The sequence below is a fragment of the Xylocopa sonorina genome, chromosome 4, assembly GCF_050948175.1.
Source record: "Xylocopa sonorina isolate GNS202 chromosome 4, iyXylSono1_principal, whole genome shotgun sequence".
Classification (NCBI taxonomy): domain Eukaryota; kingdom Metazoa; phylum Arthropoda; class Insecta; order Hymenoptera; family Apidae; genus Xylocopa; species Xylocopa sonorina.
This window is the reverse complement of record NC_135196.1, coordinates 11412626-11688022: the sequence shown is the minus strand read 5'-3', so window position 1 is coordinate 11688022 and position 275397 is coordinate 11412626. Positions and strand designations below refer to the sequence as shown.

General features: G+C 34.8%; 46 protein-coding genes and 2 long non-coding RNA genes across 78 annotated transcripts; 23 read left to right on the top strand and 25 right to left on the bottom strand.

Moving 5' to 3' along the window:
• Positions 1-38417: 38417 nt before the first annotated feature.
• LOC143422996 (uncharacterized) lies at positions 38418-39584 on the top strand. Its single transcript, XM_076894024.1, has 2 exons — positions 38418-39344; positions 39435-39584. Exons 1-2 carry the CDS (start codon positions 38418-38420, stop codon positions 39582-39584), a joined length of 1077 nt encoding a protein of 358 aa, XP_076750139.1.
• Positions 39585-47547: 7963 nt separating this feature from the next.
• Positions 47548-49153, bottom strand: LOC143422992 (uncharacterized). The gene has a single exon (XM_076894019.1). It carries the CDS (start codon positions 48977-48979, stop codon positions 47579-47581), a length of 1401 nt encoding a protein of 466 aa, XP_076750134.1. The 5' UTR covers positions 48980-49153; the 3' UTR covers positions 47548-47578.
• A 3594-nt stretch (positions 49154-52747) lies between these two features.
• Positions 52748-54044, top strand: LOC143423000 (polyprenal reductase). The gene is made up of 5 exons (XM_076894031.1): positions 52748-52939; positions 53042-53190; positions 53259-53447; positions 53538-53833; positions 53903-54044. Exons 1-5 carry the CDS (start codon positions 52758-52760, stop codon positions 53993-53995), a joined length of 909 nt encoding a protein of 302 aa, XP_076750146.1. The 5' UTR covers positions 52748-52757; the 3' UTR covers positions 53996-54044.
• A 270-nt stretch (positions 54045-54314) lies between these two features.
• On the bottom strand, positions 54315-59309 carry LOC143422968 (uncharacterized). The gene is made up of 7 exons (XM_076893972.1): positions 58609-59309; positions 58392-58538; positions 58044-58252; positions 55288-57875; positions 55073-55206; positions 54661-54870; positions 54315-54566 (listed from the first exon to the last, which is right to left on the bottom strand). The coding sequence occupies exons 1-7, from the start codon at positions 59230-59232 to the stop codon at positions 54363-54365; spliced, it is 4116 nt and encodes a 1371-aa protein (XP_076750087.1). The 5' UTR covers positions 59233-59309; the 3' UTR covers positions 54315-54362.
• Positions 59310-59936: 627 nt separating this feature from the next.
• Positions 59937-61576, top strand: Veli (L27 and PDZ_signaling domain-containing protein veli). Its single transcript, XM_076894035.1, has 6 exons — positions 59937-60049; positions 60124-60162; positions 60371-60412; positions 60509-60621; positions 60814-61059; positions 61171-61576. The coding sequence occupies exons 2-6, from the start codon at positions 60126-60128 to the stop codon at positions 61327-61329; spliced, it is 597 nt and encodes a 198-aa protein (XP_076750150.1). The 5' UTR covers positions 59937-60049; positions 60124-60125; the 3' UTR covers positions 61330-61576.
• Positions 61577-62478: 902 nt separating this feature from the next.
• Positions 62479-66537, top strand: Mfe2 (peroxisomal multifunctional enzyme type 2). The gene is made up of 16 exons (XM_076894046.1): positions 62479-62621; positions 62687-62824; positions 63164-63316; positions 63373-63645; positions 63758-63874; positions 63959-64089; positions 64167-64238; positions 64345-64405; positions 64483-64646; positions 64707-64830; positions 64925-65100; positions 65254-65430; positions 65718-65835; positions 65943-66134; positions 66207-66304; positions 66369-66537. The coding sequence occupies exons 1-16, from the start codon at positions 62558-62560 to the stop codon at positions 66486-66488; spliced, it is 2178 nt and encodes a 725-aa protein (XP_076750161.1). The 5' UTR covers positions 62479-62557; the 3' UTR covers positions 66489-66537.
• Positions 66538-66778: 241 nt separating this feature from the next.
• On the bottom strand, positions 66779-68042 carry LOC143422994 (uncharacterized). The gene has a single exon (XM_076894022.1). It carries the CDS (start codon positions 68006-68008, stop codon positions 66779-66781), a length of 1230 nt encoding a protein of 409 aa, XP_076750137.1. The 5' UTR covers positions 68009-68042.
• A 673-nt stretch (positions 68043-68715) lies between these two features.
• On the top strand, positions 68716-78724 carry LOC143422668 (uncharacterized). Its single transcript, XM_076893470.1, has 2 exons — positions 68716-68963; positions 78361-78724. Exons 1-2 carry the CDS (start codon positions 68929-68931, stop codon positions 78722-78724), a joined length of 399 nt encoding a protein of 132 aa, XP_076749585.1. The 5' UTR covers positions 68716-68928.
• Positions 69517-70997, bottom strand: LOC143423002 (endocuticle structural glycoprotein SgAbd-2). 2 transcript variants are annotated; one of them, XM_076894034.1, is made up of 4 exons: positions 70794-70997; positions 70344-70471; positions 69968-70109; positions 69517-69881 (listed from the first exon to the last, which is right to left on the bottom strand). In XM_076894034.1, exons 1-4 carry the CDS (start codon positions 70914-70916, stop codon positions 69663-69665), a joined length of 612 nt encoding a protein of 203 aa, XP_076750149.1. In that variant the 5' UTR covers positions 70917-70997; the 3' UTR covers positions 69517-69662. The 2 variants fall into 2 exon arrangements, with proteins under 2 accessions (XP_076750149.1, XP_076750148.1); XM_076894033.1 differs by having other exon boundaries at positions 69968-70112; positions 70794-70958.
• On the bottom strand, positions 74840-76536 carry LOC143423010 (endocuticle structural glycoprotein SgAbd-1). Its single transcript, XM_076894045.1, has 2 exons — positions 76389-76536; positions 74840-75196 (listed from the first exon to the last, which is right to left on the bottom strand). The coding sequence occupies exons 1-2, from the start codon at positions 76499-76501 to the stop codon at positions 74929-74931; spliced, it is 381 nt and encodes a 126-aa protein (XP_076750160.1). The 5' UTR covers positions 76502-76536; the 3' UTR covers positions 74840-74928.
• A 679-nt stretch (positions 78725-79403) lies between the features above and the next one.
• LOC143422667 (larval cuticle protein LCP-17) lies at positions 79404-80616 on the bottom strand. The gene is made up of 3 exons (XM_076893469.1): positions 80605-80616; positions 79704-80062; positions 79404-79542 (listed from the first exon to the last, which is right to left on the bottom strand). Exons 1-3 carry the CDS (start codon positions 80614-80616, stop codon positions 79404-79406), a joined length of 510 nt encoding a protein of 169 aa, XP_076749584.1.
• A 2263-nt stretch (positions 80617-82879) lies between these two features.
• On the bottom strand, positions 82880-88143 carry Rep (Rab escort protein). Of its 2 annotated transcripts, XM_076894005.1 has the most exons (12): positions 88006-88143; positions 87843-87900; positions 87694-87760; positions 86997-87191; positions 86737-86920; positions 86338-86575; positions 85770-85992; positions 85463-85669; positions 85268-85392; positions 85012-85172; positions 84761-84937; positions 82880-84642 (listed from the first exon to the last, which is right to left on the bottom strand). In XM_076894005.1, exons 2-12 carry the CDS (start codon positions 87889-87891, stop codon positions 84475-84477), a joined length of 1794 nt encoding a protein of 597 aa, XP_076750120.1. In that variant the 5' UTR covers positions 87892-87900; positions 88006-88143; the 3' UTR covers positions 82880-84474. The 2 variants fall into 2 exon arrangements, with proteins under 2 accessions (XP_076750120.1, XP_076750119.1); XM_076894004.1 differs by having other exon boundaries at positions 87843-88111.
• A 477-nt stretch (positions 88144-88620) lies between these two features.
• LOC143422995 (lipase 3) lies at positions 88621-90790 on the bottom strand. Its single transcript, XM_076894023.1, has 5 exons — positions 90461-90790; positions 89928-90271; positions 89596-89842; positions 89184-89433; positions 88621-89020 (listed from the first exon to the last, which is right to left on the bottom strand). The coding sequence occupies exons 1-5, from the start codon at positions 90500-90502 to the stop codon at positions 88725-88727; spliced, it is 1179 nt and encodes a 392-aa protein (XP_076750138.1). The 5' UTR covers positions 90503-90790; the 3' UTR covers positions 88621-88724.
• Positions 90791-91895: 1105 nt separating this feature from the next.
• Positions 91896-94552, top strand: LOC143422988 (uncharacterized). Its single transcript, XM_076894015.1, has 7 exons — positions 91896-92030; positions 92357-92589; positions 92699-92930; positions 93007-93275; positions 93351-93686; positions 93763-93989; positions 94170-94552. Exons 2-7 carry the CDS (start codon positions 92414-92416, stop codon positions 94412-94414), a joined length of 1485 nt encoding a protein of 494 aa, XP_076750130.1. The 5' UTR covers positions 91896-92030; positions 92357-92413; the 3' UTR covers positions 94415-94552.
• On the bottom strand, positions 93813-94877 carry LOC143423016 (uncharacterized). Its single transcript, XR_013101783.1, has 3 exons — positions 94668-94877; positions 94199-94332; positions 93813-93953 (listed from the first exon to the last, which is right to left on the bottom strand). It is a non-coding gene; the product is annotated as an uncharacterized LOC143423016 (long non-coding RNA).
• Positions 94878-98100: 3223 nt separating this feature from the next.
• Positions 98101-99549, top strand: LOC143422666 (uncharacterized). Its single transcript, XR_013101749.1, has 3 exons — positions 98101-98405; positions 99006-99144; positions 99383-99549. It is a non-coding gene; the product is annotated as an uncharacterized LOC143422666 (long non-coding RNA).
• Positions 99550-100054: 505 nt separating this feature from the next.
• Liprin-beta (liprin-beta 1) lies at positions 100055-104359 on the top strand. Of its 4 annotated transcripts, none has more exons than XM_076893999.1 (12): positions 100055-100190; positions 100411-100583; positions 100761-100885; positions 100963-101191; positions 101486-101647; positions 101770-101901; positions 102209-102383; positions 102728-103023; positions 103085-103261; positions 103337-103708; positions 103819-104000; positions 104288-104359. In XM_076893999.1, the coding sequence occupies exons 1-11, from the start codon at positions 100157-100159 to the stop codon at positions 103975-103977; spliced, it is 2034 nt and encodes a 677-aa protein (XP_076750114.1). In that variant the 5' UTR covers positions 100055-100156; the 3' UTR covers positions 103978-104000; positions 104288-104359. The 4 variants fall into 4 exon arrangements, with proteins under 4 accessions (XP_076750114.1, XP_076750116.1, XP_076750115.1 ...); XM_076894001.1 differs by having other exon boundaries at positions 100960-101191; positions 102209-102290; XM_076894000.1 differs by having other exon boundaries at positions 100960-101191; positions 103819-103915.
• Positions 104360-105333: 974 nt separating this feature from the next.
• Hop (tyrosine-protein kinase hopscotch) lies at positions 105334-110364 on the top strand. 2 transcript variants are annotated; one of them, XM_076893978.1, is made up of 13 exons: positions 105334-105533; positions 105736-105841; positions 105941-106034; positions 106145-106504; positions 106721-106924; positions 107006-107286; positions 107388-107712; positions 107807-108196; positions 108302-108678; positions 108756-108952; positions 109097-109378; positions 109465-109802; positions 109903-110364. In XM_076893978.1, exons 1-13 carry the CDS (start codon positions 105432-105434, stop codon positions 110234-110236), a joined length of 3390 nt encoding a protein of 1129 aa, XP_076750093.1. In that variant the 5' UTR covers positions 105334-105431; the 3' UTR covers positions 110237-110364. The 2 variants fall into 2 exon arrangements, with proteins under 2 accessions (XP_076750093.1, XP_076750092.1); XM_076893977.1 differs by having other exon boundaries at positions 105736-106034.
• A 1223-nt stretch (positions 110365-111587) lies between these two features.
• Positions 111588-113399, bottom strand: Rps30 (ribosomal protein S30). Its single transcript, XM_076894044.1, has 5 exons — positions 113375-113399; positions 112813-112898; positions 112338-112473; positions 111981-112036; positions 111588-111777 (listed from the first exon to the last, which is right to left on the bottom strand). The coding sequence occupies exons 2-5, from the start codon at positions 112885-112887 to the stop codon at positions 111646-111648; spliced, it is 399 nt and encodes a 132-aa protein (XP_076750159.1). The 5' UTR covers positions 112888-112898; positions 113375-113399; the 3' UTR covers positions 111588-111645.
• A 341-nt stretch (positions 113400-113740) lies between these two features.
• Dcr-1 (Endoribonuclease Dcr-1) lies at positions 113741-121997 on the top strand. The gene is made up of 20 exons (XM_076893964.1): positions 113741-114089; positions 114179-114294; positions 114371-114530; positions 114608-114903; positions 115090-116018; positions 116116-116294; positions 116539-116690; positions 116797-116938; positions 117030-117260; positions 117362-117541; positions 117644-117857; positions 117940-118112; positions 118190-118368; positions 118522-118775; positions 118838-120012; positions 120088-120660; positions 120767-120998; positions 121068-121288; positions 121359-121524; positions 121621-121997. Exons 1-20 carry the CDS (start codon positions 114030-114032, stop codon positions 121863-121865), a joined length of 5877 nt encoding a protein of 1958 aa, XP_076750079.1. The 5' UTR covers positions 113741-114029; the 3' UTR covers positions 121866-121997.
• Positions 121998-122965: 968 nt separating this feature from the next.
• On the bottom strand, positions 122966-125243 carry Nprl3 (GATOR complex protein Nprl3). The gene is made up of 7 exons (XM_076894012.1): positions 124965-125243; positions 124623-124894; positions 124453-124548; positions 124166-124384; positions 123768-124101; positions 123524-123700; positions 122966-123463 (listed from the first exon to the last, which is right to left on the bottom strand). The coding sequence occupies exons 1-7, from the start codon at positions 125124-125126 to the stop codon at positions 123089-123091; spliced, it is 1635 nt and encodes a 544-aa protein (XP_076750127.1). The 5' UTR covers positions 125127-125243; the 3' UTR covers positions 122966-123088.
• A 618-nt stretch (positions 125244-125861) lies between these two features.
• LOC143422998 (uncharacterized) lies at positions 125862-128493 on the top strand. Of its 3 annotated transcripts, none has more exons than XM_076894028.1 (5): positions 125862-125986; positions 126403-126640; positions 126843-126945; positions 127146-127398; positions 127915-128493. In XM_076894028.1, exons 1-5 carry the CDS (start codon positions 125984-125986, stop codon positions 128335-128337), a joined length of 1020 nt encoding a protein of 339 aa, XP_076750143.1. In that variant the 5' UTR covers positions 125862-125983; the 3' UTR covers positions 128338-128493. The 3 variants fall into 3 exon arrangements, with proteins under 3 accessions (XP_076750143.1, XP_076750141.1, XP_076750142.1); XM_076894026.1 differs by having other exon boundaries at positions 127146-127410; XM_076894027.1 differs by lacking the exon at positions 125862-125986 and adding an exon at positions 125999-126140 and having other exon boundaries at positions 127146-127410.
• A 437-nt stretch (positions 128494-128930) lies between these two features.
• On the top strand, positions 128931-131610 carry Tango4 (transport and golgi organization 4). Its single transcript, XM_076894020.1, has 10 exons — positions 128931-129148; positions 129234-129340; positions 129415-129539; positions 129626-129903; positions 130167-130316; positions 130405-130599; positions 130674-130792; positions 130861-131040; positions 131234-131387; positions 131471-131610. The coding sequence occupies exons 1-10, from the start codon at positions 129146-129148 to the stop codon at positions 131528-131530; spliced, it is 1371 nt and encodes a 456-aa protein (XP_076750135.1). The 5' UTR covers positions 128931-129145; the 3' UTR covers positions 131531-131610.
• On the bottom strand, positions 131442-132891 carry Tbcb (tubulin-binding cofactor B). The gene is made up of 6 exons (XM_076894032.1): positions 132648-132891; positions 132418-132561; positions 132252-132339; positions 131946-132137; positions 131808-131880; positions 131442-131723 (listed from the first exon to the last, which is right to left on the bottom strand). Exons 1-6 carry the CDS (start codon positions 132765-132767, stop codon positions 131606-131608), a joined length of 735 nt encoding a protein of 244 aa, XP_076750147.1. The 5' UTR covers positions 132768-132891; the 3' UTR covers positions 131442-131605.
• A 772-nt stretch (positions 132892-133663) lies between these two features.
• Positions 133664-135516, bottom strand: LOC143422983 (sentrin-specific protease 1). The gene has a single exon (XM_076894006.1). The coding sequence runs from the start codon at positions 135402-135404 to the stop codon at positions 133695-133697; it is 1710 nt and encodes a 569-aa protein (XP_076750121.1). The 5' UTR covers positions 135405-135516; the 3' UTR covers positions 133664-133694.
• A 1014-nt stretch (positions 135517-136530) lies between these two features.
• On the top strand, positions 136531-138651 carry Tasp1 (Taspase 1). 2 transcript variants are annotated; one of them, XR_013101780.1, is made up of 9 exons: positions 136531-136610; positions 136834-136901; positions 136975-137246; positions 137341-137420; positions 137554-137621; positions 137694-137810; positions 137893-138083; positions 138179-138330; positions 138400-138651. XR_013101780.1 is itself a non-coding variant. In XM_076894025.1 (9 exons), exons 1-9 carry the CDS (start codon positions 136571-136573, stop codon positions 138475-138477), a joined length of 1056 nt encoding a protein of 351 aa, XP_076750140.1. In that variant the 5' UTR covers positions 136531-136570; the 3' UTR covers positions 138478-138647. The 2 variants fall into 2 exon arrangements, 1 of the variants encoding a protein (XP_076750140.1); XM_076894025.1 differs by having other exon boundaries at positions 137893-138073; positions 138400-138647.
• A 476-nt stretch (positions 138652-139127) lies between these two features.
• Sotv (exostosin glycosyltransferase sotv) lies at positions 139128-142410 on the bottom strand. The gene is made up of 10 exons (XM_076893997.1): positions 141786-142410; positions 141472-141678; positions 141226-141409; positions 141012-141151; positions 140675-140898; positions 140419-140601; positions 140154-140320; positions 139931-140074; positions 139545-139673; positions 139128-139485 (listed from the first exon to the last, which is right to left on the bottom strand). Exons 1-10 carry the CDS (start codon positions 142310-142312, stop codon positions 139264-139266), a joined length of 2127 nt encoding a protein of 708 aa, XP_076750112.1. The 5' UTR covers positions 142313-142410; the 3' UTR covers positions 139128-139263.
• Positions 142411-142693: 283 nt separating this feature from the next.
• LOC143423008 (RNA-binding motif protein, X-linked 2) lies at positions 142694-143806 on the top strand. Of its 2 annotated transcripts, none has more exons than XM_076894043.1 (5): positions 142694-142954; positions 143041-143064; positions 143152-143304; positions 143378-143507; positions 143592-143806. In XM_076894043.1, exons 2-5 carry the CDS (start codon positions 143051-143053, stop codon positions 143712-143714), a joined length of 420 nt encoding a protein of 139 aa, XP_076750158.1. In that variant the 5' UTR covers positions 142694-142954; positions 143041-143050; the 3' UTR covers positions 143715-143806. The 2 variants fall into 2 exon arrangements, with proteins under 2 accessions (XP_076750158.1, XP_076750157.1); XM_076894042.1 differs by having other exon boundaries at positions 142695-142954; positions 143024-143064.
• A 302-nt stretch (positions 143807-144108) lies between these two features.
• Kat60 (katanin p60) lies at positions 144109-146873 on the bottom strand. The gene is made up of 11 exons (XM_076894013.1): positions 146699-146873; positions 146222-146490; positions 146008-146143; positions 145800-145941; positions 145633-145723; positions 145436-145557; positions 145194-145373; positions 144942-145084; positions 144738-144850; positions 144534-144660; positions 144109-144443 (listed from the first exon to the last, which is right to left on the bottom strand). Exons 2-11 carry the CDS (start codon positions 146484-146486, stop codon positions 144245-144247), a joined length of 1518 nt encoding a protein of 505 aa, XP_076750128.1. The 5' UTR covers positions 146487-146490; positions 146699-146873; the 3' UTR covers positions 144109-144244.
• A 584-nt stretch (positions 146874-147457) lies between these two features.
• Positions 147458-148445, top strand: LOC143423004 (peroxynitrite isomerase THAP4). Of its 2 annotated transcripts, none has more exons than XM_076894036.1 (3): positions 147458-147538; positions 147632-148014; positions 148083-148445. In XM_076894036.1, the coding sequence occupies exons 1-3, from the start codon at positions 147511-147513 to the stop codon at positions 148230-148232; spliced, it is 561 nt and encodes a 186-aa protein (XP_076750151.1). In that variant the 5' UTR covers positions 147458-147510; the 3' UTR covers positions 148233-148445. The 2 variants fall into 2 exon arrangements, with proteins under 2 accessions (XP_076750151.1, XP_076750152.1); XM_076894037.1 differs by having other exon boundaries at positions 147532-147549; positions 148083-148444.
• A 149-nt stretch (positions 148446-148594) lies between these two features.
• LOC143422973 (uncharacterized) lies at positions 148595-154176 on the top strand. Of its 2 annotated transcripts, XM_076893981.1 has the most exons (4): positions 148595-149188; positions 149283-149345; positions 150739-150901; positions 151187-154176. In XM_076893981.1, exons 1-4 carry the CDS (start codon positions 149118-149120, stop codon positions 154049-154051), a joined length of 3162 nt encoding a protein of 1053 aa, XP_076750096.1. In that variant the 5' UTR covers positions 148595-149117; the 3' UTR covers positions 154052-154176. The 2 variants fall into 2 exon arrangements, with proteins under 2 accessions (XP_076750096.1, XP_076750098.1); XM_076893983.1 differs by lacking the exon at positions 148595-149188 and having other exon boundaries at positions 149297-149345; positions 150789-150901.
• A 367-nt stretch (positions 154177-154543) lies between these two features.
• On the top strand, positions 154544-172669 carry Ampdeam (AMP deaminase). 9 transcript variants are annotated; one of them, XM_076893985.1, is made up of 14 exons: positions 155085-155263; positions 156157-156293; positions 162221-162335; positions 162596-162764; positions 167911-168064; positions 168663-168849; positions 169175-169524; positions 169635-169832; positions 169921-170216; positions 170294-170420; positions 170488-170651; positions 170780-171074; positions 171146-171256; positions 171448-172669. In XM_076893985.1, exons 2-14 carry the CDS (start codon positions 156234-156236, stop codon positions 171616-171618), a joined length of 2397 nt encoding a protein of 798 aa, XP_076750100.1. In that variant the 5' UTR covers positions 155085-155263; positions 156157-156233; the 3' UTR covers positions 171619-172669. The 9 variants fall into 9 exon arrangements, with proteins under 9 accessions (XP_076750102.1, XP_076750100.1, XP_076750103.1 ...); XM_076893987.1 differs by lacking the exons at positions 155085-155263; positions 162221-162335 and adding an exon at positions 154544-154561 and having other exon boundaries at positions 156157-156297; positions 162600-162764; XM_076893988.1 differs by lacking the exon at positions 162221-162335.
• A 324-nt stretch (positions 172670-172993) lies between these two features.
• Positions 172994-174842, bottom strand: Efr (ER GDP-fucose transporter). Its single transcript, XM_076894131.1, has 5 exons — positions 174649-174842; positions 174285-174501; positions 173860-174174; positions 173620-173771; positions 172994-173446 (listed from the first exon to the last, which is right to left on the bottom strand). Exons 1-5 carry the CDS (start codon positions 174723-174725, stop codon positions 173200-173202), a joined length of 1008 nt encoding a protein of 335 aa, XP_076750246.1. The 5' UTR covers positions 174726-174842; the 3' UTR covers positions 172994-173199.
• A 1024-nt stretch (positions 174843-175866) lies between these two features.
• LOC143422805 (cytochrome P450 4c3) lies at positions 175867-183273 on the bottom strand. Its single transcript, XM_076893732.1, has 8 exons — positions 182975-183273; positions 180273-180470; positions 179672-179857; positions 177537-177606; positions 177329-177455; positions 176989-177225; positions 176697-176859; positions 175867-176624 (listed from the first exon to the last, which is right to left on the bottom strand). The coding sequence occupies exons 1-8, from the start codon at positions 183159-183161 to the stop codon at positions 176272-176274; spliced, it is 1521 nt and encodes a 506-aa protein (XP_076749847.1). The 5' UTR covers positions 183162-183273; the 3' UTR covers positions 175867-176271.
• LOC143423175 (uncharacterized) lies at positions 177939-179088 on the top strand. Its single transcript, XM_076894300.1, is given in 4 exon segments — positions 177939-177980; positions 178074-178293; positions 178549-178645; positions 178902-179088. Coding segments are annotated over 4 exon segments (546 nt in total).
• An 8935-nt stretch (positions 183274-192208) lies between the features above and the next one.
• LOC143422618 (uncharacterized) lies at positions 192209-200911 on the bottom strand. 2 transcript variants are annotated; one of them, XM_076893394.1, is made up of 7 exons: positions 200539-200911; positions 200240-200404; positions 198583-198743; positions 195551-195796; positions 194270-194371; positions 192570-192695; positions 192209-192375 (listed from the first exon to the last, which is right to left on the bottom strand). In XM_076893394.1, exons 4-7 carry the CDS (start codon positions 195714-195716, stop codon positions 192275-192277), a joined length of 495 nt encoding a protein of 164 aa, XP_076749509.1. In that variant the 5' UTR covers positions 195717-195796; positions 198583-198743; positions 200240-200404; positions 200539-200911; the 3' UTR covers positions 192209-192274. The 2 variants fall into 2 exon arrangements, with proteins under 2 accessions (XP_076749509.1, XP_076749510.1); XM_076893395.1 differs by lacking the exons at positions 198583-198743; positions 200240-200404; positions 200539-200911 and adding an exon at positions 195969-196106.
• Positions 200912-201460: 549 nt separating this feature from the next.
• LOC143422617 (uncharacterized) lies at positions 201461-204360 on the top strand. Its single transcript, XM_076893393.1, has 6 exons — positions 201461-201624; positions 201863-202349; positions 202525-202787; positions 202867-203092; positions 203181-203461; positions 203615-204360. The coding sequence occupies exons 1-6, from the start codon at positions 201598-201600 to the stop codon at positions 203762-203764; spliced, it is 1434 nt and encodes a 477-aa protein (XP_076749508.1). The 5' UTR covers positions 201461-201597; the 3' UTR covers positions 203765-204360.
• A 591-nt stretch (positions 204361-204951) lies between these two features.
• On the bottom strand, positions 204952-209360 carry LOC143422798 (DDB1- and CUL4-associated factor 5). 2 transcript variants are annotated; one of them, XM_076893723.1, is made up of 7 exons: positions 208663-209360; positions 208243-208423; positions 207858-208127; positions 207554-207780; positions 207272-207486; positions 206632-206902; positions 204952-206459 (listed from the first exon to the last, which is right to left on the bottom strand). In XM_076893723.1, exons 1-7 carry the CDS (start codon positions 208856-208858, stop codon positions 205507-205509), a joined length of 2313 nt encoding a protein of 770 aa, XP_076749838.1. In that variant the 5' UTR covers positions 208859-209360; the 3' UTR covers positions 204952-205506. The 2 variants fall into 2 exon arrangements, with proteins under 2 accessions (XP_076749838.1, XP_076749837.1); XM_076893722.1 differs by having other exon boundaries at positions 204952-206510; positions 208663-209358.
• Positions 209361-210184: 824 nt separating this feature from the next.
• On the bottom strand, positions 210185-213606 carry Ppd3 (protein phosphatase D3). The gene is made up of 8 exons (XM_076893879.1): positions 213343-213606; positions 212482-212871; positions 212095-212381; positions 211819-211924; positions 211596-211738; positions 211219-211526; positions 211054-211135; positions 210185-210979 (listed from the first exon to the last, which is right to left on the bottom strand). Exons 1-8 carry the CDS (start codon positions 213434-213436, stop codon positions 210920-210922), a joined length of 1470 nt encoding a protein of 489 aa, XP_076749994.1. The 5' UTR covers positions 213437-213606; the 3' UTR covers positions 210185-210919.
• A 962-nt stretch (positions 213607-214568) lies between these two features.
• Idi (Isopentenyl-diphosphate delta isomerase) lies at positions 214569-215489 on the top strand. The gene is made up of 2 exons (XM_076893639.1): positions 214569-214847; positions 214916-215489. Exons 1-2 carry the CDS (start codon positions 214569-214571, stop codon positions 215372-215374), a joined length of 738 nt encoding a protein of 245 aa, XP_076749754.1. The 3' UTR covers positions 215375-215489.
• Positions 215490-216814: 1325 nt separating this feature from the next.
• On the bottom strand, positions 216815-223327 carry LOC143423046 (gustatory receptor 5a for trehalose). The gene is made up of 12 exons (XM_076894097.1): positions 223133-223327; positions 221689-221756; positions 221456-221591; positions 221145-221263; positions 220880-221074; positions 220687-220796; positions 220159-220329; positions 219539-219711; positions 219108-219270; positions 218899-218988; positions 218544-218633; positions 216815-216933 (listed from the first exon to the last, which is right to left on the bottom strand). Exons 1-12 carry the CDS (start codon positions 223264-223266, stop codon positions 216910-216912), a joined length of 1473 nt encoding a protein of 490 aa, XP_076750212.1. The 5' UTR covers positions 223267-223327; the 3' UTR covers positions 216815-216909.
• Positions 223298-225337, bottom strand: LOC143422665 (uncharacterized). The gene is made up of 5 exons (XM_076893467.1): positions 225318-225337; positions 225191-225277; positions 224793-225044; positions 224206-224499; positions 223298-223322 (listed from the first exon to the last, which is right to left on the bottom strand). The coding sequence occupies exons 1-3, from the start codon at positions 225335-225337 to the stop codon at positions 224822-224824; spliced, it is 330 nt and encodes a 109-aa protein (XP_076749582.1). The 3' UTR covers positions 223298-223322; positions 224206-224499; positions 224793-224821.
• A 2599-nt stretch (positions 225338-227936) lies between these two features.
• LOC143423073 (uncharacterized) lies at positions 227937-231499 on the bottom strand. 2 transcript variants are annotated; one of them, XM_076894140.1, is made up of 4 exons: positions 230992-231499; positions 229582-229678; positions 229000-229287; positions 227937-228680 (listed from the first exon to the last, which is right to left on the bottom strand). In XM_076894140.1, the coding sequence occupies exons 1-3, from the start codon at positions 231124-231126 to the stop codon at positions 229004-229006; spliced, it is 516 nt and encodes a 171-aa protein (XP_076750255.1). In that variant the 5' UTR covers positions 231127-231499; the 3' UTR covers positions 227937-228680; positions 229000-229003. The 2 variants fall into 2 exon arrangements, with proteins under 2 accessions (XP_076750255.1, XP_076750254.1); XM_076894139.1 differs by having other exon boundaries at positions 229009-229287.
• Positions 231500-234419: 2920 nt separating this feature from the next.
• LOC143423023 (nose resistant to fluoxetine protein 6) lies at positions 234420-242244 on the top strand. Of its 2 annotated transcripts, XM_076894062.1 has the most exons (13): positions 234420-234542; positions 234936-235166; positions 237566-237721; positions 238389-238609; positions 239806-240014; positions 240094-240349; positions 240434-240594; positions 240692-240860; positions 240968-241161; positions 241253-241382; positions 241465-241657; positions 241734-241879; positions 242065-242244. In XM_076894062.1, the coding sequence occupies exons 2-13, from the start codon at positions 234938-234940 to the stop codon at positions 242209-242211; spliced, it is 2211 nt and encodes a 736-aa protein (XP_076750177.1). In that variant the 5' UTR covers positions 234420-234542; positions 234936-234937; the 3' UTR covers positions 242212-242244. The 2 variants fall into 2 exon arrangements, with proteins under 2 accessions (XP_076750177.1, XP_076750176.1); XM_076894061.1 differs by lacking the exon at positions 234420-234542 and having other exon boundaries at positions 234731-235166.
• Positions 242245-243387: 1143 nt separating this feature from the next.
• Positions 243388-247193, bottom strand: Tms1 (serine incorporator TMS1). 5 transcript variants are annotated; one of them, XM_076893934.1, is made up of 11 exons: positions 247027-247193; positions 246447-246611; positions 246193-246377; positions 245794-246003; positions 245628-245712; positions 245359-245542; positions 245093-245293; positions 244875-244913; positions 243857-244019; positions 243599-243772; positions 243388-243510 (listed from the first exon to the last, which is right to left on the bottom strand). In XM_076893934.1, the coding sequence occupies exons 1-10, from the start codon at positions 247051-247053 to the stop codon at positions 243634-243636; spliced, it is 1398 nt and encodes a 465-aa protein (XP_076750049.1). In that variant the 5' UTR covers positions 247054-247193; the 3' UTR covers positions 243388-243510; positions 243599-243633. The 5 variants fall into 5 exon arrangements, with proteins under 5 accessions (XP_076750049.1, XP_076750048.1, XP_076750050.1 ...); XM_076893933.1 differs by having other exon boundaries at positions 243388-243772; XM_076893935.1 differs by having other exon boundaries at positions 243388-243772; positions 243857-244004.
• Positions 247194-247766: 573 nt separating this feature from the next.
• Positions 247767-255749, top strand: Esyt2 (extended synaptotagmin-like protein 2). Of its 3 annotated transcripts, none has more exons than XM_076894613.1 (17): positions 247767-247905; positions 248728-249215; positions 249314-249454; positions 249531-249607; positions 249718-249784; positions 249861-250006; positions 250099-250219; positions 250307-250477; positions 252606-252700; positions 253355-253403; positions 253470-253559; positions 253628-253714; positions 253789-253947; positions 254068-254220; positions 254306-254429; positions 254487-254769; positions 254838-255749. In XM_076894613.1, exons 2-17 carry the CDS (start codon positions 248883-248885, stop codon positions 255163-255165), a joined length of 2424 nt encoding a protein of 807 aa, XP_076750728.1. In that variant the 5' UTR covers positions 247767-247905; positions 248728-248882; the 3' UTR covers positions 255166-255749. The 3 variants fall into 3 exon arrangements, with proteins under 3 accessions (XP_076750728.1, XP_076750730.1, XP_076750729.1); XM_076894615.1 differs by lacking the exon at positions 252606-252700 and adding an exon at positions 251299-251384 and having other exon boundaries at positions 254838-255746; XM_076894614.1 differs by lacking the exon at positions 247767-247905 and adding an exon at positions 248230-248349.
• A 315-nt stretch (positions 255750-256064) lies between these two features.
• Positions 256065-259904, top strand: LOC143422664 (EF-hand domain-containing family member C2). Its single transcript, XM_076893466.1, has 15 exons — positions 256065-256214; positions 256349-256513; positions 256590-256740; positions 256919-257142; positions 257246-257488; positions 257553-257779; positions 257862-258053; positions 258131-258273; positions 258463-258659; positions 258806-258945; positions 259039-259152; positions 259219-259398; positions 259513-259615; positions 259693-259827; positions 259893-259904. Exons 1-15 carry the CDS (start codon positions 256161-256163, stop codon positions 259902-259904), a joined length of 2280 nt encoding a protein of 759 aa, XP_076749581.1. The 5' UTR covers positions 256065-256160.
• A 544-nt stretch (positions 259905-260448) lies between these two features.
• LOC143422818 (protein Wnt-11b-1) lies at positions 260449-274246 on the bottom strand. Its single transcript, XM_076893754.1, has 5 exons — positions 274080-274246; positions 266962-267203; positions 265020-265372; positions 264523-264794; positions 260449-260625 (listed from the first exon to the last, which is right to left on the bottom strand). Exons 1-5 carry the CDS (start codon positions 274163-274165, stop codon positions 260451-260453), a joined length of 1128 nt encoding a protein of 375 aa, XP_076749869.1. The 5' UTR covers positions 274166-274246; the 3' UTR covers positions 260449-260450.
• Between the last annotated feature and the right edge of the window lie 1151 nt (positions 274247-275397).

Sequence of the window (275397 nt, the reverse complement as noted above, 5' to 3'; positions counted from 1 at the left end):
TTGCTTCCTACTTTAAACATGGAATTTGTGCAAATATTGCTATTATTGTTAAAATGCTATTGTTAAAATGTTGTTAGAATTAAGATTGCTGTTAAAATGATCATATCATTTTTATGAATGTAAAAATAATAACGAATACCGCTATTTGGTATATTCCATTTAGAAAAATATTTACGGTATAGGTTATTATTTAAGAACTAAAGGATAAATCGCAACTTGTTAAGCATAAATATGATAGGATCAATAATACAAATATAAATATATTTGTTGATAATTATATTTATAGTTTTACACACAATATTTGGATTTTTATCGTAAAAATGTTATATTTTCTCGTAAGATTTTAACTCTATTGCGGTGGTTACAAAATTTTGTGTGATTATTACAGTTGTATGAATATTTTCAACCTGAATCAGCTGATTATTATTCTAGAATAATAATTCGTAAATGACATTAATGAGTAACTATTTCAATGATTAATAAATATACATGATACACAATACGACACAAACACACAAATACAGAGAACGCACAAACTAAATGACAATAAATATGAAAAACTGTGTAAATCGCATAATTAATATTACTGTAATAAATGCTGAATACATAAATATTTCAAACTCACACATAGCAAACGATACAAGTACAAAGTTAGAACATAAAAATTAACTTACAACTTAAATCCTTATAATATAATAATATGTTAGATTACTCGTAACTAATCCTATACAATAATTTATTTTATCGTACTTAGCAAGTTACGTTACTTAAGATATTTGCTCTTTTGAAATTACATCTAAATTATTGATACATAATTCTAATTTTCTTTTTTCATTTGTATTAGAATATCGTAGACTAGATTTATTGTCCACGGACTGAGATCAAGCACTCTACTAAGTTCACCAAGTTAAACAATAAACATTTGTACGGTAGATTATAAAATTCTAAAGTGCATATTAAAGTACGGTAGAGTTATTGCTTTTCTCACTATAATTAAATGATACAGTGTTTATTTTAAATAGTTTGTTCATTACTTATTTTTTTACGCATTCGGATTAAAACTGTTCGAGTTAATGTCCGTGGATTGATTGACTAGATATCACTCTTAATAATATATTTTTCGCAAATAAATTATATGTTTATATATATAGTTTATACGCTGATCTGACTAGAATGTGTTGTAGCCTGGTAATACAAGCACATATTACGAATAAATAAGTATTTTTGTTATTTAGAAATAAATTAAATTATTTTAAAATTAAATTTCCTTTATCGGCTTCGGTTGGTACGTTTGGACTAGATGTTGACCGAACTAAGTAAAGTAGGTACCTACATATTCAGTTCAGAAAATCAAATTCTATTATACCTTTAAATTTTTTGAATAAATACAAATTATACTAGTATAAAATTATTTTTAATTTCCAAAACACAGCCCTATAATACTATTGACTTCTACTCCTATTTAATTATTTGTTTATTCTAGAATTATTGTAGAAAATGTATAGCGAATCTATCTGGAGAAGAACTCGGCTGCCAATAAGGACGTTTTCACTAATTAAATTGTTCGAGCTTATACGAATTTAGAAAAAATTTAATATTATCAAGATATCGTATGCAGATAATATGATACTTATTTGCATCATTGACGATCGTTTATCTGACTTGCTCTCTTAAAATTTTAACGTGTACATTATTGCAAAAAGATGTTCTGTTTCATTTAGATTTGTTACACTTCCAAATCTTGTTACAGTTTTATACGGTAATGGAATTAACATAAATTACTGGCACGTTTCCCGAAATACATTTAGAAGAAAATAAATCGTATTTACACTTTCACACCTTTACGTTCATTGTTGGTATATGTTGACGAAAGTTCTCAATTATACAGATATGTGTATAGTAGTAGGTAAATTATATAATTGACAATAAGTGTGTGCCATATGAATATTATATAAAAGGGAATGCAATATACCTTCATAAGTGAACTTTTTTATGGCAGCGTATCCACGGATATTTATGTCACATGTACGTAAATATGTACATTATATATATTCGATAAATTATACGTATTCATAATGAATATTTATTCGAAATAGAAGTTCTAAAATTGCATTTACTTATGGCCTGCATATCCTTTTATGAATATGGATCGGTACTTATGATATCCACACATTAATTGAAAAGAACCTAATACGATTAGACGTAAAGTTGACTAGAAACATAAGGGAAGGCTATATGAGAGAGTATACACACAGCCTCGTTGATGCTATATGAATTTAAATTACATATAAATTTTAACAATTTATGCGATGATCAGAGAAAATCTTTTCCGAGGTTTGAAATCTGTGACACTAATTGGAATAATTGCATCATAGTGACTAGGACATGTATAATTCTTCATGACTAGATAAATTTCTTCTAATGACTCGATTTTGACTAGATTATTATTTTTCTTAATTTTATTTTTTATTCTTTGACTAGATTCTTCATTTTGACTCTCATATTAATACTAATTTCTTATCACTTCTTGACTAGATCGATGTAATTCCTCTGTTTAAGTTAATTTTTCTTTTTTTTTCTTTTTATACTAGAAACGTTAAATATTATTTTTGTTTTTTAAGTACAATACGTGAGTAAACTCTCTAATATAAAAAAGCGAGGAAAAAGGAAAATTAAACTTAAAACGAAATCTCACTGAATTCTCTTAAATTAGTAAATTATGATAAATATGCTCGGCGTCTGAAAATCTTCGAAAATTTCAGCGATCTCTTACAATAATTAGCCAAACTCTAATAAAACACGAATTAGGATTCTAGCTTTAAATTGAAAATTAAATGTATGCTTATTATACGATAATGTAGGATTAGAATTATTTTTAAGAACGTATATTTACACTTATACCAATGATCATTCATCGTAGAATGTAAAGTAATGAATAATTAACCGATAATTGATTTAAACTGATCTGCATACCAATAGTGTCAGAGCCTAGAAGTCCGCTTCTTTCCATCGAGAGTATCCTAAACGACGACAGGTTTTTTGTAATCGGATTCCAGTGTAGCGAATTATTGATCAAATTTGAACATCTTGAATACGTTTTTATGTTAAAACCCAATTGCTCGATCGATGAAATTGTTTCTTCAATCAAGTCCACAACGCATATTTGCTTTTCGTTCGTTCCTCTTATTCTCTATTGTTTTGAATGGATCAATCGTAACATGCGGTTCGTACAGCGACTATTAGCAACTTCCGAAGACTACTCTCATTCACCGAGCATTTGACTTGAGTAGCGTTGTACTTTTAACATCAGTACTCTACATCTCTCTCTGTTTGTACAGGATTAAATTTACGTATTTACGAGTCTATTTTGTATAAATCTATTTACAAGCGTCCTCGATGGCAACGGATTATCTTCGTTTTCCCTTTCCCGATTTCGACATCGTTGACGATCCGCCAAGTTTCGTCGGTGGAGAGTATTGCCATATCTTTTCGAACCGTTTGATATTCGTGCACAAGTACAGTGGGTACGGTTAGCTTCCTGTTGTGTGATTTGTTCTTTTTGTACATTAACGAGCACTGACCTCGAATATAATATTTTTCTGTTATCGTACTTACGGTGACAGACATCGATTTGGTTGCTGGTGCCTCCGCCGCCGGATCGACGAATTTCAATTTAGATGTCGCGCCAGAATTTTCGGTAACCTTTGGTTGCGTTGCTGTTGATTCGATCTGGATAGCGTGGCAGTCAATTCCAACCTTGGCTCGGATCGGCGATTACTCTCTGCGATTTGAATTGAACGTGTCGAATCGGTGGTAGGAAACAGGACAGAATGTTGTAGACCCTCGGAGATCGGAGTTGACATTCGGGAGGAAAAGACGGAGGGAAGAGAAACGCGAGGAAAAACAAGCGAGAGGAGAAAATAAAAGGGGAACGGAAATTAAAAAAGGAAGAAAATTCTCCGAGGGTCACGCAAGCGCATAGTCGCTCGCCTACTGGCAGACTACCTCAAACTTTGTGCGCCGCGCTCCAAGATGCATTATTCCCCCACTCTGCTGCCCGCCTGTATCCCCCACCGCGCGGTCTTCAGAGGTGCACAACTTGGCACGTGCCCCACTTCCACGCTTCCGCTTCACAGCGTGCCGCATTTTATTCCCCACTGCTGTCCTTCCCCTCTTTGCTGGTTCGCCTGTCACGTCCTACGAACGCGCTTCGTCGTTCTATACCCTTCTGGGATTCGCGCGATTCGCCCCACCACGTAATCAATTTCAAAGATTTTACTACCCCGAACAGAGCGCTTGCGCACGAGTCGCGCCTCTGTATTATTTGAAAGGAGCGAAGGCTGGTTACGCAGAATCCCTTCCGCGCATGCGCTACCTGGATGTACCACCACGTGCTGTTTCTACTGTAGTCAGCCTTTAGCGCGTGCTTTTCTATTTATTGTTTAAGATCGGTTTTTTCGAACTAATTAAGTACAAATTCCTAGTTTTTCGAAATGTCTACAAGTATTTTTTTATGCGATCACTGGACAGTATGCATAAGTACATAGTTATATTATTACCATTCAAGGGTTGTGTTAAAGTTTCACACGGATGCATGGAAGAAAGCATACATTCAGGGGCATGGATATTTATAAATGTTTTTAAATCCGATTTTTTTCTATTACACGATCCTTCCAAATAAAGAACGGTATAAACGATGCAAGGTATTGATTGCTTGAGTTATTTGTAAAAAAATAATTAGGAGTGTGATATTCTTTATCGTAGCTACGTGTTCGTGAATAGAATACGGGTTTGGCAATGCAAAACGATCTTGAAATATCGCAATTCGACCGTGAATATCAGTGTCATGCCCGCATTGTTAGAACATGTCGCAATTTTGTATTACTAATTGGATGTTTTTCAGCAGATGGCGATGCAGAAGAATGACAGAAGCGTTGAAATCGTAGAATGAAAGTTATAATTTAGATTTAGAAGATTATATTTTAGAATTAGAATAAAATAATTCCGACATCTACCATGCGATAACGTTAATACATTACAGATACTACAGAGAGACAATGAATCAATCGAATTGCCAGAATTCTCTGATTATGTTCTGGAGTATCTCTGAGCTATGAATTTGATTAGGCATTGCGTGGTTTCCGATGGGTTGTTTACCAATGCCGATTTAGGGACTTTGTGTCCTCCTCACGTATGTGGTAAATTGGCATATTCGGAAGCGTGCCACGGGGCAACGCGTTATAGAATTTCCCCGTTCCGTATCGAATTTAGCCGTCCCTTTTAGCGCTATTTATCCTGATATGTCTATTCACAGGATTTTCGCAATAACTGTCATCGTTTCATTCTGAAACTGAAGAAGGTAACTTTTGTTGCACTCGCTGTTAATTATTAACTAATTCGTGTTTATTATATTAGGAATACTTCAGTGTTTTTAGAACAAAAGATCTGTAATGGAGCTTCCCGTATCCACTGAATCTATTCCATAATTCGGTCAGTGCATACGTTCAACCATGTATAATACATTTTCGAAGGATTCCTCTCAACTGTAAAGCTTCGCATGCCCCACTGTAACCTAATCTTAATACAAGTATCCTATACGATTTAATTAACTAAGTACGCCCGCGGCGGGACCTTATTACACCGCATTTTACTACCCACCAGGCAATAATTCCATCCCCTTCTTTGCTCTCCTTGTCTAACGTAAGCCACGAGCAAACACCCGTTTCGAAAGGGTGCCAGTCGCATACAAAATCTCCAGTCACGCTAGGAAACGGAATAAACGTTATTAATGCGGCTACTTTCGGATACGACCGCATCTGGACGTGGCTTTTACCTTTTTCTTCTTCGATTCAATGAAATAAGTAGCCAGACTTAACCCTTTCGCAAAAGCACGAAAGGGGATGAAGTTATTTAAGGTCTAAAGTTGAGGTCATCAATTCGGGTTTGTTTAAGCGGAAAAATATATTTTTACTGTAAGTAATACAATTGATTAAGCTATATAATACTGTAGATATCGTTAATCGAAATGGGAGTTGAACAGTGCGAGTCATTCGGACATCTGCTTTCCCATCTTTTGCTTTCATTCTCTTCCTGTGCGATGGAAATAAAAAAAAAAAGAACAGTCTACCCGCAACCACTGACTCTGCAACGGTTACTACTTTAATCGAAGTCTATAAATCTATGGTACCCCGCAGCCGACCAATACCAGAACTTGATTGCGTTCGAATTCCATAAATCGTATGTTGCTCTGGATCGATGCAATAAAGGAAATTGATTCGAATAGATACGAAAGTGGTGTAGCATTAACATCTGACGTACAAATATTCAATCATTCTGTTGGAGAACAAAATTTTTTAAAGTAAAAAATAATTTTCATTACATCGCCGGTTATCATTTCTTGCTTTTTACGATTTATTCATATAAAAATGTTCGAATTCGAAAAGAGAAGTATACCTAACTGTTTTCTTTGAACGAGGTCAGACACTTTAATACTACAACTTTTAAATGCTGAGTGCAGTTTTTATCAGTAATTTACTATGAATATTGGCCACATACAATCAGATTTGGTCATCGTTTTCTTGGTATCATATAGAAATAACAGATTTGACCAATTACTCAGAATCACGCTACTGATCTATGATAATACGCGTGTTGTTACTGTGATTATCGAAGCTCGAGTAACTTCAACGAGCAACAAATGTAATAAAAGTGAGTATAAAATTGGAACAAAGATAATAATTAAATAAATATTAAATCTGACGTTTGACTTCTGTTGCCCTCGTCTACTGTTAATCATTTTTTATAATGTGGCAAAGTGTGAAAAAACTAAGAATCGCGCCAAGGAAAAACGTATATGCACGCATACATTTTTCAGTCAGGTATTATACCTTAGTTCTAAGGATTCGTTAGCGTAGAATTTTGGTGGCGGTGTTAACAACATTTCCCACGAACAGGTGGTGTTCAGAGAGGAAAAAAAGCACAGACGTCCACTCGGAGAACAAAGTGGCTTTTTTGTTTAACGAGTGGCCCTATCCGTATCGCGGCACGCTATTGTTAAGCGTTGTTTCGGAACCCATGGAAATTACAAAGGTGCTTCACTACAAGTGCCAGCACCGGCTCACGTACATAAATCGCCATAGTGTCTAACAGCACATTGTTATCTGTTCGTAGCTGCGTAACTTACGCTTTGTAATCACGTAAGTAAAATATGATGCATAGCAGCTGTCCTCTGGTCGTTTGTAGAAAAACCTCGCAAAATTTATAGAACCTTTATCAATGCAACGATAAATTATTGTAATGTGGCTGCAGGAATTTGCAGCTCGTCTTTTACGTAGACACAGGCAACTCGATTCATATTGATCATTGGTTATTAGGGGTTGCTATTGTTCTTATTGATTTACATAGTGTTAAACAAGGTCGCGGCGTTGATCAGTATGGTAAGCTTGATTGAGAGTGTGGTGGTTGCAACAGGTGGGCCCTTTCAAACGCATGGTAATCCCTTTCGCATCTCCTTCGGTTGTATAATGAGGCGCGTCCTGTCATGTCTCGTGTGAAAGACGTTATTCAATTCGATGAATGCTGTACGATGTAATGAAGCAGAAATCGTGATACGATTCTTACTTACTGTGCAGTGTGCACAAGTGTACTCTTGTCACACTGATGAAAGAAACTACTCTTTTCATTACATTGTCCTTCATTAGGTACATACGTTCATGTATAGCTTCTTTTCTCTATTTGGAAAACAATTACGTTACAGGTATTGCACTATTTTTGTTTCGTGACAAGGTAAAAGAAATGAATGTTTTTACATATTCCTGTATTCCAGGCATGGAACTGCCTAAAACCCTCCAACGTACAGCCAGACCATATGACGTCGAATCGAGTAACATAAACGCAGAAAAATTGTATCCTGTTATGTTTACGGTCTATAATTTTCTGTGGAACCAATTAAATGCTTGTCAATAGCGTACAGGCTTTCTGTGGGAATGTTCTCACAATCGGTAGATTTTTTCCATTGTATTGACCGTTCAATGAATCCGATTATTTTGTGAATTCTTCTTACGAAGAGGAAGAAATGGACTTTTTTTCCAGGAATAAAAACGTCCGAAGGCGATTCAGCGATTAAAGTTGGCAGGGATTAATTTCGTTCTTGCGGGCAATCGTAATCAGCACGGTCCATATACGAAGCTAGTAAAAAGGAAAATGGAACTGGGAATCTCGTGACGCTCGTTTATACGAATTTCATCAATCTAACAGTCGAGCAACCGTTGCATTATTATAAGCAATTAACGATAACTTCACGCCAGGTATAAAGTACCGTAAAAGAGTCCCCGTCAGGTTGTGCGAGCGTGTAATCAACGAAGGCATAAAACCGCCTACGAACTTTCACATGGTGCGAGCTAAATTTTTACCTGCAGGGAGATCTGCGGCTACGATTAAATGGAACTTTACGCGAATCTGAAGGCGAAGAATGAGACCGCGAGGAGAAATTTCCAGTCTCAGCCGACGTTATCTAGTCATTCATGACTCATTTAATTATATTATTCGGAATATGGTAAGTCGAACTCCGACCTGGAACTCAACGATATCAAACGATGGTTAATATGTTTTTTATCAGAAACGACTGGCCCAAAGAAATGGCGTGTCAAGTAGTGGGTTTGGGTAACAATCACGTAGAAACTTTGGAAGCAGGTATCGATCTTCTCGAAGAAAAAGAAGGTGGTCTTCTAGCCGCGATAAGAGGAGGGAAAATGATTGGTAACGATCCGAGGAACTACGCTGCAAAAGCCCTATCGGAAACTGCAATTTTCTGGCAATCATTTACTCGCGACACGACGTTACATTTACCAGGTTTACGCGAACGTGTCTCGTGCATGCCTTGCGTAGATGTTAGATTAAAAGTCTGTATGTGGTGTATGTAGGACAGCGATTCGCGATACGCGTCTACTTATACGTGTAAATATGTATGAAATGCTGTTTACAAGAATGCCTTCAAGAAACACTGGACGAAGTCGAAGAAATTTCAATAAAACGACAAGAAATTCGAATAATTATATAACAGATACATAATATCGTTGATCCTATCGAATAATCAGAGGCCATATAAGAGCTGCAGAAAATTTGTGGATAAAACACGATCACTGACTGGATTAAATTGATAAGGAACATCTACTGCTTCGCGATATATCGATTTTATATTAAGAAAAGGAGGTTTCTAATGTCTAGTATGCATCGATTTACGTACAATCAATGACTTTTAAGACCCATTGTGCCCGTTGTTACGCACAGTTACGCAAACGAAGGGTGCAAGAACAGAGGCACTCGTTCCTCCTCCTCGCTTTCTTTTACGCGAGTGACACGTGAATGACAGTTTACTAAGGATTCTGTGACACCCTAATACCTACCGTATTTTCAATTACCAAATACGCACCATTGTTCGATGCATTCTGTTATCGCACTCGTACGTCAAAGACGTTACGTCCTGCAATTAATCAACTCTGAAATACAATAAATAACGTGCCAGTATTATTTAATGTCGTAAATGGTTATATTATTTTGATGAAATACTTTTTTTTTAATATCAAGTTATTTAGATTCTTGATTATGCAGCTGTATTTTCTATCGGATATTTTTAAGTGTCTTGCTTCAGCTCTACGATATCCATGGAAACTTTTATAGGTTTCAAAAGAAATTTCTTCTACGGCTTCTCGTGATCCTCGTCTGCAGTAGCTGCTTGACATTTTTTCCTCTGTTCGAATTTCATGAATCCTCGTTGAATTAGTCGTCGAGAGAAATGTTTATCGGCTACTATTTAACTCCAGTGGAATCAGGAGACTTGCAATTTCTTACCACGGGTTCGATTAATGTAAAATAAGTCGGCGCTAGGTCTCGCGAAGTAATCATCGTGGAGAGCCTTCGTGTTAAACGACAGTATACGTGCAAGTATACATAATAAGATCTCTATCGAATGGCGGTCACGCCGGTAATTTTCATCTAAGTCTTGTTTAATTGCGCAGTCGTACGTCGTCGTGAGGTAGCTGCATTAAGAACTAATCTACTGGATTGCCACGGAAGATAATGTTTCAACTAGTGTAACTGTCATACGGTCAACCTTTTAGTTCCAAGATGTTCCACGAAACCTGTTTACGTAAGAAATTTCCGAAAATTTTTAGATATCTTTGAGAAGCTTCGCTATGTTATGAAAAACTTGATTAAGTTCATTTTTAATAACGGTGACGAGTATTGGCGAATATTTCATCCACTGTATCCTTGTTCAAGAATATATAGCTAATTGAAATAAAAAACTAGCAGAAGATACGAGAAGTTGATAGAAAGCTTGATAAACTTTTGAAAAAGATTAAAAAACGATTTATTAAAGTTGGAAACTAGTTTTATACACACTTCATATTACCTCTATAATTCCTTCTTCCAGTGCTGCGAATAGTTTACTTGCTCTTTTTTGTTGCATGTTGCATGAAAATGAAGGTCTTTTAGCGAGGATAAAATCTACTATGCTCAGCGATGAATGATTCCACAAACTAACGAGAGCAAGGAAAAGATGCCTGTTGGATAATAGAATCTACCTAGGAATTTTTGAAACGCTTCGAAGCATGCTTCTCCCCAAGTTTTCATACCATATAGAACTCGAGGAAATAATTCATCAAATATTTTTTTCAAAGATAAGGGGACGAAAAGTTCTTAGATCAGATTTCTTGAATAAAGAAATGAAAAATATAAAGAATAAATGTACTCTATTCCTCGCAGCCTCTAACTTCTTTTTCGTCATCATGGAAGTGTACGATATCCGATTCAAGTTTTTTTTGATTAAGTCATACGAGTAATGGCACGTGCCTAAGGTATCGAAACCTGATGGCCTTCAGGAAACACTATAACTTCAAGATGCATCGGTGTGAAATGATGTACATCTACCTGAGTTCGCTTGGATATATGCATAGAATTCGTTACGTATACCATGGCGGTTCGCTAGGGAGGAAACGCGTAAAGGGATCCCTGTTGGCACGTGCCAGGATATCTTGCGTGTCTTAACGAGTACGCAATTTTACGTTATCGATCCATGGAGTAAGTTACGCGTCGTCAAGATTTATGAATTGCGCTACGAGCGTTTTTGAATTACTTGCTACGGGAACCTGACAAACAATCTCAGCCGAGTTCCGGGCCCGTGCGTGTCATCTAGGCCCATAATTTTCTCCTACGTGTGGAACAAATGGATGAGTTTACGGTTGTAACTGTTCAGTGTCTATGGGAAATTGTTTCTCCATGATATGATTTATAGACGAGAATTTGAATTGTTTCCTAATGTTTCTACACTTCCATCGCATATTCTAAGGCTATAATTATAACTCATTCGGTACATTTCTGACAATATGCTATATGGACTACCATTAACTCTCTTTAAACAAACAGAATATTAAATTATATTTCTGTCTCTCCATATTCCATACGCGACGAAAGAAACCAGACCTTGGTGTGTGGTAATACGAAACGCTGTTTAAAAATGTCAATCCTCGTTTTTCATGACTACTCGCTTCGCGCGGAACATCTCTGCATATGTAAATGGCATCGCTACATAATCTAGCTTATTGCTAGTTAAGAAGTGACTATGAGAACTCGCGACGTTTATTCTTCGCAAATTGCACGCAAAGACTAACGCACTCCCGTGAAAGGTTACATTTATCGTTGATCCTTTACGTTAATTCTTTCCGCGGAAAAGAGTAGAAATGCGAGTGGTCGGGGGAGACAGAAGAGAAAAAAAGCTCGCACAGTGGCCGAGAAGAGAGTAGGTATCGGTGACGAATATTGTTCGCAGCATTCGTGCGGGTTCCAGAGCATGGGACAGGGACACCGTAGAAAGTAGATAGGCAGGAGGCATCCAGGAAGGAAGTGTCGGGGTCGCTCTTCCGGACAGCTGCTCTGGATATCGGCATATAGGTACTATGGTAAAGTAATCCACTATAGGACACCGTACAAGTGCCATTACTACCGGGGGCAGCAAAGGCTTCATTTAATACCTCGTGCCTCATAATTAGGATCTGGATAAATATTATATTTACTCTTTCCTTCTCGCTCCCTTTCCCCAAACGCTCGTTATACCGGTTTTCTACTTTTGTTTACTCGGTGGTAGCATGCTGGACGTTGGCGCATCGTGAGAATTAATATTTTCGAACTTTCTCCGCGGTCTTTTTTCAGATTGTTTAATAGAGAATCACGTTACGTATCTACGTTAATATAACTGCCATTTTAAGGTATTTTTGGGTGTACATGTATTTGTTATTTTCATTCTGTATCTGCTTCGAGTCCAAATTTTTCTCTACAATTATCCAAAGTTATTTTCATAAACATATAAATAGTAGTTCATTGTTATATCAGTAATTTTATAAATCATAATCGTAATCGTTTCAGACACGATCAAAATTGTTCCGCTCACGCATTCTCCAAGATGGAAAATAAGGATCCCTTTTAGAAGCACGGTACCTCACTCCGGTGTGCCTATTAATAATCTGCGATTAAAAGTTCATTTCGTTCGGAATTCTAATTGCAATTAGGTCGGCGTGCCTGCCACTTATCTAGTTAGAAATTAAACCGAAGGATGATATTGGAATATATATACATAGTACGTTATAGCGCCGGATAACGAGAGTGGCGTCGGCTCGTTTTTTCGCGAACGGTTGTTAAACGGTTCTTTGCTGAAGCACTTGAGGAGTTCTACGAGGAAAGTGCTGCCGTCGTCCAGGACAGCCAGCAATTTTTGGGACAAGCAATGAGAGACAATATCAGAGGCAAGTCGGAAGAGGAGAATGCGCGGAGGAAGAGAAATATGGATAATTTTTAATTCTACACCTCTACTCGAAATAATTTGATATTAATGACCAGTCATTTCACGGCACGATTGCCCCTTTACCTCATCGCGAGACAATTATGAGATATTAACCCAGCGACATTCTTGACGGTATTTTCCTCGCAGCTTGAACGTCTGCCGACGCCCAACGATGTAGCTGCTACGAATATAATTAATTTTTTCTGTTTCACATTTCTTTCATGTCGATAACTACTTGTAGAGATTGGTATCGAGGGGCTCGCGTGATTGCAATTTACCAGTGATTAACAGCGACACGTTCGCAGCTTCATTGAAAAATACATCTGAGATAACTACCTTGGTGTGTTTGTTGTCTGACCAAAATCACTTTGTCTGAATGAGTCGTGAGAGAAATTAAAGATAAATTCTTTAAATAACAAGTCACACATCTGGTTCGAACTCGCAATGTTCAAACGAACACCCTGTACAGTTCATGAAGATCGAATTGAATGCCAGCTATTTGAATAATGCCACTTGTCAGAGCGGTTTTACCTTCTTTAAAAGCGATGCTGGTAGTCGAACGCTAATAAAGGAATCGGTTGGAATTTGATCGGAAGAAAAGGAATGATCTTAGAATTGAAACGGTCGCGTAGATTCGACCCGTATATATGCTTACCTTTAAACCAGCAATATGGGCACTTGGGGATGTCTGAAGAATCTCGAGTCATCTCGAAAATATCTCCCAATTTTTTCACCCGTATCTACAAGTATTTTAAGTGTCAACGCGAGCACCCTTCTAACTCGCAGGTCGACTGAATGCACTCTCTGAAAGGAATAAAGGTGAGATATGGAATGGATGCTCCATAGGTTCCTGCTGCGGCCCATATTCTGCGGGCTATTTCGAATTACTTGGGAATATCCATGGCATTTATAATGCAATAAGAAGATTGAGGCAGTTTTGGCGCCCCTGAGGGATGACATTCATATCTCATGAGAAAGAAATCCAATGTAAAGTTCCATAATAATAAGATGAATCTTTTTTTATCGATAAGTCGTCATTCATCGTGAGTAATCAGCTAGGCACGGGTTTTCGTTACAAGACGAAGGCTGCGTCACAGATGTTACGTAAAATTCAAATATTGCTGTCTGAAGTATAATCAACTTTGTCTTTTGTGGATGCCTAATCTGCGATTAAGATCTCATAGCTCATAGCGCTATACTCTTCTCTTTTCCACTCGTTACCGGTACCAGTGGCCAGACACGCTCGGCATGTGGTCAATGATGGGACTTCTAGTGTTCCCGTTGTTCGTATTCCGCTGTATGTGTTTTGCAGCCGTATTTACCGAGGGATGCTGGTGGACAGATGTGTAAGTGGTATGCTCCCTATAGTAGAAGCTTCCAGTGACCTCCAATGACTGGAAACACGCCATACTAAGATCCACACAAATCCATTAATCGGATAAAGATGAATTCATCAATTTCTGGTAGATTAAAAAATCCAGAAATATTACGTTTTCATTTTTTTATTACAATTGTGTGCATAATGCATACTAGCGCATATGATGATTGACTCGTACTACTTACTATAATATTCTTCTTCCATTGTTACTTACTTCGCTATTATTTACGATTATATTCCTTCGTATCCTTATATCTCTTATCATGTGATATTATCTTAAAAGAGAAAATCAAAATATTGATTTCTACTTTTAAGATAATGATTGATCAATGACTTCCATAATCGCTTGTCGTCTCGTAGGTTCGATAATGATGTAATAAAGTAAGGATCGGAATTTGCCAACTTCTGACTCGGCATTTCGATTTCCGCTTCTTTCATTGCACCCTAATCGACTCCCTACCCTGAAATCTCGAACATACTGGATCGCGTTCGCGTTTCGTGTCCCGGACCGCACATTCATTATGGGTGAGTGTGCACGCGCTCAGAACAGGCACGCTCCACTCGATTGGCGCCGTTATGCCATGAATCCTCGAGGAACGAAGATGCACATGTACGTGTTAAATATGTCGTGCTTTTGTTACCCGCCCTGCGTGCTCGATACGCGAAAAGCTCATGCACAGATGCGTACGAATAATTCCGTGCTAAAACACCCAGAAGAAACTCCGCTAGCCAAATCGATCCCTCCTTCATTTTTTATTTTATTTCAGACGTTTGAAGAAATTTCTTTCTACATTTCATTGGTAGATATATTTTTCTATATAATTGCGATAAAAAGACAAACACTTTTGGAAGGGACTTTAATCACGCTGTATGATTTACCCATTAACAAATAATTCGTTCGATTGGTAGGTATTTTGTGGAGGGCAAAATAGTTAGCGAACTGTTTTCACGTTGAAAAGTTTCAGGACTGGCATTTAACCGAATTACACCACCAGCATCTCTGAATAAACATTTAAACCCTATGTGAAAATTCAACGCGCACTGCCCCGTGAAATAAAATCGAATTTTCTTCCCCAGGAATCGCAGTTAGCAGCTTTGATTATGGTTATTTAGGCTGAAAGTTACCAGTTGTAATCAAGCAACTTCACTTCTTCCCGATCCATGACGATCAAATACAATTATCGCGACATCAAACAAGATCGCCCGCCGAATCCTGGTTTGCGGAGGGTGCCGTGTAACAGCACGATAAGATAGAGTGTTGCATGAGTTCATATAACAATGGAAAATAGATTGTGACACTTTTTTTAGTCACGATTGATAGATAAGTTTACCGTCATCTGTTTGATTTTAGTATTTTATCTGTCCCTGTTCTAAAAAAAAAAAGGTACCCATATCAAATTAGTAGATGTAGATACAGGTAAGCAGTTACGCATTAAATTTGAAGCGAAAGATGGAAACTTTGCTGTTACAAATTAGTTAATTGAAGTTTACACGAATTTCTCGTCGCTTTCTTTGGTATCATCGAAACGTTTATCGTCGAATAAACCTTTCCGAAACGTGAGAACGTATTACAACCGCTTCGATTAGCCAATCGATTCGTCGAATTATTTTACGACAGGGGAGAAACGACGCGTGCCTCGTCACGTGCTACCTGCGATCTTATCTATGAAAATACATGAAAATAAGCTATGCATAGCTCACCATATCGGCACGAGGTAGTGACCATAACTGCGTAATAACCAATGGGCTTTATATACCAGAAAAAAAAAAGAAATGGAGTACGATATCTGCTGACGGGACACGCGTCTGTCAAGTACATCTACATAGCCGTGGTCGCAGGATGTGGTTGGTATCGCTGGTTAACCCTCCGTTGGGGTTGAAATAGAATTATCTAAAAAAGAGACCCGTATCATTAGAATGTTCGAGAGTACGAAAGGTTTTCAGTGATTTTAGTTAGCATAAAATATTCAACTCCTTTTTCACAAGTTATATTCAAATTTTGAGTTATCCAATTCTCCCTCGAGTAGCTTGACGAACATTTCATTTTACGATCTTCGAAAAATCTGAGATCCGCTGCAGACGCATTATTTTTCACTCTTCGACCCTCTGCATCCGCATTGTTACCAGCACGCGTACACGAGGACCCGTGCACCACGGGTTTCCCTCTAGCCCGGAGAAATCTGGTCTCTTTCACGCCTAGGTGTGCCAAAACAAATCCGAGCGAAACGATTCACGGCGATGGGTCTAACCTCACGCACGCGCGCCCTGTAATTCACGTGTGTGCCAGCTCTATGGTGTGTGAAAATGCACACGTGCCATTGCAGACCGTGCCACGAGGAACCGGACGATAGAGAGAAAAGGCGATGTCCATACGCTATACCGCTCCATAGCAGTGGGCATATGTGTAAGTACGCTTTTGTACGTATGTGAAATTAATACAAACGTAGAGGAGCCCGGTGTACACCTAAAGTTCCGAGGGTGCACGACCCCCTCGTGTACACACATGCAGATAGGGCCAGGTGGTATGACGTGGCTCTCTTATGGGGGCGCGTATATGGGGGTTCTTCTGCAGGCAGCTGCAACTTGATTCCGACAATGCACCGGCACAAAAAAGCCCGGAGGAAAGACCACCGTGGCTTCGTGGCGTGGCCGGTACCGCGATTACGGAAGGGGCAGGGGGTTACCCCATAGGCTTAGCAACTTCCCCTGGTATTGCTTTTGGAATTTTCGTTCTGATTGTTGATGGGAATGACTGAAATTTATTAGTTATACTATGAGTTCGTATTATAACACCTTTTTATATCTGCTTGTCCCGGATGATAGGAATAAAGTTTCCACATTCGAAGTACTGTAAAAGCCATACGGATACAATTTCGCTCATATTCGGGTCTGAGGATTTTTTAAGTACGTCAGATTAATATAGCGCACTCGATACGAGTTGACGGAATTTTGAATTCGATTGAGAAATACATCTTCTTCTTGTAACGTTTGGAAAATCCTTAGGCTTACGCCGATGGTGATGCCAAAGACGTCACGCGCACCTTAAGCCAGGGTATCTCGAAGACGTATGTGTTCGTAAGAACCGTGACGTCATCGCACAAACGTCAGAAGGAAACAGGTTGTATTGGAATCGTGGCTGTGGAACAGCTTAAGGTGGGGTCCATTCATCGAGATATATCTTTGGTCGCGTGCCACCTAACAACAACCATTTCCTGGAGGGGGTACAAAGACGCTCACCTTACGCTGTAGAAAATACATACAAAGGCGATCAAGAGTACATTCTACGTCCTCCTATCGGGAAAGCCAGACGTACGCAAGGTGTGTGTTTGTTCTGCCGTGACTAAATCTACCTGAACACTTGTTTTCGACCTTTTTTCAAGATAAAAAGATCTTTAGATGGTAAGTATGTACCTACATATGTATATAGATTTGTCTTCGAAATTTTATTCCGATACAAGTGAACTTTTCATGATTTAACAAGCAAGTCTAACAAAATTAATTTTACGTAAAGATATTCAAAAAAATATCATTTTTATAATGTTTTTCGCAAACGTTAAGAATCAAAAGCGATTACATCTTCATGAGATCATTGCTTCGCCACCAGTTGTTAGGTAATCCTGGTTAATTACATCAGTATGCCGTAATTATACTGATGTACTGTTGTAAGTAGGCATCAAACATTTACCTCTGATAACACATTCAATCATAGCGAGCCCCTTGTGAGAGTAAATATTTGTGCAGCAAAGATTATTCGTGAACTAAATACATCTCCAACACCGTTTTAACGTTGCTGCTGGTTTGGGACGTCATCGTGTATGCAATTAATATCTACGTAAATATAATGCTAAATAAAAGTGCCATTAGTGCTAATAACGCGATTTTAAAGGTATTCGAATAAAAAATTAATCTATTACTTGGATATGTTGTCTATTCCGTTACACCTCGCTTTAATTGCAAAGCGTCGCACGAATGCGTCTGCAACTGCTTAAAACGGGAACTTCCAATTTCTTTAATTACACCGTAGATCATTCGTAGATCGTTGCAATAAAATACTGTTCTTTTTAATTAACAGGCGCCTGCTTTGTATCTGCTGTTCCGTTGCATCGAGCAGCCCATATGGCTCTGGTGTGTTTGCGTATACGCGCGTGGCATTACGATGCTTAGCTATTAATTAATTGGATAGGTGTTTAGTATGCAGATAAATGTATCTCAGAGTGGTCATCGACGCTGTTCACGTTCCATATGCGGCACGCACGAGGCTCTCTCGGATATTTTCGATCGCGTTTACCGTATCGTGGATGACGGAAGCACGGAACAGGTGGTTAATTTAGCGAGCGAGACACAGTACAGCGGAATTGTGCAGAGATACTTTGTATATATTGTTTAACACAACTTTTGTTGATATTTATGCACAATTTCTTTACATTTTGGGTATTTGTTAAATTACAGTTGGCCCACGTTTCGATCTGCTACCTAATATCTAAAGTGGATAATTGTATTTCAGTATGTTACTTCAGGCAGTTTTAAAGCTATAATTGGTTGCAATTCACCAGTGAGAGACTCAAACCCCCATTCAAGAATATGATTTTTCTCGTCCTCCCTCTTGAATGGCACAGGTAGGCTACTGGTGGCGCGCTTAAGAATCCCCTATTCGCACCCTCAAATTCTCCAGCTACTTCCGCGCTCCCTCACAAATGCCGGATGCGTCGAAACTGTCCCGAGTAAGAAACCGATTTTACATGTTCAGATTTATCTAAATACATCGCGGTATGCAATCTAATTTGATATTTAATATTTGTACACTAAATGCTATGGAACTGTAATATCAGCGTTAAGTAATACGATTGTTGGAAAGTGAAATTTAATTAATTTTAATAGAACTCTTTGAGCCATAGCCGCGGTATAGTTGCACACGTCAAACTTTCGAGATACAGCGTCAATATTTGAATCGATAAATAGGGTTGCCAGTGGCAACTCTGGCAGAGGAAAGGAAAGAGAGGAAGGAATTGGCTCGTGTCGAGGTCCTCTGGAGTGGCGGCACACGCCACTTGGGGCTGCAGGAATGCATCCATTCGTGCTAGACGCGTGCAGGCTAGGATGCAAACAATGGCGAAAATCATGCATTGTGGCGGCTCGCATTGTAAGTCGGAAAGCTGTGACATTGAGTTCAGGCAGCTGCAAGCTACCTACCTCTCCCTGCTTACTCTCTGGATCCCTCGTCACCCCCTTTTGCTGGTTCCAGGGGTGGAAGGGTCCTCCAATCCCCGCCGCCGTATCTGCAGAAAAAGCAAATACTTGCTGAAATTTCGTTTACCGAGTATTATCTTTCCGTAGGCTGGCTGGGTTTTTCGGTGCTACCTCTGGTCCATTAATTCGTTTTTTCTCCACCGAATTATGACGGCCGTACCGGTGATACATTAACGTGAAGATGGTTTCGGGGCGATAATCCGACGAAGTTGGATGTATCGAGTAACATTTGAAGTTCAAATTTGAGGACATGTTACTTATTGTTTTAAATTCTTCTACCTTTTATTTTCCACATTATTTGTTCTATATAATCATAGAAAAATCAATGGTACGTTTTCTTTTCGAGCGGAGATACTTTAAATTTCCAACGAACGCGGAATCTATCGCGGATCTGATACTCGAAAGAGTTGAAAACATCACGGAAAGGACGCAATGAATCGAAAACCAGAATCTGCTCGGTCCATCCGAGCACCTGGACAAATCCATTCAGGAGGATGCGTTAACACGCGTCGAACAGATGTGGAGGTTCGTCTACTGCCGCAGGCGATTCGATGCGATCGATATTATGAATCAGGAATGTTTTAGTCAGACAAATAAGCAACCCGTCGACTGTACGGAGTTTACATCCTCTTTAACAACAACAATCTGCAGGATGTTGTTGTATTTTCCAGTGCCCGCTATTAAGAATTATTTTTTTCATTGACTTATATTCTCGTTCACTGTCACGTTCGGATCTTGCAGTGTGCGAAGTCGAGAAAGAGGGATGCACATTTATGGTTTCTTACCATAGGTCATATTACGTCTTTTTCATTCATGACTCGATCCATGTAAATGTATGTACTTGTACATTTATAGTATGTGCACAAGAGCGTACATATTGCTGGATATTCAAATAACTCGTGGATCGACTTTCTAGTCTTCATATTATTTTACGATAGAGAAGTAATTGATATTTGAGAATACGCGTCTATCTCGCGGATAAGTTAATCCTTTGCCACAGCTACTGCCTTTGATTTCAAATTTACAATACAGATCAGAAAGTATGAGTTTCCTTGGGGGCAATTCTCAAAATGATTCACCCGTTCTTTCAATATCCTTGTCAACGCCCTTACGTTCGCTCGTGTCGCTCTTCCTCCAGTTTGGTGTCACGTAAACGATCGCCGAGGGCAGCCCTACAATTCGCAGGAAAACTCGTGTCTTCCGGAGCGGGGGTCCGGCCGTAAAAAAATTCCTCTCCACCGGCGGTTTCCAAGGGGCTGAACGGCGTGTCCCCCTGAATGGAAGAAAGATTATGAGACACCTTTTTCCTTGGGGCAAGACTTGGCTCGAGGGTTCCTCGTGTGTAAATAGACGCCGGTAAGCACAATGTGTTACAGGGCACGCGACAACCGAGAAACAGGTCTCACTGTCTTCAAGCCCAGCCCCAAGGAACTCGTAAAGCAATTCTGCCCTATTATTTGCGCTTCTTTGTTCTGGATAAGGCTACAAGGTGAATCAGGTTCTCAAGGGGGTATTTGCTGTTTCTTTTAAGGACCTCAATTGTTATCCAACTGCATACCAGTCTATTTTTTGCAATATCTTATAGCTTACTGGGGGGTTGATACCGAGACTGGTCCGACTTTTGCAATTATTGTCTTAGATACTGTACAGAATTTTTTACTGTTTTCAATTCCTAGGAATCCTCAACATTGCCTGTAATACAAACATCCATGGATCCATCGACATTATCCAATAAAATTTATTTGCGATGCGCGACGATTTTGCGAAACCAAGGCACGCAGTATAAATCGGTTGGCTCGCCCGTAGGTGGGTAAACGACCGCACAATGCACCCCAGGCTTTCACGCACGAGCCGATATCTGGGCACGATTGAGACGCGTGTGTGCTCGTTTCGAAAACGCATCGAAAAGAGGGAGAAATAAAGAGAGGAAGGGACGTCGTCGCACGACTCGTAGAAAGAGTACACGTGGAAGGAGTAACGGGGTTCCCTTTCGGTGGAGTTATGGGGTGAGTCATCACCTGGCTTCGGTTCATAAAAGGGGGAAAACTAGGCTCATAGAACTACCGTGTTATACCTTTGGGGGGTTGCACGGGTGAGGCACGGAAAGATTCCGGCTGGTTGCCCCGCGAAAGGCAGGTGAGGACGGGGCATGAGCCAAATGGACGCACCTACAGTGATACTAATTGTACGCGTCTAAACGATGCAAAATGTTTCACTGGTTTTCTCGATATACTTCCAAGTAGATATATACATCATCGAAGAAATGATTTTTCGGATCTTCCATGAACGAAACCGAAGAGTAGTTAAATAATTGCAGTAAAGAGAGAACGAACGAGAAGTTTAAGATATATTTTGGTCAATTTTTGTGTAACATCGCGGTAAATAAATTTAAAAAGTTCCTTATTTGTGAATCTTTTTAAAATCGTTTAGAAATAAAGAGGAACGTTGAGAATGTTCAATTTTTGTTACAAAGAGAGGGTAAAGAAAATCACTTCGTGACATCCCTGACGGGAAGTAAAAAGGAAGGGCTCAGGAGGAAAAGGGCGAAGAGTTAAAGTGTGTATTCCCTGTACGTGCATATATTAACTTATGAACGTGAACGTATGTGGTTGGAAAGTATCATCTTTCATTAAAATTGCCTGCAGCTTGCCAATCGATCTACATTGCAATATGTCTATCATACTGGCTATGTCATTTTATTGAACGTTTTGCGTCGATGTTATTTCGAATTAATGAAGACAGAAATGTTTGAAAGAACTTTAGAGGAGGATTTAAAAAGTATTTTTCATTTATTTAATTTATTTTTGCGATATAAAATTAAAATCTTTTATTTTCTTAAAAACGACAGTAATTTACGATGGATCAGTTTAAAAATGAAGATTGAACAATTTTACTGCGCAAGACAAGTTCTTATCTTCGCTCAAGAATATCTTATAAGCCGGTGTTACAAGACAATTTCTACGACCCAACAGAATATTGTGCCATCGCCAATTTTTCCATCAAAAAGCAAATTTTCTTCGTTTCGCTGCTCTATACGGGGGGACTCTCGATCATTCTAAAAGTATTCACGTACGAGATTTAAGAAAATTGCCGTAGTACCTATAATAACGCGTTTATACACAGGTATATCTGCTACGTGTGTATCTGTTGTTTGTGCGGCGTCTATCTTTTCAATGGACGTCGCCGGCAGCTTTTACCGGTCGGCTAAAAACTGATCGAGTTGTTCAATTTACTCGGTACATTTCACGTACTACGTGTACGTAGCTACACGTGTTCTCAATTACATCGATCGCGGGTCACCACGTGCATTATACGTACAGAATCGATTGGACCGTCAGAATTTTCTGTTCTTCTTCAGATATGAACACCCAAGCTCCTTCTCCTTTACATGTAATTCTTCAACATTTTTATATAGAAATCGATACTTTCATGTATCTACAATAAGTGTTTACTCGTACAATAGAGTAATTTGTATATATTTTGGAAATTTGTGAGAACTTCTTCAGCGATTACAAAGTAAAAAAATATGAGTGCAGTTTTCTGTTATTATTACATACATCACGACGATGAACTCACCCTTCAGATTACGTTGGCTAAAATGCGTTCGTTCCAAACAAGTTTAATGATACCAAATGAAGGGATGCGTCGTACAAAGTGCACCCAGCAGTTTCACGCAATCTATAACTTATTTAAAATTCCACCAATTGTGTCCAGCGAAACTTTCTGGGGATAATGCTTCAGGAGAGGGATGTCGCGAAAGTTATAGTAACGAAAAAAAGCTCTATTAGTTGTTTGTTTATAGTCGTCGATCGTACAGTAGACGAAACTTCTGAACGTACGATTCAAGATTTATTAAGCTCTACTGTTTCATTTCAATTGATACTTACACATTCCCTAACCTTTCCTCCATTACATGAACATTTCATATCTCATATATTTTGAAATTTTATACATATTTATTAAATTTGATACTGTTACACATTTTTCAAAATAAGCAACTCTTTTTAATCGTTTATTTTTAAATATAGATATTTGAAGACATGGACTATGAGATCGATATATTATATTTCATACGATTGTATATAACCAGATCTCTGTGTAGCTCCAATTAAATAAAGGTATAACCCGAAACAAAGTCCAATATTCGATATCTTTGCAAGACGTCCAGTTGGAATAACGAAGAACATCGAACCGACTATTAAATAAATTGCGATTAAATTACAGAGGAGAGTATAAGAATAGCGGTGGTGTCCATGGTTTTCAAGACACGTGGTAGTCGTAGACACCCCTCGTAGTGTCTATGAGTGTTATGCAGCAGCCAGGTCTTTTGAACATTGGCCATATGGTGCACCTATGCCAGGGCCATGATTTATGCGAACCCTACTGCTTCATAGGTATGCAACCATAAGATTTTATTAATTAACATTGTCACGAGAGCGTTTCGTCCACACAAAAGGAAAAGTATGGATCAGAAAAATACACGTGAAAGTAGGCATATTCTGTAGTTCATTTACAACAACAATGTGGATCAAAGGGTAAAACTTTAAGAAGAATTGTACAGTTCTCAAGCATGCACTCTTATATCAAATTGTTGAGTATTATGAATGGCTTATTATCATCGATCACGATTGAAATATTTCAACTCGTGACATAAATCAATTACGTATCGAATGTTACAGTTGCGAACGATATAGCCGTGCCATTTTATGTCGCGTGGAACGAGGTAAAATAGGCTTCTCGGTCTGGAGTTCCGATTGACATCTTTATAAATAATAATCGATTACGGTCGATTGCAATAATCCTGGCCGTACTTAATAACAAACTTGTCCTCCGTTGGCGGAACAACGAAAACGTGAATCGACAAAAATAAAATAAAAGGGAGACCGAAATAGTGATCGAAATGATAATGAATTATCGAGGAGTTATAGATTTGTTCACGAGACGACTGGGAACGCGATTATCCGCGGTGACATTTCGTGCGTCGCGACATATTTTCGGCTCTCATTGGAGCCAGTGATATTCAACTAGAAAAATAATTAATAGACTTAGCAGACGTGTCACAATCAGAGTTAATAAAAATGAGAAATAATTTTTATGTCATCAGTGCCCAATACTTGTTATGCTTCTAGGTACTTCACAGTAGGTATGTAACTTTGAAATTAATTGGTCTGGTGGTTTTCATGAAACACTTCGAAACATATGGCGAACCTTAATTGTCATCGAGGTTGGATGGTCCTAACCAGCGGTTGGCGTTACGTCATCGGAAATCGGTTCATTTTCAACGTGAAATCTCTCAATTATCTGATAATACACCTTACATGCTACCCCTTATGCGACCAAGATTATACGCATCGTGCGTCAGACGGCCAGATGTCGTCTTTTAAGTTAATTCGTCGACACGCGTGGGCTATCTTCCGCTTTTAAACGATATTTGGGTTGACGGTCTGTCTGGCATGCAATGGGAGGTCAATTATCGGAGATATGTGGTACATAGTTTTAAAATAATTCTATAATATTGATTTTTTGCATTGAACACGCTCTTATCCAACCCATATGGACAATTCCCAAATCATAAATAACATAATCATTCACGCAAATTTTTCATCGTAGACATCGAGACGGTAGCGAATATTCTTGAGCGCGCATAAAAGTTGCAAGGGTTAAAATTATTCTCAGATCCATTGTAGACAATGATTTCCGTCTAGTTTTATATATCTGCCTCATAAATTAGAATTCTCGTCGCGTTATATTTGAGCTTGTACATAATTTCTGATATTTAATCGTTACAGAACATCCGGTGGGCCGAGGTAAAAGGGGAACACGATTGATTTACAAATCCTCCTGCGCGGATGTGATCGACGCTTACGGTAATACGAGTCTATCGAACAATTTAATACTGAATTTTGTAAGAAATTTGCCTTGCAATCTGCTTGAAGGTTAACATGGTATTGAAGAGAGGGTGGTGGGTGAGGGAAATCGTTTAAGAGCCACTTTCAATGCAAATTCATTGCAGCCATTTGCCCCTCTCGACGCATCCCTCGTGTCTTCTTTCGATCTTGCTACAGCATTCAATCTATTTTTTATAGACTCGCTGTTGTAACAGCAACAATAGCTTGATCCTTCTATCTAAGTGGTTATGCGTTTTAAACCAAACCAGTATTCTAGATGAAAAATAGAAATAGCAAAAGTCGTTAATTGGTTTGTTACAAAAAGAAATAGTAACAGTTTCGTTCATCTGACAGCTCGAATAAAGTTATGAAATTATTTTTAAACGTGTGAAATTAAAGTAGACGGATCACTCTCATTTGAGTCTCATTAAGAAATGATACATAGGGGATGACCGCAAATAAAATAGCACTTTTTTTGTTCTTCGTAAGCGTATTCAAGCTGAAAGGGAAATCAGCCTGTACGTTTTACTCAATTTCGAAGAAAACCCCTTTAAAAGTGCGGGACTCAAAATCTATTATGTCTTCGACACTTCGTGTTCAGCCGTAACTTATTCATGGACCTGTTGAGGCGTTCAAGATGCGTTTAGGCCTTGGGGAGAGAGAACACCGCGCCCCTCCTGTCGCAAGTAGATATAAGGGTAGTTAGCGCCCTTCCGCCATTCAGGGGATGAAATCACTACAGTGACCAAGGACTCGTAAAATTGCCCGTTTAAAATACAGCGTGCTACCGTTTCGTAGCATTACTTCCTGCGAATCGATGACACTTTAATATCCTCTATAAATGTTAATATCGAGCAACTTTCCTTAAACTCTCCTGCTTATTTGTTGTATTTACTCTCCTTTTTTTTTATCCCCATTTATCATTACTTTTTGAAAATTTCTCGATGAAAATAATAATATTAAGTAGGTTTATTAAACTTTTTTCGTACACTTTCAAATTGTAACGCACAAACGCAAACAATAATTCTAGATCTACTGGGCTTACTAGTATAGACGCTTGACGTTCAATTTGGATCGGGTAAATGAGCGTCTCAGCAGCGCATTACTTTTGTCCGTGCGTCCAGCTTTATTGGGTTTCGAGAATTCGATGTTTATCAGGATTGATCGCATACCTGGCATGACGAGGCATGCGTCGCCGCCAATAATTACCGGGGGATGCGTGTCTTTACGCACCCGGCTACGGAGGGGTTGCGTTCGCCAGCAGGGTGGCACACGGTACCATACCAACTATGATTCACCTGAGCCATCGTGTTACTATAGTTACATGCTTCGAGGATACTACCTGGCGAGAGAGATCGAAATTTTTGTTTAGTCGTTGCCTCGTGACACCGTTTGCCAATAAAAAATTAATATATAAAGTGTAAGACGAAAAGTTTAAAAGATTAGTCTTCGTCTAATATCGTAAGGTGGTCTTTGACGATTTAACAAGTTCTTTTTATTTTGAATATCCTAATTCATTTACTCGTACATATGCACAAAGCACGGTGCATTACGAGTCCTTCACCAGAATGTATTTAACGAAATTTCTGCGAACTTGCGGACAAAGAATGTCTTCTGCAGCAACATTGGCGTAGCTAACTGACAATTCTATTAGATTCGAAAGTGAATTCTTTTAGTCACTCTATACACATTAATTATTACAAATTTGGTAAAGTAAGAAGGAGAATAGAAATAATAAATACTGGAATTCTGTTCTTGCTCGTTCATCGTTTCATTTTTCTCTATCTTTCCAAGTGTAACGAATAAACAAGCGTTCCTGGTGTAAGATACACCACTGGATCAGATTCGAGAATGACTTCACCTATTTTACGAGGTAGCAAGAACAACAGGACAGCGGACAAATCAGTGACGATGACGGTGGGGTGATGGCGTCTAGACGTTGTCGTCGTGGATGTCGTTGACGTCGTCGCACTGACTCACTCGACGCCGACATCCGACGATAGGGGGTACGGCTAAATATTGCGTGCACGCAATGACACACGATGCTTTGAAATAGTTCCACAAGCGAGAAAGCCTTGATTCGCCCGTTGCATCTGACTCCCTTTCCTTCTTCAGGGTCATGTGAATTATTGACACGTTACTATTTAAGACTCGATGTTACGTACCCCATTCCAGTTTTCACTTCTAGAATAGAACAAAAGCGCCTTCATAACGTCCGTGAATGGTTTCACAGTAATTTAATAATAATTTCTTCAAATATTTTTTAGGGATATCTCAATGCTCCACCTAGTTCTCGTGAAGGTTTAAATTCATCGATTCTTTCGAAACATACCTCTGTAGAAACAAAAAGGTAGAAGCGAATCAATCTCCTATAGGTAAATTGCTCTCACGTGGAAACAATCGGAGGAGAAAAAATGTTAAGGGAGAGACGAAGCTTAGGGAGGAGAGGCAGGGTAATATTTTACAAAAGAATTCTATAATTGGATTCTTAATCTTGTTTACTGTGAAGAGATCAAGTGGTGTTGTCAGGGTCGCGTACGCCGTGTGCCAAGGGACGCATTCCTGCACGGGTGGCGTCAACCAAAATAGATTTGCCATAATACACACTCGAGCACTCCTTTCGTTTCTGGGACATCGGGGGAAAAAGGAACTTGATGAGGCCGTATTTCAGCTTCTGCCACCTTTATTCGCTCCTCGAACCTTAACTCCGTTGGAAGTAATTGCTCGTGTGAATTGTTGAAATGTCTGGAAATATATTTTAAACTAGCCAGTGAAATAAGCAAAACAGTTCGTAAGGTTGCACGATGAATGCATAAAACGTTTATGACCCTTTAACTGGTTTTACATTTCCACATATTCCTCTTCTTTTTCTTCTTTATTTCCCTCGATATCTGTCCGACGAACGAACGTTCCATCTTCCACAATAAAGTCCACACTTCCTGTATTGGAAGTTGTGCAAGGAATGTGCTCGAACATGAAGTTCCCACGTGAACGGAACTGCCTGTTTGCTGGGGGTCCTAAGTGAACATCGATGTGTTAATTACGATGGCGTCCCCAGTTGGGACCGAAACTCGTTTGGAATTCGAACTAACGGCCACACAATCGAATGCTTCTAATGGCGCGTCCAAGACAAATTTTGATATTCCCACGTATTCCACGCTAACGTTTCACACGATCATCCGTATACAGTTGCAGCTGTTGGATTCTGAAATGGGGATGGTCAATTCGTAGTTTTCATCAATTTTCTAGCCTCTCTGAAATAGTTGCTCTTGTACAATATAGTTGAAATTCTCATTTAAATCGTCAATGATGAACTGGAATTTCATGTTTCGTGAAACGATGATTTGTATATAACAGAGACTTCGGAAATGTAAATATATTAATGTTACTTTTTATTTATCACAATTAATCAAGTGTTTCAATATTTTTGAATGGGGGTATACATAGCTGGCGGTTGATCGGTGATTCATACTACGTAATGACGAGTGTGCCGTTCATCGATTGAATTTGTAACGCTTACAGAAACGCACCTGCGCTCGTTACGAGCCTCTCTTCCACGTAGGTAAAGGTGTTTCTTTATAATTTCCTACCGGCGGCTAGCAATCGATCAAACATTGATTGAAATTCTAAACGTTCTTTGTAATTTTCGTGGCGCGTGCCACGTACCCATTAGGGGAAGTGCCATTTCGTAAAATTAATATTAGAACCAACCAACAATTACATCCTCTCTTGCGTTAGAGACACGAGACCGTTTATTTCAGTAATGCAAAAATTAAACAGTTTCAGAATAACATATTCAGCTCGATGAAAATCCAATAGCCAGAATCGATCGCGTTCGTCTGATTTTTTTCCACACAGCATCGCAAGTCACACCGACAGCCCATAGATCGCGAAAATAGTCTTGGACACACGTATTAAAAGGAGACCATGCCAGGCTCGAAAATGCCCACGTGCACGCGCATTCTGTGCATCGTTTATAGCAACAAGGGCCATGCACGTATAATGGCTGTGTACTTCTGTCATTGGCACGCGCTCATTAGAGCCTAGTCGCTTGTGTCGTCGCCGTAGCATTGTTACCGCCTCCGAGCAGCGCACCCGATGTCAATGGAAAGTCTAAAAGAAAAATCTGGAATAAAGAATCCTCCCCAGATCCGTGTCATGAATGGCAAACCTACAATCTGCTAGCGAAATGTTCCCTAATGGGGGCCGCCAGTGTCTCGGTTCCTTCTCGCGTTCAGGTACCTCTGCCTGACGAGGAGGAAGATAACTGGTCGCTGAACAACACTAATGGGACACCCGTTGCGATCAATGCGTTGTCGCGTTCAAATATTTCCACTGGTGAGTTCTATTGTATTATATTTTAAAATAAACTATATATAATTCTTTTCATTTGAAGGGGTACAATTTACCGATATTGTTCAATTAGTACGTAGCAAAATTATGAATTTAAATTTCAACTGGAAACTTTACTCGTATTCAATCTTGCTGCTGATATCATTTACCAGTGGTTTCTACAGCATCTACCCCAGAGCGGTGTTTCATAGGAAGGTGGTTAAAAGGCAAAGTCTAGCTCTGAGAATTTGATTTCTTTCCAGCGGGGCAACCTCGTCAATCCCTTTTTCCGTGTGCCTCGCCAATTAACCGGAAAATTCGTGCAGACAGGAACGAGCACAGTCGCGCAACTTTGCCGACTTTTCTTCGCCGGGCTAGTCCGTGCACTTGCTGTTTCCCTTTAAACGAATTACGACGGTGTATTAGCTTCACTATTCAGAAGTGAGCCGTGTCACCGGCAACCCTTTCGGATTGTACGTGAATACGGCAATTAACGCGTACACCTCGGATCGACAGAGCATGATCTACACAGGGACAGAGGGTTAGAGAGAGTTCGAGGCGGAAGTCGGAAGCTGGTGGGGCGCAGTCGAGCAAATATCCAGCAAATAAGCGCGGCGTACGCGCGTTAATAGGGTTAAACGGAACCGGCGCGACCTCTCCTCTCTTCGAAGTAATGAAGTTATTCGAAGTAACTGTCGAAGCGATCCTCTGTCTATAGGCACACACAACTTTGCTTCTATATTGAACATCGCAAAACACACATAACCCTTTCGTTGCATTCAAATTATTACGGATAATTGAGCTTCATTATTCTTATTCTTGCGTTTACGTAGATCCCATTGATCGATTATAATTCCGCTGTATCAAGTTTATTCTTCTTGCGGTTAATTTAAATTCGATAGGTAATCGAATGCGTGCAAGATTATTCGTTTATTGGATGCCGTTTTATATGTATTTATATACTCACCATGGATTTCGCCTACATACACGTGCACACGCGTCCTGTTCGTTTTCCATTCGGTCGATTCGTGTTGCACGCGTTTTTGGTGAAGTCTCATCGAGTCCAACAAACGAGTCTGCGACTCGGTGGTAACGTATAATGGGCTGAGTCCACGACGTGGCCTATGAGTCAGTTTCTGGTCTCGGCGGTACGTAGTACGCGCGCCGTCTTGTCGCGACTGTACGCACAGACTTACCCATACAGACGACATATGTGGCGCGTTTAAGTATATTTACTACTCATCGCGATACTATTGTGGTGTTCACGAGTTTTGGCCGGCCAAGACTGTTTTACGACCGAGAAGAAGTTTCCATTCCCTGATGTATAGCTGTCGCGATGGGCTGACACGACATGTGTATAGAAAATGGTATAAATGTGCTGAAATCGTGAAGAGCAGGATAAGAGTCACAGTCTGACCAACTAGTATTCGTGAATTCTACTATAGAAAGCTGCGTGTCTTTACGCATAAGCGTGTGCGAACAACGCATGTCGCCACTGCCGATGTCACCCCTGGCGTCGGTGATGGCGTTGGTGCCGGTGCCCAAGGTGGGGTCATTTCCTTTGATCTTTTCTGTTGGTTTTGCCCCGTGGACGAGAAATTGCATCAAACTTCCTGTGTATCGGATTTCGATGTTTCTAGGATATCGGGGAAATATGATACATTTATTTTCGGAATGCGATGAGTTTATAGGCATTTGCAAGGAAACGGCAAAAATTAGATACTGGTGTGATACGAATGATTATTGTCATTATTGTTGAATCGAAAGGATTAGGGATGGACATCCCTACTTTTCCAACGATATAATAAAGGAATGGAAGTAATCGAAAGATATATTTTTCAGTCGCCTATCGTCGATACGTAAACACGAGTCGCTGAACATACTGACATGGTTGGGGGACGAACTTCCAGTTAGGAAAAGCGACGAAGGGATAAGGAAAGCGTTGGGTTCAGAGAGGTTCGTTAATCTAGCCGGAGGTTGGTCCGACACGTGTCCTACACGCGTCGAAATCGCAAATTTTCTACCTTCTATGGCGCATTGTATTTTCTGGCCCGGTTGTTCCCATGATGAGACGAACGAACACATAGAGAGGGTACGCAGTGCGCATATCTGTACGAGCGTACACTGATTCACGACATTCGAAGCCGTCTCCTGGTCCCTGCGGAGAGGATAGTACACGTTACTCGTAATCGACCAAGACCGAGTGTATCTATTGTAAAACGAGTTTTATGGTCGAGGGTCGTGCAGCGTCTCGTCACCTTGTTAATCAGAATAGAAAATTGTTCAAGAGTGGTCTGATACAGGATGACATGTGATCGAATTTGATTTGGGACATTAGCGTGATAGACATTGCATACGCTACGTTGCATCTGAATTATATAATGAATTTCATTTAGAAACTATAGTTGTCATTTTTACGCAATTGAAAATCGTAATCAAATAATTGATAATATTGAAGTTATTCTACCGAGTTATCCTTCCTATCTTGGGTCGCATAAATTCAATTCGAAACGCCGATTAACCACGCTTCAGATAAACCAGTCTCCCATAGAGAAAGAAAGTGGTAACCTGTGACATGTATCTCCACGAACGTCAAACACTGCAGTAGTAAACCACCCCATAATGCGGGCACGATGTCCACCCGTGCAATAAATACTGACGCTGTATAGGCGCGGGCATTTCGATGACACTGCTTTTTAATTTCGTTGAACAGTAATATTTCTAGCACGTGTCCGGTTGTCCCGAATGGAAACGCGCCACTAGGCGGTGGCTTCCTTTTTACAGGGGGATGCGCTGGGCACATAAGAGTAGAGCGAAACACCGACCATGTAAACCAATTTGCACACCATGAAGCCCCTTTTGATAGCGATCTGTCGAACGCAGGAGGGTGAAGATATTTCCCACAGGAGTTGGTGGTTGTGCACATCGCTGAGAAGCACGTTCCCACAGGAGCGTTGCCTCTCTATGGGAACCCATGAGCATCGAAAAGTACCGTTGAATGCTTGAACGGTTGGTTCCGCGAAACAATGCCCCGTTCTTCTGTAATTGAAAAGCTCACGATAATCCACGATGAAAACGTTGACGAGCCTCGCCCACCGATGAAACGATGCTACCGATCGATTTTAGGGATGATCGAGGCAGGGGCTCATTTACGAATATTTCATGCACGCTTTGATTCACCGTTTCGTTTTTCTTTCGCTTCCTTTCACTTTGCCCCGTTTCATTTCTGATAAACGATTCTTTAGAGTTTTCGTTAACCAAGATGTAGATTTTAGATTGGCGGCCTTAAGTAGGTTTGACGTGGACTTAATTGAAGGGTGGTGATATCTATAGGATAGAAAGCTACAGAACCGAATGAAACATTTTCCATATTGTTCCATATTTATTTCAACGAATGCACGCGTCGATGATACGATTGAAGTGACATATTTTCGAAACAATGGCAAAAAGCTCGTTGAGACTTAAAGAGGAGCGTAAAGAAAGCGAAACGACAACCAGTGCAGAACTATATAAGAAAGTTTATCGCGAGTTATGTATTGTGCTCCCTTATGCGAACCGCACACGCACTGGCCAGCAGAACGTAGCTCTAATGTTAGATAATTACGCGGTAATAATTAGTAGTTACGCATGGAACGACGAACGAAAGGCTCTGGGAAGAAGAGTGCGACATAACCAACCGGTTGGATCGAGATTTCAGCGTTATCTGGGCCAACGATTGCTCGGTTGAAACTGTTCACCCCCCGTAATTGAATAGCGCCGCGATGCCTTATCTGTAATTGTAATTCGCATTCGAATAATTCTTAGGAACTCGTTTCTCTCGCAATCCACTCCCAAATGTTCCGTGATGAATGTTGACTGAATATATATCTACATTTATATTTTTATATTTTTATGTAACGAATACATTTTTTTTCTAATGCACCTATATACGTATATATATCGGAAAATAAATGTTCCACGACGCACGTCGTATCTCATTACGCGAAATTAATATTAGAATCGTTTTACGGTAACAGACTGTGTTTAAACGCATTAGCATTACTGTCTAAGCCCCTTTTCGTATGTCACTACTTCACGCACGCATTGCAATACATTATCTGAACGAATCTATGATGAAATATATGATGAAGTATTACGTTCACTTTCCTCGAGTTCTTCTTTCTTTCTTTGAAGTTATCTAAAAAGTACATCGTATTCGCGGTCGTGTTTCTTCCGCGCTGAAAGTTTAAGCGGATAAATTAATATGCATATGAGAAACCTACATTAAAAAATTGCAGATTTAATTGGAAATAGATAATTTTTACTCGAAAATACGTGGTTATTTGTTTCTCGTACATTGATTGCAAAATAATTCTATACAATAAATTCGCAGCCAACCTCGACAATAGTATGAAACGCGGCGGGAATCAATTTCGTGACCTTAGTTAGAAGTGACGGCTGTAAAAGCCTCCGTGAGGTATCGAGCAAAAGGAGTACCACGAGCAACGGCCACAGCACGAGTAGTCAATTAGCAAATTCTTAGGAAATCGCTTGGCATTGCAACCGTTCTACGTTCTGCGTACGTAATCTACATGCGAGGGCGGACTATATTATTCGCGCTTACACTTCTCGGGCCTGTACGGTGTAATTTATTGAACGAGCCGATGTAGATAACGAAAAAAAAGCGGATACCATCGTGAGCAATGCTACCGCGTGGTATAAATGCTTGGTAACCCAGAAACCCGCTATTAAATCCAACAGTGAACAATTTTGCAACTGTTGAACAATTTAAATGGGTACGTTCGAATGTTTCAGCATCGCAGGCCCGCATAATCCGTGCGTACAAGTGATTTTATTTAACTAAGGAACGTCGAAATCATTCTTATGCCAAGGTATCGATTCATTTGTTACTATATTTCTACTACACCTTCCAGTCACGTTCCCACAAACAGAACATCTACTATGGACCTCGTTCCCTTAGACAAAGCTACTCTACGGACAGGAAATCAGTAATGCATGCTCAACCATATCCAGCTGTGGAAATCGAATAACAGGGAACGGAATAAGTCGAGGCTGTAACGCTTGGTGATATCTCGTGTCGTGGAAAACTTTTTCTCCACCAGCGAGGTCGCACGAAGCATTTGTCCTCAAACTTTACGCCGTGTTGATCCTGATAAAAAGTCTGAACACACTTTGTTCGTAAGCGAGCCTGGTTGCCCACTAAACGTCGAATGTCGTGAGGAAAGCGTTGCATTTTTTTGTCTTGAGAAAACACTATCGCTCGTATGAAGAAAACGGAGAGCATTGGGGAGGAAAAAGGAGATTCTTTGAATACTTTGAATAATAAAAGGTATCGTGTTTCATTTGAAAGACTAGTATCGACTATCTGTTCCATTGAAAATATCATCATGTCATCTGTATCAATCACTTATTTTGCAACCAGCAGAAGAGATGTCGCGTATAAAACAAGAACCTTGTATTTGGCGTGTTTACGAGCGTTAGACCGGTCGCGTTAAATCGTTTGTAGGCTGTGTGTTCCGTGTTACGAAAGAAACATGATTAAGTTGTAAAATAAAATAGCTTTGCACGCCTTCGAAGGAGGCCGGTTTCGTGCTGGTTCAGTTCTTTACTCGTACTACTTGGACTTTTCCTCTCAACGTATTCCATTCGCTTCCCTTTCTTTCGCCCAATCGCCGTCCGTTTGCCTCCTTCACCCTTGTTCCGGCGGGCCTCGTTCCACTGTGCACTTGTTGCTTCGTCACGAAATTAACTTGCCCGAAATTTTTAGCCTCGTTACGGATTAATTTGACGCGAACGATCGTATTGGTCATTGATATTTATTTCACGTTCATTCAATCAACGCTATCACGTGCCATCGTCACTATACTATCTCACTGTTTAAAAGCGTAGAATTTTTTCGTTAAATAACATCTGCATCTTTTTTATTACAACTAATTTAAATAATTAACAGAAAAAATGGGTGGATATGCGAATTAAAACTATCAGAGAGTTTAATGTAGTCTAGGTTATATAGGAACACTTTCGAGCGGTTATTTTTCAATGTCGTCGGTATTTAGAAAATTAATAAGGCGATGCATCGAGAAAAAGAGACAGAGAGAGAGAGAGAGGAAGACATTGTGGCATGCCTAATAATTTAGCTGGCACAGCAGAAAAGGAACGTAAATCAGCGAACAGAGGTGAGGTATATTAAACGCGTGTACTAACTGCCTCGGCTACGTGATGAAGCATTCCATTGCACATGACTTAACATCACAACGATCGTCGACAGTTTCATAGAGGGAATTTCATAGCTCTCCATTAGCTCCTTTGCTAGCATGATAATGGCTCTTTGATTAGAGAGACGCAAATGCATTTAGCCAGCGTATCCCTATAGACTAGTTCACAAGACACGGTACGTGCAGCAGCTTTTTCGAATGACCTTTATGATTCCGTGTGAAATCAGAATTTCTCCGACGATTATATTTGTAAATATTTACAGTAATTCATATTTTGTCGAATTGAATGGAAAGTAATTATTTGAGTCGAGATAAGTAAAAGAAAGGTCAAAGTGAGAGCTCCGTTTGCGAGAAGATCGATTTTTAGATTAGAGGTTTCGATTATGAAAATGATACGTCAACAATATCGATACCTAGAAACCACATCATTGAACATGTTTTGTGTTGTTTATTATTATGATGAACTGTAACTGTTTATGTGTTTGGAATTAGTCAGAAATTCGAGAAGCCAGCTCTTAATCAATTATGCATAATTTCATGCGAACGCAAGCCGAAAAACAACGCAAGCAAATTCATTTGTCATAGTGAATTGCATACATATATGTATATAGTTTCCAGTTAGTTTGAAATTGATAACGGTCAAAATGTGATTTCATTGACTCGCTCCTAACTAACCTTCAAGTTATTTAAACGACGATGCAGGAATGTTTTTCGTTCATTGTAAGTTTTTATTTCTACCATAACAGGTTGTAACGTTAGTGAAATTATTGTTATATCAATTTTGTCCTCGTGAAATTTTCAGAGAAAAGAGGTCCGATTGAATTATTTTTTTTTTCATTTAATAGCATAAAAGTATTGAACACACTTGGAATGGCGTTCCTGTATATCGATCGATTGAAGAGCGATTTCCAGCGATCCGATTACTGTATTCCACGCACGAATATGCAGAAGAGATGGTTTCCGGAAACAATTTTGAAATGCCTTAGTAGCCAGAAGTTTGACGATTATTATATTCCTGATGAATTTCAAGTTAAAAGCTTCACTGCGACTCTTGTCCCTAAAGCGCCGGAGATTTTCACGATCGGCTTGCAACTTGATCGTAAGCCCGTTAATAATACAGACGCTCATCAGGTATGGAATATCGCCAAAGTCAAGAATTTTTTTAAGCAGTATCTTACCTTTATTCGAAGGTACGTTCAAATAAATTTGTATCTCTCTACTAGTTTGTAAAGAATTCAGAAAATCGAAAAAATGTTTACTTAGCAGAGAATAATCGTTTAGTTCAATTTAAATCGAAAGAAGTTATATTATATTGTAATACAACTATTTACAGATATCAAAGATATTTTCATGTTTCATGGAAATCCACTCCCAACGAGGCTGATCACCAATGGAATGCTCTATCCTTCGCTTCTTTTAAATCGATAATTTCGCAATGTTCGAATAAATTCAAGGGAAAATGTTCTTCGACTGGAAATACAGATTGCATAACGCTGCATTGCGAAAACGAACGATCGATATACAAAGTCTTGCACGATTATCAATTTTCAATGAAAAACTCATCCACATCGAGATCATCCGATAACCAACGTATCGATAATTGCCAAATGAAAAAAGATACAGAGAAAGAAATTCTTTTCTGTAGTGATGCTATGGGCATAGGCAAAATTAACGAAAGACTATCGAATACAGTGATAAGACCTGTTAGTTTATCACCAGAAGAATATACTTCTAGACGTACCGTTTACACGTCTTACTCTGATCTAACCAGTAAGTCAAAGAAAAATGCCTCTGTTCAAACTTCAAACAGAAATAAATCGAGTCGCAGAAGATCGAGAAAAATAGTTGAAAATGATCAAAAAGAAAACGTTGGACCCCTGTCAGTATACTCGTCGCCACCTAACGATATTGAAACGATCTTCACGACTAATCGGGCAGATTTTAATAGGGAAAAAAGTAAAACTAACGTGGAAATTTTAGAAACGCGATACATGAAGGAAGTAAGGAGAAAAAATGAAATACGTAACAGAAGGGAAGCAAGAAAGAGATTGAAAATGTATGATACGAAGGATTCCTCGAGGAAAGGCGATAAGGCCAACACGAAAGAACGCGTGTCTCAATTCGAAAATAGCAATAGCTCGAATGTTAATAATGACAAACAAAAGTTTGTCAAAGATAAAAAGATTGGAACAGTGAACAATATGAATTCTTTGGGAAAACAATTTTCTAGATCCGAGAAGGTGAGAAATTGCACGCGTAAAGATTTGACTACAATTTATCGAAAGTGTAATAATACAGCTAGAAATGGGTCTTCAATGTTGAGCGATGATGAAAATAGTGGTTCTCGGGTACGCAATTCCAACGACAAATATTTTACGCGTAACGAAAGTTACGTACAAGGTAGAGGCAAAATCGTTATTGAAAATTCTCTCGTGATTAAATCAAACGCGAGTTCTTTCGAAACTTTGGACACATCGTGGGAATCCCGAAACTACTTATTAGAGGACAAGACGTCTGAGCTAATGATTCTTGGTAACGTCAAGAAGCGACTAGAAGAGGACTACGATGATTATTTTTCATTGAACGACGTTGATCTAGAAAATGACCTTTTTCTTGATGCAACCTCTGCGATTGATATTTCAGAAACGAATCAGCTTCCTTCTGAATTGACATCGAATCGATACACGTTACATGATAATCCAAAGACGTCAGAATCGATGGCAATGTCAGCGTCGGCGATGAAACAGCATACGATGAAAGAATTAAGGAAGCAATTGATTAAAACGAATTTAACGCGTACTTCTTCCGTTCGATTGGCAAATTCAGACTTAAGAGACCAAGAATGCAGCCAAAGCTCCTCCATCGAGTACTGTACCGCTAGTAACGTTTCCCTCACAAAATTGGAATCCTCGCACAGTAATTCGTTCAACACATTATCCGAAACTTACTCGATTGATACTAGTGTAGCGTACGATGGAGATTTAAAAGTATCAAGGAAGAAAAATGAGTTTCCAAACGACGCTAGAGAATTTCTGAACAGGGCGTTAGTAAATTCGTACAGTGTGTGTTGTTACCAACGGAATTCCACGCCGAATTTAACGAATTCGTCGAAATTGATCACTGAATCGTTGGATTCCGGGATCTTGACCGATTGTTCGCGTGATCATCTTCAGGCTATACCAAAGGAGAGGTTTCGACGTAAAACTGCGAAGAAAAGCGCAGGAGAACGGAATTGCTGGCCGAGAGAAGTCGATCTATTAACTACTTGCGATTTCAACACAGACAGCAGCTGCTCGGATGATTCGCTGAATCGAAGGGTGGATATCGCGGTGAAAAAGTTCACGGAGAATCTTATACTCACTGAGAGAAGGGCGAGAACTAAATTGAGGCATATGGAGAATCCTGCGAGACGTAGACACGAGAAGAGACGTCGAAAGAACAGCCAACAGGTACGCCTGCAGGTTTATAACTTTGCGTGACAATCTACCACGCCAACGTTCACATGCCAAAAGCGTGACGTATGACAAATAAAATAATAGGTGAACAAAGTATCGGAATGTATCTTGAAACGAAGTTCTGCATGCAAATATCAATCTTCTCCACGATTGAACGACGAGGACGACTGGATGATAAGCAGTTCCACACCACCTTTATTCTCGTTCTCCGATTCCGAAATGGATCATTTATAGCTTGCCAAGAGGATCAAACAATTCGTACACTTAAAGCATAGTTTCGAGAATTGTCACTAGATAAGACGAAAACTGGAATTAGCTTCCTCTTAAACCCAACGTAAATATCACCCACTGATCGTCACGTTCGAACATCAATCCTCTATAATTTCGCATTGAATAATTTTTGTAAAAAATTTCCCAGAGCAAAAGTCTTCCACGCTATCAGCAAGACAATCCAGTACCTGTGTCTACGTACCAGAATGCAAACGAGTCGACAAGCTAGCAATGAAAACGCAAAACGAGAAGGTTAAACGAAAGGGCGCCAAGAGTGAGAACCCTGAGGTGACCAAAATGCTCAGAGACGCCACAACAATCAAAATGTGGAGACACGTCGATTCTCGGCTGGTCCAACAGGAGTTCGACCACATCATTAGACGAGACTGACCGTCTCTGTACTGTGGTTTCCTTTGAAGGGAGTCGTACGACGAGAGCGTACTCGATAGCCAGCCGAGCGGAAATGCATAAACGACCAACAGACTGGACAGGACAGGCCTTTTCCTCGTTTCGCACAGGTTCGAAAAGGAATCTCTCTTCCATTTCCCATCTCCATCTCTTTTCTCGGACAGGTCCGTATCAGTAGCCCAACAGCGGAACAATCGTACTTCTGTCAAAGAGGGGTCCAGGGAAGTTTGTTAGAAAAACTGATGTCGCGAACGGACGGACGGCACCGATCAAAAGGAATCTCGCTTTGCGTTCGTAAACTGGTTGCTCTTCATTTCTTGGAAATTACTTTCCTTTCCTTTTGTTTACACGCATCCAGTTCACCTGTCTTCTTCGTTTCCTCTTTTTTTCCTTTTTTCTACTTTTCGATTGTAACCTCGGTTGGATCGTGCCATCGTCTTTGAACGTTTCTGTTACTCGATCGTCAACCCTCGAAACTCTTAACGATAAGGGAAGGCGATCGAGTCGAAAAAGAATTTGAACGAGAGATTCAATTGCGTTCGCATATTCATCCGTATTTAACGTTCGATATATATGAGTTATACAGAATTAATCAAGTGACGAGTGTGTGGATCCAGCTTTTGTGATTATAATTATTTTATGATTGCGTTATTTCGATTGTCGTTACGTACTTAATGATTGCATTTATTTAGAGATTCTTTAGAAAAATCATTTTATGATAATAATTGTTGAATAAATAGTACGTTTATTTTCTACATTGTTTTAAATCATTGGATAATTTTAACGTGGCATAGCGGGAAGCACAACAGCTTTGAATTACGAATGCAAACCGCAGGCATCCAGGAATGTTCGCGATATTGCACTGAAAATCGATATCCCATGGTATTGTTAAATTTTTTATGCGTAAAACAGAACCTAGGATCACATGCGTCTTTGTGAAGGCGTGAACCTTAACGTTCCCTATCTTTACGATACGTCGATGAGGGTGCATAAATGAAGAAGTCTACACGCGAATTATATATAGTTCATTCCTCTGTATCATTTTAATCAACTTTAAATCGAACATGTCGAAGACACGTAGCTGATACATGTGTACGCACATGTAGTAGAGGTTGGTCTAATAAAAATCACGGTCGAAAGGAGCATAATTACTCGAGTACACGCGGTGGCGGATCGAAAGAGACAGAGAAGAGAAGAAAAGACGAAGGCCGTGGGGGTTAGGGGAGAATGGTGGTTGGATTCAAGCATCGGAGAAATCCGCATTCACGTAAAGGAGGATCAGCCGTGGAAAAGCATCTTACACCGAGTCTACGATATCTAATTCCCGGGAGTTCTTTGATATACTATATATATATGCCCACACCAGTTCGTTCTGTCGTAGCAAGGAAGTCTATACAAAGGGAGAAATAAATATCACGGTAATCTCAGATCCGCTATGTGGGACACACGAGGATCCTCGATGCCTCCGTTAGCGTGCGCCCGTAGAAGAAGTTCGTCGAGGACGTACACCCTTTGAGACACAGTCTTCCAGTCTACGATTTTAAAAAAGATCCCACTTCTCTTACATTATCCGAAAATTATGGTAATAACTTGAAATCCATCGTACATGTAACTACTTTTTGGAACTTGTTACAATTTATCTTACAGCGCTACAATGGTTCCACATTCGTGTCAGCTAATGGGAATAAAATGAATCCGCGCACACAAAGGTCTCCGACTTTTCTCAATATCCCATTAAAAACCCGGGCCAGAACGGGGGAAATATTGGCGAAAGAATCAATTGATCCACGGAGATGTTACGAGAATAGTCGAAGGATGGATGAAGGCTGGTGACGGACGAAGACATCCTTAGGGTCGGGTCAAAGCAATTTTCGGCTTCGAAGGCAATCGTACTCTAATACCCCTAGATGAAATAATACCAAAGGCGATGCGCCCTGTGTGAAAGTGAATTTAAGCGAGTGACAAATTTCATTCTCGCACGTTTTTCTACTTAAAAGACGGCAATGTCCACCAATGAAAATGTACCAAACACTTTCTTTATTTAAAAATGTTGGAGCTGTTTATACGAATTTTGAGGAAAGTAAACTGTTAAACCGATTGCAGCGAATCTCACCGCGTGTTATTCGTTTTATGATATTGTACAACATATAGAAGATTTGGTGGGTACATACGTGAATCAAGAAGATACTCGGAATGCTCGAGGCGAGAATTTCTCTTCCGAGAAATTCAGCGTGCCGAAGAGCGGCAGAGATTTTCCGAGACATGCTTTCCCAAAGCTTTTACAGTTATTATCCCACAGATGTTTGCCGTTTACGAGATATCGAGGCGATATTGTGCCACCACGATTCGCGGACTATAGCCACGATTGTTTACCTAATGATAAAAGCACCGTTTTCTATTTGCACGGCCGTCTTTCAAATACTGTGCAAGCATATACCGAGTAACTTTAATGTTCGGGTATATTCGAGTGGCATACTCAATCATCGTCTAGATTAGATACAAAAAGGCTTCAACAACTATAGAATTATTATTTAGGATATACGTTGAAGATGAAAATATACCACTGAGATACGAGCATTTCATCCAAACAAAATGCATACAAATTTCAAAAATCTTTAACTTTACAAAATTCGACGTTTTCAGACTAATTTTCCAACCGACACGCACACCAGTGTAGAAACAGACACCCACGAGCGCACAGGTGGAGATGGATACGTGTGACACGCCAAGGGGGAGTTTCCCACGGGAGAAAGCGATTCTGAAAATTCTTCGAAGACACGTCGATAAAGGACTATGCTGCTACACTCAGGAGAAGCTCCTTTCTCTCTCTCTCTCTCTCTTCCTCGGACGCTTTCTTATCCAACGCACCCGGGGAAATTGTATTTCGGCCCGACGAATAGCAAAGCGAAGATGACAAAGTCGCGAAGAAAAATTGCGAAATTGCTTGCTGCAGCGGCGCACTCGGATACTACGGAGGTGTATCCAACCTTTTCTGAATCGTAGCCTCTTCGTCAGTCGATCGATCTACGATAGGAAGACGAAAACAGCGTAAAACGGGGGAGAGTAACAATAAGTGGATCTTTCGATTTCGACAGGCGACCTTTCGCGATTGCTGGTGTGATCCTTTGGGTGACTTAATGCGCTAGAAATGCACTGGGAATCAAATTCCTGGTCCTCAAAGAGGAACCACGGAAAGGAAGCGTTATTATATTCCTATTCGCCATTGGAAACTCCCTTCTGTAAGGTAAAAGTGCATCGGTGCGAAGATGTGGCACATTTTGATTTCATGCTTATAAAATTGACGATTTATTATACTTTCCAAAATTCCTTCTGATCTGTTTACGCTATTAAAATCTCATCAAAGTTATACGAAGAAGATCAACGATTACTTTCTAGATATCTATCGCATCGCCTTTAAGTCTTATTATCGGCGCAAAAGGACGAGGGAATTCGTGTACAGTCGGTAGGTTTAAACAGACCTTCGTGGTCTCGAGAAGCGGGAATTTCGAAAAATCAGCTTCGCGGATTTAATGGCCTCTGTCGAACGGCAAGGGCGCGACAGATCTCTTTATTCGGCGAGTACAAAGGCACTGTGCAGATTACAGAGCCAGCAATCCCTCTGTGGATTCTACTTCGAGGCATTATGCCGGCACACGCGGCCAAGTTACGTGGAAGGACGTCATCCGTCGACAATACTGATTTGGATCACTGAACGTTTACTACGTATGTGTTATTGATCTTTACGCAGTTTCTAACGGATCAACAAAAATCAATTAGCCACGGAATTATGGCTATTAATTCACGGACGTGGTCGTTGGACCAGGGAGAAGTCTCTATAATGTTCAAGAAACAGACTTCACGTTTAAAGATGACTTGAACTAACTTTAAAACACTTACCGTGGAAAATTCTCTCTCTTATTAATAATAGCAAGCATTTTACATTTCTATGCCTGAATAATCTATTATTATCACTTAAAAGTATTTGTGAATCTACACAAAAGGGAACATACGCATTTTAGAAGATTATTTAACAACTGATATTCTCTCGCATCATGCAGAGGTAATTAAATGGTTATAAAAGAGAAATTCAATTTTAAGATATGTATATTTACGTGAAATGAAATTTTTATATACAGATATGAACAAAAAACACGTATCGGAATTAATCTACGTTACATGTAACCAACTATTACTTGCGGCTTTAGAAATGTGCGATAGCACCAAGCTTAGATGGAGACGCTTTGTTATTATACATATTTATAAATACAGATGCATATATCGCACACAAGATTATTACAAATATTTTATCAATTTTACAATCATTCAAGTGATTCAAATTTTATAGCGATAACTTTTACAATTCTCATTCTCACTTTTCATTAGCAATGATACAAATGAAAGAAAAATTAAGATGTTATTCTTATTTCAATTACATAAGAGCATTAGTCTTCTTGTACGCCTGAAGAAACACACGCAACCTGTTGTGCTATCACGAATGGTATTACGGGACCATTTATATGCTCCTCGTTCCTTCCGGCATTTGTTTCATTACAGTTAGACACTGATTTTTGTAACAATCTAAAACTGGTCGCGTGTTAATGACAATCTGTGACACTATAACTTTGACGTTCACGAAAAATCCATTTATTTTGCATTCCTTGCATACATTCCTGACGCATACATATGTACATGTACAATTGCCTCGTTGGTTGACGGTCATGTTTTATAGTCGCTTAAATGATTACACGTATGCTTTAACGACGAACGAAAGATACAGCTATACAGGTAGTCGTTTACCCCTTTTTTTACGAAATTCTCGTACCATTTATCGACAGACTTATCACTTTCCAGAGATAATATTCACGACTACGTAGTTCCACTAGACTAGATTTTCTTTAATTAATATTCACCACGTTCATCTAGATATGTATATGTATACGTTTATCTTTGCACGATGTCCTACTTCCATCGTTCGTTCGTTGGACATCGTTGTTACGCGAATAGTTGGTATTACAGTGAGCCATACCATCATTTCTCATGGTTCCTCACGTTCAATCAGAATGTTTAATTATGCCTTGCTATACCGGACGACATAGTTATTTAGAAGATAGACGACTATTTTTATGAATACGCAGCAATCATTCTGTAAATTCGCGTGATTGTTCTCGACTATTTTATCAACTACCTTAGCATAAAAGACACCTACGTTTTTACTTTACGCTTGGACTAGATCATACTCTTTTATTCTAAACGAGTAGAATAAAGGATAATGCGAAACTGAAAAATAAAACGAACTGAAAATTGTTTCATTGTGCAGTGTTGATGACCCAAAGTGACACTGAATCGATGGTTCTGATTTTGCAGGTGTTCTCTAATAATTATTTAATTACTCTAATAAACAATGGATACCTTGTTGTAATAAAAAAACCTTCCAAATATGCCGCAAGAACGCAACATCTAGAAAATACTGTTTCACTGTCATTTCAAGTCGTACACGTGTAACAAACACAATTATTGAAGGAATAGATAACAAACGTTGATAGCGATGTAATAGTAATTACTAAATATTCTATGCTTGATGCTATTACCTATGTATCGTATAATACTAGGAAGAAAATATTTTACAAAATGCTTAATTTTAAATAAGTATGTGTCCCGATACACTTATGCGAGCTACATAGATATAGAAACAATTCGAAAGACTTCATGCTTCGATCGATTACGAATGCATACAGATTCCTATCTAAACGTTATGATACACCTTACAAGAGTACATTTTGCAACAGTGAATACTTTCCCGAGCTCTGACTAGATACAATTGCTACGATTTGGCAATGATCCTTAGATTAAGTTTTTCGACTAGAAATTAGAAGCCATCGTTCACGAACGCGTACACGTTCTGTGTAACTTCAATTCTTCAATAATCGTTGTTATAAAATTTGAAAGAAGAGACAATGGTACTTAAACGTAACATTGAACATAGATGCATCGAAATTGAAAGGATTACTAGGTATTTTTTAACTGTACTTCCAGGGATTGAATACGTACAAGTATGTTACAAAAATATTACTAAAGCGTAGTTAAAACCATGAAAAAAATTAATTATACCTAATTTTTTATCATTTATTATATATATAACTCGCAAAGTCACTATTAGGTTTGATGTGTAAAACATGTCCTCCTGCAGTAAAAATCAATTCAATTGGAATGGAATTACCGAGTTCAAAAATATGAATTATTGGTACCTTTTGAAAGTATCTAGTTCATATCGAATATCAACCAGTTGGAATCGAATGTGGAACCGTAAAGAGTTAATTCAATTTCAACGACTTAAAGCTATCTACCTACCCTATCATATAATACTTTATGTGTATAAATTATTAATCAATCAGCAACGGCGAACTATCGACTAGATGCGCACGATTTTTATAAATCACCTTAACTATCTTTGATATTCAGCTGTATGATCACGATCCGTGTTATACAGATCGATGATTTAATTGATGAATTACATCTAATTCCTAGGGTACACCTATTCGTATATTCGTTTAAACTAGAACGAGAAATGAGGGGTCACGGGTCTCGATAAATATTACAACACAGATAAATTGCCACATGGCATATATACACGCGCAGTCCACGGTTTAGAGCCTGCCTCTCGTTAATATCTACAGATTTACATCGCACGCAACATCGCATTAACCTTGCTGCTTCGCTACTTCTAATTCTATGCAAATTTACAGTTCAATTCGCCCACCTTTCCAACCCTTACGTGTTGTTCGCGCGTGATACGCGTATAACTGTTCCGCTGCGCCGGCAATTATTGTCTCGAGCTTATGAGAACCGAAACGTCATCGTTAGATGGTCGTTATATTGAAATTTACTTCTGTTCCGTTACTATACACGCTTCTAATGGTGTTCCTGTGACGGTTTCTAAAATGTTTCTGGTTTGTTTTACCATTTTATGACTTTAAATCGATGGCATTCTTTTATCAGTTTAAATGTGTAACGATAGAATTGAGATAAATTGATTTTTAGAAAAGCAGCAACATTTAAAAAATTTCTGTTATCGCTAACATTCAAAAATTGCACATTCAGATACTCCACCATTATCCCCTCTATATGACATCAGTTAAATCCAAATGTCTCGTAATTTACCAGGCGAGATTTAATGATCGTACAAGACAGCAGGAAATACTAACATAAAATTGCACTTATATCATACAAGCCCCATATAAAAACGAAAAAAAGTAAAACAATAAAATTCATTCTTAAATCATATACATATAATCGTATCTATACCCTTAAAACTGTCTAATAATCCGAGAAATGCCATTAATAATAATAAAAAGAAAAAAACAAATAGGAATGCAAAGAAGCAAAGAACTGTGACATTTACCAAAAAGAAATGCCACTCTCGAAACATGAAACGATCGGATGTAACAAAACCAAGGGTCATCCACTAGAAGAGACTCGGCATTTTACAAGTCAAGACCGAATCTCCAGTAGAGCCCTGGCCTTCTAGGCAAAGGTCTCGCGGGGAACTGGTGTCAGGGTATCTCGGTGTTCAAGGTGGCATCGGAAACCACCTGAACAACGTCAGTCTTACCCGCAGCAGGCCCTTGCGCGTCCAGCACGACGTTGTTGTTGTTGTTGTTGTTGTTCGTCTCTGGATGCTGGCTGGCCAAATGCTTCCTCAACGCGGCCTGCCTGGTGAACTTCGCGTCGCACCTGGTGCAAGGTATCTCGATGGTGGCCGTGGTGGAGGATTGCTCGCCGTTGGCTATTCTCGGCTTGTGCCAGCGCCGATGGGAAGCCAAGTTCGCCGGGCACGAGAACCTCTTGTCGCATTCAGGGCATCTGTACTCGACGTGAGCTATCCTGGAGCACCTGTGCTGGGCCAACTGGAACGCGTCTTCGTGCAATTGCCGGCAAAGCTTGCATTGATAGGGACCGAGCCTGTTCTCGATCTTGGCCAGTTCCGCCCGCGCCTCCTCGGTGACTTCAACGATGTTGAAGGCCGGATCGATGTCGCCGGTAACTACAGCCTCGTCAGGGCCGAGGATCACGGTGCCCGATACGGGACTGCTGGTATCCTCGTCGAACTTCAATCGTCTGGCGTGTTTCTTTTTCGGTCTTTGCAGGTATTTTTCGGTCGAATTCGATCTGGACCCGGTGGACACGCCTGCGTTGCTGGTCGCCGATGCTGGACTCGAGTCCTCCTCTCGTACTTTCCTTCTGGGACACTGCGGAGGCGATGGTGTACTCGGTGGAGTCATGGGCGCGTGCTGTATCCCTTGCAAGGGATGTTGCGGCGTCAGTAGGAGCTGTTGGTGATATCCCGGTACCGACTGTAGCTGTCTGGGACTGGTCAATAGCAGCTTTTGGTTGTGCGTGTAATATTTCGAGGTGATTTCGTTGGTCGAACCGAAGGGAAGTATCTGTCTGGTAGCATCGTCGAGAGTGCAAGCCTTGTCTGTCGGCTCTTGAACTTGCAGAGATTCTTTCTTCGAGAGCAATTGCTCGTAGCTGCTCGAATGACTGTGTACGGACGAACTTCGAGGAACGGTGTCGAAATCCTCACCCACCAGTGGACTCGATTCGTCACTGCTCCTTCTGTAGGCGACGCTTTCCGATTCTTTTTGCGTCTCGTCCAGTAATCTGTGATCTTTCTTCGAATCCAATTCGATGGAATCCTCGGTTTTCGGTGTGCTCGGCGTGGGCGGCGGTTTCAGAGACAAGTCCAGGGGACACGGAGTCGACGATCTGGACAGATCCCAAGTTTGAAGAACGTGATGGTCAGGGACCCTCGAGTAGATCGAGTGGTTCTCCATAGGAATGTGCCAGCTGGTGGTCGCACCATACGGATGTTGATGGATCTCGTCACCGTAGTAACCCAGGTAATTCAGGCCAGGGGCCAAAAACGCCCGTGGCAACGAACTGTGTAACATACTGATGTTCGTTTCTGCCGAATATCTCCTTCCTTACGGTAACCTTTAATCGGACCATGCGTTCGAGATGTCTGCAGTTTCCATTTTATTCCGTTCCTCGGAACCACAACCTTGTTTAACGTAAGTACACAACCAAGAGGTTCTTCTTTCGGTAACGACTGTGCAATGATGCCTGAGGATTCTCGTCACTCAGTCACCAAAGGAGACTTCTCTCGAAGTTGTCCCTCGAAGTCTCTTCGAGTACGATACACACCACCTTCTCCTTCGGCGGCTGGACGCCGTTTGACAGAATAACGCCAACGCGCCGTCTGGTATATTCGAATGCTCCGCCCGGGAGCTCGATCTGTCCGCAATTCTTATTGGTCGGACATCCTCCGGCCTCCTGCTCCCACCATTCAACGCGATTGCCACCACTCCGGTGGAATTCTGAATTCTGGCGCGTGCTCGCGTAAACGCTCACCGCCCCGTCGACCGCGTAAGTAATGAATGTGTATAGCTGTTACGTGTCGGTACACACTGCCTCGCAGCCAGCGAATCATGTCGTTCCTGTCGATTCTTTAATAGGGAATGCCACCCTTTTAGCAGATTCCTACCCCGCAGTTATTTCTTGCCTTCAGATCTCTTTCTTGCCGCGCGATCAAGTTTTGCGTGACCCGTCGTAACTTTCTTGCGACATAACATGTTTTATTTCACAGTAGTCCGTACGCGTAGTAGTCCATTTGAAAGGAATTTATTTGTAAAATTCCGTGCCTGATCTGAAAAATATAAATGTTAGGAAGGACAAATTAAAGTACCTAAAATCAGAGGTAACGGGCTCGAAGGTAAGATGGAATTTGTCCCATAATGTGGTTTTGATAAGTTTCGATCAAATTAATATTTAATAAGAAGCTGTGAGGACACGTTTGCTGCACCGTGTCATGTTTTCTTAAAAATATAAAAACAAAAAGATGAACTGGAAATAAATAAATACGGCATCGGTTCCGCAATAAGTCGATATTAAGCATGTGGCGCAAAAGTACTTGAGGCCAGAGATTCCGTGGCCACACCGTAATCTCTTGATCTTCTTACTTAATTAGCAGCGGAGTATGTTCGATTAATCGTCATAAATAATTTCACGCCGCTGATGGATTCACCGTACGAGACCACATTTCGACGTCGACGTCAATGGACTTACGTGTGAACGTGTAGAGGCTTCAGCCGATTTTCGTAGTTAATCCTCACCCTTGGGAACCGTTCAGCCTGGACAATCGTATACTGTAATTGGACGAGAGCCTGTTGAGGTCTCGTCAAGACGTTCGCCAGACCAATGCCAATCAACAATCAACAAAATCGTCGCCGGTTTCTTCAATTTTACCACCATCGAAATGCTTTTCCTAAGGAATGGTTAAGCAACCCTTTCGTTGAAAGAGCCGATTAGACAAGTACCAGAACAAAACGTAATCCACTACTAAATTGTACTAACTATACAAATACTGCACAGTCGATGATGAAAGGTGACAAAAATATATTAATAATATATTTTTAAATAAAACAAATTACTCAAATCGATGCTCGTGGTCAGCATCCTGTCCTTAACGTACTGTACTCACGATACAAAACGTTAAAAACACACGATCGATCGCTTATTTTCACAAGGGGGTAAGTTCAAAATTTCATGCTCAACGTAATCATTCTATTGGCGGAAGAAACGAAAACAAATGGCAAATGATCCATTATTACGTGCAAACATCGCATGGACTATTACCGCTTGCGGTGAGCATAAAATATAGGTATTAACGTGGGATAAGTCGGTCGATACGGATTTCCCATGATTATTTGATACTCGGCGAAACATTTTACCACGTGTTGCACTCTCCGCTTCCGGCTACGTATGCACGAACGTCTGAAAACACCGTTACGCCGGCCGATACTCGAATTACAGAACGCTAAAATCTCGCTTCTCCATACTCTGCACGTTCCATGCGAATCGAGCGAGTACGTGCACCTGTATTCTGTGCTACACGTGCAAATCTGCTCGTTGATAGTTCCAATATTTCGAGTTACTAGGCTATCCGTAAGTTAATACGCACTTTAGATTAAATTACAATTTTCTGCTTAATTACATCCGTCATTAAAAAGCGTCCGCTCGTTGTTCAACGAGAGATCGACGGAGAAGCTTTTCCCAAGAATTTCCTTTGAAAAATTCGCGTATCCACGAATCTCCACCGGACCATCCATAAAATACACCGCATCGGGTTGAAGACAAGGGCGAGAAAGGAGAAGGAACGAGCGAAACGACTTCCAGGGTAGGCAAGCTTTTTACTTGCACGGATGTCGAGTGGCTCCCGCATCTGCTGGTATGGAGGGGTAGAGGGAGAGGGTGGCTCTACATATTTGATGCGATTTTAATGTCTCTGCCTGGCATATCCACGTTCTGTGCACCAGTAGCGGCAGGAACAGCAGAACGCTGCACGAGGCACCGCTGACTGCCGTGATGCTCTAATCGGCTTACTCAACAAGCCACCCTTATCCTGAGTTTCCATCGCAGCGCCCTCGCCTCACCTCCACGCGAACGACGTCCTGCAACCATTAGCTCGAACGACGCCCGGCTACTCTGCGGTTTGATGCTACCTTGCAGCCTTCTTTCAGTCCTCCACTACTTTGCCACTTTATAATTCATATTTCTACTTGACGATATTGAAGTAAGTATAACGCGTTAGTCACCAATAGGTTCCTCTCATTAATTCGACCTGAAGTTTACAAGCCTAAAAAAGGGCAAACAAAATTTAGAATGGGTCACGAATAATTCAAGGCCCCAACAACGCGTAGACTCAATATGTAATGGATTTTGCTTGATTTTGGAGAGACGAATCTCTCAGAAACGTTAACAAGTTTTGCATTTTAGACTACTTGAACATGCTGTATTTTCCATAAGCATAAAATTAAATTAATACTGGTTGATTGAAGAGTTAACTAAATTGATTTTTTAAAATTACCTTCCTCTATCTTTAGTCTTGTGATACATATAACTGGAAACAATTAAATAGTCGGGATAATTTAAAGAATTCATATTATGTAGCATTCCAACGCAACGTATAAAATGTAAATTGGAGATACTTAAAGTAGGTACCATCGGATTTAAAAATTTAAATATTTATACTGGTAGCGCCATCTTTTATAGAAGTGCTCAAGCTGATCGCACATCGTTATCGATAGCGAAGTAACTTCTTTTCTTCCTATATATACTTTGAAGCCATGAGTGAATGTAAAACAGAACATAAAGCTGAACTTATACGAGATTTAAAGAGCATTTGTATATGTTTGTCCTATGTTCATTTAAGCTACCTTTTTATTAATTAAAATATATACACATGTTGCAAAATAATCTTTATTTTATCTGTATGTTTGCACTTTAACTTAACCTTGGTCGCATAAGTAGAGCAAATAGCGTATAGGTTGAGGACGTTAATGAGGACGTATGCACGCATTTTTCTGCACAGGTGTCGCTTAATTTTCGAATTTTGCTGATTTTTCCGCGGGAAACTTCCTGTTGAAAATGCACTTTTCAGCAGACGGAAGTCATCGGCCATCACGCAATCAGTATTGTTATATACTTGTTTACTTAGCTGGCAATATGCGATCGACTTGAGTTTTCTTTTAAAGAATCTTGAAGAAAATTCTTGTTTCTCCGTTACGGTATTCGGGTTAGAGAAGAGGGGCCAACCTCATTGACGTTATATACTTGAACATGTGTAATGTTGATCCGGTACAGTTAAGTTTTAGCCGGCATTAGTGCAATATGCTGACAAATATTATCCGTATCTGGTTCATCTTCTGTTCAATATTCACAGGTATTTGTGGGTTTCTCCTTTTCTATATGGAATCCTATTTACCTGTATTAATATCGCGCACGTACCGTTACGGGAAATTTTCTAATAACGTTCATCAATCACTACTTGTAGAACTTGAAATACCTAAAAGGTAAATAGTAGTAATAATCATATTAATAAGTAATAGCTTAAAATATTATGTTTTACTAATTTAATGATATATTTATACGAGAATTGATCTGTAATGTTTTAGACGGTTTAAAGATTTTTATCGTTTTGCTGCACCAGCTTCAAGTTATGTATTATACTTAGTTGTTAACAAATATTTATGGAATAACAATATCCCTCAATACATTACATGGATGTTAAACGTTTGTTTAGGATCATTTAGACAACAACTAGGTAAAACTAATTGTAAACTCATATATCTCATTTTCAACAGTTTTTATTTTAATAGTCGTATTTTTTAGTATCACCAGAAAGCACGTTTATAGCTGCTTTACTTTTTACTCTGCATTTATGGAAACGATTATATGAAACACATTGTGTAAATATTTTTAGTGACAAAAAGATAAACATTTGTCATTATATAGTTGGAATTGCTCATTATATAGGATCCTTGATAGCAATTATAGGTGAATCTGAAGGATTTGCCAAAGGTAATTATATACTGAAATGTTTTTAATTGCCATTACTTTCTTAATTAATTGCGATTCAATTTATGCTAAGTCTATTAACTTTTTATATAGGTTCGAAAGGAAATTTTTCTTTGAGGAAGATCACATACTTTCAATTGCTATGTACACTTATTTTTATATCATCATCATATATACAGCTCAAAGCAAATATTGTTCTTAATAATTTACGAAAAGATAAAGATGGGAAGATTAATTATGCAGTATATAAAATACCACATGATGGTCTTTTTAAGTATGTATCAGGTGCATTGAACATTACAGAAATAATTATTTATATAACACTTTCTGGAATCTTGTGGCAAAGCTCTACCTTTCACTATGTTACAATTTGGGTCGCAACTAATCAGGTATATATATCTTGTTATATCCTTGAAATATAAATTACATATCGAATTAATAACTTTTTTGCATTGTAGTTGTCCACTGCCATATTAACTCATCAGTGGTATGTACAAACATTTGAAAATTATCCTAAAACACGAAAAATTCTACTTCCTTATATTTTTTAAATATTTATATATACGTATCAAATGATGCAAAGTACATTTAAAAAATCTCTTTCAAGTTTTATTAAGTTCTTTTTTAGTCTGATTCCTACTATGTATATGTACAAATATATGTACATATATATACTGTAGTACATACATATATATACTATGTATATGTACAAATATATGTACATATATATAGTATATCACGTATACGAAAATCATACATATGGTCACTTAAATTTCTAATCATTTTAAAATGTTTTCTATGAATATTACCATTACATTACCATTAAATCATTTATAAAAATATATTCATAGAGTAAAGACATTTTTATAACAATACATTATTACTTATTTATATTTATAAACAATAAATTATAAAACTTTAACTACGTTTTCTTATTTGAGCATTCGATTCTGCCTCCATAGTTGAATCACTTTCATTTCCCACACTCAAATCAACATGTGTAAAAACAAAGTGTTTTGCTCTCGTTGATGTTATTGATGCATCTTTTTTCTTGACTAAGGTAGCTAATCGCGCAAGCGACTCTTCTCCTCTTGCAAGAAATGAATGTTTTTGCATAACATTCTAGAAAATTTTAATAAATCATATGTATGTGTATATATACATATAAATGATCAGTATTATATTAAGACTTTTGATTAAAATATCAGAACCTTACGTGTATCAAACGTGATTTTCCACTTAAATTTGAAGCGTACATTTCCGCTATAGAATGCGGTGTTCTCGTTTGCATCGTAGAATCAATCGTTTCTACTAATGTATCTTGTGTTTGCAACTCATCGATTCGTCTTTTCTTTAAAATCTTCAAACCAAATTTAAATACTTCACTGTTATTTAAGTCATTTTCAATTTCGGTGTCTATATTTTTCTAAAAGCAAAATTTAATATAAAAAGATACGATTCTAAACGATATTAATTCTCTACTGACTAAATTACTTTTTATTGTTCGATTTTTAATTTTAAACTAGCAATCGTATATAATGTAAACCTAATTTACTGTTACATCTTTTTTAAGTTATTTCGGACAGTAGAGAATTAAATTTTCTGCCTTTGACTAAAATATATTTTACCATTTTTTCTGCTAAAAATTTATCTCTCTCGTATTTCATTTTACGCCATTTTATTTCATCTTCTTCATCAGACAAGTCTACCCAACCATCTTTTTCCTCTAATGGTTGGGAATCATTATTATCGTCTTGTTTATCTGAAAGAATAATATAAAATTAATGATCACTACAGGGAGTTGATATAACTGAATACGAAAAAACTTGACATTTTTGCGTACCTATATTCCGCCACTTAAATTTTCTCTTTCGCGTACTTTCGCTGTACAAATCTCCGTCTTCGAATAACAACTCTTGAAGCATCTTTACTTCTTTTTGATCTTCATCTAACAATTGTTTCATATGAAGTTTCCCTAACTGGTTTTTTACCCGTGCTTCATCAATTTCTTCATTGTCTGCGTCTTCTAATTCCAAATTGTCCAAATCCTCTTCATCCTCGTCCGCAGATACATCACAGTCACTCTCACTGAGCTCGGCTTCCTTTTCTAAAAATTTAGCCGCATATTGTTTTATATCTTTCTTGGGAATAACTACTTCATTTTCTTCAGAGTCGTAATCTATAAATTTTTCCTCATCTTCATATTCGTTGTCGCTGCTCGCTGCAGAACTATTATCTTTTTCGTCGTCCGATAAATTTAGTTTCTTAATTTTTTTTTTTCTTTGCTTATCTTCATTAACAGCCTCATCTTCATCATCGGAAGACAAAACTCGTAGCTTATTCCAATTTGTTGCTTTTTTTGATGACCGCTCGTCTTTTTCGACATTTAGAGAATCTACTTTCTCAGAAATCTGCGTGCTGTGAGGTATCTCATCTGAGAAGTCAGCTAAATCATTTTCATTATTTGGTTGCGAACTAAATGTTCCAGAACACAACTGTAATAACTGTGATTCGCTTACATTACTGCATTCCTTTGAAAACTTAAGACTATCTTTGTCTTTGGGAAATTTGCCTGAACATATTTCCAACAATTCTTCATCCAATACATCACCATGATCACTAAATAATTTCCTTTGTGATATGATTGTCTTCTTGCAATCTTGTATTTGCCGAAATAATCCCTGGGTCTGCGTATCATCCTCAAGAATAATATTGTTGAGTGGTTTTTCGTTCAGTGACTCATTTTCTTCTTCCAAATGGACATTTAATGCTGTTAATTGGGTTATTGGAGAAACAAGATCAAAGGTATTAATTTTATTTTGCGGTGTTTCGCTTCTTCGTTTCAAATCATTTTTTACGCACGTTTGAAAAACTGGAATATCACTGTCATTACTAAACAACAGTTCATTCTCGTCGATATTTCTACTAAACATATCTACCTTTGCATTTTGAATAGATGCTTCTTTGTCCTTACTATTTTCGTTACTTTCAACTATTGAGGACCTTGAATCTTCTTCTAGGGGTATTGTAATCCGCTTAAACGTTTTACATTTCTCATCATTACTATCGCGATTAATATTATTCTCATCGCCGCTTTTTATAAATTTTTGACATTCCTCTTCTTCTGAATTTTCTTTATCTTCATCTTCATCTTCATCTTCATCTTCATCTTCATCTTCAATTTCATCATTATCACTTATTTCATCCCCACTAACTTCAGCTTCATCATCTATAAAAGCACTTTTTTTCTTTCTCTTTGTACTCTTTTCCGTATAAACGTCACATTCCTCTAATTCATCCTCCTCGGTTTTGTGAGACTCTATACTTGGAGAATAAGGTTCATTCAAATAATTGTCTTCCTCCTCTATAGATTCATTCCATTCTATTTCTTGTTCCTTCATTTCTTGTTCTCTTTGTTTCCACTCCTCGTCACGTTTCATTGCCATTTTATGTTTCAATTCCTCCTTTAACCATGTTAACTTTGCTCCAGGCTTGTTCAATTTGGGATCTTCGTCTGATACAATCGGTAATCTGTACGGAAGCGGTGTTTTTATAATTGTTAGTCCATTTAGAGATTCTTTTATTTGTGTTACTGTAACTTCAGACGTATCGTTAGTGTGTTCGTTAACTTTCGAATGTTTACACATAAATCGATCTATTAAATCATTTACTCCTTTCTTGCATGGTTTAATATCACCTGTTAGATCTATCATTGTGCCTGGAATTCCTCTTAATTTAGGCTTTAAAGTTTTTATATCCTGTAAAGATTTCTTTTCATTCATATTTGGTGAGTCAAATTTCGGTGGTGGTAAGCCATATTCGTTGTAATCATCATCCAATTCGTCTGCAGCTATTCCTAAAGATTTTTTCATTATATTTGCATAATTATAGTTGCTTTTTGAAGTAGAAGTATCTTCGTGTACAACTGCAATTTCTGAATTGTGTTTATCACTGTTATTGTGTGAATTTTCTTCCTTGTTTTCAGTTTCAACATCTTCCTGTATTATACTATCTATTTCATTATTTTTCGTGGTTTCAGTAATTTTTTCAAATTTCGATTCTTCTTTTTTATTTTCTGTGATATTGGATTCGCTGTGAGTTTTTACTATCATTAAGTTATTTGCGTCATTATTTGTTTCATCATTTGATACCGTTTTCTCATTGTTTCCAGTTTCTTTTATTTCAATTAAAGCTTCATCCATTTTCTTCGTTGTACTCGTACCATTTTCTCCTTCACTATTTTCGATAGTACATAAATTATTATCTGCAAATAATTTTCGTGAAACATTATCTTTTTGGGAACTTTTAGTGCATTCTGTCTTCGAATGTCCTTTATTTATATTTTCCTTGTTCATTTCCATAATTTCTTCTTCTGAATCAGAAGACTTGTAAAAGATTTCTGCTTCTTTCTCCTTTTCTTTTAAAACTTCGCTGTTTAACAAAAATAATCAACAATATTAAAAATAGACTATGTAACGGAATGTATCAAACTGAACTTTTTAACAATAATGTGGCCAGTTAACAAAAGAGACCATTTAAAACAGAATTGCATAAAGTAGTGTCTATTACATAAACTATGCTTAAATTTTAAATACTTACTCGACAATAGCAGAGGACATTTTTAATTTAGCTGCCATTGTAGGTGCTGTTGGAAGAACAGTTATTACTTTTTTCCTGTTTAAAAATTCCTGCAACGTTCGTTGCTTTGGTCTGTGGTATGGAAGTGAAATCTTTGCCTCTCTCACCAAACGTTGAGTTTCACTTTGTATTTGTTTCATGGCCTCATCTTTAGCAGCTCTTAATGAGACCTACCAAATATAATATTAATTTCAATGGAATACTAATAATTTTAAACGCTAAAAAAAATTTACTAACTCCAAGAATGTTAGAAGTTTGGTTTCTATAAGATTAGTAAATAAAATTGAATCAAATTCTCGCATAACTTACTTTCCTTAGTTCAGACTTAGAATTTTCTTTCTTATGTTGTTTAACTTTTTTATCATGTTTTGTAGGTTTCGCTGACTCTTCGTCATCTTTTCTTTCTGTTTCCCCTTCTGATTCTGAATCTATTAGAGTTTGAAATCTACTTTTCATCTGTGAATCACAAAAGTTTAAATAGTTACTGTAACAATGAAATTATACATACATAGATATTATTACTTACAGTATTTATAACTTTCTTCTTATTTATTGCCTCTGAGTCAGACTCATTGGAATCACTGTCGATCAATCGCTTACTATTATTTTCATTATTTGAATATTTTCCAAGTTCGTTAATATCTTCAGAATCAGATGTTTCATCTTTTGGTTTCTTTTTTGTCTTAAAGCTATATATGTTTTCATCTTCAGAGTCACTATCTATTATCCTAGATAATTTACTATTGATATCAGTGCTTTTAACTTCATCCTTTCTCTGATCATCATCTTCATTTATTTCCCTTGTGGTTTTATTAAATGGATCCTCTGTTTCATTATCAGAGTTTCGATTGGACTCTCTGCATTCTCCTTCAGCATTCTTATCAATTATGTTATCAATATTTTCTTTGGAGTAGTTATTTATTTTGTTTTCGATTTTATCAATTTCTGAATAGTGCTCCTCATCTTTTTTTTCTAATAATTTGTTAAATACAGTATTATTATCGTTGCTAGGGCAATTGTCTGTTTCAAACGATTTATTATTATCTTCTTTCGTGTAATGTTTCAATTTTTCAGCTGGTTCTGACTCTTTAAGCCGAAGTACAATAGACTCGTTACTATCCCCATTCTTTAAATCTTGTTCTTCACTCATGGTTTCGTAAGTTTTCTATTCCTCTTATTTTATTTAGGCTTTTGGCATCTGTATCTGTTCCTTTAAATGTTTCACATAAGTAAAGTAAATCTATATTTACTATTTTGATATTTACCCTGGTGAACTTATTAAATTACAATGCAATGTCATCTTTTCTTCCTAATATTCCTCCTAAAACATACGTTTAGATAAAAAGAAATAACACCTTTGTTTCGAATTGAACATAAGCGAATTAAATAAAAATCATTGCTAAATGACAAACTAAATACAATTACTGAATCTGTGCTGACAACTACACCATGCTGTGACTACTTTTAACCAATTTGGCGCGGAACCACTAAAAACACTTTGGGTCTTTGATTACAGATGGCAGCAACCTCGATCATTCAATTTTGACTTTAATATCAACATTGTTTGTTTTTTTTACATATTCTTGTATTTCGAAAACCATAACGATTATCCAGAAGAAACGAAATGTTTACGTTTTATTTCGATTTTACCTTCTTTACTTCTTGGCTGAATCAAATTTGAAAGTAGCAAAATTTATATTGATTAGATAATATTTATATCGATTAAATAAAAAATTTGCTCGACGTTACAACGAAATTTTGATTTAGCACGTTTAATGAAAATGTATCGCCCAGGGAATTATTTTGATTTTACTAAATTACTAGATAACCTTACAGAAGAGGTTAAACATGTTTTGTAGAATTTTCTGTGATAATAGTTGGTACAGTTGGTCGATAGATAAGATAGTTACATTTTTCTGACAGTTCGTGAATCTGTCAAAGGGACAAGCAACGAAATTGTTCTATCCGTACGTTGGTTAAATTAATTACGGTATACTTCTTTTATACCAAGTGCTCTGTAAGATTTTTCATTTGTTTCCAGACATGGTTACGATGGGCGAACCCCTCACTTTAGCAAATGGTAAACTAATTTCTTAATGGTCGTGTCTCTTTAAACAGTAAATACTTTCGATTTCCCAACAGTCGTCATTTAATTAATTAAAATAATTATTTCCATAATTCTGTATGAATATAAAATTACTAAAAGAATTGGTTAAATAAAATGAGACGAATTTAAAGAATCATCAATGAAATAATCTCTGCGATCATATTAATATTCTTATTTACAGACGTTAAGAGGTCTATCGAGTTACTAGACAAATTACAAAAAGGTAGCTATGTGTGCTTTATTACAAAAAAACATCAATCGTATAGATTGTTATCTTAAGAATTGTATTCATATAAATTTCTGTGACTTAACTTTGTAGGCGGCGAAGTACCAGCTACAAAATTAGCTGCTTTACAGAAAGTTCTGCAAAGCGATTTTCTTAGTGCAGTACGCGAAGTATATGAACACGTATATGAAACAGTAGACATTCAGGTATGGTATATCCTCTAGGTTATGAGCCTAAAAGAAGTCTGTTGAGATTACACAAAGGGAGAAGGATTATATCGTTATCTCGTTTGGGCTTAATACTTATGACCAATTAAACTTATATTCCATCTAAAAAACCTCTTTCGTTTCATATGTATTATGGATACAACTTATATTATATTTTATTCATAATATTAGGGATCCCAGGATGTCCGTGCATCCGCTACTGCAAAAGCAACAGTCGCTGCTTTTGCGGCAAGCGAGGGCCATGCGCACCCACGAGTGGTGGAGCTACCAAAAACCGAAGAAGGTCTTGGTTTTAATGTAATGGGTGGCAAAGAACAAAATTCACCAATTTACATTTCACGAATAATCCCTGGTGGCGTTGCTGATCGCCACGGTGGTCTAAAACGTGGGGATCAGCTGCTTTCAGTCAATGGGGTGGTTAGTCTTGTTTTATTTCTCTTAAATACAAAATCATTCCACGAAATAGTTTGAACTCCTCACTCAAAATGCGGATATGTTTTAAAGTATTGAATGTACGCTTAATTCTAGTGTGTGGAAGGAGAAAATCATGAGAAAGCAGTAGAACTGTTAAAACAGGCACAGAACTCTGTGAAATTGGTCGTGCGATATACTCCGCGCGTTTTGGAAGAAATGGAATTGCGATTTGATAAACAAAGGGCAGCACGTAGGCGCCAGCACATGCAATAGAAACAAAATCCGTTAACTACTTTATTTACTCTCTTTCAAAGAATCAACTATACGTGTCTTGATATTATTTTAATCTTTTCATTATTGGTACAATAGAAAATATTACACAAGCAATGAAACGTGTAAGACTCGAGTTCAATGGTACTTTATAGTTGTTGCACTTATCGCTGCCTGTTACGTTCTAAGAAAATACTGTGTGTATGAATGTTTTATAGGTTTAAGAAATAAAACTGAAAAGTGAAATTAATTTTCTTTTTCTCGTTTATTTTATTTTTACAATTATCAAAGAATATATCATAGTATCATATGATCTATTAACATAAAATGTTAATAGATTAATGCCAATAAACAATTAATTATATTATAGACTATGTTTATAAGTAAAGAAGAAAATTATATAGTTATAATATCTATTAAGTATTTATTTACATAAAATATAGCGTGATTTGTTTATTTAAGTTTTTTGTAAAATTACTATTACTGTAAAATTACAGACGAACCGGTGGCGCCATCTATGTGAAAAGTGCTCAAACTGGTCGCACATCGTTATCGATGGCGAAGTGAACTACTGAGAGATGGTGGCGCCATCTGTTCGAAAAGTACTGAAACTAGTTGCCGATTAGTTTCACCATTCGTCCGAGAGATGCCGCCACCAGTTTTCAGTAGTTCACTTCGCTGTCGATAACGATGTGCGACCAGTTTGAGCACTTTTCACAGAGATGGCGCCACCAATCCGTCGGTAGTTTACTTCGCCGTCGACCAGTTTCAGCACTTTTCACAGAGATGACACCACTCACTCTGCACAAAGATTAATGACATTGAATACCTGAGATCGTTTAAACGAGTACATTTTCAGTGCGATTTGGATGACTTTATATAATATATATGTTCGTAGTAACCCGTATCTGTTACTTATCACGTGAGAGCCGTTTCTTGTATAGTCGGCAGAAATCTAATGTATTTACAATAACAAATTTTGTGTTGTTGTTTAAATTGTTCTATTTATAGGGTCATGAAGTTAACACGGTGTTGCCTGTCCAACTTGTAATCCAATCACGAGAATTTATGCAATCGTAAGTCGTATCAGTGTGTGTAAACTTGAAGTAGATTGGACTTTAGCTTCTTATTAGCATTATTAATGAATGATAGGAAAAGTACTATATAAAAAGTTCGTATTACTTGGAAGTTTCAATCTTCAGCCAACTTGAAAAGACTCTTACTTAACATAATGAGTGGATCAGAAGAATTACGTTTCGATGGTCGAGTAGTAATAGTTACTGGTGCAGGAGCAGGTAACTTCTTGTTTCTTAGTTTAAAAAATATTTTGTATGAAACTTACCAGCTAAAATTTTTGCAGGTTTAGGCCGTGCGTACGCCTTGCTCTTTGCTTCGAGGGGTGCTAGTGTTGTAGTGAATGATTTAGGTGGAGGCAGGCACGGCGATGGAAGCAGCAGCAAAAGTGCAGATGCAGTTGTTAACGAAATCAGGAGAAGTGGTGAGATACTACATTGGGATTTATTTGAATATCTGTGTTAGGGGAAGAGTGCGTTAGATTGAGACATAATACCATTAATCATTCATTAGTCATCATTGAATCTTTGAATACAAATAGATATTGTTGTCCTTTTTCACATTCTGAAATGGATTAATAAATTCATACATCAAGGCATATAATTAGTCTCTAACTTTGCTTATCATTGCATGAATTTGTATCAGTGTAAATTTATATGCAATGAAAATTCATTATACAAATATTTGCTATAGGATTGTCTTGCGTTATCGTAAATAAATTTAGTACATAGTGATTTTTCCACTGATTAAAACAATTTTACAGGTGGAAAAGCAGTGGCTAATTATGACTCTGTTCTCGATGGTGCAAAAATTGTTAAAACAGCTATTGATGCATTTGGACGAGTAGATGTTGTAGTTAACAATGCCGGAATTTTAAGAGATAAATCCTTTGCCAAGTTATCGGACACTGATTGGGGTATATGTGCCTATGTTAAGGCTTATCGCAATTATTATTTTAATTTATCTTTTCAGACTTGGTACTAAATGTTCATTTAAATGGTGCTTTTAAAACCACTCAAGCTGCTTGGCCGTACTTTCTTAAACAAAAATATGGTAGAGTAATCATGACAACGAGTAACAGTGGATTGTATGGAAATTTTGGTCAAGCCAATTACTGCGCAGCAAAAATGGGTCTTGTTGGTTTGGCCAATAATTTAGCTATTGAAGGCAGCAGTAAAAATATACATACTAACGTAATAGTACCAACAGCTGGGTCTCGTTTAACAGAAGATATTATTCCACCAGGTAAGTGCAATATTTGGTACATATGAAGACTAGAGAGAAAATGTGATAAGCTTATATTTAAATGCATTAATCTTACATTCTCTCCCTCCTTCCTTCTGTTCTTTTTTCATAGACCTTTTTGAGGCACTAAAACCTGAACTAATAGCTCCTGTAGTTGTTTGGTTGTGTCATGAGAGATGTATGGAAAATGGCTCCATTATTGATAGTGCATTAGGATGGGCAGGAAAATGTAAGTGCAGGAAAAAATGCCAGTGAAACTGAGCTAAGCAGTTTGAATAGTTTTACGTTCTGTTTGTTATTAACGTACGTTTAGGTCACATGATTCGTTCATCAGGATCAATGTTAAGGCAGAATCTGACAGATAAAATCACTCCTGAAGATGTTGAAAAAAGATGGTCAGCAGTTATTGACATGTCGTCTGCTAAACACTTTAATTCCATTGAGGTATTGATGATAATTTTTCAATTTTCTGTTTTGAGGTGTATTTTTTTAATGGAATATTAAATTACCATATTTCGTAGGAGGTAACAGTGGAATTTATGAATATGACTGAAGGAATGAATTCAGAAAGTTCTGAGATATCAGAGTTAAAGGTAATTAATACAATTATGTTTTTATGTGAAATTAAGTATTATTCAGTTAAATTATATCTTTTTTGATACATATTTCTTTTATATGCAATACATATTTTTTTTTTAGAATAAACAAGTTTACAAACATACTTACAATTACCGAGATACTATATTGTATGCACTGGGAGGTAAGACTTGTTAGCGTTTTAATCATAATTATGAATCGTTACCAATTGGTTAATAAATAAGTTAAAATATGTTTCAGTTGGCGCTTCTATTCAGATACCAGCCGATTTTCGTTATTTGTATGAACATGATAGCAATTTTGCTGTATTGCCTACATTTTATGTTACTTATGGTCCAATTTATCTCATACATAACACTTCCTGGGAAACATACTTACCAAATTTTCAAATAGATCCAACAAAGGTAATTTATTTCATTTTACGTTGTGTAAAATGCCTTCACACGAATCGGTTTTAATTCTAGGTACTACATGGAGAACAATACATCGAAGTTTATAAACCATTACCAACAGAAGCTACGGTTGAAACAGAATTTAAAGTTGTGGATGTATTAGATAAGGGAAAGAATGCTGCATTCGTGATACAACGTACGCAAATGCGTGATTTTTTTCTAAATAATACGAGCTTACCTCGCGCGAAACAAAATTTTGTATTTAAAATATTTTCAATTTATTTTCATAGATGATACATTTGATAGCAGTACCAGGGAAAGATTATCTATGGGTCAGATGATGTTACTCGTATTAGGAGCTGGTGGCTTTCAAGGAAAACGAACATCTACAAACCTTATACCAATTATTGAACCACCAAATCGACAACCAGACGCTTCGGTTGCACAGAAAACAAATTACGACCAGGTACATGTCCCTGAGCATTTAACAGTTGTTAGTTGAAAAACATACATGTTTTAAGTAAGCTTTTAAACATATGTATATAACAATTTTTATTATGAATTTTTAGACGAATATATTGCTTGTTGTCTTAAAAGAATTTCATTTTCCGATTTCTAGGCTGCACTGTACAGATTAAACGGAGACATAAATCCATTGCACATTGATTCGAACGTAGCTACGATGGCAGGTTTTGAGAAACCTATCTTACATGGACTATGTTCTCTTGGTTTCGCTGTTCGTCATGTGCTTCAAACTTACGCTGATGGTGACCCGAGTCTATTTAAAGCTGTTAAGGTAAGATTATCAATATTCACGTAATTATGATTGAGATGACGACACATGAGAGTTTAAACAGGTTTGCTATTATTTTTCACATATACAGACATGAAGGGAAATCTTTTATTATCTATAAATACTACACCATTTGAAATATATATACTGAAATTAAAATATTTATAATAACGTTAAACAACTAGTACTGATTTAAAAAATTATTATATATTTGTTAAAATATAATTACAATATAGCATGAACGAGAAAAAATATTACATGCAAACTAATATATTTAATATGTATTATAGACTCGTTTTGTTAAACCAGTACTTCCAGGACAAACATTGCGAACAGATATGTGGAAAGAAGATAATAGAATACATTTCGAGACATATATTACCGAGGGGAATGCACCAGTTTTGTCAGGTAAATTAACATTTTGCATGACTTCTTTACATACAAAATATGATTGACAACACAATACTTTTAAATATGATTATTAAGAGAATTACCTTTTGAATTTTTATATGCAGGTGGTTACGTCGACTTAAAGCAAGCGATATTCAAGCAACCAAGCGTTAATTCTGATAATCAACCTCTTGAAAGTGATGCAGCGTTTAAAGGACTTGACGATTACATTAAAGCAAATATGAAACAAGTAAAGGAAATCAACGCAGTATTTATTTATCACATTCTGTTGAATGGAAAACCTCAAGCAACATGGAGTAAATACTTATATTTATTTGTATTAATATTTGATAAATTCTATTCTTAATTGCTTTTGTATTTTTTTAAAGCTCTAGATTTAAAAAAAGGTGAAGTTTATAGAGGAATGCCAAAATCAGGCAAAGCTGATACAACATTGACTATTGAGGATGCAGATATGGTTCAGATGGTAAATTTTTTTCTTTTACTATCAACATGTTTATCGATTATTTTACTGATTACTGCGTTTGTAGGCTTTAGGTAAATTAAAGCCTGAAACAGCGTTCCAGCAAAGGAAGCTAAAGATTTCTGGAAATATCATGCTCGCACAAAAATTAAAGCTAATTATGGACGCTGGTAAATCAAAATTGTAGTGGTAATGCAATACTCCAACCACTTGTTATACTTATATCTATATAAAATTTTTATATTTTTGTAATTTTTAATCGATTTCATGAGATCAGTTAAAATATGGTTATGGATAAAATACAAAAATCAAGTAATAATATATTAAAAGGTATTTTAAATTTATTACTTTAATAATAATACTTAAGTAATTATAAATTTAACTAGAAAAAGATATAAAAATATACGAATTATTCTTTTGTAAGAGAAATATTTGTATATTATGCGCATGTGACATATCAATTTTTTTCAGTTTGCTTTATTCATCATCAAATTCATGCTCTACTTTTTTCATCAGTCTTTGTTTTATCAGGTTTACAAAATCCGCATCAGTATTATTCTCAACCTCCTTTTTTCTAACTGGTTTCTTGGGAAGACTTTTAAAATTTGGTTTCTTTTTACTATTGCTTGTTTGATCTTTAGATATTGTTGATTCAGACTTGACATGCGTCTCAATTTTATGTATATCAGTCTCTATATTATTTACAACCTGTGAATGTTTCTTTCGTGGAGATTGATCATTTTCAAAAAATGTTTTTATACTATCGTTTAAAGATACACACATTTCAAAAGTATCCAAGGATTTAGATTCAGTTTGTTCTGCATTGTCATCACTAGTTTGTAGTTTCATTACAATGAATTCTGTGCTATGAGCTACTGCTACATTTTCATCTGATGTATCCATATACACAGTGTCCTTATTAGCAATTCTTCCCCCGTGTAAAAATGCAGAAACATTTTTCCTCCTCCACATTTTCGATGTTCTAGGGATAAACTGTTTGCATTTCCCCTCAAACAGGAATTCTTTCATATCTACGTGCTTGATTTCTCCATTTAGGAATTGCAAGTACCTTTTCAACGAAGTGAAAAAATGTAACTTGTCAGTCATTCTTGGAAAGTTTGCGCAACGAGCACTGCTCGAAGGCGTGACCCAAACTGCTATAGTCTCTTGGATGCGCTCTGGTTGTAATCCAAAATTAAAATTACCAGTCTTATTAGCGAACACTTCGTAGATACATTTTCCATTGAAAACGGCGATCTTTGGTTTGTAAAGTTTCAATTTCTCTTCGACGATCTTGGAACCGTCTCTTATTTCTGTGCGTTTCAAGTCGGCAGAAGATCTTGTAGCCCGCTCGACTATGTTCGTTAAACCAATCCCGTATCGTGGAAGCTTGTGATCCTCCTCGTAAGTTAAAAGCCTAGGCGTTAATCCCGACTCATGCAAAAGTTTGTAAAAATGATTACCTGGACCTGCGTAATATCTACCACGATGCGCTGCCATTAAACTCGGATTAATTCCAACGAATACCATGTCCAGACCCATTTGAAGATAATCCGGTAAAGTATATTTTTGCACCTCTTCTTCCGTCAATCCGTCGAATCGGTCGATTTTCTTCTTCACTCTGTTAACCGTTTCCACGGCCGTTTTCTTTTTCAGTTTGCTCAGAGTGAGCGAAGACATCGTACGGAGTAAAACGATCGTTACCATGAATTATGAAAGAGATGTCGCGTTATTTCAGTAGCGTTAAGTACGTGCATTCTGTCAGTTATACCAAATAGCTTGTAATCTTTTCAACAAATCATTTGTTCTGCTGTTCGAGATTCAGTTAGGTTAGGCGACACTGAACATCGCGTGTATTCTTGTACACGTGAATGGTCTTTTGAAAACTGACGCGCTGTCTAAGACTAGACGCAAACGTAGATCATTGATCGTCCATCTAGTAACCGATAGTGCATCGTGTAAATAGCAAAATTACGAAAGCAATAGGTAAAGACAAATCAATATTCTTTCGTGGATGTCAATAAAATAGACGCTAAAAAGCGTAGAATACTTTACGCGCTCGAGAGTTAATTTGGAAATTTAAAGTTAATTTAAAAAGCTATTTAGCTAGTTTAAGTATTCTCCAAATTTTTGAAGTTTTCTTTATTCACTTAATATAAAATGGTAGTTTCATTTCATAATGGGAACATAAATTTGTTTTATTCTAAATTTATTAAATGATCGGTCGATAATTGTCCAGGGCGCGCGGTCGCCATATTCATTGTTATTCAAATATAATCGATCACAAATTGTAAGATATTCGATGCAGTATTACAGGGCATAGTAAGTGATTATTAAATCTGTATTGCCGACGACTGTTGAATGTGGCCATAAAAAATGATCACTTGGAATCATCGGAACGTACCGTGTACTTACACGATTGGGCGTAAGATATTCACAGCGCGGGTGGATGAACCTTTCAAAGGAAGTGCAGGAACCGCCCAAGTTGCATCGTTCGTGTTAGCCAGTCCTTGACCGGGATGATCTAGAGAAAAATGTAAGATAACGAAAGATCCAATAGAACACTTTCACCTGTATTCATCTCGGCTCTCTTCATTTACCGCAATTCTTACGTTTCAGTCGAAGGCATGGTGCAATTGAAGTTCAACCGACATGCCTTCCCGTACTATTAAAGGAGGCATTAGGTTTGGGTACAAGTTATGAACATTTCTAAGATAAATCGCCGCAGTTCGACATGATTGAACGTTATTTAAATCGCATTATTTAAACTACCTATCGAGGTACCTATTAATATCGAAATACCCATCGAAGTGACGCGAATCAGCTTCCAGACACAGGTATTGGCCGCACACGATAAATAAGTAATCACGATTAAAATCAGACAAGTTAATACCTTTCGAATAATGATTTCAACTGCGCAATGCAAACATTTTTATTGATACTTTCAGTTAAATACATGGTTGCATCTTGATCGATATGTCCTTTTACATTTCCTCGATCGTAAAGTGTACAATAGGCTGTACGTGTATGGAAGAGATCGCCTTGAAAAGATCACTTGCTTAAAAGATCACAGTGTTTCAACTGTGAAATGTCATAAACGATGATCGTATGATTTCAATCAGTATTAACGACAATCATTCGCTAGAGATCCGTACGAATAGAAAGGGAAGAAATAGAGAAAAGAAAGGTGATTAAAGTTGGGAGAGATAAAAATCATTTATTTATCTATCTTGTATAGTGACTGTAAATCTTGATATTTTCGTTATACATATGTACACACATTAGGTGGAGGTATAAGGCGATAAGAGAGTAAATGCAAGCTTAGAAGATCTTAAAATCATTTGGACAATTTATAGTTTATTTAATATCTTCGGTAAAGGTTTGCGTTATACGGTTGTCTATAGTCTGAATCGTCGGGTCCAGGTGGATTGGCAGCAAGAGCTCGTCTAATAGCTTCAGGAATAGGAGGTGGTGTTGGCAAGTGCGCGCCTTGAGGATGGAAACCGTTTTCGTCGGCTGTATACTCGATCGTGATAGGAGTACCGTCAGGCGCGGAATACGAAAATCTTCCCTGGACAACCTGCGAATCGATACGTGCGAAATAAAACATTTATTACATGTTTACGTCGAGCTTGAAGAGGATGAATTTGTATTAAATGTACTTACCTCACTTTGTCCTTGTCCAGTGCCCTGAGGACGTCCGCTTTCAGCAACCGAAATCCCATTTTCCGTATCGTAACTGAACGTATAAGTTCCGTCTGGATACGTGTCTTTCTGTTGGCTACGAATACCTATGAACCTTCCAGGACTACTGTAAAAGGAATTACCTCGTTGCACACAAATTTGATCTATTTTTAATTAAGATAAGGTACGCGATAATCTATTCGAACAAGAAATATTATCTTTAATATGTTGGCAACAAATATAAAACGATGCTTTAATTAAAATAACGATTTAACATAATTTCTAATTGCTACTGTTGATCCGGAGACTGATATTAATTCTTCGTTTTTACTTTGCACAGTAATATGTAAATGCATACCTATATTGCGGCGTATATTGGGATTGTATCGGTTTCGGTGTTGGACGCAGCAAAGCATTTGGACTCGGGAAACCCCTGTATCCACCAAACTGGCCTACAGCGCAGCCGAATAGAGAAAATGCCAATAACTGGAATCATATAATTTCAGTAATTTTAACGTTTTCAAACATTATAATAATACCTATTATTTATTATTATACATTAGAATACTTTTTTCAAATAGTTCCAACGAACACGCGTCGAATAATTAAGTTGTTATCAAACTATTTGACGCAGTCATAAAGTTCCTATTCGTGTGCGGAACATGAAGGAATGAAACTATGAAAACAAACATTTCTGTCGAACGTAATGGAACATTATAACATCGTCAATTGGTAACCGATGAGACGCCTCATCCACTTTAGTTTGATATCACTTTTACGTTGATATGCGTGTACAACGATCACTCACTAGGTACTGCATGATGATGGTTGCTGTTGCGATGTCGGTTTGAACAAGATCGAATCTGCGGTACCATGTACAAGTACCGGCAGCATTTATATGAAGACGCTCGGGATGATTTTCCCTTCCCATTCCCTCCTGTTCATATGTCTAACCATTCTCCTCATAACTTCTCGCCCTCACAATTTTGCCCCACCTCTATTCTGTTCTAGAACATCTTGCATGCTGGAGCTAATGTTACCTCGCACACAAATCTTTTCTTCAACGAGTGTCAGTCGGTAGCAAATTGTTTGTCACCTGGTGAGTTTATTGCAGCAGACACGAGTAATTGTGCAGCCAACGCAATTGTATAATATATCGCGCTGAATTATCACGCTATTTTTCTATTAATTGGACGTTCGTTTCATTCAGTTCATCATAGTTTATGTACAATATGTGCGAGTCTCTTCTTTTATCTACAATATTTAAATTCTGAACAGAGACATGTTGCTTGCTAATATGTAAATATAAAAGAAGTACTTGCAAGTAGCATGATCAATATTTTATTTGGATAGAATTTACAGATACATGAAGTGAAGAGTCAGATACAGAAACGAAGAGGTTTTTAAGTGCGGCGGTTGTACTTCAGCATTTCGACGGTGGTCTCTAAAACGGGTTCAGGAGGTTGTAAAGGTCGATTCAAGTTGCAAAAGATTTACTTTCTAGTAGATCCTTTCGCCAACTTCTAAATTTATTTTTTCATACTTGATCGTAGTAAAAATTTCTTAGGATAAATATACAACATACCAGTGCAATTATAACATTATGAAATTGTGATTTGCAGATTCTGATGTCGAAAAGGAAACCGAAGAATTCGGGAAGAAAGAAGAATCCACATTAATCCCCTGGAGGAACAGGTTGGTAGAAAAAAACCTGATAATTGAGGATTGTATACTGCGGATCACTTTGCATAATTTCTAGATACATCGCTGATCTGGGAGGACCCCGGAGGTATGCGCTTCTATCCGTATCTTTGCGAGGCTCGAAGCTTTGCTTGAGATGATGGGGCATACCTGAACTGACGTGGTTAATAAAACGAGAAAGGTCAAACTGGATTCGAGTTACTCTTGAGATCTGGCTGCCACATCACTGTATCATCTTGATTCGATTTTACAATCGAAGATGTCATCGTTGGATTAAACTAATCTGAAAGTTATCGACAAATCCTACTGTTTACAATTCTCGTTTAGCTCAAATTAATTCAAACGATATTTGCAGCCTGGTATTAAAGACTCCTGTGTGGAATGTTGAAAGCGCTCGCGAGCTCTTGCAACCCTGGGGAAGTGGTTGAAAAATATATACACCGCTTCCATCAGCTTTAGACGTTGGGTTAGACCTGTCGCTCCTCGAGATCGGGGTCTCATTCGGGAACATCGATTCCCATACGGTCCCGACGTGACCGTTCCCGCGGAATACAATTGTGTGGCTGTTCTGCAACGCCCCGACCACGACCACGAGACGCGGAGGTTCTAGGTGTGCCCATCACCAGGGTCGGCATTGTCATTCCAAGCAACGCCAGCCGATATACACTGTTGTCTATACTCGAATTAACACCTCAAATTTTGTTCAAATAAGCTCAGGCTAATTTACATAATAGATAACAATTGGAATATATCTGATAGCATACGCATCTGATAATAGGTTTGGTAACCACTTGCTGTCATTGTTCTTCAGCGAGCGACGAAAGGTATTGGAGACCAGTTTCTTTGAATATCGTTGAAGATGTAGAAATCATTGTTAATTATTTGTCAGTTTCTATTCCGTGTTATCCGATTTTAATTCCAGAGAGAATTCGCTTCTGAATCGAAGAAAAAAGTAATCGCGTTCAGCGTGTTTCTTTTCACCTTTTAACGCGGGAGAGAGAATTGCCAAGGTCTGGTCGGGAAGATCCTCGGTGAGAGATTCTCAAGAGTGATGGACCGAATCTCGAACCCGCCCAAGCTGATTGGCCGGTCATGAGCGTATTGCGCGTACCAGTGATGTAAGAATAACTGCAAAGGTGCTTTAGTTTCTGCGAATGCCTCCTATATACAAATTATGAAATCTAACTGGCATTCAAACAACTTCATCGTCCGTGCTCTACCCTTCTTCTCATTTTTGTTACGGCTGACGAAAGATGAAAGGAATTCATCCTGTCATATTCACGCCCAGCGGACTATCAACGTGCATCATCATTCTTAACTTGATTATACCACTAGTTCAACGTTTGACGTATTTCATATTTAACTGGTGGATCAAAGTTGCCACCACATTTTCTGCTTCTTTTACTGGGTTGATCGTTTCGATTTAAGCGTTACTTATCTGAACGATCATATATCATCTTTATTTATTAATATTCTGCGCTGGGCCACCGCGTGGATAAGAGATGCTTATATGTAAAGGAAATTTAGCACCCTCTTTTTCCATGATACAAGATTTGCAAATTGCAGCAAAATACTTAATTTCAGTTCAACAAATGTTTATTTAGTTAGGTACAAATACATGCATAGAACCATAGAAATTGGAACATAAAGAAATAATCCCCCAAAAATATTTTTTACAGTAATATGTTTTTAAATTATTTATTTTAAACATTTTACACAGTGCGCATACACGCGACGGCCCTGATTGCATGTACTTCGTTTATTTACTCAAATAGGATAAACGAATAGGTAACATTATTTAAAGTTCTCCGTTGCTAACAGAAATTGAATCCTGTTCTACTCGACAGATTTGCGCGATGTGTTTACAATTACCAAATTTCTTTAATGTAGAAAAACACGGTTGAGTGGATGGTGTAGAGGATGCGTCGAATCCTTTTACCAACATTTACACGATCGGTCGGTCGTTCGGTCGGTCGTTGTGCAATGGACAGGAGACCGATGATTTGCTTTCACTGACTCACCTTTAACGTGATATTACGATTACTATTAGCATTAATCCGACTGGCATTTCAGTTATTTCCCCTAAAATTTCACGCCTAACGATGCCGCAAAATTTGTCAACGGATTTTCTAATTGTCGCACGTGAAGCAAGGGTGGAAATAGAATGTTCGATTTGATCGACGAACTCGGTAGATTCGATTCAAATGGGAACAACAAAAACGACACTCTCGATCCCTTGTAATGATGTGTATAAACCAATTCTAACAGCCTCCGTTTCTTGTATCTATGTCGAGGAAAGTTGTAGAGAAGTCGCAGACATAAAATGCGATGATAAAAATTAAAACCGCAAAAATAAATCGAGACACTTCTTTTTTTTCAAACATTGATAACGGCTGTAATTATGTTGACAACGTATCATTATTGGAAATACGTGATATTTATAGTATTATAAACAACTTATCTCCGTGTCCACAAATTAATTATCATAAGGAGGATTTGATTGATTATAAATGCATGGTAACTTGTTTATTTGTTCGTACAAAAATTATAATTGCCTTTCAATAGCCGGCGGATAAAATACACAACGCATAAATAACTATGCGATGTCTATATTAATATATATATATATTTATACATACTCGTAATATATTACGATAAAACTTGACATGTAGCTTAACACGATGTAACTCGTATCTGCTTATCCTTCTTCTTCCGCGTCATTCTACAACTTCCCTCGTGGCTCGCGTTTATGTTTCACGCACAGAGATTGCACGTGGAAGAGCAACGTTACTTTCGTCGCGTGGAAAGTAACGGGATGTAACGATTGACAATGCATAAAATCGAAGGATAGAGAAAATACGAGCCCAACAAAATCAGCGGTAGTAGTCTTGTTGCGTTAGGATTTACGAAGCGACGTACTCTGTTATAGTCTTCGTGGCAGGCATTTGGGGTCAATAGGATCAGTAGATCGGAGTCGTATAAGTCAGACAATACAACACGGAAGGGGTAGCTGAATCTAGTGTAACGTAGAGAGGTCTGAGCTTAATTAAGAAAATGTGAAGAAAAAAAAATCGTTACACAGTCTACTCGTTTCTGTATCAAATATACTTTACTTCGCTGTTATACTTTCTCGCTGCCGGGCTTACAGTTTCTAAACTCTTCTCCCGTTTGTATTGTCTATCTTGTATCGCCTGAATTTATATCGCGTGAGCATCCTGTAGTTAAAACACAGTTGGTCCTCGTCAGTATCTTCTGTATGGCTCCTCTTCCTCGGGATGGGCAGCGTTGTGAGCCAAAGCCCGTTGTATCGCTACTGGTATCGGCGGTGGCGTTGGTAAGTGGGCACCATTAGCTTGGAAACCGTTCTCGTCGGCGGTGTAAGTGAGCAAGACCGGCGTCCCATCCGGCGCCGTGTAACTAAATTGTCCTCGCACCGACTCGATTTGATTCGGTCCAACATACTTAGGCGTTCCCTGTTCCGCTACAGATATGCCGTTCTCCGTGTCGTAACTGTAAAAACGTTAAATTTGTTACTCTACTTACATGAAACCCCTCTAATTTTCAATTGAAATCCTTACAGAACGCACAGCGGTACGTGTGGCTTAACGATGGTGTCATCGCTAGCAGTTTTACGCTCTGTAAAGATCGACGCGAGGTGTAACTGAACGGCGCAAGACGATTTCTCCGATTCGTTAAACATTGTGCGGCATAGGAGGAGCTAAGCTCTGGGTATCGTCTTCGGATAGTAGACAGGCACATGGGTACAGCAAATAGACAACAGCTACCAAGCAGGTAGGTAGATAGGTAGGTAGGTCGATCGTAATTATTCTATTGTGTAATGTATTATTGCTAACTGCGCAGCCGAGTAACACGAATGATTAACATCAAAGCTAATTATATATCTTTTCGCAGCTGAATATCCTGTGAGCCCTTCCCCTCCTCTGCCACCTTTACGTTTCGCGCTTACTTTACGCTACCGTACGCTCGATTTTTGAATCCCCGTTTCTATTTGGAACGGTATCAGGGAATTTTAGTCGACGTTAAAACAATTCTTTCTCTTGCAGTTAGGGCCTCGACATCCTGATTGACCTTGCATCCGTTCGTGTAACCTTGACCCATCTAGTCAATCATGGTCGAGGGAGCTCAGGCGTGTCAGGAAGTTACGTTGCAACAGAAAGTGCCGAATGCCAGTCAGCTGTGTAAAACTGCGTATAATCAGCCGAGTCAAGGTTGTTCCCTCTGTTACATTTCGCGCCGGCTGTAACGCGAACCTCTCCAGCGCGATACCAGCTGGATACCAGTTTTACGGTTGAAAACAAAGTGGCGAGATCGTGGATTCGTACATTTGCATAATTACTTTATGAAAATCAAACTCCAGCGTGGGAGACAACGGATATAATGGATGATGTACCGGCTGGCAACGTGTAGGTAGACCTTTTTTTTCATTTTCAAAGCGTTAACAATGTGCAAGTCCGTCGGTTGTACGATGACTATTGATTTTCGCACGGCGGACCATTATCGGGCAACTAAATAATCGGGTTCCTGTTGCGATTCTCAAAAGAACAGAAGATGCCGACGTTCCTTTTAGGATCGAGACTAAGCGGGACTCCTCGAGCGTGTCGAGATCGCTTTTGAGGAAACGTACCTCGACGTCGCTTATCGTTCCGTCGACGTTCAGGATGACGTGGAAGGACAATCTCACCTGTACGAGTACGATCCATCCGGAGAGGAATCTTGCGATTGTCGCAATATGGCGAAACGTCGACCGTAATAATCAGGGTTGTACGGGTATCTGTTCAATTGGCCGGAAACCATCGCCGCCAGTCCTGCAAAAATGATCTGAAAAACAATAATTCACTTGTTACAGATCACATGCGTACGTATCGATACTCACGGCGATTGGTATCAAGTATTTGGTGCTTCTTGTTAGTGTCAAGATGTCGCGATAAAACGATAATTAATTATTAGATTTATCTACGTCTTTAATTAATTTCACTTTTCAAAGAGAATATCTTATTCTTGCTTAACCGCATATTAGTCATAAGGAAGGGCCTTACGGAATGGGTCACAAGTGGGCAGATAGCTATGTAAGTTATGAATAATTATATGCAACCGATGCGTCGATTCTTATTTTAAGTATTTTATCTTCTTCGCCGATCTATCTCTCTTCGATACTGTAATTGGTTTACGTTAATGTAATCTCATCGGATATACGTAGATTTTTCAGGGACCAAGAACAAAGAAACGACTGTTCGTTAGTTAGTTAGTTACTTATTACTTATTATAGTCGAAGCTCGCAGTGTTATTGATATTGGAAAAGTTATTTAATCATCTTTAGCGATCGTTAATGCGCGTTCAATTAATGCAAAATATTTCTAATACACCTCGAGGCGTTGTATATTCCAATATCGATCAATCAGCGTGCTTCGAATGCCAGAAAACTGAGTTAGAGTAAAACGTCGCACTCACAAGAATCTTCATGACGATCACGGTGTGATTCCCGATCCAGAATCCTTCACAACTAAGCCACGTGCCGCGAATACGAATATGAATCGAATATTAATACAGGACCACTCTGGTCTTCGAAGAGACACGTGACAAGAGTTCGTCCTATCTGGTAGTGTCTAGGAGTACGAGATCAGACGGATCACGATGAGGCTTTATAGTCGCCAGAGTACTATGTCTCTACTTCCTTTCCGCCCCGCCACTGTGTCATACACGTCGAAGGGGAGAGAATATGTTTTATGAATTCCTGCAATTCGTAAGCAGGGTAGCAGCTGCGTTTGCAATGAATGTCGCCGAACAGAAAGGTATTTGCATATAATATGAGTAGGTATATACTTATATACGAGCATACATACCTGTTTCAATTTTTATACGCAGCCATCGGACAAACAGAACGTTAATTCCATATATTTGTCTTCCTTTGATGGTACACGAGACTAATGGTAACTCGAAATACTGAAAAACGAACAAATTCACGGTTTTCGCTCGGCAGATTTAGGAGGCAAGTAGACGAACAGTTAAAGTTGCACTCGTGGCCGTCGTACTTGTAAAACTGAAACATTTCCAAAGAAGAATCAAACAATGATGAACGTTTTACATTTCTTGTGAAAGATAAATATCTATTTTTCTCACAGTTTTCTCGGTGAATCGATTCAGGGAATTTTCCTTACACACCCACGGTTTTTAACCGTGGTGTATCTATAGGACAACTGTAAATATTAATAAACAAATATTCAGCCTTGAAATCTTTGCTTATATCAAGACTTTACTCCTAGAAGAGTTACTGTCATTTATAACGATTTTAACGTGTAACACATTGTTAGAACTTACCATGAAAATGGTAAGTAAAGAAGGTTAATACGAACAAATGTAAAGAATGACAATTGTCGTGTTATTTGTTGAGAAGGACAAACTAAAGGGGTAGTAAATCTTCCCTTTGTGACCAGTAAAGCTTCAAATTATATCCTATAAATCGCAAACATATTCTGTTTTAAAACCGTTCTTCGAAACGGTGACAGAAAGCATATAATAAAAATTTGTTGTCAGCTAGCTTGACTACTTGTTTAACATTTGTGTAACGTTGAAGGGCTTTTCGATTTGTTCACGCGTTAAATGGAACGATGGTACGGTTGCCATGTGCAGGGGCCGCGGTGGGGTGTTTCCAGCAGAGTGGTACTCGGCCGTCAAATAGGCATTATTAAATCGGCCACTTTGCAATGTCTCGTAAGGCACGGACCGCGGCGACCTCGGTACAGGATTCAGATCGCCGGATTTGCCACGGATCATCACAGGGCGTATTCCTTTCACTGGTTGCCTGTTACGAGCAGGATGCACGATGCAACGATTCGCTGCACCGCATCGAGACGATCCTTGCGACACTCCCTAGCCGGCACACCAACGCATTCACGTTTCTCGGTCTATCGAGATTTTCAGAAACGATCTCTCGTCCAATTTCCTTTTCATTTCCAATCAGGGGCAACGACACTCGTTTATCATCGACGTTCATTGGATAGCAGTGATGGACTGCAATGATCTTTGACCCGAAATATTGCCATTATATAGCAATTGCAAAGCGATGTCTTTATGCGTATCCTCCGCTCCATCGAGGCATAATATCCCTTTAACGCTCGTTGACTTATAACTTCCACAGTGGCGGTTCTTGGTGCGTAAATGTTAATCGTACAAAATCGGATGCTTTTGATGTTTGGTCGTAGCAGCTCCGCTCTCTTTTGTAAACGCTATTAAATGATACGAGAATCGCAGTTAAACAGTGGAGAAATATGCGCAGGAAAGATTTGTTACGTATCCGAAGCAATAGAATTCTGCGATCTCGGTTATTGCTTAACTGTCTTAATCCGCTTCCAACGTGAATATCGAATTCTGTGGTAAATGGATACCTTGCGACTTGGAGGCAATAAGAAGCCATCGCTATTATACGCTTTATCGTGGCTTTATTATACCAAGATCTACATTTCAATGGTAGTATCCCAAGTTTCGTCGCAGTTACGCACAAGTCGATTTTACACAATTCGCAATCTTAGATTCAAGAAGAACATCATATCCAGGCCTTTTCTATGTAAAATAAATAACACCATGGAGGAATGTAAAACCGCTGGCGGACTCGGAGTTATCGATTATCTGTATTGTTCATCGAATGAAGATGGGTGGGTCGGGAAACCACAAATCTCGTGCTGAGGCGTGATATGACCTCTTAGTTATGCTGCGCGGGATTAGCTAACATAAGAAGAGCACACTTCTTGCGCGTATTAAAAAGATCTCTCGTTATAAAGCGTGGCTTCTCTAATTCCAGACAACGAACAGCTAAATTGACCAACTCGTGATCGTAGAAACTATTGCAAGGTACAAAAAATAAGGTTCACGTGACAAACGTGAATTTTTTTAGCAAACATTTCTTATCGAGTACATCTACGGTATAATATAATACAGAATATAATCTTATACAGCTGTATATATAAGAATTAATGGGAAGTATTAATTCGAATCGTCGTACTCATGTTTTGGCGGATGCGCTCTGATATATTCGAGAGCCCTTTGGATCAGAACAGGAACAGGCGCGATATGTTCGCCTTCCGCTTGGAATCCGTTCTGATCGGCAACATATCTTACGCTGATCGGCGTGCCATCAGGGGCTGCGTATTGATATTGTCCTTGGATGACAGTGGCAGGTGCGCTCCTTGCATCCGTGGCTACCGGGCTTCCAGTTTCGCTGTGATAAATTCCGTTCTCGGTTTCGTAAGAATAAGAATAGGATCCGTCAGGCGATATGTTTTGAGATTGTTTCACGATAGCCGCGGGCAGGTCACGAACGTCGGCTGATGCCACAGCCAAAAGTGCGACCGAGATCACGACCTGTAACGAACATTCTGTGTGTCGCATTACATTGTAAATGTTTCGAGGTAAATGGAAATTAATCGTTGTTTAAGACAGTGCCTTTGAATAGCTCCGTGGGCAAAATGTTATAGGATTCTTAGGTGGTCACGTTTTCCTTACTTCTGGCAGAGAACGGTAAATATCGGAATGAACGTAAGTTGCCGATGAATGAGCGAATGATGTCGCGTGATGAATGAAAGGTATGAACGCGTACAATTGCCGCGAATTGCGACTACTTACACGTGGCAAAAAGAAATACGTGAACTGCAAAGAGGGGCAGATATACGTACCATTCAAAAGGCAAAGAAACGTTCGAAATTTCCATTTCATTTTACATGTACGATTGTTTAACTACATGGAAATCAAGCTAGATTTATTTCTAAGGTGTTGATTAGTTTGATCTGTAGCATTTTATATATGTTGAACAGTGAAATTGAATATATGGAAAGAAAAGGAGCGATATTAGTAAAATTAAATATACGATAAGCAAATAATAATATTAATATTAAAAGAAGACTTACGAGGAACTTCATTATGAAAAATGGATGGTTATTATCGGCCAAATCCAGTGGAAGACGTAACGATTTCGAATGTGGTTTTATACGATACGAATGCGCTTTTATACGAAACTCTAGGCATCACTTTCCCTAAATATTTGCTGGCCAAAAAAAGAGGTAGCTACAATTTGAAGCCGAGAGAGAGAGAGCAAGATGAAGTGAGTCCTGCAGGGAATCGAAGATAACTCTAAAAAATTTATTCATCAGTCTGACATTTCCATGTTGTCTAAATCGATTGCTTACATAATCACATACAAGCCATCTGTTTGAGTGAAAAGAATCAGAAGAACTAACACATTCAACGCGTAGAATAATACGTCTTAAAATTATTACACGTTTCCAGCCGAATTTTATACTGTGCGACAAATATTAAAAACTAATATTGAATCTGAAATATTTGAGTATGATACTTATATATTACCTCATTCTTAATCGTCACTTTTATATTTAGTAGAGACGATCATATTTCTTTATTTAGATTCGCATAAGATTCTATGCATCGTGTAGTTCCTCAAATTTTCAGCTAAAAGACGAATGGTACTCCTCAAAAAGATTAGGCTGGTTTCATGAATATTATAAAAAGAGAATTCCCTAAATCAAGAATCTCGTGCATTTCTTCAATTATTGCATAACGCAAAAGATAGAGCCGACCTTCAAACTTTCTCTGTATGTTCATCTCTAAAATGAATGCTGACATTAAAATATAGCCCACGGCGTTGTTTGTATTAGAGTTTCTTATTCTTAACCTCATACTACAATATGAAATATTTCAAGATCAGGAGAATTGGGACCTGTGATAGTACCTGTTTATTTACGTCATTCTTACTTTTTAAGGAATAATTTGTAATGTATTCAATGACCTTGTATTAAGAAATTCTTGAAAAGCCATATTTTGCTGGAACAGAGGGCTTGATATCATTGGGTCGGCCGCCAAAGGCGAGACGTGTAATTTTCATCTCCTAAAATAAAAACTTTGGGTAGAGAGGATACGAGTGAGAAAAAGAAAAAGAGTTACGGTCCCCGTCAAGGCTAATCCGAAGTTGACTGTGATTTCAGATACTATTTCTTTTCGATCGCCACGCAAAGTACTTGGAAAGTTGATCGAGGAGGAGACGATAGGGAAGTAGGTGAGATCTTGCGTGCGTCTGAAGATGTATCATAAAATCAGGAACGTGGTCTCAGCTGGGGCGAGTTTGCTTAGACGGTACCCGTATGCACGCGTGCTCGCACGGTCCTCCTATCATCAGGGGTATGGACTTCTGTGTGTATTAGATGATCAACAATTTATTCTTACTTCGAACTCTGCAAAGTCATAATCATTAGATAAAAAATCTACTTGCCGCATTAATCAGCAGCGGAATCAATTACCTTGTTTTAATAATAAATTGAAACGTGACGCGAGTTAAATAAAAATTAACGATATCAAATTAATTAACGAGTTCATAATTACTTTACAGGATTATATCTCGATATCTAGAAATAATAGCAAAGTAATAAGAAAGAATAAAGCATTAGAATACAATATGAGATTATAAAGAATTACAAAAATTAGTTATAAACTTTTCCACTTAACAATTAGTGATTTAATTCAGTCGCACGCATTGCTGAATATTTTCCAATGTACATTATGCTATAATTGTTTTAACAAAATGCGTTTTAACTCTAAAGAAACAAAACAGTAACAAAAATAAATTAAAAATGTCATTATAATATTCATTTATTAAGGATAAACTTGTGTCATGACTCATTTTATGTAGTGCAACAATATGTGCATATTATGTATATATTATATAAGCTTTAATAGGAAAATATTTAAAATAACAATCGCATGTCGTACCATGTAGTAAAGAAAAAAAAACGAAATCGTGACGAAAAAGCAAAATACAATAACAAATAGTAACAAATAAGTATAAAGTTTATATTCTTGTTTATACATTGATCACAGAAAAGGTATAAAAAGGAACTCCAAAAGGAATCTTTCCGCTAAAAGAGAAAAGTACCTTTACCTTTAAAATAAAAGGATACAAAGAATATAAAGTTCGTTTAGTTAATGAATTTTCGTAAACTACGAATAATTTGTATTGAAATCATTTTTCAAGAAACTTTCTTCTATCTAATAAGAAATAAACGTGCAAATTATAATGTTCAGAATTGGAAGAGAAAGTAAAATTCCTTTTAAAATTCTAATCACTGATTATTTACCAAGGTGATAAGTTCGGTGAAATAAACTATATTTCAGTTCGTATCAGTTTACTGTATTTCAATGCTGAGTACGGCGTATTATCAGTTAAATGCAAATAAATGCACGCACATCGAAGCAGTAACGGCGAGAAAAAGATTATCAATGCTGACATCCAAGCCGCTCTACGATCAATGTGTCTAAAAACTTTCATAGTATACGAGCGGAACCAGCCGATAGCATTCCTTCTTTTTTCTTTCATTAAATTGTTTAAGTATTACAAATACAATTACTCAATACGAACGTACTTTATTTAGAACGTATGAATTAAAAAGTCAAAGAAATGTGAATAATTTTAAACATCTAAATTACAATTTTACTAAATTATTTCAATATGATAAAATAATTTGTAAAAAAGAAGTGCATTGTTGAAAAAAAATCAATATTTGTATAGAAAAGATAATGACATAAAACGTGAAATATTATTGAAATACAAAATTATTCTATTAATTTGAAATTAGACAAGAGTAATGAAATCTAATGAAAGTTATACACAATGATAGATTATAAAAAATAGCGAAGTGTACTATAAAATAGAATAAAATACGTAATTCAAAAATAAATAAATAGTCGAGGAACGATTAATTTTTCACAGTCTAAACTTGGTCTTACACTAACAATATATAATGAGTAAACTATGCTATGCAATACAATGCGTAATAAATACACTAATGATGTATAATACGTATTAATAATCAGATAAAAGACGTTATATCTTTTATATTGATATAATAGAGAAACGTGGAATGATGTATGCTTCTTTACATTTACAATGACCAGGAAAAACAAGATTAATGAGAATTTTATTAGCGTAACTTTTTTCATTGTACTTTTAAAAGTCAATAATTTATAAATATAATTGATACCGTGTAATCTTAATTGTTTTGGTTAAATTAGAAGTCAATTAAATTTACAAATTATTGAATTAATTTGATATACATTTCAGTTAAAATTATATACATTGTATTTAAAATTTTTATTCTAATTTTGTATTATAATTGTAATTTAATGAAGAGTTAGTTTAGGAGAACTACACTTCGTTTAAATTTTTCCACATCCCTCTTATGCATTATCATAAAACTACATTTCATTTCCTCGAAACTTAACACTGGACAAAAACTTGTTTAACCAGGAAAGAAAGAAAGAAAAATTAATGCTTTCGGCCGATCAGTTCGTAATTTAATAAAAGAGCGAGTGTAACGCAGATCTTAGCGCCAGTAAGTTAGAATTTTATTCGAAAATTCACGAACAGTTTTTAATCAATTCAGCAAAATAAAGGAATTTATTCAAGGAAAGAAAAACGTTCTCTCCAACTGAATAATTACTAAGTTATGAAGTATGCTACGCAACATAGTGTTTTTAACAACTATGAAGAAATAAATTAATTTTATACTTTGTTCAAATAATTATTTAAAATAAAATTACATACGAATACTAAATGACAACTCCGTTTCATAAAAATCTGTTCGTTAATTATTCGAATAAAACATTTCCCAACTTTCGAACGAAAGAAGGCGCGTGTAACTTTGGATAGAAAGAGGTGTGCGGCTAAGAGAGCTGGCCTGTGTTTTCAAGATGAAAAGGCGAAAAAAGATTTAATCCTCTTTCTCAGCTTTCTCAACATCCTGTTTTTCTTCAGCCTCTGTATCTCCCTCAAATTTCGGTCCTGGTGCTTCTTCACCTTCAAGCACTATTTCTTCTGGATCAGGTGCACGTGGAAGAAAATCTTCTTCGGGGTACATTGATTCAAAAATGCTCTTTGCCTTTAAAAAACGTTTATAATAATGCATTTTTATGCACAAACCATTATTATTCAAAAGCTTCCGAAATCAGAATTGCATTTAGATAAAATTATAATTTGATAATGAAAGATAGACTAACCTGGTTAACAGCAAAATCAAAATCAAGTTCTAAATCTGGACCTGAACACAAATGAAGGTTATTCGGAGTAGAATCATTTAACTGAATATCACTTGCAGGTAGGTTTAAGTACAAAGACCACAAAACTTGGGGCTTCGGATTCTCCGCAGATTCTTCTCTACCAGCTTGATCACCTTCCTGTAAAAAAACAATTGATTTGGGAGTTTGATATCTTATATTCAGTGTATTATATTTGCACAAAAGAAACGTACCTGAAGATGTCTCTTATCTGGAGAAACGGTCTGTGTATGGCTATGAATAGATGAACGAATGGCCAAAGGATCGAGAGGTTCAGCTTTCAAAAATTTGTTGACAACATAGGCCAAGTCTTCCTTTGCATCTGTCGTTCGCTTACATGTCATGTGAACCATGACTATTTTAAAATAAAATAAAATTAATTTATCTTATTTCTGTCGATAGAATTAAACCTTAGATATCGAACACATCTGGTATAATGATTTTACGTACACAATCCTTGGGGGCATGCATTTGTAGATGGTCCCAATTCAATCAATGTAACTGGTTCTTGATCAGGTTGTTCTGGAGGATAATATAAAAGTGTCAAATTCTCCTTTTCACCTTGCATAATTGATCTAAAATAAACAAAATTCAAGATTTATTAAAAAATATTGTCGAAAAAATAAAAACTTTATCCATTATTACCTATCCGTAATGAAGATTCCACGTGATATCCGTTGATCACCTTCAGAGGCAACAACTTCTGGTGGCAGATGACCTTGACCAACAACCAAATGTTCCAAACTTATTCGCTGTTTCCCACTAATGATAGCTTTACATTTATCTTTATGTATCACTACACCATCAAGTTGTCTTTTCAAACAGTAAACTCCTCCAAATACTGCACACAATCTTTGAATAACAAAGATAATCGTTTTATAATACTTATGACACTTACGTATTAGGATATCATGATGATAACTTGTTCCATATAAGGATATGTTAATTGTACCTGCAAAAACACTGAGGTAGTTCACCACTACCATACATAGGCCAAAGAAAAGGTGTATTTCCATATCGTCCAAGACTATTTAAGAAATGTTTTGTGCGATTCACACCATCTCTACAGGAAGTCTTTTCAGTAGCCATAGCAATTGCTTGAACGACATAATGCTGCACAATTGGTGTCAAATTCTTCGTGTTTAAGTATTCTAAGAAAGTTTTGTCACGGAATCCTATTAATAAACATCATTTAATTAAACAATTATAGATAATAGTAAAGTAACAATTGTCAACCCCATTTTATATAATTTAATAGGAGTTAATTGATCACTTTCTTCTCATAGCAGTTCTGTCTCTTCCAACGGCACTCTGCGATCGAATCGCCAAGAACTGTTAAGACTAAAAATGAGGGATGTTTGGATTGGTAGATGGTATCTAATTATTAGTAAAACACATCTTTTCCATTTTAACTATAGTCCCAAACGATTATAAATTATTATTATTTAAAATATTATTACTAAACATTAATTCAGATTGGAAAAATATATATATATATATATATGTATATAAATAATTACCATCAAATTCTGGACTATCAGCACCTTGTTCCATACATGAAGTAAGCAACTGCATTAACATTCTTTTCTCAACAACACTAACAGTTTTATTTGCAAATACATCAGCTCTTGAACAAGGTACTTGTGTTAGCTTCCCATCCATAAATGTAGCTACTCTGGACACTGCTCGAAATTCAGCATAACGGGCAATATTACTGGAGATCAACAACTCAACTAGCTCACCTCGTGCAAATAATAACTGTTAAAGAAAAATGAAGTATTAATTATTTTATTTTAATTTCTAATGGCACATTTTTATATAATTAACAACAGTAAGTATATGTGTATGTATAAATAGGTGGATATTTAATTAAAACGTTTATGTACTTAATATAATAATTTTCACAATGTTTGTCATACCTTTGGTGCCAAATCAATATTAAATTTTCTGTATTCTTTCCTTATACGATCTATACTCCATTGTTTTACATTTTCTTTCTTTTCAAGTTTATCATCATCAGTTTTTTCATCGCCGTTACCATTGCCGTCTCCAGTACTATCTGTTTGAGTATCTTTGCAAGAAACTACTGGTAAATCAGCTTCTCTGTAATAAAAAACACAATTAATCATTTGAAGCAAGAAAATGAAAAAGATATGCATGAAAATATAATGAAACTCACTTTGCGATATACCAAGTTTCCTCAATATTTTCAACAGTTGAATATTCGTTACTAGTTTTCAAAAATTTCTCTTCAGGTTCCAAATCCACTCCAGATACATCCTTAATATTGTCTTTGGACACTTTCAAGTCCTCAATCCATTTCTGTAGACCATCGAAATTAAATGTTGCCCATAGGCCACCATAATATTCGTTACTACAAAGACAATTTTTTAGTTACGTTTAACGTCAATACAACGATAATTTAGTTAAATCATTGTATTAAATATTTTGTTAGAATGAAAGTAATAATCACATCAAAATATTTCACTATTAAAATTTCAAGTTTCAATAAAAAGTAATAATTATTTATAAATCTTAAAATAACAAGAGAGAGATGCTTTATAAATATAACTTTTCAAATTAGTACTTCCGGTATACCCGGAAATTTTTCAATAAAACGTCAGACAGATATGTACAGTACATTGAAGTGAAATCTGAAATTTTAATTTAGGAAAGACTATTTTCCACCTTATGGTACAAGACATAGGGTACAAGAGGAGAAAAGGCAGGGCTGTAAAGTAAGAAGATAGGAGAAAATAAAGAGAAGTATGCGTAAAAAGAAAATGTAAGCGAAGAAGAAGTGAAAGAACAAGCGAGTAAGATCGAATAAAGAGGGTAGGGGAGGGGGGTGGGGGAGGAGAGAAAATCCGACATACCTGTCTAGGTGAAGGACCTTTTTACCAATTCTACTCGCAGCTGCTGCAACAATCGACTCTGTCATACCTGCGAAATGAATAATTCGTAATAGTTATCAAGAATAAGAAAGGAGGAAAATAAATAAGACGTATATTGCAAAAATCAATACCTGTCCCCACGACGACGACATCATATTCATTTGGCAGATAGTCCTCCATGGCTTCTAGCTGTAAATTACCGTAGAATGTAGGATTGCGGATACAAATAGTTTTGTTCTTTAGTGAAAGAATGACTAAGAAATCAATTCATTTCTAATAAATTCCGTCGATTACGTTGAGTGAAGGGCCACTCCCGTCGTTTCGCTTTCGCTCCGAACTTTCACCGTTTCACGACAGTCTCGAAACTCCAGTTTGACAGAACAGGACGCCGCAGATCGTAATGGAACTCAACGCTGATTCGTCAGAGTTTAGTCTTGAAAGACAACACAACTAGATATTACAGCTATTATGATATTTTATACCAGAAAATACGTAGACGAAGAAGTCCAACGTTACCTTCGAAACTGTACTTTCACATTACCGCCGTTTTTCAACGATGTGCGGCCGTTTATGGAACTATCATCGTTCAACTGTACGCAACAAAATTTAAATCATGCGTTTAACTTAAATGTAAGAAAATAATATGTTGTACAGCTTGTAGTAATATATCTACCAAAAAAAAAAAGGGAAAGATATTAAAGTATTTAATACTCTACAAACATACAATGGCCGTAACATATAAAAGATGCTTTTGTTTTATGGCTTCAATTTCATTTTTCTCCCCATTTCCATTTTAATATTTATGAAAAAACATTTTTAAAGGGAAGGATTACATTGGAGTATATACATATATACAGGATTCAAAATCAGTTTTTATATATTTAACATTTAACAAATAATAGTGAAAAATACATATTTATTTAGTATTTAATCTTTTGGAATATATCTCTTCATTACATATTAACAATATTATATACAAGTTAATAAATAGTAAACTTAATCAAAATGTGTTTTCATCTGAATGTTCTTAAAACTGCTAAAACTTCATTATAAAGAAGTATCATAGCATCTCTACCCCATAAATAATCAATATGATTGAATTTGGAATATGCAATTTTCCTTGTTTCTACAACATTTGGTAGTCGGTCAGTGAGCTTCTTTACATCTGCAGGATCAGTTAAGAAGTCGTTTCCACTATAAAATATTACAACTGGTACTTTTACTTTTTCAAGATCATATTTTGGTGGTTGCGTCGACCCGTAAATATTTAGATTTTCAGTCGGTCCATAGTCAAACTTACGAAATGATCCTGTTAAACGAAAATTATAAAACATAGGTGTATTAATGGCTGAATGTAATAACCATAAGTTTACATGGTAGAATTTATTAGTTTATTGTATCAATAACCAAAATTTGTAGCATCAGAATAAATAACAATACATTAAATGTTAAATTGATCATTGAACAGTTACCTGATAGTATGCTTTGGCCATAATGAACAATTTGCTTTGCAGAAGCACCACATGGGAAGTGTCCAAAAATTAATGGCAACATAGATTTGTCCAATTGGTCGCTACCAAATCCAGCTATTAGCGAAAACCAACACACGCAGAAACCTTTAGTGAAACTACCTGGAGCATTTCGAATTATTGTACTCAAAGCTCGAGCCTGTAACCTATTGCGGGGGAACCACTGATGTACATTGCAATAAGAGGATCCCCACTGAAACATGCTTACTATAAATGTGTCAAAAAATCAGAAAAAGTCCCCCTAACCACAGATGGCTTTTTCTGTATGTCATTCACAACGAACATCACCATATGCATTTCAACCATCTTTGGTCAGAACGACAGTTATTCTAAAAACTTTATTTTAAAAACATACCTCCATCAATCCATAAAAATGGACAATAAATTTGAGTAGAGGACTTCTGTGGTTCGAGAGAAATGCTATAGGTGCTAAACTGACCATGCCCTTAATTTTTCTATTGTATTCACATCTTTCACTGGTCATTACATAAAATGCAGTAGTACCCTGGCTATAACCCACATAGTAGAGTTCTTTATGTCCAGTATGATTTAAAATATAATCTATCGTTGCTGGTATATCATAATAACCAATTTCATGCCAGCTGAAAGATTCCTTTATTTTACATTTATTTTAAATTAATTATTGTTTGTTTTATCTGCATTGAATAATTTTAGAAGCAAACTTACCTAAAATCCCAGAATTTTTTGTCTTTAGTCGTATATTGTTTGTGTTTTTTACAATATGCATTACCTCTTGCATTTCCTAGCCAAACATCATAATTATTATTGCATAAAAGATATGCCAGAGCCTTCTTTGGACCCAATAATACCCAATCAGCTGAACTTGACAGAAGTCCATGGTGTATAAGAACCGGTATCGGTCCTTTTTGCGTACTATTCTTGTTCACATCACAATCAAGATATTCATCTGATTTTGGAGATAGAACTCGATGTACATCTAAACAATATCCATCTTCGGTCCAAATATTATGTATTTCTGATCTATAACCGTGGGCATTAATTAATTCTGGCTAAAAAAAAATGAACATTTCCTATTATTAGTGGCATCAAAATGCAAAATCTAATATTAAAAATACAAATAAACGTTAAATTAAAAATGTCTGTTTATACATTGATATAAACTAATATAATGTCAGCACAAACAATAAAATTAATTAAAAAGAAAAAATTATTAATAAAATGAAAAAGCGAAAATTTACTGTTGTCATATGAATCTCATCCTGATTGGTTGTTGCACTCATTATATGAACAGATTTGCCAAAAAATGCTGGTTTTCGTTACGGAAAAATGTTATCTAACTTTCACCTACTCCTCTTTTCGCTTATTGCTTCTTGTTTTTTACAATTATGCTTCTTCCAATATGGCTTAAATAAAAGAAATTATGATTTCGTGAAACTTTGTACGTGGTGTTCTGTAAATGTCGAAAGATCGAGAAATATGGAAACGATTTCGCGCGACTTAATTTCTCGAGATATAACCAGGCAGAACAAACAAAGTTTACTCTACACACGACGACGAACTGTGTTGCACTGTCATACGTATGCCTATAAGTGTATATATAGTAGATATATAGTAGTATATATAGTAAATCATGGTGATACGTACACAGTTGTGTGCATGCGCATTAATTTAATAAATATCCATATTTTTATTTCTTCAAGATGACTTGTGTTATTTTCTTTTCTATAATTTATTGTATATTGAGTTACATGGTGAGTGATGAACTCGATATCACCTATACAATAAAATGATCATCGATGTATAAACAGATTTATATATAAGTCTTATAAGTTCCAATTGGTTAAATTACTTTGGCAATTCGATTAGGTACGGTTAGGTTAAGTTTTGTCCGCCGGGTTATATAAAAACCTAACCTAACCGATAGCGGTTCCGGCGGCAAGAGATGCGCCAGGGAATGCTCTTTAAGTTCCAATTGCTTAAATTACGCTAGCGATTCGATTAGGCACGGTTATGTTAGGTTTTTATTCTAGAGCATAACCTAGCATAACCTCGATGGATAAAAGCTAACCTAACCATACTGTGAAAATTAATTGTAATTTGGATGGAAAAATGTCACCCTACGCCACTGCTGACAAAATTCATGAATGAACGCCACTGGCACGCGGGTATATATATGGCTAAAGATTGCAGAGATGTTATTTACGAGTAAATGCATATATTTATCAAACAATATGCCTGTAAAGATATTGCGATGTTAAATTGCATAAAAAAAAAAATCGACAAATAGTGCCAATTTGATAGATCGAAAACTATATAAAGTCGAATACCGTAGGATCGATAATTTCGATTAATCGATCGTTCAGAAGGAGATACTGAAAGAACAGTGTGCAGTGGTTCGCAAAGGTGTTGTACATTTTTTAGCAAAAGACAAATTAAGAGCATAGAAAATTGGAGATGTTTTATTGTGCATAATTTGGACAGGAAAGGAGTAAAAGCCTTAGATCCCTACTTTCTTGTAGAATTATGTCGACCATATGGTGACAAGTCCAACCAGATCGGCAGAAAACTACGTCACCAGTGACGGATTCCCCCGAAACTGGGACAAAGTGCAGTGTACTCTGGCATTGCGCTTTACCGGAATCTCTCTCACTCCATGCCCTAGTACCCTCCCCCCCTTTTTCCTCTCTCTCTTTCGCTCTTTCTCTCTTACTCTCTTTCTCTCTGCCTCTCCTTCTCTCTTTCTTTCTTCTTGCTCTCGGGATTGACCAATCGTCTCGTCATCCCCGAACCCTTGATCGAAATTGACAGGTAAACACCAAGATTTTCAAGAACTTAATCGATTTAGATTTATTTACTATATTCTTTTCTCTACACTTCTTATTATATCATTTATTATTCACTGTTTTATAGTTTGCTAAGTGCAACGTCTTATTAGTATAAAATATTATATGTTATTTAATTAAATTGTGTAATGATATTTACTATTATTCGTGTTCTCGTTAAAGTGTTTAATGTTATCTGTAGATTATCGTAAATTTGTTAAATACAGTGTATCGAAATTGTAAAAGAAGAAGATTCATGCTAATCGAAAGAAGATGTTCGAGTAATCGGAATATACTCTTTCAATATTGCAGGTAATCATCGACGAATGGTGCAAGTTCAACAACATAGTGTCTGGAGGGTTCAATATCATGTCAGATGGGGTTGATGCTGGTGGCGGGGAAAACGAGGTAGATTCTCATTCCTGTTCGCATGCCGATGTTGGAGAATCCTCGAATCCAAGGGAAGACGAGAACTTGGATCCAGATAACGAGGCTGCCTTAAATACGAATTATGATAGCGGTGATGGTGCTGTACCAGCTTTTAGGTCTGTCATCTTCATGTAACTAATTTCTTGTATTTAAAAAAATTTCGATAAACGTTTAGATAATCAAGGTCTTAAATAGCGTATCAAAGGATCCATAACGTGTGGACAGGTGTGAAAGGTGTGAAAATTATGAAACTATAAATAAGACAGCATTCTGCGCTCATCAGGATCAATGCTTAGCTAATGCTGAGCCAGGAGAAAGCACAGAGAATATAGAAGTCGCTGAAAATGATGGAGATGGAGAAGAAACACATCCTGGAATTCGTTCTCATAGAAAAATGTTTGAATGTGATGTTTGCAATATGCAGTTTTCTAATGGAGCTAACATGAGGCGACACAAGGTATAAAGTAGATACTTTTATATTGTTAACTGAAAATTATAACATTGCTATAGTAAGAAATAAATTTTATTAATAGATGAGACATACTGGTGTGAAACCATATGAGTGTCGTGTGTGTCAGAAAAGATTTTTCCGCAAGGACCATTTGGCAGAACATTTTACAACACATTCTAAAACTCTGCCATACCATTGTCCAATTTGTAACCGAGGTTTTCAAAGACAGATTGCTATGAGAGCTCACTTTCAAAATGAACATGTTGGCCAACATGATATGGTCAAATCTTGTCCATTGTGCAATTATCGCGCAGCAACTATGAAATGCCTCAGGTTACATTTTTTTAATAGGTTAGTGTATACATCTGATATATAATAATACTGTCTTAATTTTATCTAGTATTTATTTTATCGTTATTATTTTAGACATGGGATAGATCTGGATAATCCAGGTCCAAACAGTTCAAGTTCATTGATGAATAGCTGTACTCCAGGCGAAGCTATGCCTTCTGCTCCCCTTTCAGATAGCGGAGACAGTACCGGAAATCGTTCGGCGGATAATGCAACTCCGCCAATGCATTTTCTGACACCTCATATAGAAATATCAATTCCTTATCCAGAACAAACTGGAAGTCAACGCAATCCAAGTCCTGCTCCTTTAAACGGAGATAGCCCAAATAGTCCTCAAAGTGCAGATAGTAACAGTAATGCTCCAAGTAGTAGTCATCATCAGTTACCTATTAACAGTAGTGGTATTCACAGGTATAGAAGAGATTTTCCAAAACTGAATTTATTTTATTTCAAGTTTAACTTTAATATTTTGATTTTGTCATTTAAGGAATCTTGGTGGAAGTGAAGAAGCAATCACACCTTCTATTTCATTAATTCCTATTAAACAAGAACCAAACAGTAATGGAACGGAGGAAAATGGAGCAACGTCTAGCAATCTTCCATTACCATCTTTGATAAAAGTCTCTCCACTGAAATCGCTTCTTCGAGATGATTTGCGTCGTAAACTTTCATCTAGCTCTGGAAATAATAATAACAACAACAATAATAATAATGGTAACTTAATTATTTTATCATGTAAGTTATTTTTGTATTAGTAATGCCTTAATATGGTACTGGATTTTTGAAAATCATTTGTATACATTTTCTCTTACAAATTCTCAATTACTCTGATATGTTATCTAAGATAAGTGTTTACAGTTAATGTAAATAACACACGAGTTTATTTTACAATAGGTAATAATAGTTCAAATTCAAGTACTCACTCAAGAGGAGAACCTCCTAGTTCGACGAGACCCGATCAACGAAGTAGTGGACTTCAATGTGCTCATTGCAGAATTACTTTCCCTGATCAAACATTATATTTTCTTCACAAAGGTTGTCACAGCGAAAGTAATCCCTGGAAATGTAATATTTGTGGAGAACAATGTTGCAACTTGTACCAATTCAATTCGCATTTACTAAGCAAAAGTCATCAGTAGTCATTGAAAGAATAATATTCTTTTAAGAGCCTTAGAACCTCGATTATTTAAATATTTATTAAATTATATAGATAATTTGATTACAAATTCTATAATAGAAGTCATAACTTTGTATCAAAAAAGGTATTGCATTTTAATGTTAAAAAATTGATATTTTCAAATGAATTAATGAAAAGAAGAGAGGGAAATTAAATAAACGAGGTTTGAGGAATAATTTTGGAATCTGGAAAAAGTCGTGCCTTCATCGAAATACCTTTGCCAGCGCTCACATTCGTCCAAATCGTGCTAATTTATGATGGTACGAATGATCCGTCCATGGGGCTTTACTAAAATATATTCCAAAAGATCTATCGAGATAGTTTTAGATCTAGTTATGTATGTTTAGATAGAGGAAAACAGTGACTACCAATGTGTTTCTTTTGCATTGAAATTCTTTTTAAACACTGTTTTTTGTTTGGTTCTTTTGTAAAATTACTTGTTAAATTTGATTAATTTTATTTTTAAATAATACACTTTATATAGTTTACTTAATTTTTATTTCATTAAGGATATTATCGCGATTACAAAAAATACTAATTAGATTGTTGTTACATAAGAGAATATTACGAATAATCAAGAAAAATTATTTATAAACCAAATTTCAATTATCAACTTAACATTAGGCAAGAAAAAAGAACCGAGCCACGTGTAATATTGCATAAAAACATAAATATATAAATAGGAAAAGGGGGGAGGTGACAGTTGAAGTGTTGTGTGTCAGCATAAGAAATATTTTATATAAAGATATTTGTACAGAAAAGTATTATTAAAATATAGAAATGTACGCAAATGAAAGTCAGATATCATATTTCAGAAATATATATTAATATTGGAATTAATCATTACACGAGCGTAAACATAAAATTTTACAGAAATATTTATAATTCAAAATTTGATGGAAACAAAATTGTATAAAATTAAACATTAAAAGCTAAATCTAAATTGCATTGAAATTCAATTACGACCAAATGAAAGTTAAACAAATATTAATTTCCAACACGAATGAGTATAAAAAGTTGATTTCATTAGAAATTTTGAAATATGATTTCAGTACTATGATAAGTGTTTTTGTGTACATGTATATGTATATATGTATGTTTAATGCAGAACATCCGATTTATGTGCACATATTTTTATCATTATTTTATAATATAATATGATAAATAATTTATAATGTATTTTTATATACATTACATAATTAATATTTAAATAGTGTAGTGTGTCACTTTCAAAGAGGAGAGTATAAAATTTCGATATAAATATGTATTTAAATTTGATGTTCTGTAAGTGCATATTCTATATTAAACAAGTACATAATGCGCGATACACATGAACACTATTTTTAGTGATTGTAGTAATTTAAACATCGTTCCGTAAATTTCGTAATATTTAATACAATTATGACTATTATTATGTTATTATTATTATTAATATTATTGTCATTAATGTATTATTTATCGACACGTAAATTATTTATTGTTACTTTGCATTCCAATATATTAAGTTTTAAACATGTTTCAAGCTTGACGATAATTTTATATTTAAAAAATTGTTTTTATTTTTTTATCTTTGCATACACACGTACAGCATTTATATTTTTATATTTTCTAGATTGATTTTAATTTTTCATATTATTTTTATTGACGAACAAAATTTTTCATGATTAAAACCCATTGAAAATTGTAGAAAAGCATTAATGCACGGTAAAAATTTGTGCGAATTCAATTAATGTATATCTTTTGATAAATTCAAACTTAATACTTTTTCAGTGTCTGAATGTGAACATAAATTAATGAAGAAATGAATGAATTATAGATCAGTACTTGCAAATTATGCACATGGTTTTAGAAAAAAGAATTTACAGTTAATATCGTCAGAGCACGAATTTCTTTAAAAACATTTTTATAATAAGTTGCGTGTTCATCATATTCTTGCTTCTAAATAAGTAGTCAAATATTTCTTAATAGATTTTCTTGTCTCTTTTCCTTTTAATTTAATTAGTAGAGTATCTGATAAAATAGTAAAGTCCAAAACAAAGTAGCATCTCTTCAGTGTCTAATTTATTTTGCCATTACTATAATACAAATCGATGCAATTATCGATAGACATGTAATGCATAATGTCAAATATTATTTTAACAAATTGTTACTATACAAAATAGTATATTGAAATGTTAATTAAAAATGAAAAAATTTCGTAACATAAATAATTCAAGACATGTTATTTAGAGCATTATGTACATAGAATATATACAATATATATATATATATATATATACAATATATTTAGAAATAGAGTAAATAATTAATATATAAAAGTAATTAAAAATGGACCAGAAACGTTAAACTTTACACCGAACGCCTTTACACTGTGATCATGTTTATGAAGAATATGTAATGTCAAAACTCTATTGAAATGTAAAGGTATTTTCTCTAGCTTTGCAAAAATATGATGAATACTGCATATAAAAATTTCCAGTAGATTTAAAGAAGTGCTTTAGAACTATCCATATTACTCTCGTTGACTTTCCATTTCCCTCATAAATGCAAATATAAAACCCAACTTATGGTCGTACAAATTTATGGATATAAATATGTTTAAAGTAATAATACAGGGAATAAAGCAGGAGTTAATAATGTTACTATGACTACGTTGCAATGAGTACCATAGATAAATTATGGATGCAATTGAAATACATTATATATATAATATATTTCTTTCTTTTTTGTAAAAATGTTTGCAAGATACAAGTAGCAATGAAATTACAGTAAATGTTGCTATTTAAATTTCAATCAACAACTATAGTCAAGGAAAGCTAATGGATTGTAAATTAGTAAATCAGTGATATATCAGCAAACAGTGAAAATACATCAAATGATTTAGTTTGAATCGACCAAATTGTTATATAAGATGTTACTCCATCAAATTAGCTACAAATTTAAAGCTGCACAGCAAAGGGCAAAATGTTATGTATTCATTGAGACATATGGTTATTAATAAAAGGTAGAATTAGTTTTTGAATTTGAAACAAAAAAACTTATTTTACTTTATTTGTTGTATAGATAATAAACAAGAAAATTTTTAATGTAGAGCTTTATGAACTTAATAAAATATATATTAGACATATTAAATGAATAATATATTTAATAATAGATTTACAGATTTGAATAGAAATAAGATATCTGGAATCATGTGATTTCAATTAAAAAAGTTTGCTATATTTCATCAACGTACATGTATATACACATAAATATAGTTTTTTATAATTGAATCAATTAAATAGAATCATTGTCATTCTCGGAAAAATGTTTGAAATTTTCAAAAGCCCCTATTTATAAAACCTCTCTAATTACTGGAGAACAATCGCTTCCATCTATTTAAATAGTGCGCCAAAATGATCGAATCAGTGCGCACTCTACTGCGCGCATATGCGTAGAAAGGATATTGAGATTCAAAGATGACATTCATTGAAACTTCTGTATTTTATTATTCTGTGCTCTATGTTGTACGTAAAAAAACAGGAAAGCAATATGGCGCTTCGATTCACGCCAACGTAAACACGTTACGTGTCGGCACACAACCTTAAAACGAAGAATAGAACAATCAGTTAACTTGTAACTCGTACAAATTTTCCTCATTTTACTAGAACATGTGTTACCATTGCGCAGGAAAATTGTCTAGCAGTTGTAATTTGTAAAATTTCACTACCAATATTTATTTAATCGTTCAGGTCGGCCGTGATAGAAAATTGAAAGCTAGGTAGTTTACTATTTGTATAGATGGAGGGCGGGCGAAACGCTAAAAAGGACCCAAATACTATTATGGCGGTAAACTATTGGGCGTTGTTCATAACACCTGTTGCTGTTTCCTGGCTCTACGATTCGAATCAATTTTCGATCTAGGATTTCAATATATTATTTATAGGCACCAACTTGAATCATGGTAAAGCGAGGTGAGTTTTTTCGTTTTAATATATTTCAGTCGCATTCATTGTAATTTTAGTAACCGTTGATAAATTAATAAATATGCGTGGTTAAAATATATAGGGTTCGTTCTTTGTTTAAATAACGTTTTTGGCTGTGCTGTAGTTTAATAAATGATACGTTCACGGTTGGTTTTATATTATGTATACGTTTAAATATATAAAAACTTTAAGAATAAGTGCACGCCATTTTGAATTGTTGATTTCCTTGACATTTCACTTTATTTTTCTTTTTTTGCTACTTCTCCCTATTTTATCATTAATCTATAAATAAGATTCTAAATATTAAAGCCTTTAATTGAATTGATTTGCACAACAATTATGTTCCATACTTTGAAAAATTTGTTAAACAATTTTTTAACATTTTTAGGTTATACGCACTTTAATGTTGAAAATTATTAGTTAAGTTCATTACAAACGAATCTTGTGTAAGTTTCTGCTTAAATATTTTCATCATTTTTGTAAAATATTCAATGTTTTAAATAATAAGGTACTGATAAAATACAATATTCGCTTCAGAAAAATATTACTTTTATGTTGTTTTTAATACATGACATTGTTTGTGTTCAGAAATTCGCAATGGGTAAAAGTGAAGAAAGAAACGGAAGTACCATACGAGCAGGAGAATCAACTTTTCTCACAAAAACATCAAGCGCAGCTAGTAAGATGTTGGAAGCTGCATTATTGCAAATGGATGATATTATTTCCGGTAAACTATTATCATTATTTTCAACCTGGGTGTAATTTAAATTCATCTTTGATTTAAACTTACAAACTCTTAGCCAATTCTAGAAATAATATAGTTTAAGAAATGTATGTATAAGTTATGTGCCATGTGTTTGATCTATGTTTTAGAACGTGTTAAAAATAATAATTTTATAATAAATAATAATAATTTTTTATGAAAGTGTACTTATAATAATTAATATTATAGTATATATTAACAGGTGCATGTACAGAGAGTAACAATGATGGTAATACAGAATCAAAAGATTCTGTTAAAGAGGCCACTAGAAATCTTGTAACAGCGATTAAAAGTTCTCCAAATTCTCCTCCTCCTCCGGATGCAGCCACTACTGAAATTTTACTTGAATGGATGCAACCGGTAAATTAAGTCTGATGTCCATTATTTTTTTATTATTTTGATCTTTTAAACAGGTTTTGTTTTAACTTATAAATGATATGAAAATCACGATTTTCATTCTAGTTCCATATTAAATTTAAAGAAAGAGTAAAATGTGTTTTATTTATGACTGAATAAATTTCAAATATGAAAGATTAGTAGATATTGATAAACAGTATTATATCTTTCATATGAGTTTGAATGATATATAAATCTTATAAACTAATTAGCCCCTAAACTTGATACCATTAATTACAATATTTCAAGTTCTGTCAGGTCGTATAAAATGCTTGTAAAAAAATTAGCGTTATACCATGCAAGACCGACTTGTAGGCGTTAGGAAAGCCAGAAGAATGATCTATGTATAGATTGCTTCACGTGATCACTCTCTTCACGAGGAATTTTAGGATGATAATTTTAGTTTCTTACAGAACCGCGTCGTGATCGTTTCATCGAAATTGTTCGCCAATTACATTTGTATTCGTGAGAAAATAAGTTTTGCGAAAATAACTTTAAAAAAAGAGAGACAATAAAACGTAAAATTGAAATATGTATTTAAAAGGAATTTTTTAATAAGTTTAAAATTTAAAAATTAATCATGGATGAAGAGGAGAACAGTGGGCATGCAAGAGGTTCTATTAATAACTTTCTAATTTAGAAGAGGTCAATGAACTAGATTCGAATAATAATAAAAAAAGAAAGTCTTTTTTTATAATTCAACTTAGTTATTGAAACAAAATTTTTCTAATTATACAAATTATGATTAAAAGATTATTCTATAAGCAAGATCTTACTAAAGAAGAATTGAAGAATTTATGTAAAATTTTGTTTGTTAATCTAAATAATATTTAGGTTCAAATTCTTTGGAAACTATGTTAAGGACAAAACAATGGGATGATAGATGGACACCTTCAGAAGGTTATGATTCTTCTGGAACATCAAATTCTGAACAAGAAGAACATGAGTTTGAGAATATTAATATTTTTGAACAACAAATGCATAAATCTGGCAACTGTTTTTGCCAGGTACTTACATAAGGAAGCCTTTGAAAGGAAAAATAACAACATTTTTTACTTTCTAGACTTTTTTATATTAAGAATTTAAAGCCTTATTTAAATTTTAATTATTGTATTGTTTAACAGATTTCTATATATGTATAAGAAACAGATCAATCTTTTAGAAGAATTGTATTGCTTTTTTAGAGTTGTCTACTTGGTTGCACTAAAATGGTTGCACTGAGAGGAAGTGTACCTAATCTCTGTACATCTACAAATTTGGCTGACATTGGAGTTCTTCCATCCTTTTGTTCTGCAGTATATAACATGAGGTCTTTGACTCTTCCTTCTTTTGTTTTTTAATATTTTAGAAACAAACGTTCATTGATTTTGTAATATAATTAAACAGCCTTTGCTCAAAAAAGCATAATTACCAAGGAGACAAAGAATATAAAGGAAATCGTAGCAATCAATCTTTTGAACTAGGGAAAAGACGACGATTTAAAAATAGAGTAGAACGCGAGCAAAAAAGTAAGTCGCAAGTAGATTTGTTTTTAAGAAGAAGAGAATCTCCTTATTGCTGCTCTATGCATTTTCAAGACACGCGAAAATGGAACGAATGCCATGCGAAAACTGAGGTACATTATCATAACAAAAGATATTTTAAAGAGTGTTGTTACTAAAAATAATGTATGATTTTATGTGTATGTATGCGCGCGTGTATACAAAATTAATATGGAACTAAAGGTGAAAACGTGTAATTAATATTATATTATGATTTTTTTATTCCAACTTGCTTGATACAAATACTTTAATGTCACACTTAGTATTATCAACTTCAATAATTTAAAATAAAGAAGTATTCCACATAGATTCTGTATTTTATGTATTTTTTATTTTATAACACAGCTTAGTATTGAATTATGTTATAGGAACGTCTAAGGAAATTAGAAAATGAACGCGAGGCACTACGTATGGAAGTATCAGTTTTATCAGAGCAAGTGGATGCACAGTCTAATAAAATTCAAGAACTGGAGAGTATGCTTAGAGAGAAGAAGGATTCTCTTAGAAGAATGGAAGAGGCATTACAAAAAGTAGCTTGATTATTGCATTTATATAAAATTATCTTTTATATCACTTCTCTTTACATTATTCCATTTTTGTCTGAATTTCATTTCAATTTTTGTTTTATTTAAATAATTTTAATTTTTTAAAGGAAGAACTCTCAAGAAGTGCTTTAGAAACTCAAAAATTGGAACTCTTAAGCTCTTTGTCTGAAATGAAGCTCAGACAAGCAAGTCTAGAACGTGAAAACCTTGCACTTCATAGTACAAGTCCTGTATTAAATGTAAGTCAGCATGAGTTTATAAAATATGTTCAACATTATATCAATGCATGCACAAAACATGTGCATAAAATTGCATTAAAGAGTGTAGCGAGAATATTCTAGCTTCTGCAATGGGAAACTTTTCTAACTTGAATAGAAAAAAAGAGAACGAAACTGGAAAATCGGCAGTTCCTGTACTACTCGAATTAAGATAGAGGGTTGAAATTTAATTTGAAGTTTTTTCTATCGATATGCCTTCAAATAGTCTAACTCTTTGTATGGCTGTGTCCTCTGTAGGAGATAAAACATTATTAATTGTTTATTATAGGGAGAAAAGTTTGGAAGGCACACCAGTCAATATAGTAGTCTTCCTCGGCCACCAACTACTTCAAAGAAAGGCGTAATGTTCGGTAAGGCACCTAGTTTAGTTTCTGGAGCACACACAACAGTACCATTGGCCGTTAGAGGAGTCTCCGCGAGATGCCTGTCTGCGCCTTCTCTAGGTTGCGATTGATTTCTCCTCTAAGCATGCGTCTTTAAATGTTTTTTTTCCCTTTAATAAAATAATTATTTGTTTCTTCTACATGACAGGCAACCGTGGTTAATTACCTAAATTCCATTTGATTTGTGCTTGATTCTTTTTGATTTCGTTTGAAAATTTTTAGTTTACTGTGTTGCTATCGTGTATATATGTAATATAATTAACATTATACTATGTAATATACGATATAACCCTTCATTTATTCGCTTTTATGTCACAATTGTTATTAACATGTGGAATATTAGATTTATGATAAATTTTATTTTTTATCCGTAAATTGATTCATTTTTTATCTCTTTATTTTAGCTGAAGAGGAGAAGACAATTATAGGAGACTCAAATAATCGAATAGATTCGATTACTCAAAAATGTTTGGCAGATTATTCCATGGAAGAAATTGGAGACTGGCTTGCAAGTTTAGGATTAGAATGTTACACTGGTGAATTGAGACGGTGGGGTGCTACTGGACCAAAATTATTAGAATGTTCACAACAGCAATTAGAAAAAGAAGTGGAAATAAAAAATGTTCTTCATAGGAAGAAATTATTATATGCAATAGAATCGGAAAAATCTGATGGAGCAGAATTTTTTGGGTCAGATAAGGTAGTTCACACAATTTCTTAATAATTTATACATATAGTGACATATACATATGTAATTGTAGATGGATAATGCAGCAGTTCTGCGTTGGCTTGATGACATTGGGTTATCACAACATAAAGAAGCTTTTCAAGCTGGTAAAGTTGATGGTAGGATGTTACACCGGCTTACTACCGAAGATCTTTTAAACCTTGGGGTTACTGCTCAACTACATGCTGCAAGCCTTAGACGAGGAATACAGGTAATGTTCATACATATAACCCTTAACAGTAATATATTAGTATAAGTTTTCTGACATTTATATCTAATTTTACAGGTTCTTCGTGAATTAAATTTTGAATATGATAATCTTGAAAGAAGATCTGTAAACGGAAATGGAGCGGATGGTGGTAACATTTGTCTTTGGACAAACCATCGAGTAATGGAGTGGCTGAGAGTAGTTGATTTAGCGGAATATGCTCCAAATATGAGGGGATCCGGAGTACATGGAGGTTTAATGGTGTATGAAGGCAGATTCACTTCAGAATTACTGGCTACATTACTTAGTATTTCTCCAGGAAAAACTCTTCTCCGTAGACATTTAACAACGCATTTCAATCAAATTCTTGGGAGAGAAGTTGTACAAAGGAAAAGAGAAATTGAGAGCAGTCTTGGATTCGTTCCCCTTACGCTTACCGCTCGCTTAAAGGTACTATTCACTTAATTGTAATTATTTTACTTAAATAGATAATTTCTCATCAAGTTGAAATTAAATTTTCGTGTCAATTATTAATTACATACTATTAATGTACGATTTAGGTACCAAAGAAATCACAGTTCACTTTAAAGCGTAAGAAAAGCAAGAATGAAGCGGATTATGGTAATCTGGTTTGCCCTCTGGAAGCTTCACCACCAGGTACACCATTGACACCCACTTCAACTCCAGGCAGCCCTAACTTGAATTCACCAACATTTTAACCATAATCACAGATCACAGTCTCGTAAGTCTAACTCCACTAATACTAATCCCATTTTTTCATGAACTTAATTTTACTTTTCGTTCAATAAATAATGAATATATATAAAATGTATACATTTCATACATACATATTAATTTTGGTATTAGCAAATTCTGTATTAATCAAACCCATAAATAGGTAAGTTGATACATCATTCCGATTAGCGGCCTACTTTCTTAATGAATTTCATAATTTACTTGCTCATCGAATTATTTATTTATTTACAATACATTTATTGGAATTAATGTGAATTCATTAATTTTTTTCAGATTCAAAGGATAACAATCATAAAAGAGTAATTGGTTGCATCTAAAAAAATGTCAAAGATATACTGTAAATAAGGATATCTATGGGACCATTGTTTCATCCTTTTAGATTTATCAACTTCATTTGACAGTTTATAGTCTCATATATAAATCACATAATCTTGGAAGGTGAATGAATATTTTCATGAAAGGAATTTAAAGAAAAAAATGCAGAAAGGTTTATCACGACTGTACAATTTTTTCATACCATTTTCGAAATATAGAATATATATTTAGGAAACAAGCGAAACAGCATATACGTATATATGCTATTCACCTTATATATATACACATACACGAGGTAGAAATAAATGAATATTAAATTTTATACAATTTATAATTACGTATATAAGTTTTACCCATGTAAAAATATGAATAATGTTGCATATGTACTTGTAAAAAGTTAAGATCAAAATAATATTTATATTACACTAATTTATGTAAGTAATTTAATAATTTTTTGTTTCATTACATGGTTCATTTTATATAGAAATGTCCTCAAGAAATTGTTTTAATCAGTTCCTACATAAGTAAAAATTTGTAACACCGAACATCATTAATTACTTTAAACCCGAATAATTAACTATACCATCTCTCTATGTGTATCTGTCTCTATAATATTAATTTATTCATTCTTGTAAGAACAGAATACAAATGAATAGTTTCATAGGTTTAGGAAAAGAACAAATGTCTTTGTATTTTTTATTTCATATAATTTATACCATTACTCTAATAACGAGCAGTAAATGTGAATGAAATACAAAATTGAGTAACTTAAAAATTCACTGAAATATATCTTTACAATATAATTTTCGACATATTATATAAAAGATTATCATGCTATATGTGTAGGTAAATATTTGCAAAGTCGACTCAAACAGATTTCGAATAATCAGATGTTAAGATGAAATAAAGATTAAATTCCCTTTGTGTTTGAAATAAAGATTAAATTCCCCAGTGGTGTCCTCACTGTTTTCCGGTCTTCGCCTCTGGTTCTTGTCTATCGTTGACATGCGCGTTGATGGGTACTCAGATTGTAAATAAACAGTATGCTATGGAGAACCGAAGTAACAAAATGTGAAAAGAACGTGTAAAACTTTTCTTAAGAATGGACAACGATCGTTTGGCGATCGTTTACGTTGCAACTGAAGAAAAGGAATTAAGTCTTACAATCACTTATGGACAAACGATTGAAGATCTTTGTATTAAGGTAAAAATAATTTCAAAGCTGTATGTTTCTTGTTACTTTGGCATTCATCACTTCTTGGATTAAACAAATTAGCCAATTTCATGTTTTATGTACCAGTAAAGAGTATAATGAATTATTAACATTTGAGATAATATATGAAAAGGGTATATGTGAATGTTAGTACTTTAAGGGTAACGTAACAGTGTAATAATTCATTTTTCAGGTCTGTAAATTACTGAGAATAGGTCCGGTCACTAGACACCTTTTTGCTCTTCGAAATCATTATACAAAACTTTGGTATCCGTTAGCATACAATTTGGAAATTAAAGGTAAAAATAAGTTTGACTTTAGACTGAGATTTAAACCATCGAGCTTACACAGGTTAAAACTGGTTGATGTGAATGCCTATGATTATTATTTTCAACAAGCACGTTCAGATGTTATGGATAATAAAGTGCCAGATATTGTTTACGAGAGACATAAACAAGAGTTGATTGGTCTTGGCGTTACTGACATGTATAGGTTTGTATACAATACATAAGTAAAAAAATAACGATCTTCTTTGGGTATTATTAATTGGAGTCCAACTTTTATTTAATATTTTAATTCATTTTTTTCTTGCCAATTTATAGAGTAATGTTAGAAAAAGGAGTGCCGAGGGAAACAGTGGAATCAGAATATCGAAAGTATATTCCGAAGGAATGTATAAAACGGCATGCATTTTTCATTAAGAAACCAATTCATAATGCACTTTGTAAAATATCTGGATATGATGCAAATTACGTTAAAGAACAGTATTTAAAACAATTTGAATGTATGGCACCAAATTACCCATACGAAGAGTATGAAGCTTTAATGGATAGAGGCCTTCAAAATGTGCCAGCAAAAGTAACTTTAAGAGTCAATGTAGATGAAGTGAAATATTGTGAAACAATTGGTACTTCATGGATTACATTATGTGCAATTGAGGATTTGTGTTTTGTTTCTATCAGGTCTTTAAATTGATTACTAAACAAGTATTGTCTAAACAAGTATTGTTACAATTGCAAAACAAATATTGTTAAGAATAAAAACAGAACTACATCACTTTTCTCTGATTAGATATAATAGAATTTTTTCATTTGGATTTAAGATTCTCCTAAAATGAGCTTTATATATTATTATTATATAAGATAATATTATTATTATATATTTTTATTATTTTTTAGGCAAGACAATACAGTGGAAATATCAAGAAAAAATGGTATACCTTCATACCTAAAATTTTCGAAGAATGCGTTTTTAATGTCCTTTGTTTCTGCACTAGACGGTTACTATCGTCTAGCAGTTAAATGGACATTTAATTTATGTGGAGAAATAGTCATTCCTTCTTTGGAAAGATTACATAAATTAAAATGCCATGGTCCAGTTGGGTAAGATTATTACTTATTCTGTTTCTAGTATAGTTATAGTATAAGGTATACAAAAATGACAAAATTGGGATTTAATTTTAGACAGGAATTTGCATATACAAAACTTCAACAAAAACGTGCTAATAAACCAGGTTCTTATCTACTTAGAGAAAGCGAAACGGAATACAATGTATATTATTTAGATGCATGTAATAAAGAAGGAAAGCTATTTTCAAAAAGGATAGAAGAAAGGATTCCATCGGATGATTTCATTATTTCTGGTGTTCCTGGTCGGTACAATTCCTTGGCACAATGTATCTCATCCTTTCAAAATTCTGAAGAACAGTCATATCTTTCTGAATGTTTACCACCTTCAGAATATGGTATATTAAATAAATTATGCTTTCTTTTTTACTCTAACACGTACTCTTAAAAGAAATTGGAGAAGATAAAGTTATTGATGTCACTAATTCGTTTTATTTAGATAAATCATCACTGTTACTTTGTGCTCCTGAAAGTGCAGTTAGCGAAGTTGCAGCAGACGAAGAAATTGTCGCTTCTGTTTTAAAAACTGGTCCGCGTTGTGTACCTCAAAATCAATTAGAAATTTACAAGCCTTTCTTAAAAATTGTTAGGAATCAACAACATTCACCAACAACACTTCATAGAGCAATTTGGAGATTAACTAAAGGGAAAAAGTTAGAGGTTGCTCTAAAAATTTTAAAACAAGATGAAGAGGCAAATTATACAAAAGAATTTTTGGAACTTGCTGGCAAATGGTCTCAACTACGTTCGGGAACTCTTGTCAGGTAAATGATATAAACATTGAAATTGTTCAAAGAAATAATAAGAAGAAAATTCTTGTTTTTTTATGATACTATAATAATTTATATCTTCTACTAGATTGTATGGCTTAACAGTAACTCCATCCATTGGAATGCTTCTTGAATTAGTACGACATGGTCCTCTTGATGAGTATTTACGTAGTTCTTCTTCTCAAACTATCAAAACTGTAGACATGGTAGAAGCAACGGCCTGTCTAGCTACTGCCCTTTGGCATCTTGAAGAGAATGGTGTGGTCCATGGTAACATTAGGTGCAATAAATTACTGGTACATGCCCATACTAATAACAGTTTCGTAGTAAAACTTGCCGATCCTGGAATATTTGTATATACAGAAACAGATATTCATTGGTTACCTCCAGAGACTTATAACGATCCAGAATCGGCTAGATACAGTTTTCAAGCAGATGTATGGGCTGTTGGAACAACAATTTGGCAAATATTTGCTAGGTAAACTCACTAAATATAAAAAAACGTGCATTCTCACAAATATAATTGTAATTCGGTATTATCTTGAGACATATATTAATATAATTTGATACTACTTCATTTTAGAGGAGCAACATTACAAGAATTTCGGAATGCAACTGCCATGAAAAAATACTATGATTCTGGGAAGCGTTTACCTAATCCAAATGGTTGTCCTACAGAAGTTTATAGGTTAATGCTTGAGTGTTGGGGTGACTCGAGTGGCACTAGAAAGCAACCCCAGGCAATTATGAGAGATATAAATCAAATTTTGTATCAAGTATATAATTCTCGCAGAAGTCATGCTTATGCGACAGCTTTCCCCAAATCTTTTAGTTCTGAATTGAAAAAATTTGACCAAGATAACTCTGATTCCAGTGATAATAGATCAATAAACAGTAAGTCAAGAAGTAGTTGTGTTTTTACAGACGATACAAGTCTTCCCTGGAATGATACTGATGATAGTAAGATATATAAATGATTCACAATGGTAAAATTGTTTTAATAAAATCTTTACATACTCATTTTATTTTAACTTTAGGTATGCAGGGTTTAATAAGCACAAATGAGAACTATGTAAATAGCACAGAAGATTTGTCTGCATATTTAGGTTGGCTGTCTAATGCCAGAAGAGATTCAGAAGGTTGTTCAATCTCTCAAAATAACATTCCTAATATGGACAGTATCGAACACTCTACTCAAGCTCTCCGAATAGGGCGTCACAGTGATTTAAATGAGGTAATAAAATAATTAAATAATTAAAAACAAAATCAGAGGTAATAACGTGTTAAGAATTAAGTAATCCGAGACAAGGGTCCTATTCTTGCTGTCCTCTGATAAAACTATGAATTGGAAAATTAAAAAGTACCAATATGGAAATAGGTAATGGGGAGTGAACCTGGAACAGAAGCGGATTGTGGATCTGGAGATAGTAGCAGTGGTTCTTTAGGCCAAATGCAAGGCATTTATGAGCTGGATATCGACTGTAATGTAATTTTACAAGGCAGAATTGGCCAAGGTTTTTATGGAGAAGTTTATAAGGGCACATTGGAAAGAGAAAACGGAAAAGATATTGAACCACAACAGGTTGCTATAAAAAAGTTGAAAACTAGAGCTATTGAAGCAGATATAAGAGATTTTGAAAGAGAGATTTCTATAATGAAGGTAAACTGGTTATTTAATGGTCTAGTTAAGTTATTGAAAATATAATGAACAATTAATATACTTAGAATTGTTTAATATACTTGTAGACTTTGAAACATCCAAATGTAGTAGAGATTCTCGGAGTAATATCAGAACCTGAGGTTTGTCTAGTAATGGAATATGTAAAACACGGTTCATTACAAAGTTATTTGGCGATTCACAAACAAGAATTGACACACAAGAGATTATTAGGTTTTGCTTTAGATATAGCGACAGGGATGGACTATTTGGGTAGCAAGAGTATCGTTCACAGAGATCTTGCCGCAAGAAATATTTTAGTTGCTGACGAAAATAAAGTTAAAATCAGTGATTTTGGACTAGCTCAAGTTACCGGGAAAAATGATTATTATATTTTGCAAACTGATCGTGGTCTTCCTATTAAATGGTAAGTACCGTAACTAAAATTCATTTTTTTATGTATTCCTGAAACGATGCCAAATTTCAATCCCGATAATTTAGGAGATTCAAATCCTTTCTGTTTTAAGGTACGCCCCTGAAAGTATTAGAGATGGAAAATTTTCTACTCGATCAGATGTATGGTCTTTTGGCGTAACGATGTACGAAACATTTGCCTTTGGAGAAGAACCACGTTTACCCGGCCTCGATACAAGTACAGAACGTCTTCAAAACGAACAAGAAAAAGGAAGCACTGAACTATTGGCTGCGTTAGAAAGAGGCACTCGTCTTCCTTGTCCATCTACCTGTCCACAGGCAATTTATGTAAAACTAATGTATCCCTGTTGGCATTTACAAAGCCATCAGAGACCAGATTTTGCAACCCTTTGCAAAGACATTGGAAATCTTCTTGCTCAATATTAAAAGGTGGAGATAAAAAGTACACCGACGTTATCTTAAACGAAATATAAATCGTGCGAAATGTGAAAATATTTGAATAATTTCTATTTTTGGTACTGCAATAGTTCAATTTCAATTTAAATAACAGTTGGCATACACAGAATAGTAGTATGCAAACACAATTTGAGTATTTATTAAATAATCATGTAAATTTTTTTATTTAGAATTTGATCCTTTGATTTTAATTCAAAATTACATGTATAAAATTAATTTGAAGGGATTATTATTGCAATACAACTGTATAATTAACTATTTTAATAGATTAATAATCCTCGAGTAATCAAATATCAGTGAAAACTGAAATTGTTGTTAATTAGAGAAGAAAAGCATTTTGCAAATGTTTTATTCTTCTCTAAATTTAACGATATTGCATAGAATAAATATAAATTGTGTATTTGTAAAAAGATATAAATACTATATGAAGTTCTCTTAAATTACTTTCTCACATTATGTCTACAGGAATGCTCTTCTTTTTTACATCTTATTAATATTACAAACATTTTTTAGTAAATATAATTATTTTATAAACCATTTGTCAGAACTGAAATAAAAGTGAAAGGAAGTATTCATGAAAATTTAGTAACGAAGGAGATCTTTCAGATAGTATGTATATATCTGATGCAATAAATGTAAACAATGTGACTATTTAGTATATTATTTAAAGTACGAATGCGAAATAAGTATGAATGCAATAAATGAATTTGTATAATTTGTTAATATTGTTGTATAAAGAAAAAATGATATATGTATAATTAGTGTACTAAAAGAATTATCAAATACATTTTTCAATGTTTTTAAGTTCAACATTTTCTGAATTAATTTTTATTATCAATATCTTTAGCTATTCGGTTATAAAAAAAAATATATATAAAAGACGAACTCATGCGTTCTTTATTTTATCTAAAAGCATATGAAAATATTTATATATACATAAGATAATCCAATTTTTGAAACAACTACTTTGGAACTGGTGGCGCCATCTCTGTGAAAAGTGCTCAAACTGGTCGCACATCGTTATCGACAGTGAAGTAAACTACGTACAGCTAGTGGCGCCAACTGTTCGAAAAGTACTGAAACTAGTTGCCGATTAGTTTCACCATTCCTCCGAGAGAAGGCGCCACCAGTTTTCAGTAGTTCACTTCGCTGTCGATAACGATGTGCGACCAGTTTGAGCACTTTTTACAGAGATGGCGCTAGTAGTTCAATTTCATTAGTTTAAATATCTAGTAGCGCCAATTTCAAATCCGTAACAATAGTAAATTAGAATAAATTGCAATATAATTACAATTAAGTGAAATAGAAATAAAAAATGATGTTATGTCCAATTTATTATTTTATTCTCATAATCATAAAATGCATGGAAGTATATAGAATTACGAATTTGAGTTAGCGTTCGGTCCACGTCGACGACCGAAAGTCTGGACTACATTAACGAATCTTCGGTTGTATTGAATCCGCCTCTTAGCGCGACCAGTTTTCTTTTTACTCTTTTCTTGTTTTTCCACCTGCATAAAGATGGATGACGAATATTTTTACAAAATTTCTATAAAATGTAAATGAAAAAGATCGAACGTACAGAAACGAAATTCGTAAACGATTTTCTTAACTTGTAACAATATATCAGATATACCTTAGACGTTTATCAAAGAGAAATAAACATTACCTTAACCATTCATTTTCTTTTCATTAAAACACATAATGCAATTACCTTTGGAGTTTGCGCCTTTACTTTTCCAGCACGGGCTAAGGATCCATGCACCTTACCTAAAATATTAAGATAACATTTATCCATTGCATTATTTGTACATCTGTTGCAATGATTATTCTCGCACTAAAAAATACCGCGTAGCGATAGGAATCTATGTGAAGTGCTTTGAAACATAAGTTCTTATCAAAGATAAGTTCATTTGAGATATGAATCTGTTTTTTGTACATCATATAGCACTTCACATAGAACACCTTCAATAAAATACGCTTACGTTAGCAGAGAATGCATCGTAGCAACCTAAAAAATGACGAGATAGATGAATCATAAGAATTTACAATCTTTTTATATATAACTTACCACCAGGAAGAGAAACTGTTAACTCCAGAACGTTTGATGTAAGATCTCCCACCAGAGCATCATTTTGCAATAAAAGGCCAGAACAATACAGGTTGAATTCTGTATTTGCAGCACCATCAAGGCCTACAATCTTTTTCTACAAAACAATTACAAAAATGTAGTTCATCATTTTAAATCTCTTATTGAAATTTGAAATTAAAATTATGGCTGTTGACAAACAATTGCGAATGATGATTAATAATAATTTTATTTAACCACCAGCTCATAAATTTGCCTTTTAATATCGCGTCGTTGCTCCTTCCAGAGACATAATAGTCTGACTCTGAATTATCATATCGACGCAATTAACTAAACACATATAAATTAGTTAATAGGATATAAATGTTCTTTCACTCGTAATTGTACACATATTTAATAAAACTAAATATTGAATTTTCTTAAACCAAAGAATCATATTCTCAAATGAAATTATTACCTTCAACTCTGCAATGGTTTCATTTTCATGCGAGTCGACCACAGTCGTGTGTTCACCTCTGATATGTAACTGCATGTTTGCTCAGTCTAAAAAAAAAGTATTGATAAGGTACAATTTAGTGTTTCTAATTCGTCCAATATATTTACGTAAAAATTTTACTTTATCGTTACACAAACGACAAATAATTATACATATATACGTATTTATTTATGCATATACATTTACACACAAAAAATAATATTTAAACGAATATAAATGTTTGAAATGCATTCCATTTTGAACTTTAAATACATAAATAGACTGAAATAAAGAAGAAATCACGCGACATTACAACAAAAAGTGTAAAATACGGGTGTACGAACAAATCAGACGAAATGAACGATTTACATTGACACGTGATATTGAAAGAACCATATTTAATTTAAAAGGAGACTACTTTATTTATAAAAAATAATACTCTGGATAGCATAAGATGCAGTTATAGCAATACTTATTTTCACAAAGTCGACTATGCTGCATTATTATTAAATTAGAAAGTGAACAGGCGGAAATTTACACTCACCTGCAGCGCAATACAGCTAGAAAGAACTTCGGATTGAAGTTGTCGAGGCTTGTTATATCGATAGTAAGATAGCGAACTGATCGATCGATTCAATTGTAAAATTATAAAAATGATTTATCGATTGTTCCAATAAAAATTGATATTGTTTTCATTAGATATGTTTATGTTGATTCTATATAAATATTATCTATATATATTGTATAGAAGATTATAAAATAAAAATGGATGATAATAAAATATATCGTACATTGATTATATATTTTTATAGATATTCAGTATGAACAATTTACATGCATTATTAATCTTGAAAAATTGTTGTCTCTCCCCCTCTCTTTGTCTCTTCCGTACGTATATGTGTAGAATGTTTTGAGAAATAATAGATAATATTTATTAAAGTGTAGATAAACTTTAGATGAGCACAGTCTACCAATCAGATCTCGATTTATAGCGCAATCATAATGCACATGTGCGTACGCGGTGCATATTCAAGAACATGACAATTATGTATTGTAGTCGCTCTAGCCTAACCTTAAATTAAGATTTAATTAAAATCTAAATAATAAATGCTAAACGTATATAATTACAAGTAATTCACGCCGTAGCTTGAAAGTAACATTTTTATCTTAGTAAGATAGTAGAAGTAACGCTATATTCCATGGCATTTCCACTGAACGATCAGATTTATACAAAATCTTTTACACCAAGAGAATATCAAGTAAGAATTTTTCCGTTCAATTACTTAGATGTTCGCTTTTTAAATGAAAACGTTAAACGGTATCATTTTAAATGAAAATGTTGTCACAGGTAGAGTTATTTTATACCGCTAAAAGTAAAGACATTATTGTTTGTCTGGGGAAAAATTATGAGCAGACATTTATTGTTATAAAATTGATTCAGGAATTTGCTACGAATAATAGAAGGTAATGTTAAATCTCTACGATTGATTTTTGTTCGTAATCGAAATTTTAAATAGCATAATATACATTACTTCTTCAGGTCGTTGATTAACGGAGGAAAACGATCGTTGTACATACTGACTGACCAGGAAAAATGTGCAATAAGGGCAAGTTATATACAGCAACTAACAGATTTGAAAATATTATTATGCGATACCTGTTCGAACGCAGAGTTTCTAGAAAGATTTCAAAATTCTCATGTAAGAAACACTGATGTTTTTTCATATTAGAATGTTATTTTTCCCATTACTTGTTTATAATAGTTTCTCTCTTTTAGGTACTAATTACAACTTCTGAAACATGCGCACAATTATTAGTAGAGAAAAAGATTTTACCACATCAGATAAATCTAGTCATAGTTGATGAGTGCCATAAATTTGTAGATGATAACAAGTTAAAATTTATTTTACAAACAATTTTATCTTATGAAAATGTTCCTAGAATTATTGGATTAGCTGTGCCGTTGTTTAATTTAACACAAGAACCTGGAAGATTAGGACTTGAAATAGAAAAAGTAGAAGCTACATTTCAATGTGAAGTTGAAACAGCTAGTGATATATTATTTATATTACGGTAAATATACTTTTATTACATTATATATTCTGAGCACAAAGGTATTTCAGAGATTTCAGGGCTGCCTTTATGTTCTTTATGCTAATTAACTATTTTATGAGATATTTTAACTTCAGTTCTACAACACTGTATTGAATTTGTGCTTTTTTATGCATTTTATTTAATTAACTGTGATTCCTTAAATAGGTATAGTCCAAAACCTAAAGAATACATAGTGGAATATTCTAAGGGTGAAAAAGAAGAATTACATATTATGATTGAAAATTATATATTACATGCTATTGAATTTCTACGTGATCATCGTTATGACCCGACTGAAATTTATAATGAAGAATTCTACGAAGATATTCAAAAAATACCAGATCCTACAGAAAAACCATTTGAGATGATGCAAGATTTATTGTACATATTAGAAACACTTGGACCATGGTGTGCAGATCGTGCTTCACTTGCTCTATTAATCTTAACAGAAAAATTAAAAGTTAAAACACCCTATGAGCGGCACTATCTGTTATTAAATATGGTGGCATCCGTTTTTGTGAAGATACGAGCTTTGTGTGATAATGTATTTGAAGCTTTATCTGAAAAAGAAAAAATATATAAATATACTACTCCAAAGGTTCACAGATTATTACAAATTCTAAAAACATATACACCATACTACGCTAAGGATAACAATAATTCTGATAATAAAATAAATAATGAAACTATTTCTCAAAAGTTGCTTATAAATAACAAAGAAAACATTATTAAAGATAAGTTTGTGCAAGCTAAGAAATCTGAGTGTAATTGGAAAAATAATGAAGAAAATTGTAGAAAACCACCTAAAGCTCAACGACATACACGTGGTATCACTGATCCTGACTTACTTTGTGGAGTGATTTTTGTGGACAAAGCTTTTGTAGCAAAAGTATTGTTTTATTTATTAAACGAAATATCTACACACGACGAAGAGTTACATTTTTTATCACCTCTTTATACAATTGAAAGGAATTTTGATGATATTAGTTACTCAAAAGATTTAGAAATAGAACACAGAAAACAGGAAGAAGTTTTAAAAAGGTTCAGAATACACGAATGTAATTTATTAATTTCGACTTCAGTTTTAGAAGAAGGTTTGTTATCAATTGATTTTTTTAAATAGCTACGAAATCATTTATTTTCCTTAACTAATATGTTATGTTAATGTGAATATTGTTTTATCTTTATTAGGTATAGATATTCCAAAATGTAACTTTGTAATGAGATATGATTTTCCAAAAACTTATCAATCATATGTACAATGTAAGAGTCGAGCAAGAGCTGCAGATGCCTTACATGTATTATTAGTATCACAAGAATTATCAAAGGAGTATCTGTGGCAACTAGCCCAATATCACTATATAGAAAAGGTGAAATTATTTTATATTATTAATTATTTCATTTAATTACTTTAAATAATTAATATTCTAAAGCTTAATTAAATACATGATCACTGGTTCTGATGTTTGATTAATGACTACAATGTTGGCTTGATTTAATTTATTCATGACCTTCAGTGTGTACCAGTTTTAATATCAGCCATTTAATGTGGTTCATTACCTGTGTCCATCCAAGTCGAAAATTTTAATGGAAGAGCATCAATCTATTTTGTAGAGTTTGTTAGTAAAATGTTCTAATAACGAACCATCTGACGAAGAAGAAAATGAGGCAGATGTATACGCTACTATGATACCACATTATAAACCACTTGACGGAGATGATGCACCTAAAGTTACTTTTAATTCTGCTATATCGTTAGTAAACAGGTAGTAAAATAATAAAAATGTACAACAGTGAAAATATGTATAATATTTTTATATAATTGCAATTTGAAAGGTGATTATGTATTACTACAAAATTTTATTTGTACAGATACTGTGCAAAATTACCTAGTGACACTTTCACAAGATTAACTCCAGAGTGGTCTATTCAAACAATCAATGTTGATAATACACCTATGTACATATGTTCTTTACGACTTCCTATAAATTCTCCAGTAAAATATGTTGTATCGGTAAAAGTCATTTTTTTCTTCTTACTGACTATAACTAAGAACTGACTATTACATTCCAGTATAACATGTACATTTGTTAAATTTTTTTTAGTCATATCCTATGCCTAATAGAGCTATGGCAAGACGAATGGCTGCTTTGCAATTATGTATTGATTTACACAGAAAAAATGAAATAGATGATAATCTGTTACCTATTGGAAAGGAAAATTTTAAAGCTAAACCAGAAGATGCAGAAGTACCTGCTCTGCCAGATGAAAGTAAAGTGGACTTTTCTGAAGCTCGACCGGGAACAACCAAACGAAGACAATATTATTATAAAAAGGTTTTATTTGCAAAAAAATATAAATATAATAATGCAGACTGTTTACCTTATTATATTTCAATTGACTATATTTACTTTTAATATTGAACAATACTTTTCAGACAGCTGAAGCATTAACAGATTGTAGACCAATAGTTGGAGTCCCTTCCTATTTATATCATATTAACATGGTTCTCAGTTGCCCTTTGCCTGAAGAACAGAATACTAGAGGTCGACGTATTTATCCTCCTGAAGAGTCGGCTATTGGTTTTGGTATAATAACATTGAAAGCAATTCCTAAGGTAATAAATAAAATATGAAAGTCGTTTATATCATAACTTTAAGATTGTTACTGATGTTCGAACTTTCCATATTTTTGATTGATACTTAATTTTTTATTTCAGTTATGTCCATTTCCTATTTATACTAGATCTGGAGAAGTTCATGTCAAGTTAAAACTTAGCAAGCAAACTGTAATCTTAAATGAAATGCAAATCGAAAAAATTGCTACTTTTCTCAATTATACTTTTACAAATGTACTAAGATTACAACAATATTTAATGCTCTTTGATCCTAATGCTTCAGAGAACTCATACATGATTGTGCCTGTGAAATTAGGTAACTATGAATACTCTTTAGAAACACTAACGTTACTACGTGAATTATATTCATTATTATACGCAAAATCTTTTTTTTACAGATAAACAATCTGATGTTACTGTTGATTGGGATTTTTTAGAATGTATATATAAAAATCGAAATACAGTGCCAACTAAGATCCCCGAAGAAGTCAGAAAAAACTTCAAGTTCGATGCCTCGAAGTACCATGATGCGGTAATCATGCCTTGGTATAGAAGTCAAGACCAACCTCAGGTATTTTGCTTAAAATCGTTATTTGAAAATAAAGTCTGTTATAAATTAAGTATAACATATGTTTCCATTTATTTTAGTACTTTTATGTTGCTGAAATTTGTACAAATTTAAATCCCAGATCTTCTTTTCCTGGTGAAGGTTACAGCACTTTTGAAGAATACTATCATAAGAAATATGATATACAGATACAAAATTTAGATCAACCTTTATTAGATGTGGACCACACATCGGCTAGATTGAATTTTCTAACACCCAGGTAAATACTATAAACTATTTATAATACTATTCAAAATTCAGTCTTATCGGAAGTTTTAAAAAACATAAAAGCTTGTAATCACAGATGTTAACACCTGCAACATATACCCTTGTTATCCTATTCATGTATTTATTAAAAGCTTTTATACCTTAGATATGTTAATCGGAAAGGTGTTGCTCTGCCTACGAGTAGCGAGGAAACAAAACGCGCGAAACGAGAAAATCTGGAACAGAAACAAATTCTTGTTGCTGAATTATGCGCAATTCATCCTTTTCCAGCCTCGTTATGGAGGCAAGCAGTTTGTTTACCCTGTATTTTATATCGAATTAATGCGTTATTACTTGCCAACCAAATACGTTGCCAAGTTGCGCAAATGATAAATTTGGGTCAAGAAAATTTGGATTCCGGTACGTATAATCAGAATGAGAATTATATTTAATTGACACGTACTAATAAAAAAACATTTCAGACTTTGAATGGCCGGCGTTAGATTTTGGATGGAGTTTAGTAGAGGTCTTAAAGAAATCTAAAGAATCCGAGAAAGCAAAATCGACCCGAAATGAAGTTGCTCAACTAAATTCTACCAATACGGTCGACAATAATAAATACCAAAATATATCCGAAAACATAATAGATAAAGGGCATAAAGCTGACGAAAATAGTTTAAATGGAAAAGACTATGAATTTCAATTACACAACGACGAAACAATGGGAACAGAAGAAATATCAAATACTGAAAATGAATTGGAGATTGGTACTTGGTCGAGTGATATGGCAATGAATTCTGTGGATTTTGGACCAAATTATTTGACAACATTCCCCGCGAATGTAACTGTCCTAGCAAATGATTTTAACTGGAGCGATGTTCGATATGGATCTCCAGCATTCGAATCAGATTATGATGGTTACGAGTCGGATGATATTTATAGCGATGGATTTGCTGATAGTTCCGATGAAAGTGAAGATGAAAATAGAGGGTTACGAATTTCTTATATGGGAGAAAATGTCGCGGAAGCTGTAGAAGATGAGAAACAGATATCAAAGCAAGAAATTAACAAAAAAATTTTGGATCTCTTAGAAACTGAAAAAAATGCTGATGATATTTTATGGTCGTACTCGAGAGAGAGTGAAGAATCACTGATTGCAAAACATAGACAGGCGCACTATGACTTTACTAAAATAAAGGAACGTGAATTAATACAGAGCGGATCTTTTATACCCTGCGAGAATAAGATCGTAATTAAGAGAAAAAATTCAATTAATTTAAAATCTGCAGGAAGTGCGCCAGACTATAAGCACAAACTATATATAGAGACTGTAGTTGATAAATTCACTAAGGAGATATTAAATAATAACGATAATTTACAACTAGTAAGGAAAGATTCTAATAAATCGAAATTTACATATCATTCAGATAGTAACCTTTTCAGTTTTGATTTTCAACCGGAATTAGAAAATCATCCAGGACCAAGTCCCAGTTTGATCCTGCAGGCTTTAACTATGTCTAACGCAAACGACGGTATTAACTTAGAACGTTTAGAAACCATTGGAGATTCGTTCTTAAAATATGCCATAACTACTTATTTGTATTGTACGTATGATAATATACACGAAGGGAAGCTCAGTCACTTAAGATCTAAACAGGTATATTTTCATTATAAAAATTATCAAATATTATTCAAACACAATAACTTGTTCTAACATAATCAAACTGTTTAGGTCAGTAATTTAAATTTATATAGATTAGGAAGGCAAAAAATGTTAGGTGAGAGTATGATAGCAACGAAATTCGAACCACACGACAATTGGTTACCCCCTTGTTATTATGTTCCAAAGGAACTTGAAGAAGCATTAATTGAATCTGGGGTACCTTCCACTTTATGGAATCAAGCTGACATCCCAACTTTACAAGCTGTAAATCCCTTTAAAATAACTGAACTCGTTCGAGAAACGGAACAAAAATTAGGTGTCATGAAAAATGAACTTGACCGCAATGAAACAACCCTCTCAAACAATTTAGATAATATGCGTTGTTTTATTCCATACAATTTAATTACTCAACACAGCATTCCTGATAAAAGTATTGCCGATTGCGTTGAGGCATTAATTGGAGCTTATTTAATTGCTTGCGGACCCAGAGGCGCATTACTGTTCATGGCTTGGCTGGGAATTCACGTTCTACCTACGGAAGAAATCAGTATTATACAAGAAACAGAACCAAAAGAAAAAATTCCAGGCAGTACTCCTTACGTAAAAGAAATAAATGAAGAGAATCAAACAACATGGACACAGGTAATTATGATTAGTGATGGGTTCTGAAAAACTTTAAAATACTTCACAAATTACAACTAAGCTCTTGTTATAAACGAATGTGTTAAAATAAGTTCGATTATTACAGATACGTTATGGAAAACTGGAAGAACCACAAAATCCTTTACTCCGATATACACCTGATCCTGAACAAGAGTTGAAAATGATGCTTGATGGCTATGCAGAGTTAGAAAAAAGTATAGGATATAAGTTTCATGATATTAGTTACCTGTTACAAGCATTTACTCATGCATCTTACCAACCAAATAGATTGACAGATTGTTATCAACGTTTAGAGTTTCTGGGAGACGCAGTTTTAGGTAACAAGAGGATTTACCTTATTTCATACTATAATTTTGTATGCTTTAAAATTAAATCTATGTTTCCAGATTATTTAATAACAAGACATTTGTATGAAGATGCTCGGCAACACTCTCCAGGTGCTTTAACAGATTTACGATCTGCTTTAGTTAATAATACTATATTTGCTTCTTTAGCCGTGAGATGTGGATTTCATAAATATTTTCGACATCTTTCTCCTGGTTTGTGTATTGTTATAAATCGTTTTGTTAGGATTCAAGAAGAAAATGGACACTCTATTAGTGAAGAGGTAAAGACTTTAAACTTATAAATGTAATTGTTATTTAAATTTAGATACTTATTACTATACCTTTTTGTAGTATTATTTAATTGGAGAAGAAGAATGTGAAGAAGCTGAAGATGTAGAAGTACCAAAAGCATTAGGTGATGTTTTTGAATCACTAGCCGGTGCAATTTATTTAGATAGCGGAATGTCCTTGGATGCAGTGTGGAGTGTCTATTATGCCATCATGAAAAACGAAATTGGTAATCAATTTATTTTTTTATTTTATTTGAACATAACATAAACTTTGTAAATTAAATGAATATGAGATGCATTACTTTTATATTTTTATTTTGTAGAACAATTCAGTACTAATGTTCCTAAGTCCCCGATTCGTGAATTACTGGAATTAGAGCCTGAAACAGCGAAGTTTGGAAAACCGGAGAAATTAGCTGATGGTCGAAGAGTTAGGGTCACGGTGGACGTTTTTGGTAAAGGTTCTTTCAAGGGAATTGGAAGAAATTACAGAATAGCAAAATGTACTGCAGCAAAATGTGCTTTGAAGAAATTAAAAAGGATGCAAAATTCAAGGGATAAACTATGATAATACATACAATATTAGTAGAACAAAATAAAAACATATTATGAAGTAAACTTCTGTAGCAAGATATATATTTGTATAAAGTTGCGATTGCAACGGTACTTATGAATTTGTAATATACATCATTCTCATGTACTTTAGCCTAAAGCAACATTACATTGACGTAGACGATAAGTTCATAATTATAATGAATCAAGAGAGTATTACTGTTTACTGAAGTTTATTGTTCTTAAAAATGATGAAACGAATTATGAAAAAAAGACAAATATGTTATATTGTAAATATTTGACACACATAAAATGTACTTAAAAAAATTTTTATTATTTCAAATATTCTACGAAACGTATATTTCTGATATTCAGTTAATGATGTGTGCTGATTTAATCAATTCTAAGTAATTTTATTTGTAAGAAAAAGTAAAAGAAATTACTTTTCACTATTTTATAGATTATACAAATTTATCGTTTACTAGTTTTCTTCAAAATTCTAGTCAATAATTTCTTTCATTATAGTTGCTCGTAATACATTCTCATAACATTAAAGAGTTTAGAGTAAGCATAATTTCTCACAATAAATGTGCACAATAAATATATGTACACATGTATATGTATATGTATATCGTTTATAAAATGTTTAATAAGTATATTATATATATTTAAATTTGTATCGATTTATTTTATTACTAATAGTTATTGCTCATTAATTAAGATGAACAAAAACGAAATTATATATCAATCATTACACATCTAGTCTTTATTTACTTATTAAAACGCAATATAACCATTATGTAATTAGTGTTGCATTTATTGTAAAAATAAATATTCAGCAATTAAGTATTAAGAAGTTTTTGTAACAAATTTTTTTAATTCGACAAAAAATAAAGAAAAATTTTTAAATAGCTAACTTTAAAATGGAATTTTTTAAAACTTCATTTACTAGAAAAATTATTTCAAATTTACAACTTAAAATTACTTGTGAACTTATTCATTATATGAAAAGTTACATGATATACACGCAGGTACTTATTAAGATAATTATTTGCTTTGTATGTTATTTATATACATCAAGTTTTGAATGTTATCTTGACTTTTTTTAAATAGGATATCCTAAAATTCTTTATAAATATTAGAAGACTATTACAATAGTATAAATAAGTATTAAAGTATACTAAGCCTAAACTAAATGTTTATATATACATACATAAATATCTTACAAAGTACGAAACGTTATGAGCAAAACTGGCTGTAAAAAAGTGCTATGGCCGGATCTTCGCATTCACATGTAATTAGTACATCTCGAAATTTATCTAATATTTGCAATAATTGAGATCTACGAATATTTTCTAAATACATAATCTCCTCTAAATGATGACCTCCATTAAAGTAACCAAGACGGCACAGTCTATCAAGTAATTTTTTATCATCAGAAGGAATATCATAATCTTCTGATTGATAATTGTACATTCCTGTTTCTTTGTGAAGAGTTATTGAAAATTCTTCTTTTACATCAGCTGAAGCACCTTTTGGAATATCGCTTAAATTCCACGCACTATTGCTTTCTGTTATTTCACTTAAATTGTGGTTTAGTTCATCTTTTACATCCTTAAAAATGTATGCAGTAGATTAACTTGTATTCTAAAAAGCAATCTCTTTCAAACTTACCAATGATAATCGACCATGAACAGTTGGCATATATTGCACATAAGTATGTAATTGTAAAAGTAAGTGATTTTTTAATAACCATATTATTATTTTTACTAATTGCGTTTGTTGTTGCGACTGACTCAGGGGATTTAATTTTTGACTTATAGATGTCGGTAAAGAAAAATCGCTAAGAACCTGAACCAAAAAAGTTTAACACTATATATACATGAAATAATGTTAGATAGTACAGACTCATACATACTTGTAGCAGGCAAAGTCCTGCAAACTCTTCAGAAAATGTTTCTAGCAATTGATTTGTAATAACAGCATCTGGTGAGACAACATAAACATTACTTTCACAAAGAGGATAAATTATAGTAGCTTTGGCCCAGTATATTAAGTGACCAGTTAATTGAAAAACCTGAGTAAGTGTTAAGTCAGAATTGGCAGCCAAAGTTTGAAGACTTTTCAGAGGACTATACATTTGAATTAAACATTTAAGCGCTGGAGAAGAATCTATTGGTAGTGAATCCAATAAATCTAAAGGTTCGATGAGTAATAATATACCATGATAAGGTCTTAAACTGTTTAAACATCTGGAATAAGAAATTGAATATTCATCATTACTTGTAATTTTTAATTATTTACTATGATATTAACCTGTCTATAATTTCTGGGTTAATAACAAATCCTTTCTTATGAGATTGATGAACCTTTTGTGGAAGACAGAAACGTACTTGTATCCATTTATTAATCATAATATTAATTATACCAGAAGTACTGAGGCTACTAAACACAGACTTCAAATCACGTGCAAGTGAACTTCTTTGTAATATTAATTCATATGGTGATTCATCACAATCGCTTTCACCCTCTGATCTATGAATGTACATAAAGTTCTGATTATTATCTTTTTACTAAATAATATAAATAAAAAGTATCTATACCTAGCAGCAACTTCATCGTGCGTAGAAACCATTATTTTTATTTCTTCCGTTAAAAATCCACATCTTTTTTCTTCATGCCTCAAAGCTATACCTAGCCTAAGATAAATAATACTTGAGATTTTTCTGCATACCACATACACATTAGTTATTCATAATATAGTACAACAAACCTTCTGCTTAAGTCATAATAACATTTTACTATAGAATGACTGGCTTGTGCTTGAAGAGCAAAAACTATATTGAAAAGCATCGAGGAATTAACTTCCTTCAATCCATGAGATGGAACTAAAGTTGGATGTCCGACAAACCGAACGTCGTTCACTTTCAATTCAAATTTTTGTTCACATAATTCTAGTTTAACGGCAAACAACGTTGATAATACCTCGTCAGTTACTCCAGTTAAATTTCCATTGCTTATGTTAGAGGTTGAGACTGGTAAAGACTGTTAACAAAATCAATTAAGAGCACTAAACTATTTTTTTTATAATTCCAATTACTTATATCAAGTTTACCTGCAATAAGTCTTCCGTAACAGGTAGAGAGTAAGGATTCTTCCTTTTAGTACATTGATTAGAATCTCGTGTATGTTTTGCAACGTGCGGATATCGAAATAAAAGTCTATCACCTTTACTATCACTTTTTACAAGAATTATACTTAACGGATTTATTTCCATACTTTCGACTGACCGATGCAGAGGTTACATCAAATACTATCATCAATCAACCATTGACTTAAATACTTTTAAGCATTAATTAATTTTAAATAGTATTAACAAATGTATATATTAATACATATATATATATATAATGTGGACATTTAATGTACATATCCTGTATATGATATTCTTTGAATAAAAATCATTCCAAATATTCCTCACAACAAACCAATACCGGAACCATGCGGCTTAGATACCGTGCTGCCCCTAGTTTAAAAATGAAATTTGCTAATAATTGACATTATTATTAGTAGTGTTTACCGTATTAACATATCAATAATACGTGTGTATTTACATACGCATATCAACCTTATCCTCCGCATATTTTTATTCTTAAATATTATATCATTTCTTTTCTCTACGTTTTGTATGTATTGATACATGCAAAATTTATTTTTTCGACGCTACTGTCTGATTACACACGCCCTTATACTACTGACAATATTTGTACTTAAAATTTTGAATCAATTATATTTACATAGCATATAAATTTCACAATATGATTTATAGAATAGAATCTGTTAATTTCCAAAGTTTCAATCCCAATAAGCAGAGTTAAAATTAATAAAAATAATATTGTTAATTATTTTCTTGTTAAACTGTATGCAACGTAGGTGTATAACATTTGTAAAAACACATATAAGATGTTAATTCGTGAACAAATGTATGAATATTATTGTTATTGTAGTAGATGTAAAGATTAGACCAGTTTCGAAATTTTCTCGACCGCTCAATACGACAACGCGTGCGCTTTTCTTCTGGGGAAGCCAGTAGGCACCCTAATAGTTCATACTTTCATACGGGGATATCGCTTAATGGTAAGAGTACACCTTACGCTGTTATCGTTGCATGTTTTGTGTTTAAAAATGTATAAAGTAATAGAAACATGCTACTTTTATTGTTTGCCGGCTTTTTGCAACTAAACTGAAGGTAATACGAACGAGTATTGAAAACTGAAAGAACGAGTAAGTGGTAAACGAAGGGTAATAACTTTATAAATGCTGAATTTTATCATTTATCAGATTTGAAAAACCCCAATACTTATTCTATAAGATGATTACTTTATATTGTAACTGTCCTTCGTATACGTGACTGACTTTAATATGTAATTAATCGAATAAGAAATGAAAAATGTTTGCTTTTTAACTGATTCTTACTTGTGTCTTACTTATAAGTATAATGTATGAAAATTGACAATTACTAATTTCTTATTGCTTTTATGTTGACTCTGCAGATGAGAGGTTTCGATTTAATGATGAATAATTCGAGCTGTGCGTCGTGCACTCTTGAACCACCACCTGATATTCTTCACATACCACCGCCACCGTTTCCGACTATTCTTCAACAAAGCGCCGATTTTTATCCACAACCGAATTCACTATCATTTCCACCACATCTGAATGACAGCCCGTGCAAACATTTCTGTGATCGCCGCTCCGAAGGGGTTCAATACATAGAGATGCCTCAGCAAGGTCTGTTATTTATAATTCGATCATTTAACATAAATACACTCTAATTTAATCTACTTAATATTAATCCACTTCGTAGATTTATTTTAATGAAAAATGAGGGTAGAAGTTTCATTATAATATATTCTATTAAAAGGTAGAAATCTTACGCATATTTTTATTGTAGCGGATTAAAAGTATTCACGCGCATCTGTTAAAATTTTAGGAGTGGTATTTGACAACACGTGGTTGTTAGTTTTAATATCATGCTGCAGCGGTGTAATTTTCATATGCATCATATTAGCGACGTTACTCCTGAAATGCAAATTGTAAGTATACTTTCCAGTTTCTCTTAGTAAAAGTCGTAAAAGAAAAAATAATATAAATTTAAATTTATGTTATGTTGAAGTATTGTCTCGTGATGTTATATTTTCGAGTTGGATGGTTCGACGATTAAATTCTATAATAGAAACAAAAATTACAAGGTGTGTATAGCAAAGAAATAATTTTAATTGTTATTACTTTAAAGTAATAGAAGCGGTAAGAGTGGCGGGATTTCCATACCAAATACAACACCTGGAGCGCAAACAAAAAACGGAAGAATCCAAAACGAGGCTGTTCGTTATCCTTGTGCAGCTGATACTACGCAAGACAGCCGTGTTATGTGGGCTGCTCTTACACCACGGGGTACCACCAGACACTATTTGGAGGAACACACTTATGAAACGATCGGCGGTGGACAATTCCATAAACGTGCCTGTTCGACTACGCCAACTGAACATGTAAAACTTAAGGCAATTTAATGATATTACGTTTCTATATGTAGTTGCACTTTAATTTACAAACGACTTACTAATTTACTAATTTGCGAAGAATTTAATTTTCTTTTTTTTTACCGTCATTTTGTAACTTTTTAAGCAATGCTAAACAAATATGAATGCGTTCAATGATGTAGAAATAATAAAAAAGGAAAATTTATGAAAGCAAAATTGCAAATTGATTATAGACTGTTTACTGGATTAATTGCGATAGTAGACTTTACATAGACTTGTATCGTAAATAACATAACAAGTATAGTTAATCGAATAGTGATACGGACATATAATCTTTCATTTATTAAGAGATTAATCATACTACTATACATTTCCGACGAATGATCGCGACACGCGTTTATATTAATGAGTTAAAAATAAAAACTTTCAATTATATACATACATGAATACTAACCGATCGATGTATCGCTCGAATGATTTAATGAAACGTTTAAAATATCTGAAGACAGATTATTGATTTTTCAGACTTACACGGATCCGCCGGTTACTACCCCAATTCAAAACCGGTTGAAGGACGACAAAGCCTTTGATAATACCGCGTTCGTAGATTACGAGGAACCTTCGTTAATAAAGACTGACTATTATCAACTTAACGATGTTTTGGAATCAAACGATTCAGGCAATATTTCATTAACCGTTACCATTTTGATCCGTAAATCTGTATCCAACGCAATTTATAATCGGATATTAATTACAGGTATGCAAAGAGGAACATCGCGTCCTAGAGTCAGTTCACCAACTCGAATTGAGCATCCAAATCTACCACCTCTTAATATTATTATCCATCCTCACAAACGTTCTTCTCGCAAAGGATCTGCTACTCCACAAGCTTCGGATACATTATTACGAAGTAGTATTACATCATCCACGTACATTCCTACTATATAAATTTTATATCTAATATTATATTTACCATATTTAAAGGTTCATTACGATAAGCAACTTATACATATATACAATAGCACATTTTGTATACTTACTCACGACTTCACATCCAACCAATCTAAGCACCAAATACCTACAAATTAAATAAAGTAATTTATATAGCTATTATACTTGTTGTCAGAGATATATACATGTCTATATTGTTTTCTTTTTTATTAATTAAGAAATTATATAAACCCAGCAATGCGATGAGAATGTATAGATGTTTTAATAGCGTGTTCCAATGCTTGATAAATTTTGCACAAAGGAAGCGGTCGGTTAAAATTACATTAGGAATCACCTTTTAAATGTCTACCGATTTTTGGGACACACTATACATGTATGTTACATTTATATTGTATATGAAATATCACATATCTAATAAAATTTAGAGAAAATATTATCCATTCAATTCATGTATTGATAGAAATTTGAAAAAATACTACAATGACGGTTCAACTGATCACGTGATAGTCTTGCTTCGCTAGAAACTAGCGTTGCAATACTAAAATGAAAATCTCTAGCAATTTGTAGATACATAACCTTATAATACTTTGTCAATAAAAATCGTATACAAAACCTCCAACAGTTTACTGCAAAATTATTTTCATTCGATAACATTTGAAAAGAATGAGCAAAGATTCAGGATGTAATAAAAATCTAACTTGTATACTAAATTATTTTGTATGTAGATATTTAATGATAAAGAAGTTTTAAAACACTTCAGAAGTGTACCTTGCATTTGACTTGAACAACATTTATTTTTATAAAAATGGTAAGCAGGATACTTTCAGTAAATTTATTTTTAATCGAAAAATATGAATCATGACATTGTTAAGGTATATATCTTTTTTTTATAGGATGTACAAAGGCATTCTGTACATACGCTTGTATTTAGATCTTTAAAAAGAACACATGATATGTTTTTATTAAATCAAGGTACTTTGCCACCAATGGATCTGAATTTGTAAGTAGATTTTATATTACTGTATACTTTACAATTCAGAAATATCATCTGCGTGACACGATAATGTTTTACAGACAAAAAATGAAAAAATCTGTAAAAGCAAAAGACTCTTACGGACCTATATTGGAACGTGTAAAACATAACAACATAATGAAAGCACAGAATGAAAATGAAAATACAGATCCTCCTCCACCAGGTGGTATGTATAATAATAATGTATTATTATAATTCATTATTCTTTTCTGCAAGTTATAATTTTAATAATAAGGATGTATTTTTTGACAGATGAATGTTTTAGAGGAAATAATGACTCTGCAATTGTATCTTATAATCCTATACAAAACAACGTAGTAATAGCAACACAAGCAAATTCAGGAGGAAATACAGTTAATAATACATTACTTATACCACAAAAAAAGACACCATCTATGGCGAAACCAAAATGGCACCCACCGTGGAAATTGTATAGAGTTATTAGTGGTCATCTTGGGTGGGTAAGATGTTGTGCAGTTGAACCAGGGAATGAATGGTTTGCTACAGGTTCTGCTGACAGAGTAATTAAAGTAAGATTATTATTTTATTTAATATTCTTAGTAAATTGTATGATACATCACTTACTTGTTTTACCTTATACAGATTATTGCACAAGTTTCCATACAAATCTGATCAATGTGTTTTATACTTAAAAATAAGACTAAAGTTTTATATAATGAAAAGTATAAATATGCCATTAAAAAATTATAACATAAGTGTAGAGTGTAAAACAAGCAAATGCTAATTTTTATCACCTATATAGATAATATTTTTATATCAAAATTCTACATAGATTTGGGATCTTGCGAGTGGTAAATTAAAAGTTTCTTTGACTGGTCACATAAGTAGTGTTCGTGGACTTGCATTCTCTCAACGACATCCATATCTATTTTCTTGTGGAGAAGACCGACAAGTAAAATGTTGGGATCTTGAATACAATAAGGTCACAAAAGAATTTTTATATATTTTTCTACTATATTTTAATTCTATTAGTCCTGTTGCCTTACAGTTTCTATTCATTATTTTCACAGGTTATAAGACATTACCATGGACATTTATCGGCTGTGTATTCCATGGCATTGCATCCTAGTATTGATGTTCTAGTAACTGCAGGTAGGGATTCTACTGCAAGGGTATGGGATATGCGTACTAAAGCAAATGTACACACACTTGTTGGTCACACTAACACAGTTGCTAGTGTAATTTGTCAAACAGCTGAACCACAGGTATGCACACAATATATTTTGAGCTTGGTACTTTACAATGACTCCTTTTATTTATATTTGCTTTTCTTAATCAGATCGTCACTGGAAGTCATGATTGTACTATACGATTATGGGATTTAGCTGCTGGGAAATCTAGAGCCACTTTAACAAATCACAAGAAAAGTGTAAGAGCTGTAACTTTTCATCCATCACTGTATGTATTCTTTAATTAAATTTTCTGTCATATATATGTTTCAGCAATTAATTTATATAATTCTTTAGGTATATGTTTGCTTCTGCATCTCCAGATAATATTAAACAATGGAAATGTCCAGAAGGTAAATTTATTCAAAATTTATCAGGACATAACGCCATAGTTAACTGTTTAGCCGTCAATCCTGATGGTGTATTAGTTTCTGGAGCAGATAACGGTACTATGCACCTTTGGGACTGGAGAACAGGGTAAATACTATATACTATCCTTTTTTGGAGTGCACCAAAATTGAATTTCAGAAACCACAAATTTATAAAATTAAACAGTAGAAGATTTTAGTAGACACAGTTTGAAATATCTTTTTGGATAATGTTCTGCTCAAGAATCATTTTGATTCAAATATTTTCTTCTTGCGTTTATATAATTGTATAATATGTTAAGGTACAACTTTCAACGTTTGCAAGCACCTGTTCAACCTGGTTCAATGGACAGTGAAGCTGGTGTATTTAGTATTACATTTGACATGTCGGGTAGTCGTATGATTACGACAGAAGCAGACAAAACAATCAAAGTCTACAAAGAAGATGAGACTGCTGTAAGATTTACTTTCTTTTTAACTATTAATTATATAGTAATTAAAACACGAAAATATAATTATACTTTTATTAATATTTTCAGACTGAGGAAACGCATCCTATAAATTGGAGACCAGATATTATCAAACGAAGAAAATACTAAGTGTTTTATAATAAATATTATTAATTTTAAATTCCGTGTAAGTTCTAATTTTTGAATAAAAAATGTTTTAGTAATTTAAAGTTCTTCATCTAAGTCAAAGTCCTCTTCTGGAAAATCTCCTACTTTCACATGTACTGGTTTCACAAACCCACCATACTTTGGTAAACATTCGAAATATTTCTTTCCATTAACACTAAAAGAAATGAATATATAAAACAGTAAAAATAAGGAACGCATAATGTTAGTACGAAACAGTAGAAAATAATAGTTTTCTTACGTTCCATCATTTTTACCAAGTGGTTCATCATATTTTACTCCAATCCACCAACCCTCTTTAAACTCAGTTTTACCTATAGTAAAATATATATAAAAGATAATGTAATAAATAAATTTAAGGAAAAATTACTATACTCACCAACATACATGATTGTAGCCCTTCGTTTTGGTTGATTTGGAACGCAAATTTCACAACGATTACCAACTTTGCATAATTCAGCAGCAGCTGCTTCTGCTTCCTCTTCTTGTTTTTTTTCTTCTGCTCTCTTTTTCATTTCTTCTTCATTATATTTTCCTAGTTTATTCTTTTCCAAAAATGCTTTTACAGTATCTAAAACATTAAAAATATAAACATGTTAAAATTTTTCTCATTCATCTCAAAACATATTACTCTAAGTATTTATACTCTGATATATAAAAATCAATAGTTTATTGATTGTTTTACCTGTTCTTTTAGCATATTCCTCTTCAGAAATTTCAAATTTTTCAACATTACCTATGTTTTCTTCAGTACGAGAAAAATTATCTATGACCTAAAACATTATTCACATGTATATAATTGTTATAATCAAGGTAAATTGTTTTAATTATTTATCATAAATTTATGTTACATGTATTCGCATTCCATCATCAATAGGATATGCTCCTAATAAACGTTGACCATCATCTAATTCACAAATTAACTTGTCATTTTTGTCATATACTTCGACTTTCATTGTTGCTGGATTACCACCAGTAACAAGTTCTAATTTTCCCTTTAATATTGTAAAAGAATGATTTAAAATAAATATCAAGTCACAATTACTACATATATATATATATTACTTAATTTTTTACTTACTTTAAATTCATTAATTGATATTCCTTTTTGAAATCGTCTTTCAACACAATATGAATTCTGATTAGAATTAGTGATTGATACATTTATAAAATCTGATGTTTTTACGCTGCAAGCACTCATGTTTGTAACAATAAAACGTATAAAATGTTAACGTATTTTCAAATCAACCTGCAAGATTTCACCACTCTGTATACAAACACCTAATAGGTTATTTGGGTTGTTTCAGGCAAAATTGGTATATGGTAAAAATGAATAATTTGTTAAATAGTAAATTCTTGTACCAAATATATCATTGCATAAACATTTTATATCCGTATCTATTTATTAAATAGCAAAATTATAAATAAAATATTTTTTAATATTTCTTCAATATTTTACTAGAACAAGTAATTAGTTTTATTTCCTATTTATCATTTAATATTATTTTAAGTATAACTTTAATTTATTCATCAAAATAAAATTTTTGCAGATTACGTACATATATAATAAATAACTAGAAATATTGTTTTTTATTATATATAAATAGTTTGAAGTATAATATATATAAATATCATATATATACATATAAGTAATTTCAAATTCTACTTAATTTTATTTATTCAAAATGAAGCATAATAATATATTACATTTCCTTATTTCTTATAAAGATTATGTAGTATCTAAATATTATACTTCTTATCAATGAAAATTTTGTTATTAAAATAAGTATATTACTACTTAAGAGGAAACATTATTTATCATATCTTAACTTGTATTTAGAAAGTATTGTTTTTCTTTTACATGTACAAATATTCATTCTTTCCCTTTTATAAATAAAATATATTTATGACAGCACAAATGAAATAATACAAAGCAGTTCTTTTTTCATAATATAATGATATTGTGAAACTTATTTTTTTTTACATATTTCAATGTTATATTCCAACTCTGAGAATACACTAAACATCAATAAACTTTTTTATTGTAAAATAATGTATAATTGAGAAGTCAGTGAAAACCATTTAGACTGTTCATTTCCAGTTGCTTGGATAAATCATCTTCTTTTTCTTATAAAAGCTTAGACTTCAATATTTCATAAACCATCTTATTTCGAAAATATGGCATGTCCTGTTGTGTAAACGTAATTTTTTTATTTGCACAAATATATTCAGCAAACATACAAGAGAAGACACCGCAGTCACTACCATTCATTTGTTGCGGGATATTTTTAGCACATTCTAATTTCCAATTACTAGTATCATAGGTTTGTTTCTTTTTATCCAAGCTTTCATCTTCCAAATATTGCCGTAGTACTGATAAACATTTTAGATTGTTACCACCCATACTGTCATAATAACATATAGACTTGTCCCTAAAGTCAATTATTGACATACACCAATGAATACCTAAATGTACGGGAATAACTATAAGGTCTTGCGCAAAAATATCAATTTTTCTCGTCCATCTTTTCAGGGATGAGTGTCCGCCTGAGATTAATTTTGGGTAGAAAAATGTATTCATAGCATGTACTTTCGGATATTTTTTGTTACTGCTACTTCTAGCTATTAATAAATTCATATAAAAATTGATTACTTCATCGTTTAACCAATTTAAATCAGCTAATGTATAAATATCTTTTCTTGTAATTCTTAGACCAAATCCTTCAACGAGAATTTCATCAGGTGGTCGAGGGATGAGTGCATTTTTCACTTCTTGTAGCATTTCTTCTGTTAAAATAGGTAACTCTGGCTCTTCTAATTCTTCTGTTTCTTCTAAAACAGCCTCGCATAATCTCATAGATCGAGCTAAATATTCTTCTAAAGCAGCCTCCCTTGCTAAACGATTATGTTTAGATAATACATATGTCATTTTTTTAAGCTCCTCTGCTTCCTTGTGACGTTGCTCGATACGTTCATCATATCGTTTTGCTATTTGAGGGACAAAATCCTCCTTTATTACAGCCTTTACTGCTAGTTGATCCCTTAACGAGTTTGTTGGTACACGTTCAACATATTTAATTTGTGTAGGGCTTTCAATCTTTGCAGCTTTTTTATGAACCTGTGCCTTGTCACGAATAAGACATACTGTTTCTTTCTTTTTATCATTGTCTAAAGTAATAACTATATTTTTTTTCTCTTTAACAGGCGTACTCCAACGCATTTGTGATGTTGTATTCTGTTTTCTGGAGGTTGATTGAGTCCTGAAGGATGGAGTTGAAGAACTGGACTTTTCTAAATCTACTACTTCTATTGATTCCTGTGTATGCATTGTATCATTGTGTTTGTCGCATATAACATCTATCCTATGTGGAAGGAAATTTTGTAATAATTCTCCATATTGACTTTTTTCTCTCAGGCGATGTGCCTTAGTTAACATTGAACATCGTTGGTTTGCCGTAACATTTTGTACTCTTTCATTCTTGTTAACAAAATAACCCATATTTACTTTATCATAACACGATTGTGATTTTGAAGATGGAAGAGACGAAGAACAACACATAAGAGGCTTATTTCGAGTACTACATGTACCATTTAGTGCATTCGACCTTTTAACAGAAGGATATTTATGTTCAGTTAAGACTTGAATGTCTTCATCCTCGTCGTCACTATCATCTTTGATTTGAATAAGTTCCTCTTCCACGTTGATAGTTTCGTAATCCCTACAGTACTTTTTTGGACAAACAAATTCTTTATCTGAACCAAGCGAACCAGCTTTGCGTTTTCTAGGTGCTTCATCGGCCCATCCAAAAATTTTTCTTAAAAATTGAAATAGCATCATGGTTCTTATCAACAAACAGTTGCTTGTAGCATAAAGTATGACTATTTTTTGCTGATATGGCCATTCAATATATTATCAATCATATATATACATATATATATATATGTCTTTTAGTATTTGTCACATAATCCTAAAAGTATTATCGAGTTTTTATCACTCATAGTAAAGTGTTACATTGTACAAATAAATATTTTGTACATATATAGATATGATAAACAATTTTTTAACATAATACTTACAATATACACATACATATGTATTGAACTAAATTGTGCGGATGACCAAACTATGCCAGAGTTGCTAATCCAAGTAAAGTAACCACCTAAAATAACCTTTACAATTAATCACGGTATGACACATACTAATATCAACATAAACAAATGTAAATGTAAACATAAATTATTCACCGAAAATGGAAATTACAGATATATATATATATATATGTATGTAAATTGGAACACGTACGTATATCTAACAAAACTCTTACTTTGATTTAATTCTGTAGAGATTGCAATGCCGTTACCACCTAAATTGACATCGTAAATTCTGTAATAGCTGAAAGAATACAAGACAATTTGATGTGTTGTATATTTCACGCGCAGCAAGTAATATTGTTTTCAATTCCACTGGTATTAACTCAGAATATGGATTGACAACTCCCGCGTATTTTATGGGAAAATTTACGCCCTTCACTGTCGGTTTCAAGAACTACATATTTGAACTGCTTTTTGCTCGTAAATATTTGCGAAACGATTATACTGTTTTTAATTCAAACTGTGTAAAATGTAAGCAGCGATAATAATTATGAAACGTATATTTTTATGTTCTTTTAATACGATTAAAAATATATATAGTATATTTAATATTATTATGTTATGAAATATGCACGCATGCGTTTTCGAACACAATTTCTTACTTTGCGTCTATAGATTATTTTTCTATTCTCTCAGGTGGTACAAAATTTCATCTGATTAATGTCGCTATTCGAATACTTGGAACTAGTTGTTTACAAAGGAACAAGAAAATAATTAAACCATCGTAGATATTAACATATTAACATATAGATCGAATGAAAAGGTTTTTAATTAACTTGACTTAATGATATTTATACTTAATAGTGTGTAGAAGTTCAATGATTCATTATTACTGAACATTAATTAAATGTAATGAGTGATGTTAAACAAGGATTTGTTGCTGTCCACGTGGGTATGTTATTAATTGGTTTTAACTATTATGAAAATTGAATTTGTAAGTAGTATGAATAGTTTACAACATTAAATCATACAATTGAAATAATAGTCTTTTGTTTAGCTTAGAAGTCAACATTATAATATCTGAATGATTCTACTACTTATTTTATGTATGCAGCGTACAGTTATATAAAATGAAATCTTTCCATATTTAGTATTATAATAGTGTATTTTATTAGGGGCAGGACGACATTCAGAAGCTCTGAAAGAAAAGTATCAGAAGTTATGTCGTCAAGCATGCAAAGCTGTAAGTTACTTTCATTTGGAATATTTAAATTTATTATATAATAATAATAATGATATGACACATATTTTTAAAGGGTATAGAAAATCTGAAGACTGGTGGTAGTTCGTTAGATGCTGTGGTAGAAACTATAATCATATTAGAAGATTCTCCTTTAACCAATGCCGGATTTGGATCTAATCTGACGTTAGAGGGTGCAGTGGAATGCGATGCAAGTGTTATGGATGGCAGTACTTTGCAATTTGGAGCAGTTGGTGCAGTTAGTGGAATAAAGAATCCTGTTCTGTTAGCAAAACGACTATGTGAACACCAGTCAATAAAGATTGCTTATGGCAGAATCCCGCCAAGGTAAAAATGAAAAAGTTAATGCTATAAAAGTTCGAACTAATAGAAATGTATTTATAATTTAACTAAGAACAGAAAGATATTTTTCTAATATTAGCTTTCTAGTTGGAAGTGGTGCACATGTATGGGCAGAAGAGATGGGGATACAAACTTTACCTCCAGAACAACTAATTTCAAGTATGTAAAATTTGATTGCTAGGAAAACTACTTTCTCTAAAGATAACTTACAACTTGATTTTTCTATTCTCAGATTTTATTAATACATTTATGTATTATTATATTTGAATTAATATTATGTTGTACTTTGCAGCAAAAGCACAAAAAATGTATAAGCATTATAAAAGGAAAGTGGAAAGTTCTAATACAGAAGCTCACAAGGTATATTTATTTGTTTTTTTAATAATTTTATGAATTTTAATAGTATTATTCTAAATTAATTTAACAATTTAGTGTGCAAAACAAAGACTGGATACAGTTGGAGCAATATGTGTTGATAAAGAAGGAAACATTGCTGCAGCTTGTTCTAGTGGTGGCATAATATTAAAATACCCAGGAAGAGTAGGACAGGTATTATACTTTTTATAAATTAAAGTAAAAGATGAAATCTTTATTGTTTGATATGATAATGTTATTAAATCATAATTTTAAGGCAGGAATGTGGGGATGTGGCACATGGGCGTACAAAGATAAATATTCTATAGGAACAAGTACATCAGGTTGTGGAGAACATCTTATTCGCACTACACTAGCACGAACAGTTGCTGAAGCTATATCACATAGTTCTTGTCCTATTACCAACTTACATCACTCTATGAAAGCTGATTTTATCGGTGAAAATGCGTAACTACTCTATTGTTACATTTCAATATTTTTTTATGCTAAGGAAATAGATTAAACAATTTATATTATTATAGATAGATAAAAATATTTTTTAGAATCGAAATTTTTATGCGGACTTGAACAAAAACTTGGTGGTGTTATTGCTATTCGATATGTACCACAAGAAGGATTAGGAGATTTCCTCTGGAGTCATTCTACGAATTCAATGATAATAGGTTACATGAACTCTAATGAACAAACACCAATGGTACAGTGTTATTTACTTTTTAAACTAAAGGAAAACCCACATTTATTTAATATGTTTGCATTGTTTTAGAGTCACATGGCTGTCTTACCATCTCACGAAGTTGGCAAAAAAGCAATGGTAGAAGGAATTTGTTTTAAAATTACCTAAAATATTAAGAAAACTACAAGTTGTGAAAGACAATATTTGTGCACATAAAATAATTCATATGAACTTTTAAATAAAATATCATAGTGTATTGTTATTATATACATACACTATACAAAATCTGGAACACACAAACCTGTCTACTGAAGCAATTTTGCATACATAATATACATAAGTTGCTTTATATATACAAATTAAAAATTATAATTTTACAAGACATAATTATATGCAGATTTATGGCATGATTTTATATTTTATTATACTTTACAAAATTGTTAAAATAACGAATAAATAAATTCAGATTAGTGGTTAAACAAAGAACAATAATAAATATTTTCTTTATATTATAAATATAAAACAAATTGTAATAAAATTATTCAATTTGTAGTCTAAAAATAAGTCATCATTTGAATGTACATTTTTGACAACTTTGAAAATATGGTAATAAAAATATAAAATTCTTTTGGCATTTAATTAATTTCATTTATCAAAAATTTGTTATTATATAACAATTAATATAAATTAAAAAAAAAAATATTGACATATCCAACAAATATTCAAACTTGATTTCCTCGAGAAATTAAAATTACAATTTTACTTTAAATAACAAATTTTTGTTCATTTTTGTGTTATTATCTAGAATATAGAATCTCCCTTCCTATTGCACCATTCGTGCAATCCTGCATTATTGCTGTATAAGAGCTCAACAGAAATTCAGTAAATTTAATGTTTTGTAAAGTTTTGGTAATGTTCTAGTAGGGAAGACCCTCTCTTATATTCTTTAAATACTTATAAACTTCCAATATCATTAAATCTTTTAAGTTTTTCGGGAAATATATCTTTGAATAATACTGGATCTGCACGAAATTCAACTGATTTTAGCGGCATTGAACCATAAATTGAAGAAAATTTGTTTATACATTGTGTACGTTCTACCATATGAGTCAAGTCCGCTGAAAGCATTTCGGTATTTGTACATTCTGGACATCGAAATTTCTTTTTTGGTGTCACCTACAGAATAAAGCGAGCTATTATATTTAAGAAATTTATAACAATTATAACAAACTTACTTTTATAGGTGCTTTCCTTGTGATATTCGCTATTAAAAAGTTCATAGCTATATCTTCGCAATTCATATGCTCATCAACCCATTCTTTTATATCACCAGGCATAGCAGTAGTATACATATAATTCCAATACTGAAATGATATTTATTGACGTAATATATTATACTTCAATTCTAATTATAAAATATAATTATGTCTAATTTTTTTGTAGGAACTTATATTTATAGAAACATAGGAAAGTAAGGTATTTATAGTGGAGGTAACGGGTGTACTTTTCAGGGAAGAATAATGCAGAGTTCCAAGATTTAAGAAATACAATTTCAGGATCTGAAATAAAAAATATTAAAGTTAAATTTTCTTAACAAATAGGATATGCAGCACATTATTACTTTATGGTGAAATGCAGCTCCAGTTAAAACCATAGAAATGCTGTTAGTCCATTCACTTTCATATTTCCAGCAATTTGTTGCGTTATCCCACATGTGAATTCTAGATGGAAATCCAACTATTCGATCTGGAAATTCTCTCCATACCTACCAGTATTATCTCTATTACTATCATCATCATCATTAGTATTATAGACTGTGCCATTTTAAACTATAACAAACAAACCTCATACGCAAATTCTACTTCATCAGCAGTTAACATAATAATATCATCATCTATTGATAGGACTGCTTCAGTTTCAATTTCATCATAAGGATAAAACCTATTGGACAGTTTATTTTCCTTTGTTTGTATAACTTTTAGCGGTTTATTTAACTTTGGCCATCTAGATGCTACAATATATAAAAAATTCTTTTTTAACATTTTTAATATTCATAGAATTTAATTGAAAGATTAAATTGTAATATTATTAAGTAAAATTAAGATTTACAGTGTGGGGGGTCTCTGTGTTGATTGTTCCATATTACTAGAACTTTACACAAGCTTGGTACTTTAATGAGCTTATTAATTAAGAGGAACAACAATTCCAATCTATCATATGTTAAAATAACAGCAGTAAATCCTCGAGTTTTTGGCACAGTGACAGGTAAAAAAAGAGGAGATGTGATATCCTGTATGTATAATAAAACAAACAATTAATTTAGTTTGTTGATAATCAATTAATTATTATAACATTATACTTTCCTTGTGAGGTGGTACATTCCAAAATGTATAATCTCTAGTTAAATGTGAGAATACACGATCTGCGAGTATTTCTAATGTGGTTTCTGTAATTTTTTCCATAGATTTAAAATACTTTTCATAAAGCCATGCATCCTGTTCCTGAAGTTCTGTAATTCGCTGTTGTGATACCTTTTTTAGAACTGATGTTATTGATAAGATATCTACTTCACGTACAAATATGGCAGCCCTAAGTAAAAACAAATATTTCCATTATAATATTAGTAATAAAAAATGATTGAAACAAAGCTCACATAGTATTAAAGGAAATGTCTAATACAACTGTTTATAATTCATTTGTACCTGGTCCAATCGATTATTCCATGAAAAGGCATTGTCAGAGAATCTGCTATAATTACAGGTATAGAACCTGCTGCCATACATTCCATAAGAGTACTCTGACCAAGTCTTGCTCCTCTAATTACTAGGCAAAATGTTGCTGTCTAACAATATAAATTTTAATTCAATAATTCAAGCATATAGTTTCCTTATTTTAGTTACAAAGATTTGTACATACTTGAAGTACATTTGGATATTTATAAATATCTTCTCCTATACATCGAATAGTACTATTCATGGAACTATAATGTGGACATGTTCCTAATATTAAAATATCTTTCGGTGATCTAGATTTAACTTCCAATAAATCTTGTTCGAAAGCAGAGTTAATGTTCATTTGAGATGAAATAACTAACCATGGTCTAAAAATATCAATAACTGTTGTTATGCATAAATAAATAAATGAGGGAATCCAACATTTTACCTTGTGTTATTGAAACTTGGTTTAAGATTGTTTACAAGAGGGCTGTACACTGGCAAACTGATGTCAAAACCAAATCTGTGTGTTAAGGACGACATTCCTGCACCTGCAATCATTGCTTTTCCAACTGGTACATCAATGAGTGTTTTGTAATCAGGCACACTTCCTGGTATCATATTAAATATCAAATGATTTTCTCCATTATTCCAGCTATAATTGAAATGACATAAAATAAAAATATTACACACATATATATATATATATATATATATTTATAAATACAAATGTATGAAAAACAAATTAATAACTAGACTTACAATGGCAGTGCCTTTAAGGCATGTGAAACTTCTTTCAATTTTAATCTATTTTGATTTAATAAATCAATCGATGGAATAAATATGCATGCTTCATATGGATTTGGTGTATAAAATTTACTTGAAATAATAGTAGTTAAAATTTGGTAAAATTCTTTTGTTATTTGACTAGTTATAGGTCTTTCCAATGAATCTACATAAATTTTTGGTGGATAAACGTATACTAATAACTTATTCCCTTGACTGCCACAGCGATAAACATTGAAACAATTAAAATATGTACACGAAAAATTTGTATTATCTATCATCGGAGAATTTACATCTATCATTTGTATAGGTAATGCATGTAAATCGTTAAGTACAATAGCATTATATATAGACCGTTTTTGTGTATTACCAAATTTTAAAATATGGTACGCAGTAATTAAAATAACAAACAATGTAAACATCAGTAAGCATAGTAGAAAAACATTGTGATAGTGATAAGAAATTCTATTTACTTTATGTGACATTTTTGTTTGCAATACCATGGTTTCTTTTCGGTTAATAAACGGAATTATTTTTACATTTGTTTAAAATATATGCATATATAAATAATCTTCAATTGTGGAAATTACTTAAATTTTAGCAATTTGTCTACAAAATGTCATCTTTTGACGTAACACATCAGTTTCAAATATGTACATACAAGAACCAAGTTCAACGATTGTTTTGCAATACAACGACTAATTATGTAACTCTATCGATGAAGTAACATTCCAGTTTTTTATTTTCTTAATAAACGCATATACACATATTCATATCGGACCGCTATATTTTGTACAATTTAATGGTTATATTTTGAAATGTTCCATGTATACATTTGGAACATATTTATTTGCACTTTTTAATCAAGTAATATGTCCCATACACATATGTACAAATGATTTAAGATTCCAATTTTCTATTAAATGTAAATGTTAAATGCGAAAATAAATTAAATTTTGTTAAAAATATATATCTACTATCTGTACATTCCATGTACGGATAAAACACAACAATGGCGGTGTGTGTAACCATGTGATAACATCTTATCGATTTGATTTTTTGTTAAGTTATTATTTATCTATGCGTAACAACTGTTCTTGTATTTGTAGTAATGTTCTATATAGTAAAAGTATTTGGTGACGCTTGTATAAGTATTATCCTGTGTACATACTTTGAATACATATAAAGAATATATTAAGAACTTTTTCACATAGCTATATTGTATTTCTAGAGCATTTAAAATGAATCCCTTAACGTAAGTGTTCTTGTTACATGTTATTTATAGAAGATAAATACACACTCAATTATTTAATCAGTAAAAATTAATTGTACATGTTTTTAGAAATGTAAGAAATATACAAAAACTTGGAGAGCAAGAATTGTTAACTGATAGAAAAACATCTTGGCATGATCAATACAAAGATAGTGCTTGGGTTTTCGTTGGTGGTTTACCATACGAATTGACAGAAGGTGATATTATAACGATATTTTCTCAGTAAGTTCAGAATATATTCAACACACTTTACTTTATATCTGTTTAATTAATACTAATTTGTTTATTCTTATAGATACGGAGAAGTAGTAAATATAAATTTAATTAGAGATAAAGATACAGGAAAGCAAAAAGGATATGGCTTTTTATGTTATGAAGATCAAAGAAGCACAATATTAGCTGTCGATAATTTTAATGGCATTAAGGTATAAATATTTTATATCTTAGACATCCACTTTTATATATTTTATAATAAATTTAATTATCATCATGATAATTATCTATTCTAGGTTCTGGGCAGAACAATAAGAGTTGATCATGTAGCAAATTACAAAACACCAAAAGATTCAAAGAATACTGATGAAGAAACTAAAAAACTAAGGAGAGAAGGTTGCGCTCCAAAAGATATATAATAAAAGTATAATTATTTTCAATAGTGATTATGTTTATATAAAATATTGCATAACATGTAATTGTATGCACATTGTGCATCTTTTTCAAAATATTTATGTTATTTTTAAATTAAATCTAGTAGTTTTGAATAATTAATAATCTGTATTCTGCTTAATCTTTAAACTAATATATATAGATTTATTTTTGTATTTTTCTATATATTATATATAATCGTAACTTTTATATTTGAAGATAAATAAATGCATATTTTAAGTAAAACATTTTTTATATGTTTTTAGAATACTTATTTTACATTTATATTTAGTATTAGTACAAACACAATTATATTTAAATATTAGTTATGAAGTTTTATATAAATGAGGACTTTTTATAATAATACTACAATGAAGACCATCATTTTGAGAAATCTTGTATATATTTATATGTGATTAGTATGTTTTAATTATCAATAGTGGTAAATAAAAAATTATAATGATGTTCATTTGAATAAGCAACTCATTATGCGTTAGGTTTTTTTAATACAATGGTATCAGGATGAACCAAATTCACTCATCCATTTTTCATATTTATCTAAATCCTCTTGAGAAACGCTCTTATTACATCTTTCAACAGCTTCATCAAAATCTGCAGCAGACACGGGTAAATCTAGTTCTTCTTTTGGCAACTGTCTGATTTGATCAGGCTTTAAGCCTGCTATTTTTTTTCGCATAGACATCATGGATGCATCTCTGCATAAATATGTGGAATACTTATCTTAGTTTATAAACTAAACATTTCGGACACATAAAATTATTTCCACAGTGAATAGTTTTGTTTACCTGCAAACGTTTGTAATATCTGCTCCAGAGTAACCCTCTAACTTTTTTGCAATATCTGCTAAATTTACAGATGAATCTACTTTTACTTCACGTAAGTTAATTTTCAGCAATGCTTCTCTTCCTTCATCTGTATAATTTAATTTTTTGTTGAAAGAAGTATATGGCATTACATGTTAAAAAATCCTATTGAATTATAAAACCTACGATTTGGTAGTGGAATGTAGATACGTTTTTCCAACCGTCTTCTAAGAGCTTCATCAATGTCCCATGGAAAGTTTGTTGCTGCTAATACCATTACAACTTTACTTGGATCTTCGCTAGAAAGTATATTTCATTTTGGAAACTATCCATATAATTGAAGATTTTTTTATTTGAAGATTTTTTATTTGAGACACTCTCTTAATTTACCTATTCGAACTTATACCGTCCATTTGAACCAGAAGTTCAGATTTTACTCGTCGTGAAGCTTCATGTTCAGATTCAGATCCTCTTCTGGAGCATAGAGAATCAATTTCATCTATAAAGATTGTGCTAGGTGCATAAAATCTGGCCTACACAAATGTATGTGTAATAGTTAATATAAATATGATAAAAATAATATTTATTTAAATAAATTCATTCTTTGGAAAGATGTATTATTTTATTATCAGTTATAATTACCATCTCAAAAAGAAGACGAACAAGCTTTTCTGACTCTCCTCTGTATTTTGAAGTTAATGTAGATGATGATACATTAAAAAAAGTTGTTCCACATTCAGTGGCTACTGCTTTTGCTAACATCGTTTTCCCAGTACCAGGTGGACCAACCATAAGCACTCCTTTCCAAGGACGACGAATTCCCTGTGAATACAAATAATATTTTATAATATAGAATGTAAATTATACAAGACTATTGTACATACTTTAAAGAAATCTGGCATCCACATTGGAAGAACAACAGCTTCTTCTAACAATCGTTTTGCTTCATGTAAATCGGCTATGTCGTCCCAATGAATATTTGGATTTTTCTGAACTATGTCTCTTTCTAAAATGTTTATACGAGTATATCATAATAATTCGTTTTATATGATGATTATTCAACTAATGTTATACAATTTACCTAATAAATCGACTAAATCTCTGTCATTTCCAGATGGCTCAAATTTACGTTCCTCTACTTCTACATCTATCTTTTCTGTTTCTGATTTTTCCTGCGAATATTATTTATTGTTTGTAATACTGTTATATCTAAAAATGTGATTAGCAGCAAAGAAAAATAAGACTTACTTTACTTGTGTCATCTTTTCTTGATACTTTTTTATCATCTTTTTTAGTTACTACTTTGCTATCTGGTTTCCTTCCAGTTACAGATTTTCGTACACTTGTTCGATTTTGTTGCTTTGGTTGATTTCTTAATGGCCTAATATTTCTACAAAAGTAATTTTTCAATTACATAAGTTTATAATAATGTAACACAATATTTAAATATAGTTACTTCTGTTCTGTAGGTGTCAGTGGTGGCCAAACATCAGGATCTCTTGCTGGTGCTTGATTCCATGAACTATCCAAACTGTTATAAGTCCATAAAGTTGGATCTCTTGTAGGTTCTTCAAATGATAAACATGAAGTACCTATGGTATTCATTTTAATAATGTATTATATTGTTTATATATGTACCCCTATAAAAAGTTTCTTATTGATGATAGTACCTAATAATCTTTCTCCATGTGTATCAACTTTAAAAAGTTGCAAAGTATTCGATGTTGCCTTTACTTTCTCAAATTCTTGTACAATTTGATGTTGTACAAGTTGCCACTTAGCTTTGCGTGTAGCATCTGCAATGCTTGCAAGTAATCGATGAATTTGTTGAACAACACCTTGATAATAAACTCCAGACGTGTCATAGTTTCCAGTCAAAGCCATTTCACGAGCCAACTTGGTATTTTCACAAATTTCATTGATTGAAACAGCCATAATTCTTTAAAAAAAATTTATACATATTTATGCATATGTAATAGAAAAAATTAAATAAAACATTTGACACAGAGGATAACATACTTTATACAAATAAGATTTATACTAATATAATATGTAAGAGCAATAAACTATGTAATACTATGTTAAATTCTATACATGAAATAGATCAACTTCTTTAATTAAAGTTTAGAAAGCTAAAGTAACATTACCGTATTTGTTATTTCCTTGTATAAATAATTATGACGTTACACTTAAAATGTACATATAAGACAAGACATCGAAACGACTAATCGTTTAGATAAATTATTGAGCATTATTGTAAATTTCAAGCGCATTTCAGAATCAAGGGTATGAATACAGATCCGTAAACAGAGAAATGAAACATAACCTATAGTCAATATGTGGCAAATTATTCAAAGTAATTAAATTATCGTATAATTCTTTAGAAAGAATTACTAGCTAAACAAACAGATACACAATTGTATGCAATATAAATTACTTAAATTCATTAACCGTAGCCGCCATGTTAATTTAGAAATCGCGGGTTTTTTCAAAATTATTATGTTACCTTAAAAATTTGTACTTATTTAATGCATTTTTATTATTGAAAATTATTGCAATTTGTTTACTGAAATTTCGGTATATACACGTACTTATTTAATTTAAATTATATGAATATAATAATCAATGTTAAAACAGAAAATATAAAATCAAAAACAAAATAATAAATTTTTACGTAGAGAGATTTTTATTTCAAAGGTACAAAAAGAATGAATAATAAATAAAAATGAAAACATATCATAGGACTTTGTAGTTAAACATACACGATTATACGTACAACATGAATAGCGTTTCTCACGATAGTTTTTATGTATGTAAATAAGTGTAGAGGTGTAGAAATACATCTTACATACATATTCACAAATATATAAAAACTTACAGATTCTAACAAAATATTCACGTAATATTAAAAAGGAAGAATTTGAAATATTAATAAAATAATAATTCTAAGGATTTTTAAATGCAGAGTACTTCTAATATTAACAGAGGTTAGTATTAAGTAAATTACTTACATTTGTAAATAATATTAATTTTATTTCTAAAAGTAGCACAATTAATCTAACAAGATCTTTTTATTTTAGATATGAAACAACTTGCAATACATGAAGTTGTAAAACCATTAGCTTGGTTAAGAGGTACATGGAGAACTAAAAGTCCTGGAGCTGGTAAATTCCCAACAATTAAACCTTTTGCTTATTGTGAGGAAGTTATTTTTTCATCCATTGGTCAACCAATGTTGAATTATAGTGCAAGAAGTTGGAACGCTGATACAAAAAAACCAATGCACTATGAAGTTGGATTTTTGAAAGTAGTACCAAACACAAAAAAGGTACACCTTCTGTTATCTCATAATTTTGGTGTAACAACTATAGAAGAGGGAGTATTTGAAGATAAACTTGTTAAGTTGAAAACTACTCATGTAGCAAGACCAACGGAAAGCCAAACACAATCTAGAGTAATCGAGGTATAGTCATTTAAAATAAACAATTTAATGCAGGAAAAATAACCTTTAATTATATATCATTTAAACAGCTTCAAAGAAACTTTGAACTTGTTGGAGATTGTCTACAACATACACTATACATGGCCACAGAAACCACACCAGAATTACAAGAACATCTACGTGCAACCTACGTTAAATATTCTGAAGAAACTGATGCGCAAGACAATAAAATAAATTAAGGTGTTAATATCATAAACAAATTGTTTCATGTATTTTGTAGGATTATGGAATTTGGTTTTGGTGTAAATTTTAAATGTAAAATATAACAATATATATATCCTATACATGTATTAATTTTTATGTACTCAAAACGATCTTTAAAAGACCATAATTATTTTGTATCTATTCTATTTCTCATTAAGATATAAATACAATTTTGTACCATTTCTCGAAGACAACGAATTTTCTGTAAATTATATTAGTATTTTATTAGATAGTAATTTTGTTTTTAATGGAATATAAAATTATTCTAAAACATAGTAAAGGAAAATAAAGATTTTTTTTAGTAAATTATGAGCTAAAACAATTTTATATGCATATATATTTTACTATTGCGTGAGTTCGAGTAGGAGTAGGGATAACACCTGCGTGTATACCTGCTGAAGCACCCCCAACCCTACCATTGTATGTACGACGTCAAATACGACAGTTGCTCGTAGTGGCCAATCAGAGAAAGATCGTTGCAATCAGTTTTATATTTTATAATTGTTCGAAATAAAATAAGTTGATATTACATCGTAATATGTAAGATATTTTCTTCACTGCCATTTAGTGAATTTCGTAGCTGTATATTCATGTCATTTATTTGATCAATAATTCAAATAATTTTACAAAATACTAATTCTGTAGGATAAAATGTAGTATCCGTAAAAGCAATATTTACTTCGTATATTCTATGTTACATAAAGCTTATTGTTTTTGCCAGACGTTATCTCATTGTTTGTAAATATTATACAAAGCATGTTAGCTGCGGTAATATTTTTCATATTAAGCGCCAACGATCGACCATCGATAGAATCGATTGCTTCGATTTTTTGAAATAGCTTAAAATTGAATTACGTATTATGACATCATTTTACGACAGTTATGATTATTATAAAAAAATGTTGGAATTACAGGAAAAACTACGGAAAAGGTAAGGGAAGTATAATTCTTGAAATAATTACTTTTTATTACTTCGAACATAATAAAAGATATGACAAATGTACCTGTGTGTATAATTGTTGTAGTGAAGAAGAAAGAATAAGATTAGAAGAGAGATTTAAAATACTCGTTCAAGAATCTCGCAATAGGTGAGTTTTTAAATCAAAATAATTTTTTTGATGGTATTATTATGTTAAGCAAATTTGTTATATATTGTCCAAGAATAATATAAAAAGTAGGGTTATAGACATTGATGAATAACTGTTATTATTGATTTCATACCCGCTTTTATAATACTGTATTCATATATTTGTAATACTAGTAGAATTTCAAAGATTATGTATCGATTGGGAATGACCTAGTTTTGGGGGATGTCACAATCAATAAACGGTGACTGCAAAAAGTATTTATACATAGCTGTATTTGCCAATGAGGCATTTTTGGGTTTACATTTCATTTTCATATTATTCAAGCTTTGTAGTTACATGAAAATACCGTTAACTGATAGCTCACTCAATATGCTTCGATCTTATTTAATTAAGTATATAAAGATTAAGAAAAACAAAATGCTATATAAATAATTTTTATAATCATTGCATGCGTGCATGTGTGTATATATAATGTGTATTTTACAATTACTTTTGGATATTTCATATGCTTTTAGTTTACCTTCTGAAATGTTTTAACCTGGGAAAACATCGATCGGATACATAGAACAAAGCTACATAGATATTCTCTTAATTTGGTATTGCAGCTTTCCTACTTTGATGTAATCACATTGGTATATATACAGGGTGTCCCATTATTTTTGTTTTTATTAAAAATATGAATAGGCAATTAAAGAGAGTCATATGACCCAAATACGCGAATCAGATGTACATGTATTTGGTATTAAAATATTCGTTCGAGATCATCCGAAGGTCATATCAATTATGCTCGTATAATGCGCGTTTTCTAACAAACTTGTTGCAATCGATTTGCAAATTGGTTACCGACTTTATAATCGTCGTGCGATAGATACTACAAAAACATAAACACTTATTTCGTGTTTCAACTATATCAAAAGTTTTGCCACAATGATTTGCAAATGTCAATTGATAATGGTAAGTAACAAATGTTAAACCCAATTGACTTAAAAATAGATGGTAATATTTATCTAAGGAGCACTTATGTAAAAATGATCTTCGAATGATTTTCAAGATGATGTTAGAAAAATTTTTGCATTATCATTCAACTATATATATTTACCTTTACAGTATTGAAAATAATTCAGACGTTCATAATAAGTGAGACACCTTGTCTATTATGTATATATACGTTGCTATGATTATATATGTACCGTTTAGCGAAAACGTGATCTTTGCCAATGTCATGCAATGTTCTTCGATGGTGCAGACATTATGCAAATTGTAATAAAACAAAAATTTATGCTGATTACTGACAACAGTAAATATCCGTTCTGATAACTAGAACCGAAAAAAGATTTTTTAGAAGAATAGGAAAATCTTTTATTTAAACATTACGAAACTATTAATATTTCAGGCATGATGCGTGCATAAATCGATTGCGTTTAAGATACATAGAATTTTTAGAAGAACAGCGTACAAGAGATGAAAGGAATCATAAACTTCTCGAGGCATTGGATAGAGTAGATAATAGCCTTGCGTTAATGACTGCGAAAACGGATAGGCTGAACGTACTTAGAGTGAGTGTTGAGTCCTTACATTTAGATACGTATGCTAATAATTTGAATATTATGAAATTTCGTTATTATAAATAATTACTTATCAATTGCATGATAAAATATTATTAATTTATTATGAGCTACTTCCAGGTAAAGGCTAAAAGCTATCTTATTTTTCTTCAAAAGCACTTATATGTAGTACATCAACTTGTGGTAGCGCACAGCATGAGATTATTACATATTTGAAATGTCAGATACCGAATTGTAAGTACGTATTAAAATGTACAATATCTCGTTATTTTTCAGAAACAATATGAAGCTTATCTTCGTCGTATTTATACAGTTCATAATCCATCTGGAAATATTATCGACGACAAGAATATCGCAAACCAAGATGAAGATACGTATTTAAGAAGAGATATTACTGCGCAACAAAATCATTTATCCCCGGAAGTTAAAGCTACCTCATCACTTCAAGTATTCCGATTAAATGGTAAAACAAATCGATCAATATCTCCTACTGCAGCAAAACTAACTAAAACATTACAAAATTCGTATTACAATCATTACGAACAAAACATACCATATTTAAAAGGTTCGAATCAACAAATAAGTGGCAACCAAAATACTTTGCGATCGTACCCATTAATTTCACAAAACAGTGATTTGATTCAGCAACTACCAACACAGAATTTACCGTCACAATATTTTCAACGAGGACAACAATATGTTCAAGTCGATCCAAGCTTGCATGTCGTGCGTGTATCATTAGATCGCTCAAGTCCATTGAATAAACATACAATTTCGGACTTAAAATTCAATACTCCGTTATCTGAAAATACGGAAACACTTACTAACGATAGCATACCTCAAAATAAGTTCTTACGTGTACCTCAAAATCATTTTTCTCCAATGACTCAACTTTCTCGGCAAGAAAACGATAAAATATCGTTAGGTGATGCACAACCACTGGTAAATATTACCAAAGTATCACCAGCCTGTAGAACTATGCCAGTGATAATAGAGCGAGATGTATGTAATACACCTTTATCAAGCAAATCTTTACATTCATCACAACGAGTTTCTCCAAGTTATTTGAATTATCCTTGGAAAAAGACTAATTATTTAAAACCAAAACAAAGATCTGTTAACGATACTTCAGTGCGGTCATTAACGACTTCCGAAGTGGATAATATAATAAGACGATATAGTCGTTTTACTCCAAAAACCATAAATAGTGCAAGATTATCAATAGATATAAGACAAGCCATTGTAAATGAAGATGAATGTAAAACGACGGCAACTGTGGAGAACGAATTAGACAGCTACATCGCTAAAATTCGGAAGCTTCATCATGACCTTGATATGCAAAGTTTAGAGGACGTTAATCAGCAGCATAACGCGAACACTGCTACTCTGAGTGCATCTTCGACGAATGACGATTTAGATCTTTCTATCAAAGCACAATCAAAAGATAATCTTCCTAAGGGAGTCGAGAAAATCTTGGCATTAGCAGATGATCTTGTGTCTGGATCTAGGACAGTTGATATAGACGTTGCTAAAGATTCTGGAAAACGACGTGTGGATGAAGATAGAAATCTCGAATTAGTTCAAACCGCACAAAGTGACACGCAGATTTTAGAAAGAAACCGTGTTGAATTTTCGCGAACGCACGGCGAACATGAAACATCGGCTGCCCTTGAAAAAGACAAAATTAGCAACGATATTAAGTTACACGAGATGAAACTGGTTACGCATGAAAATATTGAAGAACGTGGGAAAGAGATTCTCAGTAGTATAGATGATGTATTGAAACATGATGATGTACTACCTAAAATACAAGTACATGAAATGGATGATATTGTTATTTCATCGAAAGATACCATCATTGAACAAAAGGGTACTAAGAATGGTATCTCTGACGATATACTAAGAAGTGAATATAATGAAAAGGATAATGTTTATCTTGCAACTGAGTCAAATGTCGATCAATATTCGTTTGATATTGTCCAGGAATTAGAACCATTGAACCTAAATCTCTTACAGAAACGAATAAAAGAAGTAGATTTAGCCGATGAAACTGAAGATGAAACTAATGAAGAACAATTTGTTATTAATGCTGCTAAGATAGATCAGAGCAATATGAATCAAACTGGATCTACAAACAAAATAGAAACTATGGATATTAAACAAGATGTTAGAGAAGATACAAACGTGAATAGCGCAAAAGATAGCCTAGAAGAAGCAAGTAGTGAATGTGTCGAACAAGAAGGGCCAGATAAAAACGAAACAGAAATAAATGAAGTTTCTGAATTGCAACACTCGCCAGCAGAATACGAAGATAAGAGCCACATGAATAACCAAAGTGCAATTCAAAATGCAGAATCAGCAGAGGATCAAGTTGATAATAAGCAAAAGGAAGAATGCGAGGAAATTAATTTTGTATCTGATACAGAACAAAATGATGAGGATAACAAGTATAATAATCAGAGTTGTTATGATCAATCTGATCAACCTCAAGATTATGCTCAAAATTATGAGACGGAGTATATGGGTTTGAACGAAGAATATAATTACGACGAAAATTATGATCAAAATGTGATGTATGAAGTTAATCAAGAAGAAAGTTACGATCCGAACGTAGAGTATGAAAATGATCAAAATGTGATATGTGAAAATGATCAAAATCAGGAATGTCAAGAATACATTAATCAAGAGTACGCACAAGAATCAGGCGAACAATACGAAGAATATACAAGTGAACAATATGGTTCTGAAAATCAGTATGAACACGATCCTAATGTACAGTACCAAGAGGACTCGAACCAACAATATGCATACAATTACGATGAACAGTACGATCCGAATCAAGCAAACGATATCTATGTAAATCAATCATTTGTATATACTGACTGCACTCCTAACGATCAGCAATTAAATCCTGAAGAAGGTAAATCAAATGAAGGATACAAGGAATTAAAAGAAAAATTAAGAGATAACGAAGCAGAAGGAGAAAAGGTTGACATGATTCAAGGCAAAAGTGAAGAATTACTTTCTGGAAATGAATTGAAGAAGAAAAAAGATATTATCAAATCCTTACTGGATTCTGATACAGACAGCACGATCGAAAGGAATGTTTCAAACACAGAAAGTGATTTTGATTTTAATTGATATGCAATAAAACTAAGACAAGTTTGTATGAAATATACTATATGTAGAACAGATATTTACTCCTTATCCTATAACGCACAATTATATAAGGTACGTATAGATTGTATTAATTAATAAAACGCTACTGTAATTCTAGCATAACTTAATAAAGTTACAAATATTAACAAAGAAGTAAATTATTCTTGTTATCACGCCTTATTGCTATTATTTTGTCTTTACATATACTTTATACTAACTTTTATATCAATAAAATAGTAATAAATAGAGTTCTACTGTGGGTGCTTGTAAAAGAATTAATTACTTAAACATAACACTCGCATTTGAGTTCGCATTTAAGTTTGTTTAAAGAATGTAGCCGTTATGGTGAGTCGCGCGGTATGGATTTTCATCAAACCGAGAGGTGTGAGCCTGCGCCAGTCGTGACGTGCTTTACACCGCTGCCGCGTCAGTTGCGCCCATTGCTGTACTTATTATACGTCTCCCTTGATTCGGCTACCTTTAAGGTTACAGGTGTGTGAGAGAAATTAGATTTTTAAAATACATTTACATAATACTAATACAAATTATCGGTGGTGTTAATTTTAATATGTCATAATCCATAGTGATTTAATAACTACTCTATCGATATATTAGTTTTACAATCGATCTATTCTAAATTATACAGGTTTTTCATCTACTGATGAATTAAATATTTCGAAGTTCTAACAAATTTATATATGCAAATTTTATTACACAAATCTTCTATTTTTTTATTCCTTTATGCTATATATATTAAGTACTTTATGTGAAATAATAAGCATTGTGTTTACGTTTGTGAATAAGGTTATTTTATTACATTTATTGAAAGAAGAATATGGAAACGATACTAATTGAGTCGAGATAAAACAGATATCATAATATTTTTCTTACTAATATGGTTGCATATATTTAGGCATATTCTTTTCATTGTTTGAAATAGTTTTATTCGTTTATGTTTGTATGAGGGATGGCTCCTGGAAGGGTAGATACGATCCTATACGACACACATTATGGCTTGAATGTATGTATGTAAAGCGGCAGTCAGTGTCTAACAGCATGCTTCAGCGTGCCAAAGGTGTTCATATGTGGTAATTTCTTGTTTATCAAGACGTGTATTATGGACAGTTATTCGATAAAGCTTTCGAATTTATTTCTTCCGATAAATAAGTAATCCAGTAAGAACTGAGTAAATATGTAAGTACTCTTTCCAAGTACGTATCATTTAAGCTACGTTGTTGTGACCTTGTATTTATAAGTACAGAAAGCTGCTCTAAAAGGCAAATTGAAAGCTTTTTTGAGTATATGAATGTATACATATTTATTCAAATATCGGATATTCAGAAAATCGTACTTTTTTATTGTTCTCATCAGGGCTTAACACATAAACATGAGTAATTTATGATTGCAATTTGTTCGTATCAAATCGCTCAGTTTCTCCAGTTTGCTGTAAGATAAAACGCACACTTCGTAGGTAAGCTTCGTAGTATATACGCCATTTTTTAAATAAAATTTTAAATCAACGCTGTTAACCAATTTTATGAATTATATTGAATACTATAATATAACGAATTACTATTTTTTATCCGTACGTTTTGCTATTGTTAATGTAAATTATATATTTCTCTTTATGAATTAAGAATTGACTTTCCGTACAGAAAAACAAATATCTTCAATTTATTTGTTTATCGAAAAATAAGAAACATAACCATTTTCCTTATGCAACTACAGTTCATCAATGCATATAATTAAGGTTTATCTTCATCATAGTACTATTAACTGACCTCGATGTTCTAACAAGTCTGATTTATCTCTTAAATAGTTAATTACGTATATTTATCGGACATGTACAGAATGTAACATCAATTTCATTTGAAATGAAAGATGAATTCGTTTTCATTTAACTTATGCCGAAATGAACTGTGATTAATTAATGTCTTATTACAATTGATGGCACGTGAAAGGATGAATAATAAACGTAATTCGAATTGTTTTTATTGTAATTGTGATTGTCATGTAGCGATATGTATGGCAGAAGATATTATGCTTACTGTGTACATAGGGAAAAATAAAAATATAAATGTTTATAGAAGGATGGAAGATCTAGTAGGTGTAAATGGCATGAAGGATGTAAATGGTGAAGCTGATAGAATTTACTACGAATTAGATGGGGAAGGTGACGCTGACAGTTCGACAACGCCGCACAACATCGAACATCATCGTGATCGTAAGTTTTATTCTGATATTTAATTTATTAAACATCCTAATTTAGAAGAACTATAATTGCTTAAATTATAATATAAAAAACTTATTATTGCCTAGTCGTGCCTCGTTCCTTCACATTTAATTTACATAGAGTCTGACCGATTGGCGCGACGTATGGCACTAAACATGCTCAGGTCTTAGAGCTGATAAATAGAAAACTAATCTATCGACAATTATTATCATATGAGTTCTAAATGTAAAATGTGCTGTTACGAAAAATGGTAAATATTTTCTCGTATTTCTATAAATATACTTATAAAAGTATATTTTTTACAACAAGAACAATGCATATATTGTTGGCAAGTTAACTTTTTTTTATACCAGAATACTTCACATAGGACCTTATAATAAATGTCGATAGATTAGTTTTCTATTTATCAACCATCATTCATACATCGCACTAATACCGATGAAATTAGGTATACAGTAGTCACGAAATTAAATTCTTTATCACCTGGAATATATTCAAACGCTTCCTTGCGTGACTGATCAGAGAATGTTGTGTTTCTGTTACAGTGGTTTAATACATTCTTAATTATGCTACAGGTGGTTTGTATTGTACATTCTTACCTAATGCTATAATTTTCTAATAAAGAATCATTAGAAAATTACATTATTGCCATATGTTTGTATTAATGCAAACACATAACATCAGCATTTAATAAAAAGTGGGAAAATATTTCTTTAAAGATAAGAGTTCAGTTCATTCAAAGTTTTAATTTAATTTTATTTTTAAAACGTTGCGTTTAAAAAGTTTTCAAAATTTCATTTTCTTAAGAGTAAAAATAAAACTTTTGTTTAGTGTATATATACATGTGTATATGCAGTTATCAAAGTATGACGTTGCAATCAGGTTACGTTTTTGGAATTTGGCATAGAGCCTACATTTTGCTTACGTTCTACGTTGTTCTCTTTCTCACTTTCGCAAACTGAATCGTATTTTTGCCACTATGCGAAGGTTCTCTGTCTGTTCGCGCACAGTATATTAGACTGTCCGAGAGTTTTGGTACATGAATAAAAACAACATAACTTGTACTCATTTTGCGACAGTATAATATTCTCTTGGACGATGTGTTTAGTGTATCGTTTAAAGTTATTGCGCTGTCGAACGAATGTGCGTGCTATCACGTATCTTAACGTTTATGAAATTTAAATACTTTTAAGTGATTTTGTACATTTTCAGTGCTGGTGGTGGGTAATCAGTAATACTTCTCCGTGCACTAAGTAAAACGATTAGCATATCCATGATATCGAATAGACCAACTGTAGTTAACTCAATGGCAGGCTATCAAATTTAGTTTGTAAAGGCAACGCAATAGCTAAGACCAAGAACTTATTATTACAAAAAAGTATAGAAGGTTGGTGTATACAAGTGGTCTATACAAGTTTCCTCGCATTTGAATTATTTCGAATTTGTATCGCGAGTGCAAATTGAAGTGCTTTTTAATAGTGAGAGTATATTTATTGAATTATGTCAAGCCGCGGTGTCACTACGTCGGAAAATGATTATTTTCTTTCCTTGAGAATTCCGAATTTTCTTATAGATCCGGAAGATGAAGGTAAAGATTCACTTTTATTATCTAAAACTTTTCAAATTTATTTAAATAAAAGTATATATTGTAAATACTAAAATATCCCTTTGTACTTTTCGTTTAGTTGTTAATTCATTTTAACTTGATAAATATTAACGAAAAATTATTATTTACTGTACTTTAGAGTGTCTACGAAAAATAGTTTGATAATTTTATATTGGGATCCTATGATTTGACATTGTTAGATATAGGATGTCTCTGGACAGGTGGTACAACCGGACAGAAGATTATTTTATGTGTAAAGAGAAATGGAAAATGTAAAATAAGATTCTGTTATTTAATTTTGATCCTGAGAACATCGGGTTAGAAAATTTTTCACGTGATCATTTAACAGTTATTTGATAACAATGGATTCTACGTTAACACACAAATGTACGAGTCTGGCGCAGTTGTCGCGTTCAAGGGGAAGTGGCTCTATCTGGATGGCTTTAAATGGCACTAGGTAGAACTATTTTGCACTTGCCTCACACTTCCGTCAATATGGATAGAATTAAGCAAATTTCATATGTGCGTACATATTTATAATTTAACCAAGCAAATATACCATCACTGGTTATAATTCGATGGCTAAAGTTTAAAATTTTGATATAATAATTGATTAAATTTTGACATAATAAATATTTGCAAAAAAGTAACTTTGGAAATCTTAAAAGAAGTACATCAATTTTTAAGTAAAATCTTAAGTACAATACATATCATTTTTGTCATTGTTTACCGTAGATAATGATGTGCATTGACAATGAATTACGCAATCAGAACGCCTTGTATTGTTGGCCATTGTTTTTAACATCAAATGTGATATGTTATTATCAGCTTATATACGTATATACACATATTATTTTGCACTTCTATGGTAGTCGGTATGTGCAATTTATGTGCACCGGTATTATTGGAAAGAACGCGAAGTTTTCTAGAAGAATCAATGACTACTCGTGCTTCCGTATATTGTGTAGTTAAAGTGTAAAGTGTATAGGGAACAGGTGGATTATCTTCGTTTCATTATTTCGCAGAAGATGACTGAAGTGTTCATAGTATGACGCGATTAAAGTACTTGACTGATTAAGTTGTCAGTAATTTCTGAGTGTTTCTAATAAAAGCTATTTGGTGATATCAATTCACTCGTGTGTAATTATCTCATTAAGTCGTTCTTAGTTTTAGATTACTTTATTGATAAGTCATGTCATTGCTTCTTTAAAATCTTAGTGTGTATGCTAATTGCGTAGTTTAATGCAACGTTCCGCAACTATAGCGGGACTACTCCAAATACGAGGGAATTGTATAACTGGAAATAGTGTTTAAAAGATTCCTGGTACTTCCTGGAAGAAATTTAGTTTTGTATGAATCATTGGAAATGTTCAACAACTCGTGCCTAAATAGGAGAGGTGGGAATTAATTTGATATCTATGTCAGCTAATATCAATTTATAAACAATTTGCAAATCTCGTATCGACTTGTGCAAACATATCGCTATCGATTTCGTCTACGAAACGCAACTTCTTGGCACTTGAAATCAAACCTTGGTTATGTGCCAAAGTTTGATTCACGTAAAATCGTGCACTTGGCAGAAAGATTTCATAGCGTCGTGTTTATGTCTTAGAAATATATAAATGTAAGATTTTTGTGATTAATGCAAGAAGTTAGGAAGTGATGATGTTTTCTTTTTTAGAAGCAATTTTGTTAACGTTTCGGTAGTAGTTCACTACCTTTTTATCGAGTAAATTGAGCTTACTCTATCCGCTAGTTACCTCATATTTAGCAGGATATCCACAATATGCGCCTATATATGCTCATATCGAAGTCATAGTAAATGTCCATTTTATTCGTAGATGTACTATTTTTACATATTATAGATGATTCAGATTCTATTATCGATTGATATTATTTTTAGCATACATGCGTCAACATCCTACGAGAGGTCATTCATCATTATGTACAACATAAACCCACAACAAATGAGCCGTTTATTTCGAAAGTATATAAGTCCAATTTCGAGAACATGGATAACAATAATTACGAAGTAAAATTGGACTTCTTTTCACTTTTATCTTTATTTTTAGCTATCATCCTCTTTCCCTTTGTAAATCTACTGAAGTCTACAATCTGAGAAATAAGGAAATGCAAGCATGAAATACAATTTAAAAAATTCAGCCATCGGATAGTTTCATGTATCAAACATTTTTGTGTCAAATCAATAACTGTGTAACTAATTACTTCGTGTCGTTATTCTTCTTGGCTCACGTTATATATACATATATGTGGAAACGTCATATACTTACGGTAGACGGCGCTTCTTGAGCTGTTGCACCATTTCTGTGAGCGTATGTTAACGATGCTTTCGGAAAACATGCTTGGTAGTGGAGATGTGCATGTAGACATGCGAGTGTTTGAGTGCGCGTACGGAATCTACGATGTCTACCCAGTACTAAGTCCACGCTACAGTCAGTGTATCCGATACTCGCGACCGGTTAACGTGGTCAGTGCCCTCTAAAACTACGAACTGGGAGTGCCTCATTTATCTCGTAATTTATCTTCGCATTTCTCGTTAAATTTCGTGTTAACTGTTTCTAGAAACAGACTCGCGCATTGATGCTTGGCGTGATATTGTGATTAAAGAAGTTAACTACTGCGTTCCAAAACGGCTATTGTGGTATTTATTTGTATCATGGTTCCAAGAATTTTCGAAATGTCGATCGTCTGTGGAACAAGTTTTATGAAAACGTATGATACTCTTACAAATTGTTCGAGAACAAATCCAGCTCTTTTTTTTTCATGGTTAAAATTGTAACGATTATGTATCAAAATTGTGTAACGTGTCATATGTTATCTATAATTCTAAGGTATGGAAGATTGTAAACAGTTTAAAGTGATTTATCTTAAGTAGTGGTTTGTGTACTTCTACGGTTTTGGGAATTTTCCAATTCAAATTGCCAATGAGTCATACTCACTTCTCAGGCAATAATTTTTCTATACTAGTCTCGTTTGTTGAAACTGGTCGATTTGCGCACATGGTAATACTCACGTTGTATAGAAATGCAGTATGTTCATTTACATTTGGATAGAAGTGAATGGACAACAGTGCAACGCAAAAAAATTAAACGACCGTCTGTCGTTACAATTGTGTTAGTATAAAACATTTGTTATGACTGCGTAGTGCGTAGATACAAAATTATTCGCCTATAGCAGCTAGTAATTAATAAGATAGAAAGGTTCGCTGCACTTCGCGAGTATAAACAGCTGCTACCTTTTTTAAGTAATGCTATTCACCGCGTTGAGTTCTATTTATCGTATGTCGAGTTTTCTACGTACAATAGAGAGCATCTACCCCTTTCGCATTAATACCAACGTGTAACAGCTGCAGTGAAATGGCAAGTATATAGCTCTATGTGAAATGCGCAGAAAATATTTGCGCATTTCGCATAGATCCATTTCCCATTGGATGCTGTCGCCAGACGTTTATGTTACTACGGAATAAGTCGATGCTTCCTATTGTAACGTGAACAGTGATTTCTATTTTACTTTCGTCGCTGATATAAATTTGTGACGCAGTCAATCAATGCTAAATAATGACATTAGACAGAATCACTTCCTGTTAGATGTACAAGCTGTACGTTTGCGTTAATGAGGCCAGTGGGATCAGAATGCATTTTCGAATATATTTACTCTACGCTTGTTTTCTGGAAGACGCTACAGTAAACAGCATTCCTATTTATGCCTTGAGGTTCCGTGGCACTGACCACATTCAAGGGCTACATGCGTATGTAACTGTGGTCAGCACCAGAGAATCTCGTCTCACACGTAGATAGGCATGTTTATTTTTTTAAGGCGCAAAAGACAACGCTTCGGCGAGCAATACCTTCGACTTTGTCTCTTTAATCGACTGTTCGAGTAGGTGAATTTAAAGATACATTATTAAATAAATGACACAGTCATTTTTAATGTAATAAATTTTTGGTAAACTTCAGATATGTTCGATAGTTCTATTCAGTAGCATGTCTCGGATGTTTTGTTTCGTAACGGTCGTGAGATATATGCTTTGTTTGTCACGGCAGCAGTGCTGTGTTAACAGTTCTCTCCCCTTCTTTGCCTCTCTCTTTCTCTCTTTCTCTTTAAGAAATAAAAGAAACGATTAAATAATATAATCTTAGCTGGATCGATTGTAGTTATTAATTGGATTACAAATGTTTATACATGAATCAATTTTGGTGAAATACAATTATAATAGGCGATCGACAGATTCGGAAAAGAAAATGTGCGAAACTATATTAGCTCGTTGTTAGAATTTCGAAAATCTTTCTAGACGTACGAAAGAATCCCTGCGATGGTGCTGGGTAATGAAAACGACTATTTGACTGGATATAAACGAAATTCCGTTACTGAATGGTTGCAGAAAACGGGGCAGGCAAAATGCGATGGTAATTTTCCGAATGCAGCGTGTATATTTATTTTACTTGCGTAAAGTGAAAACTAATTCTATTGTGGTACAACTATGATGAACGTGTCACAGTCAATAGCGATAAATTGAAGGCGAAACTCAATTTATAATTCCCGTTAAAAATTCATATGTATCATTTTGATTAATTAGGTTTATGCTATTCCCTTTAGCGTTCAAAGTATGTTAAGAACGCTTGTACAAAAATTCTTCAATTAAAAGAAGTTATATTTTTTATTGCAGGGAGTGAAAGTCCAGTTTTTGGTCTTGAAGGTGGTGGAACAGGTACAGGTGGTGGAACCTCCTTGAGACATGAACTGCCAAATGAAATTTCAGCTCCCTACGAAGTTCCACAATTTCCAATTGAACAAATTGAGAAGAAGCTTCTAATACAGAGACAATTAACCGTCAAGTAAGCGACATACTTTATACTTTCCTATTTTAAAGATAAGCAGCTAATTAAGATTACGTGTTAAGTTAATTGAGCTGATGATAGGAAATAGTAGAGTACATAACATAAAGTACAAAGTGTAAATATTCGAAAGATGTGGACAATTTAGGTTTGGTCGTAGCATTATTTATAGAAAGCCATATACAAGATGTGATAATTTCATTCTCGAAATGCACTTCTAAATATATCTTTTCGGAAGTGTGCATTCGATGCAAACTGTTGAGTGGTGAGATTAATTTTACGAATGGAGTAAGAAATGTATTTTCCATTGGCTGGTAGTTGTTACGTGTTCCAGGTAGAGCGCTTTCATGCTGACAATTTCCAGGCGATAAGTATCGCTGCGTGATAACCATGCTACTGTTGATGTATATTTCATTGCGAGCGATTTGACTGTCGTAATTTTGTCTGTTGTATAAAGAAATGGAATCAAAAGAAGAGGAGGATATCGTAAAATCTGTCAACCAAAACGTCAACGAAAATTGTATTGAGTGCATTCAGTAAATACTAATCATTTTCTGTCTGCCCATTTTCCTTTCGATCACATAGAACGTTCTGTGTTAAGCACGTTCATTAAGACTCGTTGTACAATTTTAAACGAAGGATAGACAAAGTGAACCAAATCGCGTGCAATAAATTACTACATCCGTTAGAGCGAACTCGCTCGTTTATAATAACGTTCTGTTAAGTATTGCACCCCGATACTATCATCTGAAAATTGTCAGTGTGAAACTATCATGCGATTTTAACCGAATGTTCGCCAAGGTCGATCGAATCGGGAGCGATAAATTACCGCTTCCGTTAGCATGAACACACGTTCATCTGTAATAACGATGCGCCGAGTATTGTACCTCTATCAAGTCACGATATTACTGAAAATTGTCTGTGCGAAACCGTTCTTATATAGTAAATTCAATACCTGCCGCTCGTATGTACATGATGTGTTGAGCGCATGCACAACACAGAAATCATATTTGTTTAAGTCTGATGGAATTCCAAATTGCTCCTTGAATGCTCCACGGTTTTTTGGTTGCCCAACTGACCGCTAGATATCGCATCACCGATATTAAGGGTTGCAAACTGGTACGCATTATTGACATCAACATAAACTTTCTTTAAAATTAAATATTCTTTGGAGAAATAACAAAATGATCTCTTAAAATTTAAGTTATATCTTGGAATCCTCGTAATTGTAACAAAGAATCTCTCTCTCCCTCTGGTATTAGCAATTTAAATCTATATTGTAAAACAACTACTGCAAACTTGTGTCGAAGAGGGATAGCTGATGTACAGATAATGCCAGGGCAAATGTAACGGAAGATTACGTCGACAGAAATGGAACGTGTAGGTGTTTTACTGGCAGAAGATCGCGCGTATGTATATGCATGCGCGTACATGTGTACATGTAAGTATGCGATGCGTAGTCGCGACATTGTGGCTGTGACGCTGATAAGAGCGTCGCGGCGTGGCATGACGTGGGGACGTTAAAGGGGTAGGGGTTGGTTACGAACGGACTTCACGTTCGGTCGTTCAGTAATCGTACGACCATCAAGGTGGTTGGAAGCGCGCGGCGGTATGCATCGCGTGCAACATAAATCGTTACCGATCCACCGACAAGAAATATTACACTCGTGCTGGACGACTGCATGATCTCTCACGGTCAACATTACGATAGCCTTCCATGACCTCGCGACGAGCATTTCCGAGGCTAGGCTATGTGAGTTGCCGTATCGATCGACAGAAATTCATTCTTGCAAATTCTCTACGTTTATTTGGTATCGTGACACCTTGGCATACGCGTTTACGACGTATCGATGAATATAAAACGGGGCGTAACGAGGCTTACCCAATTGTCATCCCCCGATAGCCGAACATTTTGGTCACGTTCCTTTTCATGCTCTTTTCCTTAAAGCCCAGTGCGAACGAATTCCGAACTGTTTGAGATGACACTCGTTTCTGTGACTATTTATCATTGCAGAAGGGTTTAGTGGTATATAGCATTGTCAAAATTCGCGAGTGATTCAAGTAAATAATGATTTGTTCTTGTAGAAAATTCTATACGTTGATTACATTGTACCGCTGCCAGAATTTTCTTTCTATTGATGGCCTGCGCATCATTTTTATTCTCATTAACTCGGTTCTCATGATTAGTAGTAACATATGGACAAATGCGAGGATACTGCTACTCCGTGTCTATCTGAATTCGTACTGAAACAATAATTACATAACACAATGTAGATTCCTTTTTTCCCATTATTATCGTAATAAGCAAATAATAAATGATAATCTGTGGCCAGAATATTTAAAGGTGCGCTACAAAGTGTTGAGAAAAAAAAGCATGAAATTGTTATCTTTTACGTGTATTCATTCTGTTGAAAAATTACACGTGTTCATAAATGTGACATATATTAAAGATGTATCCGCATTTAGGGCATGATATTTTACAGTAAAATTAACTGAAGAACTAGTCAGTAAAACCGAATTCTACATGGTTTTTGTGGAACTATCAGTTAATATTTGTTGCGGTGATAAAAAAGTGTAGAAATTGAAACTTGCTTCCAGCATTTTTGCATAATTTCAAGTTTTCTGTATTGAATTATTTTAATATAGATTTATTTAAATTAAGCAATTATTGAAGTGGTGAAAGGAGTTGGGACAACGAAATAAGTAACAAAATATAATAAAACGTAATACATACACGAAAAGCCTGAAATGTTTTGCCTTTGCTATCGGACTTTTACGATTATTTCGGCTTTTTTTCTTTTTTAATCTATCAAAATGTACGATAACAAGCGAAAAAGTTTCCTGATGTAACATTTCGTTTCTCGGACGCTGTCAGCGTGCATGCAACAGACGTAAGATACGAAAAGGATCGTGTAACATGTTCGCTGGTGCGAACGAATCAAAACGATGGCTCAGGGATAATAGGATACTATTGAGGTAAATTGAAATGCTGTAATCATGATTGCTCATGTCCTCCAAAACAGAGACATTACCATTGGGTGCGATGTATTTAAATACATTAGCGAGTTCTCGTTCAAGGGGGTCGTCTCATCTAGAACATTAAAAAATGCCGTTACTTAGAAATGTTTCACTCAAGTATTCTAATCTAAGTCTACTTAAGTATTATGTATAATGAATAACAAAGATGTTCAGTGTAATTTTGACTTCTATTTTGGGTAAAATTGCACATAAAAGAATATATTACGGTGCACGATATTAATGTACAGACACCAAAAATAAAACTGTTGGTTGTTTACTTATCGTTCTTTAAATAGTGGAGGAAACGTGAATTTTGGTGTCGTATAAATATACGCGTAGATGATTTATATGATTAAGTTGTAAAATTAGAATAACGATTTTTGTTTGCCCTGTCTTTGATATGAACTGAACCATAAAACTGATAAAAGGCAACAATAAACGTTAAAGAGGAATATAAAATGGTCTCGTAGACGAATGGCAATCGGTGTTGATTATTTATAAAAAGAATCTTTCGACACACATGAAATAATGTAAAAGATATCGTTGCCTAGTGTTGAAGCAAAAAATGAATAAAAACTGGATCCATTTCTTTAGATAAGACAAGAGTGACATGACACAGATATGTTGATTGCGATTTCGACCATAAAGGGATATTTACTTGCGTATAAGCAAAATTTCACGAAAGCCCAGTCATTAACCAACACCAAGTCGAAGCGAGTGGTTTTGACAAAAATGCCTTTAAAATTTATGTACGTAACATTTCTTTATTCAGACGCTTTACTTTTGTAAATCGCGTGCCTTTGTCAATTTTTAAGAAGTATGGACATTTGAGAAAGTGTAGAAAACAAGACGGCTTCCTTTTTAAATTCTAGACCGGAAGGCCCCTACAACCTTTATTATTCTTATATTCGGTTGATGGAAGATAAATGGTAAAAATTCATATCTTTAAGCAATTGTATTAATTGCATTAATTCACGTTCAATAGACATTGTGACACAAACGACCATTTATTTTCTAGCAATGTAACGTTTCGACGCAATTCTAGTTTAATCATTTTAATATGTATTCTAACATGGTCGATTACAGTTAAGGCAGTAGATTTACGTATTATTCATTGAAAAATATTACCGCTTGAAGAGGCCAATAAAAGTCTGGTTTTATTTCTTTCATCGACTTCGTTGCGTTTATATCGTTTTCTTTTTTTCACTTTGCAGATTTGTACACACGTTACAAATGCGTACATTATATGCTAGACATTTTATTGTAGAAAAGCGAAAAGAAATAAGTGAAGTGTGAGAATTGCAAATACAATATGACACTTAACGTGGTAAAGAATTTTGAGATATACTATTATTTCGACATGCCTTTAACCACGTGTAACATTAAGTGATTCGTAATTATTCTTAAATGCAACATCGTACGATAACGATTATATGTTTTAAGTCTTTCTGTTTGTAGAAGAAGCCGTCATTTATGAATCAGTTTCATTCGAAGTGTCCATCGCTACTTGTCATGAAAATAATACTACTGAAAAACGAACATTTTTTTCATGTTATATAAATTACCTTCAACGATAGATAAAAAAATAATTTAAAGACTATTATTAAATGTAATGGTAAATATTTATAATTCTACGAAGAAGTATTTACTTTGTATAAGTTCTGGTGTTATATAGTATCATTTCGATGCTATATGTATGTTGTAAGATAGCGGAGTATAATGATCGCATATACATAATATGCGTTTTACGAATGATCTTGTTCTTTGCGCAATTGAAAACGAATACATTTCACTCGGCATTTTTAAAAGCTACATACATTACAATTCTGAAAAAAAGAACTGTGAAACGCTTCAAAATATAATAAGCAATTTTTTTGTTTAAGTATATCGATACTTGTAGCGTTCCTGCATTCCTGAAAAAACCTGAAAATAAATTGACTTTGATATAAGCTTTTTTTTATGTACCTACTTGTTATTTTATATCCTTTTTCTGTATTTGCTGTATCTGTAGATGTGTTTAATACCTCGTGCAAATCGTTCATTCGAACGCTTCTACCTTTTATTGCTAGTTGAATTTCCGTTTTGCCTTTCTGTGAATAAAAATATTACATATCGAGTATTCTTTCAGAGCTGTCAAGGATTTGGAAGAGCGTCGTAGCCATTATGAACCATCAATTGGCCCTGGTATACCCGACGATGTCGATCATTCTTTTAATCTCGAAGAAATTGACTTTGTACCACACTTTCAAAGGGTTTCCATATCCGGTGAAGATACCTCCGGGGTACGTTGAAAATTGAATACAATATTAACGTTCATAACGCATACTTTTAACATAGAAGCGATTACGTTGAATTATAAATATAGTTTGCTGGTACCATTTATGTTGTACATGTTACGTGGTGTAATTGAACAATCTGATTATGTTTTACGTAAACTCTTTATTACGTGAGAGATTGTATCCTTTTTGAGATTTCTACGAGAAGAAACCTCAAGAGTGTTGCCTTACGTAGGAAACCTTTGTTATATACCATCGCTGCCACCACCACTCTACCCCTCTCGATTTGTTACTAATACTGACAAGTACAAGTACTATGAGCTTTGTTAATTTGTACAAAACCTTTTTTTTAATTTTTTTTTTAATTTGTAAAAATCTAGCTGTTTATTTTGTACATTTTACTACAAGAATTGATAAGAATGCCAATAGGAATTTATATTTTCTTTAATAATTTAAACAAAAATATTTTTATAAGTGGATAAGTGAAACTAGTATTTCTAAACTGACGAACTACTACTATTAAAAGAAAAGTTATTACTATAAAATAACTGAATCTGTTGTTTGAAACTTCTATTTGAAATTTTTTAATGTCTTATGTTTCTAGGTACCCTTGGAAGATCTTCAACAGGCGTCACAGATGTTGGTACAGGCACTGGCGATACGTGAAAAGTATATGAACAATTCTAAACAGACTTTTCCTTCCATAACATCACGATTTCTACGTAGCATCGATAGAAGACCACTCAACAGTGACGATGAGATCCATCACGATGACCGTAAAGCTATCGCAGGTATTTATTCGCAATTACTACTCTGTTTAACATCTTTTTCATGCCCAATCCTTTCCATTAATCCTCTTATACGTTAAGCAATGACATAATATCTTTGTTCTAAGGTAGAAGGTGGCAGTCAAAAGTTGAAACTGAAAATTCTATGATCGATCCGATGCAGATATCGATGTTCTGATCAAAGATGCACATTGCGAAGGTCCTTCTCCCGTTATTTCCTGCATTCTTTATTTAAAACTCTCCACAAATTATTGAACTAAAATAATAATGTTGATGTATCAAAAATGATATTTTAACATTTATTTTTTATAAATAATTTTATTATTAGATCATCCGGTGCACGCGCCGGCTTCCCGAGGGGATCCATGGGAATGCGTATTTCCTGTGGCAAAGAATTACAAAATTGCCCCCGTCAACGGTGTCTTCAATGTATATGCCAACGACGAAGATTTGGCTAATGAAAAGCCAATTCCTTACTCGTATCCCGATTTAGCTACTTTTGTCAGAGACATGAACATTCTTTGCGCGATGATTGCCGATGGTCCGCTAAAGTCGTTTTGCTATAGAAGACTGAGTTACCTTTCGTCGAAATACCAATTACACGTATTATTGAACGAGCTTAGAGAACTTGCTAGCCAGAAAGCAGTACCTCATCGTGATTTCTACAATATTAGAAAGGTCAGTATAGATGGAACATTGATATAGAGATACACATCCTCTGTGATAGGAAGGAAGTTATAATTGCTTGAAATGGAAGACTGAAATATTATTTTTCTTATTAAATTTAGGTTGATACGCATATTCATGCAGCATCCTGTATGAATCAAAAACACCTACTCAGATTTATCAAGAAAACCTTGAAAAATCATGCTGACGAGATCGTTACCTGTTCCAAGAACGGAGAAACGATGACACTTCGGGAGGTGTTTCAGTCGATGAATCTAACGACCTACGATCTCAGTGTCGATATGTTGGATGTCCATGCAGTAAGATTGCGTTATATTTTCATATGCGAGGAAGAAAGTTTCAGAATATTAATGTTATATAATTTCCGTTTGTTTCTTCTGCTTTTAGGATAGAAATACGTTTCATAGGTTCGATAAATTCAACGCCAAGTACAATCCAATCGGTGAAAGTCGTCTCCGCGAGGTATTTTTAAAAACGGATAACTATCTAAACGGTAAATTCTTCGCGAGCATAATAAAAGAAGTAGCCAGTGATCTCGAAGAATCGAAATATCAAAACGCGGAACTACGTCTTTCGATCTATGGGAAAAATCCAGAGGAATGGGACAAATTGGCAAAATGGGCTATCCAGAGCGATGTATATTCGGATAATGTGCGCTGGCTCATTCAAATTCCACGGCTTTAGTAAGTTCCTTCTAATGCACATCATATTTCGCCATCAAGATTTTTAAATGATTGTACTATGTATTGTTCCTTTATAGTGATATTTTTAAACTGAACAAACTGATGACGAACTTCCAAGAGATATTAAATAACATTTTCCTTCCTCTCTTTGAAGTGACTAATGATCCCAATTCTCATCCAGAGCTACATAAATTCCTCCAATATGTAAGTAATTACAATGAATATTTAATCATTTCTAGAAATAGTGTTATTGATTTTACTAATTTTACAGGTGATAGGATTCGATTCGGTTGACGACGAAAGCAAACCAGAAAATCCTTTATTTGATAAAGATGTCTACCCACCTCAAGAATGGGATGATGTTGAGAATCCTCCCTATGGGTATTATCAATACTACACTTACGCTAATATGACTGTCTTGAATCATTTTCGAGTGTGAGTTTATTTCTACGACTAATGATTGATATAATTTTAAAAATCGAAAGAAAATTCAACACTTTGTCTAAAGATTTATATAAGTTATAAGTATATATATCTTTAACGTGAGATATACCTTGTTTTAGGGAACAAGGTTTAAATACTTTTGTTCTTAGACCACACTGTGGTGAAGCTGGTCCCATTCAACATCTTGTATGTGGTTATATGATGGCAGAAAATATCTCTCATGGCCTCCTACTTCGAAAAGTGCCAGTATTACAATATTTATATTACTTAGCACAAATTGGGATCGCAATGTCGCCACTTAGTAATAATTCTCTGTTCTTAAATTACCATCGCAATCCATTGCCAGAGTATTTAGCAAGGGGATTATGTATAAGTCTTTCCACAGATGATCCTCTTCAATTTCATTTTACTAAGGTCCGTTTGATACTGAATATTCCGTTTTTTGCAAATACATAAATTCATGTTTTTGTTTTTTTTTTTTATAGGAACCTTTGATGGAGGAATATAGCATTGCTGCACAAGTATGGAAACTCAGCTCATGCGATATGTGTGAATTAGCTCGTAATTCAGTACTTATGAGTGGTTTTCCACACAAGGTATGTATTATGCAAATACACATATTTACAAAATTATAGGTACATCAGAAATACTTTTGATTTTATATATTTCTATGATATATGTATGCATGAGAATTAGGAGAATAAGAAGAATATGAAAAAGAAGACTATGGGTCGAAATAGGTCAATCTGAGATAAATAAATGGTCATCATTTTGTTTTATCTTACAGAGTAAACAATACTGGCTTGGGCCAAATTATACTAAAGAGGGAGTTGCCGGTAATGATATTACACGAACAAACGTACCGGATATTCGGGTGGCATACCGATACGAAACATTAGTGGACGAATTATCGAATATTTTTAGAGTCGTCGAAAAACCCGAAGCCGTTCCATTTTAATTCTTAGCGATAGTACAAAAGAAATCGTTAAATACAATAGTTATGCTATAACTATAGTAATAGTATGTATAAAATTCGATAAAACTACGATAAAAACTATTTATGAAACAGATCCTATAACACAAACAGTTATGTGACTTATATTAATGATGGTTATAAACTTTCGATGACACTTTTATATAAAATATATTCCTTTTTTCAATTGATGAATGCAGGAAGTAGAATGAAAGTGTTGAAATTATTTTTACACAAGTTTTTAAAATAAGACGAGTTATATTTTAAGTTATCTTGCTTAGATTCTACTCGAAATGACAACTGATTCAAATTCATTTTGTTTTATGCTTTAGAATGTCACTGATGCAAACAAATATACTCTTAGGAACAGATGTTAATTACTAATAAGTTGTAACCAAAAGGAACTTTTACTCAGGTGTTGCAGAATTTTAATATGAAACAGGGAAAAATTAATCTTAAATTTTTCATGTATATTGACCAATTTACAAATAGTTAGGTACTAGATAAGATTCCAACTTCAATTGTTACTGTCTTCATTACACAACATGTATTGAATACTATTATATGAATTAAATTAGAGCTGAATATTGTATTAAATTTATCTAAAAACGAGCAATGTAAAGTATCACAAAGCAACTATATTCTTTCGTCATAATTCAATTGTGCTAAAAGGATATCAGCTCATGCTGCTTTTCCCTTATTTTAGCTTTATTTTCTTACCTTTTTGTATATTTATACAGAAATTATGTATGTTATTTGTTTTTAAAAATATATCACACTAAAATAGTGATAGTTTTCTCGTGAATTACTTTCACATTATAATGCAGGCACTAAAGAAGTAGTATCTTTTATAAATTAATTCGTGCGATTGTAAAAATAAAATTTAGTTTAAATAATCATTAATATATAATTATAGATAATCATTTTAGTTTTCAAGGTAAGTTTCTAATAATCGAATTTATATTGACAATTGTATTATAGTGAATGAATATTCACGACAGAATCTAATATAAAATGCAAATTGTTGCTAAATAAAGAGATGTATGTATTGTATAAAGTATGTTTCGTAGGACAAAAATATACTTGCATCGCGTTAAAAATGTTTCGTGTTATCAATATAAAAATAGTAATTCTATAGGATTCCATACCCATAGAAACGTTTGGATATTTTGCTTTAAATATAAAATTGTATTCAGTTAGAATACAAGGTAATAAGATAGTATTGGGTTGGGTAGCTTAATGCAGACCATTGTCATATATTACTGTTTTTCTCGTATATAGAATTATTCCATTCTTTGCACTCTCTACGAAATAATATGAAATTAATATTTTAAAAGAAAATTAAATATAAATAATTGATTGTTTATTTCATGATACATTTACATAGTTTGTACTTGAAAAAAATAAAAAATTATTTCACTTTTATTTATCTTATTCTTAAAAGTATGAGATTTATAGATAAAATATTTTATTTAGTATCGTCTCAATCAATAATATGCCCATTTTTAATTATTTAATAAAATTGAACAGTCAAACATTTCTACCCATGTTATAATGATTTTATTTTCACTGTACTTTCTTAGTTTTCTGTGTGGATTGCATGTAATCTGCAATCTTCACTAATATTTCTGTAAATATCACTGTTCCTACAAAGACTAGTATTGTACCAATCCAGTGATAGATCGTGAAAGGATTTTTAAAGTATATTATGGAAAAAATTAAAGAAAAAAACTTTCGTAGTGTTATTACTAAAGTTACTGCAAGGGATGTACACTCCGTGGTTAACACAAAAACGGAGCTAATGCACATATATCTGAAATTATCATTAAGGATCATAACTTGTTGAAATTTAATTGTGACGCACGCACGCGCACACACACACGCACGCACACACACACACACGCGCGCGTTATTATTTAAGTAAAGATATGTTATTAATTTTCACCACCTACACATTTGGTTAGTAAAATATTAATGAAAGGATACTGTGTAAGAATATTTCCTATGAGATATGCAATTAATTTTGGCACTTGTAGATTAAAAATTGGTATTGCTATTGATTCTGATGCTAGAGCATACTTGAAATGATCCCAAATATTAGGAGCGAGTGTTAAAAAGAAAGGCATTGGTAACAGATGCTGGGAAAAAATGTTCTAAATTAGTATCTATACAATATATATAAATTTGTAAATAGAGTTCAAGATCATAATGAAAATAGAATTATACCGTATAATACAAAGCTTCTCTCGCATTCTTCCCATACTTTTTGTGCAACTCTTCTTGATAAATACCCATCCTTGCCGATATAAATAATGCAATTGTTAACAACGATATTCCCAATACCCACCAAAAGAAATCATCCCATGGTGTAGTAGGCACTTGCTCAACATTTTTAGCTTGTAATGATTTAATATCCTTACTACTAACAACAGTGCAGATAGCGATTCCAAATGTAATCATAAATACAGACATGTATTTGCTAAACGCGTACTTCTTCTTTAATATAATGATACCCATAATCATATTAGCAATCAGAGAGCCCTGAAATTATAGACAAAGATTAACAGACAATCATGTATGAGATCAATCATTAAAGCATCTAAATTATTTTTATCTGAACATTAATACAGTTCGTATCCTTTGATACTTACAGCTCTGAATATCATATGTAATGGCATTGGTATATTAAAATCAAACGCATAATTATTACAAACATTTGTTATAAAGAACATTGTTACCAATATGAAATAATCTTTTATTCCTATATTGGGCTTAACCGTCCCACATTTTGATGTAAACAAAAATCCTTCTATCGATATAAAAAGGAACTGTGAAAATGTGATAAGATTCCCACTACCTGGATCATCTCTAAAAAGACCATCGTTCTATATTAAACAAACACTTTTTGTACAGTATGACATCATGTTTAGAAGTAAAAAACAAGAGTTATTCTATTTATAAATCTAAAAGGATGGCACATAATAATATCGTTGGTAACCAAATTGTAATACTGACTTAACTAGAAGTTCCAGGAAAACAACGTTGCTGCAACAGCCAAGGAAAACGAACAGTATTGCAATAATAGCACGCATATTTTATTTCTCAACCAATATTACAGGCATTAACCTAAACTTCGCGAACGGATAACAAGCTTACGTTCTGCCACTGTTCTAGGATCGAATCATAGGAAAGAAGTTGAATCGGGACTAGAGGTGTGACACGTTACATGATAACATTGCATATCACTCGAATATATTTTCCACGTATAAGTATAGGCATAAGGAACTCTGTGTTTAATAAGTATAAGTAAACGCGAAGGTCACTGATTAAATATCTTTATATAGCAAAAACGTAACTATACTGCCTGTCAATGGAGCTTCCCTCACTTCTTTTTTTCCTAGCAACAAAATGTAATTATGTAAGATAAGATTTTTATGCCGCAGTTTTGATTTCTATGGAAATTCGTCGTGTGTGTACGTTCCATCTTCAGCAGTGAAATTTCGACTTCCTGCGAAAAAAAGAAACACAATTTATATTTTATAATCGCAAATAGATGCGTCTTTAACTACTTCGAAATTTTTGATAGCAATAATAACTTAATGTTTGGTTAGTTTATTAGTAACAACTCGATGGGACTCAGAAAATTATATCTATGAACCACTACTATGCTTTATTATAGTTAATCGCTTCAGTTTGAGTTGAATTGGGAAGTTTCAGATTAAAAATGTACTTGTATGTGTACGTATATAATTATTAAAAGGAACAAGTATTCACAATGTTGTCGAATATAAAAATTAACGGTTTGAATCTCGCGCCTATTATATTATGAAACATATGTTTAGACTGGTGTCGCCATCTCTTCGAAAAGTGCTGAAACTGGTCGCACAGCGTTACCAACAAGTAAGTGTACTATTGAAAACTAGTGGCGCCATCTCTTAGTAGACTCTGGAAACTAATTGCGGTATAGTTTCAGCACTTGTCGAATAGATGGCGCCACTAGTTTGACCAGTTCACTTTGCGCATCGGTAACGCTGTACGACCAGTTCGAGCACTTTTCGAAGAGATAGTGCCAGCAGTCTAAACATGTGTTTGTTACAATTCGCGCCAAATTTAAGTCAATTTCGTTAATTTTAATATTACACCGCATTGTACGCGTTTGTGCCTCTTGGCAGTTTTATGTATATGCACATAGCCTTAACAAAAGGTTTTGAAAATGTTTTGAACTAAAATGTCTAGAGAGTACATTATTTATTAAATACAAATGGATATAATATTAATAATTGTGGATATGGGCATTTGATGATTTTAGAAGTCTTATGAGGTAAAGATATTATAAAATATCACAATATTACAATGATACTTTTGTTCCTTTACGATTGTAAAGTACTTAGTGAAGCATGTTACAGCTAATAAAATGTGGTACAAAAACTTTCAATATCATTTCTTTGCACGATGAATAATACACACTCGTTAGTCAATAATTAATTGATAGAGCATGATTTTATCACTCTTAGTTTCTTATTAGTGGATTAACTACTATGGCTTAGTTTGAAATAGTGGAATATACTACTTTTGTAAGTAATTGTAATTATAATAATATACATGTAGTCAGGGTCACGTTTACAAACATTGTTGCAGTTAAACAAAGGCTGTTTCTTTTCTTGGTGTGATTTTCAGCCGAAGTCCACCAATATTATGTAATACCAGCTCACAGATGAAGCGAAGTTGATCTTCTGTATCTATGGATTCAACATGATAGTTATTTAATATGTATAAAATGAGAACTTTGACGATAATGGTGCCATATCTCCATCCTATACAATTACGAGAACCAGCACTGAATGGAATGAAAGCGTAAGATGGATATTTTGGTCCGTTGGGAAGAAATCGTTCCGGTCGATATACGTCTGGCTCTGGGAAGTATCGTGGGTCACGATGAAGAAGAAATAAATTGACGAGTACTGTTGATCCTATTGGGATGCCATGGCCCACTAAACCAACATCATATTAAAGAAAACTTTCAAATTTAATTCACACCCTCATATCGTACAATTTCTACTTACAGATATTAATAGGATGATAAATCTGTCTTGCGATTAGTGGCGTCACTGGATACACTCTCCAAGATTCTTTGATGCACGCTTCTAGCCAGGTCAATTTACTCAGCATATCTAAACTTAATTTCTTCGTCCCTACTACGTTGTCATACTCTTCAAGTATCTTTTCCTGAAATGAAAGGTAACGAGTCACATTCGTATAGCGTCTTCTTTAAATTTCCATTCTGTCAAACATTTTACACAGCCATATCCTTTTTTGATTAGCAGATTGACCTCTCAGTTTCAAATATGTATGCACCTGGTAATGAGGATGCCTTCCCAATGCGTACAAGATCCAGGACACACTGGTCGCTGTCGTATCGTGCCCAGCAAACATAAACGTGTTCACCTCGTCTCGGATGTCGTCGTCGGTAAGTACTTCGCCGTCCTTCGAAATTTCTAACAGTAAATCCAACAAAGCCTGACGCTTCTGGAATCGTTCATTGGAAGAGTCGTTCTTTTTACTTCTCCACTCGGCTTTCCTCTCCGCTATTATCTACCAATAAAGAATAGCATTTACTTAATATACCGCAAATTAACATCAATTAATAAATATAATTGTCGCGCGTGTGGAGAATAAAGGGAAGCATCGCGCTCACTTTATTCACGAATCCATGAGTGACACGTAGTGCGTGATCGTGCTGTTTCCCCCATGTAGTCAGCTTGAAGATCGGATCGAAGGACATCCACACGTTCAGAAATCTTCTTTGCGAGATCGAGGCTAAACTGATAAAAATACATGTACATTTGCGACCCATTGGCGATCCCTTCTTTCAGGTGCGAGATTCTAACGCAAAGTGTACTCACGTGTTCACAGCTAGCACGTATTCGTTCTCGAAATTCGTTTGCGCGTTTACGACGCATCCCATGGAACTATCTGCAATGTTAAATGAAGAAACTATCAACTCGTCATTTATTTAATGAAACATGAATGAAATGTAGATCGATGCGAAGCAATATTTTTATGTTTAGAATCTAGAAAATTTTGAATTCATTAGAGTCGACGTTTCAAGTTTTATCACAGTTCAGAGTGGCAATGGAAACATTCGATTGTCCAATAGAAATGTCATTTGGAATGGAAAATCAAATTTGTTTCGTCGATAATGCGTTAAATTCTTCAAGTTATGATATATCGAGAAAAAAGAAATGGTTACATTCAATATCAGAGATCGGACGAATCCTGAAATTGTCTTAGGGAGAAGTCGAAGAATGCCCAAAGCCTGCAACAAAATTATCTTGGAACGTAGTCGCGTAAGTTCACGATTTAAATTGGATATTTATATCTCTTTCTGCTAATAACTTATTCGATTTTCATCGTTGTTGGCCGTTTTTTGCTTGCATTAGGTGAAAACGTCGGCCCTCCTTTACGAAATAACTGAGCGCATCCAGCAATTAGCTCAACCACGGATTCGAACAGATAAAAAGGAATCATCGCGACGATTGAATCTGTCGCAGATCCCAAAAGCATCGCCGCGTGTCATCGAACTCTCAAAGCCACGGATTCCTTATCAGTATCCGTCTAAACAGATCGGATGCGTTGCGCCTGGTGCTCTCACAGCCATTGGTTTGTAATTTAATTTATTAATTTCTCTTAATCCTTTGCACTCGAATGTCCTCTGAGGCGACATCAGCATTGATTACTGATTGCTGTTCGTCCGTTTCACTGCCAGACAAATTAGAGCGTTTTTCTCTGGGCGCCAAGATTTTATTTATTAAGTTTGTACTTGTTCCATGACGAGTCGCAACCAATCTAAACTTGCGAAATGAAAATTGCTTCCGCGTGCCGTTGCCTAAAAGTGAAACACTCTTTCTTTGTCAGCCACCCGACGTATAATCGAGCTGTCGAAGCCAAAAAGGAGACGGGGATTAAGGACGCAAAAGAGAAGAAAATCGAAGCTACGCAGAGACAAATTACAGTGAGATTAATTAACCGGAGTATCAACTATTATTTCATACTTGTCATTTTCATAATTATTTCGACGCCTATCGTCATCTCGATGAATTTATACGCTGTTGTTACGCGCAGATATAGTGATTTATGTTTAGCTTGTCGGGTATGAAAAATAGAAAACAACGAATTAATTAGAATAACATGTCAATGACGAGCGGTATGAATATCTTAGTCGTCCAATTGTCTACGTAACATTGCTCTATAAATACATTTTATTCCAGGGAGTACGTGGGACGTTCTAGAAAGAGGCCGAGCGACAGGTATCTCGCGTTACTCGAGCGGAAAGCTGATCGAACGAGGAGGAACAAAAGAAAGCAATGCCCGATGAAAGCGTCGGATTCTGATAGATCAATTATCATGATCCGGTTGAAATCGAGGAACGAGAACAAAGCTCGTTGATATTCTTAATTGTCAAGGATAAATTACGCTGTTTTCCTCGCCCAACAACTATTTTCAACCATTATCAATGTTTACAGTCCGCTGCAATGAATTTTTTATGAATGGGAACTTGGATGTGCATTTATTGCCGGCGATCAATGTCGCCGCATTATTCAATACGCTGGCCTCGTCTTAATTCATACCGATTCTATACATTATGAGAAAAATAGAATGATTATTCAATCATTAAGAGAAATTTATTAATTATTTATGTCACGTATGATCGCGACGCGAATGCCGATCGCTACGAATCGATCTATTTCCAGGTGTATTTCCATTATTGTGCGACGAGACGCGTGTAGGTATGCAATCGGTTTTTCTTCCTTGTACGTGGAAATGTCGTACGAGATTTTTTATAGACTATCCGTGGCTATAAATAATTTCTCTTTTGCATGATCTCGATACGATATTGTACAGCTCGTATATTTGGGTAATTAAATGGGTTCGATCTATGATTTTTTTGGGGGGTCGCTGATGTTGAGAGAGTTGCCTAGCTCAAGGATACTTTCATCTTTCTCTTGCAACATCTTGATTATTATATTTTAACACCTACCGCATATTATATCCAGCGTTGCTCGTTTCGCGTAGGGAACAATGTCGAAACTCGGTTTACCCACTTCTTTTCTCAGACACGAGATTAATATCTCGGCTTCCCTGTTCGCGGTCTTTAAGTAAACTTCCAATAGGTCACTGTGGAAAGTCGGCGTCAATAATTTCCGGCGGAAGTGCCATTTTTCGCCTGAAACAAAACGGAAACTTTGTTACCTTTAATCATCGTACTCCAGCTACCTAACTAACGTTCGAAATTACGCAATATTCTCTAAAGCTGCGCCTGAGTTTGCGCGTCTGAAGAATTTATCGTATTCTAATATTAGGTATGTCATTTACTATGCCGTCAGATTATATTGTGTGCTCAAATCACGAACATCCCGTACATTTTACATTCATATATTCGTCGAACGAGGAGTTCAATTTTAGACACGACTGGATGCAATTACATCTCCATTATGCGGCGTTCCATAACACAAACGTTATTTAAAAAAAGCGCACATAGTATCTTCGTTGTTTTATCAGAGATATTCGGCTATTTATTTACTGATTTTCTTTTTTTTAGGACTCCTGTGTACATACTTTGCGATACTTCGCATACTTACCGCTACTGGTGACCAAACCAGTACCCAGCCAAGGCAGTAAATATTCGTACTCCAAACTTTTGTCTATATGAATGCTACTGCTCAATAATGGCTGTATCGCCTCTGCTTTGTAGATGAAGATGAAAGGTCGCATGCCCACCCATACCAGGTACATATCCCCCAGTTCTTGTCCCCATTTGATCATCTTTTTAAACGATTCTGTAACACACAGAGAAAGCTTCTTTTACTTGGATGTTTTCTATGAAAAGATATAGACGATGAAAGTGTAGAAAGAAGAAAAAAGAGAAAAGGGAGGCGAATGAAAATGATGATCTCCGCTGTAACTCTGAACGAGGAGTGGCTGCGCATTGACCGGACGTTGACCAGTAAAAATGTAACGCGAGGTCATCGAATACTAGTAACTTGCAACAAGAAGAGCAGACACGCGTACACGTACATACGCTCGCTGCAGATCTTGGCATGAAAAGAGGCACTCGGTGTCCTTCGGATAGTGGTGAGTCTTTTATTTGTCATTCGCGCGTTGCGCACAAGGACGCGCGGGATCGTACCATATTTATAATTCCCTTTCGATTTCGAGGGTATGCATCTTTATCACGATATTTACAACCACGTTACGGCGGTTATTATAAGCGGCGCGGACTGGTAGGCGTTATAAAACATTGTAAAGTATGTTATTATTGTTTGTACATAATCTATCGTCCGCCAGTGTTTTCGTAATCCAGCATCGTGTGTCCTACATACATCGTCTGTTCTCAATCGCAGAGGCTGTACGAATTAAACCTCCAGGAGTCTACGAGTTATTAAAATTTCGTCAAATTCTCTCGACATTACTTAAAAGTTCGCCTCTCTTCGGGCACGTGTAATTGCACACAATTACACGGTACCGTGGCATTATTCAGGCCGCGAAAGACCTCGACCCGCTTCTTTCTTCGTATCATCAGGCAGCGTCCATATTTGACGAATAAATAGGTATAAACAGGGGAAGAATGAGTAATCGCGAATTAAAATAAGAGAAAAATTAAACCACGATAAAGTACGAAGATCGTAGGCGCGTGTACTCGGCGAATGATCGATCGTGCAGGGGTAGTTGTTCGAATCGATGAGTTCACCGTATAATCGTATACGTTATATTTAATCGTATACGTTTCTTGTAATTACAATAAATTACTGGCACGATGCGAAACTTTCAATTCAGTTAATCTCAAGAATCCTTGGAACACTCGGATTCTTGGCGCCTGGTGAACGTTTACGCAGATGCAGGCTGGTGATCAACTGAACAGGGGATGCGTAGCGTGTACGTATTTTTTAGAGTTCGTCGAAGGGGCATATAGGTTCTCAGAGATGCGAAAGTTATTAAAATTGCGAAGATTTAAGGAGAGGCAATTTTTTAGAAGCTAGCTTGAATTCATATTTGTTCGTTTGTCAGATGTGGAGCCAGCTTTACGCCTGACGGACTAGCCACTATCTTTAATGCTTTTATTGTGACCGAAGCGAATAAGGCTTCATTTTTTCCCTGCTCTTCTTTTCCCCCCAGATTACTTTCCTCTCGGATGCATCCACGATCGTCTCTGTTCGCTTTGTTCGCACGTACAGTAGTTGTTACTTGAAAGTAATTTCGTCTCAAACAAGAGGCGGGGATAACTTTTCTGCGACACGTCGCGTCAGAAGTGCAAGTGAATGCGATTAATAATGCAATGATGGATGTACATCGTGCAGTGTAACTTTCACCATACCTTATCTGTCCACTTGTTATCTATGGATTCAAAGTAACGAGTCGCGTGTGCTCTCGGTGTCAATTATATCTACTTGTACGCTAGTTTTTCTGAATTTCTTTAGTATTTAGGGTATCGTGTTCTTGTGACAATTTGTAAATAAAAGCACGTGTACATCAGAGGTCGTATACAGTTGCTAGCAAAAGTTCGCATACCCTCACGTTCGCAGGGAGTGAAATTTCAGTGGGCTGCGAAGATAGACAGGCGATCTCATCGGTTGGGCATTACTTTAAAAAAGATAATAATTACAAACAATTAAGGTATTACAAAATTAATCGAATAACAATTGGATTTAAAAATTTGAATGCTATGGCATTCGTGCAATTGCAATTTTGAATGCTACAGCGTTCACGTCCGCGAATGTGTTAAGTTGTAACACTAAAGTGTGTCGATAAAGAGTTTAGATAAAACTGAAGATACTCCACAGTGTTTGGGGACTTTAATAAGATTTAAATTGCCGGTTCTTAAGGCACGCGCGAAACTATCGGGCTCGCCGCGTTCATCATTTCCTTTCGGTCAGACCGAAAAGTATCACAATACTAGATCGAGCGGTCAACCCATCGGTTATCACGCTCACCAAAATCTCTTATTAACACACGTAACACTTCGTCCGCCGCTTTACTCTTTTTCTTTATTTTTTCTTCTCTTGTAAACCGTCGGAATGATTTATTACCGAAGAGCAATGGTAATGAAAACATATCCAAATAGATTATAACTCGTGTTTGACAGTGGTCAATTGTAGAAACGATTTCGTTCTTCTTTTTCTTTTTTTAGCATAATCTATATCACGAGTGTCAGTCGTGTCTGTTACACTTGGACCATAATCTACGCCACGTGTGTGGCTTGATATTGTAAAGCAACGAATCGAAGAACGTTCGCTCGAACGTTTCTACAATTTCTTAGTTCAAGTTCAAGTTCCTTCTAGCTTACCCTCCGGACTGCAGCACAGTTGGTAAGCGTTCCCGATGATAGGGAAAGCTGGAGGATAAGGCACCTTCCTCAGGGCGTACAAAAACTTTCCTCGTCGCAGCAGTAACAGCAAAACGATGGCCGTCAGGCACATGGACAGGACCAACGTCAGCCATGATCCTCCCAGAGCGAGCGTTGTCGAAGACATGCCGAAGGGCCCGTGGTTTTCTAATCTTCCACGTTTTCTCCAGACCTACGCCCTGCATTTAACGTTCACACGGCTGTCGCAGAATCGCTCGTTCACTTTGCGAGGAGTTACAGCATCGTGGACCACGGGATTCAGCTCGTTAGAGTACTCACTTCTCTCATTTCACAAATCGTTTTCCTTTCTCATTAGTTCCTTCGGTTTCTTTGCTCTCGTTCCCTTTCACTAACGCTACCATTCACTCGGCTAACCGACTGTCACGTTACAGGAGCGACTCTGAGGCGTAAACACAAACTTTTTATACAAACGGGTACAACTTGCACGCGTTTGCAGACGGACGAAAGTTGCGACAAGTTCTGGTGCTCGTTCGCCGGAGTACTCGAAGAGTTTCGTTGTCTTCGGAAACGGCGAGTAGCTGACGGGGAAGAAGCGGGAAGAGATCGTCGAGGTACTCCCTTAGGTCCACTTTGACGGACTAAGCAGACGTTGGAGTGTTTACTACGCGCGAAAAGAACGGCGAAGAAGAGGAAAAAGCAGGAGGAAGAGATTGTCCTGGCCGTGTACAACGCGTGTCACGGAATGACTCCTCGGTTATGCGTGCCTATACGAAAGACTTGCCCTTATATACTACTGAATGCTCCGTGTACTACGCGAACGGTCAGTGGCTAACTCAGTCCTGTTCAACTTAAGCTCCCGGAGCTTAGAGAGACTCTCCCACTCTGCCTGATGCCGTGCTACATGTACACGTGTAATACAAATTCCTTGCGTATCGTCTTCTATTCTTAATGTCAAGAAAAAAAAAAGGGAGAAACAAAAGGAAGATCATTAGGTCTGTTTCTTTGCCTGTTATATACGATGGCAGTCGTGGCAAGGAATGAGGAGCCGAGTAAGGAGCCCCTCTCTAGGACAGCACTGGATTAATTCCACCACCGATAGAAAACAAACACGTGGAACGCGTATCTATGTGTGCGTAAGATGCGCGTCGGTGTCGATCGGTCGTACGTGCAAAAGGTAATCACACTTTGTCCTCTGACGATTTTGTGGTAAGTCGAAATTTACACTCGCACAGTGGAAAATACACTGCGATTCGCCACTTGAATATCTCCAACGCACGTTTTCTAAACTAGTTTGTTTATACGCAGATAATCGGGTCCTTGCAACTCGAGATTACATTTACCTCGTTCCTCGGGCGGAGAGTCAAGGAGGACGAAGACATTTCTTCTATTCGCGGCTGAACGGAATCGAACTCGTAGCTCGCAACGAAGTCGACTGACACTTTTAATTCACTTCGCTTCATTTAAGCGTGTTGTAAGGTACGGGGTAGATGTCGAACAGCGGGATACGTTGACGAAACGCTGATAATCGAAAAGGTCGGTTGTTCGACACTTCGTTATACTTGGATTGACTCTAAACACCGCGTTACAGCACGGGAGACCAAATATAACGCGGTTTATCGTGCTTAAATTCTCTTCAATTCTTTTTTCAGAAATTAACAGTTATACGAAATCATCGGAGACAGACATTTTCAGAGCTGTACTAACGATTCGATGACGAATTTCAAACGATTGTCGTACCACCATCCGGAGCAGAAATAAAAACAAAACGATTGATTATACCTGGTATTCGACGGTTAATGTGTTTCGCACGTGTCCTTAGATACGGATAGCTCGGACAACAATTATTTACGAAACGTTTCGTGGATTTAACGAGCGTTAATGTGAGATGGACGGTCACACGCGAGTACAAGCGAATTAATTCCCAATTGTATCGTAGCTTCGAAGACCATTGGTATGTAGAAGTCTGCCTTTGTACATAGAAGAATATTCGTGCTTACATTTCGCCTATCACTCGTTATTCAACAAATTTTGATGTGTCTGCTTAATTCGATATGTTTTTTTCTGGTGGCGAATAACGGTTGAAACGAGAACGCAGGAGGGAGCCAAGGACAATTAACAGAGAAGACCATTAAGTTTTTGCTTCTCCCCGTCGGTGCGTAAAGTTAATGTATGCAACATTTTTATACGCTTCTTCGTCAAAAAATTATGTTTCCGCGCGCTATTTGGTCGTTTATAATTAAATTAACAAGACTCCCTCGATTTATCTAGATCGATTACTAACGACCAATATAATTAATAGAACATTTATTTCTCTTGCTGTTAAATTATCTACGAAAATATTTTCCATCAACGTCTCTGGAAAAAGTAGCGACATCTAAATAATTAAAACAATTAAATATTCGCGTCTTCGCTCGTCAATGTAAACGCGAAGGAATACGTTAGCTAATAATGCCAAAGGTGAATAAACGATGTATATTAGCAGACGGAACGCGAACGATTGCAATTCATGGAAATGCATCCATTCGATGATGTCGAAGTTCCTGCGTTACCATTTAAATGAATCGCGTTCTTTTGCTATGTAGCTGTGGATGTACACCAACGAGCCTGCCACGCGTTGCTCGCTCTTCCCTTTTGTCTCTTCGTTCTTGTTACTCTTCGAGAGTCGAACGTCTGTGCACGATTAAAGCGAGTTATTAAACAATACCCGGTGTGAGCCGCGTAAATTCTAATCAGCTAATCAATATTGTAATAGCTACAAGTGTACCGCCTCGATAAACAGAAAAGTACATTGATTTTTCTGAAGGTCCCAGTTCACGTTCTCGATAAAAAGATGAATCGCGTGAGAAAACTTGAACGTGATTGGCACAATTTGTAAAGAACAACTTTTCACATATTCATCATCTGGATCACGTGTCGTTACAAAAAGATCGGGAGCAATTATTAACTCGAGTGTCAACATTAAAGAGTTATCGAGATCGGCATCGAAAACGTGGACTTATCGAGATCACAGTTCATACGTACATACGTACACTTCTATCTAGGCGTATCAAACTGTCAAATTCTCTGCGTACGATAAACAACGTTGTCACAATGTGTTCCTCTTTTTTTCATTCATTTCGAGCGTCACATAGAAGATAGCGAGATCATATTTAGCCTCACGTACGGTTTTATCAGCGATTTACGAATAATATATTTACGAACATACGTCTCTTTTCTCTTTCCTCTTCTTTCTCTTAACATATTCTTGAACCGCGATGCGTTTCTCTCGATCGTTGCAAATAAGTAATCGAGTGGTGCTGTTGCGAAAAGAGACGCATCGGCTGAAATTATGAAATCTCGCTGTCTCGAATCGATGGATCGGTCCAGTCGAATCAGATCCCCAGATGGTAAATGAGAGAAACGTCGATGAATTGATGATGGTGCGTCTGCATACAGAGGGGCGCGGAGGAGGGGAGCGATCATCGGTGGAGTGATTCGCGAATTGCTCGTGTGTACATACCATGTATCTATATACACGTTCACACTGTCGTAATACAGAGTGTTCCACGTGTCTGACCTCAGCTCGCTGATCTTCCGCGAGTAAAGCAAACGGAGTGACCTTCTACGATGTAACCCATCGTTTTTCCGCGTTTAATGCAATCTAGTTTGATCAGGAAAACTGCGATTGTCGGTATTTCGAATTCCAAACAGGGGACAGTGTCTCTGTCCTCGGAAACTGCCGCGAATCTCTAACATTTCCATATTTCTTGCCAACGGCGCCTTTCGTTCGGTTGAGCGCCGCTATATGTATTATACGCGTATAAATACGTATAGGGTATATGTATACGCAGTCCCTCCTTCGCGTTCTCTGACACCTTACTTGACACTTGAATTCTCTGACGAATGCAACTACGTTTCACGATTACGAGTAACACTCCTCCTGCTTGTGCCGCATACGGGCGCGCGTCACACTCGTTTATCTTTCTTCTTTTCTCTCGCGAATATTTCATTATTAATTCATATATCGTCATTAAACCAAAGAGGTACGACGTGTACAAAGTCCGGGTGTAGCTGTCGATTATATCTGACTATTCATGCACCTCGATTTATAAATTCTTGCAGATATTACGCTACATTGATCAGATATCGGTACACACGTGCTCGGATACGAAGTCGGAGAACTTAAATGCCGCATTTCGGAGTCTATGCGAGAGTCAACGTAGCGCTAACGTATGTATGTAGTGTGTTATTCCGTTCAAACGGATTTTATTCGAGTTTTTACGGCGCGCTATTTAATTACGCGCGGCGCAACGTAACCAGCGGTTCCAATCGACGCGTTTTATTTTCAGCCGCTTTCTTCGAGTCATACGAATTCCACCAACGAATGCGTTCATTATGCGGGGCCGTATGAATTGAATGCCCGCTGTCCTACAATCGCCGTTCACGTGTCTGAACTTGCAAGGACGAAGACCCGATTCGTTTCGGTTACACCAGACTGGTCTGGTACACGAGCCACTTACACTGCCTCTGCGTTGTACGAGATGCATATCGATGATGCATAACGAAATTAAGTATGTCATATCTCGCTTATCCAACGTCTTGTCCGCTGTTCGTTTTCGCTAGATACGATCGCGAATACGACGATTGGTAGTCTCGTAACTGTTCGCGGAATGCAAAGCTGCGATTTTGGAAAGCAATGCCAGCCGCAGGCATGATCTTATCAATGTAAAGGCAGTCGATGCGGATTAAAAAGTTAATTTCGCACATGTCTCGCGTCTCGTGCACAGACAAGTCTGAACGTTTAAAGGTCCCTTCCGTAAGATCCTTGGCAAATCTGGTCGACGACTAGTCAACAGCGCGCAACGATCCCCAAACAGGGATAAAAAAGAAAATCAGGCGAACGGTATGCGCAGGAGACAAGAAAAAAGAGCGGAAGAGAGGAAGATAGATTAATGGATTTGTTTAAAAGGAGACGAGCGAGGATTTGGATTTCTTTGGAGTCTCAGCAGTCGCCTGAAAAAGTTGCCGCCCTGATATTATCGGAGCGTGTGTGTAACCTTCCAACGTTCTTGAGGTCTTCACAGATGTGCCAAGGACATAGGAGATTCTCGTCCCCAATTCGTTAGGGAAACCCCTTCGTGTTGCTCGCTTTCTGCGATACATTCTGCTACGTACTCGCACGTAGACGCCTCGATAAATTTTCTCTGTCGATCTTTTCATATCAAAGTTTCTCGAGGAGTAACAAAGAACACCTATCAATCAGAGAAAGAGTAGTAATGAAAATTGAAACATTAACAGTTGTAAATCGATAGCACATCACATGGCGAGAAAAAGGTCATCGTTGTGACTTTAAATCGCTTATCGTTGAATTTGCTTTCTCGATGAAATGGATAAGTTATCGCCTCTACGTTAATCTAACGTCTCCTACAGTGAAAATGTCATAATACCTATTATCGTTCCTTGGATGATTATGCGATTCGTCGTACTAGTTACTCGTGACATTGCTACAGGCACTGTTCGAATATTAATCATTGACAATGAAATATTTACTTTACGAGTAAACTAGATTTATTCCGCATACGTTCACAGAGATGCTCGATATACCTTTTAACTAACAATAGTGTAGAACGGTAAGAAATGTTATTACACTTTCCTGAACCGTCCGCTCGCTTACCACGTGTATCAATTATCAACGTTCATTAACGCATCAGCTTTCGAAGGTATGACAAATATTTCCCGTGCAAGATTGCCCCCGCGATATGTCGATTCGAAGGATCCTATCGCCATGATTCTATGTATTTAACGCAGACGTATGTTTGCATTCCGAGGAGCCACGTGCCGACTACGTAGTTGGTAAGGTGAAGTGTCATTTCGTCGCTAAATACATTACATTCAACACGCGCCATTAAAATCACCAGTTTACCGTGTACATATACGCACGACACGTGTCCAGGAACCTTGAAAATGACAAAACGATCATCTAAATGAACCTTAAAACCCGTGGCTCCTCGGGCAACGGATTTATCTCGTTCAGCGGACAATTTGTTTAATTTTATCAGTTTCGACTGGGTTTCAAAATTCTCTATCGTCTCTACGGGTGACTGACATTTCGTAATTTGTTACCCCGACGTTTGCATTTATTTTACCGGGACTGTTTGTTGTATTACTTAATCCGCGTACGAAGATACTCTACTCGCTGCTGTATTATCGTTGCTACATATCATTGTTTTGTTTATCTTCATCATATGATAGGAGATGGAAAAACTGGACGATACTGAGCACGTGTTAAAAACTAAATTACAATTATACATACGTATGGTAAACGTGTATATTCATTCTTGTCGTTTTAATCCTGTGTTGCACACTTCGAATTACGTGTCACGGAACGCGTGAAGTAAAAGAAAGGCTGCTCCCCGCTCGTTGAGTTAATCACGTATAAGATACTTTTCTATTAGCTGCGTAATGCGTTATTTCGAGCCAGAGAAAATTGGTCGATTTATGAAAACAGATCCATCTGCGGACGAAAAAATTGACTATTCAAAAAGCTTATTCTCCGTCTACCTGCAGCTTCGCTGTTTGATCCCATAGAAGTGGGGGTGCACGTGGATTCAGGACAATCACCCACTCTGTCCCCTCGACACGTGTACGACCTTCAGACCTGCGGCTCCAACGTCCACGACCATCCACCCCTAAAACCGAGGATCGATGTATCTACCTCGAAAACGTCGACTCCTTTTTTCTTCTTTGTATTCACTTCCAGGAAGAAGGATCACTTCCTTTATGAGGATTTCGTAGTCGGAGCGAAGTGTAGGGTCTGACTCAGAAAATCGAGTCCACGTCGAATATTGTAGGTGTTTACGATGTCCTGTTGTTTACTAAAAAAAAAAGTGAATGAAATATTATCAACGGATGGACATTCTTCTGTAAAATTAGAAATTATTGCAACGCGTTTGATTAATTACACTTTCAGATCTGAATGTAGAACTGATTGAAAGTACAGAGGTGCGTATAAGCCGAATTTTAGAAAATATTTTGCAGATGAAATTTCACTTAAGCAACTACTTACCCTGTTCGGTGCCCCTGAATAATGATGCACAGCCGTACGTGTCGACGAATAGAAGTGTTTAGGGGCTACTCAGTACCACAGATTTCTACGTTACCAATTTACGTGGCTATACTGTTAACCGAGCTGTTTATCAGTTAGAAATTCACTGTAGATAGATAACAAGAAATAGACAAATATGTTATTATTAATTCATTTTAATATAAACTTAATGTTACATTAAAAACTGGAGATTGTCGTGCAAATAAATGATTAGGTATCAAGTATTAATAATATTTAATATATTAATCCATGTCAGTGTATTTAATATTTATATCAAATATTAATTATTGGTTCAATTCATGGTTTTCTCCTCTTACAGTTGACAAATTAAAACAGACTAAACGATTTTGTTCTTTTGCAAATGGAACTTTCTGTCCATAAACGAGTCAAGCGTTTAAGAAACTTTTCAGTAAAGATCGATAATCATCGCTGCAACAACAAGTCGCAATTAACCGATGTTCCTTGCAACTGTTCGCATGCAAAAATCGACAATCCGCCAGTTTACATTGATAAGGTAATTGATGAATGTAAGGATCGGTGCAGCAACATGCGTCGTGTAATAATTTTTCCCCGCAATACGGGTAAACGGAGCCATCGCACAGTGGACATCTTCTGCAAGATAGAAATATATTTAATAAAACATATAACATAAAATACTGCATAAATAGAATGGGCCATAGAAGCGTAAAATTTTATTTCTGTAAAGTGTTGCAGTCATGAAATTTATGCATGTACTAACTTATTTTGATGTGGTCTGTCGATACCAATTCCCGGAAAATTATAATACTTTGTGATGTGCTGATACGTGTCTGTTTCTAATGGCGATGTGACTAATGTCGCTAGTTTGGCCCCTGTTGCTTGATCACCCGCCGTATTGCTCTGCGCATCTGTTACACAGAATTAGTTATTAACACGAGAAGGCAATTACAATACCTTAATAATTGTTTGAACTGGAGTCGCAAGAAATTGATGCGGTTGAAATTCGAGTTTAGTAGTTGCGAACTTTACAAAAAATGTATGATTACTAATCAATCATCGAATTAGCGAATAAAATTCATTTTTGACCATTTACTTTGTACAGTACTCACTCGATACAGTGATAACGCAGCATTGTAGCGTCACAATAGCACCCAATATTATCATAAAGATGTACATATTTTTCAATTAAAATCTGTTGAGGACTGACGGTGTCTCACTCGTCACTTTTGAACGCGGATACACTTTGCGACGAAAGTACGAGCCTCTACGTGGATTTTACCTCGATTTCTTTTTGAAGCCCACGCAAACTCTGTTTATGTATACACGAGCTCCGCTTACATGCGAGAGGTTCACTTAAATGGTTGGCCAATACCCGTTACTCGTAACAGGTCTAGATCTTCCTCCCTTCCTAAGCTGATTCGAAAAATAAAACGAGATCGCTTGCTCAGAAAATTTTCAACAGGCTCTGGTCTTTTATCGCTGATTACACATTTCTGACGATGAAACTCGGTTAATTTTGACAGAGGGTAAAAGTCTATCCGCGAGCAAGGATTTGTCGCGGCACAGACGGATTTTGTGAAGAACATTTCATCGTATGAATTCCAATGTCGGAATGGAATTAATGTTTCCATAAAATGATATAATTAAATGATTATTTATGATTGCTACGCCTGCTTTTAATGTAAAATATGTGTTTAAACACTTTGAAATTTGATATTTATACATAGTTAACCTTTTTTTTCATTCCTGAGAATCGATGATGTAACCATAATTCGAATGAGTCAATTTTGCGGATCTCGATTTGTGTAATCGTTTCTTTTTCTTGCTGTTTATAATTAAGCAATATTCGTCTTGCTCGTAAGCATTGTATAAGCAACATTGCACCACATCCGCAACAAAAGGAAAAAATGAAATGGTAGGAAACTTTCGTACATACATATCAAATACACCGTTTCATTTCATTCGCTAAAATACAAATATGAACTTTTTAAATTATATTCATCATTTCTTTACATATTCACGCTTCCTTATATATATATATACACATGTAGGACTGTAAAAGTTGTTTATCAAACTATAAGACATTTCATTTAATTTGTTGCGTGTTAGAAACATTCGTTGGTTCGGTTTACTTTGGACTTTTTTTCGTGTCGGTAAAAAAATAATTTATTAACACGTCCTATATAAAATATTTGGTATTAAACATATACTGTTAATTAGGTCGGCTGTAAGAGCAACCTGAGCACCGTTAACACCGCCAGGAACTTTATAATATTCGTGTTCGTGTATGATCCTGCATCGTTCGCTAAATATTTCCCTAGAAAAAGAAAGAGAAAAACTTAGTTTCCACTTTTATCGGTAAAGGTGTAAAAAATGGCCAGTTCTTTTAAGTAAACAATTTTCTCAAGCTTCGAATGTTCAAAATAACTTTAACTTGTAATTATTAGTCGCAAGATCATTTTATTAAAATACTTACCACAATATATAAGTGGATAAGTAGCATATACTTACAGACAGAGGCTAAATAAGAATGACAACAACATTCCCGTAACCTCACGTATTCAGCACAGTCTCCAATCCGTACTTTACATTCTTCTGGCCCAACGCGACAAGTGTGCTTCACGAAGGGAAATACCTCTGAAACAATGGATCGATAAGTATAAGAGACAGAAGGCTATCGAATAAAGACAACTTCGAATCAACTTAAAGAAATTGTATGCAGACTAAAATTTACTTAACCGGAAGAGGACAAACAGTTTACTTTAATACTGTAATTTGGACATCTGTTGTAAAGATGACATGCAGGCCACACTACCCGAATCTTAAAATGATCGAAATGCAGTAAAATTTGTTGAAATGCATTCAATTGTTTACAAAATCCAATATCACGATAGCTGACAAGTTTTGTACTTAAGTCAACAACCAATTCACTTAATGAGATACTAATGGTTTCCGATTCCGTATCAGTTCCGGATAATGTACCCAGTTGGTAACGATAAACTCAACTTACTGCTGGAAATCTTTTTACCAAGAAGGCAACTTCTTCCACAACTCGAACATTATTGTCTAGAACTACGCTAATAATTAATAAGTTCGACTAAAATGACATACGCGTTACATAATACTTGTAATTCTTTTTTAATGTCATTAAAACAAGCTTGCGCCGCTGTAAATTCTACGTAACCAATTCGATAGATTAGAAGTAAGTAAAGAAATACGTGCGATTCATAAGGCTGATCAAAACAGGTTCGTGTATTCGTTTCGTGTACACGATGTGCGCGGCAATGCAATTTTATTGCTATCACCAACGTTGCCATTCGGATAGATTCCATCGTGTGTGCGATGTAAGAAGAATAAACTCCGAGCGAGCACTTTTATTCGAGGTACTTTTTGTGTAACTGTTAGTAGATAATTTTAACGATACAATTCATTTTAAAGAGCTACGTTAGCTGTTAATAAAAATGAAACGCTTAAGCGTTTTGCACAGCGTTTGCGTGAAGCAAGGTTGCTAGAGACTACCTATGCTAATTAGAAATTCGAAGAAATAGAATTGGAGGTCAACGGCCGACAGCTATGTAAAGAGTTCGCACGAAGAACGCATGGAATATCTAAGTGTCCCTGTTGATCGGCTGTGCCGATCGTTTCGCGTGAGTCACCTGCATCGTGAGTGTGTTTGGACATTAACACGCGTGCGTGGCAAGGTTCGTATCGTTACGACGAACAACGATGATTTCCTGAACAGGTGATTGTCCTTCCGTCCAGGTGAGTCTAAAGACGATCCACGAATTCATATGTCGCTTTTAATTAATTTATCTTTCTCCCACGAAGCTCGTTCATTTGTTAGTAGACTGATACGACGTCGATTGGACGAATTGCCTCCATCTATTACCCACTTACAAGTGCGAGTTATAAATTTCAATAATTATTTGCACTTTACATATTAATTTGCGTACATGTTAATTTGCGCATAAAAAACTGTTCCTCGCGAGTGAATAGTTTACAAGTGTAGGTTGTTTTTCAGCCGATTTCTGTACATAAACGAATGAAGGACAAGTCTAAAACGTGACCAATGTGATTGCAAAAAACGAAACGGGGAACTCAGGGTCGTTCTATTTTCTGTAATTGTTCCAAAGCGAAGAAAATTCTACAGCAATTTCTTTCGGTTCAAAACACTTTGATTTGAAGAGAAAAGGTTACATGATGTTACTCACCATTAAAGCTACCATCGCAACAACAATGATCATTTATGACACTTCCATCCTCGCAGTAAGTCATCTCTGAACTTGTGCAGGGCTTGCATCCCGGAATAGGACCTGTAAAATTTATCAGAATATATTATCCGTTCCTCTGATAATACACATATACATCTGATTAATGAAATTTCTTTCTTATTTGACAAAAAAATAGTTCATTTTCTATAATAATTAAAATATCATCGTCTAAAAAAATATTCTTCATTGAAATGAACATTAATATTAAATAAAAAAAAAACGAAGCATAGCTGCTGTTAAAGAAATATATACCTAATCATTTTCTTATAAACTAGAAGAAAACAATAGAGTTCGTGACGTATTGTGTCACACTAAGGAAACTAATATACGTGTATTCCTTGAGCTAAAACATAATAGATTATTATTCGGCCAATCAAGAATTACAATTCATTATCCTCGATTCATAGCGCTGTTATTAAAACACATGACAATCGCATTAAATCAAGGGATTATAAGTATGATTCACGTTAATTGATCGTCTAGAGGTTTTGCACAATTCTTTCGAAATTATGTCGTGAATATTTTGTACGATACTGGCATTCTTCTTTACATTAAAGCCTTTCTATAGTGAGTAAACTTTGTAAGATTTACAAAGTGGGACTAGCTGAACCATGTTGCTCTAAGAAAGATAAAAGAAATCCGTAAAACAATGAGGAAGCCTATAACAGTAAGTGTGACTTCTCCCAAAGTCTTATGTCCCTCAAAGTCTCTCAAAATTGTTGGAACGTACACCAGCCAGCTAAAATTGCCAACCAAAACAAGTAACCTTGTAACATCTGTTTCCTGTCCACGATAACGATTACGTTTGAAAAAATAATAGATCGCTCCTGGCGGTCGACAATTATTTTCAAGCAACGATTGCGTATAAAGGAAGAAGAGATACATAGATATCTTTGGATCCTCGCATGCAGCAGATTTAACGATTCTACGATAACAAATATTCGAGTCTATTTGATACCTTTCTTGTCCGTACCAGCTGCGAGAAGAGAACACATATAGGGCAATTAATAAAACGAGAATTCGTGGAGTTAATTCGCGGGCGGAGGATGCTGGCGAAGTATCCGTTTAAACGGATCAAAGGAAGGTTATTCTCGGAGGAAAGATAAATAGATTTCAGTGCTCCGTAAAGATGCTTTATAGACCAGACGTTAGAATGAAGTCAGACAAGGGGCTTGAGCGTGTAATTTTTAGTGTTTAAAATGAAATCTATAGGTTTTCTACCGGGATAAAGCTGCAGCTTCTTCGCCTCTGCAATTGCCTCTTCGTAAATGACTTCATGCTCCAGAAAATATTCCTCGTCCGGATGGTGATCCACCACCGTGGCCGATTCGAGATCGCCGAGGACCAGGATCAGTATCAGTAGCTTGAATGCAACGGTATGGCTCATGCTAAGGCCTCTTCTTCGACATCGTCGGTGGTGATCGGCACCTCGGGGTTTTTAGACGAATTCCACTCTTATATTTGATACTTGAAAGTAAAACTAGAAAAGTAATTCATAAAATTATTCTTTAATAATCCTTAGTCATTTCATGAAAATATTATGAAACTGTCAAGTAATCGTTTGAACAATTGTTTTATGTTCCTGGTTCTCATCTCTTTAATTTTATTTTTACACATTTATCGTTTCAGTTGTACATACTCTATTGTTTCTGCAGATTTTGTAATTTTTCTTTATTATCCAGACTTATTTCATACGCATAGTGTAATGATTGTCGCAACCGGAAGTATGTGGAAGATTACGGGATAAGAATGCTGGTATCATCGTCATCCAAGGTGAATTCTGAAAAGGACCCTTTGTACTCAATGTGTACTTATACCAAGGTGTACATTTTAGATATTTTTCCAACCGTGTAATCGTCTTTGTGTTGTGTCACGCAACTTTTCCCATTACGTTACCAACTAATATGCGACTATGAAAATCGGTATACATAATATCAAAGACCTAACGATTCAATTAGAGAGTTACTACGTTTCATTAAAATCGAATTAACTAAGAGATATAATTGAATACAATAAAATATTATCGAACGATCAATGAATAGAATACGATAAAGTATATAATCCACTTTTCTTTTCATTCAGATCAATATGTAAGTAAAATATACGATAAAACATTAAAGGACAACGTTACAAATGAATTTGTCTGATGTTTCATTCTTCTTTTTAGTTACAGTGAAAATATTACGGAGATATAAGAGATATGCTATAATAACTGGCGTTTTAGTGTCGCAAACATATGTCTGGTTTTTATATCGATCGCATAGTTCATTTCACTTCGTGGATGATTCATCCCCCATTACTCTTTACGTATTCGATAAATTGATCCGTTCTTTTTTGACATTTATTCGCGTCGACCTATGCTTAATTTACGTACTTTTCTCTTCTGCGATGAACAATAATTAAAAATTTTATGTATATAATAATATCTTAAGTAGTAATAAAATTAACAGAATAGACTAACAAATAATTGATATGAAAAATGTAATGCAAGTATTTAATTAGATATTTTCCATGTAAACAGAATGACAATAAAATAGTCAGAACGTCTATAAAAGCGCAAAGCTTCAAATAAACAAAACGATCCCAAATCTCTGAACAAATACTAATGTCTATTTATGTAACATCATATTTTACTGTTGTATCTGTAATTTTTGACAGTATAAACAACATAGATTTAGTTACAATTTTTACAAAACTCTCTCGAAGGTCCTCTAATAAACATACGTTCGATATTAAACTTTATACAAACGACAGGTAAGTTTACAGCTCCGATAGATAAAGAAAGTAAGCGCAACACGCATTGCTGGGTGTACGTAAAACAATAGTGTGAAAAAATACGAAAGAAGTACGAGAAGTTACATTCGTCGTGAGTCACGGCCCGATGACAAAGATGCACGATCGTTAATTAAACCCAATTAAGGTTCTTGTACGCGAAACATGGATGTCTTAGCTTTTTGAATCAAGGTGGCATCTTGAAATGTCTTCCTGTTGATCGTGCTCCCGTTTTACGTATGTTATTTTCGTTAAAATACAAGGAATACTCGTAGCTAGTGGGTAGCTGCTGCAAAGTGTTCGGAACTAGGCGTAAAGTTCATTAAGGTATTGAAGGCAATATGACAGAAAACGGACACGGTTTCTCTACTTAAGGAATTACGTCACGACACTCTACTTAGTTTCTGGAGAGTCTGAATATGACAAAGAGGAAGACATAAAGTAAGCGTACAAGAATAATGGCAAAAGTATATCGGACAATTTGAAGTCAAGGTTGGTTATAAAACTGTATTAATGTTGTAATTTGATAGCGTGACTTTTTGTCACAAGGAAAAGGCAAAGAGCAATAGTAGCGAGACTTAAACGATATGCAATTATATTTTCCAATTTCTGACTTTTTGAATATGAATACCCTTGTACAAAATATAAAAAATATAGCAAAAGAAATGAAAGCTGGATTTTAAAAATTATCACAAGCGTTAATGTAATATTAATTGCTAAACTCTATTGCTGATTACATTATTTCGCATGTTGCTCATGCTCTTGACAGAATAATGAATGGATAAATGAATAAAACATAAATTGCTTACGCAAAAAAGTTGAAAAAACTAAATTCTTACTGAATAAAAACAAATTCGAAACTTTAACTTTGACTATCGATTAAATTAAGAAAATGTATACCGTATTCTGTTGTCATTCGAAGGGATTATTGGAATTTATGTTTCATCGGATTGTAATTAACAAATAAATCTGTATATATTTTCGAGGGAGCCCTAATCCTTTCGTATCGAATAGTACGATAAATAAAGGTGTTCCCTACCATATGATGATATACACATAAACATTTATGAGAAAGGAAACTATTCGCTCGTATTTAAAGTCGTTCCATAGATACATTTTCGAGAACTACGACTTTATCTATTGTCAACCTTTGACCCCATCGAATTATCTCTTTTTTTCCTCCTTATTATGGAAAGCAAGAAAAGAACGACGGAAGAAATATTATCATGGTTATCGGTATCTCTTTTTTCACACAGTAAGAACTAGAATCTCAAAAGCATGTTCAATGTATTACCGATTTTCACATATAATCTTTGTCCATAAAGATATTCAAAACGTTAAATATTTTTTACGAAAAGTATCTTTCAATAATGCATGAGCTATTTGAGGAATAATATACCCCATTCTATTCGATATTTCCCGCATAAACTTTTATACATCTGACTATTTTATCGGCATAAAAGGAAAGCTAATTTTCTCACCATTATTTCGCTTCGCAATACACGTAAACAATCCATGACAAAAAGTACGTTCCTTTTGATCGAATCCTTCGAAATATCATGTTCAAGTTCACCAGCACAAAATAATTCCGGTCATATATATAAAGAATCACTTGAATTCACTGTATTTGCGGCGATACAAGCTGGAAAAACATAAAACACTTATTTAAAAGCCGATGGATTGTTGCGTTGTTTATAAGACAACAGTAATAAAGTAGGAAACGTTTGATTGGACGACATGCGACCGTCGAAGACTACAGACTACGTTGAACTGTCGACCGAGGGCTGAAAAGAGTATTAGGCAGTACCACCACTATTCCGTTCCGCTGTTACTACAACCGCCGCTACTGTAACTTGTCATATTGTTTGTGTTGTATTTTACGTTCATATTCTTTCGATAGGAAATAATAAAATGTTGATTTCCTATAATACTAGTAAAGGACATTTTAATTGTTTTAAAAGATACGACCACTGGTAGAAAATTTTTTTTGGACCATACTGATACATAAATTGTAGACGCAAGACTGCAATCTCAATTTAAACGTTAAGTTTGTATTACGTTTAAAAAAAAGAGAAAAATTATAATCTATGAACCATAACTATCAAAACACGAATATATAAAAAGAAAAAAGTGATATAGCTACGCTAATTTATAGTCCAATTGGTAGATCTTTGCATCGTAAGCTAATGGTTTTTCAATCACGTTTTTTAGTCAATGTACAATATCGAATGATCAACGATTAATTTTGTCCAGTAATTATATTTTTGTTTAACTTAAGCTACTAGACTTTACGTATTTGTATCAGACTAATATAAGATATCAAGGAAATTATATCTGCGAACGTTCCTCATAGATTAAATACCTTGTGTATGGGCTACGTGTGCGACAGTAGGCACCTGGATTTTTGTAGGGATGGGTCCAATGTATGTGTAGAAAGACGTGGAAGGGCGTTTGTAAGAAAGCATTCAAAGCCTTGCAAAGGAGGAGGGTCCGCTTACGTTGCTTATTGATCTTGTCGGCAAGTCCTTGCATTAGTACAGAGTTCTGTATCAAAAAATAATTTCAATAAAAAAAGGATATTTTCTGTGACTTTGTCTTTTAATAGAACTTATCTTCATAAAGTCATAAATATTTCCACTCTAATATCAATTTGAATATTACTTTAACATTTATGTTTACTCATTAAGTAGTGTTTATGATGATAATAGTGTTCATGGAAAACCTTATCCTTTCACGAAACTAATCAAAAAGTTTTTGATATGATTACAACAAAGTGTATATTAATGTGTATGTATAAATACAGAAATATCACGAACTCCTTATTGATCCTGAAGTTCAGTTTGCCATAAGCTTGATAAGTGTACATATATATATCTATAGTAACAATCTATACCTACATAGTGGCAAATATTATCGAGCATTCTTTGGAGAGCAAATCAATTTTTAACCGCTGATTCACTTTCTACCCGCATGTCTCATTTCTTGTTACACTTTCCGCATCTGTTCTTTTATCCGATGATTGCCATACATTTTATGGTAACGAAGTGTATGTAACACAAAAATATTCAAGCAATTAAGTGCAAATTTTGTAAAGCAATGCAATGAAATTAAAGGTATGCAATTCGATTGAATCGTTACCTTTATATCTTGTTTATTGTGGGTGCGCCGATGCCCAGCCCTTGCACGCCCCACATACGTATGTACTTATGTGATACCTATGTGCATATAGTACATTCTATAGCGTCACACTCTTTTATACAGGATGCAGCTGTAACGATGGCACGCGCAGGCAAAACGTTGTTTCTAATTGAAATAAAAAGAATGACGAATAAAATGTTTGATCGTTCGACTCTTAAGATATATATATGTATAACATAATGTACAATATATAATGTATAATTACAAACATATGGAATCGTAAAATACGTATGAACTACTTTTCTTTGATATTTCGCAGAATCCAACAATTTTGAAATACACCATGCGCAGAATGTTTTCATATTCCTCCATCGATTTTATTGATTTACATTGATACAGCGGTTCTGCTCGCCTATTAGCTTACTCCCGTTTAACTGTTTAGTTTTCTTGTACAAGGAAAATTACCTTCCGCATCCGACTGTTATATCTCAATGAACAGTTTATTTAGTTTCTTCTAATGCTAAACAATGCATAGACGAAAATGAATATAGGTGATAATACGCGCATGCCCGCCCGTAACTATAGCTATCACAACTTACAACAATTAATTGCGTAACCTTCAAACGATAATTTTAGTAGGACCAATTTCCAGGGCATTGCTCTCTATAAAACCAAAAATGTTCTTTCTGGTGTTCGCATTTGCTAAAATAAAACTATATCTACTTTATAGCACTTGTTAAATGTATTAAAAATGATCTATGACTGTAAACGTAATACATATTATATGTGTACTATACCAATACATCCTGACTTAATATGTAGTCAAAGTATTAAATAATTTTCTGCTCCTCAGTTTCCAGAGTCATCGTGCACGTTGCTCGTCTACATTTAACATGTAAGTATTCTTCTAAAAGACAGTATGCATCTTACGAATCGTAACTTTACGCGTCTATCAGCTTCAGGTGTCCATCTTTTAATATTGGTTTACCGCCGCGGCTTTCCGGTTCACTTTGAAAATGGTGAGATCTGATTGGCCGACAATTCGCGAAGAAAATAAATTTGAATTCGCGCGTTTCCTACATTCCGACCGCATACCACCGTAGTAACTGTAAAGAATTTGAGAATGCATGCGCAAGGCGTACGTATCGTGTGTCTTAAACCGCGTCGCATATAGTTTCTGCCGCATTGCACAGTTTAAGTTGGAAACGTCACCACTCTAAATAGATGTGTTTAAGAGAACTAGCGTAGAAGGGAAGGTGTGGGCCACTTTTGTGTACGCAGTATTTGTTACTTTCGAGTTTTGCATTAAAACGCCCACTCCTTTTATCGAGTTTACGGCATAAAATAAAATAAGAGAAATGTCATCTGAGCCGATTTTAAATCCCGTAAGTATTATTTTATTTGAGGCGCGTTGCATCACAGCGATACCAATAAAATCATTATCATTGATCCAAAAAGGGTGTCCTATATATTTGCGGCACTATAATGCGGTGGTATAATTTTAAGCGAAGAATTTTATGAATCGTTTTGCGTGATGGCTAATTTTTAAACATATAATATTTTACATATAATAATTATAGATATTTGAGACAATGGTAATTGTAAATCTTCCCATTTTAATAGCCAATTCCCTATGTGGGAGCTGTCGAAGGCGGCCTAGTACCTGGAAAGATGGTAAAAATTAGTGGAAAAGTTCCTCCAGACGCAGTTCGTTTTGCTGTGAATTATCAACTGGGGCCTACATTGAATCCAAGAGATGATATAGCGATTCACATATCGCCGCGGTTCCCTGAAGGTTTTGTTACAAGGAATCATATAGTATCAATGACCTGGGGCGTAGAAGAGAACAATGGTCCTATGTGGATACAGCCTGGACAAGAATTTCAGATATTTGTTTTGTGCGATTATAACTGTTATAAGATAGCCATAAATGGCAAACATTTTACAGAATTTGTTCATCGATTACCATATGAGAAAGTTACACATTTGGTTATTGATGGCGACGTGGAAGTGCAATTTATCTCGTACGAGACTGTCCCAATTGATCCTGTTAGTTCTTCTAAACCTGTGAATGTACCCGATGTACCTGCTGCTAATTTTGGCCCACCACGTAATAAGATATAATATTCTTTTGTCTTTTTAATTTTAAACTGCAGATATTTGTACTTCTTTGCATAGTGTATGTATTTTATACTTTTTACATGTTTAAATATCTGTAGAGTCTACTAATAGTATTGAAAATAGTGTTATTAATTAATTTTATACTAAACTTTATGCAATTTCAGCACCCGGTGGATTATATCCCACAATAGGTCCACAAACACCACAAGGTGGGTATGGTCCACCACCTGTAGGACCTGGTTATGGGCCTCCACCTCAGGCATTCGGAGGTCCTGGTTACAATCCCTCAATGCCATATGGATATCAACCAGAATATGAAAAACCTGAGGAAAAAGATGTATTTAGTGGTTGCTTGGATAAAGTCGGCTTAGCACTAGGAGGATTAGTTGCAGCAGGAGGAATAGCAGCTGCTGCACATGCTATGAGTGTATATAAATTCAAAGATATTCAAAAATATCTGATATTTTAGTTTCCAACAATAGTGTCATGTAACGTATAATTTTTAGAAAAAGAAGGACGATGAAAGTGAGCAAGAACATGAAAAATCTGATGCTTCTAAATCAAAAACAGAAAGTGAATCTGGCTTGGGAAACCTTGGATCTCTTGGTGCTGCTTTAGCAAGCAGTTTAGTGACCAATGCTTTAAGCAACTCGCAAGCACAACAAGGCTATCCTCCTCAGCAACAACCTAGCAGTGACGGTGGTGTCTTAGGCTCTATACTTGGAGCATTAGGTACGCATATAATCTATTCTATTAGTTTAAATATTAAGATATCTTATAATTAACTTTTAATATACTTAATTTGTATATATTAAATAAGGTGGTGGCGGTGGGAGTAGTGCAGCACCACCTCCTCCAAGTCAGCCAAGTGACCCGTTATCAGGAGCTTTAGGATCCATTATTGGTGGTGTTTTCGGAGGTGGTGGAAGCCAGCAACCAAATTACCAACCTTCAGGAGGTTATGGAAATTATCAACCTTCGGGTGGTTACTCTAATCAACAGTCAAATGCAGGTTCCGATCTTTTATCTGGATTAGGCTCTGCAATCGGCTCTTCTTTGTTTAGTTCTGCTTTGGAAGGGTTCGGCAAACACGGTAAAAATGTAAGTTACTACAATAATTACATGCACTACCTATAGGACAAAAAGTTTCTTTATAAAACATGAAAATACGAAACTATATACTTAATTAAATATTCGTAATAGCGTATAAATTTTACAACTCTACTATACATAATTATTTAATGGTGTGTACAGAAATCTCAGGAAGAGAATCGTCCACCTCCAGCTGCTTATGTGCCAAGTTCCCCAGCACCTACGCAACCTCCTGTATCTTCTGATAATTCTTCTCAAGGACCCAAATTAACAGCAGACGAAATTTCGAAAGGCCTAGGCTTAGATGATTAATGCAAGTTGAGACAAAAGGCCTTGCAAAAGAATGCAGGATATCCCTGGACGGCTACTATGAGCATGTAAGAGATAATTTTACATGAAAAAAATTAGTTCAAAATGTAGAATAACATTTTTCGTCTGAAAATCTATTTTGGGAAAGAGCGAATCTATCTGTTTTCAAGATTGTCGATGTCGAATGTTGTTTATGATTTTGCATGTAAAATAACTACAATATTAATACTTTTATGTACGCTTATGCACTATCCGTCCTGAAATATCCTGTGTATATAGAATATATGAACTATATTGAACGCAACAAAACTTTTATGCTCTCTTGTTGTTACATATTATAGAGTGAGCTTTATTCTTCCAATACTGGCAGCTGAAATATATATAATGTGATTATATTAGCGGTCTTTAATGTAAAAGGCAACTATATAATTATATTTTTAACAAAGAGATAATTAATAAATCTCAGTAAATGATATCAAATACACCAGTTGCTGAAATTTTATGCTACCGAAATTGATATTGTATAGAGATTATTTATTGAAAATATGCTTTTATAATGCTTTTATAGAGTATTACATATCTCAAATAAAAAAATTATAGACTGGATAAAATGAAATATTTATGACATAACTTTCAAAGTTTTGTGGTTGAACATTTATAATAAAGTTGACTTTAAATTCGTTAACGAAATACAAAACATTTAATTATTGATTTTGTTATCCTAATATATAAAGAGGAATTAAAAATGTCTATCTGTTAAGAATAAAAATCTAGCAGCAAATTAATTTCAGTTAATAAACTTATTTCCACTTACAATGTAATCCCATATTTTTTTCTGTAATGTAAGAAATATATTAAATTGTAAGTCTTTCAAAATAAAATATTACTGATATACCAAATTTCGTTACATTTTACAATGTAACGTGATACAATTTATTCTGACCTCTCTTCAGCTCTTTAAACAACTCCCTCGAAGAGTCAACGTTAAATCTACCGGCACAATCTAACAATTTTTATAAAATTAAAGTCAAAATGGATATTGCATAAATTTTTTGGATAATAAATTAATGCATAAATTTAAGTAATTTTTTCCTTTATTTGTTATAAGTTAATAAAGACGTATAAATGCAGGATTAAATAATGCAATACTTTTAATTTGTTTTCAAAGCTAAACATATAAGAAAAAAATGTATATCAATTCAGTGTTTTATTATTTTCCATTACACTTACAAACCATGTCAACAGTACACATTAGCTGAGTTGCTTTATTATAGCTAATGCAGCATTAATTTATCTATTATTCTCGGCGGTGTTTTGCTGTTTTCGATTACATACGATTTAATGGTCATGTCCAAACATGTTTAGGTTGTAGTAATAAATCGAATTCTAAATAATCGAGATGTTAGTTGTTAATAATTTCAAATATCTGAGACTACTAAATTCGTAACCGTTTGTACTAATTATAAAATGTTGTGATTAGATCATAATTAAAATGGTTTTGAACATGGTGAAAAAAGATTTATTCTTTGGGACAGTCTTGCATCATAAGAGATTCCAATAAAATATATAGGATACATATGCGAAGGTAACAGAAAAAAAATAATAATGAAGTCTAAAAGAAGATAGGAAAAACCGACCACATTCCTCGTGTGAACAAACTTAGTATTATAAAAATATACTTCAAGGAATCACAGATTCATTATGTACAAAAGGAAAGGGATTAAAAGGTCGAAGGTAACAGGAGCTTAATCGGAAGAATCAGTTGTAGTTGAAATGGTTTGTGATAAAGGCTTAGATCGATTACGATAGCTCCTTCTTGCTACGTCCACCTTTTTTCTAAAATATTCTAGATTTTTTAGTTTTTGCTCATGATCCGAGCTTTCCCCGTCATTCTGATCTTTCTGTGCTTGCTCACCATTTTTTTCAGATGTAGACATTCCCGATGTAATGCCACTATCAGGAGTCGAAGGAACTTTGCTTGATTTATTCACTGGCGTCGATGGGCAACCCTCTTGAACTCTTGTTGTATTATTAACACCATTTAAATAAATCTTCCAGTCCGATTTTTTCTTCTTTGCATCATAGTCGATTTTTTGCCGTTTACTTTTATTCTTGCTGGAATCACTTTTTGAGTTACTTTTACATTTCTTATGTTTCCTTCTGTGTACCTTTATGGATGTATCAGAATCAGTTTTCAAATGTTTTCGTTTACCAGAAACATCATTATCCTCTGAACTGCTACTGCTATAATTTGAATGTTTTGCGTCACTTTCGATAGCATTTACAACATATCGTGATCTCCTAGAAACTACACCAGAACTGGTACTAGGCTGAGTTGTATCAATAGGTTGTTCATCACTATCGGAGTCACTGTTAATTTGTAACACTGCACACTTTCTTCTAGCCCTATTTCTCCTTTCAGAAATTTTACCATGTTTTCTCTTCACACCTTGTAATTTTGATTTTGATTTAGATCTACACTTAATTTGTGCATTGTCCCCGTCACTAGCAGAACCTGACGCAGATGGTTCTGACGCAGCAGCCGAAACATTATTTGCTGGTGCACCACAATCTACAGCCGCAAGTCTCATCAGTTTCTCTCTGCGATATGCTATAAGTCGGGTTATACGATTCGGCGATTCTAATGGTCTTTCAGGTGCTACTCCACCTCCGGAAGATCCATGAGACGCCAATGTTACTGCAGATCCCAAAATACTTAACATCAATTGACGATCAGATGCTGTGGAGTCTATATATACACATATATATAAAAGAAAAAAAGAAATAAGTATTAAAATTTCATTTATAACTGCTTATAATTGTTTATCATTACTTTAACAGAATCTTAGTGGCTTGAAAAAAGGACATACCGTCAGAATCTGTTGCACTATAAACACGTCCAGCTATAGGATTAGTTTCAAAATCACTGATAGTCTGAGGTGCTGTCGACATATCCTCGGAACTCCAGCCTTCAATTTCACGTTGCACGAGCGAGTCAAAGAATGCCATCATTCTTGGATCTTCTCTGGTTGATTGGTGACTATAATCGTGCGTCATAAATTGACCACTATGTAATACTAATCCAATGTACTCGTCGTGTGTAAACACTCTACGTTGTCTCTCCTGTCTTCCATCGTCTCTCTAAAATACAAATATAAAATTAATGATACAAATAATGAATACTATATACGAATACTATTTACTCGTGTTGGAATTAAAATAAATTATAGTAGAGTATACATAGAATTTTTGACATAAACAGCTTAATATAGTCAGTCATGCAATGTCTAACGACGTGAATACATTTTCAGAAACACGTCATTAGATAATATCAGAGTTACTTATATAAACCTAGATGGCACAGCCTACTGTCTTTATTACACATGGAAATATTATATATTTTTAAACGGTTATAAAATAGAACGCATTGCAACAGTTGCAGACGCGGTCTGCCATTGACCAAAACGTTGTCAGGCGACGTATATTTAAATTAAATATTCTGAATGTTACCTTTAATCCTCCTAAACAATTATTTCCTAAAGGAAATGGACTCCAAATCTTAATAAGTTTCTCAACTCCAGACGAGGCAAAAATACAACTGGCTTGATTGTATCGTACTTGATTAACGATCGATCTGTGACCACGTAATACCATATGTGCCGAATTTACCCATTTTACGTCCTCAGGTGGAATTTTCCACATATATAGATTAAAATCATCGGAACCTGAAAATCGTAATCTGATATGCACAATGTTTTACACAAATATCGTCAGTGATTGATAATTATCTACCAGAAAGAACGTATTCATCGTTATCTCCGGCAAAACAGCACGATTTCATTGTGCAGCTGTTGTAATATCCAGGATGGTCAAATTGACATAAGAGAGTAGAAGAGTCTACAGCATACAATACGGGAGGCAATCTTCTTCTCAAAGCTAACAATCGATTACCCGCTGTATTAAATCTAACGTTCATGCAACTTTGAGCTGAACTTTCATTTCCATAACGCAGTACAGGTCTAAATGCAGAGGAAAAAGAAATGGTTATTTCGGTTAAATATTTGTACAACCTTTTTTATCCTATTTGATTACTTACTCCAAAGGTTTTCTCACATCCCACATGCTAACACCTTCTTTCGCATTGGCAGTAGCTAGCATTCTGGGTTCTATAGGATTGAACATAACAGAGTGAAACGCAGTTTTGTATTGTGCCAAACAAAAGGTTTCCATAGCACTAGATCCTCGTATGTCATAAATTAAGACTCTTCCATCGTCGCAGGCACTTGCAAATACATTGTCGTTATGCGGATGTACTGACAATCCGTAGACAGGCTTCTCGTGTAAAAAGAAATTCACGACATCTCCTCTGTATCATAAGAAAAAACAATTATTCAGTTTTGTACAATTAAAATAGACCGTGGATGTCTATGCAAATTGGTATTTCTATTTTTAGTTTTTTAACAAAATATATCCATTCGTACGTTCGTAAGTCGTGAACGATAACTTGATCGTCATTTCCAGCAGAAAATATTTTTGTTTTACTACTGTCGTAACCAAGGCAAAAAATGTTACTAATGTGTTGAGCTTTCATCACCGCAGGCTTGCCTACATCTTGTATCGCTTGTTCCACTTTCCATAATAAAACTCTTCTGTCATCGCCACCTGTTAAATTAACAGCTAAATAAATTCATGCGCTCCCATTTCAATAATTAATTTAATAGACCCAAAGACAATGGAATTCAAGTAGCGGCTGTTCCGCATAATTGTACAATCGTTAAATCAAACAACCGACGCCACGAGCAATTCGACTTTTCTGTCGAAAATATATTTACTAAACGAACGTACGTACCACCGTACGAGAGAAATGAAAAATAGATTAAAGTAGACGATGAACTTCTTACCGGAAACAAGGAGGTCCCCTTGGTTCGAAAATTCAATCGCGTTGACGCAACCGTAATGGGACAGTAAATCTTTTCTGAACAGATTTTCAGAGCTCTCGAACCTAGCGTTGACGAGGCGTTTACACTGATCGACTTTGTCGTCAATTTGCCTCGCGATCAGATACGAAAGCGGATTGCAATCGGAAGGACGAGCCATTTCGTTCTTTCACAAATACTGATATGTACACGAGAACGGATAAAACCGCGTCGTCCTCAGCCTTCGTCCCTTTCTTCCATGTATCCTGCAACTAACGCCCGTGTATTCTCTTCTTCGGTTAAGTCCCCTTCGGTGCGCCCCGAGATCCTAAGGCTCGTAACCGCAGGCGTAATTAGAAATGTAGGGAAACCTACGGAATAGGGAAGTTCGTGGCGCAATCAAGTTCACAAGATTGTTATAGATCGCAACTATTATAAGTTTTGCCGTGATCGATTTTATATTTATTCAGTGACAGATGTGTCGTGAGTATACGCCTCGCAAGCCCACGCACACAAAGACCGCACGAGGTGCGTATTACGCACCAACGCACTACCGAACGCAATCAAAGTACGTAGATATCTACATATGCACGCAGGCGTTTCAACCCACCCGACGGATTCCTTGCTCGAGCACGATCAGCTGATCGCTATTCAGCAGGCCCCACGTTGTGCGGTTACTTTAACTGGTATCCTTTTCCGTTCGTTCATCGGCACCTTCGATGCCCGCATATCTTCGACCACGTGTAACTACATTTAATTAAAAAAATCATCCGCTCCGCGAAATTCCGATTACTTGTTACTTTTTATCTCGATACGCAAGTGTCACCCACAATCGCTACTTAGAAAAACAAGCATGGATACCGGGCGCCACGCTACGTACCTTACGCGTACTTCTCGCTGGATCCGCTGGCCAAACCGCCACTTTTAAACGCTACTAGGTGTTCCAAAAGTCACGCATTGCTAACCACCGCGGGGTTTGCAATAATTTTAATTAAATTAAATGCTTCCAACTTCTCCGACAACTTAAAACACTAAAATATAACATGCACAGTCTTTGGTAATAATCTGTGATTATTATGCGGAATTAAGGATATACTCGATGTTCACATTATTTCGGTTGTGTAGTATTGTAACCGAAAACGATTTACAATAGTTGGAATCACAATTAAAGCTATTATACAATGTATAAAGTGTTAGTTAAAGGAACGAAATTATAAGTTTGTAGGATTTTATAGCATGAGAATTTCAGTTTGAGACAACATTATATCAGGGTTGAACGTAACGCTGTGATAAACTTGACAGGAGAGTAAATATTGGCACCGATTAAGTTTATGTGAATTCGTAATTATATAAAATTATACCGTTAATTTCGTGTAGCCAAAAATGCGAAGTATAATCGTGAATTTTGAAAACTAAGATAATTTAGTAAGAAAAATTGTTAAACTCTATTTTTATGGTATAAGTACAATGTTTACCTTTTCAGAGGAGAATAATATAATTTTAAATACATTATATAAACATCATTTATTATTAACAAAAAACAAAATATTAGATGAAAGAAATCCTTCCAATCACATCGAATTCGTAAAAAAAGTAGTCATCACAAATAACGTGATAAATAGTGACTGGCGGGGAAATTGTACTACATAGTTATGCTAAATCGCATATGTATTAGATATTTTTTATAATAATCATTGTTTCGTCAGAACCACCGCTATTCGTTAAAGAATAAATTAAAAGAATAATAGTTGTGTTAATTTTATGTTCAGCACCCTCTGCAAATATTAGAATATAAGTTAATCCATTCAGATTTTTGAGATCATTTATTCAACTTAATGCGTGAACAGTGACATCTTTAATGAATAAGGTGGTTTAATTGAGGGTACAAAATAGAAATATTCTCTTTACGTCATTTCATTATAATGAAAACGTAAATTGCTAATAAGATATTGTTCTTATCATAGACAAGAAAATTTGATACAACTGTTCGCCGGTTATCAAAACAAGCAAACTTTCTTTTAAATTTTTGTACCCATCAATTCTATGCTCTCATTGCATTTATTACGATATAGATTTTCTTGTCCCTAGAAAGAATACAGTACTTATTGTTTTTGGAGAAGTCTAAGCATTTCTCACCTTCTCCGTTTCAGTATCAAATATATTATGCGCACTTTGATTGGGCTACTCGTCTTCAGTTATTGTTATTCATTTATTTATATCAACAGTATCTAAGGGTGTTCCACTAGCACATAAATTTTAGTAGAGAATTAGCATACGCCATTGGCCTTACATTTGGATGAGGCTGAAAAAAAAAAGAAACGTATTCATATATCATAGTTGAAAATTTTAAAAGCTACTAGTTAATTAGTAACACACCACTCCTTCGTATGACGTGAAATGAGGTTGCATATCTTTGCCATTAAGTGTGATAAAGGCACCCTGGTTACCCATAGTATCACTAGAAACAAAATAACATTAATATGTAAAATAATGAGTTGAAGATCTTGCAAAGTTTCAATCTCTGATGTTAGAGTTATGTACCAATAATTCGGAGCAGAGAACACAGTGATACATTTTCCATCGTGACCAACTTCGTACCCATCATTTTTTACTTCATGACTTCTGACAATATAATCAAGATTGTTCATAGCAAGGAAATTTTGTGTAACGTCTGGACCAAATTGAACACCAACACCTCTTTTACTAGGTGCTCTTCCAGGTTGTGGCTGTGGATCTGACCATAACAATTCGCACATTAATCCCTCTTCCGGTGGCTGTCTATTTCTATCAATTTCTCGAATTTCTTTCAATGTCACATCGTCTCTTGAAAACAGACCACCATGCATTACCTATAAAATCCATAAATATATATGTATACATGTAATGTATACTTTCTTCTAAATCTTATATAAACTTACAAGTACTCTGTTATTAAGACAGTGAGCAAGCGGTAACCAATTATAAACCTCTGTAAATAATTCAGCCATTTGAGCAGAGTATTTTGCTTTAACTTCACCATCAAAGCCATACATTTGATTCATTGTGGCAGATTCATGGTTACCTAAATAGTTTAACCATTTTATTATGAATCTACGTTACGAATATATTAGTGATATAAATCGATTAATAAAAAATATATACCTCTGGACATAAAAAAGTGATTTGGGTATAACAATTTAAATCCGAATAAGGTGAATATACATTCTACGGAAAATGAACCTCTATCTACAAAATCTCCATTAAATAACTGTATAAATAACTTGTTAAGGGATATATCATCAAACGTATATAAAACATCCCGAAATTCAATATACAACAGTTAGGAATCAATTGTTAAATATTAACAATTATATAATAAATATAGTATTAAACTTGATGAATTTAAACAAATGTAACGTAGTAAATTATAAAGGATACATATGGATTAGTTTCTGATGGTAATCCATTTAATTTAAATATATTAAGTAAATCATAGTACTGTCCGTGTATGTCTCCGCAGATAGTAAATTTACTATCGTCAGGAATAGTAATATCGACTAAGCTTGGTTGTGCCATGAACCATGTTTTTACGTCTAAAAGAATTTTATAAGCATATTTACGGTGTAATTTATTTTCTTTGCTGTACCATTCTAACAAATCTTGCATAAATTGTAATGTAACTTTTCCATCATCAAGTTTAGGCCCTGTGTATTCATCTTCAATGGCTAGAAAGAATGTACACGTACATTTAAAATATTTTAATAAGATATAAACGTACAAGCTAGTCGAATAACTAACGACTGAACATTAACGATAACAACTCACCCATGGCTTCTATGTTAATCATGTCAGCTATGTTTTTCTTATTCTCTTCCACGGAAATCGCTTTTTCGAAGGCTAATACTTTTAATATCTTAGAACATTCTGTATACTTCATCATCGCATCTTTATCATTTGGTCTTGCTTTAGTAACAGTTTTATAATCCTTAAGAGCTAGTTTGAACTTGCCTAGTGACATATGAGCAGCAGCCCTACGATAATATCCTTTTACATAATTTTTATCTAACTCGATCGCTTTCGACGCATCTGTAAGCGCGCATCCAAAGAACTCTGTTTTTAGGTAAGCAAAACTTCTATTCCCATAATAAACAGCCACCGTAGGATTTAATTCTATGGCTTTAGTATATAATTCTATGGCTTTGGTGTAATCTTGATCTAAAAAAATTAAGACACCGATCGCATCAACTGTAATTTAATCAATTGATAATCATTTTCGATACATATACGTAATTAGAAAACGAGAAATTTCATTGACATCCAATTAGAATCCCCTTATGGTATTCGAACGGAATGATTTCTACAAATTTGACAAGTAAAATGATATGCACGATTATATTTGGTAGGAAAGATGGCGAAAATAAAATTAACTATTTGGTATATAGGCTTCTAGCAATAAAAAAGCGGAAAATCTGATCGTTTAAGATCGTATAACTGGCCAATTCCAGCAGTGTGATTTTCATCGTGCAACTGAATTGATCATCTACGTTACAGAAGTTTGGTTAGCTTTAAATGCACACGTGATTAAACCGCATTAATTTAATAGCTCTCGTAAATTTTTTCACAGCTTCGTTGTCGGCTGTAAACCAAATCACAATGGTAAATCGTTAGGAGGTCTTTTAAACGCACTTTTGAAATATTCATTCGCCTCTTCTTTAAATTTTTCCGCTCTGGCCGCATTTTCTGGCGATATCACTCCTGTTATTTCCGCGTTCTCGCTCATCTCACAGTTTATAACGACAAATTAATGACGCGACGTAAAATCACTTAAATTATACCGAAACGTAGACAATAAATAACACATCAAGGAAACAATAATTTTTTTTTATATAACGGTCTTTATTGCAGCCGCACTGAATATCGCAGAGACTTACTCAACTACTTTATAAAGCAATTCGATCAATCGAGAAGTCGAGAAGTAACGAGAGCTATCGATCATTACGATTCAAACGATGTATAACTATAATATATACATATATTACTATATATATACTAGTAACCATAAAAATATGTATATGTATACAAAGATACAAGACTTATCTATTCCCAGAAAATTTTATACATCTAAATATCACATTACATTTCGCATGTTTGATTACAGTATCGATATAGTTCGATATAAAAAGTATAGCATCGATAATATTTACAATAAAACTTCGTCTATTCGTGTCCTATTTGTACGAACAAATTGATGCTTATCTAGCGTCAGACATTTATACGAATTGATAATTAATTCCACATTATCTAAGTCAAAGTGTATACGTAGTTTCAGAGCGATTGTTTAGTACGTAATAAAAATCCGCATTTGGAATTATAATCGAACTTGTAATTAGATTTCGTTTACGGTCGAACAAATAAGACGATAATAGAACTTTGTAGCAATTTATCGTTTATTAAATTTATCGTTTATCCGGATCGTTTCAATGACAACCGAAGAATGAGAAGGCAATATTTTAAATTAAATTCATTTCTTATTACAGACTCTGGAAATGTATCGTAGCGAAGTAATTAGTTATACTTGTGTGGAATTTTTATCAGCACGTTTGCTTCGGTTCTAGAATGAGTAATGTTCAATGTATAAATTATTTATTATGTCAAGCGGAATCGCTATTGCTTATTCTTGAAAGATGAAACTTTTTCAGCGCAGCGGTTACATGGATCGCCGATTGCTTTGTGCCTGTGTTGGTAACGCTATTTAAAATCCCTTGAAATTATGGCGCGGGGTCGCCGATTTAATTAACCTGTCAGTCGCATATGTTACATCTGCTGCAAAAAGTTTACATATTGAATTTGAAATCTATATAATCGTTTGAAGATCTCTGAATGCTATTTAAAAAGAACAGACGCGAACAGCAATGATCAAAGTGATCAGGGGAATGTCCAATGGTGTACGAAATTTGACGTCTTCCACGATGAAAAGTTTTGGCAGCGCACAAGCAGCTCCTTTGCAGGAAGCCGCTTTGGAAAAACGTTGCATTCTTGTTGATGAGTCGGACAAGCCTCTTGGCGAAGCTACGAAAAGGGATTGTCATATTGTTAACTCGGACGGACGAGTTCTGCTTCACAGAGCGTTCAGTGTTTTTCTCTTTAATAGTAAAGGAAAGTTATTACTGCAAAAGAGATCCAGTAACAAGGTAAGCAATTTGTGTATGTATTATCGTATTTGAATTGTAAACTATACTTGATATCCCTTTTTTTTTAGGTAACATTTCCGAACCATTATACAAATACCTGTTGCAGTCATCCGTTGGCTGAAATACCTGATGAAACCGAAGAACAGGATGCAATAGGAATTCGCAGAGCAGCGCAAAGGCGGCTCAGTTACGAATTGGGAATTCCTATGTCAGAATTATCCCCGTCAGATTTCTTCTATTTAACAAGAATTCATTATCACGCAGTAAGTGGCCCTTGGGGTGAACACGAAATAGATTACGTGCTGTTCATACAGAAGGATAATTTAACGTTGAACCCAAATCCGGATGAAGTTAGCGAACTTTCTTGGGTGTCACGATCTGAAATTGATGACTTTGTGAAAAAAATAAATGCTCCTTTGAGTCCATGGTTCAAATTGATTCTTGAACATAAATTACCGTTTTGGTGGTCTAATTTGCATGCGTTAGACAAAATAAAAGACCACAATACGATACAAAGATTTGTGTAAAGTTTAGCAATTAATTCTTGCAACACAGGCTCTTCAGCCATCGCATAAAAAGGGAAAGAGGCAGAGAGGGGATATCTTTTTCTAAACTATACATAACTTGTAACAAAGGGAAAGCTATTTTGCATTGAATTTATTTCCACTTACACACAAAGCAGTGTGTAATATTCTTTTTCAATGGAAAGCTTAGCTCTTCTGATAGTATAACGATTCTAGTACTACGGAGGTTCGAATTAATAAATGAAATTTCTGTAAAATAAAGTTGGGTAATGTTTTCTTAATATCATTTCTAAGGTGCAGCATCAATTGGGATATTCTTCAAATAACTAACCGACTAATAATAAAAAACTTCTTAATTTGTAATATCTGTAAACCAACCGCTATTATATAACATAAATGTAATACAATATAAGCACAAATTAATTTCATTTATGTACAGTTGAAATTTGGGAATGTTATAGGTGTAATTTACGAGTAATTATTGCAAAGCAATTTGTATATTTACATAAATTTTTAATAAATATTCGTATGTTTATAAATGTTGCAAATAATTTTGTAAAATTTTATTTTATCACCCATGGATATCTAAGAGAAATGTATATATGATTCAGATAAATTGTATCTCCTGTTGTAGAGGTAAGACGGAGAAAGATATATAAAAAAGCTATAGGAAAGAGTGAGACAGATGATACCGACTCTACTCTGGAACCCGTGGCGCCATCTCTGTAAAAAGTGCTCAAACTGGTCGCACAGCGTTATCGACAGCGAAGTGAACTACTGAAGCACTAGCGCCATCTCTCGGAGAAGAACTGAAACTAGTCGGACATTAGTTTCACTACTTTCCGCAGAGATGGCACTAGTAGTTCTTGAGTAGTTTACTTCACCGTCGATAACGCTGTGCGACCAGTTTCAGCACTTTTCGAAGAGATGGCGCTACTGGTAAATAAATATAATTTGGGATAATTAATTATGGTAGGTATTAATTAACGTGATCTATCGAAATACGTCATAAAGATGAGGAGATAAGGATATTTATTGTTTTCCACGTTTCGCTTAATATGGTGCTATCATGCTCTTAATTGTCACGCGAAATTTCTAACTCTAATTTCCATATCTTTCCTCAGCTACATTACGTTTTCTATGTGCGAAAAGTATAATTATTCTCATTTGTGTTGTAATTAGTAAACGTATCTTTAATACGTCTGTGAAGTGTATTATTTATTTCTTTCCACTTTTCCACAAACTACATATGGTATACATGTTATCGGTACGCTCGGGTACATTAAAAACAAACAACACCAAGAGGGATTAAGATACAGATAAATAAATAGGTTTTCAATGTTAATTGGAACCAATAATTGTGAGAGTGATTCTGAGTATGGACTGTTGATTATTTATTTGATAATTCTTGTATTCTTATATCAAAGTTTTACCAAAATCACTGATTATCGTTATGAGATGATTAATTGTAAAACGTGAAAGACCAACAATGCTTCAAAGAGCTTCTTCTTTACAAAGAAGTTAACGAATGGCCAAAGTTATACAGTATCCAGTGAGAAGGACTACAACAAACAAAGAAATTGATAATTGAAATTTTATCAAAGCAAAATTGTGCGTATGCTTGGCATTATCGCAGCAGTAGATCATAAGAAGTATCGATTTGCATTAATTTGATAACTGGGGACAACAACTTTATATTGGCTAAGAAGTGATGTAAAAAAATATTGATGCTGTGCTATTTTAAATAAGTTGAACATAATTTATATTTAAACTATGTATAATAAGTATGAATGTATTGATATTTGATTAACGTCGCTGATGAAATGTTATTAAATAGGTGACGAGGCTTATAGTGCATTACGGAATGTAATTGTGATCATTCAGTGCAACGCGAGCATTTCGAAGAGGATTTGCAAGTATTTTTTGCTTAGCTGCAACTTGGAAAACTTGTTTATAACGTTTGATTGTATTTGTAACTTGTTTTTAATTCATTCCCACTTGTATTCAGAGAATAGCATTAAATAAAAGTTATGCGAGTAAAGTTAAACATTAAAAGCATTATGTATAGCGATTGTTCAATGCGAAATAGCAATGAGTAATTTAAAAAGTTAAGTTTTACATTTTACAGTGAAAAGCTATGCACATACGTGTATCTTGATGTTATACATTTTTTTGTTACACAGCGATATCGCAGAATATATACATGAGAAGATGTTTTAATATATTATACAGTTCAATGATTTTATTAAATGATTTTTGGTTTGTCTATCTTGTATATGATTCACAATTTTCTTCTACTATTTTAACATTAGTCATTCTGTTTAATTATCTCTATTTAACATATATATAAATCTTTTACTTTATTAAAGAATTTGTTTTATACAGTAATGGAAAAAAAATTTTAATACGTACCCAATTTTATAGAGTGCACGTTATCTTTGTGATTCCTGAAGATCTATTTCAATTTTTATCATCGAATAGTGCTGGAATTATCATTAATGTAAATTATTATCCTTTTGTTTGTATATCGTTTAATTTAATAAGTGATGCTTGACACGATTTTATTCAACAATATTCTTTTGCAAAACTCTAGGAAAAACGATCTAATATCATTCGCTTAATACCAATCGGAATTTAGATATTTTTATTCATTTCTAATAATATAGTATACATTAAAATCTCCAAAAAGTTTTCTCTTTATAAGATATTAATAACAAATACTATTAGAAATACTTAATTCGAATAAAATAATAAAATAAATAGAAATCCTATTTATTTTAAATATTATATTACATTATAATTCTTATGTACATTGTTATGATATGAAGTAAACTGAAATAAAAGAGTGTAATGTAATAGATAAAATATAAATAAAATTTTGATCTTTTTGAATGGTTTCTAGAAAGTGAAAAATTTAATAAAGAAACAGTTCTAAATTGGGAGGCAATAAGGAGCTATTTTACAAAAATTGCAAGCCACTGTATGTATACACGTGTATATATCAATTAGCTCTGTATGTACAGCTTGGACAATAAGCGTTATTCAGTTGAAAATACGGAAATAATTATGCAAATCCATAAACAAGCGAAATGTTTAGGTGAAAGGGTAGGAATCGAAGTGAGATCCGCTTTGAAAGCGCGTCGAAAGATGTTTGAATACGAGATTACTTCACCTCGCACACACTGCTGTTTAGCGTGTTATTTTGCTGGCCAGAATTGAACTGTACCAGAACCAATTCGTACGTGACTATGGTCCCCGCCACCTGAAACATGTCGTTAGGAAGAATTTTTAAATATTTCTTCCTATTATAAATACTCAATGTATTAAGTTGATGGGAGAGAATTGAACGATTAATTACAATTATAATAATAATTTATGTTACAAGATTAGATTAGGCATTGCAGGAACAGTCTAATATGCTTGTTCAGTTTCTATCCTTAGAAAATAGAAAGTAATTTCTTCTTCGTACTTTACATGTTTAATAAAGAAAGATTTTTGTAAGCCATATTATCGCTTTCAATACGTACAGTTAATACGAGGCTCCTGGTCACCGAGAAGAATTTCATACCAGTTAAGCAAATACTATCTGTTGTTACTTGTGACAAGAATCTCATCACCTACGCCAAACAAAATTAATTGTATTCATTTATTCATTGTATGTATGTTATCGACACATACAGATGTTAATTCTAATATTTATAACACTTGATAAAACTTTGGCTATTCGCATCCATACTTCTGTGGAGAAGCTGCTTCCGGGAACGCTATAGAGAATCGGTGCTGGAAGTAACGATTCGTCGTGAATCGATGCAGCACATAAAGAGACTACAGTAGTCCTCGCCAACAGGAATCCGAAGGAGAAGCCGAAGTAAATTTTCTCAATTGCTCTTCGCATGGGACTGTTTAAAAGTTAAATATTAAGCTTATATGTACTCGTTCGGTGAGTGACAATTGAGAATATTATACAATTATAGACAAGTGTTAGATTTTATACATATTATACAAGTACTAGTATTAAGATAGAGTATACTGAAATTCCTGGTACGATGCGTAGAGGTGTGAATATTAAATATCTTTGAGAAAAGAAATCATTCCCGTTTGTTAGCGTGTGCGTGTATATAGCAGAATAAGGAGACGGCATGCACAATTAAGTTTTGTCATATATACTTGAAAGAGAAAAGTAGTTGTATGCAGATGAAGTACAGATCGGTGGCGAAAGAGAGAAGAACCATAATGGAGATATGGGAGTCTAGTTGTCTTGTCAAGCTTGCCAAATGGTTGTAGTCACTCCTTGCCTCGGCCCACCACCATTCCGACATTGCCTTAACAATAAAATGATACTAACGAACAAAATTCATCATTAGAAATTATAATACATTCCGTGAAAAAATTAAAGAATCACTTTCATGAATCTAAAAACTTTATGCGCTCGATAACTTCAGTGAAAATGGTTACATTGATGTCATTAAGGTACAGCATATTTAGACGATTTTTTAACGACATCAATACGATCATTTTTGCTGAAATTATGACCGATTGAAGTTGGTTTTGGATCATTTCTTCGATCCGTATAAGTGACTCATTAATTTTGTTACGGACTGTATATGTGTATCGTTTAATTACAATAGTTCAAATATGTGCATAAAAAATAAAAGTGTATATTTAATGTCTTCAATACTTACATACCAATGTGATACATATTAAATAACAAAAATTGTCTCGTTTTGTATGCCACGACCTTACGTAATGTTCGAAATATTAATTTAAAAGTATTTATGGATTCGTACCTTGCCCCTTATAGAATACAGGCGATTATTTAGCTGTCGAAACTGATCTGTCAACGCTATGCTGATGAGGATCAAAAACAAATCCACAAAATTCCACGAGAAGGTACTGAGGATGTTGATAATATCCACCATTATTCCTGTCCACAAGCTGTATGGAATTCTGGAAAATATCTAGTCGAACGTATAAATTGATTAATGCGTGTCAATAATTATCTTAAATAATAATATGTTAAATATCACTTTTCATTGTTTCTACATTACAAGTTGTGTAAATTATGTATGTGCATTCTTAGATATCATTTAGCAAGCTTCCCTAAAAATGAAAAAAAATCATTTATCACGTGGCAATGAAAATGTGTCTCATCTAACGATGCACTCATTATTGAAGTATAGTTTCAATAAAATGTAATAGTTACGTTCCGGATAATCATGGATTTTTACCCCTTCGTATCTTTGCAATATTTATTAATTAACGAGATGATATACCCGCTTTGTTTGAAGAGAAAGTAGAGCTACAGAAGTTCTTACCTGTGGAAATTGTGACTGAAAATACACACCAATAATGTCCGAATCGTTTCGAAACTGTGCACATTCTTCAGCTTTGATGTAACCATGGAGTATCGAGAAACTATGCTCAACTGCAACAAGTAATTACATTTAATTGATGTATTAATGTTCAGAAAAAATGAATACAATACGACAATAAAAATATCAAACTTGCCTAAAGCAAATATCATCACCACCATAGTCACAATTTTGAACTTCGTGGACAAACTAGTTTTGGAAACTTTTCTGTGCCTATGTGAAAGCTCTTTTTCAAGCTTTTCCCAAGTTAACATCAAACATGGCCACTGCATGGCCAATTTCAGGAACAGGAAAGACGCGATCAAATTCGTTCCATTAAAAACGAATGTGGCTTACGTACGCAAACGATAAAATGTATTATTTGTTGGTCTAAATATAAAATCATATCTCAGATGACTTACTCATTTTTGTTGAATTTATCCCAGTAGAAATTATCCTGAGAACGTTAAAAACGGTCATCATCGACGAACCAAGAAACGAAATCGCACAATATATGAATTTTGGACTCCGCCAAGTAAACCTAAACATTAGACACAGTGATTGATACCTAACTATAAGATTCCGATATATTTATTTATGATTTATTTGTGATTTATTTATGTGGATGGAATTGAGTGTCGGAAGGAACATTTACTTTTTTTCACCGAAAAGTAAACTAATGACGAGAAGGCGACTGATTAATAATTGCTTCAACAGCAATTAAGCAAATTACCTGAGGTACGATGCATCGGGAGTATTAATGCCGGACACAGGAAACATGGAAAAGCATTGTGCCAACATAATTATTGGCCTCATGGACGCGTGTAAACTGTCAGTCTTTGGATTGAAGGTACTGGCAGAGGGTGACACTGAAATCGAATTCGAGTATCCAATTCGATAACTATTTAATGCAAATTTAAGTTTTTTTTGTAGTGTAGTGATGTATAAAAATTTCTTGTAAATTACTTCTGATGGGCTCTACTTCCGATTTTAGATTTCCGAGTTTGCCAAACAGCGAGCTGCTTTTAGCCGACCTGAAAATTCCATTAAATGCGTAACATAGAATTGTTAACGTTACCCCGGTGGAAATACAGAATTGTTGTTAATATACAAGGTGAATTATTACAGATTACCTAATCATGGTGTTTGAATTAAAACATTTACTTAAGAGAGTGGAATACATTGACACAAAAACGCGGTTTATACTTGACTCGACAAATTGTTCTTTTACGTGGTCATAGAGCAAGCTTATTATGACAATATTTCAATCCTTATTCTATCCACAAAATCATTTTGTGATTAAATATTGAAATATTTATGGTACAATAAGGGGGTATTGTATAAACAGATAGCACTATCTCAGTGTAGTGTTCAACAAGAACGAAACGTGTAGATCGATTTCTAAAACCAATAACAAGAAATCTGTTAAAGGTGATAATCTGTAATGACTCACCTTCTATGTTACAGTATTTTTCACACACGAGATCGAGACGTGAATTTACAATTTTCAGTTAGAACATCGTTCGGAGCTGTAGTGAAAAAGCAAGCGCACAATAAATGAAACTAAAAAAGCAAAAATAATTGAAGCATGATAAATTCACGATGAGTTTGATAGCGATGATCTATAAACCTTCCACTATGTAGCACGTCGCGATCGACGGTGTGCACGCTACAGGATCGCATGGCGAACAGAAGATAAACTCGTTATTTCTGCGTTTTATCATGCGTCAAGGAATAAGGGTGGAGGGTGTTTTATAGACAGCTCTAGGAATCTCGGTAAACGTCCGTTTGGATAACCATTGGAAAGTTTGGCCTGCTCGTATGAATTGCTAGAAGGTGTAAAAGTCAGTGTTAGATAAACGGCTTGATGTAATAAAAAAATAATGTATTGTTGCAATGATTATTTAGCATCTATCTTATGTTAAGAATACATATTAATTATTTTTATTGTAATTCACAGAAATGGAGAAAATAATAATATTTGTTAACAAGGATTTTGGGATTTTTAAATATTTCTTTATCTAAATTTTTGTTATAAAAGTTGTACCACAAAGAAATAAATTTGTATTCATCCTGTAAGACTTTGCAAAACTTAAGAATGTGCATGATCTCGGTATACATTGTTAAAATACACAGTAAATTAATTTTCTCAAGTGAGGGTATGATCACACTACGTTTAATAGGCGCTATCGTCCAAGCTATGATTGATTTTTTCGTGTTTATTCATGTCTATTAGCGACTATGCAAACAACGAATAGCTAACAAACCAGGTAGCGCGAAGACACTGACCATAATGATATTCAATTATAATTAATTTGATTTTAGCAAAATATAATTTAACAAGCACTGCAAAAATAATGAAAAAATCTTTGTTTCTAACAAATATATGAAGTAAATATAATATACGTACCTAACATTGACAGACAATTTGTTTTGATATCTCAAAGCTGGAAGAGTCACAGGGTGCACTCCATCTAATGACCATTTCCCAATATAATCGTTGCTTGACATTTTGTTCATATCAATTCGACCGAAGTTAAACATTCGCACAAAATTTATCGCTGATCTACAGTTTCAGGATGTGAAGTAGCAGCAAATCACTGAAAACACTATTTTCAATTATTTAGCACTTTCACGTATATACATAGTTACCACAAAACATGACGAATGACAATGAGTGCCAGAGCGGACGCCGGAGTGTCAATACCGTGATTGCATTTGGAACGGTCGGCAGATCTAATTAAAAGGGTGCGAAATGAGACGATAGAGAAAGGAGCAACGATCAGTGGTAAAAAGTGCGCGGTGCGCTTAAAATTTTAACACCGTTGTAAGGAAATAAGAAATGAAATTTAGATAAAAGAATCAGTGTAAAGATATTACAGCTCACATAAACACAAACTTTTTTATGACTTTGTAAATATACAAACAAGTGTAAAACTTAACAGTTAAGTATGATCAGTTGTGCGAAGCGGGGAAAAGTACGTGTGTTAATTTAAAAATAGTAGAATTAAAAGTGAAGGATTGACATATCACGTGACAAATGTTACTTTCTCGGTCGTAGGACGCGTCAGAAAATGAACTGAAAGATATACGAGCGGGTGGCACGAGCTATACGTATATCGCATTGTTTATATAGCAGGTATATAAACTATGCCGGAGAAATAACAGATATGCACTACTGTACATGGGTTTATCTATGAGCGGACATTTGACACACTTACTGTTAATACACGGGGTGTCACATTTAAATCAATCTCCTCGAATACTTTCGAAATTATTAAACTTTATTCTTTTTTCCCTTAACATTTAAAATGTCTTTGAATCGGGTGATGTAGGACTTTCAGAGGATACTCAAATTCATAATGCTAAGACGTTTTTACAGCTTAAATGCTACCCTTACAAATACACCTTCTCTTCCAAAATTAATACGAATACGTATAGCTCTGAGAATACTCTGTTATCATTTCTTTAGCACCGTTTTACCTCTGGGACACTGGTGTTACTAATAGATGATTGCATGCTGATAGTAATGTTTAGAAGTAAATGTCAAGTACTGCTGTTTTTCCTTCTTAAAGCAAGCTTTCCTTGGTGTTTATTCAAATCTTTAACGATTCGTCTGTTAGATTTATCAATAGCGGTGCATCAATCATTCTTTCACTTTACTATTGGTTTGCGTTTCCGAAGCTAGCATACGGGAGATTCTCCGTTAATATATATTATAATTGGTAATCTCTGTTAGTATATTTTGCGATACCAAATTTTGTATACTCCCATAATCTGAAATAAATAGGTACGATTAACATCATGATTAATTGAAACACAGAGGTATCACAGAAATTGTAAAAAATGTTGAATGGTATGCTTAAACGTTCTTAGCAGTACATTATTTTATAACGTCATAAAATTAGTAAATTATTATAATTACTATAAGTAAATGCAATTTACTTCTACTGTACATTAGACTTAGTAATAATGTATCATCATCAAATGCGTAATTACCGTTTTAGTTGAAAAAGTACAACGAAATGGAAATAAAACAACAAATCTACGAAAATAAAAAAATCGTTTACAGTTTCGTGCGGACACTAATAATGTTGATTTATCGTGACGCAAAAGCTCGTTGCTTCAGTTTTTCTTTCACGCCGATGGTATTCCGTATACGCGAACAAACGAAACTGACAGGCTGTGTAAACAGAATTTTTCCATTGTCACAAGGCTTGCATTTGCTTCCAGTGAGAAGGGGTGCGTATGTGGATCTTGTCCCGCAACTCCGACCCACTTTAATATCCTTGCCTTTGTATCCGTAGAAACTGATAAATGCTCTGCATCGTGTATTATGTTGTATAGACTCAAATTCATATATCCTGTAATGTGGTCTTTAGTTGATAATCGACTCTTCAAAGATAACTCAAACAGGTTCATTTTCATACTACCAGGGTGTGAAGAGCTATAGCTCAGCGTTTCTTACCTTTTTTGTTCACATTCTAGTTCGAAACGGAATATATATATATATTTTTTTTCCTTTCGCAACGGCTCCCTTTGATCGTATCGTTCTCTTTGTACATATTCCAAGGGATGTTATTTTTTATCTCGACGAATAATGTTTATCCAGCATGAAGATCCGTGTTTTACATCCCACCTATAATGTTAAAGGGAACAATAGATCATTAGAGATTATCAGTAAATTACATTTCACTCCTAGAATAATTAACAGTCATGTTTTAATTAAATATTCATGCGACATGAAACAACACGAGACAGCGATTAAACTTCAACGATCGTTTTCTATCTGCTCTTAGATTTGTTTACGTCGACTATTTGCAGAATAATTGCACTTTCAGGGACAAGATGACTATCGTAATAACAATTAAGAAAAAGCGAATGTAAGGATAAAAATTATATTAAAGTGATAGTGGATTCGTATATATGAATTATATTATATTTGCATGTTCTTCCAATATACGAATACGGTATACACGGTTAAAATCCTGATCATTTTCCAAATATAATAGTTTTAACCCTTTTCGAGAGAGCTATTGGAGTATGTAAAATTAGCTTTCACTTCTCTGATATTATTTTATATAATTGAATTCGTTCTAATAACATTAGGTTCCACATTTTCTTGCGACAAGTAGTAGCTCGTAAAGGGTTAAATAACAAACTTAATCACGATAGCTACTCTTGTACACGCAACATAAAATCATTCATCGATCGACATTCATTATTTATTAGTAATAGTGTCGCTTTATCATAGTCCGTTATCTGCGCTCATTTTCCTATCTGTGCCCTTAAATATTTCGAAGTGTACATATTAGCGGTCTGATCCGAATAGAAACAAAAAATTATGAATAAATCTGATGTTAGCCTCACGTACTTCAGTAAAAGACTGTAACGAAAGAAAAATTCAGTTTTTCTCTTAACGATATACAATTAATAGTTTTTAGTCGGTACTATATTTTTAAATAGTTACTTATTCGATCAGTTATCCTTCACATAAATAATATTACATGTATAGAGGAGCTCAATGCTGTTTACTTGTATTTCTCTTCTTACAATACTATAAGTGATCCTTTAAATTACAGAGAAACTCTAGTACATCTGAAACACAATATTATTACGATATATTTGTAACATTAAACAATTGCTTATGCAAATAAGTGGTGTACCTTTAACAAGCAATTGTTTTCATACAGGGCAACTCGGTAACAAGTTTTAACAACTTACGCTATGTACCCTGTCATTTATACGTAATCGTAGATAATTACAATATAATACTTATCGTTAAATAACTGCGGAATGCATATAGTATACTTTTCTATTTCTATTTTATTTCTTTAATTACAAATTGTTACCTTTGCTGATTGGAGTAAACGTTATCGCGACAACGTCTTCTATTCTATCCCTTCGTTACATTTTGTTTCGGTACAAACTATTTCTTGCTAATAACTCATTCTTCTGGAATATTTAATTATAATGAAGATAATATAAATAAACAACTAATCATTTTAGTAATATTCTTATTACCTTCTATTTCCTTTTATAAAAGAGTCTTAATATATTAGAATTTTTGTTAATTATTAATGAAAATATTTGAAACACAAAGTTATAACACTAGGTAAGGTAAGAATCCTCTTAATTATCAATCTTGTTCCTCGTAATACAGCATTATTCGGTATTGGAAGTTCGAGCTTTGTTTGAGTCTGTGTATATAAGCGTCCATTACTCTGTCCAAAATCATAAACAATTATGAAAAATGAAACCTAAAAAAACAAAATACTTCTATTAAAAAAATAAAATTTTCGAAACAAATATAATTGGACAAAGGTCTATTTCGAATATTTAAACTCTCCATTAGAAATATTTTTTATTATCATTAATAAATTTAATCATATTTTCAAAGATTAATTAAAACAGAATTGTCAATAAATTACCTTATCCAATATTAAAAGTTTGTATAATTTAAAACCTAAATAAACTTCGTTGGCATTACTATACAAATGATTAAGTGCTAAAATTAGGACCATACACAACATTAGGTATCTAACAAAGTATACAAATACTTGTGAGCTTGAAGAGTTACTAAAAATGTTAGTAAAATATTTTCCACTGATGTTTCTCAGTATGTAACACATTATTTCTAAAATAATAAATAAAAATTTATTTTTACACAGATATTTATCAGTAGATCAATGCTTAAATGTAAAGAATATTTATACAAAATTTCATATCACATGAATATATTGTACTTATGTATAAAATGTATTATACTTGATTAGAGTATGAATATTGTTTTACTGATTCTATACAAATTATAGTAATAAAATAAATGTTTCATTAATTTACAAATCGATTTCAAAATGACTTTTAACGTATTCTAGAATTATATTCTTTTTTAGACCGATTCAATTCAGTGTAATTTTTTATACTGAATAGAATTGTATATGTACATGCATGACATTCATCAGATGTAAAAAATGTAAACGATGAAATTTAAAGATGGATTACAACTCTTGTCAAGACGAAGAACTTATCATCTTCTAGTGCTGTGCACTAAATAAGACGTGCGTAGTACGGGACGTGTATGTGGAAAACTACATACACGTCACTGTACTATATACTTTAAGTTACATCCATTCCATATGTACATACGTGTAACTGTGTACCATACCGAAAATTTGAGAAAATAAATGTGAAAGACTTGTCTTGTGAGATTACAAGTACACCGTTCCTTGATTTATCTGATTGAAAATGCATACATAAAATTTGTCGGTGTACACAGAAGAATATTGTGCATATTACAAACATATTTGCGTAAAAACAATAGCAATGAAGTTAACATTTTCATTTCTATTAGAAAAATTAATACACGATGAAATTCGGTGAAGCCACGTACAATAGATTCAATTAAATCAAGGAATGAGAGATGTTGAAACCTACTATATGAAACGTGTTTGTAAGTATCGAACTATGTATTTATTGACAGTGTGCCGCTAGTGTCACTAAATTGTCTTCAACATTGTTTTTTTTTTATATTACCTACTTAACAATTGGTACTGCACGTTAATAATACTATTTCAGTACATATTGTGTTTACGCCTCTGCGCTCTGTTATCAATTACGAATTGTTTGAGTCCTATTTAATAGCGTATTTAGCATTCGCGTTAAAGTACGCTTATAACTAATGTTTAACTATGAGGTAACTACAGATACGCCAACATAGCTACGTGATTCAATATGTGCATTTGAGGCCATTGAGAGGCAGCTCGATGGTTTTTCAACTCCCTCATCGTAAAGTATCAATCGACACTTTTTTTTGTTGTCGGTGGAGCTCACATCGATGGTAGACGCCGTCGATGCGGTGATCAAAGTATTCACAAAAAGGAAACCAGGGTCACGTCAACCCTGCTGTTTCGAGGTACTCGGTGAGTTCGGATCTTGCCTGTTACTGTTCGATTGACCTGCAATTAGGCCGTTAAGTCATATAACATCGACATATTTTGTTTACTTACCTTCAAGGAATTATTTCCTAAATATGATATCATGGATTTTACTTTTTAATACAAAAAAGAAACAAAAATATGGAAAGAACAGTGCAGAAAGTAAAGTAATACTAGCCGTGTAATTGACTAACTATCTATTCGTCACTCTAAAGTTAAGTAACGTTAAAGTGTATTTCGGTTTTGAAATTATTCCATACAGTTCTCCATTTGTGATCAGACAATCATTTTTCTTTTTCTCCGTGATGTTGAATGAGTATTGAAATAGTTCACCGCTCACATGGCTAACCTGTCTCCACTGAAAGCTTGTCGAAACGATCCGGTAAATCTTCAGTTTCAGCCTGACGGCGCAAATACTCCGTCAAGGCATTCCTCCTACCGGTTCTTTCAGTTGAAAGAAACTCTTTCATTCCATTGTCGCTTTCGTACACGCCTGGCGTGCACGCATCACGCGTATAAGGTTTTGATCCATCCTCTGATGTCCCTGGATCTTTTGTGCCCGGTTCATTACCAATCTCTTCGGGATGAACTGATCCCGATCGTCCAGATGTTAACATCTTTTTCAGTGCTGCGGACAGAAGAGATTGTTTCAATTACTTCGCCGTAATTATCTTAATTATTTCTTGTAGTATCGTTTGAAGATGAAAATTTACGATGTTATCCTTTTTCAGAAGCCACGAGAACGTTACTTCTAACTTTTACCACTGCGATTACCAGATATTAGAGGGATGAGAGGGGATGTGAGAGGGATTAATGAGTCATACAATAAAATAGTGATACGAGTATTAATGAAAATGCGTCTGTTAGCATAGATACATACGGGTTAAATCAAAATTGAACACAAAGTCTGAACAAAAAATACCTTTTCTATACTCGAGACGTTGTTTTCGATCTTTTTTGCGCGTCCAACGGTTAGTCATCGAAAACGACAAAGTAATTTTTCCCTGCCTCTGCTTCACCTATTGTAAATCATTGACCATAGAGCAAAACAATTTTTAGAAAAGAGAACAGGAAAATGTAGAGGTATAACGAATTAGAAGGATTTGTTTGAATTAATTTAAATGTTTCTACTCATGGCAGAAGAGTAAGGGATGATAACGATTTTTGCGTATCCGTAAAATATTAATTGTGGTCCCGTTTGTTTTGTAAATGATCAACTATCGTATCCACTGTTTTAGTAAGTCATTTTTCCCGCCAAAGTTTTCCGCGCTTTCGTGTTTGAACGGGCACTGGAGAATCGGCTCGTGTCGTTGATGATACGAATGATGATGTATATGTTACTATTTATGTACCATTGAATGCATTTATAAATATTTCATTGGAAATCATAAATGAAACATTATATGTCCTAGTATAAATATTCATATGAACATAATTAGAGAGCTGTAATAGAATGTAAAAGTATACGCTGAAAAGAACAAAAATATATAAATTCATTTTTAAGGTTCTTAATTCCTAATATTCTTCAACAAAACATCGAATCCAAGAATATTCTTTAAACTTCTTTGTTCTTAGCATTGTTAAAAATTTACTTTTTTCATTATTCAATACCGAAATCTCTATTTAATTCTAAATACTATTGATCTATTAGCATATACTTCTTTTTTAATATAATGATAGATCAATAAAGACAGAAACAATTTGCTTAATACATTAATTAACATTTGCCGAAGCATCATGTCAAAACTATTTGTGATTAGTTATTGGCATTGACAAGTAATACAAATAATATCAATGAGTGTATCATTTATTAACACCATTACCTGTTCAATCTACGATCTTACTCCAACCATAACCCTGAGAAACCCGTGATCGATTCGTAGGTACCTTTTGGACACAAGTACAACAGAATATGTGTACCCTACGTCAGTAACACGTGTTTCGACGCAAAACTTGTCGGCACGCAAGATTCACAACGTCAAACGTTTGATTATCGAATCAACAGTCCCCATTGTAGTCATACATACCCATATATCTAAACCGTCACGTAAATACAACAATCGGTAGTACATATAAAATAAGATGACAAATGAAGCAGTAGTATCCGATGCATGAATAAAAAGAGGATGTACACCAAAGTGGGACAAGCATAACGTACAATAGCTAAAAAAAACAATAATAGAAATGATTACATCGAAAGAATGAACGCGTCTCTATGGAACATCGAATACGTATGAGTATATTCGTCGAAAGACCAACATCATAGTAGAAGTTGGCTGTAAACAACGAGGTATAACGTTACGCTTGATATTGTAACGATTCACTGACTCACCATTGAGTTGTTGATAGCGTCCCTCTTCCGTATGCGTAGTTCTGTACCGCCGGGCACCGAGTTACCAACATACACGTCTGTAGTAGGAGCTTTACTGTCAGCGTGGATGCTATACAGCGCATGCCGTTGTAGCATGCCGGTTCTACAATCGCCCGCCTGTGAATCGATACTGCGCGAATCAAAGTACACAACTGTTTCGCGTGGATAGCATAGAATGAAAGATTACGTGCGAGACGATGCCAGCCAAGATGCTGTAGCCAACGAAATTTGCCAACTAGTGGACACGGCGAACTATGCGTTATTAAAACGAGTCAGACATCAGTTGTCAGTTCACAATTTATCGAGCGATCGTAATAATGCTAGAACGTGGTAAAAGGAGGAAAGAAAACTATGCTCACAATCAAAACGGTGTAATAACTTCAGAACTATCGTTGATTGATTACAGTTCGTCCATAAAACGAATGGGTCATGGCGCTAGCGGCGTCCATTTTCTTTATGCCGTGAATGTCGTGCTCTTCAATACCGACACAGTCATATCCGAGCTATGTCGATAATCAACGAACTAGACAACTGAATTTTGAAAGTCGCGCATGTCTTTTTGTAACGAACGTAACATTTTATTCGCTGGTTGCTGATATATTCGAAGGATTTGTGATATTTATTTTGTAAATATTAACAACTTTGCTAATACTTATTTGTTTCAGATGCAGTTATTTACTAAACCGATTTGAGTGTATTTTTACATTCGTTTTATGCAAAGAATTTCGTTTGAAACAATATTGGTTATTTTACACATATTCTTACTGCTCAATCGGACAAAGAAATAGTATCGAATTATGTTGGAAGATGGTGTTATCTATCAGAATCAATAACAACTGGGACTCGCGTTAGCACTTTTAAACTGCAATTTATATATTGTGGTATAATTGGATGTAGAATTAGGTATCGTATCTATACAAATTTTTAAATATTTGAACCGATCGCATTACATTTTTACATTAACTATCAAAATATTGCTAAATGCTTTGATACACAACTGTTATTAAATATTTAATGAAATATTCAATATGCACCTTGTCGCACGCAATAGAATTCTAATGCAATCCACTATTTCATTTCTATTTGTCGAGAGAAAATCATTCGTGCAATCGAGGCCAATGAATTTAATATTTATATGCCTAGACCATAGAGTCACTATCCTTGTTAAAACGGAGTAAAGATTCCTTTAACTTTACTACCAGTTGTACAGTTTCGACTGTTTATAAAAACCATCTTTCAATGGAACCATTCAATCAATTTCATTCCCTAATAATCGCAGGGAATTAATTATTCGCTTAACGATCCAAAGCTTTCTTTGAAATTTTTTTGCGCCGCCTTTTAAAAGATTCACCGCATTACTCATAAATGTCACGTACTTTGTGTAACTGTATAAATTTCCAGGTGGACAATGCGGAACAGAGGACGTCGCGCCATCAACAAGTAATTACGTAAGCGACACTTTCGTCAGAACATTTCTGCCTAAATAAACCGCGCGCTGGTATTTGAAAATTTCGTATCATTTTAAAAGATCTAAATCTGAAATAAATATATTTACCTTTTTAAGGCAAATAAGAAGAAAGTGTTCTCTTCTTACGATTTCGTTAATACACTCTCTCACACAATTTTATCGAACGTACTCTCAACTATTCGCCTCTTAAATTTATATTTCCACTTCTTTTAAACATACATATGCAATATTGAAGAATGATTCGGCTAGTTTCGTATGATAGTGCACTTAACATTCTTCTTAGAAATACTACTTCATATCCTTCTAGAACATCGTTTACAAATTTCTTAGCACAATTTATTATTATTACAGACTGATTTAATATCTTATCTTTTATATATTTTTTTAAACAATGACTTTTACGATATCCCTTCTTTTTTATATGTTACTTGCATATCTTAGAAATTCGAAACCTTTTTAAAGCACATATTTTTCAACAAATTAGCGCTAGGATATTTATCAATTATGGGACAACCATACCATACTTGCCAGGATTAAAATGGATAAGATACAAATATATAAGCATACGGTATTCATTGCATACATACAATCTGGCAATGCAGCTGGCAGCTAATAATTAAAATAACTAACGCACTATAACGTAATGTTACAGTCTAAAGAAAGCCGACAGCTTCTGAAAGCGTCGCGTTATATGAATGAACAATGAATTATTGTCACTTTTCCTCGCCCAGCAATCACTGATTCATTGACATATACAAAGTGTCAGAGGGATCGACGTTTTTCGTTAATACTACCGGCAGATACATTTACAATTTGTATGCATGGTTGACATACATGTATTGCTTTAAATAATTCATTATTAAAATAATGCAGCCGGAAAATAAACCACTTGGCTGGTTACAAATTACATGCCCCACCAATATTATTAAATTTCCTTCTAGTTCTCTAAAGAATTAAAACTCAGTGATAGAAATTGTTTCTATGTTGCTATTGTATGTATTCTCTTTGCAATGATAACTTAAATTTGATTACGTTTCATTCAAATGAATTATGAAATCGTAGTGAAAGTTGTAGAGTGCGTGAATAAAATTATGCAACGAATGAATTAAGTAAACAAAATGCAAACATAGATAATGTATAAATATTTGTATTGCAAGGAATACATTTTTTTTATTACGTTCATTAACTGTGTTATACTTTTTCCCGTGTTGCTAGGTCCATTGCCAGATTGTTCAGATATAAATTGAGAATATTCGTTTTTTATTGTAAAACGATAAGTGGAAAGTAAGATGTGCAAATATACATTTAAAGGATTGGAATTTGTAAATTACATATTGATAGTTTGCACCAGTTACGTTCAAATGTAAGGGGATGTAGGCAAGGTATATCGGTTCTTCCATTAAATATTGCAAACGTGACAAAGATTTTAAAGAAGTAGGACCTGTAAGATACATATCTATGATCAAACACGTTTGTATTGGAATTACAAGTAAATTATGTTTAAAATATTTTTCTGTTTAGTTGATAACACAGTAAAGTTCAACGTACCAACGTTTTAACATACGAAGAAATGCGAAATTTGTATTACTTCGGCGTCTTGCTGCGGTCGATCAAGAAGCAAAAAGAAAACATTGTCCTTCGTCTGTTTCACCTGTCTTCAGGGATACCTCATGTATAGTAATGTCTTTCAAGTTTTTATCAATCTATATTTTCCGTGCGATGTCTTTCTTATTCAAAAATTTATAAGACTGTGAATTAAATGAAGGAATTAAAATTTGTAACTAGTGATTCAAACATTGCACACAATACCAAGCGCGGTGCATTAATTACATTTAATGGTCGATTAATTTTATACTAGAAATAAAATTAGCGATAAACTAATTAAGGATACTATTTGACATTATAGGGAAAAGTAGAAGTTGAAGAGGTGTCGCAATTGTCCTCAGTTAATTTGACATGGAATAACAAGGTCCTTCGAAGATGCTCAGAGTGGGAGAGGAGGAACATACTCACCCCTCTTCTATCGCCTGATTCGTAAACTCAGGTGAGTCCGCCGTTTCACGATCACTCATAAAGCTCGTGTTCGAGCATTCGGTAGCCTAGTTTTACAAATTCTCTTTTCCCAAAAGCCAGCTAATTTTCATTTCCCGCGAACTAAATCACGTGTACTTTTTCGAATATTCTATCAAAAACCAGCTGTGAAATTCACCTGTGAAGGAATCTCGTTACCATTCTTGTCCTGTACAGCTATCGAGGCTGATTTCGAATGTTAGAGAAAACCGTAATCTCGCGTCAAGTTAATGTGACCATTGCTTGTGGCAAAATCGAACTGCATCGATAATCCGAAGAAATTCATTCGATCCCAAACGCTCGTAGCGACTATATATTTTTTTTTTAAATATGGGAACATTCATCAGATTATGGACAATTATGTTAGTGATGAAATTCTCCTATGCTGGGAAATCGGTGGACGTACTGACATCCAACAGCTTGAATACCCTCGAAGAGGACGAGATTCTTCGAGTTCTGTCACGAAATAAGACCACGTCTACAAATAATTTCACGCTGATCGAGCTGATTGGGAGTCTAAGAAACGACACGTTCGAAGCGAGCAAGGGTGGTTGGCGCATGGAAAAGCTGAATGTCCGGCAGACAAACCCGTTCTATGGTAAGTTTTAAACAAACATTTTAGAAAGGAAAGATTCATAAAAACAACTGACGTAACTGAGAAGAGTTGGAACGTCAAAGTTCTAAGCACTTCGTTGATTAGGTAACTAATACATTTTAATGAACATTTCATTCCTAAAGATTTGCAAGCACTTAATTACGTTATTCCACAAGATTCTTGTAACGGCATTAACAAAAATAAGAAAATACAAACCTTTTACACGCTACTAATGGGACATGTCGCATTTGTTATGTCAATACAAGTCTTACTGTTTCAATTAGCAAACGGTAAAGATATACTTTATGAATTAACGATAAAAAGAGAAATCCATACTACTAATAATTAAACGTTTGTGAACATTTGCAAGAATTTTCTGTATTTAGTTGATGACGAACCTGGTCTTCTGGATACTATTGATACTGACAATGAAACAGTTGTTTTAATATGATTCCGAAAGGGACAAATATGATAGCTTACGTTAAGACGAATTCAACCATTTGTAAAATCATATTCTTTCTTCTTTTCAAGCTAAAATAGCCTTTCGTAGATATTAAATCGGCAATGTGAATGAACCACGTCCTCTAATCGTTTCAACCAGCGTATTTGTAACTATGCATTATTCAAACTCATCAATGAGTGCAATGATTATTGAAGCAACACCAGACAGCCAGCTCACGTGTTGTGTAATTTCTACTGTCTAGTTTGTTAATGCGTTATTACCTACAGGCAATCAGAACTTCATTTGATAGAGAATTAACAGTGAGTAATAACATATAACAGAATTTTAATTTTGTGTTCCATGAATAATTAATATATCCATTAAAGTACTCAAGCATATGTAAAAACTCTGTAAAGTCAAGTATTTACAATCGCTATTCATATCTAAATTCATTTGGATTTTGTTGCAAACGAATTCAGATGAATATTCCTTGATACTCATTAATTCTGTTATTCGATATTTTTATTTTACCCTTTGCACTCGGCTCTTCCCAGACGTTAGCAAGAGAAATTGTTGGTAACAGATTGTTTAAAGATTGCTAACGTCTCCTAGCAATAGAAAATTTCCATTTCAATAGAAAACTTGAGGGAGATATGTATTTCTTAAAAAGCTGCGATGGAATAAGTTTATCCACCGTAATCAGTAATCAATGCTGATGTCCCCTCAGAGAGGTATTGCTTTGCGTTGATAGCTTGAACGGTGCTTGAATAGAGTCAAGTATCGACACAGATAATTTTATTGACTCGATAATCATGAATAAATGATAAATCCATTATTTCGAAATAGATAGCTCAAGGCAACATATCCGGTTTTTCAGCTCAGTCGATCGTTATTGCAAAAATAACGTTTGATTGCGATACAAATGACGGAAATCGGGTCATCCTCTATTGGGGTTATATTAACACTCCTGACAAACATTTGTGCTCCGTTACGAAAACGTCTGTGACTTTCACTGACAGTGTACTTGCATGTTGTAAGTATATTCTAAACGCGTGTAGCAGATTTGTATGCGTGCAATTTAATAATTAACGCGGGGCTTCATATTAGCCATTTGACATTTGTTTCGCATGACGACTGTGAATTATTATGCAATTCGTGTAAATATGAAAGCACAAAAATTGGGATTAATTTTGCATACATAATTCCCCGGATATTTCACTTTTCAATAATCATTGTACGTTCTAAATCGTGTGTAAATAATTATTCATGCGATTTCATGTTCATTTTGCAACTAGTTTCATTTACATCGCATCGGGACTAAAACGTCCTCCTCGTTATGTATGAATCGTTGTTGAAATCGGTTCGCACCAAATTCGACATCGTTCAATCACAATACTGACGCTAATAAAAAATGTATTCATTTCAGTTCGTTAACCCCTTGATATTTATGGTCGCGATAACAACATAATTACACACGAAGTAATTACGCAGGATAAATTTCGAGTTAGCGAGCATTAAAGACGATGCTACAACCTTCCTCTAAATATCCGAAAATTCCTCACGCGATGGCGTGTAGCGGTAATGTCACAATCATTGTTGAAGTTTGTGGAAAAATAAAAGTCACGTTTGCAAGAAAGTATCATAACGTGTGTAGTAGAGCATGTCAATGACAAGGCCTTCGGCGACAACACAGACTTTTCTTTCTGCACTGAAATCTCTGCGTGTACGCGAAACACGTACTTACACGTGCGTTACTCCGTTGCGATACACTTGTACTCTCCAGACAGTAAGTGAAAGTCTTTCGTGAATCAACTTCCCCTTGGTCTTGATTTTGCGAGTAGCTTTTTTTTTAGGAAACATCGAACGATGTCTATTGTGTATGTAACATATCAATCGTTGGACGTCTAAGTTTCTCATTTTTCAATTGGAATAATCATCTGCTCTCTTTCTTGCGTTTTAGATGAATTCTCCGAAGATATTGATCGAGAGGCGAGAAGGTTGTTCCAGATTCTTCCAGCCTACAATCCTGGGGTTGGACGTGTAAGCCCACAATGCAAGAGGCACGCTGATATTTTTCAACAGGAGCTCGCTAAGTTCACTTTATGGGCCCTCAAAAGTAAGTCGATAAGCATTGATTTGTGATATCTCGTAGTGATTGTATAAAGTGTCGAAGGATCTAAAGTGTTCAAGAACTTTAAATACTGTCGACAAGAGTACATGCATTTCCTTTAAGGAATATCGCGTCACATATTCGTTTAAGATGATGCACGTCGTTACCAATAATCATTTCCATTGACACAACGAATATGGAACTGATACGGTGACATGACTGGCGATCTAATCAGTATCACCTAATATATTTATATTCATATGTATATTACAATCGATGTTGCAACAGATGCGGAACTAAAACATTAATTCAACATCTAAACATGTACAAGTCTTTGTACCTATTGCGTAAGTGCACGTACAAAGTGCGAGGTGTTCCGAGTAAAATACACAAAGCTGAGTATCATTATGAGGGAGGATCCTAATAACGGAAAACTTTAAGCTCCGTTACAGCTTATCAAGGAAAATCTGATCTACGATCTTTAATAAAATTATAGCGTAAACAGTGATCCACGAGAAGAGGAAAACGGAGAAGAAAAAAGACAAAGGAGGAGGGCACCAGGCTTTCCCATTAGTGATTGTGATTTTTCTGATTTTCAGATATAGGATTTCAATGCATATCTCCTCATATGTAGCTTTTTCTTTCAACCTAAAATAACGTTTTTGTTCCAAAGTGTACGATGCAACGGCAAAAATACCGTCCGGCCTCCTAAACGGAAATGCCAATCAGTTTGGCGACTTCGACGAATGTATCGGAATTCAAGGAAGCGACGGAATTCAAGGACAGTACTGCTTAGCGTACTTCCAATTGAGCATAGACGAATCGCGGCTGGATCTAACGCATCTTCACCAGCTACTGCATTCTCATTATGCGTTTAGAAGCAACATTACCGATGTAAGTACATACCGCGTATTTTTAACTTTTTCCTAACCGCGAATACACATTTTGACGTAATTGTTTAGACGATTAGAGTAAATATTTCCTTGACCATTGTGGTACTCTAAGAATACAAGATTTTAGCGAATACCAATTTACATAATTGTATAAAAATGTTACCAACTTCTCAGAGTCATCACTTCTCAGAGTACCGTATTTATGTTTAATGTAACCCTGGATAAGTTACATTCTACCTCTGTTAAGTGGAATCAGTCCCGTCATCTTTCTTTCGGTGACTCACGATCACGATAAACGTGAGCAGTGATGGACAGCGTATGAATCTTACATGATCGATCCTTGATAGATGAAAGCAAAAATTTTGGACAGTCAAAATGACGTTTACTAATAAAAGCACGGTTGGATATCAACTATTTTCAATTGTACAGAATGTTTCATTAAACGAAGTAAAAGATCGATTCTGTGATCGAAGATGAAATGAGAATTGAAAGACGTTCTGTTGTAGATATAATGAAATATTTGTACAAATGTAGAACTGTCTCGCAGCCGAAATAATGTAGATTGTGTTCTGGTACTTTCGTCATACGATCGTGTATACAATGTAATTGCAATGCGAAACATGTTACAAGTAACAACACGAATCACTTTCTCACGTTACGTTACGTTGTCTAAAAATGTTGTAAGAAGAGAGGTGGCAATATATGGACCAGATTTTTGTTATAAAAGAAAAAATCATCCTCGCTCACTGATTAGAAATAAATTAAGAATATCGAGATAATTTGGAACTATATTTCCATAAATTTTGTAGAACTTGGTGGTTATTCCTTTTCGAAAAATTAAATTGAAAATAAAATCTCATAAATGCAAAAATAGATTTCAGTCACATATTGTTCTATAATTATATTTTCAAACTTAACACGAGGCAATAAATGATTTGCTTAAAATTCATAAGGCACTTCTATTTTCCACCGCAAATATGAATCTACTGAATATTCTCTCATTTTTCAATTCAATCACAACAACGTGTAAATATTTTATGATCGTTCTTGCGGTATATATTTACAACCACAGAATTCTTTTCTGATTGTGCAATGCTAAATTTAATTTAAAAAATGTGCATAGACCGTGTCGTTCTATAATGTACATTATTTTCTGTATTCTCTATAATTAAAATATTTTTATTTTCGACTTTTTAGCCGGGACATAGGGTACCACGATTTAGTATAATAAACTGGGGTGTATGCACGCCGGCAGCATGTTCTTACAAAGACGTTGAAACATCTATTCACGATATTCTTACAAGATATACTTCACAAACTGGGTTAAAAGTTACAGTGAAGGTGAACAAAGAGATGTGTCAAGTAAAGAGGGAAGAACCTGTACCAAAGGAAACTATGTTCGTTAGGTAAGAACATAAAAAAGAAATAACTGCTACATATAGATAATTAGAAAATAATATTTCTATAATATGATATATTTTTCAGTTTAATTTTCATGGTAATATTCGCGTTATCGATTATAGCGGCGTGTTATGATCATTACAAAATACCTGCAAGCCAGCTGCTTTTGTCATTTTCGTTAAAACGTAATGTTAAGAAGCTTGTATCATTAGATCGAAACGAGACAGACATAGCTACACTTCATGGGGTGCGAGCTATGAATGCTATAATGTTGGTATTATCTCACAAAAGCATGGCTCTCTTTTTCAACCCTTACACGAACAGAACAGAAATGAGCGAGGTATGATTTGCATCTGTATTATATTTATGGAAGATAGTCATCGATAATTTTAATGAGGACACCGAAAATTAATTCCATTTCTAGTATCTCGGTAAACCATGGACAGTCATTGGAAGAGCTGCTAGTCTGTACACTGATCCATTTGTAATGATATCTGGTCTATTAACATCATATTCTTTTATTGGAAAATTAAAAAAGACTGGCAATTTAGACATTAAGGATGAATATATGTCCCGCTTAATCAGGTGATAGAAATAATCTATGCTTCGATAAAAACATTTTCTCCCGCATTGTAAACTGGTAAAAAATATCTGTTAACGAAACACTAAATTTGCATTTTAGGCTGGTACCAGCTTTAGCGTCGTTGATGTTGTTTTGTACTTATGTACTACCATATCTTGGTTCTGGGCCACAATGGAACTTGGTGATAACTGAACATGCAAATATTTGTAAAAGGTCGTGGTGGAGAAATTTTCTGTTCATTCACAATTACTTCGGATTTGAATCCATGGTATGGATTTTATATTCAACTCTATAGAACTACCTATAATTAAGCATTAACAAATAATTTCTATAAACTGTTTTTTTCTCTTGTCTTTCTTTTTTGTTTAATTATAGTGTCTCACACACACTCATCACTTAGGTATAGACACGCAACTATTCATTTTTTCACCTTTAATGGTACTCCTTCTTTATAAGAGTCCAAAGACTGGAACTGTTGTACTTGCTATCTGTGCTTTATATTCAACCGCGCTTCGATACTTTGTAACATACTACAAGCAATTGAATAACTACGTTTTCTTTGGAACATCGTAAGTTAATCGATTCAAACATTTTAATTACGTTTGATATAATCTTTTTGCATCGACATCTGTTCTCCACAATTTACATACGTATTTACAGGATAAAACAACTATTCGACACTGCAAATTTTTCGTATACTCTACCATCGCACAGAATGACGGTTTATATAATAGGAATCTTTATGGGCTATTTATTAAGACATTTACCAAGAGACTATAAGATAAATAAAGTAAGTATTACATTAGTGATAATTTATGGATGATCGTACAATGTTATCTTTGTATTTCATTGCTTTCACATTTTTTTTTTAGATAATTTTATATGCAGGTTGGATCCTGTGCACAATAATGTTTTGTTGTGCATTTTTTGGACCCGCACGTATGGGATCTATAGATTATGTGTATGATCCGATAGATGCAGCAATGTATAATGCATTTGCACCAATCGGTTGGTGCGCTATTTTTGCATGGGTAACTTTGATGAATCATACTAGAAACACAAATAGTAAGCAGTTCTTCATATGACACAAATGTTAAATATTTATATAGCTAAGAGTGCGAATTAAAGGAATAAATTTCAGATTGGTTCAGTAAATTTCTATCGTGGAAAGGATTCTTGATCACTACAAGATTAAGTTACGCGATATACCTAACGCAATTTCCAGTATACTTTTACAATGTTGGTAGAACTCGAAGTGCTGAACATTTCGAATTTTTCCGTATGCAAGTAAGTGTTGCAATATAAATATTAGAGATAGGACATTCGAAACCTTGATACTCCTCGAAACTCAAAAGTTTTGTTAAGTTCTTTCGAATTTCAAATTCGTGAGTTTCAAGGGCTTAAAAGTTAGATTTTAACTTGTCTGCAATAAGTAAAATCTCTGAACATAATACACTATATTTCTTTTGCAGTTCAATCTAAGTGAATATTTATGGATTGTTATATTATCAGTAACACTCACGTTACTCGTTGATATGCCATTTCAAAATATTAAGAATTATTTAATGAAAAAATCATCAGTGCCAGAAGTAACTACAAAATCATTGAAACAACAATAACTTTCCTCACCAAAAAATGTTAACTTAAGCTAAGTGTGTATGTATGTATGTGCGTGTGTGCGCGTGCGTGCGTGTGTGTTCGTATATGTGTGATCAAAGTTTTTGTAAATAATATTTAGAATTTTTACATGCTTTTTAGTAAAATGGATTCCCACAACTTGCCCTCATATGCAATGTATATGAAAGCTAAGAAAATTATAATTTATGTCAACACCTTTATCTTTGACTATGTATAAGTATATGTATCTGTAAATATAATACCTGTTTTTGTAATTTTAATATTATGCCTTTAGAAACTATTGTTAACATGTTTATGTACAAAATTGAAGACATAAATTTTACAATTTAAAAACCTATAGTTCGTGATTTGCTTAGTAGTAAGCAGATGGATAAGGATAGATTTATTTATATATTTATGGAAATTTAATACTAATATAATTTTAAAAATACAATTTAAGAATCTCTTTGAAACACTTCTTACACCATTATCTCACTATCACTTCACATAACTTCACCACTATTTTCACATCACTTTACATTACTTCAACATTGATCACTAAATTTCAATTTTATGTATGGAAAATCTATACTTAAAATAGTAGAATGTGATCAGCTAAATCACAAAAATGTCGAAATTGTATTTTTTCATATTTACGGACAAAATTTCTACTTTCTATTAGAAAATATTTTTACCCTCAAATATACCTTATGTGTAATAAAAATTCAAAGTGGCATTGTGTAATAGAATATTTAATGATTTATTAATATCTATGATATATAATTATAATTATATTTTACTTATATATCAATATCATAATTTTTATATAGACTAGGTTTGAATTAATTTAATTATATAGTATATGACTAAAATAATGATACAATTAAATTTATTATGCTAAATTAACATTTAGTTAAATTAACACATAGTAATTGTAGTCCAAAAAGGAAGAACCTATTTATATGGTTCCAAGTGAGTTACATACATAAGTTCTAATAAGTGAATTTGTCAATAAAGCAGCAAACCTTTACTTTATAAGGAGTGTAAGATTTTTAGATCAACACATTAGTTGTAACTTCAAATACTGGTGGAGTTTGTCATTCTATTTATGAAACTCTACTATCATGATGACAAACACCCAGTATTTGTCTGTTTCTGATAAAAAAATTCTTTCCCACATATTTTACTTATTTTTGCATCAAGAATTACTTCCTGCTCAGTTACAACATCATTTTAAATTGACCTTATATAATAATCAACCTCTGCATATAGAGTATATGAATTGAACATTTATATGGAAGCTCAGAAACAATAACTAAATTTATATGCATAATGTTTCAATATGTGATAATATATATTAATTATTTTATATTATGTAAGTTTATGTACCTGTTAATTAGCAGTTCCATAAGAGAATTATGTATTTAAGAAAAATCTCGATTTTTTAATACTGCTGGTGCTATTAACGACCAAGTATACAGTCCTAAACACATCCAAGAGGATATAATTTTTACCCACATTGAAGCAGTGTTGGCATTCAAGGTATCTAAATTGGAATTGGGACTGAAAAGAGAAAGTAATGTAAATTAAATGTTTATAACAAACTGAAATTGTACGTGTTTATTTAAATGATATTAATATACTTACTGGTACCAATTAGTAAGAGTCATCATAACATACAAAGTGGCAAGCGCAAACATGAGATGAAAGAAACTCCAGTTATAAGCCACTGATTCTTCTTCATTATCCCAGACTTTAGCTTCATTTCCTTTCTCCGAATCAGGATTGTGACCTTCTATCGGAGTATAATCTGGTTACAATTAGGAAAACAAGAGGTAACTCAAACATCTATCTAAAGTATAATTAACAATGCCCCAAAGGTGACAACCAGGGTTAATAACACAGCAAAGCTCACAAATGATATTGCATCCATATACATATTTGGCAAATTTGTTTCAAATTATTAGTGTACGGAACAAAGTTAAGTAGTATCGCATACATTAGCAAACAAAAGTTGAAAACAGACTTATTTACTAGTTAATGAAAGTAAGTGGATTACAAATATTAACCTTTAGTTATTTGTGGGTCATTGTAATTTCGAAGCTATCCTATTACTTATGAAATTTTATCTACATTTCTTATTTGAAAATAACAAAGGTCTAATTTAGACTAATAGATACTTTAATTATTTAAAATATAAATTGTTTTATTTTATCGGAAACATTTACCACGTTGAGCGAGTGCAAAATTCCATGCGAGCAATTATTTAAAGGGGGTTTCGTGGAACTAAAGGTTAAGTTTAATTAGTAACTCACATTATAGCATGTAGTTAAAATATATGTGCGTATCTTATTTTAAGGAACATACTCGAATCAAACTTTATAAAATACTAAAAAAATATTTGTCAGAAATGTTAGTGTTATTACTAGAAAATTGTAATAGAAAATTAAAATGGGGAAAAAAGTGTACAAGATAGCGAAGAAAGCAGGCACACGCTGACTACTAAGCAAATCACTTGTGATTTTTGCTTCACTTAAAAATTTGTTGGCAAATCTATAAAAGTATAACACTATAAGGAATATGGCATTACATGTTTAGATAACAAAATAGATAGAATAAAAATGTTCAATTTAAATTCTATTTTAATTTAATAGTGTGTGCCTACCTTCGTTGTTGATTAGACTTTGTTCTCCTGTATTCCTAACTGCATAACAAAAGTACATCTTTTATTAAAAAGATTTAGTAGTTTAGCATAAAATAGGTAAATGATCATAACATAAATGATCACACATATTTCATAAATAGTTATATTTAATTAATATTCAACTTGAAAACTAAAAAATATATATCAGTTTTATAGAGAATTTAACAATTTTTACATACCAGCGCCATTATCCTGGATCAAAATGTTTTCAGACATGGTAATTTTAGATGATTTAGATGCTGTTCGTAAAGAGCTATACAGTACACAGCTAAACCAAATAACTAAACCAATAATGCTTTCTTTGTCAAAGGCAACATGATTTTGTGTATCTGTATCGTTACCAGAAATTATTTTTAAAAATCCAGGATTGCAATTGCGATCTATAAATAGCATAAAAATTAGTACATACATATAAAGAAAGATTAATATATTTTTGCATATGTACCTGGACTATTTGAAATTCCACTCCAAGTTAAGTAAACAACATATAATGAAACAACAGATGATTGAAGAAGACCAGAATGTGGTTGATGTTCTTGTACACTTGGGAGAATTGAAATAACACTAGCAATGACGCACAAGATCAAATTGAATGATATGAAAAATTTGTTTAAATCACAACTATCCGGCTATAATGAAAGACAAATAAGACATGAATATATCAAAATGTTTATCAAAACCATGGCTAAAAAACTGTTATGTCCAAAATCTTACATGTGTAAAGTATATAAAAAGTAGAACAATTCCAGTAATAGAAACGACATAATTAAACAATGTTGCACCCAAAAGTGCTGCATACCTAAGATACAATAAATAAAAATTTATTTTATGAAATTATTTTAATATGAATTAAATAAGTTGTAATAGAATATACACATACCATCCTTTTGAATCAGATTGCTCATGATTCTCTACCCAAGCATCTGCCCATGAATGAGCAAAATCAACGATAAGAATTAATTGAATGATAATAAAAAGAAACCCTCCTATCATTCCAAAATACATCCATACTGAACCAAATGATGTTTCGGGTATAAAGAAAGCCCCAATAATTCCACCAATTATTAAAAGATACTTAATAGCCCAGAATCTAAAAATTACAACTTACATATTAAAAATGACCATTAATCAATTCATTTTCATTTACAATTTCTTTCTCAGTCAATTTGCATTATGAAATTTAATTCTATTGACAATAGTTGCAGAGTAACATTGATTAACGCAATGTTTGAGATCATTAGAATAATGTGTATCATAAAATAGATTTTTTCTTTCATACCCATTCTGTATAGGGGCCCGAGGATCTTTCGAACTTCTTACTCTTATCATGATTATTGACATCAAGAAAAAATACAGTGCAATAATAAAACATATTCTGTATACTGCCAAATAGCCAACAGCAGATTCACAATCAACAGTGAATGTAGATGGTACATAATTTGAGCTGTTAGCACAAAACGGCACCTATAAAAATGATTTGTATAGTAAATAGATTCATCTCCTTTTGAATTCATTATAATTTTAACATGTTACCTTCTTAAGTGCTTGCTGTAAACCGGGAGACAATGTAATACAAGCGGCAATAGTTCCCAGCATTAATAACAATGCGTACATAATACGAGTACTGGTACTATTAGTGCACGATGGACATTGGGAACAACAAAAGCTGCACGCTGCGGTTCCACACAGGCAGCCGGTCTATACGATAAAATAAAAGAAAGATTTTGCTTGGTTAAGACCTTGGCAATGTATCTTGTATACAACTATTTAATTTCACAGATTCAAAAAGATTTGTTTATTTTAATTTCTCTTACAATACATTCAAACATAAACTCTATCACGTGTTTTTGTTATTGTTTATTTTCATCGAGTATAGATAATATGTTATTTACAGATAATGACTATTCAATTGTTATATGACAAACATATAATTTTCTCAATTTAACTCATGAATCATCGAACTTTCAACGAACAGTTATTCGAGGTTAAAGAGCGCAGAAATGAATAATTTATTCCTTAAAAGTAGATAATAAAATTATCAAATGAAATTTATCGAGATATTCACGTAATAATAAGTCGAGATGAAAATACACGCATAAGTTCGTCTTCTTACCTGCAATGAAGAACAAATGAGACCCATTGCGATGTTTTATTTGTGTCCCACTTGTTTAATAGATTCGACGCGTTCTTATAATTACAAGATATCGTGAAATGTACGAAACAACGAAGGACAGTGTGAAGATCGACACAACAGTCTTCACAATAACAATGGCGTCTTGACAGATGACCACAGACAACCTCTCTCAATCAACTGACTCGAACGTCATATCCTTTTACCCCAAATAAAAATGTTTCATCATTTCCCGCACAGATGGCGTCACAGGTAACAAAATCGAAGCGACACTGCCAATTAATATAATTAATATTATCGTTTAATATAATTGATATTAAATAGATACATTTAAAACAGAAATACCATTGTATTGTTGGTGCTTACGTGAAATTTCTCTGTTTCTCCTTATCACGTGAGGTAATATCGCGAGGCGTATTACCGACTCGTATGTGGCGCCTCACAGAATAATCAGTACGGTGGTTGAATGTAGTTGTGTCCAATGCGTGTGAACTTTGGCAAACGCAAGTACATTTTCGCTGAATATCTCTGTATGTATTGTAAGTTAAGGAAGGAAAAGAATGTTAAAGCGTTATTCACAGAGTTATTTTCAGCAGTGTTAAGTTAGCTGCTGCTTTATACATAGACGACTTTATGTAGTAGTTACATCATAAACAAGAATACCTCGTTCGTGGTCAGACCAATTCAATTGTGTTACATTGAGCGATTCTACGTTCTCTATAATAATTGATTGATCCTCAAAATCATTCACGTTCAATCGTAGGAAATTAAGGAATATTATCGCTGTTAACTGCGCTCGTACGTGGACAATGGATACGTGAAATTATACAAATTACGATCACGTACAGCTTTGCTATAAGTGTAAGCAAATTGTAGAATAAAAACATCACTTTTTTAACAACTACTAACAATGCTTGCACTTAATTTAAATTTGCACACTTTCGTTATCAATATTTCTAGATAATTTCTAATTGAAATATGTATATACCGGTATTTCTGCGTGTAGTTTATGCAATAAAATTACATTTTATATGTAAACTGCATTACACGTATTATTTATACAATACTGTAAGCTTTCGCATTATTTGTATATATTTTTATCATTCTGATTACTAATACTAATAAAAGTTTAAATATTAAACATATCGCTGCTGACTCATTTTTCTACAGAAACCATGATAGTATTTTGCTGATAAGCTTGCAGAGTATAGCAATATAGTATAAAGTAACATCAGTTGTTCCTTGCAATTTTTCCAATTGAATCGTATATTAACATTCCATTTAAAAATAGCCATATCTTCTAAAGTAAGTATATATATATAGAAGTTATCTGCATTAAGAAATTTGATACTTCAGTAATCTATAATTATCATGTCATATATATGATAATCCTGATAAGAAAACATGAAATTTGAATGTTAATCACAATTATTATGATCGTTTCTGAAGTACTAAGATTATCAATATTATATCTAGTTCATCTACTTAGATTGATATTGTTTCATATATTCATATTGTTTCAAACATTTAATCATTATTATGATACTAAATAAATATGTCCAAAATTTTTTATGTTTTATCTCAATTTTTATTTGTTTTTATTTTACATGAAACAATTATTTATTTTTCTTTACATTAGAAAAAGATTGTGCAAAATATATGAATAAATATTTTTTTTTACAGGAAAGATATAAGTAAAATAAGTAATTGGAAGCTAAGAACTACAACTAGCATTTTATATGTAATATAAAATTATGTAAATCACCATAAAAAGAAATAATATAATATAACCATATAACATATAAAATTATTTAAAGCTTAAATACAATTTCATACAAATGGAAGATAAATGCGAAGACAATAATGTGTCCAAGCAAAATCCTTGGCCATATATGAACATCGGTTCATTAACTATATCATTTTTGACCAAATTGGCGACTGCTGGCGCTATTTGGGGATGGGGATATTTAAATTTAAGTATAGGATGGTTAATTGCCCCAATTGCTTTAGCAGCATGGAGAATGGAACGTAGAAAAGACAATGAATTAAAAACAATCACTGCCCAAGCTAGTGTGATGGCTAAAGAAAAAGAAGTAATAGCGAATAGATTGGATGAACTACCTTCTTGGGTTTACTTTCCTGATTTTGATAGAGCTGAATGGCTAAACAAAGTATGAACACTCTTGCTTATTTTAATGCCTTCATATTATATGTTATCAATTTATTTAACTTAATGCAGTTATAATTAATTCCCTTGATGTATTCTAAGGTCTTATATAAAGTATGGCCAAGCATAAATCAATTTGCTCGTGAGCTTTGTAAACAAAGTATAGAACCTGCTATACTTGAAAAATTGGTAGAATATAAGATAAAAGGATTTCAATTTGAAAGATTAGTCTTGGGTCGCATTGTAAGTAACTATCATTTTTATTGTAATTACCCTTATATGTAACATTAATACATATATTATTGATTTATAATTCTAGCCACTAAAAATTTATGGAATTAAAGCATATGATAAAAATACTTCAAGAAATGAAGTTATTATTGATGCAGATATTATGTATGTATTAATTATTTTGACAAAGTGAAGTTGTTGGTTTCACTACATTTCATTATTTATATACGTTTTATATGTTTATTTTTACACGTTTTATATAATTGATTTTATAGATATGCTGGTGATTGTGATATTACCTTTTCTATTGGCAATATAAAAGGTGGCATTAAGGATTTTCAAGTAAATATTATCACATATGTATTCTATTGTTAACAATTAACAGCTTTATCAATTTGTACTAACAATTAACTTGTAGATTCGTGGATTGATGAGAATAGTTATGAAACCATTATTATCTGCAATGCCTATAGTTGGAGGTGTGCAAGCATTTTTTTTAAATCCTCCAGCTATCAATTTTAATTTGGTTGGGGTTGCAGATGTTTTGGATTTGCCTGGATTGAAGTAAGGAAGATTTTGTAATACTTGAATTATATTCTAATAATTATGTTATATACCCTGAAAAGTATAATTAATTAGATATTTTCTTAATATAGTGACATTTTGAGAAAAACAATAGTGGAACAAATAGCAGCATTTGTAGTATTACCAAATAAAATTGTTATACCTTTATGCGAGTCAGTACCAGTTGAATCATTAAAAATACCAGAGCCTGAAGTAAATTTTTTATTTATAATAATTGGCATGTATATTTTATTATCAATAAATAAATATTTGGTCTAATATAATTACATTATTTTTCAGGGTGTTTTAAGAATACATGTTGTCGAAGCAAAACACCTTATGAAAAAAGATATAAGTGTACTGGGTAAAGGTAAATCTGATCCATATGCTGTCTTAAATATTGGAGCACAAGAATTTAGGACAAAAACCATAGATAATACTGTAAATCCAAAATGGGATTTCTGGTGTGAGGTATGCATAACATCTTTTTATAAGGAATTCAATGTAATAATATTTAATGCATGTGCTTTACTACAATTTAAAGTCTATTGAAATTTCGAGCACATCTTTTATATGGTAAGAAATGTTATTTCTTAAATACATAAAAATATGCAATCTAGTAGACATTCATTATTGAAGAGAACAAAACGATACACAGTATGTTTTGAAACAAATTGTCTTTTATTTTTTATTTTTATTATATTTATTTTATCATGCATTTATAATGTATTGTCTTATGTGTTCCCAGTTCTATTCATTCAGTTATAAAATGTTACTGCTTTTTCTAGTAAATTAGTGAAGCAGCATTTCTTGTTCCATTTTTTACATGTTGCAAATGTTCTACATTATTATAATTATCATGTTGCAATCACATAGATTACTACTTTCAAATATCCTGTGTTGCTTAAACTCCATGTATTCAGAACAACAGATTCATGGAAATATCAAAATTAAGTAATAATGGATTGAAATATCGTAGTTTATTGCAAAACATAATTTACAAATTCACGCACATAGTGTATCACTTTGTCCTTCTATGAACACATGTATTAATTATTAATAATTTCGTAATTCTATCTTATATAATAGTGCACTACACTCAAATTATCATATAATGTCAAGGGGATATAATTAGAAAGGGGGCGCTGATTTACTTAAGTCACATATATTTTACAGATCATTATTTTCTAATCAGAAACATTTTTATTTATATCATTGATATCAGTCTGTTTTAATTTCACTTTTTGGTATGTACGTATGTATGTGATGTGCGATGTGTTATGTGGAACTAGTGTGACATCGCATCAGCCATTGCTCAACAAATTACTGTGCTGCTGTGGGACTATGATGACACCAAAGGGGATGAAAGTCTTGGAAGGTATGAAAATATAGTAATGTACATTCACTTTTTTAAAATTCTATATTCAAGGTAAAATACATGTTATATTATTTTCTTCAAATATAACTCAAAGTCATTCCATTTATCATGTAATTATCATTTAATTGTCATCGACATGGTTCTGTAATATATTCTGACTTGTATCATGTATTAAAAGTATTATTATCATTTATACATAGTGGGAGCATGTTGGTGTTGTATGGTTTGTGAGTGGTATTTGATCCTATATCATTGATATATCTGTGATCACTTAATGCTAACATAAAATGCAGTCATTGTGTAAATTTCTGATTACTTACTATTTAGTTTACATCATTTTATTGCTTATTGTTTCAATTGTGTTCATAGTTATTCCATGTGGTATATGTATACTTATTATATCATAACTTATTTAAAGTAATTTTATGTTTATATTTTACAAATGAAAGATTTATAATACAACACTTTGTGTTACATTCTATATAAGTTATCTTATCTTTGTATTATTATCATATTGGCACACAGGCTGTGGTCTAGCTGCGGCTTATGCGGTCATGCATACTGCAGAAGGCTATGGTGTTCCTGTGGGATGGGGATGTAGTAAGCATCCTATGTGTTCAATATGATTCAATATTACTCTTAGCAAGTAGTAAAGATGCATGTATAGTAAAATGTTTAATAATTTAGCAAGAAAATTTGGGTAAATCTGAACTGACTAAAATCATTGCATGTCATTTTAATATTTATAAATCTTTCCTGTTATGATTCTTAATGATTTGTAAGTTTGTTCAAGTTTACAGAGATATAATAGCATATCGTTCAATGCATGTATATATGTATATACAGTATTTTAATAATATAATTACCTTTTTTTATTCGCAATAATTGTAATATTCTTCCTATTTTAATTATTTTTCACCATAAACGTCATAATACGTGTAAATTATTTTACTATTTTATTATTTATCCTTCATATTGAACTTATATTTTAATATCTGTATCATAATGAATACCTTCTTTGCTTAACTTTCTCTTCAATAATCAACTTGACAATACACATATAATTTCTAATTGATCTTATAATGTAATTGTAATAGTGATTACTTTTTATTGTAACTTTGAAAGTTTGCTCTTATATTTATTTGTTGATATTATAAGAGTGATTAGATGGTGACTGTTTTTTGGTAATAGAAAAAACTAAACTAAATTATATGATGACAGTTCATAGTGGAAAAGAGCTTGGGAGCCCATTACAACTCTGTGGTTGCTCATCTTTTTGATAAAGACAACGCTGGTCAAGATGATCCTCTTGGCAGGTATTGCTACTAGTAGCAAGTACAATTTACCAGGCATAAAATGCATTTGAAAGTTCTTATATAATTAGTATAGAAGGATGTTCCATTTTATTAATTATTATAGATTGCGTGCTTAAAAGACTGCAGTACTTTCAACAAATGAAATTGTACTGCTATTATGGTGCATGTTACTGAAAAAAAGTACTAATAACAAATATAATGAATGTATTATTAAGAATACTATGAGATGTATGTCCCCTTTGTAATAGTAGTAGAAAATAATTTATGTCACCACATTACTCTTTCCATGTTATTGTTAATTATACATTTCGAAGAACAGGTTTAGTTATAAAATGCAAATATAATTTAAAGTGTTGCTTATATGTATGACTCACTGTATATAACAAAGAATTTATATTGCTTATTTATAGAATGGATTGTTAGCAAATTTTAATGTATTACTAGTAATTTGCATGACAATTTCATACCATGCATAGACCAAAATTTCACATACATCATGGGTTTCGACATATTCATCCATCATGTTTCTATAATTTCCATTGTTAGTCCTTGTATATACATAATATATTTTAATAATTGCTTTATTTTTATTTTCGATATTAATTATATGTGAAAATATTAAACATATTATTTTCCTCTGTTCTATCAATATAGGGCTACTATTGAAGTTAGTAGAGTGAAGAAGAAAGGACATATCGACACAGTAAGTGTAGAAAATAGTACAAAGTGGTAATAATTTCATTATGATAATAAAAATCTTATCTTGCAGTGGATTTCATTGGAACAAGCGAAACATGGCATGGTTCATCTTCGATTAACATGGCTTAAACTTTCAAAAGATATTAATGATTTAAAAGCTGTATGTATTTTTAACAAAATATAAATATTTATTTAATATTTATTATCTAATTGCTTAAATGTATACAGGCTTTAATTGAGACACAGGAACTTAGGGTAACATCAATGAGTACGGCGTTGCTTATATTGTATGTTGATTCAGCAAAGAATTTGCCAGTAAGGATAAATCGATAAATTTAAAATAACAATCCAGTCTTAATCAAGAAAAATGAATTGAACTTAAATTGTAGTGTGTTCGAGGAAATAAACAGCCTGATGTTTATCTTGAAGCAAGTGTTGGTGGTAAGACAAAAAGAACAGCTACCATTTTACGTTCTTGTGACCCAGTATGGGAACAAGGCTTCACTTTTTTAGTTAGCAATCCAGAAACTGGTATTTTACATATAAAGGTACTTTACATATAAAAATTACAATTTTTAATTCTCCATCTCAACTATAAATATAATATACAATCAACTATAAATATAACATATATGTTAATATTATATTTTACATACATTCCTTTCTAGATTACAGATGAGAAAACTGGTATGATAGTTGGAGAGATGAGTTATAATATCTCTTTACTCTTAAAACAGAATAATCTTGAAATTTCACAACAGCCGTATGATTTGCAAATGGCTGAAGTTGATAGTAAATTAATATTATCCATGTCATTAAGTGTACGATCCTTTTACACTTTAGTTGTAATCACATACATACTTAACAACAAAAACGTTATATTCGTGCATATTATTTCAAATATAGATTTTAAAATATGAAGAGCCTGAGCCTACTTCAGAAGAAGATGACGACGATCATGACATTAATCAATTGAATAAAAGAATCGAACGTCAAGAATCAAATATAAGCAACAATTTATCAACTAGTGGTGCGTTTATCATTAATCATTTCAATTTCAATGAGACATAATTTAATATTTTTCCAGTTCCTCCTAGTCCAGTAAAAAGGCAACCGTCAAAAGAATCGATTAATAGTACACGTAGTACTGGATCTGGTGCTGTAATTCTACCTGAAGAACCAGCTACAGTAGAGGAAGAATTACTTGTCACTACTGCAACCCCATCGTCTCGTACCGGAAGTCCACAGTTAATTCATAGAAATACCAGTATAACGTCATCTGCTGGTGAAGCTAAATTAGGTCGGATACAATTATCTTTGCGCTACAGCGTACAAAGACAGAAACTTATAATTGTTGTGCACAAAATAGCGTACGTAATTTACAACTAAAATATTTAGAAGCTTTGATACCTATTTAACAGTTCTATTATCGTTGCAGTAATCTACCTCTGCCACAAAATGATCCACACAATATACCAGATCCATATGTAAAGCTATATCTTCTTCCTGATCGTCACAAGGAAACCAAACGTAAAACTGCGGTAATGAAAGATAACTGCAATCCAATATTCGACGAACAGTTTGAGTATGTTGTTTCTCAAGCCGATTTAAACAGTCGTACATTAGAAGTCTCTGTATGTACTCAGAAAGGTTGGTTATCGACTGGAAGTAACGTGATGGGTCAAATTATTTTAAATTTGAGCGAAATTGATGTTACAAAATCATCTACGAGCTGGTATGATTTGCAGCCAGAGACTAAAGATTAGAAGTTCAAGAAGAGCAAGTGGAGATTTGAACAGCTATTTATATGCTTCAAAAAGTAGTGTGTTATATTTCCACAATGCAATTTCTTTGAACGCTGATCTCTTTCATAACAACAATGAATACATTATTTATAAATTTATACTTGGACCGTCCAATGTCATAAAATTAGTTTAGTTTTGACATATTTCGTGTACAATCATCTCTTTATTTCGGTATCCACAGTTTATCATGCATTTTTGTCAATAGAAAGTGCCATTAGAAATGTCTATTACTGTTAGCATTTATCTAAAGTACACTATAATAATTTTGTGCATAATGTTACCATTATACACATAATATTCGTTATTTATAAAAAATAACCAAATTAATATTTTCCATAGAATTTAGCTAACGAATGAGTATAAGCAACAATCTATTTGAAATTACAAACGCTGGATGTTTGTTTTCGCTTCTATTACGCTTAACTTTTAACATTTTTTCTATTGCTTTATTTAATATCTATATACATAATGCATTTATGCAATTTAAACATATAATCTTTTGCACACTGTATTAACAAGTAGCAAAATTTTCGACAAAGTACTATTGTTTAAATTTTATTGTTAAATTAAATTATCAAATCAAATTAATATATACTACATATATACGCGTTATATTTGTACGATAGATTTTGCTACATACACTCTAATATTGCTATATATTATATAAATCGTTTCTTTTCGCATACACTGGAATAAAATGTTACCAGTATAACATTTGCAAATTGTTGATAATAAAGTATAAATATATACGGCAAAAAATTGTACTACGTCGAATTCTTCTTCGTTTCCATGTGTAATCAATCGAATGATCTCCAAGGAAACACTACAATAATAAAGAAAAGTAACACGAGCTTTTACATCTACATCAATTAAATAACGTTCCGCGGTAAAGACGTTATTAGTTATTGAAAATGTACTACATTTGACGTATCAATTTGATTGTTCGTTGCTAGAAAATGCAACGCGATCCTCGACTTCCATGTTTACCAGGGTTTCATTTTGATAGAAACGTAAGTAATTTCATCACTTCATCAATGGAAGTGTGTTAATTTAATTATGATACAGAACTCTAAGAGATATTGTAAACGTGAATCGTTAATGAACACGAGACACGTAAATAATATATTACGTTATGTGTACGCAGCTTGGACGGACAAATTTTCCCAGAAATCAATATTTCGCTAAAATACACGATGGAGTTTATTACTTATCAGAAAAGTCTGACGAAGGCGATTCTACTCGTTATCCGTCAATTTATGCACGCGGAGAAGTTCAAGAACTGCCTCCTTGGATTGTTTACGATGGCCAAGTATAGTTTATAATAACAATTAGATGAATAATAATAATATTAATTATTATCGTTTTTTAATAATTACGTTTTTTAGAGGTTGATGTTCAAGGCATTTTTCCAAGAAACAGTGCACGAAAGATGGAAAACAAGTTATCAAATTCGCATGGTATATATTAGTTTCTTCTTGGAGGATGGGACTATGAAAGTTTCTGAACCGTCTGTGGAGAACAGTGGCCTAGAGCAAGGTTCAACGGTGCATTTTCTTCAATACTTATTGTTATTCATTTCTTATTATGTAATAAAATCTTTAAGTTAAGATATTTTAAGACCACGAGGCCCCCTTAGAGTCTCTTCGCTTATCGTTTAACTCGCCCCTATATTGAAAGTGTAATAATTACGCAATCTAAAATGTAACATCTACAGGCGTTTTAGTAAGACGGCAAAGAATTCCAATGCCTAATCCCGTTGGGTACCGATATTACGATATTATCGATTTAAACGTTGGCAAAGAGCCGGAAATTTTTGGGCGAGTATATAAAATCGTGGATTGCGATAAATTTACAAGACAATTTTTAAATCGCATGGGAATTCCAGTTCCAGACCCGATAGATATACCCAAGGATCCCTATTGGGAATTTCATAAACAGGTACTTACTCGCGTGTACGATCCTGTTGGTCTCCTATTCGCTGACGAAAGGCAGTGCTTTAGCTTTGATCGTTTAATTACTCCGAACGATATTTACGAAATAGGAGACGTTTCCAAAGAAACCAAAACGAAAGGTAGACACACGTGGCGATTTCTTGCGATACGACAAACAGGTGCTTCGGTTCTACGGTTACTGGGACGACACGGATAGTCTTCATGGAATCGTCCACGATCTTGAGATTTACTACTATCTCGCTGATAATACGATGGAGATTAAGGAAAATGTGCCGCCGAATACCGGACGCGATTCCGGTCCCATGTTTTTACGAAGAATGAAAATTCCTAAAGTAAGGATTCGTATCGTGGATATGCATGCTTCTTGTATACAAAAATTAATAGATATTTAAATAGTTTTTTACGGAAATTGACCCAATTGGCGCGGGCGATCCTTACACCGTTTTAAATGTTATGGGAGAGGATACGACCCGTGGTTATTACACGGTAGACCCACTGAACGCTGGAAAGTTAGATAAGAAGTATTACAAAGAAAACGAGCTTGGTATTGGAGCGAAAATAAATGTCTTCGGAAGAATAGTCGTTATAACAGATATGGATCCCTTCACAAAAGAATACTACAGGTGAATCGTAATAAACGTTACGTTTTTCGATCTGAGCAATCTTAATTGAAAACTTTTTCTTTTTTTTTTGGTCGTATTAAAGAAAGAAGTACGGTTTGGATGATTTCACGCCTGTCGAGAGACCTCGAAAAAGTAATGAAATTTGTGCTAAAGTTGAGAAATATATTCCACCTTACAATGGTTTCGGCTCCTACGAAGACTCGCTCGGAAACTGCATCCATATGATGCCTAAAGCACCTAAAACAGATATCGTTAAGTTCCTCGATTACGATAAGTATGCATATTTCGAAGCGTAATTACCATTGGCATCAGTGGAATTTCACACTCGCGTATCTTCCGTCATATTTTCAGGCAAGGCTTCGACAGCCGTGTATTAAGATTCAGGGCAAAAATGATATCCGATATACCGGAGAATCAAGATAGACAGTTTATTGTAAGAGTTTTTCTTATGGACGACACGATTTCTATTTTCGAATTGGCGAGACGAAATTCAGGTAGACACTTCTGCGGATCACCTCTTAATTATTTTATTATCTTATCCTACCGGACATTATTCTGATTCTCTCTGTTCAATTAATACGGAATTCACTTGGTAGCCTAATTGCATTTCGAAGGTGATCGTAAATCTCGATTCGCGTGAACATCGTAATCTACCAGCTAATTCTGTATGCCTTTTGTTACAGGTTTTAGACGATGTCTCTTCCAGAAGAGAATGCCGGTGATGTTGCCTAATCAAGAGATATTCGTAAGCAAGAAACCGGATTATTATCAGCCGAAGGATTTTTATATTGGAGCACGTCTTAACTTGAACGATTTTATCTTCGAAATTACCTCGGCCGACGTTTATGCTCTTCGTTACATGGAGTTACATTGCGATAAGGTCCAATAATTTATACGTGTTCAGCTGTTTTACTATTCCTCCAGTTTCGGGCGTTAAAACGCGCGATTATCGTTCTTCTTACAAATCCACTGTGATAAGCCATTGAAATACGGGGCATACTATATATTTTTATTACGATTTTTCAGTTTACGAAAGCGAACGTGAAGTTAATCATGGAAAAATTACGAGAAATATTGAAACCGGTTTACGAGGAATTCGTACAATTTTACTCGGGAACGAAATCAACCGGCGAGGATTTCCAAACGTTGCCATATAAAAAGTTCAGGTGTGACACGTTTTTTTCATTTCGCCATCGACGAACAGATCTCACCACCTCGGAATTTAAACCTTTTGCTGAATCAATTGTATGAAAATTCAGGGAAATTCTGTGCAAGTACTCGGGTGATAGAATAACGGAGCATGAAATGATCACGGTCGCTCGACATTATTCTTCTCATGAAAAAAAGGAGTTTCACAGTCGAGAGTATATAAGGTGCGCGATTTATGTTAACTCAAACAGTTGAGAATGATAATTACATTCTTTTCGCACTACATTCAGACAGTTAATGCATACGGAACTTTTACGCACGCTATGGAACGATCTGGATCGTTTGGAGGAGGATCTTCATCATTGGGACAGAGGAAGAACAGGATTTTTATCACGCGATACACTCTACACTGTGCTCCGTGGTGCCAGGATTCCGGTTGACTTGGAGCTATTAAATTCTATGCTCGATCAGTATGTAAATTAACAATTTTATACGACAGAAGTGTTTTGGATTGGTTTGGAATAATACTTTTTATAACAAAGAAATTGATGAATAAATAATAACGTTAATCGATGTTAACGCAGCGTGCACAAGAACGAGGAGGGAAAATTGGATTACAACGATTTGCTGAAATTTATGAACGTCAAAATCGATTCTCTTCCTCCTGCACCGCCGATTAATATTAAGGTACATTTACGTACTCAATTCCCAGTGTTCTAGATTTATACATGTAGTTTTCTTCTTTCATCGTCGTATCCTTTTAGACGGCACTTTGGTGGGCATCAGAAAAAGAACCGGATTGCGGAGCTGGCGTAAACTGGTGTGCTTTCGTAAAAGATTTACATATGAACGATGAGGAAATGAATCCGGAGGAACATTTGAAATCTTCGAACATGCAAGTTTGTATTAAAGACACTGGAAATTCTTAAAAAATAATTGATTATTCGCGGGGAATCTTTAATAGGATAAAGAATAATGAACATTGGGACGATTAAATATATTCTTCGCTATGCCAAGTAATATTTATTGTAGAATATAACTTTCAATACAATCTACGTTAAATTTAGCAAGTTATTTACATTGCACTAACCACGTCTATATCTAATATACTGCTAACAGTGTTGTCTCATTCTATATTCGCTCATTAAAACAATTTGCGCAGCCAATAAACGTTGACGGACAACACTGTAGTATACATACACGCAGCGTATCGTAGACATAAATTTTAATAAATAGCGGACGAGATAAATAAGTGTTTTAATTAGTTTTATCATTACGTATGATCTAATCCAACATTTTCTTAATCATACGCACGTTTCTCGAAGAAATTCTCAATGGACTTATGGCAAACTTTGAAAACACTCTACACGCATTTCACAGATATTTCCTGACTGTTTCAAATTAGTAAGTAAGTTCGATCCTTTAAGCTTATCGGAGAACTTTAGCATTTACGGAGTTCCCAGTGTCGCTTAAATTCGATCGAGCCAGTTTTTAAGCCGACGTATTTACGACGTTCGTGCGTTCATTTGCACTCGTAAGTTTTCACGATTTTCCTACACGTCTTGCACTTAACGTAACAGCAGCTTATATACTTGCAATCACATCTTTCCAAAACCTCTTCCGTCTTAGTGATATGGCCCCGACCGCAACAAAGGTACTCGCAGCCTTCGTATCCGGTACTACTGCCATTACATTGCCTGAAAATAAATGTTTCAATGAAACGAGGCGAGGTAAATCGAAGGTAGAAGTGTCAGAAGCATTTTCGTGTATCGCTGCGCACATTTCACGCGGGCGCAGTGCCACGGAAAAGCAATTTAGAAAAGTATGCGGTGAAATAGTGCGGAGGCGTCCCGTAATAAGTATTCACCACGCCCACTTTATATAATTATACGGAGGATTATAATTACCGGTTGTAAGCTGTAAGCAGCCGACAGGCTGGTCAGTGGTGCCCAAAGGAACCTGGTATACTATATATTAGTTGAGGTAAATGAAATATTAACATAACGAAAGGACTATCGCTTGATTAACTTACAAATTACTCATTAGAAGAGTTAGAAGAGTTAGAAGAGTCTTAATAGAAACTCTTTTTCAGGATAATAGAAATTGATTGATATCGTTAGAAAGCAACAGACGATAAGCTAATTTTCGTTCAAGACTAACGGATACTGATTTCAATCGTCGGAAGGATAAACCACCATTCTTCCGTTCTTTCCGCGCCTTCTTTTCAGAACCAGTCACCATCGCCGGAGTGTCGTGGGTGATCTTAATTTGGGAACACCGAGGCGTGAACAATTCAGAGCATCGAGAAGACTCCTTCCGTCTGACCGGCGGAAAATCCGTAGCGAATGCAATCACTGGCGAGAGGTGCATCATTTCTTCTTTTGCTTCTATTTATCTCGTCCCTGTTCGCGCCGTAATAACAATCGTCACTCGAGCCTTCTCCCTTGTAACAGCTCTCGTTACATTTGCAGCAATTAATTTCGTTTCACGCTTCCACGATGTACTAGAAACCGACGAGTTTTTGAACAATTTAAAGTGTACGAGCGCTATACAATTTAACACGGAGTAGAAATTCTATTAACGTGCCATTATAACGAACGTATAGCGCGTACACATAAATTTGAAGTCGTCGAATTCCAAGTGAAAGGACGTTCCGTAGCGGTGCCTACCAGGGACAGCCGGAGGATCGTTCAAACATCATAAAACAGAGGATTTATTCGGGCCCGAGAACAGGTTTCCCGATCGAGCTGGAAAAATTAGGTTCCGCCCTAACTCGGAGCTCTTTTCTCATAGGTAATTACCAGCACAGTCGCATAAATAAGCAAGTATCTGGCCACGTCGAAGATAACTGAGATCGAGCAATGGAATTCGTTGTGTGTGGCTGTTGTATAAACGGAACAGGCCGGGGGACCCCGAGTGGATGTACAGGATGGAAGTATTTTATTAGCGCAAGATAAAGATTAGTTGACTAGCTCGGAGACAGAAATAAATGGTACGATCGGTTCGAATCGCGGATCGTAAACCGTTTTGAGATATCCCACGTGTTATATCTACATTATGCATCAGTCGGACGTTCGTCCGTTTCTGATTTTTCCTTCTTCTCTTGCCCTGCATTTAACCGATCTTATTATTTGCAGTGGAAAGCATGAGATGATGGTTCTGGGAATTATTTTCCTCCGCATATTAAAGTATCTCACTCTACGTGGAACGAAAATTGTACATCGAATCGAGTTGAATATAATATCCCGCTTGTCGATTGCGTTTAAAGAAAATTTTGTATCAACGACATTGGCCAGGTTTCAGCTTCGTATAGTGCAATACAGACATTAAGCGAATGTAAGAGCAGTCCATATATAGTGAGACGTTTTCAGACTTGAACGTCTATGAAAGATTCATCGAGTACGTGTACTCGTACGCGAGCAAAAGGAACGAACATCGATAACTGACAGCGTAAAGAAGAACGTTCTCTTGGCCAAAGATTTACGAACGTTTGATTATCAGAAAAAAAAATGGCACGATTCCATTCAGTTTCCTCTCGTTTTATGTTCCTCTTTATGAGCTTGTTTCATTATCCTCCGCCTTCTACGCTGCGAAGAGCCAAAAGAGATCACGTTTATTGTTTCGAACGTAAAACATCAATTTCCTTATGTCAGACTACAGCTGTTATTAGAAATTGCACACGAGGAATTTATGATCTCTTGTCCCGTTTAATTGAAAAGGAAGAAGAAAATCTTGTATGTTATTCGATTTAGTAACGAACAAAGATTGTCAACGTCACGTGCCATCGATATCTATCATAAACGCTACATTTAGATCTGAAGCTTCTTGTAAGCGCTATATAATCAGCTTCTTTTGGTAATTTTACAAACACGCAGTGTTCGTGCATCAATGAAACTGTTTCGATAGATAAACAAGAGCGATATCGATGTAAACGTCTCATATAATTGCTCGCATATTCTGTAGTGATACTCTTGTTCAATTGCTGCCACTGGAAATTGTATCGATCTTATATCCCTGTTGCTAAATAGTATCGTTTGGTTTCAGAAGTAAATGGGATTTAAAGTATTGAAAATATGTGACAAGTAGTTGCAATCGGTACTTTTTCTTTTAACGAATGGGTACTAAAATATATTTTATCCACACGAGTGCACATCGTATATTTCGAATGTTCTTTTAAACGAATTGAACCGATGCAATCAATTCATCTGTACTATCTACAAATGCTCGTTTTACACACAGCTTACTAACAAACCGAATAAAGCCTTTCCCGTACCTATCAAGATAACACTTGACTGCTGAATGGATAAGAAAATCAATCATAAGACATTCACGATCTTACATTGAAATGCAAAATCATTTCGTATACTTCCTGTATAGATAAGCAAATGCTCGTATTTATTAAAAATCGAATGCAACGAATCAATTCTTTTGGACGGTCATTCTAAATGGACGTGTTACAGTTCAATTAAAAGTAACCCGAGTATCTCCAGACTCATAAAAGTTCCAACTTAGATGTTCTATATTTCAGGTCGAAGGTGTGGCAAATTTTTCAACGGGGTCAATGAACAATTTCTCCGGAACTCCTAGAAATGAAGCAATCTTGAAACTTGATCAGCTCACGCCACAAAACTATGTTATTCACACTAACTACTGTCATTATGTGTTTTGTAACGAAATACCGATTTAACGACCCTACATACCCGGATCTACTATTGTTTAACAACGTTTTTATGACTCTTGGAACAATAGGCCTTCAAGTTCTTCTCATTTTATTTCTTCACGGATATAAACTAAAATAATAACGAAATTAGCTTTCTTAGTGATTCGTATTGATCAACAAACATAATTTCTCTTTTTCGCTTGTTTATCGATAGATTGATCCACTAGAAGAAATCGTATAGACATTGATATTGATTCTAATGCTTGACGCTCTAACTTTGACGCTGATGTCCACGTTGGCGGTCAAGAGGGCTTAAGACCCTTATCGATGCGACACTTGATTACTAGCGGACCGTTCGTCAAAGCCACGGACAAGCATATCACGGACATCGACGTGGGTACAAATGCACTGCGTCAAACAGTGCCAACATTACGGATGCCTTCGAAACGATGCCACCAACTGCGAGGATCCGTATAAAGTCTTCGGCTATGCGAAGAATTCCAAGTGTTAGACGAACATAAGCTATGAAAAGCACCGCTCTGACAGCGTCAACGTGTTGACCATATCTGTCGTATAAGCCCGCACTGGTACAAGCGCCAACAGAAGCGTGGGCGTCGGTCTGAAAGCCGTCTGTGAGCTCCGTTACGCACTGTCGACTAGTCGTTGGAATACCGAAAACCAGGTGACCTAACTTGGCGAGCGAACTGGGCTGCTCGATATTTGTCAGTACCGCAAGGACCGCCAAATAGAATGGACGTTGAGAAAATTGTAACGATCGTGTCGAAAAAGTGTCTTTAAACGACGAAGAGGAGAAGGATATATCCAGTATATTTCTTGTTTCAAGAACGCAGTAGAAAGAATGAATGTTCAAGTATACATGTGAGGTCAAGCAAGATGTAGCCCTGCTAAAGGGAAAGAAGAAACACTGATTTACCTGCCAACAGTTCCAAGACTTCCTCTCTTCTTGTCGGGGAGACAATAGTCCGGGCTTTTGGTGGTGTACAACAGATTATCGTGATGGTACAACGGTGGTAACCTTCCTCCCGATCTTGGTCGCACCTCAGCCGCGGTTGCGTATCTTCGAAGGAGGCGACTCCCCGCTGCCGTCGGTCCCGAGGAGCCGAGTCCTCTCCAACACGTACGCACGCTGCACGAGCCGGACACTCCGTGACACTTGCACTCCAGAGTCAAGGATTGTTCCACTGCCTTTTAATAATATCATGCACGAAGATTACCTATCAATAAGTTTGTTAATCGTTGTTCGATTTTACTTTGCTCCGCGATTATGTTACGCGCGACATTCTAACTTTGCAATCTGAACAGTGCAATTCCTGCCAATCAACGTTAAAAACTCGATGCGTTTAAAATTGACATGATTTTCAAATTTCAGGTTGCGACACGAACGTTGTGGAATACAGTTGGTTCAATTACCCTTCGACCCGCGCGGTTGTTATGCATGTTAACAGCGTGCATAAACTTCGTCGTTGCACCTGTACCAGGAGGCGTCGCGCCTTGAAGAAATCTCTTGGCCATCCTGGAAGCGGATCTAACATCGTCGCCGCAGCCACCCCATTTGAAGGAATTCCTGGCGGACGGCGCGTCGAAAGAGACGGACGTCGCAGTGAAGGACGAAAGTGAAATTAAGGCGGATGGCGATGGGGGCTCTTTTCTCGGTGGAGTGGCGCAGGAACAGGCGGCGAGGCTGCCTAAAGCGCATCCTCTTGCTAGCCTCCAAACTGCTGCGGCCGCCGACATCGCGTACACGAACGCTTGTTCCCTGGTACCTGTTTCAAGGGAAGAACACGTATTTCTTTTCCTTCGTTCCGATACCCTTTTTTCTATTATTTACTCTAACGTGTTTATTGTTCTTTTTGTGCAGGTCGCTTGGCGGAAAGATTGGGTTTGCCGTTCAACCTGATCTATTGGCGAAGTTGCTTAACAAGCTACCGTTTAATTCTATTTTTGTTACGTAAGAGGCTCGAGCGACCATCGAGTGAAGTCGTTCCATGAATTAGGTCGGAGGTCGACGCGATGTTGCGATTTTCTAATAAGAAATCTCCGGGGCGGGCAATTAACGTGGCAAGAAGGCGAGTATCTCGACTAGCCCCGAATGAAATCGGTAATAGCACGGTGCCCTTAAAGGCCGCATTCACAGTCTCTCCTCTGCTTGCAGCAGCCGGTTTGAAATAATTGAAGGAAAGCTGATTAGCATAGCGGCAGCGAAAGGGCGGCTTTTCCACTCCTCCAATAGGTATCGGGAAACCGTGTGTTTTTCATCGCCACGACGGAACTCACGGCAAGCTTCTCGGTTTTCTCATTAATGAAGGATCTCCTCTTGCCCGCTCGGAGAGAACACTTTTATTTACAATGTAATTATCGTCAAATACGAACGGTTAATCCGACAACGCTGGAAAGGGGTTTGCCAGAAAGGAACGAACCACCCCCGTTTGGTAATGACCACTAATTGGGCCGCTTCTTCGGGGTTTACCCATTTTCCGCGAAATCTTCCGAGAAAGGATATTCGATCCTCGCTTTAAGGCTGACGAATATAAAAATAATACAAAGGTGGAATCGGATTTATAAAAATAAGCTTCCTCATACAGATCGATACCGCTCGACCGGAATTTCGTTTGTAAATTCCCATCTAGGAAGTAGATTTGATCGAACGCAAAAATAATTTCTGCGCGAAAGAGACAGATTTAATATTAGGGACACGTTCGTGGCAGTTCGCGGGTGTCGTGGCAGTTGCTCGCTTTCTCTGATCAGCCAGTTCATGCATTAGCGAAACAAATACATTACAAGGACTAAGCCGTATCGAATCGTCGTCACCGTTATTTACTACCGTATGCAATACGGATAGAAGCGGTCGGTTACGGAATTTATCATCTTAAACGTTGGGTCAAGTTAGTCAGTAGTGTACACGTATACAATCAGTGAATTCTTAACGTACCTTTTTTTCCATTGAAAATTTATGACGTGCGACTGAAACTGATTACGGTTAACAGCGATAAAGCAAACAGTAATTCGATTGTTTCCCATCGATTTTTTAAGTAAATACAACGGTACAATTTCAACAATCCAAATATCATGGAAAAGAGACAACTACTTTTTCTACATTTTCAACAGTAAAGTTCTAACGATACCATCCCTATCGTACCGCCCCTTTCTCTCAATCTCTTCCAATCTCTCCCTTGGACATTACTCTGACCGTCTTTCATATTTCAACAGGAGAAATCTCATCGTCTACGATTCAACGCAATTTTTCTATGAACGTCTGACGGAATAGAATCTTGGATGAGCCTCGAGTCCCAGTTCCATCACTGGCCTCCGGGCAAGTTAAATAAAAGCTGTTGCGTGTCGATATAGAACATACCGGTAAGTAATTCAGGCGTATAATCTGGCGCACGCTCGATGCTGCTGCAATTCCACCTACGATGTCGAAATGCTTGCTGGCATACCGTCGATGTATCCCTCGCAGCTTGGACCAGGCTGGGCATCACATCCGGCGTCGCTCTGCACGCCCTTGCCTGCTTTCTCTCCAAAAGCCCGGAGCTTTTCGCGCTGGTGCAGGCCTCCCTTGTCCACGTGTAGCCATCTCCGGTACGGCCGAGAGCCCTGGAATTAAACCAGCGACGATTTCGACCATCCGTATCAACGAAGGGAGGGTAAACGATTACTCGTTGCGCCCCGTGTCCGAGGTATTACACTCTCTTTCTCTGTCTGCGCTTCGCCGGCTAGTTATCTTTCTACTTTGATTCTAAAATGGCTGTGGCGGAGCTGGGGAACCTTTTTACCATTGAAGTTGGCTTTCACGAAGGCCGCGCTATTATAAAGTTTGAATCTTATTCCCGAATTGTCGTTTAAAGCCGTCGCGAGTCAACCGGCGAAGGGTACCGGCGATCGATGCTCTAATAAAGTGGGGAACGCGATGCGAACCGGCTGTTTCCGCAAACGGCACGATCGAAAATCGAAGTTCAGACGGAGAGAGCTGTTGGTTCGGTCGGATGGTAAGTTGGCCGCGCATGGTTCGGGCGTAGCCGTAAATCAGGGGTGAATTTCGAAAATTATAGGGCGTGAAGCTGAAAGGTGGCTTTAAGCGGCGCGAGTGGATACGTGCGCCGCGACGCAAACCGTACGAAGGATAATTACGGACACCTGAAAGTCGAAATGGCTCGGGCACGGATACGTCTAGACATAACAGCTCCGGGAATGGCCGGCTCACCAACCCCGTGTCAGCAGCCTACCCTCGAAATTACCCTATCAAAAGGCCGTACCTCTAATTCATTATTCCATTGCGACTGTCGTCCCCAAGATGCCGTTCGCGTTATGTCGCCCGTCTCGGTTCCTGGTCCTCGAGAACCGGGTCAATCGTAAATGCTCGCGTTTCTCGTTTACGCAAGGGGAGGTACACAAAACGTTTTATAGTTCGGCTCCTATAAACTCGCGTTATCGAGTGCCTTCTCCTCTTTGTCTCCTGCTCGTTTAACGACCGCGGTTCCTGTCCAGTCTTGGGGGAAACGAGCCGCGTCGTTCATTATGAAAACTGCCAGGGCATTCTCTTCTTTTCGCGCTCATTGGCCTCGTTTATGATACGAGCGTTTCTGCTTCAGAAATTTTGTTCCCGAAACCACCACGAGTATTTCCTTTTCGCAACATTTCAGTCGATTTAGAAAATGAAGAAAGAACGAGGAGACACCTTGAAAGAGTGTCGCGCGTTCGTGCGACGTTATTTATCGTCTCGCGTGAAAGTGATACACATGGCGCAAGAAAGGGGACGTTTTTGTCAATGAAGAAAGGAAGGAGGGCGAATTTATTTCACGCGTCGGACGCATCAGAATAGATTCAAGGAACGCATTCCTCACGCATGGTTCATTAAATTCACGCACCCCGAACCAGGGACCACGTATACAGGGGCGACCGGTTACATTTGCGCTGCTCGTCAAATTGCTCGCCTACTTTTTCACTGTCCCTTCGCGAAGAGCTTGCTCGTTTCGAGCAACGTATTTTTCTGACTCTATTTAACAAACTACTTCGAGTCTTGAACGATGTCGTGTCAATTCGTGAGACTATTTTCAACGTTTCAATTTAATTACATTTTATACGGGCACGTAACTTCTTGGTATGTTTCTTTCTGGTTTTTACCCCTATATAAAAATCTGGCACGTTCGGTTCGCGATAGGGAAAAGTTGGAAAGAGATAATGGCAACCGTAAGTACGGAACGTGTTTTTGATGTGACGGAAACGACTTCAAAAGAAAACAGATTTAGTGCTCTAGTCAAGTGACACTTGACAGATTGGTCGTGCAATTATGTAAATCGCGTGTCTGAAATACACCGCATGACAGGCCGCAATTATTTTAAAGGGAGTATGGGATTTGCCGTGCCCGAATACGTGATTTTACATTTCGCGTGTCTTTCCCCGAGATAGATAAGATTGACGGAATCGAAACAAGCACGTCGTAATTCTCATCAAATTTCTCTTCGCTCAAGGAACGTGTATGAACTCGCGTTTATTAAATCCCTTTAGACGCTCGTGTACACGATTCGTTAATAAATAAATTCCGATCGAAACCGGCAATTCTTTCCGACGTTAAATAAAGCCAGCGTTGAAATTCGGTAACTCGAAACTCATTTGAACAAACACGTATCCACTTTATTAATTTTCACCCTGCTGTACGGAGTGTGGCCTGATAAATCAACGAACGCAGTAACGGAATAAACTAATGTATAGAAGACAGTTTGCCATTAGCCTTTTTTCAGTCTCGATCATGAAAGCTGCGTTAATAAATCATTCGCAGTAGTAAATACCGTGACAGAAACTGTCCGACATCCAATTTGCAGTGCGCTTAGATTTGTTACAAGTTATTATTCAGAACCGGTGTATATCATGTCGATAACCATTTCAATTAGCCAATCAACGTATTTTCGAGGCAATCTCGAGGATCGTGGTGAGATCTTGTTTCGCGGGGACCACCTAGTATGCAACAAGTCCGACAACTTGTAAAAGGAGTCACGAATGAAGAATATATCGTTCGCCAGCTATCTCGCTTGTACGCAATCATTGTGGATCATACGGTGGATGTATCCGCTTCCTTTCCGAGGGCCGTTCGTGCTTAAACTTTATTTGCTGCAAAAGGTATATTGCCCCATTGTTCCATTTCCATCGATCATCGTACCGAGTTTGTATACTTTTCAGACGAATGCCTCGATACGTGAATCAGACGAATGGTAGCGAAAATTTTACGACGCACAGATCTTCAGTTTACACGCCATCAACATTGCCACACTCGTCTCTTTATTTCAAATATCGCCAATCTTACTCTTCCAAGCAACGCCTTACTTTATTCTCTAAACGAGAAACCCAAGTTACTCCAATTATAATAACTGTATTCGCGCGATATAATCTTAAGAAGAGATTCGCCACCAGTTTCGTCGTTTCCTCCGAATCAATTGGCAGACGCGGGACTTCCACCTTCGTTTGAAAGGAATCCCGAAGAAATTCGTATTTACGAATTACAGGAGACTCGGCCGGTCTGTCCACGTAGCTTTGATTATATGGAAGCTAGCACAAGGATACGTTTATCCGTGGAGGAAGTTCACGGTCGTTCACCGGTATGTACATTCTTATGAGAATACGGCGAGCTTCAATAAAACTCCGCGATGCGCGTTTCGAAACGGCCGAACGGACGTGTACCCCCGGTGTCGGGTGCAATTTCGAAATTCGTTTCGACTCGTGGAATCGTAAAGTGGCGTTTTTACGTGGCCGATAATAGGTCGGCGCCTACGATCGGCTGGCCTCTGGTGTGCAGCCACCAGCCAGTTCCCGGTTTAAAAGGGAAACGAAACTGAGGTAGTCCTCCGGGTTCCGTTAACGATTTCGATCGTTTTGCTCGTCTCAGCACCTCTACTCGCATCGCCACCATCGGGTGACACGTCCGAATGTATTTTAAAAGCAGTTACTAACAATTTCAAATCGTCTGTTTTCAGGTAGGCGATGTTGGATCCGATATCGTCAAGCGGGCATGTCTCTGAACGAGTAAATTTGACGAGGGGCTGGCGAAAGTGTACGATGGATGGTTGAAGCTTTGTATCCTGGATAAATGCAAATAGAATGAAGAAGAAGTGAAAAAGACAGCTTGGATACATTTTTAGCCTGACCGAGGGGATGAAAGTTGAAGTTATTGCCGAATTGCGACAACAATTGTTATCGCTCGACGCATTCGAAGAGGCTAAGGTGAGAAGACGCACCAGGAGTGCCGTGGTTCTCCGTATTTGGTAGCAGCATAAATATTGTTTCAATGCTATCGGTGTCCTATTGATATTTTCATCGATTAGAGTCTTTCTACGTTTGAGAATTCGCGTGGGAGGGTGAAAAGATACACATACATAATGGATTCCAAAATTGGCTTTGACGTGTAACTCGTAAAACACGATCTTTACAGGCTCGGTCATAATCCGAGTTCCGGCGGGGTTCTCCGAATACTTAAAAACCGATCGCACGTGAATTTATGAACCTAGAATCGTTGATATGCTCGAGGAATTCCACCGTCGAAATAGGATTCCACTAATATAATTAGAATATTTTACGATAAATTGACACGCTACCGTGGAATCAGAAGAATTTGACGCGCTAGTGTCATTTGCATCTAATTAGTACCTCGTTAAAAAAGGAAATTTGCAATTTTATACATTTTACAATATTATTTCCATTTTTTTTTTTTAATCTCGAGTACAAATATCTCAACGATCACGCGATGTTATTAAAATGTAGCACTATTTTTAAAAGCAACTACATCGCAATTAGCGCGTTATAGTTTAGAATATTTTCCTGATAAATTATAACTCGGATACGTAATATTTTACGTATAAACGGTGTGCGTACCGAGGTGTTAAGCGTTCGCCTCGGACGAAGGGCGCCTAATTACATGATAGCGCCTCCTACGATGCACCATATTTACATAAGAATCATGCAACAGATGATTTACGAGCAACGAATCCGCGATGTAGGTAGAGCACAGTTCGTTACGTATAGATTTTATAAATAGCAACATCCACGCGATCTCGTACCGGTCCGGCGTTAATCAGGATACTCATGCAAATTATTATAAATCGATCGATAATCCCCGTCCGCAACGTGTCTCTTGCCCGGACCTCCTTAGAAACGTCGGGGGACTGCGTTGAAAGAACGAAGGGGACGTTTCCAGAGCGCTGAAACGATCGTTGATATTCTTAAAGGAATGATTAATGAACCTTTTTCCTCGAATTGGCCGCAAAGCTATCTCGATTCGTAACGTTTCCCTTCCTTGTGTCCTATTTCTTTCGCAACATCGCAGACACCGTTCAATCTTTTTCACAAAGGCACGCTCTGGTTTCATTTTAGTTCGGAATCGGTACGAGGATCGTTTGTTTAGAAATAATTCGAAGTGAATCTCGGGTGCAACAAGTGAAAGTTACCGATTCAAATGTTCTTCTTCTCGTAAGCATAAGCTACATTTTCCACGGAACTTCATTTGTATTGCACGCAACAATTTAACGTCGAACCTATCCTCGCGTCGAACTTATCCATCGTGAACAAACATCGTTATCAATTTTCCTCTCTGACGCAACATCGCTGCTCCTAAGAGAGGAAAGTCTCCCCGCGAGGGCACAATTAATCGAAAGGCCTTTTTTCTTTTCTCTCTCGATAGGCCCGAGTGTGACGCGGGATCGATATAGAATTCCTTCGTCCGTGTCTAACAACGAGGAACGAATCACGACGTCCACGATCACGCTGTTCGATTGTTCCACCGTAACGGGTAGTGCGTCGATGACTCGAAACAAAGGAACCCAGGGGCCAGTGGATGACGAAGGGCGCGTGTACCGACGAACGCGCGAGGTGAGACTTCTCGGAAAGGGCGTTTATAAATCACGAATCGCAGGCAACCCCTAATCTTCCACCCTATTCCACGCGTGCTGTCTTCCTCTTGTACTTTTCTTCCCGTTCCACTCGTATTTTGGTTTTGCACGCGAAACCACCATCACTCCGCCATTCATCATCCGACGTTCTCTCTTTCTGTTTCCGCTTTTCTAGGCTGCCCGCACAACCCCCCGTGTGCCAGCCCTCTTCTTCTTTCTGGACGTAACCCGATGAGATTTCGCTTCGAATCACAGGACAATTAACGTCACGGCGGGCAGCTATGTGAAATAAGGGTGATTTCGAGCGACGATCACCGCGGTCGTGGCACGATAATGGGATATATCTTCATGGCCCGAAAGGAATCGCCGGTAACGGTCAACGATTCGTCCGGCAGCGGAGGAACGGATAATGATTCGTAAGAATCACCGTCGGGATGGTGAGCTCGGTCGGAAGTGAGGCGTGGATTAATTGATACGAAGAATGGGAATTAAGGCAGGAATCGGAGCCAGGGGAAGGTGTACACCGCGGGGCTATCTCAGGCGAGGGGAAGATTAATCGCGCAAAATGGCTCGCTACGGCGAAGGAATTTTTGGGGAATTGGACGATGCGTATTTGATTATATTTGAGGAATTTCATTTGTGTTCGCAATTTTGTTAGCTGGTGATCATAGCGGGATATTTTATGGGCAACCAAAGTATTTGACTGTTCGAAATGATTACGTCAAATTTATTAGTAGTTGGGGACGCTTATCCAGACGACGCCTGGGTTATTAACGAATGTAACTAATTTATGATACTTTTTGGCAGTGGGTGCGGTTTGTGTAACGAAACGAAAAAGTGGAAGAAACTCGTATAAATTGTGTTCGCATCCAGCAACGATATTTTCGAGTTATCAATTGAAGAGGAGACGATGTCCTAATAAACCTAAATTCGATGTACGGCGCATAAAGAGGCTTCGAGCGTATAATAAATCCTCGTTGAGACTTATTGTTCCCCCGGGCCCGACGCGAGCAAGAAAATAAGTAGGAAAGAAATCTTTATAATAGAGTGAAATGATCTCTGCCTTCGCTCCTGCGCTATTATTCTGCACACGTATGTATATCCTCGCTGGTAGTAATCTATTTGTTTCTCATTAACGGCGCTGCATTAATCTTCGGACTCCTCTGGATCCTTCGCGAACAAATGCGCGAGCATTGAGGCTGCTTGTTACCGAACGATTCATGATGCTCGGATAGACTAGGGTTTTTCGAGGTCTGTTTTATTTATGCCTGTATCCATTCAATAAATCGACGGGGTTGCCAATTTTTAAGATTAAAAGTTCATCGATCAGATTTTACACGAAACTTGAAGATTAATTTAGAATATTTACCAGGCCATCGCGAGAATTCTGGAATTTGGTTTTTTGTAAATTAAAAGAAATTGCACTTGGTTATTTCTCTTGTCTCTGTGTTAAACAGAGTTTGGCCACTGAATCGAGCACAGTACATTTTTGCATTTAAATATAGAATATAAATAAATCCTGCCAATTAGTATGGGCACAAATTGGTCACATTAAATAAGAACACGGTTAAATAAATAATATCGTTAGATTACTTACAGCCACTTGATGCATTCGCCGCCTTGAATCAGCAACAGGAACAGGAGCATCCGAGTTTTATCATCGCTTCTCTTCGTAACCATCATGTTCACTTTACATTCTAGAAAATCGGCATTCCCTCTCGTGGTTTCTACATGAAAACCTCCGTTCTACGAATCGTCCAACGTACGAATTAATTTCAAACACGCACCGTATCACGTCCTTCCAGGGATCCACTATGTTTCACCCGACGATCGGTAGATCGTTTCGCGCAGATACGATCGTATCGCCTCCGAAGCGTCCATTTTCGCCACGACGATCGAACGAGGCTATCCTTTACAGAATCGTCCCTATCGACGAAACAAAATTATAATACCGGTTGTCCTTATCGCAATAAGAGACCCAGTCGAATCGAAAAAAGGATTGCTCGGTACAGTAACAAAGCTCCTGTCGGCGATACCATATAATCGTCCCGTCACGGGAATAAATAAATTTATCCGATCGAAGGACCACTTGTACTCTTCTTTAATTGTAGCTGCCGATCGGATGATAAAGCAGCCGGTTAAGAGATTGCACACGCAAACTTGTGATTTATCGTATCCCCCGACTACTGTGTACCGCGAGAATTTCTAAACTCCCATCGGCGGAAACGTACCGTGCACAGTTGGTAAACGTACGAGAAACAACGGCAGAGTAACGAGAGGATTGAGCGAGGAAGGCAGGCGCGTCCGCGTTGTTAGTTGACGATTGATCGGAGGATGATCAATCGGCGCGGCGGACGACGTTAACGCGCGGTATCCTGAATGATCTGCGACCGATACGGTTCCCTATCGGGGAAGTTCCTTCGCACCGTCCCGTGCTGCAGGGAGTCTGCGTGGTTACAGGTGTCCGTCGAGCCGTCCCGCAGGATTTGCTGGTCGTCGTGGAGGTGGAATCCTCCTACTACTACTCTATTTCCTCCTACTTCACCTACTCGTTTTTCGTTGGACGAGGAGCCGGCCAGAGGGATGGCGATCAAAAGTGTGAACGCGAGCAAACGAGCAAAGGGAGCCCAGCCGAGGAGCTGGTCAAAGATCGTGCACGATCGAACCCGGTGGATGCGCCCAGACAGCTCGTCGAGGGAGGATTCGCCGTTTCCATTGATTTATTCTCGATCCGTATAGCCGAGAAAGTGATTCGACTAGCCGGTTCACGATTTACTTATTCGATCGGTTTCGACCAGTTTCACTCGCCTCGTAGACACGATTTTTTTTCATTAATTATCGCCCTCGTTCAATATCTCTCGACTTATTCTATATTGTACCGTGCTTTTAAACGTTATTTCTAATTAAGAATTATT

Excerpts from the sequence above, each read along its gene's own strand:
- LOC143422996 (XM_076894024.1), top strand. The coding sequence starts at position 38,418 with ATGATTCTTGGTAACGTCAAGAAGCGACTAGAAGAGGACTACGATGAT. Across the intron at positions 39,345-39,434 it reads GTCGAAAGAACAGCCAACAG|GTGAACAAAGTATCGGAATG; the intron begins GTACGCCTGCAG and ends ATAAAATAATAG.
- LOC143422992 (XM_076894019.1), bottom strand. The coding sequence starts at position 48,979 with ATGTTACACAGTTCGTTGCCACGGGCGTTTTTGGCCCCTGGCCTGAAT.
- LOC143423000 (XM_076894031.1), top strand. The coding sequence starts at position 52,758 with ATGCTGACAAATATTATCCGTATCTGGTTCATCTTCTGTTCAATATTC. Across the intron at positions 53,191-53,258 it reads ATCATTTAGACAACAACTAG|TATCACCAGAAAGCACGTTT; the intron begins GTAAAACTAATT and ends CGTATTTTTTAG. Across the intron at positions 53,834-53,902 it reads TTTGGGTCGCAACTAATCAG|TTGTCCACTGCCATATTAAC; the intron begins GTATATATATCT and ends TTTGCATTGTAG.
- LOC143422968 (XM_076893972.1), bottom strand. The coding sequence starts at position 59,232 with ATGAGTGAAGAACAAGATTTAAAGAATGGGGATAGTAACGAGTCTATT. Across the intron at positions 58,539-58,608 it reads AGAAGAAAGTTATAAATACT|ATGAAAAGTAGATTTCAAAC; the intron begins GTAAGTAATAAT and ends TGTGATTCACAG. Across the intron at positions 54,871-55,072 it reads AATTTTTAGCAGAAAAAATG|AAAAATATAGACACCGAAAT; the intron begins GTAAAATATATT and ends TTTTGCTTTTAG.
- Veli (XM_076894035.1), top strand. The coding sequence starts at position 60,126 with ATGGTTACGATGGGCGAACCCCTCACTTTAGCAAATG. Across the intron at positions 60,163-60,370 it reads ACCCCTCACTTTAGCAAATG|ACGTTAAGAGGTCTATCGAG; the intron begins GTAAACTAATTT and ends TCTTATTTACAG. Across the intron at positions 60,622-60,813 it reads ATGAAACAGTAGACATTCAG|GGATCCCAGGATGTCCGTGC; the intron begins GTATGGTATATC and ends TCATAATATTAG.
- Mfe2 (XM_076894046.1), top strand. The coding sequence starts at position 62,558 with ATGAGTGGATCAGAAGAATTACGTTTCGATGGTCGAGTAGTAATAGTT. Across the intron at positions 64,647-64,706 it reads TTCAAATAGATCCAACAAAG|GTACTACATGGAGAACAATA; the intron begins GTAATTTATTTC and ends TTTTAATTCTAG. Across the intron at positions 64,831-64,924 it reads TGCTGCATTCGTGATACAAC|ATGATACATTTGATAGCAGT; the intron begins GTACGCAAATGC and ends TTATTTTCATAG.
- LOC143422994 (XM_076894022.1), bottom strand. The coding sequence starts at position 68,008 with ATGGTAACGATCGTTTTACTCCGTACGATGTCTTCGCTCACTCTGAGC.
- LOC143422668 (XM_076893470.1), top strand. The coding sequence starts at position 68,929 with ATGGTGCAATTGAAGTTCAACCGACATGCCTTCCC. Across the intron at positions 68,964-78,360 it reads TTCAACCGACATGCCTTCCC|AGTGGTACTCGGCCGTCAAA; the intron begins GTACTATTAAAG and ends TGTTTCCAGCAG.
- LOC143423002 (XM_076894033.1), bottom strand. The coding sequence starts at position 70,916 with ATGGGAAGGGAAAATCATCCCGAGCGTCTTCATATAAATGCTGCCGGT. Across the intron at positions 70,472-70,793 it reads CCATCATCATGCAGTACCTA|TTATTGGCATTTTCTCTATT; the intron begins GTGAGTGATCGT and ends ATATGATTCCAG. Across the intron at positions 69,882-69,967 it reads CTGGACAAGGACAAAGTGAG|GTTGTCCAGGGAAGATTTTC; the intron begins GTAAGTACATTT and ends ATCGATTCGCAG.
- LOC143423010 (XM_076894045.1), bottom strand. The coding sequence starts at position 76,501 with ATGGTTTCCGGCCAATTGAACAGATACCCGTACAACCCTGATTATTAC. Across the intron at positions 75,197-76,388 it reads GATGGATCGTACTCGTACAG|TTACGACACGGAGAACGGCA; the intron begins GTGAGATTGTCC and ends ACGTTTTTACAG.
- LOC143422667 (XM_076893469.1), bottom strand. Across the intron at positions 79,543-79,703 it reads GCGCATCCGCCAAAACATGA|TTTCTACGATCACGAGTTGG; the intron begins GTACGACGATTC and ends ACCTTGCAATAG.
- Rep (XM_076894005.1), bottom strand. The coding sequence starts at position 87,891 with ATGGAGGACTATCTGCCAAATGAATATGATGTCGTCGTCGTGGGGACA. Across the intron at positions 87,192-87,693 it reads AAGGTCCTTCACCTAGACAG|TAACGAATATTATGGTGGCC; the intron begins GTATGTCGGATT and ends TTGTCTTTGTAG. Across the intron at positions 84,938-85,011 it reads CAGATAAGAGACATCTTCAG|GAAGGTGATCAAGCTGGTAG; the intron begins GTACGTTTCTTT and ends GTTTTTTTACAG.
- LOC143422995 (XM_076894023.1), bottom strand. The coding sequence starts at position 90,502 with ATGAGTGCAACAACCAATCAGGATGAGATTCATATGACAACA. Across the intron at positions 89,843-89,927 it reads AAAAAATTCTGGGATTTTAG|CTGGCATGAAATTGGTTATT; the intron begins GTAAGTTTGCTT and ends GGAATCTTTCAG. Across the intron at positions 89,021-89,183 it reads TGGCCAAAGCATACTATCAG|GATCATTTCGTAAGTTTGAC; the intron begins GTAACTGTTCAA and ends TTCGTTTAACAG.
- LOC143422988 (XM_076894015.1), top strand. The coding sequence starts at position 92,414 with ATGTCAGATGGGGTTGATGCTGGTGGCGGGGAAAACGAGGTAGATTCT. Across the intron at positions 93,276-93,350 it reads AGGTTACATTTTTTTAATAG|ACATGGGATAGATCTGGATA; the intron begins GTTAGTGTATAC and ends TTATTATTTTAG. Across the intron at positions 93,990-94,169 it reads CAACAACAATAATAATAATG|GTAATAATAGTTCAAATTCA; the intron begins GTAACTTAATTA and ends ATTTTACAATAG.
- Liprin-beta (XM_076893998.1), top strand. The coding sequence starts at position 100,157 with ATGGATGAAGAGGAGAACAGTGGGCATGCAAGAG. Across the intron at positions 103,024-103,084 it reads AATTTTTTGGGTCAGATAAG|ATGGATAATGCAGCAGTTCT; the intron begins GTAGTTCACACA and ends ATGTAATTGTAG. Across the intron at positions 103,262-103,336 it reads GCCTTAGACGAGGAATACAG|GTTCTTCGTGAATTAAATTT; the intron begins GTAATGTTCATA and ends CTAATTTTACAG.
- Hop (XM_076893977.1), top strand. The coding sequence starts at position 105,432 with ATGGACAACGATCGTTTGGCGATCGTTTACGTTGCAACTGAAGAAAAG. Across the intron at positions 106,035-106,144 it reads GGCGTTACTGACATGTATAG|AGTAATGTTAGAAAAAGGAG; the intron begins GTTTGTATACAA and ends GCCAATTTATAG. Across the intron at positions 109,379-109,464 it reads GAGAGATTTCTATAATGAAG|ACTTTGAAACATCCAAATGT; the intron begins GTAAACTGGTTA and ends ATATACTTGTAG.
- Rps30 (XM_076894044.1), bottom strand. The coding sequence starts at position 112,887 with ATGCAGTTACATATCAGAGGTGAACACACGACTGTGGTCGACTCGCAT. Across the intron at positions 112,474-112,812 it reads AAACCATTGCAGAGTTGAAG|AAAAAGATTGTAGGCCTTGA; the intron begins GTAATAATTTCA and ends ATTGTTTTGTAG. Across the intron at positions 111,778-111,980 it reads TAAAGGCGCAAACTCCAAAG|GTGGAAAAACAAGAAAAGAG; the intron begins GTAATTGCATTA and ends ATCTTTATGCAG.
- Dcr-1 (XM_076893964.1), top strand. The coding sequence starts at position 114,030 with ATGGCATTTCCACTGAACGATCAGATTTATACAAAATCTTTTACACCA. Across the intron at positions 114,295-114,370 it reads TTTGCTACGAATAATAGAAG|GTCGTTGATTAACGGAGGAA; the intron begins GTAATGTTAAAT and ends TTACTTCTTCAG. Across the intron at positions 118,369-118,521 it reads TTGAATTTTCTAACACCCAG|ATATGTTAATCGGAAAGGTG; the intron begins GTAAATACTATA and ends TTTATACCTTAG.
- Nprl3 (XM_076894012.1), bottom strand. The coding sequence starts at position 125,126 with ATGGAAATAAATCCGTTAAGTATAATTCTTGTAAAAAGTGATAGTAAA. Across the intron at positions 124,549-124,622 it reads TATTATGACTTAAGCAGAAG|GCTAGGTATAGCTTTGAGGC; the intron begins GTTTGTTGTACT and ends TATTTATCTTAG. Across the intron at positions 123,701-123,767 it reads CAGGACTTTGCCTGCTACAA|GTTCTTAGCGATTTTTCTTT; the intron begins GTATGTATGAGT and ends TTTTTGGTTCAG.
- LOC143422998 (XM_076894026.1), top strand. Across the intron at positions 126,641-126,842 it reads CATAGAGATGCCTCAGCAAG|GAGTGGTATTTGACAACACG; the intron begins GTCTGTTATTTA and ends TTAAAATTTTAG. Across the intron at positions 126,946-127,145 it reads TTACTCCTGAAATGCAAATT|TAATAGAAGCGGTAAGAGTG; the intron begins GTAAGTATACTT and ends ATTACTTTAAAG.
- Tango4 (XM_076894020.1), top strand. Across the intron at positions 130,793-130,860 it reads GTAACTTTTCATCCATCACT|GTATATGTTTGCTTCTGCAT; the intron begins GTATGTATTCTT and ends ATAATTCTTTAG. Across the intron at positions 131,388-131,470 it reads ACAAAGAAGATGAGACTGCT|ACTGAGGAAACGCATCCTAT; the intron begins GTAAGATTTACT and ends TAATATTTTCAG.
- Tbcb (XM_076894032.1), bottom strand. The coding sequence starts at position 132,767 with ATGAGTGCTTGCAGCGTAAAAACATCAGATTTTATAAATGTATCAATC. Across the intron at positions 132,340-132,417 it reads ATGATGGAATGCGAATACAT|GTCATAGATAATTTTTCTCG; the intron begins GTAACATAAATT and ends ATAATGTTTTAG. Across the intron at positions 132,138-132,251 it reads GGAATATGCTAAAAGAACAG|ATACTGTAAAAGCATTTTTG; the intron begins GTAAAACAATCA and ends TTAATGTTTTAG.
- LOC143422983 (XM_076894006.1), bottom strand. The coding sequence starts at position 135,404 with ATGATGCTATTTCAATTTTTAAGAAAAATTTTTGGATGGGCCGATGAA.
- Tasp1 (XM_076894025.1), top strand. The coding sequence starts at position 136,571 with ATGAGTGATGTTAAACAAGGATTTGTTGCTGTCCACGTGG. Across the intron at positions 137,421-137,553 it reads TCCAGAACAACTAATTTCAA|CAAAAGCACAAAAAATGTAT; the intron begins GTATGTAAAATT and ends TGTACTTTGCAG. Across the intron at positions 137,622-137,693 it reads CTAATACAGAAGCTCACAAG|TGTGCAAAACAAAGACTGGA; the intron begins GTATATTTATTT and ends TTAACAATTTAG.
- Sotv (XM_076893997.1), bottom strand. The coding sequence starts at position 142,312 with ATGGTATTGCAAACAAAAATGTCACATAAAGTAAATAGAATTTCTTAT. Across the intron at positions 141,152-141,225 it reads AATATCCAAATGTACTTCAA|ACAGCAACATTTTGCCTAGT; the intron begins GTATGTACAAAT and ends TTATATTGTTAG. Across the intron at positions 140,602-140,674 it reads TTGGAATGTACCACCTCACA|AGGATATCACATCTCCTCTT; the intron begins AGGAAAGTATAA and ends TATTATACATAC.
- LOC143423008 (XM_076894043.1), top strand. Across the intron at positions 143,305-143,377 it reads ATTATAACGATATTTTCTCA|ATACGGAGAAGTAGTAAATA; the intron begins GTAAGTTCAGAA and ends TTATTCTTATAG. Across the intron at positions 143,508-143,591 it reads ATAATTTTAATGGCATTAAG|GTTCTGGGCAGAACAATAAG; the intron begins GTATAAATATTT and ends TATCTATTCTAG.
- Kat60 (XM_076894013.1), bottom strand. The coding sequence starts at position 146,486 with ATGGCTGTTTCAATCAATGAAATTTGTGAAAATACCAAGTTGGCTCGT. Across the intron at positions 145,724-145,799 it reads GAAAAGATGACACAAGTAAA|GAAAAATCAGAAACAGAAAA; the intron begins GTAAGTCTTATT and ends TAATATTCGCAG. Across the intron at positions 144,444-144,533 it reads GATATTACAAACGTTTGCAG|AGATGCATCCATGATGTCTA; the intron begins GTAAACAAAACT and ends ATATTTATGCAG.
- LOC143423004 (XM_076894036.1), top strand. The coding sequence starts at position 147,511 with ATGCAGAGTACTTCTAATATTAACAGAG. Across the intron at positions 147,539-147,631 it reads TACTTCTAATATTAACAGAG|ATATGAAACAACTTGCAATA; the intron begins GTTAGTATTAAG and ends TTTTTATTTTAG. Across the intron at positions 148,015-148,082 it reads CACAATCTAGAGTAATCGAG|CTTCAAAGAAACTTTGAACT; the intron begins GTATAGTCATTT and ends TCATTTAAACAG.
- LOC143422973 (XM_076893981.1), top strand. The coding sequence starts at position 149,118 with ATGACATCATTTTACGACAGTTATGATTATTATAAAAAAATGTTGGAA. Across the intron at positions 149,189-149,282 it reads CAGGAAAAACTACGGAAAAG|TGAAGAAGAAAGAATAAGAT; the intron begins GTAAGGGAAGTA and ends TAATTGTTGTAG. Across the intron at positions 150,902-151,186 it reads ATAGGCTGAACGTACTTAGA|AAACAATATGAAGCTTATCT; the intron begins GTGAGTGTTGAG and ends GTTATTTTTCAG.
- Ampdeam (XM_076893985.1), top strand. The coding sequence starts at position 156,234 with ATGGGGAAGGTGACGCTGACAGTTCGACAACGCCGCACAACATCGAAC. Across the intron at positions 156,294-162,220 it reads CATCGAACATCATCGTGATC|ACGTACGAAAGAATCCCTGC; the intron begins GTAAGTTTTATT and ends AAATCTTTCTAG. Across the intron at positions 162,765-167,910 it reads CAGAGACAATTAACCGTCAA|AGCTGTCAAGGATTTGGAAG; the intron begins GTAAGCGACATA and ends GTATTCTTTCAG.
- Efr (XM_076894131.1), bottom strand. The coding sequence starts at position 174,725 with ATGCGTGCTATTATTGCAATACTGTTCGTTTTCCTTGGCTGTTGCAGC. Across the intron at positions 174,175-174,284 it reads TACATATGATATTCAGAGCT|GGCTCTCTGATTGCTAATAT; the intron begins GTAAGTATCAAA and ends CTATAATTTCAG. Across the intron at positions 173,772-173,859 it reads GAGAAGCTTTGTATTATACG|CATCTGTTACCAATGCCTTT; the intron begins GTATAATTCTAT and ends ATTTTTTCCCAG.
- LOC143422805 (XM_076893732.1), bottom strand. The coding sequence starts at position 183,161 with ATGTCTTCGACAACGCTCGCTCTGGGAGGATCATGGCTGACGTTGGTC. Across the intron at positions 177,456-177,536 it reads TACGTGCTAGCTGTGAACAC|TTTAGCCTCGATCTCGCAAA; the intron begins GTGAGTACACTT and ends TATTTTTATCAG. Across the intron at positions 176,625-176,696 it reads TTATCATCCTATTAATATCT|TGGGCCATGGCATCCCAATA; the intron begins GTAAGTAGAAAT and ends ATGTTGGTTTAG.
- LOC143422618 (XM_076893394.1), bottom strand. The coding sequence starts at position 195,716 with ATGAGCCATACCGTTGCATTCAAGCTACTGATACTGATCCTGGTCCTC. Across the intron at positions 192,696-194,269 it reads TTGCGATGGTAGCTTTAATG|AGGTATTTCCCTTCGTGAAG; the intron begins GTGAGTAACATC and ends CCATTGTTTCAG. Across the intron at positions 192,376-192,569 it reads TTCTTATTTAGCCTCTGTCT|GGAAATATTTAGCGAACGAT; the intron begins GTAAGTATATGC and ends TTCTTTTTCTAG.
- LOC143422617 (XM_076893393.1), top strand. The coding sequence starts at position 201,598 with ATGTCATCTGAGCCGATTTTAAATCCC. Across the intron at positions 201,625-201,862 it reads CTGAGCCGATTTTAAATCCC|CCAATTCCCTATGTGGGAGC; the intron begins GTAAGTATTATT and ends CCATTTTAATAG. Across the intron at positions 202,350-202,524 it reads TGCTAATTTTGGCCCACCAC|CACCCGGTGGATTATATCCC; the intron begins GTAATAAGATAT and ends ATGCAATTTCAG.
- LOC143422798 (XM_076893722.1), bottom strand. The coding sequence starts at position 208,858 with ATGGCTCGTCCTTCCGATTGCAATCCGCTTTCGTATCTGATCGCGAGG. Across the intron at positions 206,903-207,271 it reads ATTGTTTAGGAGGATTAAAG|AGAGACGATGGAAGACAGGA; the intron begins GTAACATTCAGA and ends TTTGTATTTTAG. Across the intron at positions 206,511-206,631 it reads TAGTGCAACAGATTCTGACG|ACTCCACAGCATCTGATCGT; the intron begins GTATGTCCTTTT and ends GTGTATATATAG.
- Ppd3 (XM_076893879.1), bottom strand. The coding sequence starts at position 213,436 with ATGAGCGAGAACGCGGAAATAACAGGAGTGATATCGCCAGAAAATGCG. Across the intron at positions 211,925-212,094 it reads CATCAGAAACTAATCCATAT|TTATTTAATGGAGATTTTGT; the intron begins GTATCCTTTATA and ends TTATTTATACAG. Across the intron at positions 210,980-211,053 it reads TCACGTCATACGAAGGAGTG|CCTCATCCAAATGTAAGGCC; the intron begins GTGTGTTACTAA and ends TTTTTTTTTCAG.
- Idi (XM_076893639.1), top strand. The coding sequence starts at position 214,569 with ATGATCAAAGTGATCAGGGGAATGTCCAATGGTGTACGAAATTTGACG. Across the intron at positions 214,848-214,915 it reads AAAAGAGATCCAGTAACAAG|GTAACATTTCCGAACCATTA; the intron begins GTAAGCAATTTG and ends CTTTTTTTTTAG.
- LOC143423046 (XM_076894097.1), bottom strand. The coding sequence starts at position 223,266 with ATGTTTAACTTCGGTCGAATTGATATGAACAAAATGTCAAGCAACGAT. Across the intron at positions 221,592-221,688 it reads GGAAGTAGAGCCCATCAGAA|TGTCACCCTCTGCCAGTACC; the intron begins GTAATTTACAAG and ends ATTCGATTTCAG. Across the intron at positions 220,797-220,879 it reads GGTGATGATATTTGCTTTAG|TTGAGCATAGTTTCTCGATA; the intron begins GCAAGTTTGATA and ends TACTTGTTGCAG.
- LOC143422665 (XM_076893467.1), bottom strand. The coding sequence starts at position 225,337 with ATGCTGGATAAACATTATTC. Across the intron at positions 225,278-225,317 it reads ATGCTGGATAAACATTATTC|AGAACGATACGATCAAAGGG; the intron begins GTCGAGATAAAA and ends ATATGTACAAAG. Across the intron at positions 225,045-225,190 it reads CTAGAATGTGAACAAAAAAG|AGCATTTATCAGTTTCTACG; the intron begins GTAAGAAACGCT and ends TACACGATGCAG.
- LOC143423073 (XM_076894139.1), bottom strand. The coding sequence starts at position 231,126 with ATGCTACAACGGCATGCGCTGTATAGCATCCACGCTGACAGTAAAGCT. Across the intron at positions 229,679-230,991 it reads ACGCTATCAACAACTCAATG|GTGAAGCAGAGGCAGGGAAA; the intron begins GTGAGTCAGTGA and ends GATTTACAATAG. Across the intron at positions 229,288-229,581 it reads ACGTCTCGAGTATAGAAAAG|CACTGAAAAAGATGTTAACA; the intron begins GTATTTTTTGTT and ends TTCTGTCCGCAG.
- LOC143423023 (XM_076894061.1), top strand. The coding sequence starts at position 234,899 with ATGGGAACATTCATCAGATTATGGACAATTATGTTAGTGATGAAATTC. Across the intron at positions 240,015-240,093 it reads AAGGAAACTATGTTCGTTAG|TTTAATTTTCATGGTAATAT; the intron begins GTAAGAACATAA and ends TATATTTTTCAG. Across the intron at positions 241,880-242,064 it reads TCGAATTTTTCCGTATGCAA|TTCAATCTAAGTGAATATTT; the intron begins GTAAGTGTTGCA and ends TTTCTTTTGCAG.
- Tms1 (XM_076893933.1), bottom strand. The coding sequence starts at position 247,053 with ATGGGTCTCATTTGTTCTTCATTGCAG. Across the intron at positions 244,914-245,092 it reads GATCCAGGATAATGGCGCTG|TTAGGAATACAGGAGAACAA; the intron begins GTATGTAAAAAT and ends TTTGTTATGCAG. Across the intron at positions 243,773-243,856 it reads ACTCTTACTAATTGGTACCA|TCCCAATTCCAATTTAGATA; the intron begins GTAAGTATATTA and ends TTCTCTTTTCAG.
- Esyt2 (XM_076894613.1), top strand. The coding sequence starts at position 248,883 with ATGGAAGATAAATGCGAAGACAATAATGTGTCCAAGCAAAATCCTTGG. Across the intron at positions 249,455-249,530 it reads GATTAGTCTTGGGTCGCATT|CCACTAAAAATTTATGGAAT; the intron begins GTAAGTAACTAT and ends TTATAATTCTAG. Across the intron at positions 250,007-250,098 it reads TTGGATTTGCCTGGATTGAA|TGACATTTTGAGAAAAACAA; the intron begins GTAAGGAAGATT and ends TTCTTAATATAG.
- LOC143422664 (XM_076893466.1), top strand. The coding sequence starts at position 256,161 with ATGCAACGCGATCCTCGACTTCCATGTTTACCAGGGTTTCATTTTGAT. Across the intron at positions 258,054-258,130 it reads AAGTTCCTCGATTACGATAA|GCAAGGCTTCGACAGCCGTG; the intron begins GTATGCATATTT and ends TCATATTTTCAG. Across the intron at positions 258,274-258,462 it reads ATTGGCGAGACGAAATTCAG|GTTTTAGACGATGTCTCTTC; the intron begins GTAGACACTTCT and ends CTTTTGTTACAG.
- LOC143422818 (XM_076893754.1), bottom strand. The coding sequence starts at position 274,165 with ATGATGGTTACGAAGAGAAGCGATGATAAAACTCGGATGCTCCTGTTC. Across the intron at positions 265,373-266,961 it reads TACGCCTGAATTACTTACCG|GTACCAGGGAACAAGCGTTC; the intron begins GTATGTTCTATA and ends CCCTTGAAACAG. Across the intron at positions 260,626-264,522 it reads AGTCTTGGAACTGTTGGCAG|GCAATGTAATGGCAGTAGTA; the intron begins GTAAATCAGTGT and ends ATTTATTTTCAG.